Source organism: Halichoeres trimaculatus, unplaced genomic scaffold (assembly GCF_033239565.1).
Source record: "Halichoeres trimaculatus isolate MK-OKI-2021-1 unplaced genomic scaffold, fHalTri1.1 fHalTri1_scaffold_2, whole genome shotgun sequence".
NCBI lineage: Eukaryota > Metazoa > Chordata > Actinopteri > Labriformes > Labridae > Halichoeres > Halichoeres trimaculatus.
Genome location: NW_027437180.1, coordinates 21,756,140 through 21,960,000, shown reverse-complemented (window position 1 = coordinate 21,960,000; position 203,861 = coordinate 21,756,140). Strand labels below are relative to the sequence as shown.

Sequence of the window (203,861 nt, the reverse complement as noted above, 5' to 3'; positions counted from 1 at the left end):
CAAATCATGCAACAATATAATTAAGCTGTAATTAAGTTATTAACTAATTCCCCAGTGTACGCTCATAAATTCTTGTTTTTTTTCCCCATAAATTCCTGTGGAAAGTTTCTGACTTAAAAATTTTCTGGAATTTTGCAACTCTAATTTTAACTCATATTTGGATGGCTGTGGCTCAATGGGAGAGTTGTCGCCTTTCAATCAAAAGGTTGAGGGCCTGACTCCAGCTCCTGCAGTCACATGCTGAGTCAAGTGTTTGAGCAAGACACTAAACCCCAAATTGCTCCCGCTGTCGGTCAATGGTGTGTGAATGGCTGTGCCTGTGTTAGTTAAACTAACCTATCGTAGCAGTTACTACCATCAGTGTGTGAATGTGGTGTGGATGAATAAATGAGACGAGCAGTGTAAAGCGCTTTGACTGGTCAGTAAGATTAGAAAAGTGCTATATAAGTACATTTAACATTTGGTCCATTTGTGCTCATCCCTACTACACAACATTCATCTACAGTTGATAACACAGAAAATCATACCCCATGAATTCTTCTTCCTTTTTCACTTCAACCCCTTCTTTTTAGTCTCCTGGGTCTTTACTAAAGGAAGTCAGCTGTGTAGAAAATCAGACAACAACAAGGATTCAGTAAACATAGATTAAGATGTAAAATGCCATGATAAGTACATTAGAGAAGAATAAAACACACTGTGCACCCACAGTAATCCGTCACAGGTGATTTAACTTATTATGTCTCATGACACGCTAATAAAGCAGAAATACCTGATTAAATTTCTCTTTGGTACAGACACATTTCCTCCAGTCTTCCTTTGAGAAGTAAAATCTGATTGAACTTTGACCTGTGAAATCAAACATCTCTAAGTTGTCCTCACAGTGTTATTGATGAAGTGTAACTGCTTCTTCTTCTCCAAGTTAAATTGATTATTCATTACCATTTCCAGTGTCTCTACAGCTGCATAGAAAAACAATACAAAGAGCCAGCCTGTGCAGCAAAGAGAGACTGAAGATGAAGTGAAAGTGTTTGACAAGCAATGTGTAATTTACCTCTGTCCGTTCAACTCTGACCGTGCTATTTGTCGTCTAACTGCAATAGAAAGATCATGCGGACATGTGCAAATAACACCTGTTTCAAAAATAGCTCCCTTCTGACTGCTAAGTGCTTTAAATTCACTGCCTACCACTTGATTTGAATGTCAGAAAGTGCTCTCAGATATCACTATAATAGTAGAGAGTAGTAAAATAGAAAAGAAAAAGTGTTTCATACCACGTGTGGAGTGATGTGCATGGTTCTGCAGCAGCTCTGTAACCCAGTGTGTGGAGCAAAAACTAAACAGATTTGTCATTTAACACATCGCACAATGATTAGATTATGTAAGTGCCCTGAAGATCTTAAATAACAAGTTTGATAATGTCAAGATGTTGATGTTGGAGTTATTTTAGATGACTCCTCTTTTTGAGTGACTTTTCCCTCTTTCTCTGGATTTCTCTCTACCTGCTTGGGCAGAAAAAAAGTATACCGTCATCATCTATTTTGTCAAATGAGGCACTGGAAGTTTGGTATAGCTTTCTCTACAGCATCATACTTTAACATCAGACTTAGATATGAGCCCGTAGATATGAGGTACGTATAAGCTTAGGTGCTTATCACATTGTGAGAGATCATCTTTAGAAATGTAGGATCTACCTTCAGTTACGCAGATGTAATGATACTGATAGAAGAAATGACATTAGTACAATTTGAGATGAAAATCCTCCATTTCGTATAAAACCAAAATACAAAATGTTTTAGTGGCTAAACCTGGCCTCAATCAGCATCTTTTATAGCACCAAACATTACACAAGTGGAATGACTGGTCTAAAGCATACTTTTAATTTTATAATTTGGAAGAGTGTGTCATGAGCTAACAATCAGCGACATTTGGTGACAGTGGCAATGCTGAAATTTCTTTTACAGACAGAAACCTCCGGAACAGCCAGAATCATGGTGGGCAGCCCTGAACCATTAAAATGCGTACATATAGAGTGAAAGAAAAAAGTGATAAGCTATGTCCGAGGTCAGGGCTGCATCCTATAAAAAAGTCCATCATTAAGGTTCTTTTAAATGTAGCTGACTAATAACTGACCAACTGTTACTCATAATACACTTTCAGTGTGAGCTTTAGGTTACAATTTAGTCAAGTAACTGGGAAAACAAATGCTAAAGAATAAAACAGTGTCTCATGCTTACTTCCAGAAAGGGAAGGTCCTTTATAGGCTGGGATCAACCAAGGATACTACCTCTGAAATCATTGGCTAAAACAGACCAACAAACAAAGCAAAAAAAATAAAAAATAAAAAAAAAATGCAACAGCAGTATAGTGGTAATAGAAGTATGAGAGACAAAAATGTTACACATTTAGTCAATGATGAAGTCAACTATAAGATATTTTGAAATGCTGATTCAGCATAAACAATTTATTTTTCATAATAAAGAAAACACAATAACTCAACAGAACATAATAATCATAAATTTATGAACAATTAAAGTTTTGAGGAGAGCAGACAGTCTCTGAGATGCATAAATTAAGATAACAGAGCTGAAACAAAACAAGAAGACAAGCAGTATGCAGCAGAGGAATTTTATCTTCAAAAAGACTATAAATGGAAAGACATCAAGAGATGGATGATTGCTATTACATCCTCACATAGCACTGATTTAAAAGAAGAATAAAAGCATTGATGGTGTCAGTTGCGTTAGACTCCTGAGGACTCAAACCCAAATTTTGCAAACATGAGTATGTGGTGACTCAGAAAAAGGGATATGATAATTGTATCCCAGCTGATTAAATCAGAGCTTATTTTGGTCGACTGGGTTTAGTCATAACTCACAGCTTGAACCAATAATAGACACACTGACCAAGGCTGCAGGCCCAGGCCTCCCTTAATTATTACACCACTCATGCCTGTGTGGAACAGGCTGAGCTGCAGCCTGTGAGGAAACACAAACACACACTCAGAACGCAGTTTTTTTATATTCCTCACACACAGAGCTATCCTTGTTCAGAGGAGTGGAAGGTGAGCTACGCTGTGGGTTCACAAGTCCCTCAGCGGGCTGTTTTTCATCCCAGATGAGATGCTACATCCTGGGTAACTCCTTTCCTGCAGCCCCTCCTCCCACTACTCTCAGAAAACGAGTCCATATATCCCCCCTCGACATTTATAGCCCCAGCTCTGCAACTATCTGTCCTATCTGCACAAACATGTACTTCCTGTTTGTGTGTATACTTTATGAACATGCTTTACATGCACAGAATCACATTTAGATTGAACAGGGAACTGTGAGTGACCTCAGGTCAGCAGGAGATTGGAGTAATGACAAATTTAGGTTAACATTTACGACAGTTACATGGTGTCATTGCTGTTATCACAAAAATCTCGATTACTACTCAGTGATGTATAATCTTTCATAAAAATAGAATAGAATAGAATAGAATAGAATAGAATAGAATAGAATAGAAAATACTTTATTTATCCCCGAGGGGAAATTCAGGAGCCACCGCAGCATTGAAGAAAACAAAAGTAAGAAAGAGTATAGAAAGTGCAAAAAAAAGTCCATAAGAAATTAGATGACAACATCCCGTACACCACTCTCCAGCCCAGCCAGTCTCCACCTCCACAGGGTCCAGGACTGAGCCTCCCCAGAAGTCTGTTCAGTCCCTGTCTCCTGGATCCTGTCTGCTCACAGCAGGCGAAGCTCCTCCAATGTGGCGCCGGCGTCCGATGTCAGCTCCGTCAGCCACGTCCGTGAACAGCACGATGCTGCTGGGTTAGCACAGCGAGCTCGTCCATCCCACCAGAGATAGATCCCACGTTCCCAACAACGATGGATGGAAGGACAGGTCCACGTTGTCACCTCCCAGCTCACATCGGAGAACCAGCACGTCGTCCTCACCTCCTCCTCCTCAGCTCGAGGGAAATTATCAAGCCCTACACTACGTAGCATTGACATGCTACAGGCTGCTAACAGCTAATTTCACATGTAAACAATGCAGCCATGGTTACATGTAGGATCTCCAGACAAACACAGGAGAAAAGTAGTAAAAAATATTGCAGAAGCCACAAAAAGTTTGGTGTCCGTGACCGACAATGAACCATACAAAGTAATGATCCACTCCAAATACAAAGATTACGAAAAAGAGACAAAAAAAATTACAAGAAACGGGCATCTGTTATCACAAAAATCTCGATTACTACTCAGTGATGTATAATTTTTCATAAAAATATCTAGTTATACTTAATATCAGTCATATTAACCTGACAAGATTAGATACAAAACTTTATTCCATGAAAAGCCTGGGTGATAAAACGATATAGATAGCTTTCGTGAAATAACTTTTCCTCAATAAAAATACGAGATGTATATAGAATAGAATTTCGATAGAATTCATCTGTGGATGACATATGATTTGCCAATCATACCTGGGAGGAGGAGATCAAAATCTTGTCATTTCAGCGCTTGCACAGTAATTGATCAAACCTGAAACTGTTAGCGGTTACTGTTTTTGCATTTAAATTTAGCATGTTTGAAAGGCAGGCACAAAGTCGCACTGTGGCTTTGTGGTGCAATGAATGATGAGGGAAAGAGAGAATCTTCAGTGTGAGTATCAAAACAGTTGGACTTTCAGATATAAAGAAAAACAATAGTGGAGACATATTGTCTATCCAAAAACGCCATTTCTGAGCTTTGATTCTTTTAACTGGGGCTTTGTGTTTTCGCCTGCTATGCTGGTCTCCAACCATGCACAATGAACGTTCATCTCTTGCGGTCTCTGGAGAGCACAGGAGATGAACCTCCCTCTTTACCTACCTCTTTAACATGGGCGGATTGCACCTATTACCAGTTGCCAAAGCAGTCTTGGTAGATCATCAGCAATATGCATACTAATGACAAAAATAAAGTGGATGTACCTGTTTTATTTATCTGAAGTAGTTGTATAATGTTTTTTCAGTACATTTGAAATGTTTAACTTCGGACAAAAAAAAAAAAAAATCAAAAATAACCTTCCAACATCTTCACGACTCAGTCATGAGTAACAGAGCATTGAAGCTTAACAAAATGGTTATTTGATTTACATCGAGAGAAATACCAATATCGACTGATATGAAAAAAATATCAGGATAGGACTTTTTCCCATATCACCCAGCCCTATTGCAAGATATATAAAAACAACAAAAGCCTGACTGTGCGTTGTTGTAAAAAATAGCTGACAGTGCAAAGTTAAATTTTATTTCAGAACCTCACGGGTAAATGCTACCTAGTAACATCAGGTATTGAGTCGGCATACATTTAGTCAATAATGAAGACTCAGTCCTGGATTCTGATTGGCTGCTGGATGTTAGGTAAACTTCAAAGGGCTTTAAACCCACTGAAAACAAACAAACAGGCAGGGACACACAATCCCACGAATTGGGTATTGTGTATTCCATGGTAGGGAATCTAGTCATTGTGTAACAAAATATGGTATCAGACTGTTAGAACTCATCTGTTGGGAGCTGGATTAAAATAAAAATACTCTAGGTGACTTTGCCATTTCAAAGGGTACACTTTATCTTGAGGGGATAGGTCAGGAATTTTGAAGTGGGGTTGTATGAGGCCAATTTCAATAGCTCAACGAGATGCTGGTCAACTCAGCCCCTTTGTGAGAAAGTATCCAGATCATAGAACAGAAGCTATGACCCTGCAGACAGGGTCAGGTAGAGTTAAACCTGCGTGCCTCTGCTCTGGTTTCTCAACAGGAGGGCAGCATCTCCTGGGGCTAAGTACTTTATTGTGTGATATTTATTGCAGGTTTACCCAACTTCTCCTCAGCATTTGTAAATCAATGAGATTCTGGTTTGTTCCTCCCCACAGGTGTACATTGCTTACTTTGTCTCTCCTCCAGGTGTTCAGTATTCTCCTGAGGCAGGTGTTCATGAATGTTTGCAGCCTGTTGTGTGTTTTTGTTTTCCATATTTCTGATCCATACAGCATCGTCTGCTCCCCATTAGAGTTGAATCAAGGACTTTGATCCTGGCAGCGATGTGTTTTGAGCTCCAGATTTTCTTAAGGAGGTCAAACAAAATCCTATTCCTATATTAACTGGGCTGGAGGTAATGCATAATAGTCTTTTCTATGAGTTTTGCTTAGTTTCAGTCAAATGCATAGCTCTTGCCTCACATGCTGTTTTGGTTTTATTTAACCCACAGACCAGCCAGAGATGGCTGCTGCCCACCCTCAGAGCAGCTGTTGTAGTTGCTTATGAACTGGAGCGTGTGCAGTACCATGTGAGGCTGAATACCAGGGATATGATTCTAATGACACCTTAAAAATCGTGTAAATTGTCATGCATAGAGAAAGATGTGAGAGCTACATCTCAAGTGAAAATGCAAATTTACTGCTTTTAAGTGTCAGTGTGTCAAAGGCAGTTACAGTTTGTACAGAGGAGATGGAATAGGAGTGAAATTGCTGATGGCCTTTTATACGCAGTAACTACCTGTGCTGTTACTGGGCGCACCTGGAGATGTGCAGCAGATAATGACGTATACTCCTGCGTTTTATAAAGCCTATTGGAGCTGTTTCTATTATCAGATCTTTAGAGAACAATGAAAAAGGGATTTACATTTTCATGATAGTCAACTATAAAAAGCATCTATTTAACAAGAAACAACAAAAACAACAAGAAACCCTTCCCTAATGAGGCCAATGTTGTTAGCCCTGCACAGAACTCATGATGATGGTGTACACATAATGATTGCATAAATCTATTAACCATAACTGTAGTTATATAGTGCAGTAAAGGGAGCAGTTTTTAGACTGTTATTGGTGGTCCCCATCAGCCACACAATCCCACTTCTGGTCCACCAACCAAGAGACAACAAGGTAGAGTTTAGGTAAGCCTTTAGCCTCTTCATTAACAGCTGCAGTGTACCTGCAGTGTGTTTATTTTTGTTACAGAGACAGGTAAAAAGACCCTGTCTCTCTACACACTGTACGCTTCAAAAAATAAAGGATGTGTTTGGAGCTTCTCGGGCTTTTTGCAACCAGCAAAGTAGACAATTTTATGAACAGTTTTTGGCACTTACCAAATGGCTTCATATCTTGAGACTGGTGGCAAAGAAACTTGTCTCTAACTTCAACAAGTGATCAAAGTGACAGATAAAATATCTGCTCAAGGTTGTATAATGAAAATAGTAGAGGACTAGAATCTTCAATGGACTGGTTCCTCAAGTAGAGATTCAAGCATTACACTAAAAGATAACCATTGATTTGTTTTCTGTAGCAATTTAAAAGCAATCTCTTGTGCTATGAAATTGGACCAAATTAAAAATAATGCTTCTAAGCTTCAACCTCAATTTTTAACTCATCTGCATTGACATCATTTATCAGACTCTGTGGTTTGCTCTGGGACCTTCTAAAGGTAAATTATTGAACTGAAGAATAGAGTCACCATCACTTGAAGATACCTGTCCACCATGTTATAGGTATTTACCATCATGTTTCCTGGTAAAGCTGATTAAACCATCTGTCTCTATCTCTGTTAGACTGTTTGGTACAAACGCTCACCTTGGATGCGTTCTGACTGCTGTTTAGTTAAAGTAGCTGCAGTTGCTCCAAAAAGGAGAGGTTTTGAAAATGGCTCTGTAGACTTCATTATTCATTCATATGTGGCATGACGAAGATCTCACTAGAAAAGAAATTAAATTGATCGAAACTGAAGATCAACTACACTGTTAACCTTCACACTTTAAGCTATCCTGTACACTCTTGATATTTCCTCTCAGCCGTCATTAAGAAATCATTTAGTTGGTCGTCTGATCACCAATGTTCTGTCTGGAAGTGGGTCTGAGTCATACAGTGGGTTCAGTTTGATTTTCTCTTGTTTGGAAACATGTTTTCTACCTAACACCAAACAGTGTTTGTGCTTTTCAAAACACTGACAAAAAAAAAGAAAAAAAAAAAGAAAATCAAATTTAAAAAGATCACTTTCTGTAGTTGATTGTAGTGCCCATGAAAACAGCTCCCAGAGAGGTCTGAGGCAAAACCAGGAAATTGTCTTTGGAAAGAAACATTTCTGTTCAGTTTGTCCTGGAGTGGCGTAAATTGAAATTGTTTATCTTCATTGTGTTGCAGAAAGGCATGGGAGGGCTTTATTAGCTTAAAGGATAAGCAAATGAAACAAAATACTAACATTATGACTGGGTATGTAGCAACTAAGGTATACAGAAAAATGATGTACCATGAAAAATTACACATCTATCAGCTGTGCATTCAAGGTCAGACTAAAGGTTTTGCCCTTCCATTTATCCATCCATTATAGTTGCTGGAGCCTATACTTTTATTAAGTGCAAAGCAGGGTACACCCAGAATGGGTCACCAGTCCATCACATGGCTAAAAGACTAGACTGTGGAAAGAAGATGAAGTACCTGGAAAAAGAACCCATCCATGCAAAGGGATAGCAAACAAACTCCACACAGAAAGGCATCTGCCGATTTAAGGATTTAAACCACTGAGACAACATCACCGACCACCTCACCATACAGCCAGGTTTTGCCTTGATGATCCTATGCAGTCTATATGGAAGTGCCAAAAGTTGCAGTTCACTGATGGTCTGTTTGGGGCTGACTGCAGAATTATCAAAAACCATGTACACACCAGCCAAAAACAGACTTATTGCTGTGAAAAACCTGTACACCATGGTTAAAAAAAACTGTTTGGGTCTGAATTGCTCATTTCACTATTGATACATTGCACAGGGAGGGATTTTTTTTTCCTTAGTGGTTTAGAGGATATTAAGATCACTAGTTTGTCCAATTATAGATGCAGCTTTTGTGACTGACAGATCTGATGCCCTGTAGCTGTTTGTGAGGATGCTCAAAGCCTGTTTTTTGAGTAAAAATTTCAGTATGGCCCCCGCTGACGATTGGCTTCATCACTCATTATCAGGAACAGGTGATGTTGTGGAGACCATGTCCATATATTATACAGTCTATGTTTATAAACTGTGCTGCATCATCTGCTTGACAGCTATTCTGTTTGATGTCAAACATGGATACATAACCCAAGATGTGAAGAAAATAGCTCATCAAAACTATAGAATGGATTTTACACCATGTGTGCCCAGGAAGGCAGTGTAACAAACTGTATTCTAGGACATGATCTCAAATAATGTAGACTGACTACAACATGCTGCACTTATCTTCTGGAGTTACAGACAATAAAAATAGCAGCAAAAAAAAATCTCTTGAAAAGTTTGAGTAAGAAAATGTATTGTGAAACATAATCAATACAGGTTGTCAATTCTATAGTGAGGGCTGAGGTTAAGAGTGTACCTGTTTGTAATCTGTCAACAGTTGTTTGCTAGCTAATGTTAGCCTCAGGTCTTAAATGTTTCCCATCACCTAGAAACCTTTTCTGGCACTCTGTCTTCCAGTCTGTCTTTTCATTTTGCTCATGAAATACTGATGGCATTATCTACTGTTTAAATCTGAAATCTTGGCCCGGCCTGTAAGAAACAAAGATTATATCTATCACACCCTCATATCTATATTCTGAGCCAAACGCGTCAACCTAAAGTTCTTAACTAGATTTGAACCCCAGCTTGAATTGTTTCTGGGCTTCTGTAATCTGAGCCCAGTCTAATATATGGATGGGTTTGCTTTTTTAGGCTTGTGATTTTTTTTTTTTTACTCTTTAGAGGTAGTTTTCACTAAAAATGAGATTTAAAAAAATGACCACCAAAATATGGTAAATTGTTCAATGTTAGAACCCTGACAGACAGCATGCTCTAAATGGGAACTTTCATCTGGTGATCTCCCTCCAGCCACCTGCCACATTATTTGTGGTTTTGGAGATAAAAGGGGACTAATCATCACTTACTTCTTTTTCTTATCTTCATTATATCATTTATTAGAAGACACAAAAACTACATGCGAATTGGCTTACTGCTAAATTGGATGTTCCAACAGAAAACAGTATAATCAGACAGATTGGATGGGTGCTTGTGGTATTACAGTTATTGCTTGCTAGTGCTCTGGAGGGAGCTCCTATCATCAGATGAGCCATTTTGTAAACTTAGGGCATTTGGGATTCCTTCACCCTGGCAGCGAGGCAAAGATCACCAATGTCTCTGGGAGATTCTTAGATATTACAATCACAGGACATCTGTTGCTACTAATTCTCCCCCTGAGGACCAACGAGGACTGAATATTAAGAAACGATGGGTGATGGTGTAGATTATCAAAGCAGAGAGTTTGTAGCTAATGTGGGCTGAAATGAGAGAAACAAGGCTGTATTACGCAACAGTCAATCTCATAACAAAGTCATAACTCAGTGGCCTTTAGCCAAACACACTCTGATGGTAAAGTTAATGTGGTGTCTCTCTGAGAGCCTCTGTATCAATGGTATTCACATAGATTACAGTACATTTTTATGTCATGTCACTATTAATGTTTTACAGTCAACTAAAGTGGAGTCTTTCATGTTTCATTGCTGCCTAAGGATTAAACCAATAACTCAGTCTGTCCTCATGTTCTATGTAAGTGGGTGTTTTTAATGCACTACGGTTTACTTTCACAATTGGGCAAAAAAAGATTGGAAACACGGGGGCCTCTGAAAACAGTTTCATGCTACTTAGTTTTATGCCCACACAATTACTGTGTGATGTTTTGAGATTACTCTCATTAAAAATATGAGTGCAAACAATAATATTCCATCCAAAATGGTGTGATGCATATAATGGGATGCAGCTAAGAGTAGAATAGAATGTATTGAATACAGTACGATGCAGTTCAACAGGTTACAATACAATAAGACATGATAAGGGGAAATACAATGCTGTATGATACAATATGACAGAACAGATTATCACATGATAGGATATGATACTGTTGGATATAATATGACTGGATATAACAAGTTCATTACGATATAGTAAGGGTGTATTCACACCTGGATTGTTTGGGGCAGTTGTCCCAAAGTAAACAGTAAGCTCCCCTCCTAAAGTCTGTTTCCGTGTTGCCGTGTGAACAGAAATGAACCAAGTGACTACAGCAGCAATTATTAAATTGCCCCTGAATCAGACCCAAGCATATGAGCTACAGGCGTGAATACACCCTAAGGTTCAATACGACAACTATACAGTATATAAGAATCTATAGCACACAGTTAAACTCATGCAATAAGATAAAATACAGTATGATACATTATGATATGATACCATGCAAAGATAAGATTAGATACAATGTTATATATAATATTAGATTTGATATGATATTTTCAATATAAAATTATGTGAATGATCAATGTGATGTTATATCAGGGGTGGCCAACCAGCCAGAGACCAAGAGCCACAAAAATAACCGCGGTACTACAGAAAGCCACTTCACGCATGGGGTCTTACAAACACACTTCCTCTCACACATTAACGAAATGACTTAAAAGTAAAATCAATACATTTCCAACTTTTAAAGCAAGATTTATTGTGTTTGTAAGTGTGATTAAATTCGTACTAGAGAAGAGAAACTGAAACTTAAGAATCAATCTGTACACCCAAACATTGATCAACACTGATCCCAACGTTGGCATCAGTATATCAATATTTTAGATTGATCAGCACACCCACCACTACTCTTAACTGTATATATTTTATGAATGTATCGAAGAGCCGCTCCCGAGCTGCAGGTTGGCCACCCCTGTGTTATATGATAGGAAGAGATGGGATATGGCACAATATGGACACTGTGCATTTCTTGCAAGTGTACAGTATGACACTTGCAAGACATGCTTTTTTGTCCCCATGGAACATCTGGCCTTCAATTACATGCTGCATACATTTACCTGCCTTCACTATAGTTTCCATGAACAAAGTAAAATGCATGAAAACCCAACAACAATCAACATGAAAAAAGAAAAGCACATACTGTTGAAAACCACATATAACATTTATTGCTCATTCACCATAATCTCATTTGTCTGACATAATTAACAATGGTGTCACGCGAAACAAACAAAAATCACAACCTCAACAATCTGTAGGAAGGTAATTCAACATTTTGAGTGAGGTAAGCACAAATGACTCCAACAGCACTCAGTGTGTATGTGTGCATTGTGAAGCAGGAATCAATAAACCAGCATTAATCAATGAGTTTTTGAATCCTAATTTGCAAACAATGCATCATCCAAGACATACAAACAATGCTTTAAAGGATGCATACATAATGTACACAATTTATTGATTATAGTGTATAGATTTATACTTCAAAGTGCACAGATGCATGCAATATTGGCAGCTACACACACATTCACACATGAGGACACGCAGGATGCGGCTTGGTGCTCTACATCACTTTGAGTGCATGTAATTTCACTAAAAATAAACATAGTCCCATACAACATAAGCCTCTTAGAATATAATTAACAAGAAAAAAAACAGGACTCTGGAATATGAATGTGTAGAATGTGATTATTCTGCACATTTCTCAAATGTTCTTTCCAGATACAAAGCAGCGAAAAAACCTTGTGATGAAGAGGCTTAATAAATAAATAAAGAGCACCCGTAAACAGGAAGTTTAATCTGAAAAGGGGCTTTCTTCATATAGCTCTAGGTCATTAAGTGTAAACTCTGTGTTTATATGGCCTGCACACTAACACTAGCACTAACCTCAACACAGCATTGCTTTCAAACTGCTGTAAAAGGTGGTTGGTACAGCTTTCTGTTCCATAAAGCCATGTGGACTTTTTTTCTTGTTCTGTTTTCCCTCTTTTTTTTATTGTCCGCAGTGTGGCCCATTGTGCTGATTACTCTGCTGCACTGAAATGTTTTTCCTTTATTTTTTTCTTCAGGCTCAGCTTTCCAAAGGGACTTTTTCAAGCTGAAGCTTCGCTCCAGTTGAGCAAACAGTTCATGCAGAGGTCCCCTCTCAGGGCAGGGAAAAAACCTCACTGTTGCCTTAATAAGTGAGGATCCAATCAGTGTGGGTCATGTGTGATTACTGCTGCAGTGTGGCTTCAGTATGGGCATTCCTGCAGTGTTAGCTGCACCAGTGCTTTCAGGGGAAACGGATGTTTTTTTTTTTTACTTCATGCATTGCAGAATGAAGTGAGCACGGCTTACAGGAAAATAAAGCTATTTGCCTAAATGAATGCACCAAGGAAGTTTTCAAGGGGCTTCTCTGCACCTAGGCTTAAATGCAAATTGCAACTGACTACAAAACATGTAAGGGAATAATTTAAAGAGGAAACAGAGAGATGAAATGTTATACATTGTACAAAGAGAATTATGAAGCAGCGACATTTAAGAAATCTAAAAATCTGCAAAAATATATTTGCTTTAAGTAAACCAATCGCACAGGCTCATGACAATATCAGTTTATGCTAATAAGTACTTAAAAGGACTGTGAGGAGTTTTGAAGTGATCTTGAAAAAGTTGTATGCCTGATCCTAATTCATACTTTAAAATGAGATTATCAGCACAAGTATAGGTTATTCTTTAATGCTGTCTAGGTCTCTGTGACAACACCACATCGGCTGATAAAGTTTAGAGGAGAGCGAGAAGAACACATGAGCCTTACTGTCAGACAGAAAAAGTACAGAAGAGCAGAAGAAAGCTAAACAGGAGAGTGACAGAACTCGAGCTTAAGGCTAACCTAACACAAGGGCTATACTGTTTATGTTAATGTTTATTCCAACCCACATGCAGCAGTTATTCTGTAGTGGTCTGTTCTAACTTGAGAGGCTATCAATAAAATGAAGACCAAGGTTTTGTTAACTCTGCTTGGTAGATGAGCACTGGTAGGACATACCGACGACTCACTAACATTACACATTATGAAGGTGTCTCAGAGCACCAGACTGAGAGTAGTGCTTAGTATAGCTGGCTACTACATTACAGGACAAACTGACAAAGCCTGCTTGTTGTTACGTTAGCCTACAAATACATTAGAGCACCGCGCTGCCAGTAGTGCTACATATAACCGGCTACTAAACTACAATACAAACTTACAAAATTTGCTTGTTGTCATGTTTCAAATAATAAAGCTATGTAACTGTTGTAATTACCTGACCTCATCACATTATACCTGGTAAAAATTTGTCTTGGACAATGAAAAATAGTGTTCAAAAGAACATCTGACCTCCATCCATTTCCAAAAAAACCCCACATGCCTTGTTTAGAGTCATGTCTTCACGTCAGTGTGCACGTGACTGCAAGCCAAAAGGTGTCACTGTAATCCTCTTCACCTCTTTGAGATGAATAACAGATTTTATTTTTGAATACAAAACACTTAAAAGTACTGCAAAGAAGCAAAATTAAATATTGTAAGCATTTTTTCACAAGCAGAACCCAGTTTGTGGATACATTCTGTATTCACCGTATTGCGATGTGTATGCTTTGAATACTTTCAGCAACACTGTAATTATCCTGGAGGAAATTTAGTTAGGATGCAAGCATTAACACACAAGTCACATAATTTCACTGATGACAATGAACAGCTAGAGGCAGTAGTCAAGGACAAAAAGGCAAATTTAAATATACAGTATTTACGGAAATAATAATCATGCTAATAAACGCAGAATATTAACAGATACACAGATTAACTACAGGAGATCAAGATAAAGAAAAAAAAGCAGAAATGCTTTCAGACAGTACAAAGTAAAGTATATAAATTTACAGGTCTCTGTGCCTAAAAGAAATTTCATCCAGCTCTCACTCGAAACCTTGCATCCTCTGGCAGGTGTCCAGCAGACACATTTGATCGATGACCCTACACTGTGATCGTCCTGAGGCGGCAACCAGATCACCTTGCTCTCTACCTTTAACAACTTTATCAGCCAGGATTTCCCAGCTCTGGACTGAGGTGATCAAACCAATTCACAAATGATGGAGAGAAGGATAAAACATTAACAATGAAACCATCAGGTGTTCCATGCATGTTCACAAATTTTGAAATAATTTTGCTATCACTGTGGGTACATGGATAACATTCAAACAGAGCCAGGGATGAAAGATGGAGGAGAGAAGATGGTTTAAATTTTTAAGAGTGCTGGAAGAGGTGTGGTCCTGTGCTACAGGTTAACAGGAACTGAAACTTTGCCTTGCTGTCAGATTGTTGTTCTGCATGTGAAAGCCTGGTAATTTGGCTTTATACAACAGAAATATGAAGTTTATAAAAATGTTGTAATCATTGTAAATCAAGAATTGAATTTGACACATAACATCTCTGACTTAATCTGACTTCTGCCTTGCTGTTGCTTTTTAACCCCAGCTGTCTTTTTTTTTCTTTGTTGACATCCCTGTGGCTCCACACGCAGCACAGCAGCATGTGACAGCCATGAACAGTATGGTTGGGTCAGCTGAGTCAGAATGAGAGGAGGAAGCAGAGACGCTGCCATCTGGACATCATTCATATCAAGTGATTACCGACTGGCTGGTTACCAAATGCTTTGTTATCCATATCATTGCTAGCAGTGTGCATTCATATGCAACGTCAGCTGGACTCTTCATGCAATTATGACTAGAGAGGGTTAGCTTAAGCGCTTCAGTATTAGCTGAAAGGAGCTAAACTCTCTCAAGCAGCCATTAACAGTCACCACCGAAACAGATCATCAACAGTCTACTGAACCTCTGTTGCCGGCAATTGGCATCTGTGGCTGTCAGTAATGACCTGGGGTGGCCAGTGCTTGGGCTATGTGTCTGTAAATTGGGTTTAAATAAGCTAATAGCTGCCATTCAATTTTAATGTGGTTATTTCACAGAACAAACTTTACAGTATTCCAGCAAAACCATCTAAACCATCAAGAACTTTATATATCGGTATTTCAAACTTGATGAAAACTGGCTTTAAATTTCTTTTCATGCACTTTCAATTTTGCACAAGGACCCAGCAAAGTAAGAATGCTGTAATAGATTTGGGTTTCCTGTGGCTTTAAATTGATTAAAGAGACATCTGTGCAGTGTTTAGTGAAGTGACACACCAGACTGCTTGATTAAAATGAGCCTCATAGGATATCAAGTGCTCACTTGCTGTAAAATATAAATATTGACTGCATTTCATGGAAGAGTTGAAAGAAAGTGTAGGTGCATGCATTAACAATAACAAGAAGATCTCAGAAACATCCACACTTCGCTCTGGTGGTTCCAGCAGTTTTAATCTTCAGGTATAACTGCCCTCTGGAGGTCCTTTTCTGTGTGTGTGTGTGTGTGTGTGTGTGTGTGTGTGTGTGTGTGTGTGTGTGTGTGTGTGTGTGTGTGTGTGTGTGTGTTTAATTTGCAGTTTTAAAACCTGCAGAGAGAAAGGCCGATGTGGAGTCTTTCCTAATATTCCTTTATGAGATTCTCTCTGTGTGTGGGTGTAAGGGTAGCTGCAGGTAAACCTCAGGGGGATGGGGATGGGTCATCATGGCTGGAAAGCCATAGCAGAGAAAGCTTAGAGAGGTTACCCATATTGCTGTTAAAATGCTTAGCCAGGATTTGACTGCTTTAAAATTATTCACAAAGGTATTCAAGCCATGCAGCAAGGAAAACCAGTCACACTGGGACGAGACTATTACTGTAAAATAACATGAAGTGATCCAGAGAGTATAGTTTCATACATTATATAAAATGCAGTAAAGCTGACAGGCTGAATACACAACAATTCTTCTTATTTTCTCATGCTGAACAATGTGACCACAGGAACTATAAAGCAAATCTACAGAAGCTTTTTTATCATACAAGAGATCTGTGACAGCATTAGCTTAGCCTTCTGTCATAATACTAAAGGTTTTTCAATGTCTTTGTCAAGAGCACAAAAACAGAAAATTATCTGATGTAGCTTGTGGGATACAGTGTGTCTGCTTTGGACTCTACATCTGCTTTTAAACTTACCATATTTCTGCATGAGTAGCAGATTTTCTCTGGATGAAGATTGTTTAGGCTGTTGCAGACAGTCTACTTTGGTCAGTTTTTATTTGCCACTGCACGTTGCACAATTGATCCAACTGAATAAGTCTTTGTGTGACAAAAATTTTGGGACAATTGCACAAGTTGGTCTATGATTTGGACAAGGGCAAACAAACCACAAATGTAAAAACGCCCTTATTGCTAGGCGCTGCCCTGTGGGCTATGGCTGACTTTTGCAGCAGCTCTCTCTTCTTTGTCCGTTTCCTGTAATTTTTTTGTCTCTTTTACGTAATTTTTGTATTTGGAGTGGATCAATTCTTTGTATGGCTCATTTGTTGGTCATGGACACCAAACTTTTTGTGGCTCCAGAGATATTTTTACTGATTTTGCTCCTGTGTTTCTCTGGAGATCCCACATGTAACCATTGTTTACATGTGAACTCAGCTGTTAGCAGCCTGTAGTATGTCAATGCTAACTGGTGTAAGGCCTGATGTCTTCCCAAAGGTGAGGAGAAGGAGGTGAGGATGAAATGCTTGTTCTCAGGTGTGAGCTAAGAAGTGACAACATGGACCTGTCCTTCCATCCATCGTTATTGGGAACGTAAGATCTATCTCCAATAAGATGAACAAGCCAGCCATGCTATCCCAGCAACAGAGGGAATACCAGAGGGCAGAGTAGCATCATGCTATTCACAGACATGGGAAACGGAGCTAACATCAGACACCAACACCACATTGGAAGAGCTTCACCTGCTGTGAGCAGACAGGATACAGGAGACAGAGATGGAGCATGACTGAAGAAGCTCAGTCCTGGACCCTGTGGGGGTGGAGGCTGGCTGAACTGGAGAATGATGGACAAGCTGTCATCATCTATTTTCTTATGGACCTTTTTGCACTTTCTATACACGTTCTTACTTTTGTTTTCTTGATTGCTGCTGTCACTTCAATGTTGTTGTACTTGTCACAATGACAATAAAGTTCTATTGTTATTAACAAATATCTGGTCTTGGTTTGGTTAGTTTTTTGGATATGAAACTGTGTTCAATGTAAAGACTCCTGGCTTAAGTTTAAGAGGCTTCACTGTATGTGGAAGCCAAAAATCATAGGCACCAGGATTTAAGAGAAGGGACCATTCTCTCTAAAATGGAGGTTTGAGTGGTGAGCAGGACAAATTCTTTTGGCTCAGGAGGTGGGAAAAATCCTCTTAACTCGACCATAAATTTTGAATAACTTTGATCATTTAAAATGTGTAAAATTCAAACTCAGTCTTGCAGATTACTGCATTTATGATCTCCTATTTGATCTATAATTCAGTAAAGGCTCGCTATTTAATACTCGGTCTTGTTTCATATGCACACTTTTTATTTTCTCTTTGTGTCCTTATTTACTTGAGTTAAGCCACACAGACTTGATCCAAACAGACTAACCCATCGGCCTACAGTAAATGCAGAGAGTGATGTTTGAGGGCCGCAGATTATTGTGGATCCAACAATAGCAGACGACAGGTCCATGGCTACCAGCGCTGTGAAATTAAACAAACAGACATTTTGAGCGGCGGAGGGTTCAGATTGAGTTGATTGCCGTTGGGAAGGATTTATTAAGGGCGGTGACAATCTATCCTTGTCCCCTGAAGAAAGGAGTGTTTGGACAGGCTGGACGGGGATTCGCCCGAGGCCCTACTAAGAAACAGAACAAGCAGCTGTCCTTGACACATACACGGCACACAAAATTTCCATGCAGTCACGCAGACAATGACATACATGGACTTGCACATGCAGAGCGCACACACTCACACTCCAGCCAGGCCTGTCTTTTGTTGCCTGAGGGCACATTTTTGCAGGAAGAGTTTTTTTTTTTCACAGAATGGACAGCACAGGAGAGAAGCCTACAGGGCAGACACGCTTATATCCCAACAACATTTCTTTTGCACTGCATGACATGTGGAAAGAAATCATATTTGAAATGTTGGATTTTGTTTGCTTTTTTTTGCAACTAAAACCCTAAAACATTTAGAAAAAAAATAAAAGATCTGTTATCATTTTGATTTTGTTTGAGTCTTTAGGATGACCTCTCTGCCTCTCTAACAGTTGGTCTGTCTGTCTGTCTTTCTTTCTTTCAACCTGTCCCTGCCCTCCATGTATGTGTTTTATTTCTCTACTTAAACAACTGAAGACCCCTGCAGGACTTGTTAACACAGTAGGTCATTAAATGGACTCATTTAAAACAGACACTCCTTAAAATTTGCCAAGAAGTGATAAATCATTGTCTCTCAAACACACACACACACACACACACACACACACACACACACACACATACACACACACACACACACACACACACACACACACACACACACACACACACACACACACACACACACACACACACACACACACACACACACAGGTTCATGCCCATACATAAACAGATACAGGGTCTTAGGGGAAGCGTTAAGGTGCCGGTGAGTTATTACAGCCATTAGCTCTTCACATGAAGCGCCTCTTGCATATTGGTTTCTGTTGTTTTCACAAGAGATGCTCATTTTTCTCCTCATTCAGTGTTTACATTTATAGTCAATGTTTTGAAGATGTCACAGCAGCATCTTCTTTTTATTAATAGCTACACTTTTAGGAGCTTAACTGCATGAAACTGCGTATCGGTGTGCTTCAAAAAAAGTTAGACATTATAAAGACATCAATAGCGAGCAAATATTCAAATGAATAGAAGAATGGGGGAGGATTTTGTCATCCTGGGGGATAAAATATACTATAAAAAAGTTAATGATCCTAATTAAAGTTGTTACGTCCCATAAAGCTTGATTCAATCAGCTCTCATCCAGAGCCTTGAAGTGGGCCGGAAGAAATCTTCAAATGTTAAAATGGCCTTAAGATGCTGTGTACTTCCCTGAAAAACAAGCTGATGCAGGAGATTTGAAAGAATATCAGTGATGTAATATTTGTCAGCATTAGAGGCAGATGATGAGAAGTTTCCTGCAAAGATTACACTCAAAAGAACCAATCAGTCATTTCCCTGTCCTCAATTTGATGGGGGGAAGTTAAAAATCTCACACCACCAAAGCTTATTCATGTAGGACAGTATGTCGCAGGAAAAGTCCCTCTCAGAATAAACAGCTAACAGATTCAATGTGAACATAAAAGTGAGGTTACTCTCTGCCACTCTGTAAAGCCCTAACTCTACTTTGACAAAATCCTCTGGGAGGATGAAAATGATTGTAAATGGGTTAAAAATCTTCAGGTGTGAACCCAGAGGAGAGACCTCTGGTGTAAATGGATTATCAAACAGGCAGGATGATGTCCAGCCAGCTTTGAAAGATTTACTGCCAGCTGCACCTGTTTGTGATGTTGTTTGTTGTTAAAACACTCTCAGGTTTGTATGAAAGCTAAAACCCAGTGGGCTTCTTTGGCAAATAAAGATACAATGCTTAAAATAAACAAGCACACAGTATGAATTCAACAAAAACTGAAAGATGTCAATGCAGCGAAGCATACAGTGCAGGATTTGTTCTTCTTGGTACTCTTTCAGTTTAAACCAGTAAATCAACAAAGCCTGATGATGTTGTACAGAAGCACATGATACCATGATCAGCTGGTGGAGGGGGAACCAATGATCAGTCAACCTATCGAGTCTGACAGGAGTAAATTTACCTGCAGGAGCTCCCCTCACTCTCTGTGGGTGCGTCTCAATGCGTTAATTTTTTGTCTCCTCTGTGGCACTGGAAGTACTTTCTTAGTCGCCGTTTTGAAGTTTGTCCCAAAGCGATAATTGTGCCCTGAGGAGACAGGACAGAGGATGGAGAAGACTGATCAGAGGAGCTATGATTGAGGAAACACGAGAGCTGGCTTTGCGGAAGTCTTTTCACTGACCGACACGCCCCCATATGGAATATCACTCTCTGATTGGACACTGCAGCAGCTCAGACTTCTCTGCATGAAACTCAACACAACAGAGTTTAATGAGAGAGAAAGAGGAGCTGAGGACGAGCATAGAGGGTCGTTCAGAAAGTGATCTTAAATTTGGTGATAAAGTGTTTGTTGTGAGTTTAAAGCACAAAATACTGAACACGACCATCATCATATCAGTATAACAGAGGATTAATGCTGAAATCTAATGAATAATATCTTCCTGAGACACAATAAACTAGGTTATATTAAAACATTTCAGAGTTCATGATCAGATGCCCTCTAGATACGGGCTTAATAATTCATAAATAATCTAACAATTACGCATTTTACTGGTAAAGTGATCCGTGAGCTTCTAAACTGCACACAGAATAAACAGAGAGCAGGTTATCTTCATGGTTACGTGTTTATTAAACAAGTTAAAGGAACAGACAGAACTCTGTTAGTTATTACAGACACACAAACAGCTGTTAGAGCTGACTGACAGATGATCCAGAGGTGATCAGCTGATGCCATTATCACTGAAACACGTCGCTTCATGTAACGCTCCGGAGGATGCCCCATTGCTCTAAAGATGAATCTCCTCCATTCTCTCTACTCTCTTCTTATTTCCTCACATCTCTCCCATGCATCTCTGGTGGGAGGGACTAAGGCGCAAGTGAACGACGCAAGTGGAGGAAAGAAGGATGGAACTTTATGGCTTTGAGATGCACCCTGAGTCAGGAACAGGTATGAGCCCTGCTGTATGTTAAGACATTGTTGGTTGGACTTGACAAAGCATTAACTTTAATTCTTACCCCTGTTGCCTTACTTAAAAAATAAATGAATAAATAAATAAAATAAAATAATCATAATTTTTCAGAACTGTCTGTCTGGATTTTTCATACATTAATGTGAAAATGTTGCTTGTTGTGCCATAAACAATTTACTAAAACCATCCTTAAAGATGTTTGTCATAATACAATAGCTGTTACAATAACATTAAAAAAAAAGAAAGAAAAAGGGAAAAAAAATCTTGCAAATCCTGGGATACAGTATTTTCATGCTGAGAATTGAAACAAGAAAAAAAGTTGTATAATTGAGAAAAAAAAGTGCAGATTTGCCCTTTAATACCTGGCAGGTTAACAGATAATGAGTGACACCTGTTGGAGGGATGAAGAAGCTGAGCAAGCAAACCAAAATGGAGGAGCACAGAGAGAGGAGAAAACAAAGGCCTGACAAACTTAGACATTTAAGGGATTATAAGGTTTTGGCTTTGAAAGTAAAGCTGAAGAAAACTCAAAGATGAACCTCAGAGAAAAAACTTGTTAAAAATGTAAGGGTAATTTCACATGCAGAGCCAGCTGGATTCTTGAGCAGAAGCATGCTTCGATGCAGTGTGCTGATCCGCTCTGTGGCTGTGACTGACTCTGTTCTTACCTCCACCTTTTCCTGCCTCGATTTAACCCCATCTTCTTTGGTTTACTGGATACTCGGACTTTTCCAGAAGCACCACCAACAGTAAGTCCCCTCTCTTTTTTTCCTGACAGTTTTAGCCACTCATTTACTGATTTGTTCCCCCTGTTTCTTATTTTAGCTGAGTCAATTACAAACTAAGATTAGCTTCTTTTTCTCAAAAACCCATGAAGGTGGATTTGTTTCTGATTAACCTGTGGTGCATTTGTCCGTATGTAATGAATAATGAATAATGAAACTTTTAATTAGGGGAGAAAAGAGGATATCAGGATTGTATTTTATGCCTGTGAAAAAAATTGTCTCATTATTATTGTTATTTTTTAAACGACACCTTTAACATCACAAATTAATCGTATCAGTAAACAAATCATATAAGTAAACAGTCAATAAGTCATAAAATGTTTTGCACATTTGGACAAAAGGAGGGAAATTCTACTATCATACAGAAATACAGGTAGATTTACAAATTGTGGCTGAAGAACATTTTGGTCTAACCCACATACAACCCTGTCTCTATGTTTACACCGTCACTGTGGGCTCTCACTTGTTCAGGGCATTATTGAGCACTTCACAAAAAAAAGCATTTTCTTCTGATCTGCTCAGCTTTGATTGCTAGGCTTTCAGTTTCTTTGACAAATGTTATATGACCTCATATGTTCTTATTATCTAACAGATACTTTTAGGTATTTGTGTTTCTTGACTTGTCTGTTGGCTAACAGTGGGACTTTTGTTCTCCTTGCACGGAAGGTAACTTTTCGCAAACCCTTTATCCATAATAAAATCTAACTTTGTACAACTGAGAAAGCTTTAGAGTGCTAGCACAGTTGATACAAAGCAAATTCTGTTTGCTGTTATGTGCAGATACCGATCAGGAATCAGAGGGCCTCGCTCAAACCATCAGGCACACACACTCTCACACTCTCTGGTGAATATGTATGAGGGTCAGTGCTCCTCATAGGATGACAGGCTGTTTTCATCCCCCTTTGATCTGTCTGCCTTACCCTGTACACACACCCCTTACATATACACTCTCTCTATGCACTTCCACTCACAAACAAACAAACACGCTGTCCCTTTGAACCCGGGCCAAGATGGCGGTTCAGGAGCACACGGTGTCCACACAGAGCAGAAAATAGAGCTCAGTCACTGTGGGGAAAGCAGCATTAGCAAACTCCTGCTTTCATATTGAAGAGATGGAGAGGAAGGAGCTAGACAAAGAGGCAGAGATATTGAGGAAGAGGAGTGGAGGACAATGAGGAAGAATACCAGCTGAAAAGAGTGTGATATCTGTCATGCCTTTCTACTGCTGTTACAGAGCTGCTTTGTTGAGCGTTGATGGTAAATGCAGCTAAGTATATTTTGTATGTGCGCACATTTTGTGTGTGTGAGTGTGAGAGTACTTTTTTTCTTGTGTGTGTGTGTCTGTCTGTCTGTCTGTTGAATAGGCTTCTTGTCATTGACCTAAAAACAGTGCGAGAGCCTGCCAGTGTCGCTTAAATCCTCTTTTCTTCTCCATTTCCCCGGTCTCTGTCTTCTTCTCGTCGACGCACACTCTCGTCCTGCGTGCACATGTGTGTGTGTGTGCGTCAGTTGCTGTCTCTATTTAAACATCTTACAGACTCACAAATGGCGTTCCTGCCAACAGAGATGAGAGCGTACTGTTCACAAAGACTCTTACTCTCCCACTCTTTCCCTCTCCCTCTCCCTCTCAGTCTTCAGTCCCTCCTTTATACTTTGAGGCACCCATGGGATATCATTAGCGTTATTACAGTATTGAGATAAATGAGTGGATGTACATCTCTATTTGTGTGTATGTGCAGTTACATGCGTGTGTGTGTGTTAGCAGTATGATGGAGGAGGTAAGATGCTGCATGTCCAAACCCTCCCTGTGAATGGCACGGTCTAATTACAGAGAATGAGCGATCATAGAAGCTGCTTTCAGGATTTCAAGAGCTTTCTACACTGCTTCTTGCAACTTCTCCCTTCCCTCCATCATGTGTGTTTTCACGCCTTTCTTACACAAAAGGTAGAGCGAGCTGCTGGTGTTTTATCAGCCAAATGAAGGCAGAGTGATGTTACATCACCAAATCTCTCCTTAAGGGGTGAGGGTTAAGCATAATTACGGCGGCTGCTTTCATGTTTTCTCTCGCCTCTGCCAGTCTTTCGCTGCCACCGCTGGCCTTTCGTTCCATATCAAAGGAGACTTTGGTCCTCTGGGGGGCTGCGGGACCATGCACACATGCCACAGATTAACACACACACACACACACACACACACACACACACACACACACACACACACACACACACACACACACACACACACACACACACAAACGCTGCCCTGCCATCCACACTGCACACACATTCATCAAGATTTTATTAGCTTGATCTGCATCACTTAGCTTTCCTGCTTTGGTGATTCTAGCTTTATGCACACACATGCACACGAGGATTTCGCTCACACTCCCATGCTGCATTATTAATTTGACGTTGTATTTATTTACACTGTAGAGAAACACAGATGTATCAAAGTGAGCTCTAACTAATTTCTGTTTCAAAGTATATACTTAATTTTCTCACTTCACTTTTTATGTGTATCTTTCAAACTCTATAGCCTTAAGTACATTTCATATAATGGTCTCAGGCAACTGCAAGTGTTCATATAGGCTCTAATCCTCCATATTCACGCTTCTGCCATCTTCCTCTCATGTCATGATCAAAATGAGAATCTCAAAAGCTGTTTTCGAACGGATCATTCCAAACGTCTGCCTTCCACGCTGCAATAATTGTTAGAGAAATCTGGTCACATGGTAAAACAGAAATATCCTATGGTTGAAAATTAGCATCATGGATTTAATCAAAAAGACATTAGCTGGTTTTCAGGTCTCGTAATTTAAGTAGGGCAAAAAAAAAAAAAAAAAATCAGAGCCAGTGTGCATCTCATGAGGGACCCCCACCCCACATATACAATTACCCACAAAGCACTGGGTACCTATCTGGGGCTTTATTCAACATTTTTTCTAACTAACCCATCTTTTAAAAGATGATACACAGGCAAAATTGATTGTTTATAATCTACCAAACATGCTGTCTAACCACAAGTTTTAACAGCTGATTTTGAGATATTTGTTCATTTCAGTGCAGTTAGCAAAACACACTTTTTAACGGTAAATAGACCACCCAGATCCCACCTCAGACCAAGATTAGATCCTTTTTGTCGTTTGATGATGTTGAGGTTCTCATCCATGTATTTGCTTCATCTAGACTAGATATTCTAATGTTTTTTTTTTTCAGGGTTCCTTAACCCCTTAACTTTTAACTTGATTGAATACAGAGCCTGTTAGATTCTGTGAGGTTTTTCCAATCTCAGTACTGCAGTGTCATTGTAGTACTTTTGGCTGACACCTTAATTTTTTCTTGTGCACTAAAAACAAACAAATAAATAATTAAATAAATAAATATTAAATACGTTTAAAAAAAATGAATCCAGGCCAGAACAAAAATGTTTCAGTGTTCTTCAATAACTACTCACAAGTTAGAATTACAGTAGCCACGTATACATGGACCCCAAATATTCCACTTGCATTCGGTTTATTTGCTCAAACGGAAAGAATTTAACCTTTGTATACACCTCATTCCGAAAGAAAAGTGCCAATCCGAATAGACATTTCAATCGGTTTCACAGTGGTGGAATAGTCCTTTCCCCAAACCGATTGAGGTTTCATGTATCCACTCAGACGGAAAGTTGTCAGGGTGCGGTCTTTCAGCGTATGCTCAGATATGACGTACGGCGCAACTAGAGACGTTCCTCAATTTTAAAAATGGCAGCGAGCAGTCGGCACTGGAGGAAAGTTTGCTTTTGATCCAAACTTTGAAGAACTGAACATAATTTCAAGACTGGACGAACACCCGCAATACGGGGTATTGCAATAAAAAAACCCAAAAAAAACAGTTGTCCTCCGGCTTTGATAAATCTCGTGATGTTTATGTTTTTCTGCGCATGCCCCATTGACTATTCTGTTTGATTATAGCGGCGCATGTAGACCAGAGATTGGAATATTCCTTTCCATGTATACTATTGTTTTTGGAAAAGTCATTCAGAAAGATTCCATTGGGAAAGACAAAAAACTCCTCATGTCAATGTGGCTAGTGAGTTTGAGTGCTGAGGTTAAAATTTCAGTGTTACCTTTACAGAGAGGCCAGTCTTTTGTACGTACACCAAATGGTTCAAGAACAACATCTAATTTAATTTGGGTATGCCTTATGCAGGCGTTTTTTGCATTTTGGGCAGAAGGTAAGGGGCTGTGATGAATTTTGGAGGGGAGTTTGCAGTCAGGTTCACACAGCAGAGGGAACCCAGAGCAGATCACGTCACTGTAATCCCAGCTCTCCAGTGCTGGCCTCTGTTCATTGGTAACCTGTTCAGCCCAGAAGAGATCTTAATGTACTGCAGATTGAGACCCCCAGAAGCCTGGAGCCCTAATGTCTTGATTTGCAGAGCTGTTCTCTAGCATGTTTTTTTTAATGTGTGTGTTTGTGTGGTTTTCAATTTTTATGGTTATCCACTACCACTGCGGTTGTTTTGGCGTCTGTTTTTTTTTTTTTTTTTTTTTTCCATTTGCAGCACATTTCTGCTCGTTCATTTGTTGAGGACTTTTGCATGTGTTCATGAATGTGCATCATTTCAGAATCTGGAGCATCTTTCTACTGATAAATTATAGCTTGGAAAGCTTTTTTGCAGATCAGTTAGCCTTGTTGGCCAAAGTATTTCTTGGACTAAATTGTGCATGAAGCTATTTAAGAGGGGTAATATGGAGCGTGTCCTCCCGAGGATCAGGGAGTGTACACCATTCCCTATCATATATTTGATTTATTACGTGTCGTTTGTGCTCTAAAGAATCTTCAGTCCTTCCACTGACTTCACAAAGTCAAGGAAAGTTTGTTCAGCCCTGAGGAGTTAGTCACCAGTTTGTCAGGCATGTCAAGGATACAGATCCAAAATCTTTTCAATGTGGCTGATTTTAGAGACCCTCAGAGTGTTTGAAGCTTCCAGCGATACTTTTGTGTGCCCAGATAAAATACTGAATATATGTTCTTCAGCTATTTCAAACTCACCCACCTACAGCTTATAGCCAACTGATGCTGTGCTATGTTAAACCTACACCTTTCAATTGCAGGCACGACACTCTTCATACACCAGTATCTCTGGTAGCTCAACACATTTTCACCTTTTTGACTAAATCTAAAATACCCACCTTCCTTTGCTTTCCTGCAATTGTCAATATAGTCACTTAGTATTTAAGTGACCTTATTACCTTTAGTACACTGGAGTGACTCCAATAGCAGCTAACTTTAGAGCACACAAACACACTATTTAAATCCTTCACGTTTGCTGTGGTTTTGGTTTTTGGAAGGACTAAAAAAAGACACCACCCTCCACACTTCTTTTTAAATGCTGAATATCTCTCTCACCACAGCCCCATGCAGGCAGCTTCAACTCGCTGAGAAATCCAAAGCTTGACTGATCTGCTGTGCCTGGTTACAGTTGCTAAGCTGTGTTTGGACAGCTACTGGTCAGGGGGAAAGGCTCAGCACAGGGTCCATTATTAATTTATGATTTTCTCAAGACTTCTATTCTGGATTCAACCAAACAGCATCATAGAGTTAAAGCTGTAATTTCAGTTTAGTTCTAAATCTAGTTTTGAGTAAGTTGTACTTTACTATAACTTTTCTGCACAAAAATAAGGCCTGAAAGCTGCATGGGGCGTGAGTCAAAAGAATACCAACTCTGCCTTAGAGAGTCTTTCTCACCTCCATATCCTCTTTGCAAAGGATGTCAATCATCTGTAAGCCTGCACCAGTCAGCAGCTTCTTCTCTATGTCAGTTTGTCAGTCTTTGGAAGAGAAACAGATCTAAATGCAATGTTATGACTATGAGCATGTGTATGATTTTATTCATTAAGAGAGAAAGCGTTCAATATGATCTCATGTGTACATCAGGAAATACATAAAGATTAAAGTGTGTGGTGTTTTACCTGCCTCACAGTTTTCCAGTTAAAAACATTTAAAAAATAAATTAAACAAAAACTGCAACTTGATAAAAGTCACAAAATATCTGTTAATATATTTGGCAATCTCTTTCATGTACATAGCATGGATTGCAGTTCACTAATTTGACATTATCTGTGACCCATCCATCTGTTTCGAATACTTTCAAATGTTGTTGGAAGCCATAATAGAAAGGCTGAACTCAAGAAGCAGGCTTTGAATCCCCTCACTGACACCTGTCTGAGGCGTACCCCTGATTGGCCAAACTCTCAATCTTAATACCCTCTTAATAACTATCACAGAAAAGTCTCCTTGTACAGTTTGTGCCACTATAGAAATTAGCTTCTCTGACTAAATTTGTTTTTCTGTTGGAAGCGTTAGGCATACTTTTTTTGCTGTAAAACTGCAAAAGTTTTTCTAAATTGGTGTTTTTGTGGTTTCCTGTACTTCCAGGGCCAGCCTCAAACAGACACTTGTCAAACTTCAATTTTGTAGCAACAGCTCAATTTATTTTTGCGTGGTGCATACATGAAAAGCCAAGGCTGGGCGAGCAGCAGTAAACACCTCGAGCGGTACAGAACAGAGCGAGCATCAGTGACAAAACATATGGCGCTGATATAAATCAGACACATTATAGAAGGAGGTGCTGGGGTGCTGCCTTCTCTTGCTACTCTTGCAAAGCAGTTTGCAAGAGTAGCAAGAGAAGGAAGGCTAAAGCATTTTGGGGATAGATAGCCCATTTTGCCGTTTACTGACTGGCTGTGTAGATGTGATCAGCTGTTAAGAGCAGCTAAGGGGCTGGTGCGAAGAGCAGTTAATCCTCTGTGACTCCATAGCCCACCTGAATGAACGCTTAGCATCATAAATGCTGCTCACAAAAATGATTTGTAAAATTACATGTTGTGTGTCCTCGTGCAATAAAAAAAGAGCACTTGTGCTGTGCTGTTTTTGTATGTCCTCACACATTTGACGTCCTCAATAGTACATGTGTGATGCATTTAGTGTGCTATATTGTATGATGTCAGCTTAGCTTTATGTATGCAGAAAAACTGTATGTACATTTATCTGACCTCAATATCAGTATGCAAATTTCTTTAGAGGCTCCTTATGCTTGATAACTGTTGTTATCCACTTAGTTAAAGTATTAGATGACACATTTCACTCATAATGAATCAGATCACAGGCTGCTAAAATGATAGCGTAGCCCCTCCAGTATCCCTCTTCATTGAGGTCATTTAGACCAAGTTTAATTTAGGACACACAAATAAAATGAGAAGAGACAAAGACGGAGAACAACAGCAGCATTCTTTTGAATCTAAAATTGATTCTGACAGTCAAAAGACACGATCACACGAGTCGTCCACCGTGAAAGGTTTTAGCAGCATTTGTCAAGGTATCTGTATTTTTTTAGTCTGTTTTATTGTTTACTGTCTGTGTTTCTTGTTTTTCTGCAGAAAACTGGCCAAAGGAAGTAAAATATCTTGATGTGATGTGACAACACATCAACATGTTCCCTGTGTAGCTACAAAAGAGTCTGAAAGTGGAACATTTTTTAGCAATCTAGGACATCAACAATAACCATTATTTCATGGTGACTGTTTTTATGGAAGTGAAAATGCTTCTCAAACTCAAAACATTACCAGGACTTTTAGCAAACCATGGTAGACACGGCAGAGATTGTATTCATCCAAAACTTATGATTTCCAGGATGAAAAACAATGGTAGTTCAAGGCAAAGTTAGATAGTACCTTTTTTTTTTTCTTTTTGGTTCTTGACACACTAGAATAGAAGCTGGCATGCAGGCATACCTGTTTTAATACGAGCTAGAATGTCTTTTTCTGTTACAGGATGCCATCTTGTTTTGGTTTGGGCTAAGTAAAGGGGTATTATGGAACATGTAAAACACGGATGTAGTTTCAGTGGAGTCTCATCATTGGTTTCTGAGACAGAGCCCTGACGCACAGTGATGGTAGTTGGCATACTGAAAATGCTGACTCAACCTTATAACAGTAAAAAACAAAACAAAAACAAAAACAACAAAAAAACAACCCGACTCATTATTAGCTTGCAATGTGCTTTATTTGGTTGTATGGTGCTCTTCTGAGACTTCCCTGCCCTTCCACATGCATGCGTGGAATGCCAAAGCCTGGGGTGGGGAGAGCACACCTCCCTCTTATGTGCATAAAAAGCTAGGGCAGGGAGGGCAGCAGCAAAGGTCCCCTGGGGGATAGAGTGGGCATCAGCTGCCACTTAATGACAGCTGGTGCTACTTCTTGTTGCAGGCTAGTGCCTGACTTAGCACTGGTTCTTTGTGATTCCTCCGCCAAAGCACTGGCTCCAGGTGCTAAAATCTTTTACTAAGTAAGCGCCAACTCTTTGCAGGAATAGAGTGAAGCACCGACTACGTCAGGGGCCAGGGGCGGGGTTACTGTGATCAAGGACCAGTGGTGGAAAACAGACATTTTTAAAAAGAAAAGCTGCCACACAAGCAGTCAGTTGTTTTGTTGGACTTTCTCTTTCAAAACTTTGGGGCGAAATTGAAGCAGCAGTGCATTACCCCTCTCGTACATCAGGTCTATACTTTGTTCTTTTATTTAACAGACTGAACAGCCTTATGTTGTTTATCTTATTCAAATCACAGGATGCCATTTGTACTGCAAGGTCGCACATTCACAATTCTCCTCTGCTCTCTGTTGTCTGTGTATGCATTTGGGCATAGTTCTGCCCGATACGCACGCATCAAACCTAATAGGGGCTGGTGTTAAGAGCAGCTGATGTACTTCTGAGAGTGACTTTTTGACCTGCTAAACCACTGCAGCGCTCATTTTTCTGTTGATGTGGCAGGAGTAAAAAGACAACAGCAGAATTGGGGCCAGCCAATGGCCTCCTGGCTAAGTGCTTTAACAAGCCCACCTGTTAGTCATGTCAGTCATGCTCCTGTTATGCCCACTGAAAGCATCTGAGATATAAAAAGAACCCAGCTCCCTTTGGATACTGTCATTTTAACACAATATTTTTTTTTACCAGGCTGTAAACATGTTATATTCTACAGCACAGATGAAGGGTTTCAGGCCCTTCATCTTGGATTTTACATCAAGCTCTAGAAAGAAATCCTTATGCCTCCATTACATGTAAACAAAACATTGGTAATACAAAGTTGATGTTTTTTTATATGGATCATAAAAGGAATACAGAGCAATTCATGAGCTACCACTCAAATTGTTATAAAGGACTTAAGCATTTGAATGATCACAGATTAGTCATGTGTCTGAAGTGACTGGAAGCAGCCAATCAGTGCCCTTTAGTATTATGTATTGTGGTGGTTTTGTTTCTCAGAAGTTATAGTTTATGATCAGAGTCTTTAGTTAGGTTTTTTATGTTGGCTGTCTTCAGAACTGGACCTGAGTACAAAACTTTGGTGGTTATCATGTACCTTTATTTCCTGGCCTGGGATTAAAGCCTCCTCAAATCCTACATCAATGGTGTTGATTATGAAGTAACACGATGTTGCCCACACTTGCTCCTGCTGGGTCTGTCAGTTGTATCTGCCCTGTTTTGATTTTGAAGGTATATTTAAGGTAAGGTCTGCAGGGACTTTTGTTCCTTGCTCTAAATATTCAAACTGGGCTCCTCCTCCTTGGCTCAGTGCCAGCAGCAGCATGCACCCACTGCCTTAGACCATGACTATTTGAACACACTCATTAGCCCAGCAACCACCTGCAGCATCGTGTTTCTATGTGGGAGAGACCTGAGAAGCACCTGACTTGGCATGATGACACAAGCTAATCCTCTTGTAAACTTAAAATTTTGCTTATTAACCATATTTGGGACAAAGATTATGGTGAATTCACAAAATTTTAAGATCCCTTAATATCGAGTAACTAAAAAATATCAAATGCTTTGAAAATAAAACAAGGAAGACAAAACAAAACAATAAACAACAAACCTTTGTTAAAAATACAGCAGGAGAGAAAATGATGTATCTGTTTAGAGAAAAGGCAGACAAGCTCATGTTGTTTTAATAAAGAAGTCAGACACTAATTGGTCTTTTTCCATCATGTTGAGAGCAGCTGTGACCTGATTTCAAACCGTGCACAGTGGAAGTAGTTCCCCACTGAACAGCAGGACACAGAAAAAAAAGAAGAGTGGTTACCTCATCGAGGGGTTGTTCAACCTCTCACCTGCAGGTCTGTAGCTAACACCTCACTGTGGTTGATCTTTGTCACTCTTTTACACCCCTTAAATTTTATGGCTTACTGTTGGATATGGAAAATGCTCTTGTCGTGTGGAAGTATTTATAATTACCATTTTTGGTGAAAATTTCAGTGACATTTTTTTTCCCCTCTCAGCTATGGCTGAGTGGTAGCATCGGTTGTCTCTCAATTGGGGTTTAGAGTCCGACCCTTGGTCATGCAGTCCACATGGTGAAGTGTCCTTGGGCAAGATGCTTAACCCCAAACTCCCCCTGGTCGCTGTGCTGGCTCTTTGTGAATGATTTTAGTTAATACTAATGGGGCTTAGAAACCTCCGCCAACAGTGTATGAATGCGTGTGTGTTGCTTTGTTTGGTTGGATTTTCACAGTGTACGGGAAGGATACATTGTTTAAGTGGGACTGAATGAGGTACATGTCAGCAGTCAGTGCATTTTCTACTGGGGATGAGGGACGGGTACCTTTCACAACTGAAACGATATGGTACCGATGCCTGGTACCTGGCAATTGGTATCAGTACTCAATGGTACCAATTTTTGTTTCTTTTGTGTGTTTATGTTTCAATAAATATAAATTTATTTAAAGATAAATTTTCAGAGTTTTCCAATTTAACATATTTATTTCTTAGTATATAAACTTGCAATGCTGTGTTCATGTCCAGTATGGAAAACTGACCACTCTTCTACTCCCTAACAGTCACAAGGATGCGCGTAGGTATCTAAACATGGTACCATTTTAATTTATGTGAATCAGTACTCGGTTCTACTGACAGAATTTGGTGGGTACTTATAAATGTACCTAATTCAGTGCCCATCCCTACTGGGGATTCACTTAGTTAACTGGAACATCAGAGGCTAGGAAATTACCCAATGCAAATGGAGTCAGCTCTGCCAACGATGACAGAGACTTGGAGAGGGGTAATTGGGGGGAAGGTCTTGTCCGATATGAACCGGAGTGACGCTTTGCTGTGCTCATCATAGATTAGTCAGAACAAGCACCATGTTCAAACCAAGTGGCAACATCCAGTTTAGAAAAATGAAGCCCATGTGGAAGTGCTAAAAGTTGCTGTTTATCGAGAATCCACTTGAGGTTGGCTGCTAGAAGACCGGAAGTCATGCACACACCAAGCCATTAAACAGCATATTTACAGCCTGGTTCAAAAAACGGCTTGGGTCTGGAAGGCCGATTTCTCAATTGGCGCACACTGTATGATGAGAGAATTTTTTTTCAACTCAGCGGTTTAGAAGATATTAGGATTGTTTGATTGTCCAGTTAGTGACACAGCTCAGCTCATGTGATAGATGGGTGCCCTGTAGCTGTTTGAGAGTAAGCTCAAAGCCGGCATCATAACCAATGTGGCTGCATCTGCAGATTGGTTTCATTTCACAGAATCAGGAACAAACAGGTGACGTCACAGAGACTATGTCAATGTTTGGTACAGTCTATGGCTCAAACACAGGGTGTACCTGGTATCAGACACCCTTGGCCTTGATCAATGATTGTCTTTGTGGTTGTGACAGAGACAAAAATATGTATAAAAGTGAGACCAATTCTAAATCACTTTTAAAGTCCTCACGGAGCCTTTTACATAAACTTAAATAAAGAAAAAAAATCAAAAAGTTAATCAGTTAAGCATTTATATCAAATTTCTAGAATATTGCCACTAATAATGAAATACATTGTTCCTATATTCTGTGACCCCTAAAACAGAAAACTACATAACACTGTATATTCTGCTTTCCTGCTTAGTTAACCATTTTGACCCCATGACCCTTTTCCCCTTTCAACCCTGTCAAGTCACAACCAGACAGTGCGTTTACATCTCCAATGACCTTTAGTGCAGTGCATTTGCAGGAGGACAGGGGGGTTTCTGATCTCACACAGTGACAGCGTCACCATGGATAAACCTTCTACATCTCAGCCTGTGGAAGAATCCAGGCTGTCATGATGCAAAGTAACAAGTGATTTTTTTTCATTCAACTTGTAGAATTTCTTTGCAAGGAGCTATGCTTTTCAGATACGATGAATTTATTGTCTGACTTTTTACTTTCCCTTTCAGAATTTTTATATAATAACCACAGCTGTCCCTTGTCACTGTATCTTTCATGCACATCGGGGTACTAATACTTTTTGTTTGCATCATTGAGCCCCACCTTTCTACAGTTAGAGGGAAACGACTTTATCCACCCAAATGGTTTGCACATTGGAGCCCAGTAAATGTAATCAGTTTCATGAAATTGCTCTTTCATTTTATTTAAAGTTAAGGAAATTTAAGTTTAATAGTCTGCCAAATGAAGTGAAGTGAGGTTAGCTTGGGGAATAAATAGCCTGTGAAGCATCTCTCAGGGGGCAACTTTTAACTTTTTCTCTTCAGTACATTTCAAAGCCTGTAGGTTTTAGAACAGAGTTCAATCAGCGTGTCTACATTTTAACTTTGAGTTCACTTGTGCACTCCAACTTAGAAATACTCTGAAAAATTTACTTTGTTGACTTTGTGACCAAAGTTGTATCTCTGATCTCTTTGCTGGTTGTCTCCAGGACATAAAAAAGTATACAAGCCAGGGTTTGTCTATGTGGCACAATGGGACTGCCTTATGTGCTGTAAAAGCTTAAGACCACTTTGTGAGAAAAAGTCAAATATGAGAATGTTTAGACAGGTTTAATGGTGCCAGCATGTTTATAGTTTTTCAAACTTGAAAAAAGATTTTAGGCTAGATCCTGAAACTGATAGAAAGTCTGTTCGGGCAGTTCATTAATGGTGTGCTATGATCCTGCTCCCAGTCAGAAGACGTAATACTAAAGGTAGTACTCTGACTTGAAAACTCATTTTGCTGGCACTTCATTTGAATCTTTACTGTGTAGATTAAAACAAAGACACTCCCACTTTACATTCTGTAAACTGCATTGTCTGACACTAGCCTGCTTGCAGTGGATACAGCAAGTAAGGAGACATAATCAGTCTTGTCTGTGATGGTAACAGATTTGCTCTTGTGGGTCATTTTGTGGTAGAGGTAGTTCCAGCGTGTTTAATAAACAGAGAAAACTCTTCACAGTGCATTTGGGAAACAATAGCTTTGCTGTACTGGGAGATACAAGATGAATAAATATGAAATGATAAAGAATGGTACAATTCAATACAATATGGTATTATGTAAAACAATGGGAAACAACAAAAACTAATGACACAATATGTTGTTGAAATGATACCTTTAATATAGGATGAAATACAATAAAGTTTAGTTCAGTACAGTGAAAATGATCTGTTAAATAATATAAAATGTAATGTTGATAAGTGTTAACTTACAATACAATACAATTTCATACCATACCAAACCATGCTGTACCATATTACCCTGTACCTACCATATTATTGACATATAGAATAATATAGTATGGTAAGGTATGATATATACATCTGCGCAAAATATCTCCCGGTGTCAGAAGTAAAATTTGTAGGTTGCAACCATTTATAAGTTACTTCCATCTCAATGTTACTATGGCACCCCTGCATATTGGAAAGATTAAGGAACACCAATTGACATCCCATCAATAATCATATCAGAGGGTATAATATATTCACCCTCTGTGGGAAAATTATCAAACAGATCAAGGGTCAGGTCAAAGATCAGGAGCCCCCCCCCCAACATGCAAAGCAGTTTTGATTGGAAAAAAAATGATATAAAACACAGCGCTTTACAGTTTCTGGCTATTGGATATAATATTCAGTTTATGAACTTAAACTTATATTGGATTCATACATTGATTGGATAAACAGTGTCAAAGGAAATTTGCTTGGCTATGACTTTTTGAATATACATTTTGAAATCTTGGGTAGCCCTCAGAGTGCCCTCGCGTTCACCTACTTGAGAACCACTGATTTAGTAGTCCAATCATGAATGTTTCACCAAGGTCTACTCTGTTCCTGTTATTCTATTGTATTATACCCAGAGAGACTCCATCCGTTCACAGAAGTCCCTCCTCCTCGGTTCTGTTATGTTTTCTCCTTTTTTTAATTCCCTGACCTCTTCTACAGCTCATCCCCCATAATTCCTAATTACTCCGCTGTGCATTATGGGGGTCACAGGGGTACGGTTCATTCCAATGTCAGCCATCACCTCCAGGCATATAATAGCAGATTACTGGCTTTATATATAGGCAGTCTGTATATCCGCTAATGTGACATATGATGTAAGCCTGGGAATGTACAAGCTTGGATTTATGCTATCTGGATTGCCAGACTTTGAACAGCAGCCATGTTGTTTTTGATTGAGGGACATGCTCACACTGGACTGTTATCACTTTTCCTTCCTCTTTTAAGTTCAGATTTTTCATCTGCCTCTGTGTCTGTTCAAGCGCATGTGTGCCTTTCTGTTCCTGCACTAAAGAGGCAGTTAATCTGACCATGTCTGCTGGCAGGACATCAGGTTGCCCCCATAGTGCATTTAGGCAAACAGCCAAGCTCAAATAACATTGGACTGCTCATTCTGGTAGGTCTGTGCTGCCTGCAGGAGCAAACACGGACCTGCTGGAGTATAGAAAAACACCAGGGAAACATGGGTTTTAGTCACTCCAAATAATCACAGTACTCCTCTAATGCTTTGTAGGACTTTTTTTATTCCCACAGAGAGCTCCAGCAGGCTGGATTTCATACAATTTCACCAAGAACTTTGCCAGTTTGAGCTTGATAGCTTTTGATAAGTGCTGCACTATCCTCCTCTCTAAAAAATGGGAAAGCTGGATCTAATCTAAATGACTGTCTGCAGCGCGTGAAGTGCAATGTAACCTCTCTCCTCCAGCAGAACAGCTGGCCGCCGGTCGCTTCAGTTCAGAGGAGAGGGAGATTGAGGCACATATAGAAAGAGAAAGTGGAAACTGAATTCCAGCGAATTAATCACCGTCTGTTCCACACTGAGAGAGAGGAAGAGAGAGAGAGAGTAAAATAGAGAGAGAGGAAGAGGCAGAGGAGGAGGAGAAGGAGAAGGAGGAGGGGGGAGCGGAGCCTGACGCAGTGTGAGAGGCAGAAACTGAGAGCAGAGGAGAGACGGAGAGCGAGGGAGACAGCGGCGAGGAGGCAGCTCATCACATCAAGCGTGTTTGGCATCCCCTAAAAAATCCTGACGCGCGTGAGTCGCCGCATGCACCGGCTGCAGCCGCTGCCGCTGCCGCTGCCTCTGCTGCTGTGACCGCCGAGCTTTTTCCCGGTCACTGCTCTTCACTGAGGAGCCGCAGAGGAGACACGTGCAAGCTGGAATCAAATCAGTGACAGAGACTTAAAAAAACCTCCACCACATCAACACAGACACAGATACTGGCAGAGGGGAAGAAAGGAGCGGAGAATTTTGAGACCCTGTGAGGCGGAACCAGGTCTTCTACCTCCACATCTGGATCAGGTAAACTAGAAACATCTGGGGATCGCGCACAACCGCGTTTGGCTTCATTTCATGTGTGCTGACCGTGTGATGGCTTGCTGGACTCGCATTGCGTAGGCAACTTTGCAATACGCCAACAGCTAGGGCATTCCTGCGGTTCTGAAATCAGCGTCTCTGACCCCCATCTGTGTGTGTGTGTGTGTGTGTGTGTGTGTGTGTGTGTGTGTTGTTGCGTTTGTACTTGTGCGTGTGTGCAGTTGAGATAAATGAGGGGAATGTGCTTGTTGTCTATTCCCAGGCAGCCTTCCTTGTTTTATCTCCCGTCTCCGTGTCCGTTGCAAGCGCGGACGCGGAAACATAGATTCTGATTTGCATTATCGGCTCCTGGTGAATGTGTGCGGTGCCTCATCACCCCGTTCTCCTGTCGATCTCTCATTTAGCCATGCAACTTTGATCCAAGACGTGTCTAAAATGGTTCCTAATCAGTCCACATTTCCACTGGCTACTTGGCATTCAATTAGTTGTTGTCCCGGGACAGGCTGCAGTGTCAGAGTGAGGGGACCGGCACGATTTAGCCCTTTATTACCCATAGTCCGGCGGGCTGAGCGTTCAGCACCCTGGACAGCGACTCTGCACAGGGCTGCAGGCAGTTAAGCATCCAGCCCGCTGAACGGTGGTATTCTGTGTATAGTCTTGTCAGCTTTCTCCTTATTTCAGACCTGACAAGTTTGTATAGGGGAACACTTTGATAATTTCAGCCTGCTTTGCTCAAAACCTGCATAATTCGTTCCCTGAACTTGCATCAGCGAGACTGGATTGGATAAATCTCTCTGAGAGACATAACCATGCACACGATTTTTCAAAACCTCTTTTTCATGTTAGTTACAACATGTACATACACACAATATTGAAGTACAAGTTCAGCTGCAACTAAAAGGTTAATCAAGCACAGGCAGGTGACAAATTAAAGGGCTACCTGTACTCTTTACTGTTACATAACCATAAAGTTGAGGGAGTCACAAGAGACAGATTTAAAGAAATGATAGCGCAAATTGAAGCAGCAGCTGCAGAGATATGATATCAGAACTTTTGGTCCCAGTAGCACTGGGCTCTACGTGTTCTGTATTGCAACTCAAAAGTATCAAAAGACATCATCAGGAATGGATTTTTTTATACTTCAGAAACTTTCTTTAGAGCTACTGAACACATAACAAACCATCTTTTTAGACTCCTCCTGAGGGCTGTTTATTTATTTTAGAGGGGCTCCTTCAAAGTAAATCACTAAAATATGAGCAGATACATAATATCTTAAGCCACACAGGGTATAAGAGGTCACTGTGTGGCTTAGAGAGCAAAAAAAAAAAAAAAAAAAGGGTAATGAATGATGCATAACAGCCGTCACAGGATCTTGAAGTTATTTAACACATTGAAAGATATGTTGGATAGCAGCCTTCAACATCTGAACTAAACATCAAATGAAAGAATATATTCTGAAATCAGTTGTGTCCTCGAGTAGAGCATAAACTGGTCAAATGCAGTCATGTTTAGCATGTGGTGGTTTATCACTTTGGCACACACATATAAGCCCTTTTCACTTCAAATGTGTCTGCACAAATCCAAAACAGTCCTGATGTGCAGTTTAAACCCAGTCGCCAACTGTGTGCATGTGTGTGACAAAAAGTCGCTCAACCAGTTAAATTTTGGCTGCCTCTTGCCTACTGCCCCACTATCTGTTGTAACGGATGTTGTTGCCACTCTGTCCCATAGGGCATGGACTACTAACAGAGTTTTTCCACTGACTGACTCCAATTGTTGGCTAAGAGCCACGGAGGGAGAGAGTGGGAAAGGAAAGGAAGACAGACAGATTGATAGAAAGACTCTGAGAGAGAGAGAGGGGGCAGAGAGAGGGAGGAATAGGGTCTTTCTCCTTGCACCATGAATAGACATGAGGAGCCATCACTAAAATCAAGCAGCTTCAATGACTCATTATGCGTTGGGGTGTGAGAAATGGTTGTCTCGGCTCTTTTCAAGGCCACAGATCGTCAGTCACAGGGAAGTCTTTAGTCGTCACGGGAATTCATTGATAACTATCTTAGAGGTCGCTCATCTTGCTTTCATCCTGCATTAGTACTGCAGTGCTCGCTGCAGCAACACTTCTCTCCAGTCTCATGAGTTTAAGAGCAGAGTGCTGTTGATCAGGCCAGAACACAACGTCTCCGTACCTGTGTTATTAAACTGAAGCAAGGGGAGGGGCACTTTATTATCTGTTAGTATCTGTGCTTTTTCACCATGCGTCGGTACTTGGTCTTTTTGCTGAAAGAGGTGTGAACATAATGATGACGTTTACCCAACTGATGTAATGTTTTAAGAAACTTGTTCTTCAGTCAGATAACTTCAAATCCATATTCTTCTTTCTTTTTTCATTATATTTCATGTATTTATTTCATTTTACTCATAATTTTTCTGGGTTTGGGCTTCAAGCCTTTATTTTGATATGACAGCTAGAGAGGGGGTGACATGCACAAAATCATATCAGGACCAGGAGGCAATCATACGACCGACCATGCAGGGCATCCAGGATGTTTCTGTACATGAGACACTAGTACCCTGCTGTCAGAAATATTTTGTTTTTCTGCTGAATTAATTTTCTTATGGAGCTAAAATGACACTGTGATACTTTGTGATAAAGATACTTTTGTGTTTATGCGAAATATCTAAATAACACCTTCTGCACCTACTGATTGCTACTGTCTGGCAGAAATTATATTTAACCATTTCACCATTTGAATATTTTCCTATGATTAAAGCTATTTATCATACTTTATGTCTGTCAGTAGAGGAATGCTGATTTTTCCTGGTGGATAAATGGTGCACCCCGTGTACAGAGGCTTTGGTTTCATTTCCGATCTGTGGCCTCTTCCCTGCATTTCAAAGCGTAATATCTCAAAAGAAGCTTGTGCTCAAAGCTTATGCAGTGTTTTGTGAGCAACCATTGGTTTTACTACCTGAAAAGTTGTGGTTTTAGGGATACAAGGATTTTGCCTGAGTGTGATGCATACAGCTCTGTTGGGTTATAATACGTGTCCTTTAAAGGAATGAAAGAAAGCTTTATTAAAGAGCTTCAAAGCTCCTTTTCATATTTTTGAATGCTCATATTAAATGAAATGATAAAACATAACAATTTGCAGTCAGCAGGAGGTCTGCATCTAGTGCACACAGGATTAACTAATATGATAAATTGTTTTTAAAATAATATAAACAACACATTTGTAATCTTTTGGGATTTTGCAGACTACAGGGATTATCCATCCTTGCGGCTCTCAGATTTGAGCCTCTTAACCTGTGTTATCAAAGTGCTCCGATACGGATTCTCCAGAAGTAAAATTTTATGAAATGCAACAAAACAAATCCTCTCTGCAAGCAGCTGCAGTCATAGCTTCTTGAGCAGCTGCAGCAGGATCCTCATGAATGGTGAAAGTAGTTGTAGTTATGTCTGTAATAAGGCAGGTGGCAACAGGAAAATCAGCAGTAATCAAAAGTGACAACTTTATTGAGAGGAAGTGCTAGAACGTCTGCAGGAACAAAACGAATGAAAAGTGATGGGTTCAAGGTCCCTGCTTTCTTGATTTAACATCCGTTTCTTTGCTTTCAACCTTCACCTAAAGTGGTAAAAACCTTTTATTCCCCCTTCTTCTCTCTATGTATCACTCACCACAGACCCAGGAGTGAGCTATCCATCCGTGGTACAATCTGAGTACCCAGAGGCATCACTTTGGGGCAAGTTCTCCAGGAATACTAAGGAAACACTGTTGTGTAATGGGAGATCTCTCCCTCAGCTCTCACATCCATTTACTGCAGATTTTACCCCTTTTAGCTGCTCCTAAAAGGAAGCAACATGGAGGGAATATCTGTGGGAATCCCAGACTGAATTTCAAATCACGTCTCGTCAGTTATTGTTTGTCAAAGCGGTCCATATTTCAACAGAAGCAAGCCCCACATTTCAAGCATTTGGGAGCACAGAGAGCTCACTGAATGTCTTGTGATAATGTTTATCTTTGGGTAGCGTTAGTTCTGTATGATGTGGGAGAAAATCTACATACATAGTTTACACGGCAGCTCCCTGCTGACTGGGCTTGCACGTGAAAAGATTTTATACCAGACAGTTGTTACTTCTGTTAGCATGTTCTATATTATTACAAAGTACAGTATGACTGGAATAAAAAACAGTTGAGACAAAATTTTGGATCAGGCTGAATTTGTGGCTCAATTTACTCATTGAACTGTACAACACACAAAAACACTCATTAGTTGACATCTACACACACCAGCCAGCAAGATTTGTATGTGAGCAAAGCTTCTGTAGGTCCCCTACAGAATCAGTGAAGACATGCAAACAGACACATACATGCTCGAATGCTCCCGCACATTTCCGTGGCACTCACACTGTCTCTCTTTCACACACACACACACACACACACACACACACACACACACACACACACACACACACACACACACACACACACACACCTCCAAGCTCAGGATGCACAAGCTCAAGAAAGCACATGGATTAATAATGTACCATATTCCCAGTAGGAGGCTAGTTAGCATTTCAGGAAGATTGCACTAACACTGGGGAACTGTAATTAGGAAGTTATTGTTGCAAGTTGCAGCTCTCTCTCCCTCTCTCTCTCTCACGCACACACACACGCACACACACACACACACACACACACACACACACACACACACACACACACACACACACACACACACACACACACACACACACACACACACACACACACACACACACACACACTCAAAGAGACAGTCACCAGCAGCAGATTGCTCTCTGTATGACCTAATCTCTTTTTTTAATCAGTGTGTGTTGCATTTTTTTTATATCGGATTATAAAAATAAGCCATTTATTGAGTTGCTTTTTTAAACATGTACCTGGGAAAAGTATTTGAAACATGCTCTTGTGAGTCCTCCTGATAGAGTGAATAACTGATTGATGCCAATGCAACCTTTTTATTTTTCTTCACAATTTCCACTGCAAGAAATCACATCCAGTGGACTATCCAACCAATAAAATAAAAGCAGGAGGATTTTCTTGTTGTTTGTAATAAAACTTACACTTCTACTTGATAAACCAGCACAGACACAGGAGGAATGGTTTTGTCCTTGGTGGATGCCATAACTGACTTGAGCTTGAACTCTAAGGTATGACGTTACACCTGATGCTAAGAACTCAGTGGCACTGAAAACCATCTACAAAATCACCCAATAAAAACACAAAAATCATTTAAAACTGTAAAAATCATGTCACTGACAGTGCATTGACAAACTCATGTTCAAACCAACATAAAGATATCAACTAAGACCACATTATTGAAAGCACGCCCACACAACTGAAGCGATGAAACTCCAGCCTAAGAGGCAGCAAAGCAGCAGTTTACACACCATGGAGGACGAGGAGGAAAGAGCAGCAGGACATGTGAAAATTCTACCAAAACTAAAACAAGAAATACATTGATATAGCTGTTTTAATCTTGAGATAACAGAGCTTGTTTTCTTGTGATTACCTGATGTTTGTTCATTGTGATAGGTCAGACTATAACATAGTGTGATGTGATTGTCCATAATAATGAGGAAGGTTCAGCCCATTTCAGAGTTTGTTTTGTAACTTTGTGATAATAAGTTGTAATCATTCAAGGTGAAGTCAAGATCTTTTGGATACAATTGAAATTGGCTCACAGTCACTGGAAGACTGAGAAAATAAAATGACTATATGATTAGTAAAGATATTATATCAGAAAATGGCTAAACATAAGAGGTCTTGTGCATAGAGAATAAGGAGCAACTTTAAAATAAACACATAAGATATAAAGTAATACTTTTGTATACAGGAACTCTTTATCTTTCACCCATGACATAAACCAAATATACTGATCTCACAGTGGAACAACAAAGGGATACAAAAAGCTTTATCTTTTGGGACTTTGCAGAACAAATGGATTGTCTGGCCATGCCGTTTTGAGATTTGTGTCTCCCACCCCAGTTTGACTCAATAAAATTGAGTACATGTATATTTTTTTCTGTTCAAAAGGCGTCTCTTTTATCAGAGTGGTTTTGGGATTTTCTTCTCTTAGTATATTTCTCAAACTCAACTAGTTGAATTTAGGTGGATGCATATTTCCAACAGCTATAAGAAAAAAATTCTTGTCTGAATCATCATACAGCTCTGCAGATAAATAAGAAAATGTCATTTTAAAGTTGAAAACTTTAATCTTGTGCACTTAAAGGTTACTTGTGAGACGAGGTCCCTGCTCTCTTAACCCTGAATTGGACCTTTCTTCCTCCAGTGACACAGATCTGAAACCCCATCGGCCTGAGGTTCATCAAATCTTGATGCTTCCCTCTTTCTGGGGATCTTATGAAAACTGGAATCATTCAGGGCCCTGAGAAGTAGTTTAAGAACTCCTGTGGGCCACTTCCATTAACCCGGGCGTTACTTTCTGAAACAATGAGCCAACCCAACAGTGACCTCATAGCTCCAGCTTGTAGCGTGAATGATGAATGAGCTGCTTAATGTATGCTGACGCATGTCTTGCTGATGCCAGCATGCTAGAAGTAGAGCTAATCCCAACCTAAACTCTCAGATGCAGGTCTCACACCTTCTCTTTCTCTCTTTCTTCCCTCCTCCCTCTTTCTCCTCCTTTTCTTTTTCTCTCATCTTTTCCTCCATCAATCTATACTGCCACAATGCACACACACCCATGCCTCCTGTGCGTGTGTGTGTGTGTGTGTGTGTGTATTGAGTCAGCTAGTTTGTATGCTGGTTGCTGCTATACCAGCCTCTCTGGAAATCAAGGAGAGATTGTGGTGTGTATGCTGAGAGAGGGAAAGGAAGAAAGAGCAGCGGGGGAGGGAGGGATGGGTAAGAGGCTGAGAGGTGATAGAGACAGAGAGATAGAGAGAAGGATGGGGATGCCACAGGATGAAATGAAACAGCAGTGGGAAAAAAAGAAATAACAAAAGGGTGGGAAAGATGGAGAAAAGTGCTCAATAGCTGCGTTTTCCTCCCAGCCTGCTCGTCTCTATTCTGTTTCATTACCTCTGCCCTCTGTTCTGCAGACAGCACCGTCTCTGTGTGCAGAGGCAGTTTGGAGACACTGTGGCCTGGCAAAGGCTTGAAAACCCCTCTGATGTTGTGCTCTGAGGTCCTCTTCAGGGCTGAGAGGAGAAATCTCTTAGGCTATCCCATTAACTACCAGAGCCTAGACTATTGAAATGGCATTACCTTTCATGGCTGAGCAACACATCGGCTCTTCCTCCATTTCCCGATAAAGATCTGTCGTTCACAAACCCCGAGATACCAGCCGAGGGGGAGCGACAGAGAGATTGTTTTTCTTTTTGATTTGTCTCTCTTCCCTTATCTTTCAGACATCTTTTGCTGTTTTCTCTCTTCTCCTGTGACAAATTTCTCCAGGGTTTGGGCATCATTTGTATTCCCTGTCCCATTATTGCGAACACATGGAGAGAAGTTCTGACAGAGAAAAATTATTGAGAAGAAAAACTAAGATAATTCTTAGTTTGCTTACAGTTAGCACACCCTCAGATACAGTCATATCAGAAGGGACTGTTTGCTTCCTAAATTTTCTTTTCTCCCTGCTTGAATAACCATGTGAGACTTATTTATTACCCAGAAAATCTATGACCATACCAGTTGGTGATCAATGGCTCTGTTACAGCTTGAAGCTCTTGAAAAAGGAAAAAAAAAACAAAACAGCCTGAAGAGTCTTGAAATACTTGCAGCAACAATTCAGACTGCACCAAATTTTTAAAGTGACTTGTAATATTTGACAAAAAATATTGATACTTTTTGGCCAGTATGCTAATGAGACCATTATTACATGTTTACCAACAATTCAGAACCTAAAAAATAACCTCCATAGCAAAAATTCTTTTTATCATTTTTTTTATTTCATCAAATATGTAAAGAGAGATTGGAAATCTTCTCTTTTTGTAAACGTGTGTGTCATGACTAACTACCTTACAACCAGCCAAAATGCATGGTGAGTGTCTTTCATGGTGCCCAACGTACATACAAACATACTTTTAATCTTTTTGCTGCTGTTGTCCTGTACAGGTGTTAGCAAATACTGTTTACATGGATGTAGTCTGTGTTTTGACACTCGTTTGTTTCTGAAGTGGATTTTTGAAGCCTTTTGTTGGCAGTTACCATGTTGGAAATGCTGACTCTACCAAACTTTCTGTCGATCCAGTATAATGGCCTTTAGCTGCTTTGCTAACAGCTACAGTGTGCCCATGTGTCAGTCAGGTCAGCCAGGACCATCATAAGAAATGTCTAGTACAGTGTGTACCAATATAGAAATTGGCTATTCACACCCAAACCATTTGGTGAACCTGGCAGAAAAGATTGTATTTTTGCTGTACGGATCACTTTTTTGAAAAGGTGTGTACGTGGTTTCCAGAGCCTCTGCAGCTAGTCTCAAAAATGTTCAATGAACTGCAGTTTTTTAATACACCAGCACTGGACACTTCTCACAAGGAAACCAGAGTTTGATATTTGATCTGTAGTGTTTACTGCTGAAGAGTAAAAGCCAATCCTGCTTTCTTATACCACTGACTGTGAATCTTTGCTGCGGGAGATGTGAACATTTTGACACAGGCTTTTTATTGCTTTGCCAGACACCTATCCAGCTGCAGCCTTTACAGGTAAACACCAACTTTTGAATTTCTTACAGATGATCTCTTTTCCCTCTCTTAGCCAGGTCAAGGTATTAGTATAAGCTGAGGGGTTTAATAAAAGTTACAAACAGAAGCTTTGATGATCATTCAATAACAGCCTGAAAGACTATTAGCCAATGCTAGCTAAGTTAGTCGAATAGTTACAGCTGCTACCAACCCATGTGGCAGTAATCTTGCTGAGAATGTAAATTTTGCTTTTGTTGTCTTTTGTGATTGCAGCTTGACACAGCAATCATTAGGGCAGTGTCATACCAGATATCTGAGTAAAGTTCAGAGCTAAGCTCTTTGTGTTTTTCTTTTTTTTGGGTGTGCCTGCGGTAGAGGATGAAAAAGAATCACCTTGGGATTAACAAGGCATCTTTGTGTGCATTTGTGTTACATTTGTGAGAAGGGCTTTCACAAAAGAAAGGATCATATGTTGTTCTGTTTTGGTCTGTCAAGTAATGTCAGGTTTGTTTGTTTGTATAGCCCACTATCCTATTCAGCGTCTCAGTGGGCTTTCCTCAAAACTCCACAAAGAAACTCCTCAAAACATGCTGGAACATAAAAAATGAAACAGGCCTCAAAAATAGATTAGTTTACCCCCTTTCTGCCACAGTATGTATGTTAGAGGCAGGTGTGTGCATGTGTAGGTGTATATGACCTGAATGTGTCCCACTGTAGATTTATATGAATGTATGAATTGTCTCTTGTATCCAGGTTTGAATGGGGCTCACACATGAGGAGCACTTCTGAGCATTTCAAGTTAACTAAGTAAAGAAGGAGCTGTGAGGTCAGCTCCACTTTATCACCAGCAGCAGCAGCACAGAGGTGTAAATGAAAGAAATGAGAAGGCTTTGTTTCAAGACACACGCTATCATTGATCTGTAGGCAGCCTAACTTTAGCACTGCAGCTCACCAAGCACTTATGACAGATCTATTGCCGAGCAGTTGTGATGAAGGATTGTTAGCTCACTATTACAGCCCACTCTTTTGAAGACCATTTCCAGCTACTTTAGCACTGCCTCAGCTTTCAGGCCGATAGTTTACACCACAGTGCAAAACCAACATCTCATCAAGGAAGTTTTTTTCAGTCATAAAAGTAAAGGTAGGAGACAGATCCACTGCAGTGAAAGAGTGTTGCCTGTTGTTGCTTTAAAGTATCAAGTGTTATACATAGAAATACTTTTAGATGGAGATTTTCAATATGACTAAAATTTAATATCCATGTTTATGCAATTTCAAATCCAATTTTTTTTTCTTAAGCCAAGAAAAAGCTAATTATTCATTGATGTACCAAACTGATTCTTTTGATAAATAACTCCATAGCTTCTACAATTTGTCATTTCTCTCCCTTGCTTGGAGTCACTTTTGTATCCATAATAGGATCTTCAATAATTTGGGAAGCAGCGGCTCAGCTGATGGGACTTGGCTCCCTAGTTCAGTCCTGGAAATTCTCCAAGGAAATCCTCTGTATTGGTCTGATACCTGTAGAGGTGCTATTTCACAATCTGAGCACCACCAGGGTGCTCTGGAGAAAGAGGCTGAAGCCTTTAGCACTCGGGTCCCATGCCTCTATGCAGTCCCCTCTCTGAAACACATAGCCGTAGGTTTGAAAATGTAAAAAAAAAAGGAAAAAATAATTGGCAGCAGTTTTAAAACCCAACCAAATTGGGACACAAGATCACCACATTAAGAAGCATCAGGATCAGTTTCAGCTTGTTACACATCTACTCAAAAACTTCTCACAGAGAACTCTAAAGATGATTCATGACTTTAGAGATACAGTTTGGGAATACTGATTTAGAAAGGGTGCCTGAAGTCTATAAAGTTAATGACATAATTTCATTCAGGTGATGCTCACTTTTAATAACAGATGTGACACTGACTGATACTCTCAGCAGCCTGCATGTCTTCTGGCCAGTCATTTACACTTCACTGACGTCTCTGTTCTGTGTACTCTCCCTCTTTTCATTTTCTTTTTTTCTCTCATTCCCTTTTACACTTCAGTTATTTACTAGCTTTGTAAAATCCGCCAATTGGCAATCACAAGAGAGGCTAAACCGTACAAACCTTTTGTCAATTAGCGCTTGCTAACACCATGGGAAAATACCAGCACTTAGCGCCAAGTGTGTTAGTGAGTGTTCTAGGGGAGGAATATGCACGTTTTTTTTTGTTTATTCTGCATGTGTGTGTTTTATGAATTATCAAGTGACAGTGGAGGAGTGAGCTGTGATCGAGTATGTGTTCAGCAAGGCCAGAGGTCACACGTGTATGTTTATGCAACTTTGGGGATATAATGTCAATGTGTATGTGTGTGTGGGTAGGAAGTAAAGTAGCAAAGTGTGAATGTGTGTGTAAGTCGAGACAAACTAAATATCTCCTCTCGTATAATCCTTTAATTTCCCTGAGCACTGTGCATTTTATCCTGTTTTTGTAGCCAAGTCTCAGGCACACCGGAGCATGCGAGTGTGTGTGTGTGTGTGTGTGTGTGTGTGTGTGTGTGTGTGTGTGTGTGTGTGTGTGTGTGTGTGTGTGTGTGTGTGTGTGTGTGTGTGTGTGTGTGTGTGTGTGTCTGAAAGTACAGAAAAAGGGAAATGAGAGAGAAACAGTGTCAGTGTCTGACAGCTGTGTGCAGCTTGCACTCTGAGTGTTGGAAGTGTGACATGCTTTGTGTTTCAGAGTGTGCTGGTGCCATCAGACATATGCTGGGGTTAAGCGTGTGATTTAGAACAGTATTAGAAGTATATGATTATATAATAGCTACCTTTACCCAGGCTATCATTTCCCTTTTTTATCACTGACAGTTTATCTTATTGTGTTGCGATGTGACAGGTTGGCTGCTCAGCATTTGCATTTTGCTTCAGTATTTAGGGAGTTATACAAAGAATTTAATCCTTTAGTTTATCTGGGCAGATAAAAATAGATCAAGTCTAGAGGGCTGCAGGTCAAGTTTATTATCCTTATGAATTGCTATGCAACAGCACAACCTCAGTCCACTGCTGATGGCAATGGTCATGGGAGGTAGTGGTTATTTCTGCTGATTTCCAACCATCATTGGCTTTAGGTAAGAAGAAGAAGAAGCAGCAGCAGAAGTAGACTCCAATAACAGTTAGCTGGCTTTCTTATGACTTAGTATGTGGCAACAACAGCAGCACAAGTCATGTCAGAGAAGATGACAAGTAGGAGAAAGGTACTCTAAGTGAAAAAATCTTCCAAATTATTTGGGAGTTTTAGGATTTGTGATTATATGGCACTCAGGTTCATATGCAGAAGAAGAATCAACATTTTTTTCATGTAATTCAAAGTTTGCATTAGTTTTGGTGATCTGAATTAACTACGGCTGTTCACATCATTCAAACTGTGTGATGTAATGTAAGTCCTTCCACTGAATTTTACTACATTTTTCAATTTAATATTTTTTTTCTCTAAATTTTCCACATTATCATTGTATTTTTTTTTGGCCACAATAATTGTGAGGTAAAATTCTGTAATGACTACAACAATTAGTTTTTTGTTTGAGTTATATAACATTGTAAGGTGTTAAAAGATAGAAAAAAGAAATTTTGAGAGCCACTTTACTTAAGGGAGATGATAAGTGCTCAGTCTTCTTTCATTATCCAAGACTGAATTAGCTGAAAGAGACAAGGGCTTCTAATATTTTTTAAAGAGTCTTAGGGAGTGTTTGTTGTGTCTCTGCTCATCCAGTTTGGTAACATCAGTATGCCGTAAATTTGGGAAAACCCTACTCAACAGCCATAAGAGAGCAGTTGGATAGACTTCAATAAAGACTTAGAGAGCTCAGCTCATGTTTTTGTTGAGCTGAATCTCTGACAAAACCTTGTTTACATCTGTTGCCGGGAGCCAGGCTATGAGCTGCTGCTGCTGGTAAACCTGCAGTTGCCTGTATTGATGGGACCACACCTGCCATCAGTCTCACTAGGGCCTGGCTCTGCCTTCCCATCCTGAATATCACCGAGCACTAGGGATGGGTACCAGACTAGGTACTTTTAAAGATACTGACCAAATTCAGTCTGTAGTACTGAGCACCAAGTCACGTAAAATCAAATGGTACAATGTTTAGGTACCTAAACGCATCCTTGTGAGTGTGAGGGAGTGGAAGAATAGGCAATTGTCCATGCTGGACATGAACACAGCATTGCAAGTTTATATACTGAGAAATAAATATGTTGGATTGAAAACCTTAGAGATTTAATTATTATATAAATTAATATTCATTACCAAATAAACACACACAAAAGTACCAAAAATTGGTACTGTTGAGTATCAATAGCCATTGCTAGGTACTGGGCAGTGCTACCATATCATTTCAAATATGAACGGTATCCATCCCTACCAGGCCAAAAATGGGCATTACATATGACTGTGTTTTTTGTGATTGATACAATGATAGCGTCTCTTCTCCTCACTTGCACAAAACAAACCCAAGCACGAAAGGTAACGCCATTTTTCTTCCTATTTGGGAAAGAGTGGACTTGATATCCTGTTAAGCTGGTGTTTCAGCACATCCAGAGCAAACCCAATTTAACCACCTTAATGAATGGTCAAATTAAATAATATACTTGAAGATACACAGTAAACATGACCTGAAACACTTGCTCTCACTCACTACAACCTATTATGCACATTTGATCAAAGCCAAGTCAGAGAACATGAGTCCCCTGTGCTACGTAATATGAAACAATGTTGAAAAAAAGAACGTTTTAAACACTTTTAACGAAAATGGTCACTTCTTTCTCTAAATTTGTGCCCTTTTGTGTTCCATAACACATACATCAACAGTTGACTTGTTCTACAGCCACTATCATAAAATGTTTGGAGTTGACTTATCAAAAAATCAACCACCAATATCCTCTGTAAATATAATAGTTGATTCATTTATAGGTGTTAGATTTTCATACACAAGTAAATGTGCACAGTTATCATTGCAGGTAAAGGAAGCTTAACACCTTTTGTTCAGACTGCAGAGCCTGAAACCCTCCACAGGTTACATAACATCTTAAGAGAACAAAATCAAAAGAACTTAAGCAAGACACAGGCAAAGAGTTTCTAAATGTATCACAATGGCTCAATGTTAGATGTACTCCGGTCCTTATTTCTCTATCCCCCTTAGATCTCCCACAGACATGCATTACCATGACAACCCTGAGAATCCTGGGTAACGACAAACAAGCTGTCAGCCGCTCAGGACTGTTTCTTCCAGAGCTACAGAAAAGATTTCACTGCTCTTATACACAGAAACTTAGACACGGACTTGAACATTAAAATGATTTAAGACAAAGAGAAAATTAAACGACTCAAGATGGCAAAAGCGAGATGAAGCTTAAGGGAGACGATCTCTATTTACATAAAGTGTATTGGACTGCAGTGTACTGTGATGTGTTCCTGTCTTACCACTGAAAATGCTGTGCTGCTGTTGCCCTCTTTGAGTAGCAGAGAAATGCAATATATTTGGGAAATGGTTCATATCAAAAATCCAATAAACTCCACTGTATGTGGATCAGGTGCCAGGATATTAGTCGAAATGTGACTCATGTTGGGGAGGGGAATCACGCAATCGTCTTACAGAATATGGAAAAAAAAGGGAAGTTTGACTTGTCTTTTATGCAAAATCAACACTGAAAGTAATTTTACAAATATCTGAGAGCTTTCTGTACACTACTTTTTGGCTACACATTCAAAGTGGCAGAAATGTCTTAGAGATTTATGTCGTTTTTAGTAGGGAAGAGATGCCTTAATTTTGTATTTTGATAAATCTAAACTAAGTTTGCCTTTAATAAAACTGCATATGACTGTGACAACATAGGAATTTATACACCAGAGAGAGCCTTAACTTAAGTTAAACATCAAACAAAACATAAGACAAAAATAGCTTGAGGTTACCCATCCTTTCAAGTGCGCTGACATTTACACACTTGTAGTGAAATCAGAGACCATGAACACACTGTCATCTTCTTTTAGTACACTTAAAGTCTGTTCATAGTTTGACATTGTTAATCCTCTGATCAGTTTATCAAGGCTAGAATCAACATTATGGCTGTGTGTTAAAAGTCCCTTTCCCCTAACCAAAAACAAAATAAAAACAAACTTATCCGTCTGTCGTTTTTTGACCGAAATAGCAAGTGAGAGTTTTTCAAAGTTGCCAAAAAAGAGCAATAAAAGACTCCAGCATTTACTTTCTTTTTGTGCTTCAGTGGTATTCACAGTCAAGAAACAAATCTTATTGTTGAAATCTTATTGGCCATTCCAGTGGCCACCCTGAAATCCTAAACTGTAATTGGCTGTAGGTTGTACCAGTATCAGCTTGTCTGGGTTGTGTTTTAGGTGTAGTTTTTAGGATGGTGAAGACTTGTAAACAAATTTTTTTTACAAACAATGAAACAATGATAAGCTCTTAAGGACGATTTTTAAAACTTTGTCTGTTGACCATTGAGATGTTCAACTACCCCAAGTTCTTTTTTAAGTACCTTGCCAAAAAGTTGCATTGGTAGCAAACAAGTTATGTCAGCTCCCTCAGTGTCTTCATTCATGAAGCAGTTCCAATCAAAATTATTGTTTTTTTATGGCTTATATGAACATGACTTTGGATGCATTTATAAATACTGCTGTGGAATAAGGGAATTAAGTTGAATCAACTGCATTGTGAAGTGGTATAAAGCCATGCTATCTCTGTAAATCAGGCATCATGGCCTACATCATGACAGCTTCTATTGTTGCATCAACAGCTTAGTTTTGACACACGTCTGGCAACAACATGAATCCCAACAGTGAGGCTGATGGCTGGTTGTTAGCTCCCCAACTGAGCTGAATGTAGTTGGCAGAATCAGCAGGTAACCGTATGCAGTGAGGAAGATGGATCAAAATCACAACAAGGAAGAGGGATTCTTTGAAGTCTTTTATGGCTTTAAAGTGCATGACTTAAAAACTGTGTTAACTGAATAGGATGTTCTGCTCAGGAATGCAGATTGGACAGTGATTTTAAGAGAGTTCAGTTTTATATGAAGATACCTGAAAGCACCCTTTGTCACAAATATCTCTTACATCAAGGGTAAGCTCAACATGTATTTTACCATCTTTTGAAAATGGGGATTTTATAGGACTGGTCTTATTTCACAAATCTCAAATGCTGGAATCTAAAGGATTTAGGATTCTGTTTAGAGAAGCCAAAATGTTACAGATTTTTATCTCTGCAGTGCACACAAAAATAGAGAGATGCAATTTTAGTGAGCTTCCAGATGAAACCAGAGGAGCATATCATGAAGCATGGAGCACTCACATGCAATCGCATGCACACACAAACACTCACACACACCAGCAGGCAGCAGCATGATGATGTCAGGACCAAAGTCACATCATCTGGGAGAGAAAACAGGCCTGAATCTCATCACAGCATCCTGAAATGAGATTACCACCCCAGCCTTGCTTTTATATAGAAGTCAATATATCATTCATCCCTCTCAGCCTCCTTCCCCTACAAATTGTATTAAACCCCAGATATGTCCCTTAGAATCAGGGCTGGATTGTTGGGTGGGTGGTGGGATGAGAGACTGCAAGGGGGGGAGGGAGAGTTAGGAGGAGGGAGAGGGAGGGAGGGAGATGTGTGGGTGTTGGGGACTTCACAGAGAGATGAGCTGCTTTCCTGCGTCACAAAGAGCATGCTCAGTCAAGGACATATTGAGATGTGTAAACTTAAAATATCAGACAGGAGTTTGAGTCTTTAGGGTGTCTGCATCTGTATGCCTGTCACACACATTTGGGTGAACCATTAGGTCTTTGTGTCACAGAAAGCACACCCACACAAGCAGTGGATTACGTGATCAAAGCTGAAGCTCTCAAATCACTGCATGCACACACAGTGGATGCTCCCGTATTATGTATGCCCAAAAAAATCTGAAGGCCAGCTCCAGTACTTAAGGACAACTCACTTAATACACATTCAAGAAGGAAATAGACATTACACTGGATCTAGAACTGTTTGGTCTCTGTATCATTTTCCTATTATCAGAAAATAGTACGAGCATGAATTGTTAATGGGCTTAAAGTTATGCATAATTAAGGGCCTAAACACTATTATTGGCAGTTGGGTGCCCCTGGCTGCCAACCAGGTGTTACCTCAGGTAATTGAGTCTCTGAACTTAACCTTTAAGGCTAGTCTTCTCACCCAAATATGGATTCAAGGAGTCAAACCAGAGTTTATAAAATAAGAGGTGGGTGCTTCATAATGGAAACAGTAATTTCTTATAGACAGTCTTTGAAGGACACATTCATGAACACCATCCAAAGTGATTATGCCAAGTGGCAACCTCTGGTCCAATAATATGAGACAATGCAGAAGTGCTAAAATCTGCTGTTTCTTGAGTGTCCGTTTGAGGCTGGCACCAGAAGTACCGGAAGTCACATACACACCAAGCCAAAAATAGTTCTTTCACAGCAGAAATAAACCCATTCACAGCCTGATTTAAAAGATGTCTCCTGTTCGAATCACTAATTTCACTATTGGCGCACACTGTACAGGGGGCAAAGTTTTTTCTAACGCGGCAGTTGAAAGGTTGTTAAGATCGCAAGCTCGCATTATCAGAGGCACAGCTCAGCTCATGTGACTGACGGTCTCTATTCTGCTTACATAGACAGGCGCCCTATAGCTGTACTTGAAGCCCCTGTCACTTCCAATATGGCCACGATAGCCTTAAATCTGTTTCAGAAACAGATGGGTGATGTTGGTAAGACTATGTCCATTAATTATACAGTCTGTGGTTTATGCACATACATAATCACAGGTTTGATGGGCAGTTAACGATTATGAGAACTGCACATGTAGTTCCTTAATGTCTCTGATGATGGCTGAGTTACAAATAATAATGACAACAATAAAATCAAGACAAACCATTGTTTTCTTTGAAAAAGTTACCAGCAGTATCATTCTAGTTGTTGGTTCAGGGCCTGTGTCCACTGAGATTTTGTGTGATTGCTGACAGCTCTTGTTTCTTCTCTCTCACACCCAGAACCAACTTTTGCTCAGTTGTGTTTTGTTGCTGGACTCGCATTACTTTCAGTTTTTAATAATTTTAAATTTTGGAAGACCACCGTTAGTGATGACACTTCTTTTTAATGGGTTGATTGAAACCAAGTGGGGACCAGACTTATGATATCATCAATTTTATCAGCAACACTAGAGAGACGGAAAGACTGACCACACTATTTGAGGGCAGAATTTTCAACTATTGAGCAGCTGCTAAAAAAACTAAAAAAGTGTTGCATAGAGTCTCAACCCTAACCAGGTCCAACACATTCTGAGTGAAACAAAACACTGACTTCGAGCCAGGCTTTTAGCTGTGTTTATACAGACACCATCGTTATGGAATATTCATGCACTCTACTTATTCAACCCTGCTGAGACAACAGAGAGGACTAGCTTCCACAAACAAAGGGTCAGTTTGCATAAAAGTTGGACCTTTTTTGCTGTAATGTGATCATTTATGATCTGGTCAGGTGCTGTGTTAAGCAGGAAATTTTTTGCAAGTACTCGTTCTTGGTGTATAACTATTGCTTACTTTGGGTTGAAAGCAGCATGATGCACGCAAGAGTCACAATATCCAGTGTTTGAAACAATTCAGCTGTCCCATTGCAATGGATTAACCTTCAGACTCAGGGATATGCATATTCTGTGGTTAATACGAACAGTCCGTGACTGTGTGACTGTGTCAACATTATCATAAATCTTTTGTATGTCATCTATCTATCTATCTATCTATCTATCTATCTATCTATCTATCTATCTATCTATCTATCTATCTATCTATCTATCTATCTGTCTATCTGTCTATCTATCTATCTATCTATCTATCTATCTATCTATCTATCTATCTATCTATCTATCTATACTTGAGATGAGATGATTTGCCTTTATTTGTGCTGCACAGTTTACAGAAAACAAAACAAAACAAACACAAAAATCACAATAAAAAATACAGCAGAGCAACAGCCAAAGACAAAACACCTCAGTGCGCAGACGTACGGCTCACTGCTACCAGCCACAGAGAACATATCCCCACAGGAAGAAAGAGAAAAAGTCTACTGTCCTTACACTGTACCTCATCACACAGCAGCGTGACTCACCCACCCTCCCTGCTCGACAGTTGCCAACTCAGCTATTTAGCTCACGTCTGCCCTCTCTGACCATGCATGGCCTCACCCCCCCTTCCTTCCCTCCTGCTCACCTCTCTCTCTATTGGCTTCTGCTGCCTCACAAAACTACTCACGCACACCGACACATACAGGCCAGCACTGCACACACATGCATTTAAGGCACTTTAAATACTTGGTATGCTAATGTAACATGAAAGAGAGTTGTGATCAGCAAAAGGTCCCAAAGCCATCACAGTAATGAGATCCTCTGGGATGTGTGCGTGTGTGGACGTGGAGCTGATCATGTGGGGACACGAGTCCTGTTTTTGTGGGTGTTTGAATGGAGCTCTCTATGATTCCTGAACAGATGACTACTGTCCGTCCGTCCGTCTTTTCTACAACTAGAAAAGAGTTACTGTCAGAAATTTTGGCTTTAATTCGTCTATTCTCTAAACTCTTTTATGTGAGCAGTCAGCAGCTGTGTTTGTGTTGGGCCGGGAGCCAATCAGAAGTCAGACCTAACTATGTTTAGGCCCAAATTCTGTGAAGTCCTTGATTTGAATGATGTAACCATTTTTGTGATTGGTGGATGATACAAATGAGATAAAAGTGTGGTTTTCTTCAGATTCAGATGTTTTGATGGGTCTGTGTGCTCAGTTCTGCCTGGATATTGCTTGAATTTTAGTTTGGTCTCTTCAGCTCTCCCGTCTCAAAAGTAGAACTGAACACGGAAGATGTACTTTTTAAAGACCATGGTTGACATGATCTTATCATCACCTAAGATAAAATGGTGAAGGGTAAAGAAACACTCCTAAAAAGCTCTCTCTTAAACCCAACATTTCTTTAGCTTGTTGGAATCTGTTCTGATCCAATCTTAAAATCCTTCAAGTGTTCACAACACCTGGAGAAAGAAATTGTCATACTTCGTACAATTAACGGTTTGATAAAATTAAATTTACTTTTTTTTGTTTAGATATAAGTTCAAACATATTATTGTTTACGCCATTCATAGGTATTGGAATCCTTCTAGGGAGCTGTTTCTCCTCAGTTAGCTACACACTCAACTTATGCAGATAGCTCTTCTGTAATGGACATGGGCCCTAACTTATTGCCACTTTCGCTATCTTTTTTTATGTAGCTGTGTGAGCTAACTGGAAGAAAAGAGCATGAAAGCTCTGTCAAATTTAGGTAGCATTCAACAGAATTTAATACGGTGTTGTTCAAATCTACCCTTCTTGGCATGCATGAATCCCAGAGTGTGGGAGGTAACTGTCAATCACTGAGTATACAGCTTGTTTTAAATCCTCCCTGTCTGAAACAAGAGCTTAGTTAACCTCACCAAGCACTGCCTGGCAGAGCAGCAAAGGCTCATGGTAAAAATAGTACAATGCATTTTCAGTCTTATCCTAAACATCTAAATAAAACTCCTGTGTTTTGTATCCATGTAACAACCTTGCCCCTCATGCCAGGGTAAAGTCTCTCAGAAATGGCTGATATTTGTTTGGACATGTTTTCTTCTTGGCTAAAAGATTTGATGCCCCCAAAACCTGGAAACACGCAATGTTATCTGAGCGTTCAACTCTACCTGAGGCTTCATGCTGAATAATGATGTTAACATGGCCCAATAAGCTGAGGAGGCAGTCTGATTTCTTTGAAGAGGCTTAAAAACGGTATGCTGCTGATGTTACACAAAACTAAGATGCATAAGTAAGCACAGACCTGATCAAAATCTTAAGACCAGTTGAAAAATTGCTAGAATTTGCCTTTTGCACATTTGGATCTTAATGAGGTTTTAAGTTAAGGTACAATAAGCAAAAGCAAGATAGGGGTGTGTGACAAAAAGCACTTGTAAAAAGTAATTTATTGAAAACAAGAAGTAAACTGAAATAGGCTGTTTATTAGCTGATCAAAAGTTTAAGACCATTGCTCAAAAAATTACAAAAAAAACTCTTCAAACCAGATCAAAAAATGTCCTCAGTAGGACTCAGTTATGAGTAGCTCCACCGTTCTTGTTAATCACTTCAAAAATTCATTTGGGCACACTTGATGTGAGTGTTTCCAGGAAGCTTTTGGGAACATTGCTCCAAGTGGTGAAGATGGCATCACGAAGGGTATCAACTGTCTGAAACTAATGGCTAATTTTATAAACTTCCCTTGCCATCCATCTCCAAATGTCCTCTATTGGATTTAAATCAGGGGAACATGCAGGTGGTAGACCCAAAAAAATTACACATGTGCTGAGCTGGAGGATCCGGTTGGCTGTCCGTCAAGACACAGGGCGGTTTTCGACCCAAATCAAGGCACTTACTGGGGCCAACTGCAGCGCAATAACCATCAGACGGCATCTGTGGGAAAAGGGTTTCAACAACAAAAAGCAAATTCAAAGACCTTGTCTCCTTCAACGCCACAAAACTGCCCGTTCAGACTTTGCCAGGGAGCATCAAACATGGGGCATTAAAGGGTTGAAAAAAGTTTTATTCTCTGATGAGAAAAAATTGAACCTTGAAGGTCCAGATGGCTTCCAATGTTACTGGCATGACAAGGAAATCCCACCTGAGATGTTCTCTACCCGGCACAGTGGAAGGGGGTCCATCACAATCTGGGGCTTCTTCATTCAGGTGGTGCAGGGTGGTCAAACGGCGGCTGGTTACGTGCAGATGTAGCAGCAGGCATCCCTCTTGACTGAGGGCCCTGGTCTGTGTGGTAACAGCTAGGTTTTTCAACAGGACAGCGCTGCAGTTCACAATGCTGGCTTGACGAGAATAACGTCACTCTTTTGGACCATCCTGCATGTTCCCCTGATTTAAATCCAATAGAGGACATTTGGAGATGGATGGCAAGGGAAGTTTATAAAAATGGCCATCAGTTCCAGAGAGTTGATGCCCTTCATGAAGCCATCTTCACCACTTGGAGCAATGTTCCCAAAAGCTTCCTGGAAACACTCACATCAAGCATGCCCAAATGAATTTTTGAAGTGATTAACAAGAACGGTGGAGCTACTCATAACTGAGTCCTACTGAGGACATTTTTTGTTCTGGTTTGAAGAGTTTTTTGTAATTTTTTGAGCAATGGTCTTAAACTTTTGATCAACTGATAAACAGCCTGTTTCAGTTTACTTGTTGTTTTCAATAAATAACCTTTTCAGAGTGCTTTTTGTCACACTCTGCCTTCTTGCTTTTGTATATTGTAGCTTAACTTAAAACCTCATTAAGATCCAAATGTCCAAAAAGTAAATTCTAGCAATTTTTCAACTGGTCTTAAGATTTTGATCAGGTCTGTATATAGACACAACTTTAAGGATAGACCTGTGGGCTTCTGGGGCATGTGGCATCTTGTTAAGTCTGGTAGTTAGTTTTTGACTGGTTCATAAAATTTGATTTAGTTCTGTGTCAGATTTAATAGTCAATTAAGAATTGAGTTCATAGACTAAAAAGTCAATCCAAAGTAATGTGACAGTGACACTGTTTATCAAGAGTTCCTGTTTCAGACATTAAAATGTATTAACAGATACCAAAACAAGTCTTCCTCAGAAACCAGAACAGTTTGTACTTGAAACAGGCTTGGAGATTGGCAAAACTCATAGAATTAAATTGAACGCCTACATGGCTGTCACTTCATCCGATTATGGTGAAAATATCTACAGGCTGGAAAAACCATTTTGATTTTTCATGCCACAGTTTTACAGCTGACATAAAAATTGGGGTGGGAGGGTATATTAGATATGCACTGGATGAGATGGTCAAAAGCACTGACAGTCCTGCCATGTCTGATGGGTCACCAAAAGCAAAACAAAACCAAAGTTTCTTGAGGATGATCAGATGGGGGTAAAACTCAAATTATGGCATTTTTTTTTCATCAAAGACCTCCCTCATTTCATGTTGCCATTTGTTTCTATACTCAGTTCTTGTTTTATGCTATCCTGTTGCAGAGCACTTTGTTAAACACTGATGTAATATTCACATATTGGTAGCTGTACCTGTAATATCTTTAACTACATTACACACTAAACCATATTGCAAAGCAGTAATCAGGAGTTCTTAATGGTATTAGTGGTCTTAGATTGGACTTTTTTTCTGATGCAGAACTTTGTTAGGTTTTAATAAGCTGAACACCACACAAACCACACAGAGAAGTTATTTTATCCACTCATATCTATAAAATTCATTTGCCATAAAATGAATTATGAATTAAATATCTTTTGGTGCTGTTGGGGAAAAATAAATTACTCTTATTCATCTCATCCACATCTCCTGCTGGGGAGCGCAGTCTATTGCAATGCATTATTTATTGGTAATCTTTGTTTGCTCTGTGTATAAAACTTTATACCCAGGTCATGAAATAGATTAAGTTAAACATGAAGAGGAATATTCGCCTCATGTGTTAGGTAAACATGTGTACATATACGTTACACAACGCTGAAGTTCTCAGGCACCTCACACCTCTGATTAGGTCCTTGTTTGTCTAAATGTGTCTGTCCACATCCATCTCTGTTTTGTACTGTGAGGTGATGCTACAGAAACAAAGCATGCGTTAATGTCATCTTTTCCACATCAGCTCATGTGTGCGTCACGTTGAAAAGGTTAGACAGTTCCTGTAACAGCTTATTTTCTCAGCCTGTTAAGATCACACTCCATCAGTCCTCTAATGTCTCCCCCTGTGACTGGTTTTCAGCAGCAGATATCTCCTGAACGGGTCATCCGGGGCCATCTGCTGCTTGTCACTGCTTGATTACTGCACGTCTTCCCATTTTGTTGGTCACCTGGTTGCCAAAGTAACGGCATGTCTTGACTGTGAGCATCCAGCCTGCTGAGGCGTCCTTGAGCAAGACACCGACACTCCTTACCGTCTTTAAATGAGGCTACCACTCAGTAGCTGGAGGGCAACTGAAAAGAGGAACTCTCGAGAGGGATAAACAGAGCGTCACGTTATTGCTAATTATTATCTGTGGCCCTGATGTGCTGATGATGAACACCTGATTTAATTATCATTGAGGAGCCTGTTTCTTATCTGCCTTATCGCAGCGCTGGGGCTGTAAAAGTGCAGGAAAATGAGGGAGTAGATGTTAAAAGTGCTATTTCCCTGTCTGGTCTGCTTAACTGAAATGATCACGTCTAAAGTCACTGGAAACCCAAATCCACATTAGCCTTTTTATTATGTAATGTAAAGTCTTATTTGAATAATCAGAGCTCTAATAAGTAGGGCAGTGTTCATGCTTAGCTCCTATGGCATTCTCACAGATTGCTGCTTGGTGTGCCGCTCTGAACAGACCCTGAAGGATGAAGTCTGTTCATATCCATCACCAAATAGAATTAAAACAAAAACAAAAACAGTAATTTAACTGTGGGGGGAAAACGGGAAAGAGAAAACTATTGCATTTTGTTAAAATAATTTATTTACATATCCCTGTGATGAGTGGAATAATATCCAGGTGGTGTGTTGTTATCAAGCAATAGATGCATCATGCTGCAAATAGCTTCATCAAAATGTAAAATTTGATCATTTTAATTCCTGTTAGCTTATTAAATATAAGGTTTAAATTTGCCATGTTTAAGCTTGGGAAGTTATTGCTGATTACCAATATTTCTTTATCTGATCAAATCAACTATTTTCAGCTGATGAGGTTTCTGCGCTTAGCATTAGCATCATATCCTAGCCAAGTGTTTTTGGCTGCAAGTGCTTAGTGTTTGCAGTGACTATTTCCAGCTTTAGGAGTTAAGTGCAAGCTGCAGATGGTGTATCTCTAGAGACTATTGTTGGAGGGAGTTTGGCACTGTGAAATATCGCATATGCTACCCATCGGCATTGAAAAAACACTGCTATCAGAGCCTGGACAACAAACAGTAGTGAAACAGATTACATTGAAAGTGAATACTATTTGTTAACTTTGATTTTGGTAGGTCATCATCATCATCAGTATCATCATCATCATCATCAGTATCATCATCAGCATCAAGTGTCAACCTTTGATGTGGTGGTCAACCAGACACTCAAATGAATACCCACAGAAAAAAATATTTGACTGCGTGAAATATTGGCACAGAGGACTTCTGTATTTCTCTCAAGCCATCTGTAGTTATTCAAATTGAAAAATATGAGGTAAATATTTTAGTCAAAAGATAAGTCACATTTTTTTTTCTCAGTCATACTGCTTACAACAATCTGATATACGAAAAAAATGTTGAAACTAAAATACAGTTTTCTAAGTTATTATTTAACTGTTATTTAAGAAAACCCTTTGAGATCTTGGCCTATATCTCTTTTACAAAGGTGACTTGGCCAAGAGGTCAGCAGCACATGTTGTAATAAATAGTATAGAATAGGTTATAGGAATAAGTTAAAACAGTTAGCTAGCTGATATCCATGTAAAAAAAAAACAACAAAAAACCCAACTGTATTAATCTGTACACCTTAACACCTGGATGTTTATATTAAAACAAAGTGGTAATTAGAGGTAGCTTCTTCAGGTTTTACATCCTGTCATTAACAATGGAGAAAACCTGTTATTTAGAAATGCCAGTTGTGATGTTGGATTTGTGAGCATGGGCAACACCTAGAGCTACATTTCTAAAATGCCATCAACTAAACATTTTCACCAACACTATGGCTGTATCTCAGTTAGGGAGAATGTCCTTTGTAGGTCCTAGTATTGTAGCATCAAACCTTTGTAGCCTGTGGATAGACGGCTAAGGCGAAACTGAAATGAAATGATGAAAGATTTGCCTAAAGGGTACTAATTTGATAGAATTTGTGTCCATTGTATCTCACATATATTTGGCCTTGAAGGATACATCTAAAACCCCTTTGAGGTAAAAGAAAAAGGAGTTGGTCGTGACTGCATTTGAAGGAGCCTTTAAAGTGGCACTGTCTTTGACCTGCTGCTGTGACTCTGTCAGACTTGATATGCACCCTTTGAAGGATGTGACCCCTGTACTAGGACACAGCTTACAACCATGCTCATCATTTGCCAACCAATTATGAATAATTTCAGATGGCAGAGTTCCTCCCTCCTCTGATTCTAACTCTGTAGACTGAAGCATACTGTTTAAGGCTACACAATGCTGATGGTCAAATGCCTGGTTTGTTGTGTGCACAGCCAACAGATGCCAATCAAAATGTAGAAGGCTACACCCTCACAGTCTTCTGAAACAGATAAAACAACAACAAAAAAGATATTTTCTGTAGGTAGTGTGCAAATTATAAACTTGTATTTCCAGTCACATCTTTGTGGATGCTTAATGTGACTCTTAACATGACTGTCATAAATGCATTTATCTCAATTCAAGCCAGACTTCTGGAGGCTTCAGAAGCATCATGTCACGTATTGCATAATGAACAAACAAATACAAATCAGTGAATGCCGGGAGCTGATAAATGTCACAGAAATTCCGCCAGTTTGTGTCCGTATGTGTACATAATTAATGAGGTAGCAGAAGCTCTGAAAGAAGGGACACAGGTCCAGCTTAGAGAGAGACTGATATTGCCATAGGAACCAGCTGCACCCACGCATTCACAGAGTGAAGGCAGCAGGGAGAGTCACAGAGAGATGGGGAGAACAAGGGAGAGTGGAAAAGAGAAAGAGAGAGGCAGAGATGTGAGAGTGATGTCTTTGATGTGACTTGCAGCCTCAGGTCTCTAATCTCTTGCTTCTAAATATTTTTCTGCTTATGTGATGAGATTTAGCCTCTTTTTAAAAATCAACCCATTTACATGTTCTGTGCATCCGTGACAGATGTCCTTGGGCAGAGGGAACACGGAGTTCAGTCACAGAGATGAGGAGGTGCAGTTTGAAACAAGAAATGATGTCTGTCTGTCTGTCCTCCTCTGAGAGCTGCTACACAAAGTGGGAAGATTCCTGCAGGTTGCCTTAGACCAGATGAAAAGCTGAAGAGAGTAGGAATGCTCTGTAGGTTATTATATACAACATTTACATCGACATACTCTGGGACTGTGTGTCACATCTTATCAGGCAGCTGCCCCTAGTCTGCTACGTAATGGCTCTGTCCGTCATTTATTTTAGCTTTACTGTGGTGTCATTTTGTCTGGCTGAGCATTGATCATTCTCATCTCGCTCACAGCAGCACATCAAAAATTCCTTCTATCAGGACCAAGTTTCCATCAATTACCAATAAGGCCTGGCTGTAGGAGCAGAGCTTTGTTTTTTCTCTGTGGACTTTATCAACTTGTTTCCCTACAGTACAGAGACAACAGAAAGATTTTTCTTTTGGCTGTTGCAGGGCGTGTTCCTAAAGCCTGGTGAGCAGTGTTTCGTACTGTTTGCTGGGCATGTAACTTTAAAATGGGGCCACATGGGATGTAGTGAGCATATCAGCTAGAAAACATTGCTGTGAATTGTGTTACATGGTACCAGAAACACTATCTGTTGCAAGTTTTTTTTTTCATCTTTCTATAGTTTTATTTTTGTTTTTTCTTGACTTTCTGTTTTCAACTTCAGTGAAGTTGAATTTTTTGAACAGGTTTTATATTTTATTTTGGTTTTTAATTTTTTTGAAAATGCTTTTTTGAGACTAGTTTTTATTTCTATTTTGTTTCAGTATTAGTTTAATCTTTTTTGTTTTATGGGATAGTTGTCAGGGGCAAGATTCATAAATGTCAAAAAAAGCATTGTGTAATTAAAATCTCTAAACATGGTACCATTTTCAAAAATGTACTCACTGAGGACAGATAAACAACCATCCTCGTAAAACAAGAAAGCTCCTCCTGTGTGAGCTTTTCAAATGGGACTCTGCTGCTTTCACACCAAATTTAGCGTCCATCATTGCTCTGTTAGCGAAAATGTGGATTCATGCTTGCATGTGCGCCAACTGGTGTAATGGGTGGAAAACAGAAAATATTTTGTATCAACCCAAAATGCTGAGATTATGTATGAGATAGCTTGACAACAGTTACCCTTTGATTTTAGTTTATTTGAGTCAGTTATTTTATTAGTTTTCGGTAATTATAACAACCTGGGTCTGCTGAACTCAAATACTCCCCCAGACTGCTTCCATTACTCAAACACATCTGCTTCAGGCAAGTAGCAATCTCTGCAGGTGAAAAACAGATATAGGGCTACAAAGTGCAGTTCCCTGACTGGCCACTTGAGGCTGACTCCAAAAGTGAAGTTGATGCCTATGGAGGCTTGTGCCTTACTTAGCAGGATAATTTCACATGTGCACAGCCTATGGACTGTAAAGTACATGGGCTTAGTCTCTGTGACATCACCTGTCTGTTTCTGGAGCAGAGTTGTAAAGCTTAATGTCATCAGTTTTGTACCGGAAATGCTGAACTCTACCTATCTTTAGTCAAGCATGTGTGAGGTAAAGAGGCGGGTTGAGGCGGGCTTTGAGGCCCTCTCACCACCAGCTGGAAGTGACCCATCAGTCTGTCAGGTCAGCTGGGTCTCTAATTATGCAAAACTTAAAGTCTTAATATCGTCAGAAATACTGACTTGTGAGAAAATGCTTTCAAATTTCAAATTTACATTTTGTTTTCAACAACAGGGGCAAATAAATTTCTATTGAATGAAAAATTGTCCCTTTTGATAAACAACTCTCTCATGTGTGACAGTCGAAGTCTGCATCAAAATAAGGAGGAAAGCAGACAATAAAGAGGCGGATTAGAGGGGTCAGTGGGATGATAAAGAGGAAGTTTGATGTAGTGCTGACTTGGTGATCAGTCAAACCAACCTGTCGTCCAGTTCGCCCACGGCCGCCTCGCTCATTGTCATCACTGTGGCCTGATGGATGGAGCTTTGTGTTGTGTGTCTGTGTGTCAGGAATGAGTCAACACTGCAGTGACTGTGATGTGAGACCATGCTGGGAGGAAGGAAAGAGGGCTTCCAGCAGGTTCTCTCATTAGACAATTTTGCATGTATTATTGGCACAACACACTTAAAGTGCGCAGTGTGTACAATAGACACTCATTGTCCTGTTTTCTTTCCTCCAGTGTCCCTCCACATGCTCATATTTCTTTTCCCTTTCTCTTTTTACCCTGTTTCCTTTTTTCCTGTTTCCTGTTTTTACCTTCCATATCCAGTCTTTTGTCTCTTCCCCTTTCAGTTTTCTGTCTTCTCTGTGCTGTAGTATTATTTACAGTCATTCTCTTCACTTCTATGTCTACATTTTCTTTGTCTTTTACTACTTGATCTTTGCTGGCCTCTGTCTTTTCAGCTTCCTCTTCTTTTGTCACCTCTTTATTCTATTTTTGTCTTTTTTCTGTATTATTTGAGCTCCTTTGCTTCCTTACCCCTTTAGGGAAAGAGCTCACACTTCATTGTCTTTCACCTTCCTTTCAGTTTGTCCTGTATTTTCTTTTCTACCTCTTCTTCATTTTTTTAATGTAGTCATTTTTTAACTTTCTTTTCTTCCTTTACTTATTATTTTCTTTGATGATAGATTTTGTTCAGTTTTTTCCCCCAATGTATATCATTTTTAAAAGTATTCCTTCTTTGTTTCTTTTCTCTTTTTTTCCTTACATTTTTCTCTATTTCTTTTTTCTTTACATTTTTCTATTTGTATTTTTAATTTCTTCTCCTTGTCATCGCTGATTCTGTTTAATTATACGATTTTCTGTCTTTTCTTGTCATCCATTTTACTAACTTATTCTCCTCTCCTCTCCTCTCCTCTCCTTAATTTATGTTTGTTTTTTATTTGTTTATTTATTCTTCTTTGTTGTTCTTTTTTCTTTCCTTCTCTTTGGTCCAGGGTGATGATATGACAGTGTGGTGATTTATATTTATATTTTTTCTTGGTAGTGGTTAAATAAAGGATTTTGAAAACCAAAACCCTCTCCTCTCCTCTCCTCTCCTCTCCTCTCCTCTCCTCTCCTCTCCTCTCCTCTCCTCTCCTCTCCTCTCCTCTCCTCTCCTCTCCTCTCCTCTCCTCTCCTCTCCTCTCCTCTCCTCTCCTCTCTGCTTCCTTCCTCTCACCTCTATTTCTCTTCCTTGTCCTATCTTTCTTTCCTGTATTTGAATCCTTTATACTGTCTCTCTTCTGTCACGTTTGATTTATTCAATTAAAAATGGATGTTGAACTTTTCCAGTGATGAAGTTCAGCTTGAGCTCAGTAACTTAACAGTAGTGTGTTTGACAGTAGCTTTGTGAAACGTTCTCCCCAGAGACTGAGAAAAAGCCAAAACAAATATAAAGCAAGAGGTTTGGGTGGTTCAACAGAACTTCCTTGTCGGCTTTGTTTACTGGGAGGAAATCACACTTGAAAATACCCGATGTGACCATGTAGCTCTTATATAGAGTGTTTTAACAGACATTTTTACATTGAAGATTTATATTTACAAACTTCCACAGCCAAGCCTGTTTGAGTCCCAATGAAATCCACATGATAGAGAAGTTCTCTATCATTAACACTCTTTTTATTCTCTTTGACTCTGATCTGCTGGCTCTTTTACTTTTATCAGAGCACAGTATTTCTGCTGCTTCTCTCCCCTTAGCTTCCTTCTCTCTCCCTCCCTCACTTTCCTTGTCCAACTCTGCCTCCTTAAAAGTGATCTATACCACCAGTGGGGTAATTTGCTTTAGCTCAAATCCTAGATGAAAGCCATTTTTCACCCCATGGAGTCAGCACGGCTACATATTTAAGTGCTAAGAGCAATATATTTCACAGAGGGAAGGTGGGAAAAATGGGTGGAATAGTAAAGACCAGATGAGGAAGGGGTTCAGAAAAAACACACAGTTCATAATGTATTGGGGACATTCTGCGCCACTTTCTTTCCCTTCGAACATCAAACAAAACACAAGCCATTGTTTTGTGTGTTTTTCTGGTTGCGAGAATGTGTTAATTAACCAAGGAAAGGCTTTGCCACTGTTCCTGCAGAGAGAATAATGAGGAGGAGAAACACTTACTAATGCATAATTTATGTGTGGGACCATTTTATTTTGTACTCAATTCTAAAGTCCAGAAAATAAAGCAGTGGTCCAATGTTTTTCTCTCTGAGTAAGTTATGGATTAACCCTCTGTGTCCTGGCTCACTACGTGCTCAGAGACTGTGCATGTAATCCCAACGCATACTGCATATATCAGACAAAATTTTCCTAAACTTTTAAAACTTGTGTGTAACTCCCTACACATAAAAAGCCATGCATGTGGGAACAACAGTTTCCAGGCCAGCAGCAACCTATACCCTGGAAATACAAATATGGAAATAATATTGGGTCACTCTCATTATTTTTTTTTCTTCCCTGCTGCTTTCCAGCCAGCCATGAAGTTCAAAGTGGTCATAGTTTGGAGAGTTACTCTGAGTGAGAGGGAATTAGCTTCTCCCCATGTTTTAAAATGGTTGAATGACATGGTTTCCAGTTGGTACCTTGAAGAAATCTGGTGCACGCTACAAGCACTCATCCCAAGTTTCTAAAGCTCAGGACCCTTTTTTTTTTAAGAGTTGCTTACATCAGGAAAGTAAGACACCAAATTGGGAACTGGAGACTGGTTTGTTTTGTACTTCACTGTCTTAAACAGCGTTGTGTTTTCTGATACATGCTTAGTTTTTTGCCTTATCCCGAACCTCTTTGATCATCAGTCTTACCACCGACTACCCCAAATCATCAGTCAGACAGTTACAAAGTAGAGGATGTAGTCTCTTTGATTCACAAGTGAAAACGGTCAACAGCAGTCCTTAAGGGAGTGTTACTTGTGGACATTTATTATCCTTAGTCAACAAAACAATGAACTGAATGTTCATAAAGCAACAGATAAACATCAGTGTCACAAAGTGCATCATATCACAAAGTCTATGCATGAATACAGATTTTGATTGCTCTCCTCCTTTTTGTGTAGAATATTGGGCAGGAAAGTAGGACAGAGGGTGCATGACATGCAGCACAGAGCCACTGGCTAGATTTGAGCCTGGGCCACCAGTGTTGATGACCACAGGTTCTCTAAATGGGACGTGCTACTGGGCCAAATTAGTGCCACAAAATTAATTTAATGTGACTTCTGTTTGACCAAACATTTCAGTGATGTCTGTGTGTCGTGCCATTAAATAAGTGAATTTTCTGCTGGCTTTGCTTTGTGTGGTTCTCACGCTGATAAATCAGGTCTGTGTAAATGTCAGGAACCCTGATATTTCATGTATTTTCCAGCCGCTCTTCATGAGAATGATGCATACATCTTTTCCCCTCTTGAAGGCAGCTATGTAACAGGATGTTCTGACACTTTGGCTGACTGCAGGGTCGTGTCCTGATGGAAAATTGGTGTCAGTGCAAACCCCCTGTATTAAAAGAATACCATCCCTAACTTTATGAATTAACACAGTTAAAGGTGCTGTGAGGATATTGAAAGTGATTTTGAAAAAGTCTCTAGAGCCTCTAGAGAGATGCTTGGTTGTAATTCCCACTTTGAAATGAGATTATCAGCGCCAATATTGCTGGTAACAGGTTATTTTAAATTGCTGCTTATAAGCTTCTAGGTTGGGTCGACCAGGACCGGATTGATTCACAACATGTCCAGGTCCCTCTGACAACACCACACCAGCAGAGGAAGTTTAGTAGTGAGAAGAGAAAAAACAAAAAGGTCTGTGGTTTTTCTTGGCTAAAAACGATTTCTATGACTAATTTTGTAGTGATAGTGGACACAGGCGCCTAACAGTCAGACAGAAAAAGGACAGAAGAGCAGAAGAAAGCTAAACGGGAGAGAGGTAGAGGTCACTTTATAACACAGGGGCTAAAATGTTTGTGATAATGTTCATTCCAACCCACAGTCAGCAGTTATTCTGCAGTGGTCTGTTCAAACTTGAGAGTCTATCAATAAAGTGAAGAGTGAGGTTATGTTAGCTCTGCTTGGTAGATGATTAGCAGGACATAGCTAACCAGGATTCACTAATATTACACATTACAGACATGTCTTAGAACACCAGACTGCCAACTGCGCTGAATATGGATGCTACTTACAAACAAAACAGTGTTTACTTGTTGTCACGTTGGCCTACAGATACTTGGAGCACCGGGCTGCCAATGTCGCTAACATATAGCCGGCTGCTACAACATTTGCTTGATGTGAAGTTTCAAACCATAGTGCTTCGCAACTGTACTGATAAGAACCTTACCTCGGCGTGTTGTATCTTGTAAAAAGTTGTCTTAAACAAAGAAAATTGTGATCTCAATTTAATTCCAAAACAAACACACGCCTCGCTAAAAGTAATTTACGACAGTGGGCAGAGATTCCGGTGCAATTAAAATAGATCCTCCTCATAGCATTTTTTTTTAGATAACCTTCATTTCAAGTTTTAATCTCTGGTTATAAGTTTTCAACTACACAGCATGATGTACATTTTGGACATGGTGATGGCTAGAGAGAGGTCACACCAAGAGAGGCTTGTCTGCACTTTCATACAGATTGAGACACCACTTAAAAACATCATTTCACTTCAGTTCAGTCAAATGTGCTGCACATACAAAATTTTGGGCAGTTTGTGAGTTTTGACACCCAATCAATGTCTGAATGATTCAATCATAAAATAATTAGTACTGCCCTCATCATCCAGCACAGAGAAGACAATTAAAAAACAAACCCTCAATAATCATAAGCAGTGATAATAGCTTCCGGATGACGTGGGATAACACCAAGGAAAGGATATTGAGAAAAGAAAGTGCCAACAGTATTAACAGGAGGTGCAACTGAATTTAATAGTGACACAAAGGGTTATAACACAATCAGCTCACAAATTGGGCTACATCAAACATCATAATTGCGATGTCACAATGGGGTAGTTTTCCTTTCCTCTGCTGTTTGTGTTAACATTTTCACTTGTTTTTGAGGCAAAGAGGAAACCTAATCTTTAAGCCAGGATCCTAAAAAGGCAAAACATTTGAGGATTTGGAACATGTACAAAGACCGACTGGCTAGCTGCTTTAGAGGTTTCAGTCTTAACTTCAAATTCCAAAACTCTGTTGAAGTTATCACTCAGAAAATTCCTCATTCTGACCATATTTTGAGGCCCTCGTTGCTGCACTTCTGGCTTTACACAAGCCAAGATGATTATGATCAGCTGAAAGAAAAAACTTAAACCCACAACTTTCTCTCCTTGACGTGGGTTCAACCTTTCGTTAGTGGCGGAAAAATTTGGGCGATACTGTGGATGTCTAACTCTCTGTGACTGTGGTGAAAAAGCCATGGTAGGCCTCCTATCCTCACACTGGCTTTCCCTCCACTCTGCACTTTGGTAATGTATGGGCGGTCACAGTAAGGTCCAAATCATCCTGCAGCCCAGGAAGCAGCTGCTTTACTGCTGTGGAGGGAGAAAATTATTATAGCCTCGTCTCTTTCTGCTCCAGTATTGGCAGTCTAGAGTGATGTTGGGCCAAATGACTTTACATATTTAATGCGTTGCCACAGGCAGGAAGGCAACAGGCATCCACTCCTCACAATGCACACCGCCTGTCCCGTCTGCCTCCAAACAGCAGACCTAAATGATGCTGCTGGAGGGATTCTCCGCTCAGCCCTGGGCTTGTCCACATGCCACTTTAAAGACTGTGCTGTGGTTTCAGGTTTGAAAAGAACATTAGCAGATGTGCATATTCTCTGCCTGAGTGAAATCAAAGTGTTTTGCTCCTCGTGGAGCGTCACGACTGAGCTTTAAGGCATGTGCTGCTCGTTTGGCTTTGTGCTCGCTGTGAAATAGCTGCAAACAGCCTGTAAGATTTTCATGCTGCAACTTCATTAAATCCAGCGTTGTTTTGCTCACTTGATCATGGAGCTGGGGTCACATTTGGTTGTATACACTGCTGTGTTCAATGGGATATGATGCGAGCATGCAAAGAGCATCATAAACACAGCAAAGGGTTCATGCAGACTTTTCGTTAGTGTTGGCTGCTCCTTTCTCTGGGCTGAAGGTGAAAATTGCATGAGGACCATTTGTGTGTGTGTATTTGTGTGTACACTTATGATTCAATGCAGAGGCTAAGATGTAGGTTACTCATCAGACCAGTGGTCCTTGACAGTCTAACATCTGACACACAGACAAGCACCCACTCATACTTGTACACACTCCTGTTTTATTCTATACCTTTGAGGGCCCTCATGGTCATGATGCATTTCCTCTGCCCCCAGCCTCACATAATTACAACATTAACCCAACAGACATGTTTACTGAGCCTGAACTTCTTACATGTTGCCCCATTGGCAACCTTTTTTAGATGTGTAATGCTTGATCCAAAGCATGTAATCCTCATACGGCTTGCTTTCCACCCACTCATAATGACAACATAGATAATTTCACTTTGGTGAAATAGACTAGACTAAACTAGATTAGACTAGAATGGATCAATAAACTGTTTATTGTTAACAATCCTGATCGTCTTCTTGCTTTGGAATTGAATAATAACAGGTTACCCAACATTAATCCCTCCCTCAGAATTCTTTTTCTTAAAACTTTAGTAGCCTACTTGTTGTATTTCCCAAAATCTAAGTCCTGGTTATTTTTTCAGGGTGTTTTGAAGCGTGTCAAAAAAAAGTTTAAAAGCTGACAAAAAATTGGGTTTGCTTTTCAGAGGGTGTTTGAGGTTGTTTAGCCTCCAAGATGCAGAATACTTTTAAAAATGTAAACAACTGCCTCTGTTAGGTTGGACTATTGCAGTGCAACACAGGCCTGGGCCATAATAAATACTATATTTTTAGCTGTAACTGTGTAACCTTTTTGAACTGTAGAAAAAAAAAAGCCTGAGGACTTAAAGTTTTGCATTCATTTATTTTACTGGGGGAATGGTCGACTTGACCGACAAGCAGGAGCAATGTATCGGTTTGCAAAGAGGCTTTTAGCCCACCTCAGTTCCCTCTCTTTGTCGATTTTTAGGCTGACAAAAACTTGAGTAAGTTAATGTTTCTCAAATAAAACCTATTTTGTCTACAAAACCCCTCTCTAAAAACCAACGGAACACAATATTCAACTGGACTTTTCTCAAACATCTGCACTTGTCATAATCAAACATTCATAAACAGCAATTTTCATGCAGCGTCTTGTGTTTGTTGTAGCTAAAATAATGTCACAGTGCATCATCCGGCATTAAAAAAGGCATCAGAATTCAGTCACACAACTTCCCACCTGGCAGTCCCCTCAGAAACGAGCTCTTTCAGACTCCACTGCTCATCAAGTCTTTGTCGACTATCAGATCCTTGGGATCTCTCTACCTTTATAGTCAGAGCTGTGCAGCAACACACATAACACTATATGACAACCATCTTCCTCTTACTTCTCTGTTTGGAATGTTTGAAATTGCTCTCTTTACATTGTCTCTGAACTGTATTGTTGAAATCACAGTCCATAACGCACAGAGCTTTTTTTTAAAAAAATAAAAACAATGAAACTGTTTGCATTTCATGGACTTAAACAAACCATGGTACATTACATAAAGACCCCATCACAGTCATCACTTCCAACCACCTTTCAACCCTAAATTGTGCAATTTATCCAAATTACATGACAGAATAATGATCCCTCACTCTGGATATTCAGACCCAGTTTCACCCTGTATTCTTCCAAACTTTAAAGTGGAAACTGTAACAAGTAGGGTAGGATAGGTTGATGAACAAGTAGATTTGGTCTTTTTATTATGTAAAAAGGAGCACAGCAGAAAGCATTTGAGTTCTGCATCTTTGTTGATTTCGTGTGCCTATTTGAAACTCAGGTCAAACAAAGATAAAAAACCCTGTAATAGCAGCGATAATGTGAGGCTGTGTACTCAGAGTGGCTATCATTGAAGGATAAAATGTTGACAATAGATTTGTTCAAAACAAGGTTATATAATCTGAAGTATCATAACGTAATTACAGTCCTGTTCTTGACCCTGTGCCAGTTTCCTGATGACCTCTCAGCTGCTCTACTCATATAGAGTCTCAGTGTATTCACATGTGCTCCTTTATATGTAGCAACATTGTGCATCTGTGAGTCTGAGTGCAGCCTGAAGGGCAGAGAGCTCCAACAATCAGGCAGTAGCTCCCGTGGATCTTTGTACAATAGACGAAGCCAAGTGGTATTAAAGAAAAATTCACCCTCAGAGACTGCAGCCTTATTTTCAACCATTAAGCTGCAATGTTCAGAGCATTCCAAGGATTATTATGCGATAAAGTGCTGTAATTTACTCTCCCCTGCATACCCTCATGTACTTTTAGTTCAGTTAGCAATTTTCTCCAGAGATGCTATTGTGAATGGTTGTCATTCAGCTGTGGATTATACTGTCTGCAGTGTGTCCCAGGAGTGAGATTTTATGGTCAAGGAAACATGATGAAGAATCATGGCTTGTGGCTACATTACAATTTGGTCTGTTGAGGCTGATTTTGTAGGAGAAAATAAATTGAGTTCTTCTATAATGAATTTTGTGTAACTGTTGTTGTCCAGTGGGTCTACAAACTGGGTTGGCTTGGCTAAAAGAAATAGATGAAATGTCCTAGCTTTGGGTAAAATTTGGGCCTTTCTATTTCTCAAAACATAGACAAATAAAGCCTGGAGTTTTCTCCCCAATGTCTGACTGTACCTTTTCCTCCAACTTAACTCACATACATGATCAGAAAAAATCATAAAAACTTACATATAAGGCTGCCTGCTTAAGACGACTTTCATTTACCCTGGTGTATCACTCTGGTGCTAATCTGCTATGGTTTTTGGTTTTATTGTGGTGCCTGCAGTCTGATTCAATTTTCATCCTCTAGCTGGAATTCGAGGAGCTGCTGAACTTCTCACATCTCTCAACAGCCCTAAGCGAAGCATTATAGTAGCACTAAAGTCAGTGTGAAAAATAAAAGTAACACACCGCTGAATGGAAGGGTTTCTGGTGACTTGGAGCAAAAGCAGGAAATTGGGTTCAGACTGAGATTAAGGACTTGTTTATGGACTCTGATTCAAATGTTAGAATTTAAAATGATAGACCCCTACTTTGAGATAATTCCCTCTCTTTTTAAACTGCTACATTTTAACATTTTGGGGTTTAAATTACTATCAATCTAACAAGTTCTAGTTTTGCTTGTGTAGACTACCATCAACAATTTAACAGGCTGTAACAACTGCACTGTAATCGGTGAGGGTGAACTTGCCTGGTCTGAAGTATGCTCATCGCAACTGCTTGTTTTAGAGTGTTACAAGGCACAGATTCTGTCAACACTTTAACAATCAAAGGGGTAAAACTTGTTATATCGATAAAATTGATTTGGTTTCTTCAGAGTCACCAAGTCATATTAACCATCACAGAGCTGCCAGTTGACTCTGAGAGATGACAGTGCTGCCACAGAGCGCACCTCAAGGTTGTTTGCTAAAATAATCTCCTGGAGCAACATGTAATACATCTTTGTCATTTAAACCCAACAATGTGTCAAAATAAGACCTTGTTGAAAAAGAGATTTGTTTCAGTTTTGATTCTAAATCATGCTATTAGTACATCTTTCAAGATGCTAATGTATGTAGGGATGGGTACCGAATTAGGTACTTTTATAGGTACCGACCGAAATCTGTCAAAAGTACCGGGTACCGGTTCACGTAGAATCAAAAGGTACCATGTTTAGGTACCTAAATGCATTCTTGTGGCTGTGAGGGAGTGGAAGAGTTGGCGAATTTCCAAACTGGACATGAACACAGCATTGCAAGGTTATATATTGAAGAATAAATATGTTAAGTTGAAAAAAAAAAAAAAAAAAATTATTATGAAACAAATCAATATTTTTTACCACATAAACACAAAAAAGTACCGAAAATTGGTACCGTTGAGTACCGGTACCGAATGCCAGGTACCAGGTATCGGTACCGTATCGTTTCAAATGTGAAAGGAACCCATCCCTAAATGTATGTCATAGCCAGTCAAGGGTTGTCAAAAATATGTCAAGATTTTTGATAGATGCAATAAATTTTTACGTTCAGGTTGCCCAAGGATGTTTTAATGTTAATATTCTTGACATTTTGTTTATCCAGAGATTCCCATAGCTAATGAAAGAGCTAACTAGCAAGCATCTATTCATTCATCATGCAGCCCTAAATACTTATATGCTAAATTGTAGTCTTGACTACAAACTAAACATTTTGCTGATAAACACTTTGTATTTTTTCAGTTAATTTGCTGGCATACTAAAATTAGCATTTTAACTCAAGGCAATGATGTGCTGTTGCTGTGTCTTAAAACAGTAGGCATTGCAGCTGACTTAGCTTAATGTTCACCAGGAAACAGACAGCCTAAAAGAGTGAATTCCCAGCGGACACAAATACAATAAAGCAAATCTTTAATGCTAAGTTCAAGCTAATATTAATGCTAAGTTCAAGCTAATATGAAGAAGAAACATTGCCTAACAAATGACTGACTTGTATCTTGGCTAACTTGAATGAGAATTTAGTATGGTGTGTTTATGGCTAAGTTAGATCAGATTCAGCAGAGTCTGACACAAACACGTTCAAGCGACTAATTCTGTTTTTTTTCCCCAGCAAACCTGGTTGTTAAGACTGCTTCAGAATACCTGCTGAGTCCTGACTGATATGTTCTGTCAAGTTAACTAAGTGGTAAACTTTCCCTATCACCTTTTTGTTTTGTTTTTTGGATGTGCACCAGAGTGAAGAACCTTTATGATTGCTACACTTGCCTGGCAGCAAAATGTCTGTGTACTATCTCTGAGTCTCCTGTGATTGCTTAAAGTGAGCTGCCATCCTCACAAACACACCACTCACCTCAGGCTGATTGTGTTTGGACAGTGGTGTCATCATTCTCCTAAATGTCCCTGTTAGCATGTTTCTCTCTACTCGTGTTGCTGTGTAATATGCCAGTTATTAGCCCCTCTGGTTTAACTGTTGTGACAAGAGCCTTTCTGCAATTAAACTGCTAAAAATGAAAGATTACTGTTGGAGAAAGGATCATATGCAATTAGGTGAATTATAACAACATTGTGCAATTAGAGGGAGTGATTATTATGCAGGTCAGTAATCAGGTATCACTCAAATGCCTCAGAGAGGCAGTTTGAAGGTAAAAGCTGGTGTGTGTCCCCTAAAGCCAGAGATGAGAGTGGAAGGTTGTCCTGCCTCTCAGACGGTTACGTGTCTCTGATGTTTGTCTCTGCTAAAAGAGGCTTTCAGAGGGCTGCCAAATGACTTTCACAGTACAAAGGTTACACACTGATTTTCACAGTGAATACCACTTAAATGGCATGAAAGCCATTTGAATATAGAAAGTCATGAAAAGGGCTTCGCAAATTAGTTCCTGGTCGTCAGAATGACATCTGAGGACGGATTTTCAGTTCATAAAACAGCAAGAAATGTCCTTTTAATTTCACACATGGACAATATCAGGATAAAGCTGTGATAGCTGTTTCTACTACAGGCATGTCTAGCGCCGGGCATTGGGGGGGCAAAATTGATTATTAAAATTATGAAATGGAGCAGAAAGATAGTTCAGAATGCAGAATAAGATATATGGGGCTTATTTATTTATTTATTGCAGATCAAAATAGTCTTAAAAATATCACAAAAAAATAATCATGATAGAATCCAGGTCCAGACCCTGACATTAAAAAACCTCTGTCATATTTTCCCATATTGCCCACACTCAATGGAGAACACTTTACTTGAGAAGAAACAAAAGCTGATGCTGATGTTTATGCAGTGGGTAACACTGTAGAAAACTGACAACTGTATTAAAAAACAAAACAAGTCAAAACACTTTGATAGTGCTTCTTACTTAACCATCTTGTTCAATTAATGACCTGAGTTTGTCATTTAAAGTAATTAACAAATTAATAAAGGCAAGTATTCATCAATACTTTTTCAGTTATTATTTGCTTTAAGTGTGATTTCTACCACTTTGGTTCTCGAAACCAAAACAATAACACCAAGGGAAGATATAGTCCAACTTAACTTAGAAATGCCATTCCGGCAGAATACTACAGTGGTCATATTAAACATACCAGTGGAGGCCTGTTTAATGGGGTTTCCAACCTCTTTCAGTTCTCACACTGGGTCCTGAAGGCTCTCACTGCCTTTTAATTTTATGAGCTGGTCGTGTTGCTGGAGCAGCATTATGTAAATTCTAAACTTGAGTAGTAGGCATCTTTTTTAACACAGCTACACTCCACATGGCCTGTGAACTGCCTGTGCTCAACTCCAGCGCAGGATTTTCAGCTCTCAGGTCTCCATGGAAACCAGGCACGCCAGAGAGCCACAACCCTGCACATAAATCCCTGTATTTATGCTTCCGTATTGTGTGTGTGTGTGTGTGTGTGTGTGTGTGTGTGTGTGTGTGTGTGTGTGTGTGTGTGTGTGAAAAGATAGTTTTTGAAGTCTTGAAAAGTGATTAGCCTTCAATGAGCGTCAGTACACTGTAGTATATCAAGAGCTAAAAAAAACCCCAAAAAACAAGAACACTCAAAAATGATGAAATCTGATGAAACAGCTGGATGAAAAATCCTGATCAAACACTTTATCTAAAACACAATCCAAACAAGAACCCTAAACTTAATTAGCTTTGGATGCATACGATGTCAAGATGACTCATTTTCCTTTTGAACGTCTTTTATGATAAACATGCAGACAGAACACTCAACGTTGTAGTTTCGTTATCAGCTAGTCTGCAGTCCCTGGAGTTGTTTACTGGTTCTTTTTAAATTTACCATCATTTATTAGCACAGTCACAGGATTCAGCTCACAGAACTCTGCTGACAAATGCAGCACAGGGGGGAGACACACCCTTGAGATAAAATCGGCATCCTAGAAAATGCCACATTTGGCTGCAGTGAAGTGGGCAAACAAACCAAGAGCCACAATGCCAGGTCATTTATTGTAAAGAGAACAACCAGGTGCACATAAGTTGTTCACCAAAGTGTGCTAGTCCATTCAGTATGGAAATGATATCAAGTAAAAGTAATCATATCTATTAAAAATGTGTCATCATCCCTGACCAGTTGATTTAACAAGGTAGAATTGAGCGAAATTTCATCCAGTCTTTTATAACTTGTGAAAAAACAAACATGTCCCACTCAGTCTGTTTTTGTTGGTGCCAATTACACTGTCAAAGTGACATGACAGCCTGTTAGCATTAGCATCACAGTTTAAAATCCACATGTTCACAGAATTGCAGGATGTGGAAAAGGTTTGTTTTCCCTTGCAACGCTGCTCCAACTATAAGTAATGCTGACTATATCTATAGCTGAAACTAACAGCTGTTCCCAGAGCTCTCTCATAATTTAGTCACTGCACCATTAATACACTAAAACCTTAAATCAAATGGACCATAGCTGAATTTGTGTGTGGTTTAAGAAAGGTAGTTGTTTTGACATGAAATGCACATCTGCCGAGATTAAAACATTCACGTGATGGAAACTGAACCTTCCTGTTTTGAAAATTTGTAAAGGATGCATTTGGAGCTGTGTGAAATACTTTTATCACATCTTTCAATTTTGTGAGTTTTCAGGCACTTATATGCTATTAAATGTGAGATTTTGTTGAGTCCTGTTAGGGCTCTCCTACTGAGAGTTGAGATGAATACTTAGGTAAGGCAGAAAGCATGATGAACACTTTGACAGCTTTGTGAAAGTAGCTCTTTTGTAATTCTCGGGTGCGTGCATATATCGTCCTCTTTCAGCTGCTACTTGCGGGTACATTGACATGAATAAGCTTGGGGAGGGGGGTGGCAGGGTGAGGTGGGTCACAGATGCCATGGGAGTCTGGCACATGTCCTCCACTGTCAACAGCTGTGTCCCACAATGCTTTTGGGCTGTCTTAATGACCCTTTGCAAAGCTATCTGGTCCTCCTGGGGAACTGCTCTGTGATAAGGCACGCCATGATACTGTGCTCCGTTCATCAGCTGAGGTCAGAGAAAGACTGCAGTCATGGAAGATGCACAGTTTTTGTAGGTTGAGTTCTGGAAGAATATAAACAAGTTCAAAGAGAGACTGTGATTACATTTAGTTAAGACCTGAATGACTTGATCTATCATCCAAACCCTGGTCTCCACTTCTTGCTGGGTAAGAAAACAGTCTGCCTTACAATTAAATTTACAGTGATTAAGATTTTACTCTGTGTTGATAGATCACAGCAGACTGCATCAACAGTCAGTATTTCTGCAAGGTTTGTTCTTGCACAGAAAGTCACCTCTCAAAGCACTGTTTGACATGAAGGAAATGAAAGTTTTCCACAAGGTATTAAAAACGAGAAGGCATGACAGAGACAGTGAGCCTTGAACTTTTTCCTCCAAAGACATCACTGTCAGAAAAGTTGACAATACCCTATCAGTCTGGCTCATGATTTTGGTATTTACCACTATAACATTTAAAATGACAATGGCCTATAGTATAGTTTTTTTTTTTTTTTTTTTTTTACTAACAAAGCCAACTGTAACAGTTAAAGATAAACCATTTGTTAATGTCTGTGGCAAACCCTAATGATTTTAGCTGAATGATGGCTTTAGTAATGGGAATACATTTGAAATATTTCTTATTTACACACTTACTCGTGGTAATCCCTCAGAAGACTTAAGGACCTGGTCAGATTTCCTTTGATAGTCTTTCTGAGTTTTGGGCTCTCTTTCTTAGCTGCCTACTGTCCAAAATCCCTTATGCATTGATAACCATCATCTTGAACTTGGCATCATAGCTCCGCTTCATTTAGTGGATAATTTGACCAGCTCCTGGGTCACTTCCACGTGGACCATCATTTGTGCCTCTTCGTCTTCCATTCCCTTGTAGCTGTAGTCGTCAGTGATAGCTGGCCTCAGATATGTAAACAAGATGAGCGGAGCTTTCCACTGTTGTAAGTGAGTACTGGCATTCGAAAGCTCTTATACTGGAAATATCAAGGCCAATCAGATGTTTGTATAAGGCACTGTTTTGTGAAAAGCTGTTTGAGGGACCTTGAGTTTTTACTGAAGTATGCTTGCAACCAACCTCCTGTTTCTGTGTAGCTTACTACAAAGAAAAGTCGAGTTCTTAAACTACCTTGAGATGTTCAACTTCTTAGGTATCAAAAGGTTGATAGTGGAATTAGAAACTCCTTCTTTTTTTTCAAAGTATACATTTTCCCTAAAAACGAATTCAAAAAGCCTGCTGTGGTACAGGCCGGTCCTTTTTGTCCACAGCCCTGGCACCTTTTCTTTTGTCCAAACTTTTATTACATTTTCTCTACCTTGCCCTCTGCCCAGTGACTCCAGCTCCCTTTTTTTCCTGCAGCATCTCGTCTCCACTTTCCCATCTCTCATTGTGCTTCAAGTGTCTGCTGTGGCAGTGGCTACATTTACATGCAGTCAGTTACCCTTTCATCTTTGAAAAACTAGCAATAACCCGGTTGTGCAAGGGCCATGTTAACACCAATAACCTTTTTTTAAAAAACAAAAACAAAAACTGGAATATACTTATATTCCAATTTTTAAAGAACCCCTGGGATATTCCTTTTCTAATCTGAATTTTTAGTAATGTATACACCTATCAGGATATCCCCATGAAAAGGAGCATTAATTTGTGTTCTGTGCATATTCCGTTCCCAAGGAATCTTGGTCTTTAAAGTACATGGATTCCACTATGCTGCTGCTGTTTTTGTTGCTGCTGTTGCTATGGATACAGTAAGAAGAAGCGGAAATTGCACAGATTGTGTTACGGCGTTCTCCGTTTGATCAGGATGCCACAATAACAGGAATAGCCCTGTTTGCTCATGTTAACGGGTTATTCCGAATGTTTCAGGAAATGGAATGTTGACCTTAAACCCAGCAATGACTGCATGTAGATGTATTGTTGTTTTATCCTTCGTGTCACTGACAGCAGCTTTATTTGAAGGTTGAATATTGAGGAAAAAATAAAATACACACGATGGATTGTCTCTTTCTCATTTAAGTTTTGCAGTGTCCTTGCAGAAGTGTGACCTAAAGACGGAGCCGTCTTACTCTCATTTCCAAACACATAGAAACTGAATCAAGAATCTGCCCTGATAGCTTCTGATCACTGGTTGTCTCCGCTTTCTGAGCGCTGACACTCTCCTGTGTGCCCCAGACTTGGCTAACAGCGGACTAGAGTGGGACTGAGAGCAACAGTACACCACACTTCAAACGTCTCATCACTCAAACGCTTTTTTTTCTGTTTTGAACTTATCATCTCTCCTCGAGCTTATCCCCATGTCCTCTTCTTCTCCTAGAAGAAGAGGACGTCTGTTCTTTTCTTGTTGTTGCTGGCCTATTCTTTCTTTTCTTCTCTTTTTTTTTTTCTTCATAAAAGCCCATCCACCCCCATCTCCAGATCAGTTGCATGGATTTTTATGTCTTGCAGAGAGCTAAACAGAGAGAATGTGAAAGTGCACATGCTTTGATTGAAGCGAGCCCTGGTTCCTCTTACCTTACAGTCTCTAATGAAGAGGAGATGAGAGATGGATGATGGAAGGTGGAAAGGAGGAAGGAGAGCAGAAGTGGAGAGGTGACAAAAGGGGCTCTGATTGTGACTATGAGCGGGGAGGGTGTTTTTTTTTCTTCTCTTTTCAGAGCCGCGGTCTGATGAGGTGAGGAAGTGATTGGGCTGAAGAAACTTGTGTGTAGTATTGGTTACAAGCAGAGAGAGTTGGACTATTTTGGGATGCCAGGAAGGTTTGTTTGATGCCAGTCTGGTCAGTTTTTACTAACAAACCTGACAAAGGATATGTGCCCTGAAAAAAAAACAAAAACAAAAACAAACAAACAAACAAACAAACAAACCCACGGCATAATAAATACATAGAGTTTACACCCACCAACATCTGGGAAAAATTATGGGCAACAAAACAAAGCTCCTCTCCACAGAAGCTCTAAAGGCATAGCCTGGTCACTTTGAACAACTCTTTAGAGAAATAAAGCAGAGATTGTGGATCAGTTTAATAAATTTTGGACACTATCTGAAAGTGTGTGGTGGGTAGGGATGGGTACCTTTTCACATTTGAAATGCTTGATGCCCAATACCTGGCACTCGGTACCGGTACTCAAGGGTACCACTTTTGGGTACTTTTTAGTGTTTATGTGGTAAAAAATATATAATAATAAAATATATATCTTTTTCAATTTAACATATTTACTCTTCAATACACAACCTTGCAATGCTGTGTTCATGTCCAGCATGGAAAATCACCTCTTCCACTCCCTCACAGTCACAAAGATGCATTTAGGTATTTAAACAATGGTACCTTTTGGTTTTACGGTACCCGGTACTTCAGACAGAAGTCGGTCAGTACCTATAAAAGTACCTAATTCGGTACCTATCCCTAATGGTGGGACAACATCCTCACCCTGTGCTATTTTTACACATGCATGCAACTCCTGTATTCATTCTCAATCTGGGAATATATACAGCTAAAATTTCTCACCTGACTTTCCCCAATCTTTTTCCTTCCAGCTCTCAAATCAAATGGTTAGAAGTTGCAAGAAGTTACAGGGACCCACCGCAGAAACTCTCACACAAACCTAGTTCCGTCACTACATGCTACATGACTGATTACATCCACTTTGGCTTTGCTCTAACGTGCCAGATGCATTTACATGGAGCAGAATATTATGGTTATAAATGGTTTATAAGCCCAAATAGAAAACAAACCTTACCTCTCTCCGAATTAATATGTCTAGACTACAGAAAAAATCATTTGTTTGCAGTGGGGTAGTTTAAACCTGTCCACAAGCTGATAACATTTAAAACTGTCCCATGTAAATGGTATTTCTGATAGTTTTCAGCTTCAACAGTGAAGTGATGCCACTAAAGAAGAACCAATGAGTTAATCTTTCCATTCAGAGGTGAGGTGGTCATATAAACACGTCACTCTGTGCTGTAACTTAACAATAATCTAAATCTCTCTCTCTAAATCTAAATGTCTTCAGGATGAGTCAGAATCTTTTTTTTCAAAATAGCTGTAATCCTTACACATTATTTTTTCACTGCAGTGTAATTAGTGAACCATTTAGAATACAACAGTAATTTCAAGGAGACCTTCAGGTGACAGGCAAGTAAACAATTTATAATTTGAAAATGAATTTTCCTGAGAGTACTTTCCAGCCACTGAAAACCAATTCTGTTCTGCCTTTAGCTGTGTAAAATCGAAAACCCCTTGTAATGTCCTCCTGATTGCTGACCACCTTTTGTCCTCTGGGGTCAAAAATGACCCAGACTGGGTTGACTGTTATTTCAAGCATCGAGTATAAATTTTCATCAATTATGTGTTACACCTTCAGTCTTACCTCAGTCCAACCATTACCACATTTTTTACCTTCTTTTCAGAATCAAGGGCCAGTAGACCTTGATTATACAAAAGTATACCCTGTTTCTTGTGTCCTGACCCCAGGACAACACAAGGGTTAAGAAAACGACTGCCAAGATATTTAGTAATTTAGCTTGGAGGACTTGCCGTCTCTGTTGAAATGTGGTTGAGAGCAGGGCGCTTTCAAGGCAGAGGAGCTTGATAGGATGCATTCACGCACTGACGGCAGGCTGCGAAGGCTGTGGTGTTAAGCACCCATCACTATTAACAAATCCTGTTCACACATCAATGGCACAACCTCCAGGGGCAGTTCGGGATTTAGTGTCTTGCCAAAAGACATTTTAGAGTGTGAACAGTTTAACCTGGGATCAAACCCCAAACCTTCAAATTGAAGGATGATTGACTCTAACACTGAGCCACTGCTGCAGCGTGATAACTGCAGGACATACAGCTGGTATGTTGTAATGTCAAACAATTAAAATTGTCTCATAATAGTGGGGCAGAAAGAGTTAGGTTGAAACAAGTGATGTATAAGGGCAGAGTTGTACCATTTGGAAATATTGAAGTCAAAGTATTTCACAGTGAAAGACAAACTCAGTGGTAAAAAAGTGACCCCAAAGTAAGAAAGTGTGCCAAGAGAGATAAATCACACAAAAAAGAAAACAGTCTGGTTTGTTATCTGCCGAGCTAATGCACAAACACATGTGTGGGCAGCCACACACACACACACACACACACACACACACACACACACACACACACACACACACACACACACACACACACACACACACACACACACACAGAGTAGAAAGTGCAGAGTTTGCAGGGAGGACTAATTTATGCCTGAGTGCGGTTCAATTAAGGCAGATGTAAAGAACAGTTCCCCAGCCTCAGCATGTACTACACTTTGAGTGCAATGCAGCGCGCACACGTCTTCCTCTGTCACTAGTGTGAACACACACACACACACACACACACACACACACACACACACACACACACACACACACACACACACACACACACACACACACACACACACACACACACACACACACACACACACACACACACACACAACTTACAAAATGAGGTTGGCATTGCTCACGGAGCCATAGGATGTGTACAAACACAAGAAGGCCATGGCAGCACGGAGAACACAGGATGCCAAAGAGCTGGGGCTCAACAAAAAGACTTCATGCTTTAACTGGATTATCTTTAAAACGCTGGTGCGATGCTTTTACACATGTTTAAAAAAAGAACAACATTTTTTAAATTGCAGATTGTATGAAAGGGAATGAACTGCTCCATGAGAGTCAAAGACACATCACACACATTCAAGATGCATCGTTACAAAGTTGCCCTGTGGTAACATCAAACCTGTATTGACTGATCTAGTTACAATTAATGGTTTTGGCATCCTCTTGGGACAAAGGGATTCATCTTGTGTCTGTGCTGAGCCTGTAAATGTAAGATAATTTCTCTGATTACAAAATAATGCATCTTTCTAGCTTGAAGAGACATACTGACAACTGAATTTCAGGATGTGCCACAACCAGCTAAAAAAGCCTCACATGAGCGATTAATTAAAAAGTTAAACTCACACATATTAAGTACTCAGATTTCTGTTGAGTTTTATTTTTTTGTACTCCTTTCCTTCAAACACATTTGCAGTTTCTGTAAACTTACTTTCAGAGAAGTTTGTATCCTGGCTGAACAAGATAAGTGTTGGGCTGCGTGACAGTGCACTGGCTAGAGCTGCCACCTCTCAGCAATGAGGCTCCTTCAAATCTCAAAGTAGACAGTGACTTTTTCTCTGTGGAGGTAATCTTCCCTCAGTGCAGATCCTGCAGCTTCTTTTTCCTCTTAGAAAGAAAAAAGAAGAAGAAGAAGAAGAAGAAAAATCATTCCCGAGCTTTACCAAAGAGTCTAAATTGGCCTGTGTTGGTCCATTATAGGTCTTTCACCTGTTCAGGGTGCACACCACCTCTCAGCTACCCTCTCAATTGAGATTGATGCAACCCAAACAGAACATGTAGTCAAGGGATGGATATGGATGATGTGTGTCCACTTCATCCTGTTGTGTAAAAGTGAAGCCAAAATATCACCATGTGGCGGGCAGTCACATCATACTCTGGTAATTTCATTTTGAGTCAGAAAAGCTGTTGGACTGAGTCCTGCTCTTATACTGGCATAAATTCACTCAGGTTAGTACAGAGTACAACAAAACCGATTAATGCCCCGCTTTAAAGCATAAACTCACAGTCATGGAAAGTTCAGTGACTCTCAACGATTATTCCTCCTCTGCTCCACTAATCTAGGGAAGAGAGCACCAGCTGGCTGTTAAATAAATCTGCTGTTTCTTTTTTTGTCAGGCTTTGCTTTTTGACCGACTTTTGACCCAAACTTACTCTGAGTGCATCAAGCAAGTCTGTAGCTGCGCCTGGTCTCATCATGCCTGCTACTCTATTAACATTAGTGGTGTGGTAAGTGTTTCCATGTCAGACCCTTCTGTCTACTCTCTGTTTCTTGAAGAGAGATCCCTCTATTTCACAGGACTAAAGGTAGGATAGCTCAGATTTACCTTCATCATTAGGGAGCTGTCCTACCATCATCTTTCTGGACAACTTATGGTTTTAATGGGATGAATACACTTAAGGCTTTTGTACAAATTCTGACTTCAAGCATCAGATCCTCGAGCAAAACAGCAAAACACTAGAAAATATTGACACTGTCTCACAAAGAAACTAACATCCATTTAAACCTGTCCTTGGAAATGTTGGACCCCCAAAGCGAAATGCAAATTCAAAGTGTAACACCCTTCTGCAAATACTCAGCAGGATGTTAAATGTCTATTTCAAGTCTGAGTAGCAACTGTTTTAAAGAGCCCAATCAAGAAGTAAAAGCATCCAACTCATGGTCTGTTTTTAAAGGTTTTCCATCTTCAGAGGGAATAAATGGGCCTGGGTCTGAGAGTGTGTGCTGTTATCTTTAGCTCTTTGTATGATTTTCCTTTGGCAGGAACAAAAATGGGAAATAATAGTGCCCAAACTTTTCCCTAATTTTCTTTGAGGTGAAATTTTAGCCTTTATAACTTCTGCCAAAATCTTTTGGAGGTTCAGTTTAGTTGATCTCTGGCTGTGAAATCTGGCAGAAAACCAGGGCAGTGTGTCCTGCTGGGGTTTGCACAGCTGGGCTGCAAAACAGACTCTTTCTCCTCATTTCAAACAAAACCTTTTTCTGTGCAATTTGACACTTTAATGTTGATGCATTGTCTATTTTTTGAAAAAGGTCTGACCTCAACAAATCAAGGCAATTCCCTTTCTCCCCCTGACCTGACATGCCTTTAAAATCCAAAAAGTGTGTTTGTGCTTAGGAAAGGATCTGGAACCACTAGACATTGTCTTTTGTGTGATAAGGAACTATTTTTTAAAAAGGCTTTTTGTGCTGAAATCCTCCTCTCCCTCTTGATTCTTCTGGATAAAAACAAGCCACACATTAAAGACACAAACACTTCCCTCCTCATTCTCTTCCTGCATCAACATCTGCTTCTGGTGCATCCTCCTTCCTGTAGTTTCCCTTTTGTGGCTTTTACTTAATTTTTTTCCTCTTACTCTCTTTCTCTGTCCCCGCTCCCTCCCACATCTTATTGCTCAGAGCAAACAATTACTTGCCTTGTTTGAGATACTCTGGACCAAAATAAATCTGAATAAATGCAAGGATCTTGGTCGCCACGGAAAGAAAAACATAATGCGGGTGATGGAGGAACAGATGGAGAAAGGCAATAAGAGGGAGACAAAGAGCATGTCAGTACAGCTGAGCATCAGAATAGCCCTCTCTCAGTGTCTCTTTCTGCTTTGCTAACATATATACAAGCACAGGCTTATATATGTCCACATATTACTGAGGCAGAGCTTAGTTTTAAAGAAATTCAACCCCTTAGGGAACAGAGGAAATTAGCTATTTTCTGGTGAATCACTAAAGAAAACATACAATCCTCTCTTTCCTTAGGGCTTTTATCTTTGTTCTTTAAGGAAAAGTACATTATTTTTTTCCTTTTCCAGATTTTCTTTCCTTTACTTTCATTTTTCTATCTACTATAAATTATTAGTGGATCCCTCAAACCAATCATCCTGTTTTTTTTTCATTGTGACCTCAATTTAATGCTCTATTCACTTGTGAGTCTTTAAGATTTTGGAGGAGATTTAAAGAAGCAAAGATTTCTGTTGCAAATAGGACTAGTGGGGCTCATGAAGATGCAATTGCGCAACATTCGTACATTTTTAACAATTACTGTACAGTGTACAGAGGGAGAGGGAGGAAAATAGGAAGGGGATAAATTAAACCAACCCTAGTCACCCAGAAATCCTGGTTGGCTTAATCTCTGCTTTATGCTTTCTTTTCCCAATGCCCCTAAAGTAAAGATGAGTGGCCTAATACTTGTTTAATATATATACACTCTTAAGATATATTAGATTTTTAAACAAGTAATTTTGTTAATATGTTATTTTTTTAAATTAAAATAAAAACAAAAAACAAAAAAACCCTACTCTCCACTAGAGAGGGTGGCGCCCTAACATCCTCTATTGGCCAACCCCCACTGCCAGGGCCAATCATCAAACAAAACTGACTCAGTTCTTGGAGCCTCTTATGATAGATGTAATGCAAAAAAAAAATTTAAACAATTATTAATCGAAAGTCAAGTAGGAGTCCTTTAAGTCCTAATGTGATTAAAGGGGCTGTGAGGAGTTTGGAAGTGATCTTTAAAAAGTCTCCTTTCTAGATACATGCCTGACCGTAATCCACACTTTTAAATGAGATTATCAGCGCCAATATTGCTGCTCACAGGTTATTTTAAATTGCTTCTGTTTAGCTTCCAGATCGGGTCAAACAGTAGCGGATTGATTTACGTCACGTCTAGGTCTCTGTGATAGCATCACGCCACCTGACAGAGTTTAGTAGTGAGTAGAGATAAAACACAGAGATCTGTGTTCTTCTCTGCAAATAACAATTTCTGTGACTAATTTTATAGTGATGGTGGACACATGAGCCTAACAGTCAGACAGAAAAGCAAGAGAAAGCTAAAGGGGAGAGTGATACAGCCTGAGCTAAAGGCTAATTAGCCTTAAGGTCGGGCTATTTCACTCTATAACACAGGGGCTAAACTGTTTGTGATAATGTTCATTCCAACTCACAGTCAGCAGTTATTCTGCAGTGGTCTGTTCAAACTTGAGAGTCTATCAATAAATGAAGAGTGAGGTTACTTTAGCTCTGCTTGGTAGATGACTGACGTTACACATTACAGACATGTCTTAGAGCACCGGACTGCCAGCTGCTCTAAATACAGACAGCAACTAAACTACTTACAAACTGACAGTGTTTACTTGTTGTCACGTTGGCCTAAGGATACATTGGAGCACTGGGCTGCCAGTGTTGCTAACATATAGTCGGCTGCTCCAATGTTTGCTTCATGTCACGTTCCAAACCGTATCGCTACCCAACTGTACTGGTAAATATCCAACCTTGGCGTGTTGTATCCAGTAAAAAGTTGTTCTGAACAAAGAACATTTGTATCTATCCGATCTCCATTTAATCCCCACATGACAAACTCATACCGAGTGCTAGAGAGGGCGTCACATTGGCAAGAACCATTTTTTTCAGAGAACTTTAAAGTTTGAAATGTGCTGCTTCAAACACATGAAAAGACCAATTAAGAGTTAAAACCTTCTTTATAAGTGGGTATTATCAATCTAATCCACCAGGAGAAGTTAATAATATTCCATCCTCCTCAGACAAACTGCATTAATCAGGAGTTAAACAAACAGGACAGCTCCAGGGACCACACACCTCTTAATAAACCGACAATGAAATAATTGACACACAAAGTCCTAATCGGCTTTCTTAATTTGAAGCTGAAGGAAGACATACACAATAACATGTCTCCAGCTAAGGGGAATTTTGTTACATGATCTGTTCATGGATAATTTTGCGTTCCTGTAATTTCTGCAATTTCTGCATGTGTGTGTGTGTGTGTGTGTGTGTGTGTGTGTGTGTGTGTGTGTGTGTGTGTGTGTGTGTGTGTGTGTGTGTGTGTGTGTGTGTGTGTGTGTGTGCCTGTGCATGCATGTGATTCTGTGCAGATAATAGAATCTTAATTGGTTGATTAGCAAGGATTAAGGTCATTGATTGGATAGAGCTCAGGGCTCACCTGCTGTTCCCGGCATCTAATTGGTTGGCTAAATAACATTTCAATGAAAGGCTGGGAGCTGCACTAGATGACACACACACACACACACACACACACACACACACACACACACACACACACACACACACACACACACACACACACACACACACACACACACACACACACACAGCCAAGAGGGAAGGACAGAAAGATAAGTAAAGAAGTAGGGGACGAAGGATGGGGGAAAAAACAGCATCCTCTTTACACAAGAGTGTCTCAGACTCTGTGGATGACCAAAATATGGCCTGTCAATCACCAGGCAGGGTGAGCATTTGTGTGTGTGTGTGTGTGTGTCTGTGTAGAGGAAAGAGCTCCTCAGCGCACACAAGGTGCAGATGTTCAGAGGAGACCGCTAATAACCTGTGTCAGCACAGACATACATAGACACATAGACACACAGACACACAGACACACACACGTACACACACGCACACACACACACACACACACACACACACACACACACACACACACACACACACACACACACACACACACACACACACACACACACACACACAGAAAGCTGTGTATGTGTGTGTAAAGTGTGATAGCTGAAGTGACACTGACAGGCTGTGTAAAATGGGACTAATAATTGATCGACATGGTTGTTCTTACAGCTGCGTTTATCAGTATGTGATATATGTGCAAGTATAGTGTGTGTGTGTGTGTGTGTGTGTGTGTTTTTATGTCTGTGTCTAAATTTTGAAGCTTCTCTAATGCAAAGGGGGCCTAAAAGAGTTGTGTTAAGCATTTTTGTGCAGCTGCTTGCCCGGTCTGCACTAACTGAGGGTTTAAATTTATGATTCATCTGTGTATGTATCTGTGTGTGTGTATATGTGTGTTTGTGGGTTTTTTAACGTATGATTTCACATGTTGTGGAGCTTGTCATTATCATAATGTTGTTTTAAACTTTCACCTGGTGTATGAAGCAGCACAGGTACTGCAGGCTTTTAGGGGATTACTGTGGTGTCTGCTTGGCAGCTCCAGCCTGTATCATTATTATGGGAAACCTTAATGATGGTGAATTATCATTACTGCAGAAAAAGCTCACCAGCTCAGCAGGATGGAGGCACATAAACAACATGCTCTCACACTCACAGGAGATTGTAAATCCCACCTCACATATTTCTAATGTTCTGTGCAGTGATGAGCTGAGGTAAACAGCAGGGCATAAGCAAATCTGGCTGCATATTAAGAAGTGATCCAGAAATGTGACAGTGATGGTGAAAGATGTTCAGTGAAGCCTTGTTATGATTAGAGTCAGACCTCCCATTAGCCATGTAAATAAACTACAAACAGATATTTGTCAACAGAGAGGAACAAGAGAAATGAAGGAACATGCTTTACCTATCTGCATGAAATGAACACATTTGGTCAGAGTGGCACATTATGTTTGAGTTGAACTATCCTCTACATGTCGGTTTTGCTTTTGGGTGCCCGTCTTCTATCTCTCAGCTGGAAGGTTCTGGGTTCAATCCCAGCTCCTGTTGTCACTGAAGTGTCATTGGGCAATACAATGCACCACAAATTGCTCCAGCTGTTGGTCAAAGGTGCATGCATGTGTCCAAATGAGATTAGTCAATAGTGATGGTCCCTTGCTCTGAACTGGCAGCAGTCAGCTAGGTATCATATACATGAAAAATCTCCTTTAGCAGTAACCACACTTGTAGCTGATGATATTTCTTGTTTTAATAGGTGACAGGGAAGCATCAGTATTAATCTTGGTGTGTTTTGTAGCCTGACTAAAAAACAAACAAAACAAACAAAAAACACTGTTCAAACTATCCATGTTACATGCATTTCAGTAAAAACCGTCAAGATCAACTATCAACTGTTTTGGTGTACTAAGCAGACAAAACATGGTCTATCACAGAGACAGTCTGTTATCTAAAGTAAATTTTGATTCAGTTCATAGTTTTGATTTTGTATATAGTCAAAATTCCATGACATTTGAAGCACTTCATCAGCCACTGATACATGTGCATCACTAAATCTTTAAACCAAACCAGCACACAGCAGTTCGGATTTCAGACTTCAGTTGTGAAGAAATTAAAGATCTGTTTTTAAGGGGGGAACTGAAGTATTTTAGCTCTGATTTGGACAAAGCAGGTCTGAAGACTTTTCTACCCTCAACCTCTAACTGGTCCAAAGTGTTTCTTAAATGGAAGAGTCCCAGTGTTTAATGCAGGTTTCCTGCCAGCAGACTACACAGTCTCCAATACAACATTAAGATTACTCACACACGTAAAGTCAGAGAGGTTAATTTTCATCATAATTGATGAATAAAAGCTCCAAGGATTTCCATAATTAGGAGGATAGTACCTCATTTTGCAGTTAGTGCATGATGAGTAACTTGAGGCTTGAAATAGAAACAGATAATTTTCTTCAGATAAATTCCTCTCTCTGCTCGGCTCTGATTTGCACTTAATTGTTTAATAAACAGGGTTAATGTACAATCATCTGATGAGTCATATGAAATATAATATGTGAGTCTCTCCTCCCCCTTGTTGTCTCTCACCCTCTCACTTATTCACACACACACACACACACACACACACACACACACACACACACACACACACACACACACACACACACACACGCACACACACAGATAATAACAGGCTTTTGACCTTTTGGACAATGGTCGTGTCATACTTAGTAGGGCCAGTGCATAAACCTGAGTCAGCCCTTTAAGTGAAGCTATTACAGGCGCACACAAACACACACACACACACACACACACACACACACACACACACACACGCTTACCGCACACTGACTGCATATAAAACTTGTGTGAGCTGATGACCACAAGAAAAAGGAGACTCTACTTCTTTGTGTGTCATATTGTTTAAACAGGTACTTTAATCCAGGCCATTCTCACTTGCTCTCTTTAACACACATACACACAGAGATACACACACACACGCTGACCTGCCCAGCCGTATATACACTCTGTCTTTAACAAATTGAGCATGCATATTTATAAGATTTGCTGAATTATTGAGAGGGTTGAAGTAGAGCCAATAAAGGTGCAGCTTTCTACATAGTGTGTGTGTGTGTGTGTGTGTGTGTGTGTGTGTGTGTGTGTGTGTGTGTGTGTGTGTGTGTGTGTGTGTGTGTGTGTGTGTGTGTGTGTGTGTGTGTGTGTCTGTGTTTGAAAGAAAGAATGAGCCAAAAATCATGACATGCGAACCTCTGCAGATAACTGTGGCTTTATTGAGTGCTTATGCCTTGAGATAAAAATACACAGACACTCACATATTTACACTCACAAAAACACAAATTCACACACACTACAGACCTACACTGTAGCTCTATTTCTTGGGGACCCTTCGAGTCGCTCAGTGTTTTTAAACAACTCAGTCGAACAGTTTGAAAGATTTATGTTTTTGCTGAGTCATGTGTTCAGTGGCTGTGTTCATCAGCTTTAACGCACATTGGAAAAAATCTGCCAGTTCTCCATTAGCTCAAGCTACACTTCATAATAAATTTAAAATTAAACTCATTAGTTGTTCAAGTTTGTACTTTAAAAATGGAAACTTGAACCTCTTCAGCTAGTGAGTAATTGATGACCCTAATTTGAATTAAGAACTTTATAAAAAGCATGTTTAAAAGTCTCTGTCTTGTCAAATCAATAATGGGCTCAGTGTTTCCCCTTGGTTTACAGTCTTGGTGGGGCGGTGATGATGTCGGCAGCAGGGCAGGGCGTGAACGGGTGTGTGAGTGCAGGGTAGCGAGTGTTGGATCTTCCCAGGCGCTGGGAGATGTTTCTTGTGGTGGACTTCCCAGCTCTCTGTAAGCTATATGGAAAGAGCTTGTCTGTGTGTGTAAATGTGCACACAAGTTTGGGTGTCAGTGAACGCATTAGAGCGGAACTTCACCGTGTGTGAACCAGCATGAAGAGAAATGTGAACTCGAACTTGTATGAATGACATCCCGTCATGTAAACTAGATGAATAACAGAGGGCTATTTAGTCTGTTAGAATAAAAGGAACAAGGTATAGACCTGATTTTTGAGAGAGGTAAACCACTTCTGCTGTGATCTGGCGCTATATGAAAAATGAAATTAACTTGACTTCCAGGGGGGTGGGTGCCTTCATTGGGGGTGCAGGCCACCCCCCTATACAATGGTAGTGGAAACTCTGGGGCTAGTGTATTTAAGCTCTTGGTGCTCCAAACTTGTGTGAGCTTATAACAATTTCAAGCTTTTTTCTCTACTTTCCTGTGTGTAGTTGTGTTTATTTTTTACATAGTTAAGTGCAGTGAAACTAGAATTAACAAGTAAAAGATCAGGAAATGACTGGCTGACATATTGCCCAAACTGTAATTTGATCGATCAGATTGTACATCCCCTTGATCACCAAAGTCTACTTTGTTTGTGCCAAAGCCAAACATTCAGAAGTGAAGACCTTCATTTCAAGGCCTTCTTGAGCGATCAACATCTTTATAAATAGGTGGATGAACACATGTGCCAATGACACCCTTTTTCTCCAAGTCTGTCATTGACATGAAGGTCATAATGGCGCCGCCTTTTTGATTAATGTATCAGACAAAGCATCACCAGTTGTCTCCTTGTTGCTGTTAAACACATTAAATGTGTTAAACTTTAAAACAAAATATGTCCATTGTATCTTGCCTTTAAAGTAAGCATGCCAAGTAGGTCACACAGATAAGACATTTGTGTAGTGTTTGGTTAACGGGTGGTTGACAGGAATCCTGAGAGGGTGAGCACATACAGTCTAGTGTCTGTTTGCAATGGGGTTTTCCCTGGTGTTGCTTATGCACAGCCCTGTGATAAGTGAGATGACTGGGTGACGATGTCACATATCATCCAAAAACTCTATTATCGAATAATACAAATATGTGTTCAATGGCTTCTTTTGGACATCAAGCTCCTGCCTTGCAGTTCACCCAAATGTTGACCATTTCATATTTCAAAGTGAAGTTAGCCTGTGAACTGGGTGTACTTTATTAAGATTCATTGCTCTAGATAGACTGTTAAAAAAACATTTCATTTGTCTTCTTTACATGAAATTGATCAAACTTATGACTATGAAACATACCTATTTCAAACCGTACATGGGTGTCTTTAAACGGCTTTGTGTACTTTGATTCACTATTTGATTCACTATGTGTAACTGAAAAACAGAATGTCTTTATGTCTATGTGTCATGTGTATCAACTTGAAGGAAAGTGCCTAGGGCAAGAACAAGATGCAGCCTGTCCTCCCTCCATAAAATGTAATGGTTGAGAGGAGTCTAGTTCAGAAGATGTGCACTGATCCAGTTTCTTTTCCTCTACTTTAGTCATTAAGAGATATGAATGATCACGTGAACTTAAGAGGCAAAGCAGACCAGCTGTCCTATTCTTAGATTTTTAATGAATACAACCCAGTTTTACATCTTCATATGAATCACTCAGCGCTCACACTCTTTCACGACTAACACCCTGTGGTAGTCATTCTGTGTCAACTTAAGAGCTTACAAAAATCTGAGTTACTCATTTAAATGCTCGTGACAACAAACCACTACAACCCAATTTACATTTTAGGATGACAGACGTTTGCAGCTCTCAGCCTCTGAAGACTTCAAGCTTCACAGTTGTGTACACTCACAGTCATGAGACAGCACAGCTTGTTCATTTGGATGAGAAATGAGCTGAAGTCAGAGTCATTAGTACAGTATGTGGGCTGTTCAAAAACTCACAAAACTGTATGATTGTTTAGCCCACGGCTTAATTCAAAGCCCTTTTCACACTTGTGATCATACTCAGAGGCCTCTGCTTCAGACCATATTTCATCCTGCTCATGTATCTCTTCCTCAATCATCTGTAAAACCAATTATCTCTCTCCTGAGATGAGAAGCCCTCTCTGGATGTTCAAAAGAACATGTTTGCAGCACTTACATACAAGGTAAACAGAGCAGTGATGCAGGGGAAGATGGGCTGTTTTGCTGTTCTCAGTCATGGCTTTGACATTTTGAAGCATCAGGAGACCAAACAGAGCGCTAAAGATGTTCTCTGCTATATTCTCAAATAAACAACTCTAAAGCTGAACATGAGACCCAGCCTCTGAATGCAGATCAGTTTAGGAGAGAAAACTTGACAGTATAAGCAACTGAACTAATAATAGAGTCAGAGGCAAGGACATAGATTTTTTTGGTTGGGTTTATCAATTTTTTTATTTTCCTGTAATTAGAAAGATGATTATCATTCTGTGCCTTTTGTTTCAGTTATGAAGGACTTAGCATGCCATAAAGCACATGGGAGTTTGCATACGTGCATCAGTTCTGATGAAAAGCCAGGTCTTGGCTCACTCGTGCTCTGTAGCAGTTTTCAACAGTCAAGCCCTTCTGGACAGTTTTGCGTAGACAAATGATCTTTTGCATCTTTTGTCATTAAAACAGGAGCTATTTTGTCAGTCCTTCAAATACTCACTCAACAGCTACTCTACACATGATTCCAGTGGAGCATCAAGACATATTTTTTCTTTTATTCGTTTTTTTGTTGCTCTGGCTAATAGGTGCAACCCAACAGCTGACTGAACCACACCCACATAGTTAGAAAATCAGTAGAAATAATTGCATTGGTTGGATAATGCATCATGCCTTTAAATTCACTTTGAACCCATATCATTAAACAATAGCTTCAAGCTGATATGCTTGTCCCCAGTCAGTTAAGGACCAGAACAAACAGCATCATCTGAGGAACAAGAGGCACTAAGATTTCTGGTCAGTGGTTAGTCAAGTGGTGAAGTAATGGAGATCTATTGGTTTGCTTAAAGAGGTTTCATTCACTTCAGCTCACTTTACTTATCTTGAATTTTATTGTTTTATTACTCTGGGATTGAACAGGTGACTTGTCCTGTTTTCAACTAAAGTAACTTGTCAATGGATATTACGACTTGAGCAATGTGAATGTTCTTCAATCAAGCAACAGTTAGAGTCCCGAACTGTTACTTGGGCTGACCAATAGATCTTTCCCTCGGCAATATCATCAGTCAGGATGTGAGTCACCAGTGCTTTTGTATTAGTGGGAGAAATTGGCTGCTGATTCACTGGGCATGTGTATTTGCCACTATTAGACAATGCACAGACTGTTCAGACAGCTGTTAGCTAGCTAGCAACATATGTAGCCTACCAGTCATTTGTTTGCCTGCTGCAGAATGTGTCTGTGTTACAGCTTAGTCTCTGATAGAACACAAAACATACAGGCAACTCTCTCTGATGTTTAGCTCACACAGTTTACTGGTCGTGGCATCAACTTAAATATAAGCGCCCATAAGATACTGTTCTGCTTCAAGGGGACTGGTAAAACTCTACAGAAACTTCTTGGAAGTTTAACATTAAGTGTTTATGTCAAAGTGATGTAAGTTCCAAAAAGTGCCAAGAACAAATGAAAGGATTCCCTAAGAGCAAAAACTCAGCCAACAAACTTCTTTCAATTATAGTTTCCAAAAAACATTCTTGCTTTGGGCTTCTTGCAAAGTTCTTTCTGCAAAAATGTGCTTATGGCAAAACAGCACTCAAAGTACAGGGGCTGTCCCACCATCCAGGTCCATCTGACTGTTGACTTCCTCACAAGCACTGTTTGGCCCAGGGGGTAGGCCTTGGTTCAAACCCAATGGTGACCCCTATTTAGTTTGATTAATTTGAATAAGATTGAAGCTTGAGAAGCCACTGTACACTCAGACTAATGTAAATTATATGTACACTCTCCCTTTAATAGTAACCTTTCTCTCCACCATGATGCAACATAGCAAAAATGCTCTTACTGGGCCTTTTTTGGCTGCAGCTCTCAAAAGGTCACTGGACAAAATGGGGAAATGGTTGAGTGACAGTGTTGTATCTAGGTCTTCATAATAAATCCACTGGTAATGCCCTTTTGGAAGTTTGTATTGAGTGGGAAAACTAGAAGAAAGTTTAGCAGAGACAGGGCCTTAGCGAGAAAGGGGATAAAAACATCTTCGATGTAATGACTGTTATAAGAGTGTTAAAAAAGGTTAATGAAGCTAATGTAATAGATGTTTGGGATAAACAAAAAAAGCCTGAGATAAATGTTATAAGTAGTGTTGTTGTCTTAACATCTCAAAGTATGCAGGTGCCCCATTGACCCATCATGAAAGACTAAACTGAGGTTTTCTGTTCTGATTTGGACTGTCTGGAGCTAGTATGTACTTAGTATCTGGTTGATTTAAATTTGATTTATCAGCATTGTAAACATGTTGTTTTTGAGTGAATTCAAAAAGCCTTTTGTTTCCTCCCATGTGTCCATTTTCTGTCCTATTTGTTTCTACGTGTCTTTGTTAAACCCTCTAAAGAGTGTTTTTAAACATATGATTGTTTCACTGTGAAACCAGCTGCTGGCCTAGCAGCATCCCCAGATCTGTTAGAGATGAAAAAAGTTGTTGCTTTTTATAGATAGAGGATGAATTATGATATAATGGTTTCGACTCGCTTTAAACACCCACTATTTTCCATCTTTAAAAACTATTGCGAGGGTGTGTGAGAGTTTATTTCTGTAGCTGAAAACTCATTGGTATCGATTGAACCTCTGTAGATGTATTGAGGTAATTTTACGTGACTGTAAAACCTCATCCAGAGGAATTTAACAGCCATTTACATTTCAAAATCCTATCACCGCAGACAGAAATTAAAATCCATTCCTTTAATATCAGATATCTTGTATTGATTGTGATGAATTTTTCTAGCGTCTTGTTCTTTCGGAGCACTGCATGAATCCCTGCTGTTTTATGTGAGGCAACAAATTCTGAAATATTAGTCAGATAATGCGAGTCGACAGTATCCGAGAGAGACGTGAACAGAGATCAGCATGAGAAACGAGAGACGAGACGGTGAACACTTTGGGGAATGGAGCCCTGGCTGTCTGTTTGGGAATAAGTGAGCCTTGTTCTGTGTTTGTAAGTTGAGACTAAAGTGATCAAAGAGTAACAGGTGGAGACTCAAATTAAAACTGGCCTTTTGATAAGCAGCTGAATGGCAATGAGGGCAAACCAGCTAAGCACATCATGCATGCCTCCCAGCTGGGACAGTTAAATCGTTTGAACTCGGGGTTAATATTGTGACTAAGCTGCTCATATTAATATGAAAAAGTCTCATTATGTGTTGCTAAGATTTGTTTGATGTTTGACAAAACAGTTTTATGTATTGCTTTTCTTTTAAAATGTGTAGCTGAAGAGCTGCTCACTTCTTAAAATCAAGCATTGAGACTTGGTTAAAGTTTTCCCCAAAGTGTGCACGGCTAGTAAAACTGATGCACAGGATGTTTATTGAAAAGAGGCTTGCTCCACTTGACCTCATAATGGCTAATGTAAACGCATCCAGACAACATCAGTGCACAAATGCTATTAGTTTTGCAGCACAGTTGTGGAAAATTTCACCCTTGTGCACATGTTTTGTAACCTTGCAGAGCAGACGGACCTGCCTGATTCAGTTTCTGAACTCCTGCAGGTCCATCTTGAAAGGCTCCATTGACCAACGATTTAACTCGGCTAAATTCTGACCGGCCCAATCAGGGAAGAGAGGTGGGAGCTGTGGGAGCAGACGTGATGTCAGCAGACTTTCGTACTTGTCAGTGTTCCTTTGATTCTTAAGTTAAATTTATAAAAACGGAAGCTGTCGTCTAACGCCTTTTTCACACCTGTTTCTCGTGATTCAGTAGTTGTTCATCTATTGTTTCTTAGAAGCATCGGCTCACATAAGCTACGTCATACCGTGGCTTAATGTGGATTGGTCCGTGGTGAGTGTGTTAATCAGAATGGTCGTCCAATCACCAGCTGCGGATTTTTTTTAAAGTCCTGCCTCTGAAAACAAATCCAAAGAGCTGCTACCCAGATGGACTTGTGAAATAATTCCGTGAGGGATATATGAAACTGTCTGTCTGGAGTGTCAGGTTACATGTTTTGTGAACTGGATGTTGTCTTTTTGGCTAAAGCAGACAATACAGAAGTGATGCGATCCCTTTGAGAAACAGGCCATCATTTTTTAAGAATATATAAACAGTTATAATCCTCAGACAGAGGATACAATCCTTGTCAGGGTCAGAAACGTAGCATTCACCCAAAATGTAACAACTTGTTACATTTATTATATTTCAGGCTTTATTACATTTTTTAAATTATATTTCAAGTCGTTGATAAATTTTGGCCTGTTGTCATGTTTTGGGCTCTGACAAGCCTGCCTTATATAAAGGCCTGGCACCCTTAGCAGAAAAAAACATAAATGCTCTAGTTCTGTATTTGAGGATTTATGGTTCTCAATTACCTTAACTTAACACTTGAAAATAATCACTTTATTGTTCTGACACAAACTTCAAGTGCCCTCTATACCCAAACAAGAATATATCATAAAAAGTCTCCGTGGATTATAATCACCTGCTTTTATATTGAAATGTATGTATGAGAAAATCAGCCAAAAACTGATAGATGAGCAACCTGAACAACAAACCTTTACTCTTACTCTCACTCTGCAGTGGGAGCAGTTGCTTTTAACACATAGAAGTTAATTCTTCATCTGTGAGCTTCAAACAGAAAACCATCAAGAGCTTGACACTGAAGGAGCACGTGTTTCATTTTGGAGCAGCAGCCGTGGCTCAACAGTGAGAGGAGGTTTTATCATCATACACAAATCCTTAAACAAACAATCATAATAAACACAGAAAAACACATTTTGACCCTTTTACTGAAATGGTTGGTTATCACAAAATGAATTTTGATTATAGTTGTCTGGTTAAAGGTAATGACTGTTTTAACAGCATAGAAACTCTACATCTTAGAAAATGTTATTTCATCCTCAAGGTAGTCTCTATACACACTCGCAACAACTGAATTTTCTTACTATTGTGTTGTGCTTATTTCTCTTTTATTTGCACCATTAAAGCGTCTGTCAAGAAGTGCCATGATAAAAATAAAGACTTAAGTGTTTGAAAAAGCAGAGATAAATTATAAAATCAGATGCTGTTCACACATCAGTGGCGGCTCCCCGTTAGGTTGCCTTTGTACCTATAATTTGCTCTTTATTGTGAGAAAGATTAAACAGACTTTTTTCTTTAATTATCATGATTTTATTTATATTTATTCTATTATAGACCCAGAGAGATGTCACCGCTGCAGCAGTGAAGCCTTGTAATAACAGAGTGTGCTTCTCCTGCAGCAAATTAACAGCAGGAGGACATAAAGGCAGAGAACAGGTGGCGCTTAAACACCCTCTATTTACAAAATAAGGTTTTAAGGAGTTATAAGAAACAGGGAGAAGAAAAAGTGTTGTGAAGAAATATGCAGGCTCTACTTAACCTGAAGGTAGTGCGGGGAACATCTGAATCTTAAATAATGGAATAAATAATGTAAGATAGTTATTGAATGTTATGAATATTCCATCCACACTCTTTTTTGGAATAAGTCGGTGCGAAATGAAAGGCTGAACTTGAATTATAATGTTGCCCTACTTTATGTGACACATTTAACTTTCTTTAAAAACTTCCTAGAGAGACTTCTCTTCCGAGAAAACCCACGGCATTTCAGGGAGTCTTCAAAACAAGATGTTACAGGAACACGTTGCTCCATTCTCTGTTGTAATGAACGTGAGCAGAAAGGAAGACATTTGGTGACATTGTTTCAGTCTGAAAGCGTACATTGAAATGTGTGGGTTGAGTGATGCTGCCATTCATTTTTCAGAGTTCAACTTTAAACTTTGCAGTTAGTTCCCTGTTTACTACCAACATCAATGTTGTGGAGTTTAAAACATCGACAGTGTTAACTTAATAAAAAACATGAAAAAAAAAACAAAACATTTCAGTCCAAATAACAACTGTTCCCCAAAGCCATCAAAGTCTTTCAGTGCCTGAATTTTATCAAACCCTTAACCGCATGAAAACTGATTTATTTTCAGCTTTTCTTTGTGCTGAACTCTTCAAAGCCTCAGCCTGTCTTCCTGCTGATATGGCCTTTGATTTTGCAGATTCCTCTAAGTGTAAACAAATTACATGTTTTGTTGATGAATTTAGATTACTTGTTCACTTTGTGTAAACAGCAGCAGGCTAAAGGAGTGATTGTTATGATGGACACACAGAGTAGAACATCCTGACAGTCTCTTGCGGATATTTTCCCATTTTGACTAAACAAGCATGTCTTTTTTGTTCTCACTAACTGTTTTAAATGCAGCTGCTTGGTCCATGACTCGAGGTTACTTAATTTCCTGGTACTTTATTAACTTAAAAGGCAGGAAAAAAGAATCAGTGTCAGTAGGCAACAAAATGATCGTACTAGTGCAGGGGTGGCCAACCTGTGGCTCACAAGCCGCAGGTTGCTCTTTGTCTTTCGATGTGCTGCTCTTCAATCAGTTCATAAAAGTATATATAGAGTTATGAGTAGAAGTGTGCTGATTAATCTAAAAATATTGATATACTGTTGCCAACATTGGGATCAGTGTTGATCAGTATTTGGGTGTACACATTAATACTTAAGTTTCAGTTTCTCTTCTCTAGTACAAATTTAAACACACAAACATGGTAAACCTCGCTTTGAAAATTAGAAATGTATTGATTTTCATTTAATGACATTTCGATTATGTGTGAGAGGAAGTGTGTTTGTATGACCCGTACGTGACGTGGCTCTTTGTAGTACCACTGTAATTTTTGTGGCTCTTGGTCTCTGACTGGTCGGCCACCCCTGGACTAGTGGCAAAACGCTCTAAAAGGGGTTGCTTTTGATTCATGTGTAAAATCAAAAGTTAGAAACCAGATGCTGCATAAACACACTCCTCTGGGACACTTTTAACACTGTATGGTTTGAGCTACATTTGTAAAAGCATTAGCCAAATTTTCACCTTAGCTGATGCGCGGTTCAAAACTGAGAAAATAGCCAAAAGAAAGCAGGCAGGGGGAGGTGATGACTTTTGTTTTTTACCCTGACAAAACACTGTTCTTTTTGTTTCTTTTATTGTGATGCACTTTGTTTTCTTCTGTTTTTGGGTTTCTAAACATGCTGTAACAGATTAGACTATAAATATGCAAAGACAAAGGGGTAGGGCTAGAAAAGTTTCTGACTTCATCCTGCACCCTTTCAAAGAAGGTATAAAGATCTAAGTTACTAGAGTTGTTTCTTTAATTGTTTTGTTTCTTTTTTTTTTAAAAAAAAATATTTCTGCTTAAACACATCATGAATCTTATTTATCTCTGTTCTGTTTTTTGTTTTGTTTTGTTCTGTCTTTAACCTACTCAAATAAACAAACAAATAAAAATGAAATGAAATGAGTTGTCTATTAAGGGGGAGACTGAGCGGAAAAACTAACTCCACATCTGTGTCTGCAATGTAGATATATTCTGAATCTTTTGAACTGAGCCAAAATGAGCAGACTTTCTACTGTGAAGTAGATACCACACAGAGAATAATGCTTTGGTTGGAGTTTGTTAAAATTTTCTTGAATACAATGCAGACCAGACCAGATGATAGCCTATCTTTGATTTGGTCTGTTTCACCACAAAGGGGCAGAGCCAACAGGTCTCCCCATTTCCTACTGACAAGTACCTCATGTAACCCATCTTCAAAAAGAGATGAAAACGAAAATAAATACATTTGCTGCCAATTCTAAACCTCCTACACTGATTGCTCTGTCTTTCAAATGTGAAATGTTTCCCTGTAAGTCTTTTTTTGTGGCAACTTTGGAGCAAAGCACAGGTTAACCTGTCCCTGGGGGGTACTCAGAGTGTCAGAGTTTAAAACTCAGTGGTTGTCAAATCAGGTTGAAAATATAAGGTCTAACAGCTTGTTTGTTATGACAGAAAATTTCCTGGAACTGACAAAAAATACTGCTCTCTGAAATACAAGATTGGGTTGTGCAAAATTAAAAGCTCCTCCGGTGCCTTCCCAAAAACACTCAGAATTATCTCCCTTTAGTGAAAGGAAAAAAAAAGCATTACTCTGCCTTGTTTCTGACCTCCCTTTACCCCCTAATATTCTTTGAACAGTCAAGAAAGAAAATAATAAGTTACTCAATGAGAACAAAAAGCAAAGAAGACTGAAAGGCAGGAGTCTCTCAGCGGAGATCCTTTCTCTTCTGGATAACTTTTTCTTGCTTTTGAGCCTTTTATGGCATACTTTACACTTTCACTTGGAAAAAAAAAAATAAACCAAGGCAATGCTCATGCTTTATACAGATCCTTAGCCTATTTATCAAAAGTGTGATCACACCACCATGAATCTTGCAGCATCCAACAGCATGAGTAGTATCTCACAGAATAACAGCTGGCCCGTAAAGATTCCCCAAGGGGAATTTTAAAGATATGTTCAAGGACACCCACAAATGTAAGAAAAATGTTTCTGCCAACTAAAGCTGGGAAAAAAATCTGAAAGGGTTTGTCTTTACAGTCTCCATTCCTCCTCTTTGTCCTCTTCCATGTTTTAAGTCATTATAGCCATGAAGAGTTCCTGTTTGTCTATTAAATCAGACAGCAGTGTGTGGCTTCGTGTCTGTTTCGCTCACATCGGAAAGTACACCGGACTGCTTCCCCCATTAGCAATACATTAGCCTCTGGGCTTAGTGGATATCTGTTGTGTGAATCTGTGTGTGTACTTGTTATGGTGTGTGTTGGTGCTGTTAAGAGTTTAGCCATGAGTCCTGTCAAAACCTTGAGTAAACACACACAGAAGCTCATTTGCCGAAGACGCTCGACAGCGAGAGACAAGACAAACAAGGCGTGAAACAGAAGACGACGTTATGCACTACAACTGTTCGTTTTGTGTGAGTGTGTGTGTGTGTTAATCCTTTGTGTGAATCCTCAGTGTTCTGGCCTTATTTAGGCTCATTTACAGTAAACAGATGAGTTAGAAATTCTGTTTATCTGGTGTCAAGGGGGGTGGAGGGGTTGGTGGGACGTGGGAAAGACAGAGAGAAGAGGCAGAGCAGCTTGGTGCACACAATGATCTATTTATCAATTCCCCATCCTCTTCCTCTCCTCTCCACCCATACTCTCCTCTCCTCCTCCTCATTCTCCTCCTTTCCTGACTGGCCTACTTGCTTATCCTCTTCAGAGCTCTTTAAATTCAACTTAACAACACTTTTCTTTTTCTTTCTCTTCTTCTTTTTTTGGCTGCTGCTGCATCATTCCTCTTCTTCTTTGTTGCCTTCATTTAATTTCTGGTCGATTGCTTATCTTCCCCACAAAAAATAAGATACAGTGGAGACAATTGGCTCCCTCTCTCTTTTTCTAGTTATTACCGGACACAAATATGTGTAAGTGTGTGTGTTTGTGTGAGTGTGTGTGTGTGTGCATTGTAAGAGCGAAAGAAACCATTTGGATAATACAGGGGGCTGTAATAACGGTGCTGTGCTGTTCAAAACAATACACTGCTGCAATGCTTTAATTAAAGTCTAAATATAGTCTTAAATAAATGCTTTGAGGCTGATTTTGAAGAAAGACATGCCAATTTCCTGTAGGCATATTGCTTAATTAAAAGTGTTTTCATTTTTTTTTTTTCCAAATCTAACATTAAGTAAGTTTATGTGATGGAAAAGGAAACAGTTGGAGGGAATAAAAGTGTGAAGATAGACTTAGAAAAGTCTACAACCCATGAAGGTTTACTTTATGCTAAATGCTATCAGCAGCCTGCTAACATGTTCTACTTGCATGTTAGTGTGAGGCTTGCCCAGAGCTACCAACCTCCTAAGCTCACCATTATAGTTCAGAGTGTGTTGGATTTTGTTTTCTAACTCGGCTGTTCAGAGGATATTAAGTTCGCAAGCTTCCCCAATAAGAGGCACAGCTGAGGGTCACGTGACCGACAGGCGCCCTATGGCTGTAGGCGAAGCTCTTGCCACTACCAATATGGCTGCTATATGTGCTTCATTTTACGTTTCAGAAACAGATCGGTGACGTCAGCAAGACTACGTCTATGTTGTATACAGTCTATGCCCAGGAAACATAGTTGTTGGTTCTCAGATTTCAGCTGAATAACACGGTTCATTCTGATTGGCTGACACGGGCATCTGAAAAACACTGCCTAGTATGGGTTTGGCATGCTTCGAGCTTCACTTACTGACGGGTTTTCCCGATGTGTGGGGATGAAAGTATTTTTAAAAACAGATGAGTAGGTGATACTTGTTTTTTAAAAAGCCTGGCTACGTGTGTACAAAGCCTCAATCTGTTTGTGGTAGAATGTTCATAACAAGTTTTTAGTGTTTGAACCATTTCAGTCAAAGCCAAGAATATATGTTACTGGTTAAAAAAAAAAGTTAATGAATGTTTACAAAAAAAGTTACGTGGCCTCCACCTAATGGTTGTTACGTTTTTGTTCATCCAGAAACCTAGAAAGCCCTGTGAGAGAAAAATGCTCTACTCTGTATCAGGAACCTTTCCAGCTTCCCTTCGCTGCACTCCTTCCTTCAGCTTTCTTTTCTTGTACACAACAAAGTCTTTTAACAGCAGGGCATTAATGTAAAGTTTTAGTTAAGGCTCCCCAAATAGTTGTAAAAAGAGCGTTTGTTGGAGACTGTTTTCTGGTGTGCATAGTTTAAAAATTTGTGTGCTTGTGAATGTTTGCAGCAGCAGGACTTTGTTTGGTGTTCTGATAGCCAGAGCAAATTTGCAATTTTGTTTCGCTTCATTCATTCAGCCAAACATAGTGTTTATGTTAGCTTACTGCTCGCTGGGGTGGATAGAACTTTGTTTTAGCCAAACAAATCACATTTGATTGGTGTTTTTGAACCCTTTGACTCATATTCATCCTTCATGGAAGCATTTTCTGACATTGTTCAATAAAAATAAAGATTTATTCAAGTTTAAACTTTAAAGTGCTCCACAATTCACTGATAAAAGGCTCTACAGCTCCTAGTTTAAGTATTCACCATCTATGACATTACACATTTTGTAACCGTTTAACATCAGATTCTGTGATTTGATTGCTTTGGGGTGAAATGAAACAAAAGACAAAAATAGACTGTTATTGATGTAAAATAAGAAAATAAAATATTCTTCAAAGTCCTTTGAAAGTAAAAGTTTCACTTCTCAAAATTCAACATTTTTTATATCCAGTCACTGATTTAACACTGAGGAATGATGAAAGTCTAGAGGAGCATTTACAGCCTATGTACACACTGCATAGCGTTCTTGTTCTGCACTCTCAGGCCATTTATCTGATTGTTGTATTTTTCTTGTTGTTTTTTTGGATGTAGCTTGTTAGCTAAAGAGCCAACACAACATCATCTCTCTTAATCCTGCGTGACAAGCCCTGCCTGGATTTCAGGGTCAGGAGCCAGGTTAGGTATATGTTGCATCATTTAAAAAATTCAGTGAACAGCCTCCTCTGTGATGAATGAACATGTCAGCCAGTGCAACAGTGTGGCTCACTGGTGTGTTTTTAATACTCCTTTGGCACTGTTGGAGCTCGATGGCACAGAGGGATAAGATATATCAGGCTTTGGCTACACAGACAGTTCTTGTAAGTGGGATCAAATCCGTTGTTGGCTTAAGTCTTTGTGGGAAAATATATATAAATATATTTTTTTTAAAAAATAACAACTGACTAATCCATTTAATGAGACGCATACACACGCACACAGAAAAACGAGGGATTGTTGTGTGTGTTGTGATTCGAAGAGCAGTTGTGATAAACATTTGATCCTCTTGCATCATGGCATGTGTATGAGAGTGTGAGAAAGAAAACAAGTCGGAGAAAGAGAGATGATGTATGTATGTCTTCTCTGCAAGAATAGTACATCCTTCCCACAGTGGGTTTGTGTTTTTGTATGAACAAACAGTAATCAGAGCAGGAAAACCCAGTGGGGGGGCAGGCAGAGAGAAAGAGAGTGGGTGTGATGATTACTGTATGTGTGTGTGTGTGTGTGTGTGTGTGTGTGTGTGTGTGTGTGTGTGTGTGTGTGTGTGTGTGTGTGTGTGTGTGTGTGTGTGTGAGAGAGAGAGAGAGAGAGAGAGAAAGAGAGAAATGGGGAGAGGGGGGAGACAAGGGGGGAGATTATGCTGAAGGGATAACTCAAAGCTGATTGAAGGCCGTGGCAGGGCCTGAGCATGTGACTGGCTCATGTTGATATTATAGTATCATAGTTTCTCTGTGACACCCGTCGCTCAAAAAGCTCAAAAAGCTCAAAAAGCTCAAAAAGCTCCTAAACACCAAGAGTTCATGCTCATATATTTAGTAAGTCCAAGCGCTTTTTCTGTGACAGAATAAAACAGGTGGATTTATGTTTTGGGGGTGATTTGCATGATCTTTGTTTATCATCAAATGTTTTCTTGCAAATCAGAAAGCTTATTTCTCATCCTTGAAAGTGTCTGTCTCACAAAGCTGATTATTTTGAGCATTTGAGTGATTTGTACTCTCATCTTTCACCAGGAGCACGGTGTGTACAGCTGAGTTTGTCAAACAAGCCTCGCGGAACTCTTCAGATGACATCTTTCTTGGCAAAGGTAACTCAAGACAAACTCAAACTACAACACCTCTTGTTCTGACTTTGTTTTGCAGTGTTTGTTTAGATTTTCCAGTCAATATCTAATTAGTTTGCTAAGTCTATTCACAACACATGGACAATAGAGACAATAGAGGGAATATGACGTGATTCAAATGTGAAGGTTAAGGTTGTAGGTTATTGAATAGACTGAGAAGGAATGTGTTAAACTCCAGCAACACTGTTAGTTGAAAGAACAGCTTTATTCTTCCACCAGATCCCCGTTTGATCTTCCTCCGCACGGTTGTGGTTTGGGTCTGTCCTCCCTTGTCTGTCAACACTCACCGGCTGTGTTGTCAGTAATATTGATTTGCTGAGGTCATAACATGAAATATGATGTTGAGTCACCGCAGACTGTTTAACTCTGAAAATCAACCGGCTCAACCTGCTGGATGTGAAACACAGTCAGAATGTAATGGAGTGGACCGAGAGGAAGTCAACATATTGACTAGAAATGAAACACATCAGATCCAGTGCAGCAACTGAGTGGAGATGGACGAGCCAAGGATCTGGTAAACTCTGTCCATTAAATGTAAACTTTTCAGAATAAGACCTCATGCAGCATCTGACCTACAAACCTGATTTTGGCAGCAACATTGAGGGTGATGCCAAGTGATGTGAGAGCCACTTAAGTGACAACGCGTCCGCACTACGCACAACGTACTACTTATGAATGAGACTTTAGTTGGTATCAATCTGACAAATCGTGGGAAAATTGTGAGAATTTATAAATCAAATGTTGGCAGGTCTATTTTTGATAGTTTTAAAAACAAGAAACATCCAAAAACCTCTAATCATATAATTCACACCTGCTGGCTAATGAGACTGAGGCCATGTCCACATGTAGCTGGGTATTTAGGAAAACGCATATATTTTTATATGTATACCTGTTGTCCACACAAAACCGCAGTTTTACGTCACCGCAAACGACATTTTCTAAAAACTCTGGCCAAAATGAAGATTTTGGAAAACTCTGGTTTCATGGTTTTGTGTAGACACCGGTAAACTGAGTTTTCAGTTCTTAAACATCACAGCTGAATGACGGGGGCTTATTCTGGTTGGCCGGATTTACGTCTGGAAAATACTGCCCATTATGGGTTTGGCATGTCTCGAGCCACACTCACCGGTGGATTTACCCACTGTGTGGACGGCAGTATTTTTTAAAATGAACGAGGGGGGGATATTCGTTTTTAAAAACACCCGGCTATGTGTGGACATGGCCTAAAAAGGTGGGCTGGGCATACAATCGTGTGCTGTTCATCAGCTTCATCAATTGTTGTTTTATTATGTCTTTGATGACGGCCAAAAGCCAAAACAGGTTTACTGAAGAATAAAGCTGTCATTTATACAACATGTGGTTGCTAGAATCTTTTGTATTTGATGAATTTTTCTGGATTTGCCATTAAAGTAGGACCAACAGCTATAAGCTTTAAGAGTTGAAAAATGATGCCAGTGAGGAAGTGCAGTTTCATTCTGTATAGTTCTTTATTTTATTTACACAAACTGAACAGGGACACAGCGGGTAGAGTGAGCTAGCACCATAGACTGTATACAGAGTGGACAGTGTGGCTCCGCCATCTATCATTGTACGGTTTTGAAGCCAAGATACCCCTGTCTTATGCGCCACCATTGTAGCAGTTTGCAGCCAGAGTCTGTGCAGTACAGACGATGAGGGATTCTGGAAGAATCTGAGTGTAACTGGGTGACAAAAATAATATATATATTTTTTTCTTTCGAGAGTCAAACCACTTCTTAACTCTACCATCCGATATATTTTACAGTCCTCGAAAAAAATACATGAGAACGGTCTTGTTAAACATGACGTAAAACCTTGTTTTTAACCTCATAACTAATGAAAACGCAACTTTTCAGAAAAGGAGGACTTGAATTCAAGGCAGCCAAATGATATCTTCAAATCACCACACCATCAGACTGGAGAAACATTTCTACGAGTTGAAATAATTTTTTAAAGTTTGACCACAGCCCATCTGGAATGGCTGGAAAGCCAGATTTTTTAACCTATACTGCAACCAGCCACCAGGGAGAGCAGGTTTTGTGGAGACCTCACTTCGAGCCGAGCAAGCGGACGTCCATTTTTTTTTACAGTCTATGGCTAGCACCGAAGATAGCAAAGCTATTTATTGCAATGGAAAGATGCACATGGTTCATCTACTTCTAGCAGACTCACACATTACATGTAGTCAGCTTTGGAGTCTGTGTCATGAAATATAAAACTTAAATAACTTAACTTTTTTTTTTTGTTCCTGGTACTTGTGACTTGTACAGAATCCATCTGAGATGTGGGAACTCATAATAGCTTCTGTGGACAAGTACTGTATTGATGTTACGCACGATTGATAAGCATTTAATACATACCCACCTTGGAAAGCCTGAAATACCCCTTTAATGTAGAGCAAAAAAAGGTGTTTAAAGACAACCTAAAATAAACCCTCTGTGATCCTACAAGGTTCAAAGAAACAGAATATTTATGGGTAGTGTCTGATCAACAGGGCTCTGCAGACTCTACATCCCCAGGAACACATGTTCAGTTGTCCACAATATTTTATTCATACGGCTGGGTAAAAAACTCAATATTTCTTCAGCATTGAAAAGAAAAGCTTTCAAATACTGGCTTCAAATGCTTAATTAGTACGCACTAACAAAAGCCCTCTCAGTGCCCAGCAAGAAATACAGTGGAGCAGATTCAAACCAGTGACTGTAGTCTGTTCAACTAAGGGAAGAGATGTGTAATCTGAGGGAAGCAATCGATGTGTACCATTTCCTTAAATGAGGGAAAAGTTTTCGTATATGTGTGATCAGTGTAGGTAACTGAGATTTTTATTTTCATTTTTTTCAATTTCCGTGGGCAAAATTTGATAAATCGAGAGAAAAAAAAGATTAATCTCTGCATACCGTACACTCATCTAAGGGGAAACGTTTAAAATCCATGCCACAGTATAACCAATTATGGGAAGAGGTTTATTAGCTGCAGGTAGATTTAGTGAGGAACCATATTTGCAATCTGAGAGCACAGCTTACTTAAGTAAGAGAAGATTTGCTACCCAAACTGAAGGAGCAGATGTTTAAATCCTCCTAATTTACAAAACAACAAAAATTACAATTATCTGTCATCAGAATTTTAAACTGTGATAGATTTTTCACATTTTTTTTTTTTAATTAATCACAGGACCCTCCCCCAGGCCTCTGTAGGTCTGCTGAAGTTAGCATGATGCTGGTTTAGTCACATCTCATGTAACTGAAATTCTTGCAACCTTGTTTTGTGTTTCGTCAAACGTAGTACAGCACAGACCCCAGTTGTGTAATCCTTTTACCTCAAGGCACAGAAACTTGTCAAAAACAGTGTCAGCAAAAAGAAATCTTGGCTTGATGACACCTCAGACAAGACCTTTAAAGAGGAGGAGCCAAATGTTTTCATCTTCTTGGAACAGAATGTTCACGCAGCTGAAATAACCTCAGAGAAAGGGTGAGCATGACACACCAAAGCAGCACTGTTTATTTATGACGCTGCGTGTGTGTCTGTGCGAGGTTTGGAAGGCTCCTGACAGTTTGAGCTACTGCAGCTATATGGTGCTCTGTGCTTTAGAAAAGAGGGGGTGAGGAGGGGGTGAGACTGAGGAATATGAAGAGAGGGGATCAGGGGGACGGAGGGAAAGGTTGCTGTGTTTTCAGCTGATCCACTTCCTCCCTGATGTTGCTTCTCATTTGTCTTGGCTGGAAAGTGAGCACAAGGCTGGAATACTGATAGCTCTCCTCCCTCCTTCTCTTTTCTTTCTTCCCCATTCTCACCCCCTTCATTTACCCCCCCACGCATATACTCTACATTCTGTCTGCTCAACTGATTTCCTTCCTCCCCCTCTCAATCTCTCCTCCCTTTTTCAACCTCCTCATCCCCTCTCCTGATGCAGCTGCACTCTGTCAACCCAAATTGTCCATCCTCCTCTCCTCTCCTCTCCTCTCCTCTCCTCTCCTCTCCTCTCCTCTCCTCTCCTCTCCTCTCCTCTCCTCTCCTCTCCTCTCCTCTCCTCTCCTCTCCTCTCCTCTCCTCTTCTGCTGCTTGGTCTATCACTTTGCGACTACATCATCCTGCTTCATTTCCCCTCCTCCTTTCTGCTTTTATTTGCGCCCTCCTCTGTCTCCCCCTCGTCTCGCCTTCAGCATCCTCGTTGTGTTTTCTGTCTTGGCTTTCTTTTACCATTCTCTCATTTCAGCATGTACCCTCTCGTTTTCCCGCGTTTGGTCTGCCTCTCGTCACTTTTCTATTTCGCTTTCTTTCCCCCACGTCTCCCCCCAGTCTGTACAACTTAGTTCCTAGCTGATGTGGGTCACGGGGGTGATGAGACGTGAAATCGGAGGTGTGTATATGTGTGTGTTCCTGTGACAGGGAGCAAGAGAGGAAACAGGAAGCAGAGTCACACAAAGAGAGATGGAAAATAAAAGACAGCAGGACAGGTGACTCAGAACAGGTGATGTCCAGTCTGATATTGGAGAGATCTCTGTTGTATCTTTCGGTGGAAAAAGTTAGCTCTTATCAGCCACACCTTTAGACATCTTACTTTGATGAAGAATTGCCCTTTAAGAGTTCTATCTTTGATACCAAAATTTGAACAGAGAAGATTACATTTTAAACTTGAGACATGGTTTCAGACACTTGGAAGCCTTGAAGCTGAACCTTGTTGAGTACGATTTGGTCTCTTGATTGAATTTAAGAAAAACAAATTACAAAAAAGTGCACATTTTTGATCCTGTATTTGATATAATTAATTTGGTTGGAATTGTTAAACGGATGTGCCAGGACATTTCCTGGTGGCCTGTGACTGTCCGATTGACCTGCTTGGAGCAGTCATTGTAAACAGCAGGGATGAGTAGATGGACCACTCTGAATATGCAAGTGCTACTCTCATAGCTGGGTTATTGTGACGAACAGTTTGCCATAGTTTACCACCTAGCCTCTCCTCTAGCAGCTCAGGGATCATGAAGATGTAAAAGCCTCTCCATGGATCCTGTAGTGCCATAAGACAAAAACAAAGCCTGTGTTAGGAGATTTGATTCTGTTCCTGAGGTGATGTAATGACAGGAGGGATTCGCACTGTTATGCAAACTGTCTTCTACGCTATAGTGGTCTGACTCTGGTGTTGTACAGTTAGTAATAATTTGTTTGTGTCACTACTTCAGCAGCCAAATGGAACAAACTCAGACTGACACTTAAAAAATTAACAGACCACCTTGAATTGCTATAGTAACAGCAGCTGTGACCATAGACTGTATAACCAATGGGCGTAGTCTCCCAGACATCACCCATCTGTTTTGAAGCAAATTGGCTGGCGTGGCCATCAGAAGTGGGATCAGCTTTGAGTCTCCACACTAACCGCTAAGGGGCACCTGGTAGTGATGTGAGCTGAGCTGCCTCTGATAGGGCGAACTTGCAATCTCAAAATCTTCTAAACTGAGCAAGAAAGAATTAAAATAGAATTGAAAATAACTTTATTGTCATTGTAACAATTACAACGAAATTGAAGTAATCAAAAAAACAAAAGTAAGAAAGTGTATAAAAAGTGCAAAAAGGTCCATAAGAAAATAGATGATGACAGCTTATCCATCATTCTCCAGTTCAGCCAGCCTCCACCTCCACGGGGTCCAGGACTGAGCTTCTTCAGTCATGCTCCATCTCTGTCTCCTAGATCCAATCTGCTCACAGCAGGTGAAGCTCTTCCAACATGGTGTTGGTGTCTGATGTTAGGTCTGTTAGACATGTCTGTGAATAGCATGATGCTACTCTGCCCTCTGGTATTCCCTCTGTTGCTGGGTTAGCATGGCTAGCTCGTCCATCTCATTGGAGATAGACCTTGAGTTCTCAATAACGATGGATGGAAGGACAGGTTGATGTCATCACCTCTCACACCTGAGAACCAGCATGTTGTCCTCGCCTCCTTCTCCTCACCTTGTGGGAAGACATCTGGCCTTACACCAGTTAGCATTGAAATGCAACAGGCTGCTAACAGCTGAGTTAACGTGTAAACAATGCAGCCATGGTTACATGTAAGATCTCTTGACAAACACAGGAGAAAAAGTAGTAAAAATATCACTGAGGCCAAAAAAAGTTTGGTGTCCATGTCCAACAAATGAGCCATACAAAGTAATGATCCACTCCAAATACAAAGATTACAAAAAAGAGACAAAAAATTACAAGCAATGGACAAAGAACAGAGAGCAGCTATAGCCAACAGGGCTGTGCCTAGCAACAAAAAAGTGCCAAGCAAAAAAATCCCCCCGTACAGTGTATGCTGATAGTGAAATTGGTGATTTAGATGGGAGATAGTTTTTGTGTACCAGGCTGTAGTGAAAGCTGCTTTTTTGGCTTGGTGTGAAGCCAGCCTCAAGTGGACACTCGGAAAACAGCAGATTTTAGCACTTCCGCATTGTCTCATATTTTTTTAAACCCAAGGTTGCTGCTTGGCTGTGACACATCAACAGTTACCTTCTGCTCAGGGTTAAATCCCTAATCATCTCTTCAGTGGAGGACCCAGCATCCTTCTGATGCTCTCTCCAAGTTATGGTGTTATTCTGTCACTGTATTTGCAGCAACCTACCAATTCAGACAAATTTAAGGCAGACATGCATGCGTGAGCTTTACTAGCATCCCACCCATTCAGATCCCTGTGTAGATAATGAAGTGAGAAACTGAGGGCATTCATAACCTGACTTAAAAGATACTGCTACATGTTAGCCGCTTAAAAGACATTAGAGTTTAACATAGACCCTTTAACATAGCTGTATCATTATCATTTTATTTTGGTCAATGTCTGCAATCCCTAACATGTGATCCTAATATGGAATTATACATTTTTATAAGCCTAGTTATGTCCTATAAGAGAACTGGGATTTTTTTTATTTCCGCTAAGTTAAGTTCATTTTTTTTTACATAGTTTTTGAAGAAATACATTACTTCAGTAAGATCCTGCAAGATCGCTTGTCTTTGAAAATGAACTGTCACGACCAGAAACCTCTTTTTGGGCATACACAAGAACTTTTGTACCATCAGTGAACCGACTGTTACATTTATACATTTGTTCGGTCTTTGTTGGAAAGAATTGTGCTGTTCCCTCCAGTATCCCTGTGGATTTTTCTGAATTGGAAATTATTTGAAATTGTGATGCATTTATTACAATCTCTAAAACTCATCCTTTGTGGCCAATTCACATTTAAGATTATTGGAAGTGAAATTCATTTCATCCTCCGTGTCACTTAAATTGCCTTCTCTCCTCAGTCTGTGCTCCCCCCGGTGACCAGATTTTTGATGGTTCTCTCTGTCTCTCTCTGTGTTCGATAAAAAAAGATATGATTTATGAAAAATGTCATCAGTGTTAGCGCAGAGTTACAGAGGAGCACAGCATCTCAGCCCGCTCTCAGGGACTTCAATCTATCACGATGACCTGGCCTCTGTGGTGTGGGATCATAAACGCAGCGCTGTTTGTTTGCTTCCTGTTCATTTGAGCTTCTGTGGTGAAGATTGACTTGTTGATTGACTGCTTCATGGACTGTTTGATCGACCGAGTGTGACTGGTTGCTGTCACCAGCAGGCTGTTTGTAGGAAGCAAAGTGAACAAAACAAAGCAAAGTTTGCTTTCAACACAACGTTAACTATCCGAGGAGAGCTCTCGCTTCCTCTCGGGATGATCCGTTGTCGATGGGATGAGGTTTGACAGCTCAACAGACAGCCTCTCAGCCTCTCGCTCAGACTTCTTCTCCTCACTTCCTCTGCAGCAGGCAAAGAGCAGCCATAAGGTTGTCTCCTTTTCCGTTCCTTTTTACAATCTCTGAATTTAATGAGCATCTGCAGCCGAGCAGTCGATGGTTTGCTGATGAGTAAGAACTCGTTTGTTTTGATCATTCCCTTCAAAGTTAGGAGGCTGGATAGATTTTTCCTTTGAATGGAGTGTCAGGAGATCTCGCTAACAGTGATAAAGAAAGATACTTCCTGAAATGTCAAATCAAAGTTATGGTCATGATGAGTTAAAGCCTAATTTTACATGAATCAATGAATGATGGAATACACAGAGAGAGGCGCATCATAACGGCAAAGAGGTCGTGATGATGTGGGAGTTGGATCATAGAAGTCTGATATACCGGCTTCAGCTCTCGACTCGCGGAGCAAAGCTTGTTGGTTTGACTTAAACTTTTGTTCAGAGATGTTTTTCTCTTTATATCAAACTGTTTTCAAAACCTTGTTTGTGCTGTAGGAGGTCAGCCACATGGTGCAGAAGTCTGAAATGTTTAACATCAAAGAAAAGTACAGCCTGATGGTTTATGCTCACTTCATTGAGACATTGCTGACAAGTGGAATTTTTGAGTCTACTATCTGTGACTTTCTGCAACCAACATTCACGCGTGAAGTCTAATGCCAGTGCCTGAAGATGCAGAGCCTGTTTTGCTCATTGGGTCCTCCTCTTTTTTATTCCTGTTTCAGCAAAACTAACAGGTTTCATGAAGTCTGGGGTAACTGCACATAGACACTCTCAATTGTTCCTCTATTTTCCAGAGGACTGAACCCCGACTGATCCCGTTATCACTTCACACATCATACAAGTATCTGGGTGATTCACAGAGGATTTAATTTTTCCACTTTTGATGAATACACAAATGAAGCAGGTAGTATCCTGAACATGTCATGAGTTTGTGGTGTTTATATAACTTACCTATTTGCACAATTCACGTCGTACAGTTTGACATTTATGTTTTGTCTAATTACATCTTTCAATGATTTCCCTCGATAAGATCTGATTTTATCTGAATGACTTTGTTTTCTACACACATCATTAAGTGTGACACCATTTTATTCTTTTCAGGAGGCCCTTGTTGTACTGTTCTTGTTTTATTTTCTTGCACTTTTTTCAGACAACTAAACTGTTGGGACTACACCCCATGTGCTTTTTTGTTCTTTAATTTTAACAACTTATTTTTCAGTCTTGTTTATCCTTCAGAACAAATTTAATAAAAAATCAAAAACAGGAATGGGGTTGGATCTATTTTCAGATGTCCTCAATTAGCAGAGCTGAAACAAATTACTTTCAATTTAGTTTGAGCTTTTTAAATAAAAACAGCACGCGTGTTCGGTGCCATTAAGTGATTTTCATTACTACTTCAAGGTGAGATTTTCATTAAATCTATTCAAAATGACTTTGCTTTTAGAAAAATACACCAAAAGAAATGTTTTTTTTTTTTGTTTTTTTTTCGCTTACCTTGAGAGCTATCAGGCATGCAAATACTCTCCATCTGAAGGATGGTGCCACTGAAATACACAAACTGAAGGCTGTGGCAGGTGATGACACTGAACACAGAACAAAGTTGAGTTTGAAAACCTCAACATCAATGTCTTTTAGCAAACTCCGAAGCACAGTCAATACCAAAAATGTGAAAACTGACTTTCAAACCATTTCTTGTGTTTGCATAGAAAAAAAGCTCCAGGCGCTCTTGTGTTTTGGTATGAACTGTACCTTTGAACTGCTGCTGTTGGCCAGCACATCGTGTTACTGCAGAGGCTCACATCTTTATAAATAACAATCCTTTAAAGTGCCATTCATCTACAGCCGCTCGTCCATTCTCTTTTGAGATCTATGAAATCCTCTTTCCCCTCCCTTCCCCACACATGTTCACCCCTCCCCTTTCCCCATTCCCTCCCTCGCTCTCTGTAATTCAGATTATTTCAATTCATATTTCATCCTTTGCTGTTTTATTCCAACGTGATCTATTATTCACGTCCTGTTTTAAAAATGTATCAGAGCCAAGGTCACTGATCCGTGCTGGCTCCTTTCTGGCTCATAAGACACCACGGGCGCACACACACACACACACACACACACACACACACACACACACACACACACACACACACACACACACACACACACACACACACACACACACACGCACACGCACACAGGTGTAGTGATAAATAAACACACTGACACAGAGAAACACATAAATGTCCATGGAAATTATGCATGAAGTTTGAGATAGAGAGAGACAGATAGGGAGAAAGAGAAAGAGACATAAGTCTAAGAAAGAGAAAAGACAGGAAGAGGGACTAAACATCCTGGATGACCTAAAATTGGTTTCTAAAATTGTTGGACAAAAACAAACCTGGCAACCCAGAACAGCCTGTCTGAGGCAGACATAACCACTCTAACACAGTGGTAAGGTGCACAGTTAACACCTGAACACATATAGTTTTGTCCATGGTTAAAGTATTTCTGATTCTGATTCTTATTGTTTTACAAAAACTCATGCAACTATTGAGGTAGGGCCACGGTGACTCCTTCAGATAAAGCTCCTCTTCATTGTCCTCCTCTTCCATCTCTCTGTGAAGCAAATGTTTGGGTGTGTATGCAGTGAAATCACAGGTGACAGCTACAAGATTGTTACGACAGTAGCTACCTCTGCTTCTATTGGTTTACACGGACATGTTGAATTTTGGAGGCATCACCGTCTGATCCTTGATAGTGTGAGATGAGGTCTACAAAAGGTCAGCTTTGTTTTGTAAACAATGATGCTACTATATATTGCTACTGTAAAATGTAGTTATTTACAGTTCTGTTGAAAGAATAGAATAGAATAAATTAGAATGGAATTGAACAGAAGAAGTGCAATAATGAAAAAACAAATAAAAAATAATGAGAAAAATAATTAATAATAATGAATAATAATAATAACAACAATAGAATAATAAATACAGTAATTATTAGAAATGATAATAAAAAAATAAAAATAACAATATGAAATAAGAAATTTAAAAAAATATGGATGGAAATATAGAAAAATATTACTATTTACATGTTAACATAGCAACAAGATAAGTACAAAGATCAGCACTTGTCAATTACTGCCCAAAACTGAATATTTGCTTACATTCAATCTCACAACTGATCAGCAACTATCACCTTTCAGCATCTGGCAACAAAATGTAATAAACTGTTTAGCTAGCAGTTAGCATTAAATAGAATAGAATAGAATAGAAAATACTTTATTTATCCCTGAGGGGAAATTCAGGAGTCACCGCAGCATTTAAGAAAACAAAAGTAAGAAAGAGTATAGAAAGTGCAAAAAAAGTCCTTAAGAAATTAGATGACGACATCCCGTCCACCACTCGTCCACCACTCTCTAGCCCAGCCAGTCTCCACCTCCACAGGGTCCAGGACTGAGCCTCCCCAGCAGTCTGTTCAGTCTCTGTCTCCTGGATCCTGTCTGCTCACAGCAGGTGAAGCTCCTTCAATGTGGGGCCGGCGTCCGATGTCAGCTCCGTCAGCCACGTCCGTGAACAGCTCGATGCCGCTGGGTTAGCACAGCTATCTCGTCCATCCCCTGGAGATAGATCCCACGTTCCCAACAACCATGGATGGAAGGACAGGTCCACGTCGTCACCTCCCAGCTCACATCCGAGAACCAGCACGTCGTCCTCACGTCCTCCTCTTCAGCTCGAGGGAAATCATCAAGCCCTACACTAGTTAGCATTGACATGCTACAGGCTGCTAACAGCTAATTTTGCATGTAAACAATGCAGCCATGGTTTCATGTAGGATCTCCAGACAAACACAGGAGAAAAGTAGTAAAAAATATCGCAGAAGCCACAAAAAGTTTGGTGTCCGTGACCCACAATGAACCATACAAAGTGATGATCCACTCCAAATACAAAGATTACGAAAAAGAGACATTAAAATTACAAGAAACGGACAAAGACGAGAGAGCTGCTGCAACAGGCAGCTACTTGGGTAGCGCCTAGCAACATTACTAGAAACCATTCCAAGTTAAACTTTTTTTGTGAAGTGTTAACCTGCAGCAACATCTGTTTATCTGTGGTGAGAGGTCTCAGCTTCACTGTAAATAATACATTACACTGAGGCTTCACTCTGACTGACTTCACTCGTATGAATTTAAAAAAGTAACAGGTTTTTTAATACTGCTTTGACTTCAAAAAGAAACTTGAAAATCCTCACAAGTCTTTATTCTTATGTCAAATCTGAAAGTGTAGATAATATCTTGGCTGAATCAAAGCTAAAACTGAAGGGGGAAAAATGCTTGACCTTTTACATGTGAGAAATAAAAAACAATGTAGGAGAGCAAATGTGGAGACATTCCAGGATCTCAGTTTCATTTATATTAAATTATACTTTATATAAAGTGTATTCACAGGAAATTGAAGATTCAGTAGGATTGAAATTCTTGAAACATATCTTTGATTTTATTTCCACTTGCACTTCCATCAGATTTTAAACCACCTACCCTTCTGCAGAAGGAGCCTATTGATTTTCACAGTGCCCTTTAATGTAATGTAAGGATTATTTTCCAGACGTGGAGCCGTGGCCAACACTTTAATCCAATTATTAAACCTTGGTTTGCTGGTCTCTGTCCAAAATGAGATCATGTTTTGTGTGCCATAAACAAAGATCTGAAGTGGAGATGTCTTACATAAGCTGCGTTTATCTGAGTACAGACCTGAACTACCACCATTTGTAAACCTTATTTAACCCGCTTTGGCATCTTCCCCCTCTCTATGTGGTGACATCAGGAAGAACAAGAGTGAGTTTTTAGTGAGAGTGGGAGAGAGAATGAGAGAGGGAGGTAGGGGTGGGCGATATAGCCTCAAAATTATATCATGATATTTTAAGAAAATTTGTGATAATGATATTTATGACGACACCAGTCATGGGGGAAAAAAAGGGGGAAAAAACGAACAACTTATTGTAAGCGGTTGCTGCTTCTGAATGACAGCATTTTTATTGCACACACAGTATGGGAGCCACTTTTCCAATCATTTACTACTACTACACAAGCTTGAAATGTAAACATATTAAGTCGGTCAGATCCAGAGGAAATCTGATGTTTTGGAGGACGAAAAGTTCATTTTGCATGAACTTCACAATTATATACGACACAACACGTTCTTTCTGACACCAGCAGAAAGGAGAAGGCATGGACTGAAGGCACTGAAGTTTTGGGAGGGCCAGGTGAGCTTGACATACTAATTAGTCACCATGAAAGTACGTTGTCATGGGTGGGATTCCTGCAGGAACATGTGGTTCTCTTGTGATCTTGTATATCCAGCTGCTTTGGGCGCAGCCCTGTGCTGTGCTGCACTCAAGAGACGCATCTAGTATGAAATGGCACGTGGCCAAAATCCACGGAACTGCTCGGCGCTCACGCTTTATGTGTGAATTAGGGGTGATGCTGATATAGTGTTCAGACGTTCGGCTCGACCACATGTCCGTCATAAAGGCAAAAAAACCGACGATAATAACATGGCTTTCACGTCCTCCTCCTGGGTTGTGTGTTTCAGCTTTAGGTGGAGGAACATGTTTGTGGTGTTGCCACCCTTCGTCAGAGTTGGGTATATAACTACAAGTAACGAACGTTACAAGTAGTTAAATTACTTTTGATAGTAACAAGTAGTGTAACAGCACTACTCCTCCTAGATTAGTAGTTAAACTAGAGTTACAAATGAAACGCCACGATCGTTACTTTTACAATGACTGCAAATAGGGCAACCAAAATATTACTATTTAAGTGGAGTTCTTTTTATTACCACCAGTAGATTGACCGGTGGCCATACGAGCAACTACTTGCTATCTCTTCTGGGTCAGGGCTGATGGAACTGTCACAGTAAAATTGGTTGCTTTATATAAATCTGTGCCCCACTGACACGAAGACTGTTTACATTTGCTCCTCAAGGAAAGGAGTACTGCGCATGCGCGGTACTTTCTGGAGAGCTTACTTTCTTTGAGGAGCAAATGTAAACAAAGTCTTCGTGAGTTCAGGGGTCATTACAGCCAAACAGCGCTGTCTGGAGTGACACTACTGCAACATAGCACTAACTTGGAGCGGACCATGATGGAGTATTGGTGAAAAACACAACTTTTTGGACGATTAATGCAGTTTTAGGAGCGGCACTGTCTATGCCCCCGATGGATCCCATTATACGGACGTCCGCTGCACGGATCTAAATATCTCCGGAAGCACTGCTTGGATCAGGAAAGCCTTCTGGATGAGTATTTTGTTCTACTTCATGCTATAAACAATGTAAAAGCTGTATAAACCGAACTTATCCTTTAAAAGGGGCATTAACAGTAGGAGGGAGTGCAGTGTTGTCAGTGGGGCACAGATTTATATAAAGCAACCAATTTCACTGTGACAGTTCATATGCACATTATTTGGATTTTGTAGAGCAGAAGGAGAAAAGCGTGACCGTAAAATGCAAGCTATGCCCAGGAAATAAGAGGCTGAATACTGCGTGGAACACAACCGCGAATCTCTTGAAGGATATAAAGATGTATCAGGGGGATAAAGTAGTGTAACGAGTAGTGTAACGAGTAGTGTAACTTCGTTACTATTTCCATGGAGTAATCAAGTAGTGTAAGGCACTACTTTTTTCAATAGTAATGAGTAACAGGTAACTCTTTACTTTTTTGAGTAACGGACCCCAACTCTGCCCTTCGTGGTAACAGTTCTCCTGCACACTTAGCATTGAATGTGTTTTGCTGTGTGTCTCAACTTTGGTCAGTCAAACCGCCTCCAAATCAGTGAAGTAGCTCCTCTTTTAGGCACTAAATCCTCATGTGAGGAGTTGAAGCTGCCATGCTACTTTCGCTCTTGGCCATTGTTGTTTAAGACACAGCAGGTAGTGTCATATGTCATTGCGTCTCTGTAAACTGTAAATATCCCGAAATGACAAATTTATATAGTCAAAAAAATTATACCAGTATTATCGTAGACGGTATGATATGGCACACCCCTAGAGGGAGGGATTAATGGAATGACAACTGATAAGAGAAGATATATGCAGGATGAAAGACAGGAAAAAAGTATGATAAAGAGGGAGAGATGGAAAAAGGGTTGGGCAGATGCTGCATACTGAGCCAGCAGATGGTGGAGCAGGAATGGAAAGGGGGAGAAGAGGGAAGAGAGAAAGAAATTATCTGTATAAAGAGAAAATGAAAAAAAGAGCAAAAGAGAGCAAGATGACAAGAGGGGAGCCGTGATGGAATATTTGCAAAACTAAAGAAGATAGAAACAAAAGACAGTACAGGAAAAGCTACACAAAGTAACACACACACACACACACACACACACACACACACACACACACACACACACACACACACACACACACACACACACACACTGAGAAGCTGATCACACAGCAGTTAAATAGGATCATCTGAATTAATAATTTAGAGCAGTGAGTGACACGACTGTGCTCTCCTCCATGTGTGTTTCACTTTGAACACACACTCTCACACATAATATACAGAAAGCAACCAGTCTCTCCCTCTCTGATCTGCATCTATGCACTGAATTCTAATTGCCTCCTTTACCAGCCAATTAAATGGCAGTATCTGTCACCATGACAGCTCATTAGCAAATCAGCATTCAGCTTTCAGGCAGAGTGTGTTTAGGCATGTGTGTGTATTTGTGTGTTATCCTGTGGACGTGTGCAGCTGCGATGCCTCTTAACTTTGCCCCGTGTGCAACAGCCGATTACAACCCAACCTTGTGTGTGTGTGTGTGTCTATGTGTGTCCAGGGTGTTGCTATTAGCAGGAAATGGATTTTTTTCTCACGACTGTGCATGCAGATAGACGAACGGAATGTGAGCTCCTATTCGTGGCATTTTTGTATCTGCAGTTGCTTCTGAATCCATTTTCATTTGTTTGGAGCAGAGATTAGCTCCACGCCTGGCTAAACATCGTCAGGCAATGCAGGGAAGCGGGTTTGACACCCTGCCAGAGAGGGAAAGACCCAGCAGAGCATGCTGGGAATAATGACTAAGAACAATGGAGTTTTTGACTCAACTCAGGGAGCTCAATTTTGATGTATTGCTGCAATCCTGAATATACTTAATATTAATGAAAGAGCATTCATCTTTCTTTTTTAATCTTATAACAAAAAGTCATCATCTTAATGAAGGAAATTAATTCATAATGTATCCTGGTTTTATGATAACTCAAGGCTGTGACTCAAACTGGGTCTGACTTTTCACTTTAAAGGACTGGTGCGCCAGCTGAGGAGAAACAGGAGCAGAAAGAGAGGAAACACATGCAGCAGATTCATGGCAAGGAGTCAAACCAGTGACTGCTGCCACAACGACCACTGTCTATCCTGAACCAAGCAGGGTAATAAGTGAAAGTCACACCTCCAAACTGCTCCTTTAGCTGCTTCTTCTATTTTTCTGTACTGCACAGTGGGTTTGAGAATGCATTACCAAAATACCTTCCCCTAACATCCCTGTGAAGGATAGATAAGCGTCTGCTGAAGAATTTGGAACGGCTTAAAAAACTTTACCTGCAAGTAAATGTAAAGACTGGTGGTCTGCTCTTGGATCCTTTTTGTTCTACTGAGCTTTTGTAGTGAGCTGAGCGGCTGCCAGGAGCTTTTTTTTTATTTTAAACAACTTAAAGTCTTCCTGAATTTCAAAGTGTTTCAAAAAGTTTTCAACAAAGATGCACAGGAGTGTCCTTGATAATCATAAAAACTTATCGTTCATGGTCATTACTTTTATGGCTTTGACTGTTTCTAGATCAAGTCCATTTGGCACTAGGAATATTCACCTTACATCCTCAACCACCAGTGCAAAACAATGCTTCAGTAATTTTAGAGAGAGTAGCTCTTCCAACTGTTTTCTGCCATTCTTCAGTAGATCAAGAGTTAATCTGGGAAAGATTGAATTCTTTTCTGAATTTAATGTATGCTTGTGGTTTTCATATCATTTACTTGAATCTTATGGTAAGCGTAACAAGGTAAAGTAAAGATGTGAAGGAGTAAAGACACCTCAACATTTTTTTTGCTGTGTTAAGACAATCAGACTGCACTTTGATTGCACTTTTTAATAATGAAAATGCTTCCAGGATATCTTGTTGTCTCAGTGAATAGTGAAGGTACATTGCCCAATTTCTCTGTAAAAGTTAAGTTTCTTGTTTTTTAAGAATTCATCAGGTTATACACTGCACTCCTGGGTCAATCTGAAACAAGCTGTAACATTGAGTCAGTGCAAAAGTACAAAAAAATGATAATAATAAAGAAAGATAAATAAAATAAATTAATAAATAAATGCAGTTCTGCTAGAGTCCATGTAAAGTTTGAATCAGGATGCTGTCAAATGACTCCTGGTTTCCTTTTGACAAACATCAAAATCGAAAAGGAGATTCATTAACAGACATACTCAAGACCCAATAATTAACAGCTAATGGCCAGAAAAGTATTTCATTGAGATTCTTCACCCCCTTCTTAACACTTTTTTAAAATAAACTTTATATTTCAATCATTGGTGTTTAAAAATAAAGCTAATGCAAAATTTTAAACCTTGCAGTTCCCAAAGTGTTCACTCAAGGCTGCATCCAAAAGCAGAAAAGTCTCCATCAGGCCTTGTGTTAAAGCCCCATTCTAAAGAGGAGTTTAATTACCTGATCAAAAAGTGAAAATCTGATCTCTGCAATTTTTACATCAATCCTAGAATCCAAACGAGGGGGTAACTTCATGATCATTTGTTGGTTTCTGATGAGGCCAAGACTTGCACGGGATGAGGCATAATTAGGGATGTGGCTAATTTGTCTGACATATGGGCTCATTGTAGCCAACAAGATTTATTCAGCCAACCAGACTTCACACAAAACCCTTAACCTATTTCAAAAATAGCATGAAGTTAGAGTAAAACTTTACAATATGGACACCACCATTGTTGGATTTGACGTCTTTAGTGACCAACGGGCAACGTCACTGAGACGCACACTGATTTATAAACAGTCTGGGACCCTTCCCAAGCAACATGAACAGCCTGAGTTCCAATAGCCATGTGTGGATACTATAATTAAACATATATGCCAATATATGCATATCAGAGCAGACTGTCAAACAGGCGTGGATACTCTGCTGTATCTGGATGCATTTTGCAGCATGCTCTTTTGACTGTTCTGACCCACAATCCTTTCGGCAACTGAAGTTGCGTCATGCTGTCTGAGTCGCTAAGAGAGCACAGACAGATCAAACAGATGTGCAACAACTGCGACAGATGGGTTAGAAAAAGGATAAAAGTTCAAGGGGCAATGCTATTATCAAGTAGTGAGTCCCAATACTTTCTGCATAGTAGTACTCAGTAAGACAGCTGCAGTAGGGAGCAAAGTGAAAGAGCAGTTTGGTCTGGCTAATGGGTGTTAAAACCATCCTTAAAGGCAATGATTGGACAGTTTCCTGTAAGAAGCAAAGGGGTAGATTTATGGTCTGATGATACACCTAAAACATGCTAATGCTTATTGGGCTTTAGAAATACTCCCACTGACTTAAAAATTATGAAACTTTCACTTACAAAACCTCAGATGCCTAAAATAGCTCCTGCCTCACCTACTTGTATTCCTCTGCTAACAGAACACTGCCAGCCCTGGATTTTTGCTTCTGTTAGCAGCTCAAGTTCATTTACAGTGTGTGTGTTCATGTCCCTGCCAGCTGTAAGTCAAATTTGTTTGGCAACACAGCGACTGTAAGCTTCGGAGACAGACGGAGAATTTTCGATGCCTCTCTCTGTCAGTGATAGAAACTGAATCATACAAAAATTTAAGGTCATGTGTTCATGATTTTGAGAATGACTTAAAAATGAATATTGGGGCAACAGCCACTTGTATGTCAGCATGGTGGTTTGAGATTTAATCTAAGTTCTAGCTCTTGCATGGCTTGCATGAAAATTTTATGAGCTGTGTTTCAATCGTAAGCAGCCCACTTGTCCCTCTCTTGGTCCAGTCTGTCTGCTCACTTGATTGTCCTCATCACACTCTATGCCTCCTTCAGACTGTTTATTGCCCTCTCCCTCCCTTGGAAGGTGTTCTTCCCATCCTCCATTCTCCTCTTATAGCTCCCTCTGGACAGACTTAACTCCCCTCTCTGTCCCAAAGCCCTGAGAGCTCTCCTCTCCCTATTTAGAAGGGATTTCATGTCTTTGTCATCCTGAGTTTGTCCTTTAGAAAACACTTTTCTGTTGAAATCTTAAGTGTCCACACAGAGGCTGAGGTAATCCGTAACGCTGTGGGAGAGTCCTTTGATGTCCCACAGAGCAGGTTGGACTCTGTGCATTCATTGATGGTCCTGTGGGCTGACACACACTCCAGAGACCAAACACTCACAGTCTGAACAAGGAGAAGTTTCTGTTCAACAGCAAAGTGGGACAGGGTGGACATCATTCCCTCTTCACTTCAATTTGGCACACATGCAGCTTACACCGACCTGGATCAGCGTTCCACATATGCATACAGCATCTTTAACACATTTTACGAGGTGCTCTGGCATCTCTGCCAACTTTGAAAAGCTGTGAAACATGACATTAGACTAAACTAAATCATCTCCTCTACCTGACTGTGCTAATCAGCTAATTGAAATTCTGTGTCACTCCTGACAACTGATATGCTGCCTTGATGCATTTTTTAATGGATTTTCCAGCACTCTCAATCCAGCACATAAAAGTGAAGCAATGCCAACAACCTTTGAGATGAGATGTCTTGCTCGAGCATCAGGAAGGTGTATTTAATACAAGACAGAAAGGACTCAGTTTCTGATGTCCAAACTAGAGCCTGACCATTAATCAGTGGCCCATGCCTTCATAGATATGCACTTTATATAATCAAATTGAATATGTTTTTTTTAAGACAACATGACAATATTGAATTACTGAAAAAGGTATGACATGTAACCTTTAAAGGGGATTTTTTATTTGGAATAATGCATCACTTAAGGAGTGCAGCATATTTCTATAAAGAACCACGTAGAGATCTACAAAATATGGTTCTTTAGAAGGAGTGTCTTATTGCATATGAAAGCGAATTCTTGAAGAACTATTCCCCATAATCCTTTGTTTGCTGTAACTTCCTGTTTACTCACCAATGTTTAATTTTGTTTGAGTGACGTAACCCAAGCCAATCAGAGAGGTTAGCAGACATTCATATTTTATTGTATTTTTTCCACAAAGGGTTTTTCTAATGACACTAGTTTTGATTTTTGGATTTGATTTCATTGTATTCAGTGTGAAATTTTAAGAGTCAACAAGCTAGTACGAAAATACATTTATTTTTGTCATTTCTTTACATAGTGGTCCTGGATATTCCACAAAGTTTACTGATTGTTGAACATACATTACATTGTTTCTGGGGGGGGGGAAAATGGCTCATAATTCGAGTTGAGTAGTCCCATAGTGGAGGCACCCCGCTATTTACTTCTGGTTATTATTTTATTGTATAAATGTACTCTTCATATTTTAGCCTTTATTGATAACTCTGCCGGTAACGGAAGATTTATGCACCATCCATTTATAACCAGCCAGTGATATCTAGAGTAAAAGACAGTGATAGAAACAAAAAATTGACATTGGTTTGGTTAAAGCAAACATTCAGTTCAGCATGTAGAAATAAACAGTCAGAAAGGCCAGAGAGGATTTCCCCCTCTTGTTTATATGAAATCACACAGTTTGTCCTGCTATGATGACTGATGATGGTAGAAGAAATTTGCAGCTACTTGTTTACAAAGACATCTCTCTCAGTCTCATGTATCAACAAGCACAAACACATAACACATGCTAAATTACACAGCACCACATACTGTCTGCAGCTTCTTAGCAGTCAGGAGATGTGACATTCAGAGGAGTCAGACCAAGGCTGCCATGACCGGCCTCAGTGCGCCCTGAGCTCGCCTGCGGCCAAACTGACTTTTCTCTCTCCCCTCTTTTTTTTTTTTTTTCACAACAAATCAGATATCCCACATTGCAGACCTCCCACTGATGGAGACCAGCTGAGTGTGACTCACTCACACTGCTCCTGGGCTCCGTGGTCACTGTGTTTTTAGCCTTTACGGGCTCCAGTCTGAGAGGATAACAATAAACACCCAGCTCCTCTCTCTGCTGTCCTCTCCAGTCGCAGTCAAGGGGACTACAGAGGAGCAAACACTGCTGATGCGCAAGGAATAGCTAAAGATTTCTATACTGTGTGTGTGTGTGTGTGTGTGTGTGTGTGTGTGTGTGTGTGTGTGTGTGTGTGTGTGTGTGTGTGTGTGTGTGTGTGTGTGTGTGAGAGAGAGAGAGAGAGAGAGAGAGACAGTTGAGTAGTAGTTTCTATGTTTAGCTAATTTGCCAGCAGTAATGCATCAAAGCCTCTGTTTCAAGTTATTCTTTGATTTTACTCCAGGCTCTGCATCCTACTCTCCCTTGGTTTTTCCCTCCATTACTTATTTGTTTTTCTCTTTTTAAATTAAAGCTAACAGACCTCCTCTGGTTCATTTCCACCTCATGCTGCTTCACCTGAGTATTTTCATTTACGTTGTGTTCAGGAGGTTTTTTGTGTCGAATGATTCTGATAATGGTGAGGTGGGTTGCAGCCAAAACCAGCTTCTGAGCTGAATTTGTCGTTACGGTTTGTGCTACTGTATGATTTCTGTGTACAGTTGAGTATTTGAGGAGTTCAACCTGACCCCCTGCAGTGATTAAAGAGTATTCGAGATGTTTGAGCTGGAAATCTGATCTCTGTGGCAAAGCTTAGATCTCTGTGTCTCAGGGATATTGACTTTATGTAGATACAGACACACATCAACTAAACAAAAATGGCGGCATGTGTTGGGGGATCCTCTGATTTTTCATTATCACAGGACAGTGAAGTGAGGGATAATGCAAAGAGAGTAGATGGTTATGTGAACTAGAAACAGGGTGAGTGAGATGATGCATAACTGAGGGGCTTTGTCTAGGAATGGATGATGGACCAGATGAAGATGAACCAGACTTATTTTACGGTATTAATACTCGTGAAGGCTGCTGATACCAGCAGCTGATACTCAAGGCTAAATACATCTTAGGCGGAGGAATTCCTCCTTACCACTAGTTGGGGCTATATTGCTTTGGTTTGACACCACGGCAAATGTGCATCAGGTCCTTTCAGACAACATGAATGAACCACAGAGAGTTAACAGTTAAACTGTTTTATTTTGCAATCCAGTTGATTTAAAAAAATTACCTTAACTCTGACAGTTGTTTTTATTTTGCACTTTTGTTTGTTAAAAAACAAATCATAAACTCAGAAAGAGTTGTTTGTGTTTTATTTTTGGACTTGATTGCAGAATAACTGTTGGTTTTGTTCAAAATAATCTGTCAATGTGAATTGAAATTTTATGTATCAAAAATACTAACCGTTTTAGTACACAGTATTGGTGAGGACTCAGGAGGAAGTACTCGTACTGGTATCTGTCTAAAAAAAAATTGGTCTAGAACATCCCTAGTTTTGTTTCTTATTACGCGGCTTACAATAAAAGAAAAGGTGACTGGTTTGAAGGTATATATAGTGGATGAATTTTCATAATCAAAACTGACTTATTCATGCATCTAAAAAAGGCCCATCATTTCCATGGTTATTCCATGACAAAAGATTCTTACCAGCCTCCTTTCAAGCAGTTTATTATCATAAGTGAACATTTCAATTCATAGTCAAGGTCAAACATTAGCATGTCAATCTGCTTATAAATGACATCAAACTGAACATTTTCTCTGAATGTAACATTGGACAAGGTGAAAAGGACTTCTGCAAGAAAATTTAGGATGGCATTTATGTTTTCATTCAGCACTTCTTCCTCTCAGAACTTTGTACTTGACAGCTCACCAATGTCACAACTTTCAAAACTGTCGTTGTTACCACATAAACTTTATGGTTTAAAGAAAAAAAACAGGAAATTAGAGCTGCTCCACTTTTCTCTATCGGGGTGGTTGGGCGCCAGTAGTTCATCTAACTGTCAATACTTCCTAAATTCCAAGACCAGCTTGAGACAGAAACAGAGGTGAAACATGTTGTACTATTTTCTGCACATTGATTTAATAGCCGAGGGGAGGATTCAAAACAGGAGAAGCAAGTTAGATTTAAGAAAACAAATGCTGACTGCTCAGCTCTAAATGCACTGAAGCTGGAAAAGAATGATGGAAAGAGTATTTATAAATTCTCAGTAGATACCTCTTTCTTTGATTTGGCTCCACAGAAATGCAGAAAAGCTGACTCGAGCATGCATAATTTCAATAACTTAATCTACAGTAATATCCCACAAATTAAGCTAATCAAATTATTTAACTCAAATGATCATTTGATTATTCTTAAATCTAATCTGGCATTTGGAAGTGTGCTGCAAAAGAATCAGATAACATTTGTTATAATTTGGATTTAGTGTGACAGACTAACAGGATGGACAATATTGACACTGATAACATAATTCAATTGAAGACTCCTGCAGCAAGATGATCTCTCAATATCAGCTTCTCCTCAACAGATTTTCCAATCACAGTTTGTGACAGATAAGTTTGGGATTTTTCAAGTTCTGTCTCATCCATTTCAATTAAATTAAGAGTTATCTGTGAAGAGGAGAGTGACCTCATAGCGCCACCTGTGGGTGCCACCAGCCAACTGTTAGTTTGTCACCAAAGCTTATTTAATAAATAAACAGCAATAGCAAAAATCACATAGTGCATTAAATGTTCACATTTTCTGGCGGTACTTCAGCTGAGGTATTATCTTTATAAATTCTCTGTAAAAAAAACTTTTTTATTTACTTTCCAAGGGATTGTGGGCTATGAACTGATCTAAAGAAAGAGCAGACGAGTGTTGAAGACTACACGTCTGAATCCTGGCCTTATCTCTGAATTGTCATGTTTTAGGACTAGCTCAGTGAGATAAAAGAGCTGCTCCATCAGAGTGCAAAGTTTCTGCCTCTCCTAATCAGATCAGACCATCCCTCAGGATGTCTGCCAGGTATCTCTAAAATTTTGTTTCCAAAAACCAGTGAATGATGTCAGCAGGGATAAGATGGGAGGGAACAATCGAGCCCCATGGCTAATCTTATTTCAAAACAAAGCATATTACATACCTTGTCAAATTAAAAGCACTGAAGCTTTACCAGGTCCAATGAACTTCTTAATTTCCAACCAGTCATAGGTAAGATTATAAACTCAATGGCTATATTGATTTTAATGATAATGATAGGGGGACCTTGCTTTACACTTCCAAAAAAAAAAGAAAAAAAAGAAGAAGAAAAGAAACTGCAGTTCCTCAACTGTCCATGTGAGGCAGGCCCCAAAGCAGAAGAATCCCCTGAGGTCAGACCAGTGTTAAAATGCTCATTGTGCAACAGGACTGAACATGTTGCTTGACAGGCACAGATAGGTCTCTGCAGATCATTTGAAAACAACAACAACAACAAAAATGTCATTCTGCGCTTGAAATTGAGTGCAATGTGTTACTTATTGAGATTGTTTGCTGTGGAAGAGGTAAAAGAGGCTGTTTGGGCTCTGAGCAGTCGATCACTTCTGACACCTGCCCTGAAGTGACGATGACTATCAAGACATCACCCTTTATGAAGATTGTCTCTTTTGCAGATCGAATAAAAGCATCAGTATTGATTTCAGTCTGTTTCAAAACCAGCTAAAACTCCCAGCAGGTGCTCTAAAGGTGCAGTGTGTAGAAATAGAAATAGAAATATTTGGTGACTTTTGAGGTTTAGGATTGAAACTCGAACCTTGTTCACCCCTCCTTTTCATGAAGCTCTACAAGTGAAGGTGACCTTTGTGGACAATACGCTGCTATGATGCATGATGAGTATGATCCTCCATCTGTCAAGTTTTTTTTTTATAATTTTATTCTATCAACACAACACTTTTAAGGAATGATAATCCCTCATGTCCCCCTCTTCATAGTCCAGGACAAATCAAATAGTTTTTTTTTTCATTCCACTTCCCCTGAACCTTTTCTGTTAATTGCCACTAATTACTGCGCACTGCACCTTTGATGATGGACAGGAAAAGTAAAGGGCTGAGCTAAATAGCTTGACAGGAGGGTGTGTGAAGCTTCATGCAAAGCTGGGCTGTGGTCTTGACTCTATCTTTTACCTCTTTCCAGATTAACACAAAGTAAGCTGGTGTCAGCGTTTCCAATGTGCTGACCACCATCTTTAAGCTTTGTATGTGTGATGTCACTGAGTCTGCACCCATCTTACAAACAATCTGTTTCTTGAAAACATTGACCGTGCTGCTTAAATCATCTTCAAATTGGCAATCCATTAAAATGTCAACTTTTTACAATTTGAGTTTGAAATTATTTGTGTTATTTCATTCTATTGTGGGTGCTTTCCTTTTTAAAAAAAAAAAAAAAAAAAAACATGCTCTAGGTGTTAAAGCTGATGGGCAAAGAGAGTGAAAAGGCAAAGTGATATATTTTGCTACATCTGATTAAATCAGCTATTGAAAGTATTTTTTCCACTAACAAAAAGCAAAGATGTCATCTAAGGGTCAGACTTGTTTACTCGTGAAATTAAAGTCCTGTTGTTTCAGGTATTAGTAAAATTGTGTCTTTTTTTGCCACCGTTTTCTGCAGCAAAAGCCAAATTTGAAAGAATGACAAGTCTCAACAGTTACTTGTATCTTTGTGAATCTCATTATGAGGCTGTGTGTAAAGTGTTGATTTAAATTTTAATTCATTTTTGAAGTGAGCAGTTTTTGGATCATTATTTTTTTGTTCTCCTTCCAACTGAAGACTTTGAATTTTGTTGGCATTTTCAAGGAAATATCTGTAGAGTTGCAGGTAGTTTTCTTTGCTGTGCATCTGGAGTCTCGCTCTAACTGTTCCACCCACTGTCTGAAATACTGAAGCTTTATTTATATCCCTTTATAGACCAAACAGACTCGCTCACACTCCCACACACACAGAGGTCTTCTTGACAGTGGAGGAGGAAGAGTCATGTGACAGAGAGGACACAGAAGGTTGTAAACTCTCTCAGAATGAGATTGTGCTTTCCTGCGAGGCGGAGGCCCGGATTAGCCCTGAAAATCGGAGCTCTTTCTTTCCGTCTCCTCTCTCTCTCTGTCCATCATTCACTCGCCAACTGTCAGATGTTGCTGTCATCTTTAGCGGCCCCTTCATCTGTCTCTCTAATGGGAATCCCCCCTCTGTTTTCTCCCTCCACACAGCCCTTATTTCAGCAAAGCCTTTGTTTTGTTTTTTTTATCCTCCTCTCTGTCCCATTTCTCAATCCATCTCTCCTCCCCCTCTGACACACATACAGCTCTTAGGTGTCCTATTAATTGTGTTGTATAAGGCCGTTTTTTTATTATTATTTAACAAGTTCAAGGGAGGAAAAAGCTGAGTCCAGACTTAAAATCCACCCCTGGGTCTTTCTCACTCTAATGCGGCTAATCTGTCCCTGTTTGGGCTTTTTAATGTGTCAGACTGTCAGTCTGTGCAGCCGCCAAAAGATTTTCAGAAAAGTGTCACCTTTGTCATTCTAACCTCTCTCTGTCTGCACCCACCCCTTCCTCTTCACTAATCCCCCTCTCTCTCTCTCTCTCTTTTTTTGGAATAGTGATGTGAAAAGTGCGCCCAGACTGAAGGCTCAGCTGTTTTTTCAGAGAGAGGTCCTCCATCTGCAGAGGTAAAAAGTTTTCCCTCTTTGCTTATTTCCATTCTGCTCTCTGTCTCTGAACCTTGGCTGCGAGATGACAAGACATCTGGCAGAATACAAAACACTGCTTTAACAATCCAGACAGAAAATTGCATGCAGGAGATAATAGGAACAAACTTTACACCTACAGTAGGCTCACAAGGCTTGCATACCGATAAGGTAAAACACATGCCACACACAGCACAGAGCAGGATATTCATCATTTGATGTACGCTTTGTTTCCTCTGGGAAAATGCTCCAATGCAGGAGAGTATTTCATTTTCTCTGTGTGTGTGTGTGTGTGTGTGTGTGTGTGTGTGTGTGTGTGTGTGTGTGTGTGTGTGTGTGTGTGTGTGTGTGTGTGTGTGTGTGTGTGTGTGTGTGTGATTGAAGAAGGAGGGGGAAGGTGCATTTTCTTTTTCCTTTATGAAAAATTGTGAGTTGTCAAAGGTTTACAGCCATCCAAGGACAACACGACTTGCAGCAGAGAAAAGAGCACTCTCTGTACACACAGCTTAAATGTGTGTCTGTATAGCGTGGTAACCCTGTAATTCATCATGCACTTTTAATAGAACATTACAGTGTCATGATAGTTTGTGTAGGGGGGACTGGGGCTTGTTGTCACACTTTTCACCTTCTTATGTATTTCTTGTAATCAATTCATCAGATAAAAAATGTGTACCAGATGAAAAAACAAATTCTCAGGTACAGTTTATAATTTGCTTTCATGTCACTTTTTATATCTCGTGTCAATGCAGATTTATAGGCAATCAAATAGAGAGTGCAACATGTGACACGTTGCCCCATCATTTGGTATGCGAACACTGAAGTCAGGTAAAGAAAATGTTCATCATTAAGCTTGAAAAATTCATTGAATATGGCTATTGGGCTTGGTAGGGCTGGCTCCCGATTGGGATGGTCCGAGACAAAAAATGGTGCAAATTCTGTCCCCAAGAACAAATCCTTATTGTAAGGTTAAAACCCTCTCACTTGGACACTAGAGATGGGCCGATACACTTTTTTACATTCCGATCCGATCTATTAAAACATAATTGTGCCGATCCATACCGATACAGTAGGCAACATAGTAAAACATAAAACAAACAAGACGTTCCTTAACTTCAAGCCATTCATTAAATAGCGTTGCAACAACCTGAGTGCAATATGTAATGGCATGCTATGTTGGGTATGTAGGGGTCCAACTTTTCTGGTTCCAATACTGATACCGATGCCTGGGCTTTGGGTATCAGTCCATACCGATACTGATCCGATACCATTGTTAAATAATAACCTGCATGGGAAAAATGAAGTAAATATTTATTTAAACTACAGAATATTCAAATGTTAAGCACTATTTTGGTAAAAACAAAGCTTCAGAATGTACAGAAACTCTATTCAAATGTAAACGTTCATACCCTGTAGACTGGTAATGCAGCAAAAAATGTGCATCAAAGATAACATTTTAAATCAAATAGCCAAGAGCGCCAGTGAAAAAAAAAAATGGAGCTGTTTGCCTGGATCGGCCCCTTTCCCACTGATACAGATCCAGCTTTGGGGGGCACCCATACACCGATACACCGATACCCAATACCCGATACCCGATACCGGATTCGGTGTATCGGTGTATCAGTGCATCCCTACTGGACACTAGCCTGTTTATCCAGACACATTTGACAACTAACTCCAGAGTGACTGAGACATGTGACCCTAAACTACCGTATTTGCTAAAGGTAGCTGTATCTTAAAGTTAGCTTACCACCGACTGACTGAGATATGATAGAATGCTTTAATCTCTCCTGTTCCAAGTCTACAAGTATCACTGTAAAGATTATTATCTGAAAGGTTATTTTCAAAAATATCAAGTTGATATATATATTTTTACTTTGGGTTGTTAAAAATGGTTAATTGATGCTCACCTAAGCTTACAATGTATATAGACAGGTCATGATACCTGAACATGTGAACATGTATAGGGGAAAAAAATAGCATTCCACTCTTCAGTCGCGCCCCATGGTGAGGAAGATAATTGCAATCTGACAACTTACCTGTATCTCAAAAATCCCCAATCTCCCCTACTTTGTAGCATCTTTTGTATCAAGGTCTGTTTTACCTTAATTATGCATTATACACAATTAAGCACTGTGGCAGTGAAGCAGCAGGACATGCAGGTCACTACATGGTCTCGTCTGAAGGAGAGGAGCATGCAGGGTGAAAAAAGCTTAGCTTCCATGTCAAGTTTACTTCAATTTATCAATTAGTTGTCTGGTATTAGCATCATTAAGTCAACAGTGGATACATTAGCTAACTAATATTCCATGGATTATTGACCCAGACAAATATAGTTCTTTAAAGCTGTAGGTGAACAAAAGGTTTCATGAACAGCGTACATGAACAGCAGCTGGTTTTGCTGGAGTTGTAGAAGCAGTGGGAAAGCATGTAGTATATAAACAGCAAAGATAAAGTAAAGCATGTAGAGATTGCATCCAGGTTAACTTAAACTTTGTTGCACATACAGTGAATTACCTGATTGGATGTGTAAAAGATAACCAGCCAGGCTGCAAAGGCAGCCAATAAGATCAGTTAATATACTTTCAATCAAGATCAACCATGGCTGGCCTGAACAAATGCTATGTTCATTTTCTTTCATGTTTCATTAATTTGTATTCACAATAATTAATGTAATGGAATAAATAAATTACACATGATTTAACCTTCGGCTCCAAAACCTGTCAGCGTTGGTTTTTTCTATCAAAGCTGTGCACAAATAAAGATTCTTTACAGAAAATTAACAGCAGGAGATTTTCCAGATAAAATCAGTCTGGCGTGTCGTGATCAATAATCTCTTCAGCTGCACCTCTGACTCTAAATTGCAGTCACGGCTGCTCTGCGGGAAGTCATCAGTCAGGCACCGAATTATCACAGAGACCATCGACTGCATTCACGTGCAGCTGGGACTTCATAGACTCCATCACTAAGGGGATGGATGAGATAAAGATAGAGGGAACATCATCATTACCATCATCCTCGGTTTCATTGCTTACTTTGTCATCATGACCTTCATCATTCATCTGTTTTAACAAAATCATCATTATTTCTGCCTCCGTGAGCAGCATTGTTGCTGCTGTCTGTCCTTCTGTTTCTTTCGTCTTCTCTCTGCCAAACTGCGTCTGTGATCATCCCGTCACATGTGGCCTCCCGCCCTCGTCTGTCAGCATTTACACACCAATCACTGTTTAACCAGGATTCAAGGATTTTCTATTTCCATCCCTAATGCATGTGAATGACCTGTGTGTGTCTGTGTTCGTGTGTGTGTGTGTGCGTGAAAGTGTTTGTGAGAGGGGATGTGTATCTGTAAGGGTGGACGTAATGAGGTGATTTTTATTCGTCCTCCCTGTCCTCCTGTCCTGTCAAGACCGCAGATTCAATTTGTGTTTAGATAGAAAGAAGAAGATAGAGTGTGTGAGGGTGTTTGTGTAAGAAAGTGTGTGTTTGAGAGAGAAATTCCTGCAAGAAAATTCTCATCTTTGAGCCTAGAATCAGATAGATGCAGAGATGAATGATATTTTTTGCAAGGCTGTGTTTACCTCCATTTGTTTGCATGCATGTATGCGAGCTGGGGGAAAGATAGATGGAGAGCTCAAATGTAACATCATGTCACATCTGTGTGTAAAAAAAGGAAAAGATAAAGGGAGGAAAAACGAGGGCAGGAGACAGGAAGAATGGTAGATGGGTGTGAACAGAGGAGTGTGTGGAAAGACGAGTGATTCTTTTGGGAGAAAGGGGAATTTGAGATTACATGAGGGCAGATAAATCTGACAGGAGAGACAAGTGCTGCTCTGTGCATCCTGTGGAGCCCAGCAGGAAGATGAATAAATGATACACACACGAAAACAATGCATATGCCACTTTCGGCCCAGAAATTGGTATTCATTATAAAAAAAACAGCCTGGTGAATGCATGCATACAGAAGACACACTCATTTCTGCTGAAAACTGTTGTGATCGGTTTGGAGGACGCAGTTTGTGCTGTATGTGTAACGTAATGCATTGTACAAAGAGGGTTGTTTGTGTTCTTCGGCCTATTTTTATTCAGATACACTGAAAAAATATAAATGCAGCACTTTTGCTAGAGAACCCCATTTTTCATTATTTGAAATAAAATTTTACGAGCACACAAAAAGGTTATTCCCTTTCCCCCCCCTTTATCTCTGTGAGGCTGACAACTGTTGCATCAGCTCCCCTGCTGTCTGGTCCAAGACAATTTTGCGGGTAAAGCTGTGGCTGTGAATGTCCTGGGCTGGCATGGTCACAATAGGACTGTTATTGTGAGGGTGGGAGGACGAGTTGCCAATTTCTAGAGACAGCTGACTGAAAGGGACATTTAATTGATTGGCAGCGTCTCTGGTGGAGATTCCAACAGACTCGCCTCCAAATCTTGATATCTGTGCTATTATGTGTTTGAACTGCATGTTTTGTAGCAGCTTTCTTATTGTCCACCTGTGTTAAAATCATTAATCAGCCCATATGCCACACCTGTCAGGAGGATGGATTATCTCTGCAATAAAGTGCCTGCATGTACATATTTTAACAATTTCAGGGAGGAAAATTTGGCAAAAATAAGCCCTTTGTGTGCAGACTTAAAGAGGGTGTTGGATTTTATATAAATGAAAAATGTCTGCAAAAGCAGTAGTGAATATATAATTTTGTTCGCTATTGTATAAAGGAAAGTGGAGTTACACAGAGAAACAGGCTACAAATGTAGCTTAAACTTATCTATTTTCATTTTTTCTGAACTGTGAGTAGCCATTGTCTGTGTTGATAAAGACACATATGTATTAATCTGTGCTGTTTTACCACCCCCCATAAATTTCTTGCAGAAGCTTTGGTATCAGGGATGATAATCTGTTCAGAAATTCTGCTTGTAAATGCCTAATCTTCTGGCAGGTGACTAACTTTGGTGTTGAAAGCATTCTCAGTACTTGTTTGTTCTCCAGGTATTATCATCCGTCTCTGTGTTTCTGTGCCCAGTCCAAATAATGGAGCTCATAGTGAAAGATGTCTTGGCTGGAAGTCTAAGTTGCAAACTGCCAGCTACACCAGAAGCCAAAAAAGCAGTTTTTTGATCCCAGATGCTAAATACTGATAGCAGTGGTTCTGAGATTGCTCAAGAACAAGACCGTTTGAGTTGTTTGTCTCTGGCTTTACACTCGATATGAATCTGACTGAAGTTGTTCCCTACAAAAGGATCATAGGAAATTGTAAATGTTAAAATTACATGAGCACTTGGATGGAAGTCTTAGGCCTGTTTAACTCATCTGTTACCCAGTACCCATGACTTTACTGATCTCTTTCTGAATGACTGACCCCACCTTTTCATCTACCACACTCTCCAGGACCAAAATAAGCTTCTGCTTTACTCTGAATAGGGCTGAACAATTTATCGTTTTCAGATTGAAATCGCAATTTTAGACAATGCAATTTTGAGATCGCCAAAGCAGCAATTTTTTGCAGCGCTCCTGACTTACTCAGGATCTGTTGTGTCAAGTATTATACACATTCTGTTTTACAAATTTGTAGACAATCTATATGTTAAAAGTGCTGGTAAGCAGGTCAACAACACAAAGCCTCTGTTTAGGAGTAGAAATTGATGAAAACAGGTTATTTATCATCACTATTGATGATTAAAAAATCGTGAATTGAAATATCTGCCAGAAAAATTAGATCTTATCCTAAAATCATTCAGCCCTACATGTGAATATCCCAAAGCTTGATTTGAAGAAAATCGTGAATCGAATTGAAATCACAATATCTGCCAGAAAAATCGCAATTCAATCTTTTCTTAAAATTGTTCAGCCCTAACTCTGAATGTAAATTTGAGTATAACTGGTTGTTGCACAGACCTCCTATGGCCTTACTGTTTTTTGAATTCTGTTATTTTGATCCAGGCAGTAACTCTGTTCAGTGGGAGAATCATCAACAACATTAAGGGAGTATTACTTGGCATCTTAAAAACTTTGCAGCAAAATTTAAAAACACAATATTTTATACTCTTTGAAGCGTAGGCTATTAAACACTGATGCTGTTAGAGATTACACTAGCAACCAGAGTGTTTTGAGGTAGCAACTTATTACTGCAGAATCTTTAGGCCTCTGCATTCCATTATAAACCATGTCAATGTGGACTCCAAACCTTTAGTCTTAGTCACAACCCCTGATTCAAAATAAAATAAAATACCATAAAAAAAAAAAAAAAAAAACAACAACTCTGGGACGTCTAATCAAAGGGTTTCTATTCAGAGCAAACACTGGACAAAAACTCCACAGTGCCCCTTTAATCTGCTCACTGAGTCACAGGAGTTTCACACTGTCTAATTCCACAAGCTCAATTTTTATTCAGCAGGAGAGAGCAGCTTTCCACGCTGTCAGTCCAAACATGCAGTAAAACACATCAGATCATAAATTAAAGCCTCTTCTGAGCCATCAATCAGCCACCTGTTAGGACTGGCCTGCATGTAATGGTGCGTAATGATACAATGGCTGCAGCGGGGCTGTTAGCGTGTGTGCTGACTTTGCAATGGTAAGGACGAAGCGATTTATGTTTGACAAATGATGATGATTTACATTAATGCTCACAGGAGGCTGAAGAGAGGTGTGGAAGTGTGCATCTATGTAAATTAAGTCCTGCACAGGATAACTCTTACAAATGTGGCTTCAGTGAATTAGGAAAGATATGTTCAGGACACCGAGAAGCGTGTTGTCAATGAATTAAACTCAGACATTTTTGATTGAAGTACTGGCAGAAAAGCCACATATATTGGTGTTTTGAACCCATTGTCTCGGCTAAAATCAATAGAAAACTAATTACATTTATTAAGACACATTTTATAATGGGCCAAGGGGCTAAGAACTGATTAAACAGCCTTCACTTGACATCAAATCTCAGTCAAATATCGAATATTCTTGGTTTTCTCCAGACACAACTTTTCTCCGACAAAACCTTCTGTCTCTTGCACCTGACCTCTTGACTTCTGCCCTTTATCTCATTAATCGGACAGATTGTCCAGAAGCCTAGAGATAAAGAGCGAGTATTTTCCGTTGATTTGATAAAGTCGGAGGAAGAAGTGATGTCGGGCTGATGTGATATTATTAAAGTCATCCGATAACTCTCAGGTTGGATGTAGGCTCCAATAATCATCCAAATTAAAGGAGCCAGAGCTGCTCATAGGGCAGATCCATCTTGGTTAAATTGATAATACACAACAGCAGAATCATTTCAGTGCTCAGTCATCATCAAATCCTCTCTCTAATTATCCATACATCTTCCTGAGTGAGCATGTGCCGTTTTCTAAATGCTTGTATATCATTGTCTAATGAGTTGCTATGGCCTGGCATAATTATAAAGACGATAATTACAAAGAGAGTTAACAGTCTTTAATTTTCTTGTTTGTGCTTTTTCTGGTCAAATTAAGGGCACATCTCTCATTAATTCTGATGAGGAGGTGTCATTATCTGTCTTTTTTTTCACCTGCATGTATCTGCATATATTTAGTGTCTGTTACCACTTCAGATCAGTTTGTTTTATTTGACTATCCTACAACCTTTTTTCTGACTGAAGTTGACAGTGGTGGTGAATCTGTTCGTTCACACTATACAAATCACAAATCTCAATGCAAGAAACCCTGTATGGTTTTTATGCAGAAAATATATCATTTAATTAAAAAAAAAAAACTCATTAGAAAGAGTTAAGTTGCTGCGTTGGCAGTAATTTTTTGATTTATCTTTAAGAATATTTTGTATCTGGAGATGTCAGGTTAATGTGGCCTTGGTTGGATATTATCAGATGTTTTGAATAATTATGAGACAGGCATGCTCACTGAGATTTAGTTTTGTTTTCTTTTGTTTTTGTTTTTTTACAGTGTGATCCTTCAGGCAGTATTTATTTGTATTATTTTACACTGAAGAAATGTAATTGAAGCAGCAAAATGATGCAGCAAAACAGCAGATTTCACCTGCACAACACCTGCTTGAACCTTCAAATCAGGAGTCAGGCCACAGCTTTTATCTTGATTCATATTTTTTCTTATGTGGGCCTCAGCAGTTTACCCACCCCCTGTTAATCTGTCAAAGTAATCAATATCCTAACTTTGGTTTCTTATTATAGTCACTTCTTCATGACAGATAGCTTAAGGAGGAGAAGCTGCACAAGCAACATTTTTTTTTGTTTCTCTGCTTGTTTCAAACATTTATGACTGTATGACTCAGTAACGGACAAAATGAGTCCAAAAAGATGCACTAAACAAACAAACGCTGGTGCTCCTGACGCAAGACGGTCGAACTCTTTCAAGACGTACAACAGAACAAACGTCAGAGACTCGCGTGTGGAGCAGCAGGAGTAATGCAGAGTTTTGAATGAATGCGTAAAAAGGTCAGGGTCTGGGAATTGTCTTCTGATTTGGTGCAACAGGCCAGTTACTTAGATGATAGACCTACTTAAACCAGCTTTTCTGAAATGAACCCTCTCTGAGAGTGAGAGCTGAAAGTTTGCTCCTTTGTGCATGTTTATTGAAGAAGTACATACGCTACAGGTTAAACATGTAGGAACCTCCTAGTTTTTCATTTTATTTATTAATTTGTTAATTTATTCATTGAAGACTACACTGCAAAAATGAAATCTTATCAAGAGTTGAGCACACACGTGGCACTCTTTCTACAATGTAATTCAAATGCTCCTCAGAAAAATCTACACAACTCTGCTGCAGAAGTTCCTACAAATATTTGTTTTTTCTTTGCTCCAACTCTTCTGCCCAGTTCATCCAAAACCTGCTCAGAGTTTAAGTCAGGAGACTGTGCGGGTCACTCCATGTTTTCAAACTTACCAATGTTTTCTTTGTTCTTAAAATAGTTCTGCCATAGTTGGACTTATCATTATCTTGCTGTAGGATGAACTCCTGACCAACTCAGTGCATACAGAGGTTACTGAATGGCGCTGCACAATACTGCAGTAGTTGTTTGGGTGCTTCTTACTCTGTACAAGTCACAGACCCTGGATAAAGCAACAACAGCCCCAGACCATCGTGCCTCCTCCTCCATGTTTGACAGTTAATGTATCACACTGAGGAGTCATCCTTTCGCCTACTCAAGGATCCTGTGTGATGAACCGAACAGTTCAAGTTTGACTTGTCAGTCCATAACTCCTTCTTTCAGTCTTCAGCAGTCCATTGGAGGTGTAATAGCACAGGCAGGCCTCTTCTTCTTTTATATTCTGACATATTACCTGCATCCTGAAGTCTTCTCTTCACAGTTAAAACTAAGACTCGGTTACCAGCTATCTCTTTTAAGCTTTTCTTGAAGCTGTTGTTCAGTGAGTGTCTATCACACATACTGTTGACTCTCAGAAACTTGTCCTCTGAGTTTGTTGTGGCTTCACCTTGACCTTCTTGGCAATTTCTCTGTAAGGAAGACATATTTCTTGAAATGTTATGATTCTCTGTCTCTCTTTCATTGATATTTGTCTTTTCCTTGTCATTTTAAAGCATTACTCTACTTTCTGCAGAATGATTCTGTTCAGTAACACTCATGAGGGTATGGTACCAGTCATGTTCCACCACTACCACTTTTATGCGGACAGAGATGTTTGTAGTTATCACCAACTTTCAAGGATTTATCAATCTCTATTGCTTAAAAAGCTTTAAGATGTTAAAGGGCCTTTTTGCGTAATTATAAAATGTACAGTATTTTTCAATTTTGGGTAACCTTAATTTAATTCTTAACCACTGACAGTTTACTCCTTACTTTTGTACCATTGCAATCTATTCAGTGTGCTTGAATTAAAACAAAAACTGGAGAAATTGGGGTGCTCTAAAACTTTTAGTGATTTAGTAATTTAGTGATTCAGGGGACTGAAGAGGATGAGAAGAGGCTGCCAATCCTCTTGGTGATGAGTCTGTAATGACTCTCTATAAGAAGGTGGAAAAGATGTGTTGTTATTTAAATGCTAATCTTAGCTAAAGCAATAGCATATGTGTGTGAGGATAAAATGTACCGAGAACATCCTGTCAGCATCCTCCTGGTTCATTTGTCTCGACGGTGAGACAGTAACAGGTGTACAAAGAGAGACAGACAGACGGAGAAGAATCGACGATGAGCCCACTGACAGTTTAAAGAAGATCAAAATCAGACACAGAACTTCTCCTCGCTTCGACGCAGGCCCACACATCTGCGCCACACGTGCTCAGTGACGCCTCCTAGATGTGGCAGACGATCATCTCGCAACATGGCACAAGAGGAAACACAAGGAAAACAAACAAAACGAGTCATCGCAAAGTATGAGGGAGGTGCATTTGATATGCAGAGGCTCTACCAGGAACCAGAGAGGGGGACAGAGCAGAACAGATGGGGGTGTGTGTTTGGGTGTCTGTGTGTGTGAGAGAGATGGCACAGGATAACTTGAAACAAATGCGCTTCTTATCTGCTAAATTTTGTCAACAAGAAAAAAAAAACAATGAACAAAACATAAACTGAGTGTTAAACAGATAAAGAGAGCTGCAGCTAAAAAGTTTCTAGCAGACACATGCACTGAAAAACAACACAAACACTTAAAGTTGTGGTTTATTTAGAAGTAAAATCAGATTTGAAAGTGCTCCAAGGCATCAAAGATTAGTAGCTTCAAATAGCAGATTTTCTGATGAAAATTAGCATCTTTGCCCGTATGTGTTTGCTAAAGTCTCTTTGTGTGTCTTGTCCTAAAGCGTCTAATTTGAATTCTTCAAATGGGAAATTTGCAAGGTAGGACTTATGCTCACAGACAGATGTCTCTCGGGATTATGCAAAGTGATGGAAAGCGTTGCTGTAAACCTGCAGTCTACTCAGATCTTTTCCACCAAGAACCTAAAACCACATTAAATCTCTTCTAGTACTTTATATTGGTGAGGAAAAATGACTAATAGAATAATCCCTCATCTGTGCTTTAGAACCTGACTCTAAGCTCGATGCAGATCCAAAACAATGGCTGTCTGAGGCAGAGAGAGACCAAAAATAAACTGTGCAGGTGTCGTGTTTGTGGAGGGAGAGGCAGGTGAGCTCATATTCAGTATTTAACTGTGTTGGAGAACCGAGTCCTTGGAGACGCTTTATTTAAAAATTTTCATGTGCTCGACAATGTTTCACCACATGAATACCCACCACTGGGACAGCTCTTTGTTTGGAGTATTTCAGTGATTCAGACAAGTGCCTTTGATTTGTAAAGATTTTTAGGTTTCTGTAATCGTGGAAAAGAATTTATGTCTTTGCTTAAAGCAGCGAGAATCAATATGTCTGTTCACAATACTGTAAGTGATGAAGAGCTAACCACCTGACATTGTAGTTTTACTGAAGCCTTAACATATTTAGCAACTTTCAACTCATTGTTCTTTTTTTTCTGGCACACACTTTAACTCTTTCTTTACCTCTTACTGTGTGTCTCACAAAGTTTAAGGTCTCAGCAAACACATTTTCACAGGCTTCCAAAACTTATACATATGCTTGCTGGCAAGGACTCAACACCCCAACACTTGGCAAGTAAAGGTAGCCACTAATTTAGCATCTATTGAGACTGAATTAGTGGAGAGGGAATCAGTCAAAATGAAAATAGCAAAACTACGAATAATGCTTTTGTTGTCTACTGAATGTGTTGGTAGGCCTCTGGAGGTATAATACCTCGGATGAATTTCCACATTTTTTCTCTAAACTGAAAAAATAAATTACAAAAACAAAACAAAACAGAAAAATGCTGATAAGAAAATAATTCAAGAATAGAATGTACTTTATCAATTCAAGTGTTTGGCAGAGAAAATTATACAAAAGAAAGAAAAAACCCCATAAAGCAATAAGTTGTCTGTCAGCTCATCGCCCATTGGTTAGAGAGATACTGTATGAAGTCTAATGGCTAAAGGGATGAATGATTTTTTGTATCTTTCAGTCCTACACTGCAGAGAGATGAGTGGCCCACTGCCGTTGTTTCTCTGGCCCAGGCCCATCAACGTATTGTGAAGTGCAGGATTAGTATAGGTTAAAAAAAATCCAAAATAAAAAGTTCTATCTACTTGTCCCTCAAACTTGCAGCCACTGATATGTATTTGGCTTAATAGAGTCAGATACAAGATCTGAACCAAAAACTCACAGATTAAGTTTAGGTTGATATGTCTCTTTGGCAAATCTTTCAAAGGTAACATATTCAGTACAGAGGAACACTAGCAGTTGTGTTTTGCAACCTGGTTTCAAAAGTATGACAACGATATGGCCTAAAATAATTTGTTCCCTCCTTGTAAGTTGCTAAAATTCATTCTCTAGAAAGTCACTGACTATGTCTGGTTTTTGGAACTGAGCAGACAGCCAACAGAGCTTTTATGCTGAAAACAGCTTGATATGAGCTCGGTTAGGCCTCAGGGAACCACAGATGTAAGTGTCTGTTATTCAAAGTTTATAACTAAAGCCCTTTTCAGCCCTTTCACACTGTCATATCAGCACTGGGTATATTGTTGGTGGACTTATAGCTTCTTAAGGTTTTCAAAAGTGAAAGTACTCATCACACAGACACACTGGTTTCTTTATTCATCTTTCTCTCTCTATTTTTTTTTTTTTAAATAGTCATATGGTGTACTTGTCAAAAGTAAGTGAGTTACCACCAGGTGAAGCTGGTTGAAGAGTTGCTACCTCACAGCAAGGAGGTCACCGGTTGAAATCCTGGTTTGGGCAAGGTGAGCCTTTCTGTGTTGAGTTGTGCATGCATTGGGGTTTCTCTGCAGCTTCCTCCAACAGTCCAAAAACATGCTCATTAGGTTAACTGGTGATCCTAAATTGCCTGTAGATTTGAGTGTGTTAAAGGTTGTCTGTCTGTGTGTGTCATCCCTGTGATTTATTGGTGACCAGTCTAGGGTGTACCCTGCCTCTTGCACAAAGACAGCTGAGATAGGCTCTAGCTACCCGCGACTCTGAACAGGATAAGTGGTAGATTAATGAACAATTGAATGACGCTGGATGGCGACCCCCTTGGTGATAGACTGGCCTTAACTGAAACTTTTCACCCTTGCAGACCTGTAGGAATTACCTAAAAGGCACTTGCACTGACTGAAGTGTTTGAGTTGAAGCTTGTTTAAATGAGCTAAGTTTGGAGGTGAAGTTTAGCAGCTGATAGCCTAGCTCCTACTCTGGTTTTCTGTCTAGTTTCTCCACAAAGACTTCAAACTGATCAACATCTCCTGTGGGTAATACAATTACCAATGACAAGCTTCTCATATAAACTCATTTTACAAGAATGAACTATGCTTTTAAGATTTTAATCTATTTTTATCCATTTGATGTTCTAGAGAAACTTACGTATCAAACAAGGGGGATCTGTTGTGGACTGATAATTATTTATGTGTGGGGTCTCCTTTGCAAATAAATTAAAGCGAATGGGCTTAAAGCGAATTTCCATTCATAATAAAGTGAGTTGTTAGACAGAACAAACGTGCAAACATTCTGTTACTTCATATCTGTGGTGGACTGAATGTGTATTCTTGTTGTAATATTCTACCACTGCACTATAAAAAGAGCACATTGTTGGGTTAAGAATAGCCCCATGTTCAAACATAGAAACAGAAAGGTCACATGCTGCTATAGGAACAGGCTTGTCTTCTGGTACATGTCAGGGTGTGTGTGTGTGTGTGTGTGTGAGAGAAAGAGATGTGATCAGGAAGAATTCAAAAGGATGAATTGTAATACACAGCGGGAGGGGCTTTGTAAGGTTTTGCTTTACAGCATGCTGCGTGTTTTACAGGAAATATGACACTTTGGAGATAAGAGCATCCACGGATCAAGTGTGATTGATTTTACTGCTTTTTAACGTGTTAAAGTCACAAATTTCAAGCATGTCAGAGCTGACAAACAACAAAATATTAAGAAAATGCTCCCAGTGAGGAAAGCAAGCTGCACTTCTATGAGGATTTATAAATCAAACCTAGCTGCTTTATCTGTGATAGAAAAATGTGTTTTTGGAAAAAACAACATTCAAATAAAAACATAAATCCCCAAAGAAGATACAGGATTTGATGGAGAAGATGATTCAAGCCAAATTCTTACTGTTGTGTCCTAATCCTCTGTTTTTATGCTACAAGTTTGTTTGGATTTGACAGCTGTTTTTGTTGTTAAGAACCCAGATTTCATGCTTGTACTTTATCTTGAGCAGACGTTTATAGAAGGAGTAGCAGCCATTTCTATGCATCTGAAGTCCTGTCCAATAAATGCATGTCCGCCAACTATTCATCTGCAGAAGCATTTTGCAGAGAACATGAGGAGGTTGGCATTACAAAGTAGGAAACGGAGGGGAAATGTGATGGTGGTCAAACAGATTATTAGCAGCTTGTTGTGTCTGAGTGGAACTGTAAGCGTGCAAATGAAGCTTTGATGCAGCACCTCCAGCTCGCTCTGAGATGTCAATCAAACTGTGCTGCTGGTTGAGGAAGCAATTCTTCACAGAGTATTAACAAAAAGAGTGGAGGTGTGAACACATTTCTCTTCTCTGTTAAATGCTCAGCTGTCTTATTGTACTCCTTTGGCAAAATATTTGAAGTGTCTGTTCACAGAAAACATCATCCAAGAACTTGAGAAGAGAATTTTGAAATACAGTTTTGTGCACTAATTGTTGTGATACCTATTATGTTTGCTTTGCTGAAAAATCTGAGTACTCCACTCTTCTAAGAAAACTTTTACTAAGATTTTGAAACACATCACTCAGCCACAAGAGCATCAACAAGGTCAACAACAGATGTTGAGCTCTTGAATCTGGCTTTAAGTCATTTGTAAGGTTTTATATGGTTGAGGATGGGCCTCTTTACAGGCCAGTCAAGTCCTTTCACATCACATTGGGTGAACCTCTTAAGGCCATTTATATTCCCTTTATGTATGAAAATGTATCCACCCATTTTAAATGATGTTACCGTCACTGCTGTCATACTTCCATATGTCCTCCTTTACGTTGGCATTGCAGTTAGCGTAGCACTGTAGCAGGCGGTGGTCGGTGAGGCAGTTAAATACATCGCAAAAGTTCCACCATTTCGTTATTTCACTTTGTGTCCCACTAAAGCTTCATATCAGGTAGTCACAGAAACAGTCTCTTTTTGGTCCATATCCGTAAGCTTCAAGGAAACATGCAGAAATATGGACGAAATGAATACAGAGCATGGACAGAAGGCTCTGTTCGTATCTGTATCCGTATGTAATGTTGGGGATAAATGGGCCTATGAAATGGGCCTTGTCCTTGCAAGACATACATGTTGGTGCAAATCAGGCCTTGAAGCGCTCTGACAGATGAGCAGTAAGGCACTGGTTGGGCTCTGGTGTGTATTTGTTATCTTGTGTGCATGGAAAACTTTCTTATGAGCACTGTTAAGCATCTGGTGTGCATGAGAACCCTATTTTTAATTTCTTTCTTTCTTTTTTTTTTTTGCCCATGTCGCTTTAAGTACTCCATATTAATTAAACGAAACTCAAACTCAAATTCCAAAAAGAAGAAGAAAACGAAGTATAAAAAAACATAAAGCTGTGTCTCTGGTTTTAAAGTAATTTTCTTTACATGCTACAACTATTAACCTGAGCCTCAATGCTGCTCTGAGATCATCAAAGATAGCACACAGGTTTGTCTTTTGCAAAGTTAGAATTTTATGGTTTTGGGCTTCTTTTAGAGGAGCAACCAGTCTAAAAATATAAAGTTAAATGACCATTTTTTCTTAACTGACCCAGATCTGTAGTTAGTCGTGTGTGATTCTGACACTGAACATGGGGGCTTTTGGTTTGTGTAGTTCTTGGGACCAAGTCTCTGAGTGGTTGCATGAAACTTATAGACACCAATTTAAATGAAGTTGATGTTTAATGAGGAGGTCACTGATTACACTTTGAAACTTTTTTCAGACACACATTTGACTCCATGAAACACACAGTTCTTCCAGTTTGGGGAAAGTAATTCAATTTAATTTATAAGTTGGACACACCAGGATGCCAATAATCAGCCTCATAAATACAAATATTCATCAACCCGCAGTGTGTGTGGTGAGAGAAACTCTGAGATTGACTTTCTGTTACTTTCATAGCCAGCCTCAAGTGGATACTTGAGGGACTGCAGCTTTTAGCACTTGAACATCAGCTTAATTTCCCATGGCTGTTTGTGGACGTAAAACCAAGGCTTTAATCTCTATCTTCCTTTTTATTAAACAACTATTTCATGAAACACTTACACAACACTGCATACTCCATGTCCCAATCAGAGATAAATTATACAGCAAATACAAGATTCACTGTAGTTCCCAGACTGTTTTTCCACTACTTTACCAATGTGAGTTCGATGATAACACTTCTTTCTAATCTGGGTTTTGATTTCTACCAGTTCCAGAAAGTGGGTCAGTCCTCTCTTTTTAAAGGCTCTGCTTTTAACATATCTGTTTATCTGCTTTATCTATCTGATGTCCATTTAATATCACATTGGGAATGTTAACAAACATCACTGTGTTGTCAGCAGCCAGCACGGCCATCAGACAAAATATTAGCATTCAGTGTTTTTATCAACAAAAAGATTCAGGGAGAAAAAAATGGTATCATTAAATTTGTCAAAATAACTTAGCACCTCTGAATTTCATATGCATAAAAACATGTCCCATCTGCTTTGACAGAAACTACAAAAACCTTTTACTTTAATTCATCTTATTCAACATACTCTGATCCAAGCCTGCCACCCCGTCCTCCTATGTAAACCTAGGTTTCTGTGAGAGATTTTGTGTTTAAATTAGAATGTAAAAAGACATTTATCACATTGTGCCTCTCCTGCTCATGTGCCCCCTGCTCTTTTCCTGCTCATGTGTGAATGTGTTTATGTGTGTACTCGTGTGAAGACACCAGGGGCTGAGTGTGAGTTTACTTGTGTGAAGGCTTTTCGTTTACACGGAGTCATGTTTTATGTATGTAATGCATGGGAGCACTGTGGCCGTGATGCATGTCTTAGCAAATCAACAAGCAATGTAGTTCAGCTGTGTGTATGAGTGTGTGTAGTAAAGCAGTGTCCTTAGGTCAACAGATTTTATGGGGCTCAAACAAAAGGTTTACTTGGGCTCATCAGATTTTTTTACACACGCACATGCACATGCACATGCACACTTGACATCATACCAATCACCATTTGACTCACAGTGGCTGTAAAATGACCTTGGCGGGTTTCCGTAGGCTTGGATGGAGTCGCACAGAGCCCTTCCGTGATGAGTTGTTGACCTTAACTCCTGCCTTGTCTCCTGTCACAGAGCAGTATTCACACAGACACACACTCTCACACATGGGCACGCTCAAACAGTAGACTTTAGGATGTGTACACAGTTTTTTTCCCTCCTTACACTGAAAATAATGAGGCCTCTGGTTTCCCATGATACCTAGCTGGCCCAGTCTCCCTCCACTCAGAGCTAATCAAGCAGTGGACACTAGCTCATTACAGCTTAAGCAGGCGTGCACACATTGATATACACACATATACACAGACATGTACACTCAGTCTGACTTCACCTAATGCTGATTTAGCAGCACATACCATCTGTCTGGAATGATTAACCTTTCCATCAATCACCTGCTTCTCCATTATCCAGATACACATTTACAAAGCAGGCACACACTGCCTCTTGAAAGGATTGAAAGTGAGAGCAGGAACACATTTGTATACAAAGGATTATGTGTCTGCAGCTGATACATGTTTAATGTCTGTATTATGAGCAACAGGCTCCTACAGGACTGTTATATTATCAGTCGCAGTGAGAACAGCGGTGTTTATTCCAGAGGAGTGATTATCATACCACAGATGGAGGAGCTGTCAGACAGTGAGATGCAACTTTAGCATTTCTCTTGAGGCAACCTCTGTTATCTGTAGTATGAAAGCTTTATGCCTTGTTTCGCTGCTTTCCTGATTAAATTTCTAAGTTTTCTTCAAAAAGTGGCTAAAAAAGGACAATGCACTCAGCAGTAGCAGGTCTAGCTAAGTGTAAAACATGTGGCTAGCCAGATGACAGTTATGGCTGTCCAGGTTTTTAATGCCCATCAATATTATGTAGTGGTTGTGGTCTCAAGTTAAACCCATAGACTGAATAATTAGTGGATGTAGTCTACCTGACATCACCTGTCTGTTTTTGGAACGGATTATTGAAGCAAATCAGCAGTAGCGGCCATATTGGAAGTGACACAAGCTTTGAGTTTCCACAATAACAGCTATGGGGCAGTCACTTGATCTGAGCTGTGCATAATATGATTGGGTGAACTCCCACTTTTAATACCCTCTAAACTGCCAAGTTAGACAAAAAGGTCACCCCACGTACAGTGTGTGCTGGTAGTGAAATTAACAATTCAGACCGGAGACATTTTTTGTACCAGGCGGTTAATTTCGGTGTGGATGTGACTTCCGGAGCTAGCCTCTAGCAGACACTCAAGAAACAGCAGGTTTTAGCTCTTCTGAAGATGTCGCTTGGTTAAACCCAAGTAGAAACATCTGATGGTGAAATATTAACATAATACTGAAGTGCACAAAACTGTTGTTCATTTATGGCCAAAAATTAAATCAGGTTAAATGCATTATACACATTTGGAATGACCAACAGCAGTCTTCTTTTTCTAAACTGTTTAAGATATCATTTGGACTCTTGTGTCAGCGTTAATTTTAACAGAAAATTCTGATTTAGCCTTAGTCTGAGTCTTTTGAACAACATACCATTTAGTTTTATTCATATATTAGTCATCTGAAACCTTTTTGTCTTAAACAACCTAACTGCTTTAAAAACATCCTGCAAAACTGCTGCTGATGCTTAGGGGCTATAGACCAAGTCTTTTACCTGTTACGCTATACGGCGTCCCATCAAACTATTATTTATATAATTTAGCTTTATGTTATAATGATGCACAATTCATAGACTTGGACTGTGGTGGTTGGTGTGTGGTTTCAATCAATGTTGTATTTTCTTTTACATCTTGCATTACCAATTTCAACCTCTACATTTGGAGTTTCTTTTTAATCCTGTGAGCTCGTCTTGATGAAAGTTTGGCACATAAGTTTGCGACAGACTGTTGTGCTTTTTTTTTTGTTATTTTTTCCCTTTTCAGCACCACTCTTGCTCTTCTTACTGTCCGTATTCTTGTCTTTGTACCATGGACTGTGTAATGAAAAGGTTTTTTACTCATTCTCATGATTCTCTGACAAGTGCTGCTGCGCATGTGCAGACATGTTGTCAAGGTAACGGGCGACTGCTAATGAGAAAGATGAGAGCTGCCGGTGCAGGTGGCCCAGGAACAGTGTTGCCAGCTTCTGTGGTACATTTCAACTCAGTGTCACTCCAAGCCTGCGTCCCTCCAAAACATTTTCTTCTCATCTTTACTTATTGACAAAAGCGTCACTTATATTTCATCACAGTCTTCATCATATTTTGTTTAGTTTTTGTGTGACAAAAAAATGTCATTATAGTTAATGAAATGAACACTGTTCTGTGTAACTGCTTGGTTTCTTATTTTTTCCTTGGTTGGTATATTAGTAGTCAGTTTGAGTATTTTCTTCTTACATTATGTGTGTTACTGCAAATGGTACAGAGTTTGGATGCCTTGCAGAAACTATTTGAGAATTTCAGCGTCTTTTAAACGCAGAGAAGGGATCAATAAATAGTCCTGTAGTCCCTCATACACACACAGGACAATGCACCTTTCAAACAAGCCAAAATGAAACAACTTAGAATGCCGCTGGATTCCTCTAGATCTTAGACTTGCGAAATGTTTGATTGCATTATTGAAGAAGCACTCAGAGGGACATGATTTTGATGAAGAACTACAGAGATTTTATCAGGCCAAATCACAAAGTGGAGCAGAATAACAGAAGAAGTTCAAACTAATGAGTCACAGAGGAAACGGTCACTTTCCCCAAAGTATTTCTGGTTTTGATAAAAACTTGTGCGGTGCCCCCCTGCAGCATCAGGGCAAAGTTTCAAAGCACAACAGCAAAACACCAGAGCAATTGATGCAGCTGAGATTTTTACATAATATCTCAATGATTTATTCATCTGCTCTGACCTTTTTCTTTTGCCCACTCAAGTTAAGTATGCTGAGATGAGTCAGAGATGGACCAGGAAACTGGACCTTACTAAAAGTGTCCAGTCCTGTCATTATGCTACATGATAACTCAGTATTAAAGCTCTCCAATTTGCCAGTGTGCACAATTTCCCAGTGCAACTCCAGGCGTCACACTAAAACCACAGATTGGTTTTAATGGTGGTACAGCCCAGACAGCTGCTGTGATTTCATTTGGCTTTGAGGCAAAAACTGTAGGCAGTGAGTTATGAAAATAAGTTGGGGTGAAATGTTAAGATAGGTCATTAAAGCCAAATTATCAATTTGATAAATGTTGCACAAACCAGATGGGGCTGCAGTGTGATGTGTGCGAAACAAGGAAAAGCCAGATGGAAGTGGATTGTGTCCTGTTGGTTATTCCACTCATCCATTCGTCTGGAGTAATTTAGATAACAAAACTTGCTGAACTCAGGTCAGCAGCATACCTAAGTAGACCATAATACCGTACAACAAACCCTGCTTCAAATAATGAAAGCAGAAAAAATATTTGAGCCGTTCTGTTATTGCTGGAAAAATGTGGTCTTCATACAGAACTCTTGGAAAACAATGGTCAGTGTAGCTTTGCATGTTACAGTTAACATGTCTAAGCTCTGACCCCTGCCGTGGGCAGGAAAAATAATAGATGGAATATCTGCAGGCCTCAAAGCTTTAGCTAAGGCAAACTATCCAAGGTCAAAAAGAAAACTGTCCCCAGTAAAGCCTGTTTGCATGGCCTTTGATAGCCACACCCCCTGAGTTCAGTCGACCTCAGACATCCTTACCTCTGTCTTACTTAGTTCTTTGTTTGATATCAAATGTTTTAAATGTTGCTTTATTATGCTGTAACTTACGTTTGGCAGTTCGAGGTGCAGTGTAGGGTTAAGTTCAGCAATACAGACTCATGGAATATAATCAATTTTGTTTTCCTAAGCATACCATAACCATCTACATATAAGGTTCAGCCCTGGCTGTAGTATATGGACGTAACATATGGCTGGAAGTTTCAGCCAATATAAAGCATGGGAGTACTTAGAAAAGCAGAGCATATGACTGCAGCTGTAACTCCATTTGACAATTAATGGTTAAAATCTGTGACTAGAGTGTGTATGACCAAACTGACTACTTTAAAGCTACAACTCTTTGGTGGATAGTTTATTTAATAATTGATTTACCTACCATTTCATTATTCTGTCAGTTAATTGTTTCTGCTAATCCAGGCTGAAAGGCTAGCACTACATCATCTTTCACCATGTATCACATTGTGACTGATGATTTTAAGATGAGGCGTACGTGATTTTATTCTCCTGCTGTAGAAGTATACCACCACAGTGGAAAAACACAATCATTAAAAGCTTTGGGCTTTAACATGATTGACAGTTTCCCTCTTTACCTGCTTAGCCTCCACTTCACCTTTTACCTGCGTCTGACCTTTTTAGCTTTAAAAGTGACACAGTGACAGAGACCATAAACTGTCAGCCCACTCTTAATCGTCTGCTCAGAGAAGTCTCACTGATCTCATATCTACACTTTCTCACCCTGTGATTAAAGCAGCTTTCTCATAGTCAGTATTCATGAAAAGAGGCTGTTTATTGCACTTAATACCTCAGAACCTCTTCTCTGTTCAGTTCAATGGCGAGTTTGTCAGAAGCAACTCATCAGCACAGCAGCTTTCCTCTGCGGCTCTGGGCTTTAATGAAATCATTGGCTTCTGGTCTCGAGTTTTCAACTCATCCATTTGCCCTGACCTCCATCTCAAGCAGGTTTTTTAGTAGAACTACATTCACTAATTCTGATGTAAATTCAAAATACAAATACAAATAGACCCCAGGTGAGTCCCTGTTCGACTCATTAGGCCTCTGGCCTGGCTGCAGCTTCATAAGAATTTACAACAGACTGGTGACACTTTTGTCAAACTGTTAGAGAGACACACAGAAAAGTTTGTATCACCATGTCCTCTTATTTCCATCATTTATCTCAATTGCTGCTCCCACCATCACAGCAGAGGTTGTCTTTCTCTCTCTGTCAACACAGCAGGAACCTGGATAACAGGGGAGCGCTATTTCCATTAGGTTCGACCTCCTAAAATCAGTCTTCATCACACACACACACACACACACACACACACACACACACACACACACACACACACACACACACACACACACACACACACACACACACACACACACACACACACACACACAAAAACATATAAACAACACAAGCTGACAAGCATGCAGACACACTCCCATGTAGTGGTGGCACAGATATGGTCCTTTGAATAATTTTAAGCATAATCACCAGGAGGAGGCAGTGGTAAAGGTCAAATTTTGTGTTGTGTGTATGTGTGTGTATTTGTTCATGGGCTCAGCGGACACACTGATGTTCCTTTTATAACATTTCACAGTTGGCTGCTTGTATCGAGACAGGAAGGAAATTAACAGCTTGAGGTGTCTGAGTGATGCTTCTTCTGCAGCTTCTTGCTTCTTTGTGTGTGTGTGTGTGTGTGTGTGTGTGTGAGAGAGAGCGACAGATAAAGTAGTATACTGATGCTCTACTCTTTGACTTATGGTATAAAGCTTTGGTCATTTGTCTGTTAAAGTTCTGAAGCCAAACTTTGCTGAAGTTTTGAGACAGGCCATAACACGCTCCACCTCCCAGAGCGCATAAGCTTTGCTTTCTATAACTCCCTCTCTCTCTCGCTTCCTCTCACTCACTTTCTCAAAGAGGAGGCCCCATATTATACTGCATGCTCTAAAGACAACAGATAACTACAGAAGAGCTGCCTGTTCAAAGAAAATTCAGTCCACTTCACTCAGGAGTCCGCGGGCTATTTTCCGGAGGACATTGGATTGATCCATTAAGCACATGCTTCTAAATATCATCCATCTAAACAGATGGGCTCTTACAATAACGATTTGCACAAAAATCCATCCCCCCAAGTATCAAAATTTCAATGTCTGTAGTCTTGAAAAGTGGCTTGAAATCGTTTTCTCCTTCTGTAGAATTACTTCAAGTTCAGGGACTGAATCTACCGTGACGACTATAGACTGTTGGCTTCCCTGACTGACCATGTGTCACATATAGCGCAGGAAATGGGCTTTATGGACACTTTAGGGGCCCAAATTTGGCCTTGTGGTGAAGTCCCCTGGGTACAGAGGCCACTGTCCTCCAGCAGGCAGCCCTTGTATAATTCTGGGAGTTATCTACATAGCAGTTTTATATATTAAAAAAATATATATACATATTCTACTATATGATGGCTGTTTTAATATGAGAGTTTAAGGGTTCTGGCTTTCTTTGGGAGACAAGCTCAAGTTGCCACTCCGTGAACTGCAGCTCTTGGCCCCTTTGCCTTATGCCATATTTTCCGTCCCATTTGCAGCCTGGCTTCTTTTGGCTACTGTTGTGCAAACTTTTGATATCAGAATGAACAGGAAGTGATGCTAAGTCTATGGTCTAGTGCAGATAAACTATTACAAAAAAAAAGGCAGCGCTGCAAGTGAAAGTAATTAAAAGAGTTTCAGTAAAAGCAGGGACAAAAATAAAGTGAACTTAGATGACTCCTTGCATAGCTTATGCTGTTGCTCTTTGATTTACTTTTTTTTGCTATGGGTATAAAGAGCAGTCCCTTTGAGACAATTTCGAAAAGGGCATAAAGACAGATTTGCATTTACCTGAAAACTGCAGGTTGGATTGTACCTCACTGGTGCATGAAGCAATGCACATAAGCATCCATCAGATGAGTAATTGTATCTGCAGACAGTAGTTTCTCAACTAAAGTGAATTGTTTTTGATCTGAACTGTTGCTGTTGTGTTGTTTTGCCTCAGAATGAATTCCAACACTGACACAGAGTCATGGGGAAAAAAGGGCCAAACTGTCCACAGATATATCTCACACAACCCCTGCAGCAATTTGCACTTCTCCACTGTGGATCCCTGCTATTCAGCATGTTTCAAACACTCAACACAAGCTATCCACACTGCTTTTATGTCGCACCATGGCCTCCCTGTACTGCAGCTCTGAAGCTCAGCCAGACATATTGTGTTTAGTCATGTATTGGCAAAGCAATAAATGAACAGTGGAAAAATGGATTGTGGTGCAGGAGTAGTTTGAGAAGTTTCTCTTGAACATTTTGACACATTTCTGAGTCACCGATGGGACGTGTAATGACTGCTGTGGATCTGGGCTTACTACAGATGCCCTTACTCACAAAAACACACGTCTCAGGACCCGTTTCCAGCCCTATGGCAGCAGGTATTTTACACTGAAAGGATTGATCTTTTCAGTCTGATGCTCACCTGAAGAGAAACAGGTCACAGTGACACTGATGTAACACTGATGCTGGATGATGTACTGCAGTAGATTTAAACAGAGGATACGGGCCGCCAATGTGTGTCTGTTCCACTCTGGAAGGTGTGTGGGGATGCATGTTTTTGGGAGTGACTGAGTGCCTGTTTGTGTGTGTGTGTGTGTGTGTGTGTGTGTGTGTGTGTGTGTGTGTGTGTGTGTGTGTGTGTGTGTGTGTGTGTGTGTGTGTGTGTGTGTGTGTGCCTATGTGTGTGTCTGTGTGGATACTGGAGTCCATTAGATTTGCATGTGTACAATGTGGGAGCCTGACAAATCCTTTTTTTATCAGTGTGTGCATGTGTTGGTGTGTGTGTATTTGACTGGGATCACACATAGCTTTCAGACATGTTTATCTTCAACATTGGTGTGTGTGTGTGTGTGTGTGTGTGTGTGTGTGTGTGTGTGTGTGTGTGTGTGTGTGTGTGTGTGTGTGTGTGTGTGTGTGTGTGTGTGTGTGTGTGTGTGTGTGTGTGTGTGTGTGTACTCCCTGGTGTGAAATCCCATTAAGCGTGTTAAAACCCTCTTTGGCCTACTGCCTGCTTAGAGAGGGAGGGAGAGATACAGATATACTTACACATACAGTAATCACACCTGTGTATGTGTTTGTTTTTCTGTGCAGGCTTGTGTTTGTTGATGTGAATGCCTTTTATCTGCTTCTCTAAAGAAGTTACGTCAGGTGATGTGCTAATATTTTGATGCAGGCCTTCACTTCACGGCGTCAACATGTTGGTCTAGATCAGTCATTCCCAAAGTCTGAGTCCTGACCCAAAGGTGGGTCGCCAGAGATTTTACAGCTTGTTACAGCTGTGCAGTGAAGTCATGCTGAAAAGGAGGCATGGGTGGATGCTGTTACCTTTTTTCTGGATGAACACTGCATCTTAATTTCTTGTCCTGAATATCTCATGACTGGGATACATTTCTGAAAAGCAAGCAGGCTAACTCGTCACAGTATAAAATGCAAGTATTTTCAGAGTGTAAGCCTAACAAAGCTGAAATGCATTTGTCAAATATGTTAGGCCTATTAGCTGGGACAAAAAATGTAAGATGATGCAGAAACATGATTAAAGAAACCTTTATTATCCTATCTGATTGGGTCACCGTGGCTTGTTTCCTAAAAAGTGGGTCACCTGAAAAAAAAAATGCACTGGTCTAGATCACACCTGACACAGGTTTGACCTCCTCCTGTGGGCTGTCCTCACCTTTGAGTGTCAAGAATGTAAATGGACCTGTTCTGTATATAGCTATATGAAAAGATTTAAGGTATACATCAGAAGTCATACATTCATGAAAAAAGTGTCACCTCTTACTTCTATTCTTCTCCTAATTTTCTTGATTGTGCTTTTGAAAGGAATGCACATTTAACCTTAAAGGCCCTTTGCATGGACAAATTTAACACTTGCACATGATTCAATGCATGATAAGATGCAAGATGACTCCAGGCCTGATACCCCATATGGCAAATAAAGTAAACAAAAGTCACATTTTGTAATGGTATCGAAGATTTCCCCTTGGTCTGAGTCCTTTCTCTGTACCAGCCTGAAAGAGCATTAGTACAGTCAGACTAATTTGAAACTGTTAATTTTAGATCCTTTGTCAAGGATTTCCCAGATGCAAATATACATATATCAATGACGAGACGACAGAATCAACTTGGCAGCCTTTGCGGGTTTTATTGAAGTCACACAGCTCAAAACACAGCAATCATGGTAGATGGACGGACCCACTCCCTCAGCCTTGAACATGTACCTTTATGGAGGGTTTCAGTGATGTCATCGTGTGTCTGTTTTTGCCAACTCGTCACTATGGGGATAGTTTGGCTCCAGCCAAACTACCTCTGGTCACGGCATGAGATTTCCTGTACTCTCCTATCAGGGTGGAACGTTTTTGGCAAAGGTTTCGAGTATTGTTTTTCGCTGCTGAGAAACTCACCTCTGACCTCTCTCACAAGCACCTTTTCTGAGAACAAGCCTGCTGCAGGTCTGGCTGAAATTACCTCGACTTAAATCTCACAATCATATGAAATGGATATCTGTATGTTTAGCCATTAAATTGACCCTAACATTATCTGCCCTTTAAGACTCCTGAGCACACACACAAAAAAGTGCAAATTAATACGCAAGCTGAAGAAGATAGCACAAAAACATAACCGTGTTGAAAGTAAACTTAGTGTTCACTGAATACTTAACAATTTGATTCTTGATCTAGAGTCTGATTTTCTGGCTGACTGATTATGTAGGTGAGACCTGAGTCAAGGCTTTTCCTCTCGGGTTACTTGTCCAAATATTCCCGAAGTGTGTGGCGCATGTATGACTATTTTACTGTTCCCAACAAAATGAGAACCTCCATGGGACTGTTAATAAATATTGTTTGATATTTGTATTTCCAGTTTGAACTACATTCTGGTTACTGCACAAACCAATGAGAGAAGCAGACTGGAAAGCATTACCAACCAAACACTGCTGACTTTTACAGCTCAGAAACATGGCAGTGGCATAAAAGCGGCAGCATCCCATGTCAAGTGGAACATAGCAAATTAAGATTGGCTTGTAGAATTCTTCACTGAAGATCAGAATACATGCCAGGACAGCCGTGATTATGATGACTGTTCTTCGTGGTTGTTGTCCTGAAGCCATGTGATGAGAACTCATGTCCATTAAATCAGTACTAAAAGTGTCAAGCATATGCTCTAGTAGTCTCATGGCATTTTTTAGTGTGTTCTCTATGAGGTTAAAAATCTGCCCTCATGGTGTTGTCTCCCACAATTTTTAAATCAGTTTAGATATTAGTCAACTACTATTTTGCCAGCCTTATGTAAATATTTATGTTTAAAGTGAAATGGACATCAAAAAGGAGGACCAACTCTTCTGAAAGCAACAATCACAAAATTATAATCATGCTAATGAGGACAGTTAGACAGAAAAAAGTGAACAAAATGGACACATGAGGTATTGAACAGCTAGTGACATTAAACCTCATCATCATCCTCAGTTCCCTGCCTGTCACCCTCCATGTTAGCTGACTCTCGTTTTATGCAGATCAGGTACCCTCTCCCTCCACCTGCTGCACACCTGAGTGTTAGTTCCCAGGGTGGACGATATGGTTCAGCATAATCATCAGTATCTTCTTAAGTTTGGTTTTTGGTTCTTGAGGGGAAGATGCCCAGGGTGACCACCATTGTGCACTGAAAACTATTTCATCTTTTGCGCATTTTGGTCGGGGGTCTCCAGTCAACTTTTTGCTTTGTTTTATTATTTTTCCACATTTTTTCTTAACTTTTACATTCATGGTTTTTGCTTTTAAATAAGGTTTGGAGCTTTTAAAACTTTGTTTCATTTGTTAGGATTATGCAATAACATGAATGCAGATGTGTTTAAGACTCAGTTCCTGATTGGTCAATATTTATATTGATGCAGAGCAAGGAATTCTTAATTTTATTGGAATTTTAGCTCAGTTATTGAATAAGATTAAACACACTATCCTTTCACCGTTAAGTTAAAAGAGATGTGATGGAGTTTTTATACAACTTAAACAAAATTACAAACAATGACACAAAAAGGACTTGAAATGATGTGTTAATATACACCGTGACGTCTTAAAATGTAACATGATATTTATTCCTCCTCCATCCAGTGCAACATACTCAAACGTTTGACTATGTTACACTGGATTTGACCTTCCAAAAGAAAACATTTTCATGAGGATCATGAGAATTGGTCAAAAGCTCCTAAACAGCAAATTAATGATCTTTATTTATAGTTAATATATACAATAAGGAATTGTACCCAAGAAGCCTTAGGGAGTGAGGTAATTTATTTTGAACTTCACCATAAAAACTGTAACCCTACAATACAAACTCTGACAGTATAACATATTCCCTCTCTGGTTCTGTATATCCTCTCACCCCTCTCGCCTCTCTCCCATGCAGCTCTGACTCTCATTGCTGCCTCCTATCTTTGCTCCATTCTGCGCTCCCTCCTCCTTTCTCTTCTCCTCCCTGAATACAAAACGCATTACGTAACCCTACATCGCCACACCACAGAGGATCGTCCATGGCAGCTTGCATGTTCACGTCCTTCTGCAGGGGAGTGACAAGTGGAGCACCGCAGGGCCGAGGGAAGGAGATTTATATCAGCCGTGCCTATTATTCTGTTATAACCCACTGCACTGCAAAGACAGGGATGGACAGACTGACTGAGAGAGACGCTCATACAGGCAGAGACTCTGCCATGCAAAAAAAAAAAAACACAGACAAAGAGATGAAAGATATAAAAGCTTGCATCAGTAGCATTATTTACCCCATTTTGTCCCACTTCCACTCCCACACGACACAGAAAATCTCTGTCTCTCTTTCCCTCTTTCTGCTCCCTCTCTCTTTGTCACCACCACAGGCTGCAAAGCAGCCAGTGGAATATTTCTATAATAGAAATGTCCGTCATGCTCTGTGTTTCCATATCTCTTATAGAAACGTCCATCATGCAGAGTCTGGACGTCAGCTCAGTTCCCTAACCCCCCCTTCACCACAACATCCCCTCCTCTTTTTAAAGCTCTTAGGCAGAGTTGAGGGCAAAGAAAAGACATCACTTCATCAGGAATGTGTGTTTTTTGTGTGATGTTGAAGCCTTGTTTCCGTAAAAGTCAATCACTAGCAGTGAGGTGGGGTTGTAAAAAGGATGACTGAAGAAAGAGTGGGAGTCAGAACAATGTTCCCATGGACATCTTTGAATAGTGGAGACGACAGACAGAAAGACAGAGAGACACTCTCGCTCTGCGTTTCCCGCGGTGCGACGTGTAGTTGTATTTGCCTCCGAGCAAGCTGCTTTTTGATCTGACTTCTTTGGAGTCCCCCTCCACCCTCCTTCTCTCCCCATCTTTCTTCCTTCTTTCGTACTTCTCTTTGCTCTGTAATCTAATCTAATTCACATGACTCACTTTCATCGATTGCACAAATCTCATGTGTCATTTGTGCCCTGTAAATTGTATGTGTGAGTGCATATATACACCAGGGGCCAAGTAGTTTCCGAACAGACTGCGTAATACGGTTTGATGTGAGGTCCCGAGACGCAGAGAAGAGATTAATTCTTCACAAGCTTGTCCACAGTTTGACATCTCCCTGTCCTGGGGAATCAATAAGCTCCATGGCAAAAACACGGGCAAAGGGAATTCACTTTACTTTTGGTTCTCTTAGACCTGTTCTATATTTAACCAGGTTACATCAGAGAGGCCTCACAAAGAAGGTGGAGGTTAAGTGTAGAAGTTTAGGAAAAAAGGGAGACAGTTCTAACGGATGTAGGCCCAGCATCTGAAAAAGAAAGAACTGATATTTAAATCAACAACTTATTCAGAGCGATGACAACTGGATGGAGCGACGGATTCATCTCTCACTGCTCAGATGAATGCTTTGAACTCGGGCAGAGAAATGAGTTTCTGAATTCTGAGCCTTTAAGCGGACAAATTTACACGATAAACTCAAAGCTTCATAAAGACTGTGTCCCACGTCTCTGTCAGGGCTTGAGGCAACAAAGGGAAAACTGTACTCTACTTACATCCATATTTCTGTGTTGCATAAATATCTGAATTCTTGAGAGCAGCCCTAAAATAGAATGTTAAAATGAAAGATGCATACAGCATGAAGATAGGCTGTGGATGAGAGTGTTTGCAGGGCAGTGGGAAAGTGTTTGAAAGTCAAAAGAACTTTGCAGCTAAAGAAATAAGGGAAAGTTTGACCAACACTGTTAGTCTGTCTTTTATAAAGCAATATGAATTTTAATAATACTGCAGCTGTTGTGCATAAGTCTTAATGATTACGTTTTAGGATTTACGGTATTTTGGAAAACAGAATCTCAGCTTAGCATGCCACACTAATACAGGTTTGTCACGTTTGTTCTCTCAGTACAGGAACAAGCCAAAGCCCTGTGCAGCCTGCCAGTAACTAAAGGTGTCGAGTAATGAAGAACAAAAACGTTGTTACCTTATGAAGTATATAATTAGGGTATCTAAACTTTATCAGAGTAATTATTTTTCAGCTGAACTTACCATTACTCTTCTACTTTACTATTTTTGTCTCCTGAGTTTGTCTGGAGATCCTCCCTGGAACCTTGCTTGTAGCATGTCAGTGCTAACCAGTGCTAGGCCTGATGTTTCCCCACAAGCTGAGGAGAAGGGGCAAAAAGGGTGTGCCAGTACAGGGGTAAGAGCTAAGAAGAGATGACATCGACCTGTCCTTCCATCTATTGTTAGGAAGGATGTAAGATCCAATGCTAACCTAGCACCAGAGGAAATACCAGAGGGCCTGACTGACATTGAGAAGTTTGGATCTATACTAACAGTTGGTAGATTTTAGTTTTCAGCAACCCATGCTGTTAATTGGAGAGCAATCTAGGAATCGCATGTTTTACTCAGTTCCACAAAAAAAGTAAAAAGGGCCAACTGGACACAGGGGAGGAGCATGACGGCAACTTTTGTTCAACTCTTTTCCTCATTTTATATTTTACAGGACACCTTTTACTAGCACATGTGCCGAAAAAACCAAAGAATTGGTCTTCCATTTCTGTCACCTTTAGATTTATGCTTTGCATTTGTGGATACCGCCATGGGTGTTGTTTAGCATGCGTCCTTGTTCAGTAAGCTTGGTTCCCAATAGGCTATTTTTCTGTATCTCATTACAATCCCCTGATGCAAGCACGGTTCTCGGAAAACAAGACACCTGATTGTAAACAGTGAATGTGACATATTTCTGATTTTGAAATAGGTGCAGAGCAAAGAGAGTTAAATCACTCCGTACTCACATCACACCGCAAGAAACTTGTTTAAATAATCAGTAGAACCATCAAAGAATAAGGACTCTAGTGACTTGTGTTGAAATGACAGAATTAGGCCCCAAAACAACCCCAAAGCAGCCTGCTTTTTGTGTGACTAGCAGAAGAGATCAAGCAGGGGAAAGGTAGGGCTTACAGGGCAAGATAAAATATGAATAAATAATATACAATTCAGTGGAAATGTTGGAGGTGAGACAAAGCTGTTTAGCAAACCACTCTACGGGGGTTTTAGTCCGAGGAGCAAACCTAATCTCACAACTAATTAGAAGTCCTAAATCACATCTATAAAGAAAACTTCTGAATGAGGCACCATCAAAGTTAAATTAGAACAAAGTTCAGCTTAATAATTTCTTTAGCATACTGTTTTTGTTTGACCTATTGATGTAATTCTAACCTGGAGGTTTTTCCTTTTGAACAAGGAGTTCTGTTTTAAATTACAGCAAACCCTCCCAGAGCAGCTGATTTGTCTAAAATGATAAACAAGCTTATGTAACTTGCTACAGCTCAGCTAAACTCACATTGGTTTAATAAACAAGCCAGTCAAAAATAATTGCAGCCACAATCTGATTTCGTGCTGTGCAATTTCCCCCAAACAATGACAGGAAACAGTAATAGGCATTGGTTAACTTGCTCAGTCTGTTTTTACTTCACTGATGAGAAAACAATGAAAAAAAAAACCCATTGTTTTGTCAGTGAAACACTTTTAAAGAGAAGCACCAGTAGCTGGAAATGTTGAGTTTGCAAACAATGATGCTTGAAATCACATGGGAATGTGATCCCGGATCAGGAGTGTGCATCTCTTCAAGTTTATATGTTAATTGTGGATTATATTCAGAAATCGACAGCAGGACAGTTCCAACAAAGTAAATGTAAAGTATGTCAAGTCCTCCTCTTCAAAACAGTGGGACCATGTGTCAAATCAGAAAATTAAAATATGTCACATGAACCATATATATACCTTAAAATGTTATAACAATTGGTTCTTATACTGCTGTTCACTTTTAGAAAAGTTTTTAGTTGTGTGGAAATTACAGAAGGGAAGTAGCCCCATGATTTACAGCTCTGTTAACAAATGTCTCTGCAGCACCTTTTACCAGATGAACAGATAAGGGAGGAAACAATGTGAAAAAAATGTATTAACCTCTAACACAAGAGTTGTTGAATTTTCCATAACCGTGCATGCTTCAAACAAGGATCTATTCTGCTCTAGACTGTAAAACATGTAACAGAAGTCGAAGAGGATTTCAGTTCGATGGCTCCACCAGTTAGACATCAACAAACACAGAGGTGGCATTTTGGTACCACTGTTTTGTTGCTACCAGTTTTAACAAGGAGCATAAGAGGAATTCTGTCTGTATTGATAATCATAGATCAGGTCAATCAGCAGCCTTTATATAGGCCTATCTCAATAAATTAGAGTATCGTAGAAAAGTCCTTTTTTGAAAAAAAAATGTAGGAGTTTATGTTGAAAAAAGTAACCAGTGAGTAGATACATAGCACACAGAGTGAAATATTTCAAGCATTTATTTCTTCTAGTTGTGAGGATCATGGCTTACAGTTAATGAAAAAATATACACAAGACCAATAAAAAAATCTAATATAAAATATTGGACTTCCAAAAACTGTTTACTAAATACACCTATTAGTTGGTTATTTCATGCAAATACTATTGCATTAAATTGCTGCATTACTGGGGTATGGCATTGAGGCAACTAGTTTAATGCCCTGCTGAGGTGGGTTGAAAACCCAGGTTACTTTGATATGGCCTCCAGCTCATCTGTGTTACTAGGTCTGGAGTCTTTTCTCTTCCTCCTGACCATACTCATTATTCTCTACCGGGTTTGTTTGAGGTGGGTTCACTTGTTTGGTTTCCCATAATCAGATATCCAAGATCCGCCTGCCCTGAGATGAAATTTGTCCGAACCTGCGTGGTTCAGCTATGAAAATATTTTGACAGAATGCTGGAGTGAAGTCCAGGATTGTGCAAGAGGATGGTTGAGCTAAAACATAAAGCGATTAATTCATTGAAAGGCTGTACAAGTAGAGACAAAGATTTGAGGGACTGTCTCTCTAAGGTTGCTCAGAGATTTGAACAGCATATTGTGTATTTGTTAAACCTGCAGGAGGCTACAGATCTGATTCCTTATTGTTTATTTCATTGCTTTAATGTTGAGGAAGTTCTCAATACACTGGCGAGCCAGAGCAAGAGTCAGAGCTAGAGTCAGGATTTGGTAGGAGACCAGAGGTGTTGGGCTTTCCACGCAGGTGAAACCGGCAAGTAAGGATCTTGGTCAGGATCAGCTGTAGCCTCTTATTTCATGTGTATGAAAAGCTATTTAAATTATGTGTGTCCAATACACGCCTACAGTGTGAGGGGGACAAGTTAGAAATTAGTGTTTTAAAGAAGCTGAAGGGTTGGCCCAGCATCTGATAAGCAGAGTTTGTGATGAAACTCCAAACAAACACATTTATCTAAATGAGATGGGAGAAATAAAACAAGAGCTACTCGTAACATAGATAAGGCACATGGAATAATTGGACACAGAAGATACTGAAATATATAAGGATGTAGTTTGTTTGATCCACAATTTCATTCCAAATTATCTCCATATGAGACACATCCGATCATTGTGCTGGTCAAAAGCACTTTCCAAATAATCCTCAAGAGATCCAGGTTCAGCAAGTTTGCTGGCCAGTCAAGTCACAGTCATATCATGTTCATATAACCCGCTGCTTTTGGTACTTTTGGCAGCGTGGGCAGGTGCCAAGTCCTGCAGAGAAATGAAATCAGCATCTCCATTACGTTTGGCAGGAGAATGAAACATGGTGTGCTCTTCTGAATTTGCTTTAAAACAGTTCATATTAAACAGAATAAGAAAAGCAGAATGGCAAAATGGACACAAGGAAAATGACACTGGGAAGGCCATCTGCAGGGTTTGGAGGCTAATTTCTTTCTTTGTTAATCTTTCTCATGAGCACACAAAACACCATAAATCGGCCCACCAATGAATCAGTCCAACTCCACTTTGCTGCAGATAACACTTCAGCTGGCTCTTAATTTGAACAATTGCAGGCATATTTCCTAATCTGCTTCACAATGCAAAAAGGCCATCTTTATCATCATCATTACTTTCTTCTCAAAGGACCCTGTCTGAGACAAACAAAGCGGGATTCACAGAAACCAACACACACATACTGAACCGCTGTATAAGGGCATCATGGGTAATTCATCTTCCTGCTTTTCCTTCACCTTCATCATCATTTTTCTGTTGATGGCTGCTCACAGCTTTGTTGGCTGCTGCTGTTTTCCTCTCTGATATGGAATAGTAATGGGAGCTGTGGCAGAGTGTGTAACGCCCCACTGCATATTGAGATTGTGTGCAGTAGTGTCTTGGTGTGTGTTTTTTACTGCATGTGCTGTATGTGCATATAGATGTGTGCGTGTTACTAATGTACTCATTTTTCTGCCTCGCTCACAACCTGCCCAGGAGTATAACCCATCTTCTAAGTGCTCTCCATCAGTCACTTGAAAGAGAAAAAGCCACTGCAGGGTGTTACAATAGAATGCAAATGTGTGTGTGTAGATGGTGTTCAGGAAAATGAAGCAAAAATCTCTTTCAGGGTATTTTTGGTTCATAGCAGTTTTGAATTCATTTTCATGGTCTTTGCCGTCATTTATCAAGTGAATAGTCGAGGTTTAGTGATGTAGCAACATAAAAAACATACAAACTTCAAACAGCTTGATAGAAACAGTTTAATCTGTTTATCCATTTGTTTTCTAATAAGGCTGAAACACTATCGTATGTAGTGCGACCACTTCTGAATTGAAGCGTTTTGGTTTACGGGACTTCTTATCAGCTGTTTTAACGCTTTCCTGTCTTCACAATATAACTGTTCTTCTGACAATAACAGCAACTGAAACAAAAAAATGATGCTTGTGTCCTTTTGCAGGCATCACATGACACTGGCCAAAGCTGCTGTAAGCAGTTTATATAGCCTGAGGAAAATAGGATAGGAGCGTGGTGATGCAGAGATGTGGAGGTTCTATTTTACGGTGAATGCATGTTATGCTATGTTAATGTTAAAATTTGGAAAGATAACAATCTGCTACGTCCCAACAAGTAAAAGCTTGAAGGACAGAACAAACATAGACTGTTACTGGCTCTACTTGATGGAAATTTTCGTCCATCACCTTAAAAAGCTGTTAAAATTATGTACTACTGTTCTACAGGTTTGTATAATGTTGAGAGAATACGACAAATTTTTTAACTTCACTGCTTTCTGTATGACCAGTAATTAACAAAGACATCACATAGTGATAGTTCAGGCTGGAAATGGCTTAAAACAGCTAATCTGAATAGTGCTTAACATCTACATTAACAGCTTAACATTAGCATCCCTGTACCCTCCAGCTTCTTTGAAATTAGCAGGAAATTTTCTGGAGCTCCCCCCTCAAATGTCCTCATGGTTGTTTGTTCACACATGTCCCTCACAGTGTGAAGTCTTCTATGCTGGACAAAGGTTGTGGGCAGAGAGGGGAGATGAGTCTTTGGAGGGTACAAACTCAAAACATAGCGCAGAAGCCACAGTGTAATGCTTACTGCATGATAGCAGACAGCCAAAGAGACATACAGAAATAATGTAATAATGTAAACAGAAATATGCGCAGACATCTTTGCTGATCTTGATTTTCTTCCTCAACCTCAGATTCTTTTGTTATTTAATTCATCCTGACGTGATCCTACTCCAGATTTTCCGGGAGAGTTCTTGAATTTTTTCTACTGGCTCACATCTTCCTACTTCAGCTCACCCTGAATTTCCTCACAGTGGTCACGAAAGTCTAACTAGATATGCACAGTATGGAGTGGCATATATACAAAATTAAATCAGAATAAACAAATATTGAAACCACCCCCTTTGACCTTACATTCACCAAGATGTCAAATGCTAATGAAACAGTATCAAACTGGTCTGAAAGCAGCTAGCTTTGCAGACGTAGAGAGAAAAACTTTGACCTCTCAGCAGGAAACTATACATATTGTATTTTCTCCCTGACCCAGGGTTCTTCTGACATACAGAAGTCTGAGAGGATAAATGTGCAGTGGAAAACAATGAGACTGTGGTTTTATGATGTGAGAGGTGAGGCTTATTTTTTGATTGAAAATATCCTGCCCCATTTGTTGCTGTTATTCCTCTGTGACAAGCTGCTTGTGTAAGATGATCATGATCAACGACCAGATGAGGTTATCACCCTGTGTTCAAAGTGTTTTACATGTCCTGGTAATTTTTGCCTCTTTTGGTTGTTTGTTTGTAGATTGGTGATTAAATAAGGATGTTTGCAGAAAAAAAAAACACACTCCTGCAGAGTGACCTTGTTCCCCATTGTTTGGCAGAGTACGAGAAAGGTGACACACACTCCTGTCTGCAACTGTGTGTATCAGAGTGTTGTCATCAGGCCAAACTCTAAACACTGTCCAGGTTTTTCATGCTTTGTGCAGAAAAGCCTGCACTTTGACACATTTATCCTGTAAAAGTCATGGCCATGACACCATAACTGTCACCCTTTCAGTAAAGCAAGGTTAGAGTCCAGCCCCGTCTTGCTCCATGTGACGGTTTGTACCCCATAAATCTTTGAGTGTGACACGAATGGAAAGCGAGCCGGTCATGATGCTGAGTGCTGGAATATTCCACTTGGTTGTTCTCAGCAGCCGAGCGAGAGGGCAGCCAGGGAAGGCAATGAATGATGCAAAATGTAAAAGAGGCCGACAGACTCTTTAACAGTTCCTTCTGCATATATCACGTTTCCAACTACAAGTGTATTTACTACAAATGGAGGTCAAGTGCAGACTGGTTACAGCGGCTGTATCTCTTTCTGCACTCTTGCATTTTTCTCTTGGTCCTGCAGCCAACATAGCTTACCTCAGTGTGAAAAGAGTTCAGGCAGAAATCTGCCGTCTCTGCATGTTAATTAAGCTGCGCGGTCTCCCCGGCTGCTCTGCATCCTCGTTACACCCTTATGCTCATCTCTCTCAACAGTTTGTTTACCCCAGCTTAACCCTTGGTCAGCAAAATGGACATTTCCTGTGCATCTGTGATTTTCTTTGTTTTGTTCATGTAGCTGGCAGCAGTTCCTGCCCTTTCTCTTGTGGCTTAACGGGGTAGTTTGTCTCATGCTATGTGAGAGGAAGTCTCACCATCAATTATAGATTCTGCTGACTGATTAAAAAAGCTGTTATGAAGGCGTTATGTGCATGCTAACACAGACGTTAGAGTACGCCCGTGTAAATTTGTGATGTTGAGAGCTCAAATGAAATCAGCACATTTAGATTTCTCCTGAGGGAGAATAAAACATTTTTAACATCATATCGACATTTAGAACAACAAACAGCATGAAAGGGTTAAAAGACTGAGGTCAGCTGAGTCACAGGTCAGGAGGTGAACAAGAAGAGAGTCACAGTAGGTGAGAAGAATGACGTGTGTGGTGTGTCTCTGTGATAGTGGATGTGAAACAGAAAGAAATCCGGGCGGTTCTCTGGTGATGGATGAAGAATGAAAGAGGTTACATAATAATAATAATAATAATAATAATAATAATAATAATAATAATAATAACTATTATTATTATTATTATTATTATTATTATTATTATTATTATTATTATTATTATTATTATTTATTTTCTTTAATTATTATTATTATTATTGAGTCAGAATTATTGGTGCGGACAGGAACGTTGACACACTATGTTTACTGCAGTATATCATAACAGAAACATCTTGTCAATCACAAGGCAGCCACCCTGGAGAATACATCACTGTTTATAATGGAACCATAGATGGTGAAATGCATGGCACCCATCATTGAAAAAGACTAAAACCTATTGATTGAGACCATGTACTCTTCAAAGATATACTCACAGTAGTAAAAAGAGAGAGATGAAGGTTCATCTTTTTACAGTCTGTAGAGTAACCTCTACAGACTATAGTTACATAAGCAAAATGGATTTTGAAAAACTCTTGCATTGGATTTATTTGGCAGACCTGGAGGTCATTCAAACTCATTTTAAGTAGTTCTTTTTACCAAGCAACTAGCTTTTTTTAAGTTAAGCATGTTTGATACTATAATGTTAAACCCTGTGTCACTTGAGGAGAATTCATCATTATGTGTCTGTATTTCAGCTACATTTGAACAGGATATCAGCTATGCAAAAGTTCACCAGACAGCAGTACTTTTCATTTTATTGAGCAAATTACTCAGAGCAAAGGTTAAACAGAGAAAACAGAAATTTGCTTCTACCAAACACAAACTCACAAACTGAGCAGATTAGCATTTAACAACCTGCTTAAAAAGTGTACTGCTTTTTTTAATACTATTAAGGGCTCAGATTCCATCGGGATCAGTAGGAGACGCTTGTTTATGTGAAATTTAGCAGTTAGCACCCCAGGAACACATTTGTAGAAAAGGAGATCAAAGAGACCCTTATTGAGAAAAAGCACAGAGTCGGAGAAGCTAGAGGAAAAGCTGCAAGTCAGGGTGCAGTGTCAGAACTCTTGCTCTTTGCAAGGACTCCACAAAGTTTAGAAACCCTTTTTTTCCCCATTCACAAAAAGCCGAGCTATTACTGCAGCTCAGAGGAGAAACATTAGCACCTCTCTGCTTCGCTATTCATCTGTAATCAATGAGACCAGAGCTGCAGCTGAAAAATGACTGCAAGGAAGTCCAGAGCTTTTGCCCTGCTCGCTCCCTCTCCTTCACCCTTGTGATGTCACATCCTGTTTTTTATCTCTTGTAAAGCTGAGAGGAGGCTCTCAACAAGTAGAGAGATCGCCACTATTCCAGCAGATTCCCCCAGACAGACGGAGACACAAACATCCCTCTTCTCATAGCATCACTACCTCTTTCTTTTTTGTCCCTCCCTCTACTTAACTTGTCTCTCCATCTCCCTCCCTCCCCTCCTCTTTACATCTTTTCGAACCACTCTCTCACACCCACTTTTTTCACCTACTCACCACTCTTACAGCTCTCTGTGAGACTCTTTCTATTCACCTCCCTCTCACTCTGTTCTGTTCCATCAGACATCAGCTGTTTTTCCCTGGAAGTGTTTTATTTAGAGCAGATTAATTAATTAGATACAGTATCAGAGTAAAGGCAGTTTTTAGCTGAGGCCTTTCAAGGCCCCGAGGCTAATAGTGTGGTAAAAAAAAAAAAAAAAAAATCCCTGTGAGTGTGTGTATAAAGCAGCTACAAGCTTTGTGCATTTTAAAGATTTGCAGGTGCTTGTTGTGGATCTGCTGCAGCTTGAGCTAATTGGACAAGTCAAGAAATACCTTACGAGTATACAAAGTCTCTCTCTCTCTCTCTCTCTCTCTCTCTCTCTCTCTGTGTATGTGTGTGTGTGTGTGTGTGTGTATATGTGTGTGTAAATGCCAGACTGTTACATAAGATGAAAAATTTGATCGTATCTCGCTGGTAGCAGGGTTGTTTTTGCTAGTATCTCCCAACATAAACCACTGTTTCATTTTAAATTCCTTTCTTACACACTCCTCCCCCCTTTTTCCCCTCTCCCCCTCCAGGGACGAGTTCTCACTCCAGCACAGTGAGCGATGAGGAAGAAAGGAGAGAGGAGCGCTTCCAATCAGAGATGCAGATGGCCGCAGAAGACATGAGCAGCAGCCAATCTGGCACCAGGACCACTTCAACTTGCCAATTTATACATAATAAATCAAATGTGACCCCCTAATTAGACAATTGATATAGTTTACCTGGAGAAGCTTACTGCCAAACAAGAAAAAGATCTTTCAAAAGAGCTAATTTTATCTTTTCCCAATTTTCCAAGACAACTGTACTCAAGTTGCTACAACACAAACTAAAGAAACATTTAGACTCTGCCATGCTGTGACTTAACCTCAAATAGTGCAGAAGCAAATCACATAAATAAGGCAACACCAAGTCAGAGGTTTGAGTATATAAAGACACCCTCACTGCCTTTGAAATGGCGCGAGCCTGCATAAATAAATGTTAGATGGCAAGCATAGCAGGTTGGCTTTCTCCAATGGATATTGTGACATCATCCCCGATGGCCCAGAGGACAGGACAGGGACGGCAGAGACACAGCTTGACTGGACGTTCCTCATCAGTGGTCCTCTCCACAGCCAGCTCCTTCCTCTGTTGGCTCGCCCTGCTGTCAATAATGCGGTTGCCAATGGTAACAGCAGACTGTTGGCTGATTGAAGGAGAGAAGGGCTTTGTGTGGCTGGCTATCTGCAGCATGAACCAGCCGCCCTATGAGGCCATCCCCTCTCACATAAACAGGTCAGGAAATGTTTGATGACAGTCTTGGATTTCAACATGACCTTTTTTTCCCTGGCATCTAAAGCTCTAATGTTTGTGTCCACAGCACTATAGTGGACCTGAGGTTGAATGAGAACAAGATCCGGTCGGTCCATTATTCTTCACTCAGCCGGTTTGGTAACCTTACCTACCTGAACCTCACCAAGAATGACATCAGTTATGTGGAAGATGGAGCTTTCTCAGCCCAGTTCAACCTGCAGGTGAGAAACCATCATGTGAACACATAAACACAAAAAAAAATGTTCATATGGAATGAGAGAAGCCACTGCTGATGTTTTTTTTACTGTCATGGGCAGTTTTATTTTTTTTTATTTATTCTATTTTTTACTTTTTGGAGCCAGGAGTGAACATTTTTAGATGGATGGAACATGGGGTTAGCACCTCCTGACGCCTTCGACTAACCTATCCGTAAAAACAGCCCCTGATTTACTCCAGCTGTTAAAAAAGAGGTCTCAATCAAAATGTATCCAAGAAAGAGTGATTAAGAAGCTTTGATTAGGAGCATCTGGAACAACATCCCTGCTTCTGAACTAACCTCACAGACGGCCATTTAAACTCTTTAGTTTCAAGTCATTTTTTATCAAACGCTGTTTTTGATTTTTGAATGTCTATATATACTTTACTTTTGTTTCTCTAGTGAAATTTTCAGATTTAATAGTATTTTTTTTTTCAATCGGAGATTCAAGGTAAAAGTGCTTGGAATGATCACTAAGCATTAGCATTTTGCTGGTAATTCTGCAGCACTTAAGTGAAATTTGAATAAAAGACCTTGTCTGTAATCAAAATCAATGTCTGTGCCTTTAAATTGGTTTGATGCTGCTTCTTTTTCTCAAGGAAACGGCTAAAATTCTTCTATCATTATTCACACAAATGAAAAACACACAACAAAGACAACAACCACTTACTGTGGCTTCCAAAAACACTGAGGCAGCCTGGTTTCCACCAAACTGAGATGAACAAAATGAGCTGGCATGCTTACACATGTATCCAGCTGCTGGAGCTGGTCCAGGAGGTAAAATGTGAGCAACATCTTCAGCACAGCACACAGGCTTAGATCACCATGTGAAACATGATTGTATGGTTTGCTCTGCATGTTTCCAGGTTGTACAGAGTGATGCCTGGCGCTGGCCTCGCACTTCAGAGATTAGAATAATCCCACTTGTCTTTGCCTCCCTAGGTTCTCCAGATGGGTTTTAACAAGTTGAGGAACCTGACAGAAGGGATGCTACGAGGCCTGGGCAAACTGCAGTATCTCTACCTGCAAGCCAACCTCATAGAGACTGTTACACCCAACACCTTCTGGGAATGCCCCAACCTTGAGAATATAGACCTCTCCATGAACAGGTAAAGAATCTGAGCTCCAAACATACGGAGAAGAGAATCAAACCTTTCCTCATTAAACCTTACTTTTAAAAGGGCGTTTAGCTTAAAAACTTTGAATCACGATTCACAGTCTGACTTTGAGTTCATATCTTGTGTTTTTTGTCCATGGTACCAACATGTGCACTATTGCTTCACTGTTAACCAGTTGGAGAACAATCATTTTCCCAAGCAGGATGAAAATCAGTGTAACGTGTCTTGCTTGGTGTCCTCACTTTAACAGCTGCTTTCTAAATTCACAAATTTATTTTGATGTGGGGCAGACACAGTTTAAAGAGCATCACAGATGATACAAAGATACTTATTTTTCTCACTGACAGAAGCCTCAGTAATATATGATGCAATGCTGCAACAACCCATGTTTCCAATAAAAATTGAGATTCCCACTTCTCCACTATGGGAATAGCTGCTGTGTTCTACGCCACTATCTGCACTGTAACTGGTATTGATCTCTCGACTTTTATGTGAAAGCAACAGCTGAATGGAACAAGTTCAACTGCTCTTTGGGGCTTGTTGAAAGGTATTCTGGGAGATGTTGAAGACCATAAAGTGAAGTTTAAGAGAACTAAATAACAAGAGCGTTTTAGGGGAAAGTGCGCCGATTTTACGGATCAAAGTCTATGCTTGGGTTCTGGGGAGTACTACAGCACATGTAGAGAAAAATACAGAAAATATAAAGCTTTTTGGCTCCAGAGGGAGCTGTACAAAGTCTGTTAAACTGCCTCAAGAGGTGTCACTTGAGAGGACTGAAAACTCCAAGTTTGAGAAATGAAGAAACTGGGGATGCAGAATTATATAAAGACATGAGCTCAGCAGACCTCTGCAATGCTTCGCTTGGCTTAAGGCTACGTGATTTAACCCCTTACTGCGCCAAAATCTTTAAGGATTCGATTTTCTGATGGAGCCCTGTCTCTTCCTGCATATCTCTGCTGTGACTGGATACAACCTCTGTACTTCAGGATGTGAGATGTTAAAGTCAGGGTGTCAGTAGTTCAGTCCACAGGGACTTGGCTCGTTAACTAGAATGTCGCTGGTTTGAATCCTGTCATGAATCAAGTTTGCGAATTGGGCTGATAGATGGAGCGGTGTCAGCATAATTTCCTGAGCACTGTCAAGGTGCCCTAAAGCAAGGCACCAAACCTGCAACTGCTCAGTGTTGTTCATTGCGCTGGACAGGGGCATCTGCTATATGTAATTGTAAAAACTGTCTTCTAATTTGTGTAACAGGAACTTACTAAAACAGTGATAACTTTGTTTTTTTTTTTCCCTAATTTTTGCCTAAACATCACTCACTATGACTTGTTGTTAGCCTACGGAAAAGTCATAGAAGCAGGCCGCAAGTAGTGTTTTATATAACCAGCTGCTGACGAATGGTACAAATTTATGTTGACTTGTTGTCATGTTTCGAACAACAGCTCTATGTAACCGTACTGATAAATGCCTTATCTGGTTGCATCTTATTCGTAAAAAGTTGTCTTGAATGAAGAAAATTAGTTCCAAAACAAACACACGCCTGGTTAAAAGCCAAATCTCTACGACAGTGTGTGTGAGACTCCAGGCCAGAAGGTGGCGAGGCAGTCTAATTAAAACAGATCCTTCTCATAGAATTTTAAGCCCTGTTCATACAGTCCTAAAATGGTAAAATAGAAGTATTATTAATGTAATGATAACAGCAAAGTAATATAAAAGTTGAAATTGAACAGTACTTTTTAAACCTGCTGAAAATGAATACTACTGATTTCCATATTATAAGGCTGAAACCGAAAAATTTTCAGACTAAGGACATGAGCTGGGCCACACATTTTTAACAGCAAAGTTAAGATGCTGTAGTCTTCTCCTGAGCCATGCAAGTCTACTTTATTGTGGTACAGCCCCAGTTGTCAGACACAGTCCAACTCTAAATTTTAGCTGCCCCCTATGAGTTTTTCCAAAAATGCATGGTTTTTTAGTGTGGTGTCTTCAGACATTTTAATCTTTTAGAGCTGCAACACACTTGTTGTGGAGCAACCACATTGGTTTGAGTTTTGCAATTGGTAGTAAAACTAATAAATAAATACTTTCCAGTCCATGCAGGATTAAACAGTTAATTATCCTTGCTTTTTGTTTTAGGGTAGAAAGAGACGTGCTATTTTCACCTGTGTAGGACTGCTAATGCTAAGTTTCACCTGCTAAATGACACAATGCAATTGGTTCATTGCCAGAATACCTCAGGTGTTGCAGTCAATATTTATAATAATGTTGGACTTTTTGTAAGACCTTGTCAGAGTTGGTATGTTTTTGTTTTCGGATTCATATCCTAATTCCTTGGCAGCTGCTTAGGGGCCACTCAGGCGTAATTACATGATCTGCATCTTATTCCCATGTTTTGATATGAATATCAGTATAACAATATCAGTGCATCATAAAATGCAGGTAGCTAAACCTTTCTTCAGCCATGTGATTAATATTGAAGGTGAGATTTTGTATCAAATCCTCTATTCTCTTTGTCCTTCTTCAGGATCCAGGTGCTGGAAGGCAGTTTGTTTTCTGGACTTTCAAAGCTGACCACCTGTGAACTTTACACTAACCCCTTCAACTGCTCCTGTGAGCTGCTGGGTTTCCTGCGCTGGCTCGCGGCCTTCCCCAACAGGACCAGTGAGAGGATGGTGTGCGACTCCCCTCAAGGATTCTTTGGATACAACCTCCTGAGCCAGAATCCCCGCATGCCTACCCAACGTAACGCTCTGCACGTTCTCAGTCTCGTATGCACGGATGATGGCGTGACACCTTTCTTTGTCCTGGGCCCGTCTGATTCCACCACCCTGCCTCCAGATTTTGCTTCTCCGTGTGGACTGGATGACTGCGCTTCTGGGACCCCTCCAGATGAGGAGATCAGCTTAAGCCCTATTTTCTCTGACGTGAATCCAATCATGACGCTAAAGCAGGTGCAACATTCAAGCGCTGTGATAACAGTTCAGATCCCTCACCCGTATAAGAAAATGTATATTCTGGTGCTTTATAACAACAGCTTTTTCACAGACATTCAGAATCTGAAAAGCCAGAGGGAAGACATTGAACTCAAGAACCTGAAACCCAACACCGACTACACATACTGTGTGGCATCTATACGAAATTCTCTGCGCTTCAACCACACCTGTCTGACCCTCTCCACTGGCCGTCGTGCAGGGGCTGGAAGGACTGCCAATCAATCATCAGCCACCCACTACATTATGACTATCTTAGGCTGTTTGTTCGGCATGCTACTCATCCTTGGCCTTGTTGTCCACTGCCTCAGGAAGAGGAGGATCATGGAGGAGAAGGAGAGGAAAATGAGTAGGATCCAGAGGACTCTGATAGAGCTCAAGTATGGTGGGGAGGGAGATATAGAGGGAGGAAGCGGAGGATCTGTTTCCCAGAAGCTTGCCCCAGGCGACAGTCTGCCCAGAATGCCCTACCTTCCTCAGGGTAGTGAGATAGATCCATACAAGCTGCAGGAGGTGATAGAAACACCAGCCCACAAGCCTGCTAAACTTAACTACATGGAGGTGAGAGGGTCCGGCATTGAGAGGGAGAGAGAACGTGAGCGAGAAAGAGAAAGAGAAAGAGAAAGAGAAAGAGAGATGTCCCCACAAGCAAATCCACAAGGCTCAGTGGCAGAAATCTCCACCATCGCAAAGGAAGTTGATAAAGTGAACCAGATCATCAACAACTGCATAGATGCTCTTAAATCTGAGTCTACCTCCTTTCAGCAGGGGATGAAATCTCCCTCCTCTGCAGGTGGAGGGGCTGTTTCAACCGCAGAGCCCCAGCTTGTGCTTCTCTCTGAGCAAGGGGAGAGAGGAGACAGAGGCAGCGAGTTTCTCTCTCCTGTGTACAAAGGAGGAAGAGAAAGAAGAGATGAGAGGGCGAGGAGTTACCATCATTCCCTGCAGAGGCACCACAGCATGGAGGCCCCCCCATCCTCAAAAAGGCCCAGCACCTCCTCGTCTCCCGGCTCTGCCCGGAGCCCGCGCTCCTTCCGCTCAGAGGGCGGCTACCACACGACAGAGACCCGCTACATCGAGAGAACTTCGCCTGGAGACAGGGGAGAAAGAGGAGAGTCCATCCGTTCGGTTAACCCAGCTGCGGCGATCCTACGAGCTGAAGCCCAGAGAATTCGCCAGTACAATGAACACCGTCACTCCTATCCTGGGTCCCAGCAGCACCTCCAAGACCTGCAGCACCACCCCCAGATCCTGCAGGAGCTCCACCACCACCCAGGCCGGAAGCCCTCTGTGTTAGACCCTCTGACCCTTACCAGGCAGGCCAAACAGCGGGAGCTGGCCTACTCCCAGCTCTCCCCTCACTACCCTCTCTCACCCCAGTACCACAACCTCAGCTACTGCTCCAGCCCGGAGGAAGACGAGGAGGAAGAAGGGCTTCTCTGCACCCCGACTCTGGGGCTGTGGGAGAGGTTCAAATTGCACCGCAAGAGGCACCGGCAGGCGTCCATGGAGGATGAAGGATATGTGGCAGCGGGGCACGCACTTAGGCAAAAGGTTCAGTTTGCAAAGGATGAGGATCTTCACGACATACTTGACTACTGGAAAGGCGTGTCGGCACAGCAGAAGACCTGATCTATCATTTGGAGACCTCAACCCCATGAAGATGGAAATTAACATTACATTCATGACATAATGAAACAAGCATACTGATAAAAAAATGACCTGTAAATACACACAAACACACAACTTACAGGACTTACAACCTGCAAACATATAGTGCACACACCATACACACAAACAGACACACATACTCCCACGCTCACACTTCATCCAAACCAAGCCTTTGCTTCTGAGAACATCAAGGAGGACCAAACTAATATATTATATTAAAAAACAGAAACCGTAACTTATAGAGAGACTGAGTTACTTTTTGTAATGTAATGAAAATCATAGCTCAGACTTATGTAGCTATTTGTACTAAGTTTTGAATGAAGGAAAAAAAAACACATCAAGAACAGAAACCTTAAACATTGCCGGGCAACCCATCCTGAACAGCCTACTCTGAATCTGCCTCCAGACTGACGTTTCTAATCCCCCACAGCAGCAGATGAGTCTGATCAGCCCTCTCTAAGGCCCGGGATTGATCCAGATTCTGCTTTTCGATGTGGTTGTTTTTGCATCGCGTCCTGCGATTCTGCTGCAAAAAAAGACACTTTAAAAGATTTGCCGTTACGTGGGATTTTAAAAAACCATCAAAACATCAAATTCTGGATGGGTCGCCAGGCAACAGTTATCTTCTACTGTGCTGAGAATGAGTAGGTAGCTCTCACCAGAGTGAGTATAATGTGCCAAATCAACCAAGGGGATAGTAGAGCCCTACTGTGTACCAACTTCTCCTCGCCACTGTTTTTATATACAGAATTTAAAGATCCTAGAATGATATGTTATTACTATTAATTATTCTTATAACATTACTGGTCTTCTTATTATTCCTATGCTCCTCATCATTAATAATCTATTATTTGAATATGGCATGGCTCTGTCGTGTGACTGTGTTTTGACTGTTTTGAACCTCTCAGCTGAGAAGCGCACACCAACAGAGACAGACAGTGTGATGGACGAGACATTTGAGTTCTTCTTTTCTACCAGGAGGAATGTGCTCTCTGCCGAGCCAAAAACAAGCTTGTCGTCTCTCTTGGTGAACCCCTGCTACACCCGCTCCTCATCCTCCTAAAGAGGGAACGCTGTACAGATGAGAGAGAGAGAGAGAGAAAGAGAGAAAGAAGTTCTATATTTGCAACAGAGGTGACTGTTTTGTTTGTACAACATGGTTTTGAAATCTTTCAGACTTTTCAGAAACCAGAGTCCCAAGTTAGATACCTACCTGCTCACTTACAATGGTACGTTTTTGATTTTGAAATCGAACTAAAAATTCTAATCTTCAAATGAATGTCTTCAATTCCCACAGGGGAAACATATCTGCACTGTTCAAAATCAAAAAACGACTCTTAGGAAAAGACCTAAAACTCTCAGCTTCCTTCCCGATATACTGTAGATCCACTGTGTTTTCTCAACCACTCCTTTTCTTCTCTCCTCCCATTTTGCAGGATTTTTTTTATTTTTTATTTTGAATCTCTCTGGTTCCACTGTGGTGCCATTGTGCCAACTTGATAAATCGCAAACAAGTGTTTGAAATGATTTTAAATACTATTGACAGACCTCTTCTCCTTTACATTGAGATACATTAGTTGCCAAACAGAGAACAATTTGCACAAAACGATCCACCAACATTGGCTCACTGCTCCCCTTTTATCCTCCAATCATTTCTAAGACCAAAGTACTGTGGTAGTAAATTAACCCCAAAAGACCCTGACCCGGCCCTGACTATTTACTCACCATCATCCTTACAGTGACAACTCTAGCACATGCATACAAACACATGTTCAACAAAACCATGACCACACACAGATGAATGTATTCTTTGAGAAATTACTACTGTTAAGCAGCTGGATTTTCTGTTTTCAAGTGGTGTCCTCATCTGCCTGATAAGGGGAGACTTTTTTACAGACGGCTGCCGGTGTTGCAGAATTGGTAATGAATTAGGCATATTTGGTTTTCTAAAATACAAAATCTGTACCACTCCAGGCAGATTCTCATGGACTAGTTTGTATCATCATTGGAGCCACGCGTCCACAAGAAGCCCGAGGTTGCCATGACGTCTAGTGAAGTAATAGCTATGGGTTTTTGCCTTATCAAAGATTTTTAACTGAAAAAGTTGTAAGAGTAAACTGTTCTTGGTATCACTAGCGTGGCAATAGAGACTACATGTATATCTGGGGGATCTAAAATATGGAGGCTAAAGAGAGAAGGAGATGTAATGAAAAAAGTACTGCTGTTTATATTTTACTGAACTGTGCTACAACTCATTTAAGAAGGGCGTACACAAGGCAGGAGTCGATAACGCTTCAATGCAGTGGAGTTCCAATTCAACAAGCTTATATTAACAGCATTGAGGAGTAATTTGTAATTATACATGCTTACAAAGACTCAATCAAACCCACTTTTCTCTCTGGATTGAAACAGAATTGACTCCAACCTTGAAACAACACTGAAAACTCAACAATAGAAACAAAAGAGCTCGCAGACAGTGAAGCGTCTATTTGTGAATGGAAACACTGCATAAATCTTATTTCTCTGCTATAATGAGTTCAGAATGCTCAAGTCATTAAGCCCAGTTAAAGCCATAATCATGGGTTGGAGAAATGGCCACAGCTGTTTGTAGCACTGCAAAACACATTTAAATGTGTGGTTCAAAAAAAGGACATTTTTCTCTCTTGTTACTGCAGCAGCTACAGCACCGTCCTGCTGCAGCAAAGGCTCGACTCTGATCTAAGACGAGCCGTGGTCCTTTCTGTATTACACGTCCCAGATTGTGGCTTTAACTAAACAACAGCCTTAAAACATTCAATTTTCTTTCATCTTTTTGACTTAAACATTGCTTTGAAGATCAAAATAATGTGGTTTCTTAAGTTACACTTTCATGTCTGCAATTTTATAATTGCCTGATTCTTAAGCCTCACTTGAGCATTCTTTGAGTAACAGTAATATCAATGTAGCGATGTGTTTAAGTACTGTTTTTAGTTTCTTTCATGTTCTGTTCATGAACAATAATGGCCTGAATTTATCATGTGTCAAAGAGTAGCAGAGCTTGTCTAGAGACAGACAACAATGACGTGACAGTCAAGGCAACCAGTCAACAGTGACCCCAATCAGCGCTGCTATTCTTTGAGGCGTGATGAAGAGAAACTGTGTTTTTGAAACAACAATGCCTAGAAAGTGGAAATAAATAGAGGTCCTACTGACAACAGACAGAGACAACAATGGAGCATGCTGCAAGGAAATCTTCAGTGGAAACTCGTGTTCTTTTCTTCAAGCGAGTGACTCAGGAGCAAGAGAGAGTAAGAGAGGGAGAGAGAAACATTCTGCCATAGGATCTCTCAGAGGCTTTCTTTCTTTATTTTCTTGTCAAAAAATTAAAATGAGCACAATAAAAATAGCCTTCTTTCCCTGCCTCCTTTCCTGGAGAAGTCATAAGTATATCAGGCATTTTCAACACACTCAGGACTTTCATTTCACATTCCATCATTGAATACTGTTTGCTTGAATACTTCTGCTTGAGTAAATGCTCAAAGGGTTATCCAAACTACAAAGAAAAAAAGAAATATTTAGTTCCTATGGCATTTGGTCAAAGATAACTCTAATGTAATGTAGGATTTTGTAATATCTGTCTCTGAAATTTGAAGTTACATTAAAAATTTCAACAGAAAGTCTCTTTCAGCACTGTCCCAGTTACTGTGGACAAACCACTGCACAAACTGTGAAGAAGTTTTAATAAAGATGTTGCAGCAAAAGTCGTTGTGCACACTTAAAGTGAGTGTAAGTTAAAGACAGTTTGAAGCTGTTACACCATCAATAGGTCAGCTTGAGCTGAAGGTTTAAGCTGGGTGCATTCATACTACTTAACTCAAGGCTACATGGACTCTCGAGCCACGTTGTGTCATTGTGTTTGGATCAAAGTGCAACAAGCACAAGTATAAAATACACAGAGGTTTTTTGTTTTTTCCCCCATTGTTTATGGTATTTTAACCAGAGTGTGGTGCTACTACACCAGCTTTGTTATAGACATGCTCTAACTCATTGACCACTTTACACAACCTGACATGATTCGAAATTTGTCCCCATTCACCAATTATTGTGTATTGCAAACAACTGCTTTATTGTCCACAGCATGCTGGGATATAGAGTGAACTACAAACAGACACATGGTGCCACATTTTTAACTGCTTCACATCATGGAGCATTTCAAGGAAGATAGTAATGTAGTATCATTTTTCATTGACATGACCTGAAGATACTGCTGTGGGTGCTCAGGCGGAGAAGTGTCATCTGTTTCTGCAGTAACCATCCTTACTACCATGACATAAATTACCTCGTCTGAGAGGAGCTTACACTACGGTCACTCATGGAGACACACAGCGTACAGGTATGCCTACACTAGTTAGACAAACCATGAACAAAACTACACAAACCCAGTTTACTGTGTCTGCAATCAGTCAAAAACCCAGACTGTACTGTAAAATCAGATTAAAATTTGTTGTTAGATATGTGGCTATTTGACATTCCAACAAAACTGACAAAGCAATAATTCTGACTTTTTACAGACCTTTGATATAGTCGATCAAACTGAATAGACTGAGTGTAATAAAAAAACTCTTCACACTGATCCTAGGTCATCAAACAGGACAGTCAAGTTATCTAAGACAAATGGTTGCCAACGTAGGTTGGTCTTCTAACACATTTATCGAGGCAAATCCTTGGATTGTATCTATAAAGTTTTGGACTCAAATTCAATTTCCAGCATTACTTGCATTGGAATCTGACTCCATTAAAACTAAGATTCCTCAGTTCATTAAAACTGTCCTTCAGTTTGTCAGGCTATTAAGCTTCAAGTTGATGTGAACATGCTATGTCTGACAAAGTGCAGCAAATGGGATATCTGGATGAAGCTCTGGGGGAATTAAAGGTTCCATATTGTGCTTCTTTTTTGCAGTTTAATATGGATCATTGATGTCTTCATGAAATGGTAGTAACATGTTTTGATCCAAAAAGCCAATAAATCAAGCACGGCAGCATTGTTTCCAGGCTCTCATAGCCCCCCTCGGTCTGATTTAGTGGGTGTGGCCTTCATATGTAAATGATCCACCGCTGATACCACCCTGCTCTTCCGCATCACTTAGTGTGCCGCCACGAGCTCCGAGTGCACAATGGTTAGAAAACAGCAAAGCTCATATACCGTAAAATTACAGGCTAAAACAACAGGCTAACTGCAGCTAAAGTTAGCATCCTGAAGCTAACACAGAGACAGGGGGGACACTGAGGAAAAGCTCCACAGCATTTAAAATACTCACATTTCCAGGGTCCGAGGTTTGTTGGTGGATGGTTGGTAATGCGCTTGGATTCAGGACCAGTCTATTCGCTAGTGGGTGCGGAGGGGGTGCGGAGGTATCTGCTCCAGTGGACCAATCAGGTCAGACTTGCTCCTGACTGTTCAAAAAAGGCAATTGCCGACGTCGGCAAATCTCCAAAATCCAAACAGTTTGTTTTCAGTCAGGATTTTACATTCACAAGCACTACTAAGTACAGGTTTTGTCATCAAATATCACATTTTGTGGGCTGGGAGGAAAGCCAAAGACCCACAAATTTAACTAAAAGACTTAATAAAGTGTTTTGCACAGTATGGGACCTTTAAGATTAGAGGTTAGGTTACTTTGTCACCAGTTATATATGTTTGTGTGGGTATATCATCCAGGGACAGTGACTTTTTGTGGAAGAATTTAGACCTCTAAAAATTTGTTGAGCTGTTGCACCTGATCCTCTTGCACTTGGATGTTGGTAAAAGAAATTTAAAGAGGGCACCGAGGTCATTAGGGTTCATTCTCTGAAAATCTTCAATAATCAGTAATCAAGACAAATGTCTTAACTTTGTGGATGAATTTTAGTCTGTAGCAAAGTGGTGGGTTTAACAACAGATTCTGCCAAGTCTCTGACTAAAATCATTAAAGGATATAAAATAACAGTTAGGGACACACAGTGACAATATTAAACAACTATTGCTCACACATTTAGTTTAGTGCTAGTTTAGATATTTAGAATTCCACAGAGAAACAGTAGGCCTGCACAATTATTACTAATTCAAATGGTTATCCAGCTGATGTCCGAGAAGTAAAAAAAAAAAAAAAAAAAAAATGCACAACCGGTATAAACACATAATTGGGACAACCTACACATAGATTCAACTTAATCCAAGAAAATCTGGGCAAATGAAGACATGAGGCTGTCAGAAGACTTGGTTTTATACAAATGCTAATAAACCAAAGATGCCTTCGGTCAAATCATTGCTCCAGGACAGAACAAAAAAAGAAAAAAGAAATCAAGGAAACTGAAATGTCATGTTGAGTTGGCACCATGGATAAAATACACTTTTTGGAGCGTGTCCTTGGTGAGATGAATTAGGATGCGTACTTTGCTGAATCTTAATCTGACTGCAGCAAGTGGAATTTACCAAGTGAACCATCTAATGAGGGGTATCTTCAGAGTCAGTATCTCTGCCCAGAGCCTGCACACTCACACTCACACACACACACACACACACACACACACACACACACACACACACACACACACACACACACACACACACACACACACACACAACTTTTTAAAAAGGGAATAACACTTTTTATGCTGAGAAGTACACAGGTTTGTTTTAAAAGTATCAAAGTAACATTCTTTGGCAATTTCAGGTTGTTTGTTGCCAAACGAAAGGGAAAATAATAATTCAAATTTGATTGCAGATACTCAAACATCATCTGAAATCAGGGTAACTTTTCACCAAAAAAAAAAAAAAAAGATCTTAAGTGTGTATGCCCCCCAGAACAGCTCCTTTCTACTCTGCTCACCTTATTTCAATGAGATGCTTTCAGTCGGAAGCCGTATTGTGCATGAAGCAGGTAAGTGCTTTGCTCAAAGAGACGTAAGCACAAAGCAGAGGCTTTCTTTCCATTAGTCCATCCCATCTGTAAACCAGTTACACAAAACAATCATACAAGTCAAACAAAAAATCTACATGAACTTCACAAAGACATCACTGCTCATTCTACTGCGGCATGTGTGATCATGTCACCCTCATCACTAGGTAAGCACATGAACTGCAGGCTAAAATACACTGATCCTAATCCAGATGAGTCCACTGCTCACTTGGTGATTTTGCTCTGGTTTGAAAACGAAGAAAAGAGCACAAAGCTTGAGTTCAAACTGGACTTATAGAGTTAAAAAATGGTGTCACAGATGCAGTCCATGTGTCAGAACTTCCACATTTCTGTCGCATTTTGTAGAGAAAAATAGGAATCCAGGTTTTTTTCATGTTATTTATATATTTTTTTTACGTGTGAGAACTATTTATCTTTGGAGTTACTAATGTTCTTCAGCTGAATGCAATTTATAAAATCTTGTGTGTCTAAGAGCTGAAAGAACAGTATTATTATCCAGCCTCTGAAACTGAAGCACTTGAAAATATACAAATGGAAAACCATGTACATCATGATCAACCTAACCTAACCTCATCTAACGTTGTGGATGAAAGTTAAGAGGTGGAGTTGAAACAGTCTTTTTGGCGCGTTCCATTTGTACAGGAAAGTCGGGATTTACAAGTTCAGAGTGGGAAATTTCAGCTGGAACGTCCCCCCAAGGTCAGAATTTCCTACCAGGAAGTCGGCCAATCCACACCACCACTGAGTTTACAATCAAAGATGGCTGCCCCGGGTGTAAACAGTAATCAAGCTCTTGTAATCCCATTATTTTAGAATATCTGATTACTCAGCACAACAAAAACTCCCGGTTGGTAACATTCAACATGGTTAACATTTAGGACATAGTGTTGATACTCAGCCTGTAGTTTCTGGTGTTACTCATGCACAGAAGAATAAATCCTGGCCTTGAAATCTTTTTCAGTTCATCCCAGAAAAAATGTACCCAAACCAGGAGACCCCAACAGCTTTTTTAAACAATAAACAATAGCTTGCCAGACTGTACCCCACTTTACTACGCATCATAAGCTGTTTTTTATGTGCCAAGGGAAAAATGAACTTTCAGCTGAAATGTATTTTACCAAGGTAAGAGGATCATTTTGGTTGATGCAAGTGAAAGCTAACCTAACATAATAGAAGCCTATAGTTCACCTATTCCACAACTTTCATGAGACCTTGTTGCCTCACACTCCTGCACATTTATTTGTGTCAGCAGTATCACTTTCTCTGCAATAATCTTGGATCAGGAGCCTATTTTCCCAGGTGAGACAAGCCTTTAGAATCATAATGGGGGTGTAATTCATGTGCAGGAGCACAATCCTTCTCCATCGTGAACTGACCGTCTGAAATTGCAACTTCAGTGCACCACCAGCAAGGTTCATTACTCCTTATCTTAAAACCGCTACGGTAGAAGTGGCTCAGGGGCCCTGTCGTTGGGAGGCTCCTGTCAAGACGAGAACATGCCCAAACAGGTTTTTTCATTATCCCTCCATCTCCTCTGTGTCCTGTGTGATTTTAACCCAGGGCAGGTGAGTTTACGACGTATGTCTCCACAGTTACATCATCTGTCTCTCCAACCTCATTCTGACACCTTGCATCGCTGGTTCTCTCTGACAGGAGTAGTGGTGTGAGCTTAAACACCACCAGATGCTGGGAGAGTGAGTCACACTATTTATACTGAGACATTTAAATAGTGGTTACACTTAACACTGAGGATGGAAAAAGGAAACTTAAGTAAGTGTTTAATGATAATGAAGTGCATGGGTTAACGCAAGATGTTTCACAAATTCGTGTTGCCTTAAGGAAGGCATGTAAGGAGCCACTGTGTTTATCATACCAGCTCACACTAAGACATCTATAAAGAGTTATTAATTCAAAATTCTCACTTTGATGCTTTTCATTCCTCAAGTGATATTGACTGAAATTAAGTTAATTATTTGTTTATTTATTTAAAAATAGATATAGGTTGTGTTATATATACCAATACCTAGAGACCCCCAAAGGTTGATATCAGTCACTGATCCTGGCTTCGCTGACTGAATAAGGTTGAATGTCTATCATCTCCACCCTGGCTGGGAACAGCTTGTCCCTTTACTTGAAGAGATGGCACCGTAACTTCTCATAACTTAAACATGGACATGAAGTCACATTGCTGAACATATTAATGCAGAAATATCTGAATCTGTCTGTAAACTGCTCTGTTCTAAAAGGTGCACAAAATGTTCATGAGACTCACTGAAATGATGAGGTAATTGCATCAAGATCTCCTAACTGGTTCTTGATATTTTGGCACGAGGCGGGCCTCAAACACCAAGCTCCCAACAGGCCTCCAAAGGACTGGCCAATCAGAAGAAACAAGCCCAGAGCAACTCTAAAGCAGTTAACAAACTTTAAAAAGAAGGGAAGTGGCATCATGATTGACAGCTCTGTATCGTTTCAGCAAAGTTGAGGAGGAACGATGAGAGAATACTTGAAAAATTCAAATACAAGTCATTGAACAGACCAAAGTCATGAGTGTCTGCTTCAAATCAACACAAGTTCTGCTGTGGATTGTGCCCACCTGAAGGATTTTTAATGTTTGATCAGTAAGTTAAATGCAGGTTTTGGTTAGTGTGACATCAGACCATAATGCTATCATCTAGATTAGTTCTGTAATGCCTTGACTGTACCAACACAATCTGTGAGTGCGCTGGGAGATGATGTTTCTGTTTCGGAGTTTATAACTGCCGTGAATTAATTTATATAGCCCTGTCTATGTAGGGTCAGGGAATTAGTGATTGCCACAGAGCTAGTCACACAATTAAACTTTTACTTTAATTACTGCTGAAATCGAGGTGAGTCCGCTGAGTTTCTTATGGATGCTGAATTGTAGACGGTATAATGAATGGACGTAGCCTCTGTGACATCACCTGTCTGTTTCTGAAATAGAGTTTTGAAGCAAACCTGCTTGCACGGCCACATTGGAAACAAGGTGGGCTCTAAGTCTCCACACTAACAGCTATAGAGCAGCCATCAGTCACCTGAGCTGTGCTGTGCCTCTGATTGGGTGAACTTGCAATCTAAAACATTTTTTCTGAACGCCTGTGTCAGAAAAAAATGCAACCCCTGTACAGTGTATGCTGATAGTGATGGTTAAGACAGGAGCCTTTTTTTTTGTACCGGGCAGTAAACATATTTATTTCTGATGTAAAAATGGCTCAAGACACTGGAGAAACTGCAGATTGTAGAACTTCCACTTAGACAAGAGGATGATGCTTGAGGTAAGAGGAGGATGCAGATGTGATTTGAGAGCATAAAACTGACTTAAAGGTCTAAATGATCAAATGTAGAATTCATAACTGAATTTTTAAATTTATTATTCATTTATTTATAAATACTCAAAAAAAATCAACACGTAACTCAAAAAGGGAAATTGCTGCAGTATCATTTTTTTTAACCTTATTTGAGGAAAAATACTCGTGATTTTTTTTTTTAATAATAACATGCAAGTGTGTAGTGTTATACTGAATTGAAGCACAGATGAGATGAATATTGTTTTTTTTGTTGTTGTTTTTTCCTCATCACAGCAGCGTATTACTTTCTCTCTCTCTTGTGTTATTTTTCTTAAAGACGAAGAACTCATCCTCCATTCTTAGATCAGCACTTTTATTAGATCATCATGAGACATGCAAGGAAGTGTATGATCTCTGCAGTGATTGGAAAGTCTAACTGTTAAGGGTAACACACAAATACTTCAAAATCTGCTTCTGTTTATTTATTCAAAATTAAACATGATATTTACAAAAGAGTAAATAAAGTCATGTCGTGGAGAGAGCAGCTTATTAAAGAACATCCTCAGCCAGCAGAATGAAAGATTTCACTTGTGTACCCGGTGGGGCTGTTGAAAAGGGCAGCCAAACAACTCGTGGTATTGCTGCAGCTCACTGTGGAAGAGAACCTACATTAAGTCTCGTTTTGAAGCACTGTGGTTGAGAGCTGCCCTTTCTAGATGTGCTCTTATCAAAGCAGTCTAGTGCAGAGCGGGGAAGGAGCCTCCAGCTTGCCCCTGTGTCAGAGTTTGGAACACAAGTAGTTGTCAAGCCCATCACAGTCGGAGCTGCGGTGACTAAAATATCTGCCTTTTTTCTGTGTGTGCGCTACACGTCTCCACCCATCGCTCCACTGCTGTCCACAGTGATGGGGGTACAAGCACATAAAGGGAGACTTCCCAGGCACAAACAATATAACCCCCCTCCTTTATTCTCCACGTGGCATTTAGAATGACACCTCTGGCAGGGACGGAGGCGAGGAGAGATATGAGGACAGAAGGGAAAAGAAAAGAAAAACGGAAGCAGGAAACAGAATTAAGAATAAGGGGCTAAGAAAGATAAAAGGGCGCAGAAAGACAGGGTTCTTTGCTGGATTTCAGAGTTTTGATTTCTCTCCGAGCCCTGGGGGTTGTCTTTGTGCAATAACCTTCTTTTAAAAATGGGAATTAGACTCGCTGTCTCTATCAAAGATTGTGGCCTAATGTGGGCAAGCCTGTAGAGTGAGGCTGCTTGATCGTGCACGATGTGAAGACTGATAATGGGAAACAATCTTACCACTGTATTAATACATATTAAAATCAACTGTCTAAAGAAGGAGGGCCCTACACTCCCACTGCAGCACACACACACACACACTCACACACGCGCATAGGCTAAGCAGCATTAATAATGTACAGTGAAAGTGAGAGAACACTGGGGAAAGGTCACAGCTGGCTGGAAGGGGAACAACTCGACTTATGAGTTATTGGGTCATCGGTCGCACCATGTATCCTCACTTTAACTTGGTGAACGCATCCAACCGTCTGTTGTTTGAGTATCTGAAGAGCTCAGTCAGCCTGGTGATTCAATCTCAAAGCAGAGATGTTACAGTCTAAAATCTTTTCAAAAACAGTAAAAAAATGTGTTAAATTTCAACAACAAGGAACCATCTGGGAACCTTGAAGCCGGAGAAGAGGAGACAGTTGACCCTGAAGCTCTGCTGCTTTCAACAGGACAGTGTGAAGTTTGAAGGAAGTCAAAGCCAAATGCAGAAAACAAGAAGCTGTGAAGAAATTACGCTCAATACAGACAAATGGATCAGCTCATAAAGAGCAGCAGACGATGGTTAAAGTTTGAGAAAAGGCTAAATGATGACATTTGGTCATTTAGTCTTCCTCGCACTCTCTCACCTTTCTGAATTACCACACAAGGTGACACTGAAGGAGCTGAAATTATACAAACACACCAACACACATTTCTGCACACAGGCTCCCAGACTGAACAAGGCTTCGACAAGATCAAGGCCATGCAAATTAAAAGTGCTCTAATTAGCCAAACTGTCACTCTCTCACTCTGGCTGCCATATTGGAGCGTGCTGGGAGTCCTGCCTGGTGCCTGCACATTTCCACCAGCCCTCCAAGCAGACATGCACACCGTACAGGAGTGAGGATTAGAGGCAGCGGCTGTTGAGAATTACACTTGCCAGACATTAAGCACTGCAGCAGCTCTGAATGCTGTAATGAATGGTGAGAGATGTGTTAATGAAGCTGCTCTGTGCAGGTCTGTCATCAGAGGTGTAAACTTTGCCCCGTTACGAGCCTTTCCACATTTGTTCTCTTGGTCTGGCACCGACTCTGAGTGCATTATTGCACCATTAGCCTTGGCTTATTGTTATTGCCAGAGGATGATCATGAGGTGGCTGACAGTAATGGCTGTAAATACACAAAATCTCAAACATGGCCTCATTAAAACAATAACAGTTGATTTTTAAAGGCAATACCAGAGCTTTAGAAAGTTTTTTTTTTCTTTTTAAACTGCAGACAAGGCCATTTATGCTTTAAAGAGCCATTATGTGAAGATTGTTTTGACATAAAAGCAGTTTGTATTTCTCTTTTTAAGATGTACGGTATTGACCTGGTTTTAAGAGGTTCATTTCCTCCAAGTACTTCTGGAAAAAAAGTTTGTTTTATATTCAGGGTTAAGTAATCAAATAGCAATATTTGTTACAACACACTCAACTATAAAGCTGTTGTACCCTTCATGACTTAAGCTAGCTGTGACTCAGCGCTTCAATGCCAGTGGCTGAAAGTTTGAGAGACAGAGAACAAAGTTGTTTCAAGGTAGAACAAGTTAACAAAAACTCAGGCTGAGCTTCGATGTCTTTATAAAGCAATCAATGCAGCAGAGACACAACAAAACGTAAACAGCCTAGCAATGTGATGTCACAAGTTGTAAGGTAAAAGTTGGCGAGCTAGATGAGATCAGCTTAAGAAATGCGTGTATGCTGGTGTAACAGAAAAAGAGATCAAAGATGCGCTCATTGTCAGACCCATCGTCGATCCTGTGCGGGTTGTTTTGATATCAAAAATAATGAGAACACAAGAGCTTCATTAACACATGATAAAATTGTATCTATTCAAGCTGACTATTTGATTTTAGAGGGATTTCGTTATTTCATTTCTATCATTATTTACAAATAAAATAGTGCTGTCCCAAAGGAAAAACATTAATTTGGTCTTTGACATTTTTTCCTTTCATTCTGAAAATTAATCCTGAAAAGGCAGAGAGTGGCCGTCAAACTACTACACCAGCTGGAAAAGAGAAGATTACATTCAAAGGTGTGACATATAATTAGTTGTTGTTGTTGGTTATTTCCTGCACACACCCACAGCTAACATTTCAGAGTTAAACACAAATTTAGCTCATATAGATGAAACAGTTTAGTCGGTGATTATCTATCCTTTGGTGTTTTTTACCAATAATGTAGAATTAATTGGTGATGATTTTTGTTACTCAACAGTGGTATCAGAGTTCAGATCGGGTCACCACCACAAAGTTTTCAGAGTGTGGAGTAAAAGCTGCATAAGAGGAATGACAAACAAAAAGTGCTTGATTTATTGGATTACCGATTTTAAATTCTTTGCTTCTGCAAGCTCACTTTATTGAAAACCAAGGAACTTAATAATGCAATGGATGCCTGGAAGGAAGGAAATGAATCTAGAGTGGCTTTGCCTGGAAAACTGTCTGCAAAACTTTAAATTAAACTCAAAGAGCAGTTGGTCCTCAATCTGAGAAAGTCATTTCTGTGATCACAGTGTTGAGTTATGGGAGGATTTAAAGCAGAAAATGAGATATTCCTGTTAGACCAACGGACTTCTAGATAAGATACGAGATATACCCAGCCTGACATGACCCCAAATAATGCCAGGACAAGACCACTTTATATCCACATAACAGGAGGCGTGACAAAGGGTCACAAACAAACAAGCTCTAAAATCACTTGGTTAAGTTGAATGAATAAGAAATGTGACATTTGCATCACAATTTCAATTATAGCTAAAGATGAATTCTACAAGAAATCTACACATTTCAGACACAGATGCATGTGTGCTTGGAAAAAAAGCACAACAGAGGCCTTTCTGAGTCCAAGGAGACATAGTCCCCATTTAATGAGAATGAGCACTTCAGTTAATGTTTGTACTACCAGCTGAAGTGCTGCTGCATGTTTTAGAGCTCCCAGAAGTGCTTTATGCTTTGCTCTGCTATGATATGTGCACAGTCTATTTTTGACAGACCCACTTTATGGCTGCAGATTATCACATAGGTACAAAACTGGGATAGCACCCTGTGATTCAGGTTCATTTTCAAAATAAAAGCTTATGTCCTGAATCTGTATCAAGTTGTATGATAATGTATATACAGGTTTAAAGATGCAGCTAATGCTAAAGCGCATTAAAAAAAAAAGGAAACAAGGTTTTGTTAAATAATAAATGCCGGCAGGCAGGACACGCCACAGTTTCTAATCTCTCTTTGGGATTTGTGGTAAATGTGATGTCCCCTGAGGAATCCTGGTAGGAGAAATTTGATTAATTGCCTCATATGATGGCAAGCAGTGTCTCTAGGGAACAGAAGCTTGAGCTTTGAAAACAAAGAAAAAAACGTAATTAATGTCGCTTGCCACTGTCTTTTCATAACTATACCATTAAGTGCAAAGTTAATCATCTAATGTTAAAGCTTGAGAATAAGCCCATGGAGATAATCGTGTCCTGCATGTGTTAGGTTATATTTACATCATTATCTTTATCAGTGTTGTGGTGGAAAATGAACTTGTACTGGGCCAGTAAATTATTTACAACACTGATCCCCAAAGTGAGGGTTGAGACCCTGAAGTTGGGGAGTAGGCTCATGACTCTGCTTTCACTGTTTGAGAGTGTGCAGCTTACTAAAATGTCTGGCACTGGCATGATACTATGTTTTGAAGTCTATCATCAACAGCACCCATGCTGGAAAAGCTGAGTTCATTTTTGCTTTAAGTATGAGATAAAGAGACGGGCCTTTAGGGCACGGTCACACTGCCCATTCTAACCATGCCATACTCAGGCACAATTACTTCCTGCAGCGCCATTTCCCTGCTAGAGAGTACAGCCAGTGGTCATAATATTTCAATATGAACCAGACTTTAGACACACACATAGCCTGTCTATGACATGAAGCACAATCTCATCAGAGTCAGCACAATGAGACTTTTTGGCTTATGTTAAGTCTCTTGGATCATGGATCATACCTAATGTCCACGCGCTTGTGCATTAAGTGAAGTGAACTGTGCTGGAGCCAAGGGGCAACATCCGGTTAGTAAAAATGAAGCCTTCGTGGAAGTGCTAAAAGAGGCTGTTCATGGAGAATCCACTTAAGCTAGCCGCAGAAAGACCTGAAGTCATATACACACCCAGCCTTAAAAAAACAGACTTTTACGGCATTACAAAGCATATTTACTTCCTGGTTCAAAAAATGGCTTGGGTCTAAAACACTGATTTCACTATTGACACACACTGGTGACGTTGCGGACACTACATCCATGTTTTAAACAGTTGCTGAAGCACACCTCTTCGAAGCATGCCAAATTAGAGAAGTGAAATGTGCATAAGCACGGCACGGTTTGCCATTGTGTGTCCTAAGTCTCCTGGAAGCTAACCATCACTCAACTCAGCCATGTGCTAACATGGGAAAAACTGGTAATTCTTATAACTTTAAGAACAACATATGAAAAATGTAACCCTCGCACTCTGCGTGCAGACAGGGAAACGTTATTAAGACACAAATTGTTTTTTTTAACCCAGGCTGTAGACATTTTTATTTTTGCTGTAAAAATCTGTTTGTTTGTTTTTTTTTTTTTTTGTTACTTGTGGTGTCTGTGGTTTCCAGTGCTGCTTCGGCCAGCCTCAAACAGACTCTGGAAGAACTGCAGCTCTTAGCACTTGCACATTATTTTAGTCCTGGGGTTGGTGCTTGGTCTAAACTCAGAAACCAAGTGGTGAAAAGTTAACAGCTCCACTGCTGTCCCAGCTCACTTTACTGTAAGTCAACATGAATGCTGTGTCATGCTGCTGTTCTCTTTCAAACACACACACACACACACACACACACACACACACACACACACACACACACACACACACACACACACACACACACACACACACACACACACACACACACACACACACACACACACACACACACACCAAGGCGAATACTGTATCACGCTGCTTCATCTCAAAGGAAAAGAAGCTCAGATCTGAACCAAAGCATGACAGCTGCTCGGTCTCTCTCTGTTGGGGTTTTTATCGAGAGAGAGTGAGAGGGAGACTGGAGGAAGAAGAGGGAGAACCACTCTTCTGAGAGTGAGAGTTACTGAGCTTTCAGATTGTGAGTGGAGATGGGCAGATGGAGAGTTTGGTGAGGAAGGTAAAGACTGGGCAAGAGATGAGAGATGAAAGGCAGAAGTGACAGGTCCTCACTCTCCTCTCCTCTGGTCCCAGAAGCCTCTCTGGTTTCCAGCTGGGACTCTCCTCTGGCGTGGGATGCTCTTTCCCCACAGGCTGCACTTATCAATATTTCTTTGCAGCAAAAGAAAATAAGGTAAAAGGCGGAACTGAATGCCATTCCTACACTCTAATGAATTAAAAATATGTTCAAATTGCTTTTGAAGATTTAATGTTCTCTGTGAAAGATCTTTGCTGCCTTTTTGTATGAGAAAAAAGTGCATTATAACAGTGATTGGACCGATTTGTTTTATATTCATGAAATCTGACGTTTGTGTAGTGCAGTTTTAAAGCTCAGCTTTTGTATTTTCAGCTCCTCTCACCCTCCACCTCATTCATTGTTCATGAAATATCTGGGGGTGTGCTAATTGTTTTGGACTGAGAGCTGATGAGCTGATGAAATAAAGATAAGGAGATGAATAAGAGAGTGGGCTAAAGCGGGGAAAGCAGAGAGGATGAAGACTAGGAGGAAAATGAGGGTTCAAACAGGTAGTGTGGGGCAGGAATGTAAGTAAAAACGAAAACTTCAGGGCTTCTTTCCTCTTTGTTGGCAGCTCTCAAATTTTCACCACATTCTCCCTCCATCATCAATTCACATGCATTTCAGTGATCTACAGAATCATGCTGTATGTATTGTAAAGTGTCTTTTTTGGTAGCAGTGTTGTTCATGATTTTCATTTGTGATTAACATCGTGCTCTGTCAGTGTGCTGTGCTATAACTTTGTATAATTAATCAAAGCAAAGAGTTGTAGTAATTAATGTTGCAAAAGAAAAATCACAACAGTACTCCGGCTGTTCACTTCAACAAAATTAACAATAAAAACATTTTAATAATGTATAAGGTGTATCAATAGTGAGTAATAGTGGGTCTGTTGAAAATGATTGTATTGCACTTCCCCCTCAGGACGTTAACCTTTACATCTTTCCGTTTGAAGTTATCTAGTTTAAACACTCAAGTCTCTTTTCTTTTCTTTTACTCCTTGTACTGAGGTTCACACACACACACACTACACACAGGTGCTCCGTGGAGGTTAAATTGCCTGAGAGCAAAGACTTTTAAATACTAGAGATGAACACAGCTTCTCTTTCAGCCTGTAGCTTGTGGACATTGTATAAGTGCAACAATAAAGTGAGGAGTCCTGGCACTCTAGCTGGAAGAATGAAGCGCAGAATAAAATGAAATCCTCTGCAGATGTCCTGACAGTACCCTGTCCACCAGCCTCCAATATTGTTCAAAGAGTTCAGTGCTCTCCACACAGAACAGCCTAAAAAAGACACATCTCCTCTGCTTCTGTTGATGTTTGCCAGATACCTCCAATTTCATGCCCTGTTTGCACTCTCACCATATCTTTGTGGTTTGTGCTCTCTGCCTCTGTTTTCTTAGCCTTCTGGTACTTATTTCACAAAGAAGACAAAAAGGTGAAGTCTAACTTCTTTAAGACCATTTTTTGTTGTTGTAAGAGGTCTGCATGAGGAAAGGTGGCTGCCATCAAACTGGGAATGTGCACTTGTACAGCTCTAGGTGGGTGGCTGCCCTGTGTTCGCCTTCAGTTTGAGGCCAAACAGGCCAGCAGGTATGAGTCCATCCAACAGACACTCGCCCACAGACTCCTTTCTCAAGGGGCTGCTGGTATCCTTGTCTGGGCAGATGGAGGTCTTTGAATCACAAATAGGGTGCATTCAGACAGAAAATAGACCTGAAATAAAAGAATGTGATGAGCTGTGTCATTGGAGGTTTGCTTCAGGCAACAGTGAAAGAATGAAGGATGGTAAACTAAGTCCAGCTGCAGTAACAGGGCCGCTGGAGTCCAGGTTTATCAGATGCTACTGCACAATTACACACCAAGAGAAGGCTTTTGTGGTAATGGAGGCTTGTTGTGAGGCATTAGTTTTATCTCTTGCACAAAAAACACAAGAAAGGAGGGAAAATACTGTTGTGAATTTTCACATATTAGGTTGGTCAATACAACTTTGACAAATGGCATTTCATGGTGAGGCAGTTTGAAATTTGGTGTTTAAAATTTGCAGCCCCGGCTCCATGTTCCAGGTTGAAGTGGTTGTAAATGATAAACACTGGATTTGTTCATGAATATCGAGAGTGCGACTCTGGTCTGCTTGACTTAGGGTTGGAAAACTTCAGTATTTAGATTTCCTGATGTACATGAATGCATCAATATTGATCCCTCAGCCCTCCATCGAAAAGGTTTTTTTCTCTTTTTTTTTTTTTTTAGTCTTTTGAGGATAGACAGGGCAAAACATTTTCAAATTTTAGACTCATGATTTAATTTAAGGTAAGTCCTGTTCAATGCGCTCCACAAGGAAATCTCTTCAGGGGCTTATTTGCTGTAGAAAGTGAAAACAAAACCTCAAATTTAAATGTGAAACTTAAGGCTCACCAGAAAAATGACCAGATACCACATCTGGTATTTTAACAAACCATGAAGTGACAGCGTTAACTGATGAGTGTGTATGTGTTTGGGCACAGTTTGCCGTCACTGTCATTGTGATTTGACCACACTTTGGAAAAGAGATTTGTTAACTAAAGTTGTGAACTGCTCGCTACACCACAATCCTTAAAAAGCTGGCTTTTGCTCCAGGAGGCTATGTCGTTTCACCCAAAGACAATGGCAAGTTGGTCCAGAGCTTCGGCAAGGGTGTTGTGCTTATTTGAGGCTTCTTTGTTTGTTTGTTTGTTTGTTTGTCTGTGAACAACATCAAATTTAGATGGTGATCTGGATCACAGTCTGGATACAAGATTTTTGAAGGATGTTCATCATTGTGAGATAGGGCCGTCGTCAGCATGTGTTTATAACTCCATGACAAATGGTCGGATTGCTTTGCAAGACAATACAAGACAAGGTCACCATAATTTCTGACAGATGTTCAAGTACGATCCAGATCCTGGCAATATTCTGGATACTAAGGTCTGGAATATGAAATATGTACTGGGTCATCATAATTTTCAACACTGTCAGGTAACAAACTATCGAACAAACCTGCAACTAACACCAAATTGTAGCAGACAGTCTGCTGAAAGGGAGTATAACATTAAAGTAAGACTTAAGTGTTGCGTAACAATAACAATATGCTTGGCGGAGGTGTGTGCTCTCTGAGTGCTTTCCTTGGTGTTTGAGACCCACATGTCCATGTCAAACATGTCATGAACTAGTTAAGAGATCCTTATTAGATAACCTCATTAGTTCAGCAGGTCTGGTGAAGATCTTGTGAAGCTCTCATGCCATTTTTGAAAACTGACCATTTTGAGCAGTTTATAGACATTTAAATATGTAGCAGTGTGAAAATTTGAACACATTTAGTATGGACATCCAGCACTGTGACTTTATATCAATGTGTATATGGGAAATGGGAAAATATCTCACTTCCACTTTAACTGGTTTGCCTTAATGCCATTGGATGGAGCTGAACACTGATTCTTGACTGGAAGTAAGCTCACTGCATCCAACAGTACATGAATAATTACAGAAATATTCTATAGGTGAGATGACGCTGCAGTTAAGGATCTTGATAAGCACTTTGCAGGTATATTTATCAGTGATCTTAAATATAGTCCAGTGTTACCATCAAAGTAATAACGGGTAAAATAGCCGCTGAAAACCCAGCACTGACAGTCACACAGGGATGCAGAAACAAGGTTGTGTGAATTGCCATCACATCTTCCAGCTCCTCACAGCCTCTGGATAATGTCTTGCTGAGAGTGAAGGACTTTTTTAAAGTCAGGCCACATTTTCAGTGGTCAGCCACTTGTGCTTTATTTGTTAGCATCTAAAATTGAGGCGGCACAGTAATTCTATTGTGTGCAGACTAAACAATATATACATATGGAGCCACATTATATTACAGTCCAGAGGGAACATGTTGACTTCTTTTGTTTTGCAGAGCTGAAACCCTCTAAAATATCACCTCTAGGTGAGAGCTGCAGGGTGTGCAGACGATGTGCTGGGCTGTGAAAATGAACAAGTCTGGTTAAAAGAAAAAAAACAAACAAAAAAACGGGACGTAGCATGTACTGTACAGGGAAATATGTTTTCCCATGAGACATATGGCTGCACCAGCTGGAGATCTTATATTGTGTTCTTGATAAGTGGCTTTATTCTCAGTTCACTCTCTTTTTTTCTCAGTTTTATTGGATTGCTCCCTTGCTGCCTCTTCACCCTCATGTGCCTTTCAATGATTTGTTTTTATTGCC

The 203,861-nt window shown here is 40.0% G+C and overlaps 1 protein-coding gene across 2 annotated transcripts; it reads left to right on the top strand.

Moving 5' to 3' along the window:
• Positions 1-37,536: 37,536 nt before the first annotated feature.
• LOC141804619 (protein ELFN1-like) lies at positions 37,537-186,725 on the top strand. 2 transcript variants are annotated; one of them, XM_074689148.1, is made up of 7 exons: positions 37,537-37,932; positions 109,595-109,668; positions 136,121-136,189; positions 176,060-176,798; positions 176,884-177,037; positions 178,015-178,181; positions 180,715-186,725. In XM_074689148.1, the coding sequence occupies exons 4-7, from the start codon at positions 176,509-176,511 to the stop codon at positions 182,810-182,812; spliced, it is 2,709 nt and encodes a 902-aa protein (XP_074545249.1). In that variant the 5' UTR covers positions 37,537-37,932; positions 109,595-109,668; positions 136,121-136,189; positions 176,060-176,508; the 3' UTR covers positions 182,813-186,725. The 2 variants fall into 2 exon arrangements, with proteins under 2 accessions (XP_074545249.1, XP_074545258.1); XM_074689157.1 differs by lacking the exon at positions 136,121-136,189.
• Positions 186,726-203,861: the final 17,136 nt, after the last annotated feature.

What these genes read in the sequence shown, in the direction of transcription:
- LOC141804619 (XM_074689157.1), top strand. Translation starts at nt 176,509, where the DNA reads ATGGCAAGCATAGCAGGTTGGCTTTCTCCAATGGATATTGTGACATCA. An exon ending in ATCCCCTCTCACATAAACAG is followed by an intron (nt 176,799 to 176,883) that starts GTCAGGAAATGT and finishes TTGTGTCCACAG; the next exon opens with CACTATAGTGGACCTGAGGT. An exon ending in CAGCCCAGTTCAACCTGCAG is followed by an intron (nt 177,038 to 178,014) that starts GTGAGAAACCAT and finishes TTGCCTCCCTAG; the next exon opens with GTTCTCCAGATGGGTTTTAA.